This window comes from Semicossyphus pulcher, unplaced genomic scaffold (assembly GCF_022749685.1).
Source record: "Semicossyphus pulcher isolate SPU_LCO1_2020_fin unplaced genomic scaffold, fSemPul1.0.p SCAF_13, whole genome shotgun sequence".
Taxonomy (NCBI): Eukaryota; Metazoa; Chordata; class Actinopteri; order Labriformes; family Labridae; genus Semicossyphus; species Semicossyphus pulcher.
Window position 1 is genome coordinate 15,318,203 of NW_027211637.1, and position 243,793 is coordinate 15,561,995.

The following is a 243,793-nucleotide window of genomic DNA, read 5'->3' on the forward strand; positions in this document are numbered from 1 at the left end:
AACAGCAGTGGCAGATCACAGACTGTGCAGCCATCTGCCTTTGCAGCATCGCTGCTGCTGTCTGACAGCACTTGTTTTTCTCTCTGCATAACAACATGACAGAAAGACAAGTCATCCCCCTGACCTCAGCAACCTTTGGCTCGATGTATGAAAAACTGCTGCTGTGTTTATTCCCATCACTGTGCTGTTCTTTTCTGTCTGTGATGTACATGTTTTTTCTTTAGATAGAGAAGTCTGGTCTCATATCTAGATGTATATAAAATATTTGCTGCAACATCAATATTCTACTCAAACTGAAGTCCTGCTCCTGTACTGTAGCAGCTTTTACAATATGTGTTCACTATTCAAAGGACCAAAAATGAGCTAGGTTCAAATAACTAAAACTGAAGCATAGCTAAGGGAAATAACTTCACTCTAAAAATCTAATTTTGTTTCATAAACTTGGAGTTTAACAGTGATTAATCACTTTACAACTTGCCTCTCGACTGTATGAAGTTGCTCTGTACATTGTATTTTAATCCAAAGGGCACCCAGCTGTCATTTATCTCCGAGTGTAAGATGTGAAAAGTAACTCCGCAGATTTCCCTGACTGAGATCTACCCACTCCTGTTTAGTTAATCACCGCTACAGTGTATGTCATCTACAGCAGGATGGTTCCATAGAGAGAGAGAGCGAGAGAGAGAGAGAGAGAGAGAGAGCGAGAGTGTGTGTGTGTGTGTGTGTGTGCGCGTGCACACTCACTAGATAATTAACTGGTATGATTAATGTGCTTCTGGGTATGAGGGGAGAGAGGACGCACGCTGAGTGATAAGACAAGGATGTGCAGCAATCCCAGGTATAATCCTGAAAAGTGAGCAGTGTGCAAGTGTGTGTTTGTGTGTGTGGTGGGGCAAACGACACTATGGGTCGCTGTCACCATAGCAACGCCCCCGTTTTAAAGTCACAACCCCCATTTGCTATATTGAAAGATATATATAATTGACAAATATCACGAGTGCTGGATGTGATGTTTAAGACCAATGCATCTGGGATTATGGGTTTTTAAAAGCTTCATATGAAGTAATCCATCATCCAACATCAGAACATCACAAACACTATTTTATAATGTACTCCTGTTTGTTAATTTTCTGTCATAGAAGAGAAATGTGACAAAGATTTGAGACACATTTATGTCAACCTGTGTATGACACAAATCATCATTGTAAAATAGAGCTTAAACGTATGAAACAAAAAATATGTACATTTGTTAGACAATCTCATCTATATTTTCAGAATCTCTTATAATATTGCCATGTCAGGAAATAAAGGTCCTAAGGACTTGTGCACTATTTCACAAAAAAAAATCCACTTATTACAATCGTTTCCTCTCTCATGGCGCCATCTTCTGGAGAGTAGAACACATTTCAGTCTGAGAGATGATATAGTACAAGTTTAGGTGGTACTAAACAACCTTTGTGGATTCTTGGTTTTGGTGTCTGTAACTAGGACTCAAAGGGGGCTTTTTGACAGTTAAAAAAAAGACACAAATCTGTATTAAATCATAGATTAATTAAAATATACTCTGAATGTTAAATCTGATTCCTCTGATTAGGCTTTGTAGGTAACATACTGGTTTCCGCTTCTAAACTTTGTAAATTTTCTGTGCCTTACCAAGATATTGGCATGTGTGATCTTCAAAGCCCCTGCAGCATTAAAATCTTAATTTAATCTAAATATTGTTTTAAGTAGATGTAATAATTTCTGCCAGGAAATAAATATATATACAAGTTATGAAAGATTAAAAAAAGTTTGTCTTTTTAACTCTGACTTAATAGCTCAATTGGTTTATCCTATTATTTTGACTTACAGTAGCTTAATCAAATTTAAGGTTGGGTTAACAACAGAATGGGTAGGAATTTTTTTCTTTTAAGCATTTTATTACAGTAATTGCTATTATTTCTTATTTAATACATTTTCTTTTCTTGTTTGAAATAAAGCAGTCATTTTCCTTCTAAAAGTCTAGATATTTTTATCTCGACAAGCAGAGGAGATCCTGTCCGTTCATTTAGTAGTGAACCACCCATGAGACGCACCATCTCCTCCCAGCAGGTGGCAGTATAGTCCAACAACCACGATACAGCTGCAGTCCAGGGGAAGAGAAGAAGTATTATAGGAACGGGCGTTGCGTTCTGCTTTAAATTGAAAACAGAAATGGCGGGGCGAATATTTGTATTAAGCTCTCCAACTATGGAAATGTATCATTTGCCAGCTACTTGTGATGTCAAAGGTATGACAGGAGATTTTCAAAACGCAAAATAATGACGTGGCGAAGAATAAATAGTGTTTAGCCGATAGCCGTTAACTAAAGCTAGCTAAACTATGTTTATGTCGGGAGTCCCTTCTGATGTAAGCTACTGCTGGAGTGCCTTTCACACCTGTGCCATGTACACTAAATCAACCTTAGCTTTGCAATAATTTCTGACGCAAATTACTTTACGGGAACAGTCTCTATAAGAGGCCAAGTGACGGAGATTAAGAACAGTTAAAAGACAACGGTTATCATCATACCTGCGACAGTCTGTATTTGTTACAATTATCCGCCCATCTTCTACACGTGGAAATGTCAGGCAACGGGAAAGTCATCCCGCACACCCCGCTGGCTGTAGACTTCTGGCATGTCCGAAAGTGTCCAGGAGGACGGTTGTTCTTCCTGTCCCACATGCACAGCGACCACACGGTGGGTTTGACCTCCACCTGGAGCGACCGGCCCATCTACTGCTCTCCAACCACGGCCACCCTGCTCAGACTCAAACTGCAGGTGAGGGGCGTCACATGACACACATTTATGAATGTATATGTTTATTTGTATTTGTGTACAATGACAGAACATCACTCAGTTAAATTCATCGTCCGGGGCATTTCACAGTGTTGCCTTTATGTGTGATGTGAAGGCTAATTAGAGCAATTGGTCACACCTGTGCCCTGCTTCGTTGACTTGGTGGAACACGTGACTTAAGCTTGCGTCATTGCATCAAGGTTTGGTTAAATGTCGTGGTCATATTTGTCCACAGTATGTAAACATAGACGTTTTGTGAAAACCCGCTTTCATAAGAATTACAAAGTCATTATTTATTTTAGAAAGTAATCAATGTTCACTGGACTGGTCGTGGGTATAAAAACCCATTTTTCATTACAACATTGATACAAACACATGGTATGTGGTTAAGCATTTTATAATCCGTCCATCTACAAGTCTCTATAATGCTAATGATTTAGTGATAGTGTTTGAGAGCACTAACATGTTACTTCATAATCTCTGTTATTTAGTTGAGATGAGATGTGTGGATTTAGAAGGCTATCACGTCTGATCATCATGATTTTCACATTCATCAAAGTATCTGAATTTACTGCTCCATTGATTTTATGTACATTATTTTAATTTGGTTCGGCACTTAAAGTGGGCTTTACCAGGGAGCTAGAATAGGTAGATATACAAACTAGAATTTGTTATTATGTGATGTTATCAGATTGTGTGAAGATTAATTCTTTAAAAACATGTTGCAAAAATCTTTCTTCTCTCTTTTTAAACATTCAATAAGTTTTCTTGTGCTGATCTGATCATTTCTTTTCTGCTCAGGTGAAGGAACAGTGGATCCATCCTTTAGAGCTGGGGGAGCCATACCTGCTGCCACTGGATGACATCAGCAAGGAGAAGCTGGCGGTCACACTGATAGATGCTAACCACTGTCCAGGAGCCGTCATGTTTCTTTTCGAAGGCTACTTTGGCTCCATACTATACACTGGTCAGTGTCTGAATGCATGAATGCACTAGCAGAACACTTAATCTGTGATTGGTATTGTGTGATGTAAAAAACATGCCAAGAATAATAGGAAGTAATTATCAGTTATAACACATCCTTCATTTCAGGTGACTTCAGATACACTCCCTCCATGTTGCGTGAGCCGTGCTTGAGGACCAACACCACTATAGACGTCCTGTACCTGGACAACACCAACTGTGACCCCAATCGGACCCTCCCCTCCAGACAGAGAGCCACTCAACAAATCAAAGAGATCATCCGCAGCCATCCACACCACGATGTGGTCATAGGTAACATTATTTAGAACTTTCTAAACATGCCTCATTTACCTCATCTCATCAGGGTGTACATGTTGGTTCTCACCAGTTTAAAATAATTGCAGCTTCATATAATTTGAAAAAGTGAGTTATATATACTTTCCCTACGTAAAGCTGTACTACTTCTGTGGCCATGCTGCTGCTCCCTGTACTCAACAGTCACAGCTGACTCACAACCCCTCACTCTCTTTTGCGCTGTCTTGCAGGCCTGTACACACTAGGTAAGGAGTCCCTGCTGCTGGAGCTGGCCATGGAGTTTAAGACCTGGATCGAGGTGAGCTTTGAGAGGCTGCAGACCCTGAAAGCCCTGGAGCTGCCCGACGTCTTCACCACTGAAGCCGGAGCCGGTCGTATCCGAGCTGTGGAGCAGTCGGCTATCTGCTCTGCCGCTTTGCACCAGTGGAACAAAGATCAACCCACTCTGGCTATCTTACCGACCAGCAGGCCTCTGGTCTCTTTTCACCCCGACGTCCATGTGGTGCCCTACTCAGACCACTCCTCTTACCAGGAGCTGGAGGACTTTGTCTCTGCGCTAAAACCTACCTCCATTGTACCCATTGTAGGAAACTATGTACCTGAAAGCATCTCTGCCTTACTGCCCAGTAAAAAGCGCCAAGAAATCCTGGTGCCTGAGTCAGTCCAACACTACATGTTGAAATTGCCAGAGAACAGCTCCTCAGCGTATACCAGCCTTCGGCGCAGATATTTACGTCCTCCTGCTCCCAAAGGGGTGATATTCGAGTCTCCTGCAAGGGGACCCTTGAAGTCTTGCGAAGCCTGGGAGGCAGAGAGCCTGGAGCGGGATGCTTCTGAGGAGGACATGGATACAGAAAGTAGTGAAAAGGAATCTGACTGTGTCGTCATTGATCTGAACAAGGAACTCAGCCCAAACAAAAACAGTAGAGGGGCGGGTGACATGTGGAGCCTCAACATCATAGAGACCGTGTCTGTCAGGACCCCGAGAAAGCCTTTTGAAACAAACGCCAAAATAATCAACGAGACCGTGTCAAATGAAAACTACAGAAGTCAGCAGAACAGACATGAAAATGCTGAAAGCACACACGTCTTGTCACACGGTGATTGCATGAGTCAGCAGAGTGGACAAGGCATTGATCAGGACGAGGACATAATGTCAAATAACAATATTGTGAGTCAGCACAACGGACCTGGAGGTGATCAGAACGACAGCGTGACACTACAGCAAAGGAGCCATGATGATGATTCCCAATCGTCATCAAGCTTCTACACGGAGCTGCAGCAGGAGTTCATCGAGGAGCTTGAAGCAACTATTTTAAAGGATCTCCCCTTCACAGAATACGACTTCAAGGCATGTGGCCTCCTGAACTTGAGCTTTGTGCAACAGTTTCCCCTCTCTCCTTTGGAAATTGCGAACGAGGGTGACTTCTCAGACGCATAATGTGACCTGACACTCAAATGTAACGTTGGAGGCCTTTGTTATGTTTGTTTGTTTTTTTGTGTGGTGCCTCCATTCTGTTCAGGTGGCCTGATGTTTAAGTAGCAGACGAGTGTTCAAAAGGTCATGAGGTCATTGTCGGACTGGTCCTTTTGATGAATGACAAACCTTTGTCTTCACCTTTCATCGTGGAAGCCTTTTCCTTTGATGTGTGTAAGCCAGGGAGGATTCCTGTGGTTAAAAAAGTGTCTTTTCTCTTGTTATTGATGATGAAGGAGTGCACACCATGACATAGGCTGTCCCACAGCTTACAGTACTTTGTGATTCATGTTTGTATAGTCACATTTTAACAAGGTAGATGTACTATTATTACGTTTTACTTTCTCTTCAGAACGCACTTTTTGAAACACTAGTTGCTTTTTTGTTGTTGATACTTCAGCTGTTGAAAATGAAACACAGTGGATGCTGGACTGCTTTGAAACATCAATGGATGGAGAAGCGTTTTTTTTTAGCCATGTGACCTAAAAGCCAACATCTGGTGTCCGTTTTAGCCTAAAGACGGAGTGAGAAAAAGCTTAGAAACAAACAGGTTTCTGCCTTTTGTCCAGATCAGCCTTTTCAACTTAATTGTTCAGTTGTTAAAACAAACCATGATTGTCTTGGAGTGTAATTGTTTTTCTATATGAGGCTTGAAGAAGAAGAAAAAGTTTATAATAAAGCATTTGTTCATATATACCGTTTAGCAGCCGTGGCAGTGTCTTTGTAACGACCTGCTGCAGATACGTTAATGTGAAACAACGCTCAGCAACTTCCAAACATCTTTCAGCTTGTCGAGCTAATAATCTAAGTATCATTCTTGGGAGGTCTACATGTAACTTCTTCTTCTGTTTGTACAACTGTATGTTTCATAGTTGTTTTGTTCACCTCCTCCACCAGCTCCAAAGAGTAGCTGCTATCATCCTTTCTATAGGCTTTTATTATTGGCTATACAAGTAGTGTTAATGTCAAATCTTACCTTAAAGACTATTATTTATTGTACATATTCACCTTTTCTGTGAATTTATTCTGTCTTTAAATGTTGGTTATTGAGGTGAATTACTGCACACCGTGTTTACCTTTGTCTTTCATTTTGTACAAAGCAGCATTGTGTGTGAAAGGAAACTTCCTCTTCAGTAGGAAGCATTTCCTGTGAACTAACAGAAAAAGAAATCCTGTAACTGTAATATTTATATTGAATACAGGCTCCTTACGTGTGAATTGTTTTCTTAATAAACTTTCCTTTTATTCGCATATAGATGCATTGAGGTGTCCTGTTTACTGTAAAACTCCTCATACTTTAGCGCTAAGATTCCCAGCTGTTGTTGTTGCAGTGCTGTTGTTCCCCCTCAAGATGGCAGTAGTTTACTAAAAACTTAGATGCTTTTATTTTATGCCTTGCTTCTCATTTAACTAAGGGGTTTACGTTTCTGCAGCATGTCTGATTTCTGGGGAAAAATAGAAAATCATGTTTATTTTGGTAGGTAACAGCACACTGAGCAGTTATGACTCAGCTCCCATCGTCTCTCCAAGGTTACTCTGAAAAATCAGGATAATAACAGGCAGTCAATGACCTGAAGCCTGCCGTGCTTTTATTGTGAAAGTCAAGCTCAGACCCTTCAAAGTTTTTCTGTATTTGATTTTCTACATTGTATGATTACAATGTCTTAACATGCATGTAATGCCAACCACAGAGCAGGAGCAGCTGTCGGTCATTTCAGTCGCATAGAAAGGCAGCTGGGAGGTCTGCAGGGTTTCTGCTGCCCCGAGCAACAAACACAAAGAACCTCATCCGCCATCCACTCATTAAACCTGCCCGTTACCTCTAGAGACACACAAAGTAAGCCCAACAAAAGTTTCTTTGCTGGAGTGCAGTGTGTTCTTAAAGCTTTAATAGCCTTGCTAAGGGCTAACTATGACTCATTTGCTGCTGTACATCTCCTCTTCATCACCTCCCTGGAACAGAGTGAGCTGTGTAACGGCTCCAAACAAACAACACAATCGATCCAGTTGGACCTGATCCGAACACGACCCATTAGGCAGCACTTTGGAAATGTGCCTCGTGAGAAGTCGTCTCTGCGTGAAGTTCAGAGACCTCAGAGGCATCACGCTGACACATCATAAAGTCACCATCAGTGGGTTTCCAGATTGACATGAGCGGCCGACAGGAGCCTCCTCCTGTGCTCATAAAGGATGAATGAGCCGCTCCTGCGTGGAGGCTTCCCTGCATGTGGGAGGAAGGAGATCTGGGATTAGCCACGAGCTCAGAGGCGACTGCACGCAGACAAATACTGATGATGAGAAAGTATTTAGATCCTTTATTAAAGAAAAAGTACTAATAGAACAATATAAATGCTTCATTACAAGAAAAACTTAAGTGCAGTACTACGAGTAGATGAACATACATGAGTGACATCCACCCTTGATGATGACATGCAGGTGGAGGTTAAAGCTGCTGAGATGCTCTGTCATCCTACACAGGACTAGAGCTGCTCTGGTAATCAGACTCCAGGAGTAAAGGAGGAAACAATAGCTTACTTTATGTGCTGACGCTGTGCCTCAGATTATAGCCGACTGTAATCCCTCCTGACAGCAGAGGGGGACGGACTCCTGAGATTGCCTGAATTGTAATCAGGACGAGACAACGCCCCAGATTGAATTTGCATTAAGATCCCTGCATATTTTACACAAGCCTGCTCTTCCCCCCTCTGCAGCCCTGCGTGCTATTTTAAGGGCTGTGCACTTGTAATGCAAAAACAAAAAACATGTTTTTGACCCAAAAAAGAGAGAGCCATAATTTGAGAGGAAAATGCATTTCTTTTCTTTTTTTTTTTACTCGACTCTGAGAGAATGGAGCCCTGGCAGTGAGGGCAGGAAATGAAAGGAAATGGAGTGTCACATACCCCCACAAGCATCACAGCAGGGTTATAGGGCTAAAGTAATGGATTCCTCACACACACCATTACTTCAAAGTGGAAATCATGAGGACGCTGTTACCTGCAAGCCCTGGCCTTTTTTTTTTTAAGGAGTAAAACTGCTTAGAGAATGATGTGACTATTGCAATTTAACTCTCCCTTCAAGTTCATTTTTCTATTAAGGCTGGTGATCTCATTATATATCCCGTAGATTACAAACAGAGCGAGCTGCGGGGCAAGGTGTGCAGCATTTTCAGTCACCCAGCATCACAGGGTGGGTGTTTTGGGCTTTACCTCTGGTGTTGTAAAATAAGAGGGAAAAGATCCAGCTGTGTAATTCCTCGCTCTGTTGCAGCCAGAGCTCTCAATATATTCTTCAAATGTTACTGGGGCCTTAAATTCGACTCCCCTGAGGACCCACAAAAACACAAATGACAGACTGTAGCTCCAAACTTCTCTTCTGAATGTTGAAGAACCTAACAACAATAGGCCTAGATTCACTGCTGCTGTAATCTAAAACAGTCTGCACCCAAATCTCTGAATATGACAGCATCTAAATGATTATTTCTGGATGTTACAATGACATCAGCGTTTTAGTGTTTATTGTCTCATAATGGCAGAGGGGGGTGACCCACACTCACTTCGACAGATTTATTGGATCACAGTAAGATTGTGAAACATTTTATATAAACCACAAACCTTTTGAGCATGTCGTTGTTGAGATTGTGATTTGTCCTTTTTGTGTTTTAGTGTATCACTTGAAGATTCATCTGTGTAAAGCAGTTTAGCTCAAGTGTCAAGGAGGGTGGCAGGCAGACAAACTCTGCAGACCCTTTGTTTCCCAGAGGTGCGCGTTTATTTACAGTGTCAGTCAATCACACATGCCAAGAAAATAAAGCAATATCTGGCATTGCTGAAAAATACTTATAAATTCAGGTCACTTCCCGTCCTTTGTGTCCAACAAATTCTGTCAGAGCAGCTCAAGTAGCCTTCACTGATAAACAGTATGGACAGCCTTATTCAGTAACTGCAGAGAAAACACAGAGACTATAGGAAACATTGTAATTGTGCGGGAACGACTTTGTCTTATAAAGTCTGTAAGTTCTTCTGCTCTCTCTAAAGTGCTCTCACTACAACACTTTGTGCCTCAGTGGTTAGTTTGGTCTTAAGCTGCGTCTGCCCTGCAGCTGAAAGGTTACTGCTTATTGTGACAGCTTTAGCTTCAACTTTAAACCTGCTTTCCCCAGGAGAGACACAGAGCTAGCACCAGACTGGAAAATAATACATAATAAAAAGTTATATCAAAAACATATAAAACAGGCTGAAACCCACCATGCAAACTTGAATAAACTCAATATATCAAGTAATAACACAACATAAACACTACCAGAAATCATCACCAAACATGACCGATGTTTGTTTGTTTTCCTCATATATATGTGGACACAAATACATGTTTAAAAACATATTTCATATTAATATAATAACTTTACTCTTCCACAATCATTGTACTACTTTCTACCATTACGCCACAAGAAGTCACAGAGATTATTGTACTTTTTTGCTCAGTACAGAATATTATTTTACAGCTGTAGTTGGTTATATTGCAGATTAAACTATATAATAACGTTATCGATGTCTTATACTGTAATGATGCATTGTAGTTGTAGTTAAGACGGTTTACACGCCAGGGGAAGATCAATCCTCGTCACTTTTAACGTTATCACTGTCGATTAGTCACTTTTTTTTTAAGACGTTATTTTATCGAATGTTTGAATGAATGAAATAGTGTGTATTGTGTCAAAGATGATTTTCCATTTTAAATAGATTTAAGGACGGTAATCAATCAGAATCTGAATAAAATATGGGCTGCATGGTGGTGCAGTGGTAAGCACTGTCGCCTCACAGCTAGAAGGTTACTACTTCGAATCCCAGCAGGGGGCCTCTCTGTGTTGAGTTTGCATGTCCCCACTGGGAACGCCGGCTTCCTCCCACAGTCCAAAGACATGCTCATTAGGATAATTGGTGACTCTAAATTGCCTGTAGCTGTGAATGTGAGCATGAATGGTTGTCTGTCTCTATGTGTCAGCCCTGTGATTGTCTGGCGATCTCGCCCAATGACAGCTGGGCGACCACTGCGAGCCTAAACCGCAGGGGCGGATCCAGACTTTTTTAACTGGGGATGGCCCAACTGGGGCACTGACTTATGCAGGGGTGGCATGAAGTATGTGTCCACACACACACACACAAATGAATAGCATTGAATTAACCCTTCCTTCTGAGCTTAATTCTTTAAGGACTCAAACAGGAGATGTGTGGTCAGAGTAACAATTTACTCTGACCAAAAGTACTAAAGGAAATGTGCCACATTGAAAGGGAAAGAAGCTACTAGCAGCCTGATGCAACACAGCCCAAATAGTTGATTTTAACACAAGTCCCGCCTCCGACAAGGCAAACAGCCAATCCTAGTTTAGGATTTTGGGGTGGCCAATCAGATATCTTTTTTTTTTAAAGATTATTTTTTTGGCTTTTGCCTTTATTAGATGGGACAGATTAAGTGAGACAGGAAATGTGGGGAGTAGAGAGTGGGGGTTGACATGCACCAAATGAATCGGCATGCCAGGAGTTGAATCTGCGATCAGTGCGTCGAGGACTGTAGCCTCTACATTTGGGGCTCCTGCTCTACCAACTGAGCTAAACCAGCACGGCCAATCAGATTTCAAGGGGGGGGGGGGGGGGGGCAGGCCACCCCCCTGGATCCGCCCCTGGTGAACCGGAAAAGCGGTATAGATGATGGTATGGATAATGATGTCTGAAAACATGTGCAAATATAAGCCACTAGAGGTTTTTAAGTTGGCTTCATCTCAAATAATTAAAACACTGAAACACTCTTTACATATGAATCCATTAATGATACTTATCAAAGCCATTCTGCTGCCTAATAAGAACTGTGTTTGTGGATTCTGCTGCTAATACTGCTAGTGTCCCTCCACTTTAATGCAGTTATTAAATGCAGGTGCTTTGCTTGCAATTGAGTATCTTTGTTTTGATACAGCTTGAGGTATTAATACTTTAACTAAGGGAAACAATCTCCTTATTCAGCAACAGCAGAAACTTGTAGTTTGGAATCTGTTCAGTCATAGACACCTTCATCATGTCTGTGGCTCTCCAGCATCATAGACGGCACCCAGTGAACTGCATCACCATGAATCTTCCCTGAATAGAAAATCGTCCTTAAATTATTGCAGCCTGGGGCAGTGTTTCAGATCTATGTTTAAGTAGGGAGAGGAGGGGGAGAAAATATTCCAAATGAATGCATTTTTCACTGAGTTTGGTTTTAGGGGTTTGGGGAAGCGTCGCCCAAGTGAAGCATCACATCTCGACTGCACAAAGAAAATGTACCAACTTAGCCAACCTCTTGACTTGAAAAAGTTATAACAGGGGCTTTCCTGGAGGTGGTACAAACGAGGTGACATTAAACTCAGGCCTCAGAGAAAACCCTTTTTTTCATTTCCACTTTACCGCCTCAAAAAGCTGAGTCTGTCGCTTTTTAAGGGTTCTTTAAAGACAGCGAGTTTCTGGGAGACGAGTAGCAGCTCACAGCTTATATAGGTGATATCAGAGGAGCAGTGGAAGTCGTTCAGCAGGCTGGAAAAGACAAAGAGAAAGACACTGGTTCTCTGCACTTTGTAGTGGTTTCTCTCCAGACTGGAGACGAAGACGAGCTGCGTCACACCCACACGGCAGCACTGGCTGTTATCTTTTCGCTCCCAGTCTAATGCTATTTCTGCTTTCTGCCAGTGTGTGGGGGGTATGCACACACTTATATCAACGTATGTGAGTGTGTCTTCTTAGGGAGCTAATGCACAAACAGGAGTAAGAGCATCTTAAGAGAAACTGAAAAGAAGGAGGAGCAGAGGTTAAAAGAAGGCAATTATTTTGAAGAATGTCGCCTTATTTTGTGACTTTCAAAGAATAAAATAATTCTCTTTCCCATCATTAAAATTTGGGAGTTCTCCACAATCTTCAGCCTCAGACTGGAAAATCATCATTAAATGTTGTTCAAGATTTTCTGCGTGCATCAGGCTTCTCGGCTTCACAGGAAACGACAGCGAGGTTGTGTTTGGAGCGACTCATTCATCACGTTCCTTCACATCAAAAGAGACTCAATCAAGCAGCCATGCAACACTTTTCTTTCTCTTCATCCGAGGAGCACTCATTCATCACTCTCTCTGTGTTAATATCCCAGAAGGCCCGAGGAGGGAGTCTCTGCCGGCTGCGGATGACTCACAAGACAGCGTTTTCCTACTGTACTCCTCATGCTGTCTCTCCTCCCCTGTTCTCTCTCTAATCTCCTTTTCTCCTCGTTCCAGCCTCCCACCCGCTCTCTGTCCTCCTTCCACCTGCCAGCTTTTCTCCCCCTCTGATGCCCCTCTCTCGCTCTCGTCTCTAAAATCACCACTTGTCTTCCCCAATTCATCACACACTCCCTCCAACCTGTTCTCCTCTTTCCCCTCCAGCCACAGGGATTATCGTTCATGCTTCAAGCCACAGAAGAGGCAACTAAGGTGTAGTGCACACATGCAGATGAAGCAGCTCTCAGCGTAGGGAAGTATTATCTAAGCACTGACCAAAACCAACTCTGACTTTCTCTCATTTTAAATTTTAAAATGTCCTTTTTTCTGCATGAGAGGCTGGTAAAGCCGGGCGGTGGTTGCTCTTTCAGACTGCTGCTAAATGGCACGCATCAACCAGGGAGTTGTCTCACTGCTGGAGTGGTTCATAGCTGCTGGCTGCACAAGCACTCTGAGATGTAACAGACATTTGATGTGCGTGAGATTGAGGGGCTGTAGGAAGAGAATATAATATAAATCCTCACTTATGGGCCTCTGCACTCGTGTGTTGGACCCTTGTGAGACCCTACCCTCTGCATCTATTCTGTTGCTTTGCTTTGCACAGGACGTTTTCAGGAGGGGCGCTGTTGTGGTTCCCTGGGCCACTCACAGCGTATAGGTGAGTGTGGGAGTGGTTCAAATTAGCAACTGGGCCCCATTCAGACAGGCGAACATGGCGAAAGAGCGATGCAGAGTTGGCCTTCTTTCTGTTGGACAGGTAGGTGCCTCAAACTGGGTAGGACAAGCTAACCGGCGGTTAGCATGCTAGCGCAAAGGTAACCGTGATGCTGTCGGTGTTAGCTCGGCGGGGTGGGAGTGAGCTTCTGGTGATGAAGAGCCCAGGAGGAGGGGCCCAGTTTATAATGTGTTGTTGACAAAATGCAAGGAAAAATCCTACTTATTATACCTTTGATGCCCATCACGACTGTAATCTAGTCAGATTCCAATGAATCAATAAACAGCATGAAGACCAGACTTTTTTTGCATTTTCAGCTATACTACAGCACAAACATGTTCAGGTCAAGTTCAGCAAAGAGATAAGAGGTGCCACTTTGTCCACAGAGGGGCCCCAAGATCGACACAAATTCCTCACAGCTACTTTGAGACATTTATCATGTCAAAAATAATGTCATGTCTCTATCGCCCCCTGCTGACTGGCTGCAGTGTAGGTTATAAAGCCCGCCTCCTCCATGTTAACAGATGGGACATGAGACAAACTATAAAATCAAAATACACGTCAAATACATTTTTCTCAGACATGGTTTCTGTCATTATAGTTAGTACTTATCATGCTGATTTATAAGTTTAGCTTTAATCAGTTATTTGATGCTGTAAAAAGGTGTCTGATTCCATGATTGACAGCTCTGTTGACGAATAACGCTCCTGCAGCCGATCTGTTCAGGATAAGCAGAGCAAGAGGAAGCATGACAAAAATAAAAACTACAGTTATTGAATTTTCTACCACCCTGAATATCTGCTTCAGACCAACACAAGAAGCTGTTCTGCCGTTGACTGTGCCGACGTGCAGGATCTCTGCTGTTTTTTCCATGAGTTAAATGTGTGCTTTGGTTAGTGGAAGGGGTGGGACGTCAGTACTGCAGCTCCCCCAGCCTTCACTTTTGTACAATGAGAGGGCGTGGAGACGTGTAGGGCAATCTATATATACAGTCATTATCTGAAACTACTAAGGAAGAAAATAGGGACATTTTCTGTTGAGCCACTAACTGATTGATTGACGTCTCAATTCTCCTCTTAATATAAAATACTTAAAGCAGCAGTGTTCAGTCAGCTAAATCTGTACTGGCATCCTGGCATCAGACTGTATTATTTACCTCCTCACCAACCTCCTGCATTATGCTGACATGTACAATCACAGAAAAGAACCAAACTACCCCTGACATTTTCCATTTCTGTGTTGTTTTAGTGCATAATGAGAATGTAGTTTATGTGGAGCAGGCTGCTCCGGCACGCAGCGAACAGTAAATAAGGCTCTCTGTGCCAGTGTGTAATGATATTCAGAGCATGGGACTCCCCTCTGAGAAGTCAGCGCTCTCTTACTGTAGATACTCGGCTCTTCTGCAGTGTTTGTTGATGATATTAATGTGCGTGGTCAGTGTGGTTCAGCTTAGTGACTTTTTAATGTCAGATTTCATCCCTTAGAGGCAGGCTGTGAGCTTCTTAATGTAGTCTGAGTTATTCCAAACCAAATATCTTTATTGTGTCCTTTAGTCTAAATGTAAAATGAGCAGGTTAAAAAAATACGGCAGATTTGTTTTTCTTTCCAGTCAATCTGACTTAATAACAAACATGTGACCCCGGCTATCCCAGCTGACAAATCTCAAGCACATTATCTTATATGGGCTGTAATGTGAAACCACCCACTGCTCCGCTCCGGCTCTATTACCCTGCACTGTAAACGCACTCATTCTTCTGATATCAGCCTTTATTGGAAGCCTAATGATGATTTATAGCCAATACAAGTGCAGCTAGTGAATCATGGGAGGTGTGTTTGTGCTGCTGAGTGAGACCTGTGTTGTAGCCTGGAGGCGAGTGCAGTTCATTTTGAGCGGCGGAGCAGAAAGGGAAGACAGATTCACACAGCAGATGCTCCAAATATTGAAAGAACTTGTTTTATATTTTCACTTGATCTGAGCTCTGTAATTGTTGCATATTGTTCCACCCACCGTCAGACATGAAACAGCGCACCTTGCTGCTGCAAAACCTGGATTTTGTTTTAATTGGGCATCACTGGCGGAGCTGTGACAAAAGGAACAGATCTGGTTAAGGTTTAGGTCAATAGTGAGACTGCAGTCGTCCCTGATCTCTGATAAGAGAGAGGGTCGTTTGTGCACACCTCCCTCCTAACCCTTTTGGATGGATTAAACACAGACACAGTGCAGAGGGACTTTTGGTGGCTGTTAATCAGATGAACTCTGGACCGGTTTCAGTCACACATGATCGCGTAGTTTTTATAGTTATAGAAATACACATTATACATTTTTCTGCCATATCAAAGCACTTTTCTTCTGGGGTGCTCCACTCTCGTATTTATAGTAGAAGTAAAAATGTAGCTTGGCTTGCTTAGCTTAGCACAACAGATAAAAAGGAGTCTCCGCTGGTGACCTCAGGACGCCAGGAAGTTACTGCACTAAATGCAGATATAAGCTGTGTCCCAATTCAGGGGCTGCATCCTTCGGAGGTTATATTTGAAAGCCGATAGCGTCACAGCAGCGCGTCGAAGGCTGTCCCATTTCGAAGGCTTCAGATTGCAGCCAACAAATGCGCCCTCCTTTTCCCGGGCCACGAAGGATCCATCGGGTGCATCCTTCGCGGCCCAACGTAGCCCGAGATTCATTGTGCGCCAATTCAAACAAGATGGCGGACTGTTAAACAGCAGAGGAGTAGACTTTTAAATATAAAAGTTTTTGGTTTCAAGTCAATCGAATAGAGCGCCTCCTTCGAAGGCTGCAACCCCTGGATTGAGACGCAGCTAAAGTTAGGCAAAAAACTGCTGTAAAACCACAGCTTATCATTTTTAGACTTTGGTTTTAGTGCAGATAAACAGAAGGACATATAACATGTTAATCAATACGCTTTAGAGACGCTCATAGATTTTGTCACCTTCAGGCCGATCCAGGCTAGCCTCTTTCCCATCTCAGTCTCTATGCTAAGCTAAGCTAAACTAAGTTAAACTAACTGGCGACTGGCTTCAAAATAAGTATGATACAAGGGGGTAAAGTCTTCTCATCTGACTCTTAAATGAATAAGTGTATTAGTGTACCCAAATGTTCCTTTGAGTATTTATGTTTGAAATCTCTTTAGGCTCGTTGTTTGTTGCCTGGCAGAACCTGGGAATAATGGCTGTAATTAGTTCAGATCAGAACTCTCTTGTGAATGATTTCTGCATATTGTACATGTGAAATGTTATATATAAGTAGGGTGTAATTCTATATCATTAGCTGTTGATTTTCTTCCTGGCTGCCTGTCGGTGGTTATTGTTCGAGCAGTAAGTGGGTGGGACGGGGAGGTGTTGGCTCCATCTCAGGCTGCTAATTTATGGCTCCAGCTGCTGTCTCCCTCTCCCCAGGTGGACGTGTTGATTCGTCAGCAGTGCATCTCATTAGGGAGAGAAAAACACATTTCTAAAGGAGCACATTCTGCGAGAGGACATCTCTGATTGGACTCCACTGTCTCTCAGCTGGATGGATGTGGAGACACAAATCAACCATCTTGTTAAAGAACGCCGCAATATAAATCTCATGACAGCAGCTTTTTAATTAATGACCGCAAACTGACAGTTGGATCTATCGACAGAAGAAAAAAAATGGAGTAGTAAAATGTTAAGACAGCTGAGCTTAAAGGGGGAGTCTATCCAGTTTGAACATCATACTCTAAGATTTTAGTCTGTAACACCATCAGTGAAGAAAACCATCCTCACTGACTCTGAATCAGCATCAGTATCTCATTTCCTCTCCCTGTTGGAAGCAGCAGGACGTTAGCTTACCTCCCGGCCTGCGCTCTTAATTGAGTCATGGCTATCAATGAATGTAAAATTTTATATGACACAACACCAATGAGATAATGTGTTTTCAATTCCATCATGCTTACGTGCATCAAGGTAGAATCCTGCTGGGGATATTTCAAAACAGGACACAGATCTATGGGGGAAAAAACACAGTATATTATAACAAATTACTCCTTCATATCAGAACAGAAGATCTCTTAAAATCCATTTTAAAGACATGTTTACCATAATAGACATAAATAAATAAAGGTCAGGGAATCCCTTCAAGAGGTATCAGACTGACAACAACACAATGACACCAGATATATAGTCAACTGTAGAGAAATAAATCTCTTATTTTAATTATTTAATACTTTACAGTATGCAGTAGTGAGTGTTTCATCTGTAAATAAAAAACTAAATGTTGTTTATAAAGACTAATGACTGTATATAAAGATGGACAACGAATCTCCATCTGCCCTCATTGTACAAAATTGAAGCCAAAATACCCCCGAGGCGGGCGCTGACATCTTGCGCTGGTGACGTTTTTTGGGGGTCTGTGTGCAGCAGTGGATGGAGCCGCCGTAGCCACTTCCACAAACTGAAACACACACTTACACGACAGAGCATTCGGCATATTAAACAGCAGAACAGCTTCTTGTGTTGGTATGAAGCAGACATTCACAGATATGGAAACTTCAGTGACTGTATTGTTTTAGTTACGCCTACTTTCGCCGCTCGTCCTCTTCTCTACAAATCCGGAACAGATCGGCTGCAGGAGCTGGATTTGTCAATCATCCTTTTTACAGCATCAAATAACTCATTAAAAATAAAGTTAATAGATTCTTGGACATAAATCAGAATGATAAGAACTACAGAAAATATGTTTGAGAAACATTTATTTGTCATCTCTTTTGATTTTATAGTTTGACTCATGTCCCATCTGTTAACATGGAGGAGGCAGGCTTTATGACCTATACTGCAGCCAGTCAGCAGGGGGCGGTAGAGATATTTTGGCTTCACTTTTAGGGGGCTGTCGTGTCGTTCATCTTTTTATACACTCTATGATATAAATATATACACACACACACGGATCTGTAGTTTTATGACAGGTAGCCTGTCAGGGAGTGGAAAATGGCACCTCCTCCAATCTGATACATGTAATTGACTCAACTGATGTCACTTGAGTCAGCGTCACAAAGAGCTAATGACTACAAGTTGTGAAGTGAAGTGAAGTTACATTTGTAGTCCATTACCAAACTCTACTAGAGGCCAGAATCTTGATGCAACATTAGCTTGTAGCATAACTCATAACTGTCAGTGGTCAAGCTGCATTGTGGGTAATGTAGGTGCCATGTTTTAACAAGGAATAAGAACACTTGACAAATAAAAAGAAGAAGAGACAATTTTGCATTCTGCCAAGTATTCAATATTTTATTAATCTTCATTAAGGCAATCCATTACAAAGCATTTCACAAACCACAGTTTGACGACAATATCATGTCCAACACCTGGTTTGGAAATTTTTCAGCATGCAAGTCAGAGACCAAGAGAGGTATGTAAACAACCTGGGATCAAACAGGAGTAGTGGTGAGAAGAACCCATACAGTATGTGTCTCATCGGAGCATAATGGAAAGAAAGCAGACGTGGAACATGCTAGAAGTGGCTGTTCATCTCCTAATAACATCCCAGGTAACAAACGGAGCACATGGCCGGCTCACTCGTCAGGGGAATGAAGGCAGAAAATTAAACGTCCTGCCGTTTGGCACAAACATGCACATTGTCTAAAGAGGCCAAGTTCAACGTATATTGAACACAGTTTGGCACAGAGTATTCTTAATACGGGGCTTATGTACAGAATTAAAGTTCAGCCTCAAATAAAATCAGAATGAGAAAAATTAAAGCCATAAAAAGAAAAACTGTACTGTGGGAATGACATCTTTTAGACTGCAAACTAGATTTCATAATAATTTAATGTTTCACAATTGCATAAGTGTCATAATTGTGCTCATTTCATATGTATTGATTATTTGTTTACTGCTGAGGGGAGCGCAGTTTGATTTCCCCGTGGAGGAGAGAGGCCTCTGGAAAATAAGCTTTTTATGATCTTCGAGCAGCCAGAAAAGCCATTTAACTGATTTTGATTAATATGAATTACATAAATATGTATGGAAGTGCACAGAAATCCAAGTACACTTCATGTTCTCAGCTCCTCTCACATTAGCAATCACACTGACAGTGCATGAGCTGCATGCTGATGCTGACTTCACATGCCTGCAAAATGACTTTCAAAGTAAAGGTGGGGAAAAAGTATTTAAGTAGGAATGTAAATATATAAGATATTAATGCATAATAGTTCTTTAAATATATTTTAATGACAAATTTAATTATGTTTATTAGTTATATTCTTTTGGTTTGAATGGCTTTCTGTAGAGGTATTCTGGTATTTATGTGTGTTATGTAAATTAACTTAATGGCCTTATGTCACTTCTGGTGAACTAGTGAGTTTGGCGGCAGATTAAACTGCGTTTGTCTTCTGAGAGAGAAATGTCAAAGCTAATGAAACATTTAAAAGCCAAACAAAAAGCCAAACATGGATCTGAGCCTGTGACAGACGGAGATCACTGCGTCTGGACAGAGTTTCTGCAGGATCGTGAGCACTGGATACATGGGAGCAAAGAAAATAAAACATAAACAAAGATCGTTCAGCAACGTGAATCTTTGAACACAAAAACAAATGTCAGAACAGATCAGAGCTTCACATTCTCAGAGAACAACATGAAGAATCTTTGTAAACGTTAGTCCTGCTGCGTCAGTCAATGAAAAGCACAAAATAAGATCAGAAATAATTTAACCTCTTAATGAAACCCATGAGTGTTTACCTTCTCCTTGAGGCAATGTAAATAGCCACAGTTGAATTGTAAACAAGTCTTGACTTTGAATATTGTACAACAAGGCTCAGCGACACCGTTAACTCTCATTATTCCAAAGATCAGTAGTGAAGTATAAAAAGTACAGACACTGGTAGAGACAGTGAGTTTCAGCCACTGCAGCTGTAAGAGTCCTAATCTTGCAACACTTCATTTTCTGTGAGCATCTTTAACATGAGAGCTGCTGCTGCTGCTGGCAGAGTAACACCTGGGTAACTGAATTTGGATATGTTTCCATATACTAGGCACATTTGGATCGAGATATTGAGTGACTGAGTATCTACTAATGAAACGATGGCCTTTAGAAAGAGATAACGCAAGATTTACACGACTGTAACTGTCCTTTTAAAAACGATTACACAGTCACTTTGAAGAAATGCAGTGAACAAACAACTGGCTTGAATTGAATCCCAAAATGAAGTTGTACCCGCTTAGGTATTAACATGGTATGCCAATGTTCTGTTACAAAATGGACTGTTTTGCATTAGTTTGAAACAATCTGATCTGGGAACACTCACTCCATTTAACACAGTAAAACACAGTGAACAAAAAAAACATACAGAAGAGGATTAAGAAAAATGGATTCGTAACTGTTTTTGTTTTGTACAATCAAAGTTTTCTGTCTGTTACAAGATGTGTGATCGCTCTGTTTTCACTTGGGGAACAAATGAGTTAAAGGGGCGAAAAATAAGTGAGTATTTGTTGACATCAATCTTTCCAAAGTTTATTTGTCAGGTCCTTTAAAAACACATCCCAAAATCCCAGAAAATATCTGTAACGACAACGAATATAATGGAAAGAAACACAAACGGCGAGATGACGAATGAGATATGGCAGCGTGGCTTATGCAGTGTAATTCACCTCTCTGCATACTAACAGGAAAAGCAAGAATGTGCTTTGAATTATTCATCTATTTTTCTGTAAACATTCTGTTTTTCACATAAATATAACTTCATTTGAATATATCCGTGTATTATTTTCTTATAAACATTCCTCCTGTTACCATCGTGTATTAAAGTGATGGTGGAAGACGATGTTAAAGCCATGCTGGGGACATAACGTGGGGTCCTTTTCTTTATCATCATTGTGGCAGCTGCTGGGTCTTTTAAAAATAATGCTTTTCAGCTTATTAACATTATAACCTTTGTGCTTTTATTTGGAGAGTAATTAGTGCATTTTGTTTATATAAATATTAGAAATAGGTATAAGACGTGGTGCTGGAGTATCAGTATGGCGACAGCGCACAGCTAGCAAACATAACATGATCCATCAGTGACAATGACTCATGAGCGGCTTAATAGGTTTTATCACATGCGTTTATATTACAGTCCTTATCAAAGTAGAAATATGGGGATTTTCTTATTACACTGGTCACAAAATATAAGATGGAAAACTACGGAGGAAATATGACTTTCATCCCAACCCTCGGAGGAATCAATGATTTCTGCAGTGAATAAATAAACTAGTATACACATGATTTCCTAGTTCAACACATCGATTCCAAAAGGTATCACAAACATGATACACACTGGCACATTCTAATATATGTATGCCTTCAAACAGGCTCTCTCTACGGGTTCACTTGCTATCCATTACATCACCACTTTGACAGTTTTGACAGCAAACAACTAAAACCTCCTCTTACACCAGGCTCCTTCAGCTGCTTCATCCTTAAGCATTCAGAGAGAAACAAACTCCCTGACCATCCGCAGGTTCGCCCAAAGGTAGTGTCATCGCTCCAAAACAAAACGGAGTCTCATCTTCTTTTCGTTAAGCCAGATGTTTTAAACAAAATGACCCCAAAGTGGTTTCCATTCTTTTACAGGATGGTTGAGGAGGCAGGTTCCCATCAGTGCCGACCCTGCTCGCCCCGACCCAGGTTCTGTGTGCGGGGCTCAGACGGGGTTGGTCTGGGGAAGGTCGTCAACTGAGTACACTGGTGGGACGGGGTTCGGTTTTATCGCTCTGCTCTTCATGTAGGAAATCAGCTGGTCGGGGATCTCGGCCAATACATCTTTAGCCAGCCGCGCCATGCTTAGCACGTGGTTGCCTGTGCGGTCCATGTAGTCTCTGAACGGGACAAACTGTTGTGACAAGGGGAAGAAAGGCATGACGTTATGAACAGGATAAATCATGTGTGGATTATTTATCTGTAGTCCCTTTACATCAGACTTTGTTAAAGCAGTGGATCAAACAATATGCAGATGATGTTGCTATTTATACCTGACGCAAGTTTTACTGTAAAAAACCCTCAGCACAGGTTTTGATTACTAATTTATCTGTTGATAACACCACCAGAGCACCAAGCTTATATATCACACGTGATCAGGCCTTAATGCGCTTTAAATTGAATAGCACAGTAGCTCTTAAATTTACTTTGTGGTATAGGGCGATTTGAGCTGTGCTGTTACATATGGAACAGGCATTATATCTAATTATTGCACAGCTGTGTTAAATAATTGATTCTGATTGGTTAACGGCATTCCAAGGTCTGTTATTTCTTGATAACAGACTGTTGCTATGAAGAACAGACCGTTGGTAGGGACGCGGTTCTAATCACACAATCCGAAAGCCTAACTGTAATCATATCAATCCGCCCAAGGAGTCCGGTAAATTTGAGGCCGGCTTGTTAACAGAGGGGGGAAAGAAAGAGACGAAACAGCAGAGAGAAAGCAGTGAAGGTTAAAAGATGCAAAAAGTTTGGGCAATGACAAAGAGATCTACAAAACTGAACAGCTCATGAAGTAAACGGATGGTGAATGGAAAAGAAAATTACAACAGACTCTGACAGTGACGAGACAGAGAACCTCAATCAGGCGTTGCGCTGATTCCTGCAGTCTGGTTGAACTTGTCTTACTTCACCATCATCATCCATTTAATGTGAGTCATAACAGCTCGGTTGGCTAATTTTAAGAAGGCTACAGAGCTAACGGTTGCTATGGACGCAGCTCTCACTGTGAGTGTAATGGACAATTATCAAACAGAACATGGAAAGATAATCATAAATTATCCCCAACATATTTTCTATTTTAGCTCTTCTCTTTGCTCCATTCATTGCCACCATGCAATCTCTGTATTAAAGTTTTTCTTCATGTAGTGTGGTAATTCAAAGGTTTAATCCAAAAGGCAACTGGACATGGTTAAAGTTCTGAAGAAGCCTTTCGTTTGAGAGGCAAAACTGAAGAAGCCTTCATGAACTGAAAGCTTGTTCAGTGTATGAAGATGAGGGGTGATACATCTTTAAGAACATTAACCATGTCCTGTTGCCTTCTGGATTAAACCTTTAAATTACTATTACCTGGATGACTCAGAATATTCTCAGACATTTACAGTGCTAGAGAGTAGGGATCACAGTAAACAGAAATTCTGCAGTGGAGCTGTCTTTACTAGACATTGTTTCTGAAATACAGCAAATTCCCAAGGCTTTCTTCAAGTTCCGCCTTGTTGTTTTCACTCTCAACGATCTTTACCAGCATCAGAAATGTGTGACAAAACACAAGAGGCCAAAGCTGAGGGATCACAGATCTTAAGGTCGTCCTGTGGCATGTCAGTAGCCACCATAAACTAGGTCATTTTAAAGCAGTCAGATACCACAAGGATACATGTATATGCCTACATCATAAACCCTTTATGCTTTAAAGCAAGACCAGTAGCCTACTCAGGCTTCAAAAATCAGTCAAAGTTTCCTTGATATTGGTGCCAGAGAAATAGCAATCAGCAATTTCATTTTACCCTCTGTAGACTATGAAAGTGTTGTGCTAATTTTATAAAAAATAGTTTAGGAGAATTTATGATAAACAAGATAACATTTTATCCTGACTAGGGTGACAATGGTGACATCAAATTAAGGTTTCATCCTTTGAACGTGTACAGTCAGTTCAAGCTAAATCCACTTTCTTATAACATGTGTATAGAGGAAATATTTGGGTTGAGTTTGGGGTGTTGATAAGACAACTCATTAAGCGTTCATAATGCAAGGGCTTTTTTTTCTGGGGAGCAGGGATGTTAATGTAAGGACAACGTCAATGTTCGATCATTTTCATTTTGTCCTGATAGCTTAAAGGAAATCATCTGGGCTGATTTTGTCAGGGACTAGACGATCTAAATCGCTTTTAAAAACAGTCTGGAACAGAGTTGTTGATAGATCTTATTTTGTTATAAGCATGGCCACTAAATGGGATAAATTATACTTTCAAACCACTATGACATTGGAGAAAGAGGGAGCAAAATATGAGAAGCCTCTCACCTGTACGATGTCTCTCTCTGCCAACTTCCCCCGCGAGGAAATCCTGATGTCATCACCATCCAGCTCAACCATGGCTACAGAGAAAACATTACTTTGTATTAATGAGCTGCCAAAGACGTTCAATTGTTGTACTGATTGATTGTACATTTGCACAAACAAATCCCTGCTGCAATCAGCCCACAAACTGTTTTCCACACATGAGGAAGTTTAGTGACTGTTCTCACCATCGAACTCGGCTTGGCCAACTCCAACAATGATGATGGACATGGGGAGTTTAGCAGCCTGTCACAGACAAGAAGAACAAACAGTGAGTTGTCGCTCGGACACTTGGAAGAGCACGTTCTGTATTAGCTGATAAAAAGCTTGACATCAGAGTACGGAGGAGTTACATTTATAGTTATTAGTATTTTTCTCATCCTCCAGACACAGTTTTAATCTGCAGGCACGGCTCTCAGGAGACGCCAGATCACAGAAACAATATTGGACGAGATAAAATAATGTAAACATAAAGGACACGAAGCATCTTAACAGCTTGTTGGCTGTGTTTCACTTGACATTATGTTACGCCGTTTGGGTTCTGCAGGGACCGAGAGGAAATATGAAAAACATTATTCAACCCAGGAGCCCAAAGGCAGCCAGCATAAAGCAGAAGATCTCTGCTCAGGACGGCACAGTGTGCTGATTGCATCTGCTACTTTTATGGAACATGGAAGAGGTGAGTTAAAGGACAAAAGGTTACTCAATGTTCTGCTTAACAACTCAACAAACAACAGAATTAGAACTGTCAAGATAATATGTACAAACATTAATTAAGTCAATGTCTTTATTCATTAAGTGCACTCTACACACTAGTACTTAACTCAGTGTTTAACATTATGTATTCCTTAAGTTTCCATATAGAAATGTGGAAATACTGAAGCCATATGTTACTAAACACAACCTGAGCCTGCATAATAAAGCTTTAATAAGGCTTATCTTTCTGTGTACAGGTTTCTCCCCTGCATGAATCTAAAGTCCCGGTGTAAAGAAAGTGAAAGCCCTGACTGAATGAATGATATATGCTTGTGGTAGAAGTGCATTAACAGGGGTAAAAGTAGGTCAGCTTTCCTGGAAAAGCCTCCCGAGGGGGCAGGCCTGTCACAGATAGCAGCAAACAGACAGAGGAGGACCACCCTCTCCATGTTCTCTATCATTATTCTCCGTCCATCTCTCTCCGCGTGTTATCTTTCCCTCCATCAGGCTCATTCCCCGTGACCGGCTCTCACGCTAAATACAAGCATTCATGTTTGCCCCCTTTTCCATCTGCAGGAGACCCCGTGAGCAAATTCCCATAAATACCAGATCAGATTCTGTGTACAGAGCTGAATTATTCAGCCTACATCATTTGTTACTTCGCCTGTACCATAAAGTCACTCAGGGGATCTCAATCCATCAATCCGTCCGAACACATACTCCCTGCTATTCTTCAGCAGAGCCACAATAAATATACAGACACTGGTAGCAGAGAGCTTTTCTCATCATAAACATTTAATTGATTTTTAAAGAAAAGCTGTTTTCCCCGTTGGTCGTATTAATGCGAGGCTAAGAGGATTGGAACTGAAATAATTTCTGTATCTCTGGTAGAAAGATGTTTAGCATCCACGTTGTTAAGTGCATGTATCTAAATATTAAAATCCATCCATTCATTTCTTCTTAAAATGACAGTGAAGCGGTGGTTAATGGGTCTTAAGCTTATTTAATGTGATATATTTCCATCAGAAACAGACATGTGGGACAAATTTAATAACAAGAGAGATTTCTACTAAATCCTTAATAAGGCCTACATAAGGTTTTTAACACTTAACATAAAGGGACAGCTATTTACCATTGACAAGCTGCTTATTAGCAACATCATTAGCTCTTAATAAGTCATTATAAAGAACCTAACATTGCCTTATACTGCAATACCATAGGCCAACTATAAGGCGGTTTACTAGGGGTGCATGATATTGGATTTTTTGCCCTTATCCGGTATGCCAATATTTTCCAACCCTTTTTGCCCATTTTCGATACTGATATATTAGGCACATGTTTTTTTCCACCTGATTGCAAAGAACATAAAGTATCCCCTTTAGTGGAATTGATATCATGCCTACTCTTATTGTAGTGGTCCACTGGCAGATGCAGAAATAACACAATACAGTGCTTTGAAAATGTACACATTCACTGGGTAAGATAAGAAAACTACTTAATAGTATGTACAAAATGCCATATTTATTTGTATGTAACATTTTCTTTCAAATAAACTTGTAATATTCATACAACTTAGACAGGCTTGGATGATGCTCTCTCTGAGACAATCCTGAGCAACAACTAGGGCAAAATTTACTGCACAGAACGAATACATGAAATGAAATCTGACCTTGCTGTCCGTTTCGGAAACTTTTCAAAACTGCCATACCGCATACATCTTGCACCCTTCTTCACACTTGATGGAAGAGGCGCGGTGCAGGCCGAGGTCAAGTTTTTTAGGGAATCAGGCATAATTAAACGTTGATTTATCGGCGGAAAATATTGGCAGAAAAATGACATATCTGCCGATGCCGATATGTCATCTTCAAGCCATTATCTGCATATACCGATAACATGCCAATAATAACGTGCGTCCCTACCATTTACAAAATGTTTTCCATAAATAAACTCCTAAGTACAGTATTCATGGGCCTCATAAGGTGGTAGTAACGCAATACTAAGCAAAGCATATGAAGATTGTTATTTATGTGTGATATTTAGGGGGTTATTGAGGGAACAATCCTTGTTGATGTAGATATGATCATGTGGTATAATGCATTAATAGGTGCTTTTTGATATCTAATATTGAGCTAATATGCTATTTGCTATTGTATGGTAGCTACCAACACGTTTATAAGAATTAATTGGATAACTCAATCCAACGCCACCTTCATCTGCACCTTTTTGATCAGGAGCATAAGGGTGATAAACTAGTAACAGCAAATTACATTTGACTTAATAAATTTCTGTGACCAACCCGGAATTCACCATAAGTCATCTCAATGTATTTAAGAGTTATCATATGAGAGGGAGTGATGATGTGACATCATGACTCTGATTCGGTCATAGGCACGAGGCCACTGAAATTGGCCTTTTGTTGCCAAGCAACCCAAGCATTCTCCTACACTCTGTGTCTACAGGTTACCACAGATCAGCTGTTTTTTATCATGTACTTTTATCTGTAGGTTTTAATTTATGATGCAACCAGTGAAATAAGATTCTGCTGTGTGATTCAGAGGTACCAGCTTGATCAATGTAGACATACACAGTCTGATGTAATGTATTCAGAACGCTTGGCTGAGGCGGAGGGATACACACAGTGAAAAGTCCCAGTGCTCTATATCAGCACTCATGGAACACCTCTTGTCCAATCAGATTACTTGGTCACAACTAACTGTTAGGATAATCATCAGTCAAGCTTTCTCACAACACTTTACATATAGAGCAGGTCTAGAGAATACTTCAATGTTATGGGGAGGAAGATCTTCCTTTATCAGGAAAGAGAAGGATTTTGATATACTTATAATGAATGTATTTACATCTATTTTTAAAAACAAGAGATTAATGAACTTGGTGTTGTTTGGGTTTGGCTCTACAGTAACAGTTTGTAATGACTGTGGGGTTAAAGAGGTCAAAGGTGAGAGAAAGTTTGAGTTTGTACGTAACTTTCAGGGTATTTTTAGGTGTCTAAAGTTTCCCAAAGAATTGAAACTTTCGGCTCTTTGCGTGTTTCTAAATTATAAAACATTCATGGCTGTTATTGTGTTAGTGGTTGAGCCAGTCTTCTATCCAGACAACAAACCGACACCAGCAGACATAATCTAATACCTGAGGACAAATTCATTTACAGTTTGTCCTACCAGGTCTTAGAGAGAGACACCTTTTCATAATTTAAAACCCTAAAACAAAATTTGAAGCTTAAAGGAAAAACATCAAAGGAAGTATGTCCCCTGAGGTTCTCCTGGCGATGTGTGGACATATTAGTCACTGGAGGCAAAGCTGTGCTGGTTTAGGAAGAAGAAACCGGAATAAACAAAACATTACAGTTTGGTTTGCAGCGGTACCTGAACATTACTGATATACAGATATTCTGCTCTGTGTGGTTTAAGGCTATCTTTGAATAAACACCACAGCATCAGAGAGCACAAATAAATAGGTGCAGAGATGAATACTCCCTGTAACCCTCTCAGGATGGCTAATTTCCTAAGGGCAAAAAGAGGCTAAATGCAGAGAGGAACAGTCCATTCAGTTCTTTAATGAGTGAGCAGGAGAAACGGAGAGGGGAGAGGTGATAGCAGGACACAGCAGGTTCAGGCGGAGCAGTGCAGAGCAGCAGACAAGATCTTAAAAGGAAGGTGTGGCTGTTCGAATGGTTTGATTAACAGTCGCAAATTCCCTTTAAACCCAGTCTGCTGGGGGTCAGAGCGCCGTGCTGCTGTGAGGGTCAACCTGGCCGATGATGAGTGCGGATGCCGCACTCAGCGCTGTCATAATTCAACTTTAAATGAACTCTAATGAATATGCAAGCACACAGCAAAGGAAGAGAGACACATTGATACTTTAAAAGCTGGTGCAGATGGTGTGCTGGATAAGACCCTCGGCTCTAATAAAGTGAACCTGTTGACCTGAGAGCGAATCTCAGCTGAGCCCCTCAGACTCCTGAGGGACTCAATAAAAAGGAAAAAATATTGGACAAACACAGCAACTGAGCACACGGGGAGAAACAAGTGGAGCAGAAAACATCACATGAATCCTCAAATGTAGAGGCTCTGGTTTAAAAACCGCCGGAAGTAACAGAAAGCCTGGTACAAGTGCCACAGTTGACTTAAAGCACCCGCAATGGTTGTGCCCTGCTGAGCCGAGAGGAACAGAGAGAGAGAGAGAGAGAGAGAGAGAGGTGAACATCCTCCGGTAGTTTCAGAACAGCACTTACATTCACTATAGCCTCCTTGGTCTGAGCCATGTCTGATATGACGCCGTCAGTGATGATGAGCAGCACAAAGTACTGAGATCCGTCCTGCACCGCTGCTGCATACCTGAAACAGAGAAACCATCAGCACACAGGTCAAGTTAAAGCGAAGCACAGATGAAAACAGATACGTGTTCATGGACTTAAAGAGATTGTTTTGAACAACCAGCGAGACAATCAAAGATCAGCGGGGCAGCAGCCGCTGTGTCAGAGATAAGAAAGAAACATTAAAAAACATGTTCTTGAGAAACAAACTGCCCCCTCGCCCAGCGGGTGACACAAGCGCTTTATATAGGCGTGTAAAGCAGTAAAATATGCTGTATAGCTCTTCGTGTCTCAGAGGTCTAACCAGGCACTATTACGAAACCCATCAGAGACACCACAGAGAGTGTGGCCTAGTTTCAATCGCCCATCACTGGCTGCTCTATGAATAATTTATTAAACTGTTTATGCAAGTGCTGCAGTCTTATTCTTTCAGAACATTATTGATTGACTAGCGCTCATCTGACCGGACTTGATGAGCAAGGGGGGAAAAAAACATGACAGATCATCTTGAGAAGCAAGGACAGGTCAGAGATCAGCCCTTAATCTCGCTCTCAGTTTGCTCAATTTGTGTGTGAGGGGATTGAATTGTAGTCACAGAGCGTGACCTGTCAGTGAAACAGGCAGTGAAGGCGGGTGTTTCGGAGTCTAAAGAGACATTTGTCTTCTTCAACCTGCAGGAAAACAATGCAGGACATACACATGGAGACATTCGACCACATTAGCAGAGCATTAGCAAACTGGTACAACCAAACCCACTACTGTGTTATAGCCTGTCTACATTTCAAGAATATAGAACTTGCACTATTAAATATATCAAGGATTTAACATTGTATTATACATCTAGAAACTAGCATGTACTCTACATCAACACATAAAAACACTGCCTGCTTTAATTAATGAGTCAGCTACAGTACATGTAAACCCTCATTAAGAATTGTTCTCAATATCTAATGTAGACATCTGCTTCTGTGGTTTAATCTTTTAAACAGCGTTTCACTCAACTGACCTATTTCACTTGTTGTAACTACTCAGGGTCTCCAGCATCTCTGAATAATTTGAAGTAGTTTTACTGCATCCTTACTCTGCACCCTTTAAATGAAGTGGAGTTTTATAAACTCATGAAGTTAGCGATTGCGTTTAACCCAGACTACTCAAAGCCTTAATGTGTTGGGCATAAAATCCTTATAAGAACTTTATTTATTAATGTTTTTATTCCTGGAAATCTTGCAAAAAGGTCTGCAGGGGACTACTTTCACTCTATTTTTAAAATTTTTTTTCTTCTTGTGTCAGTGTGGATCGTGAATGGAAAGGTTGTATCCTTCCTCTAGCTGCCTCTGCACACATGAGTGGCAGGAAAAGGGAAATTAAACTGTCAAAGTAACAAACATCAGGTAACAAGATTCGTGTTTTTACCACGGCACTGAATTATTCCCTATTCCATGTCAGTCAGTTGTTGAGTTAAAGTCTCAGTTAATAAGATCCTGTCCAATCTGAACCTCAAGTTGTACTGGGAAAGTTTGAGTTAATGCAACAAACATAAATCATTTTCCCAAGGTTAGGAGTTAGAAACATTAAGCAGTGACTGCATTGCAAGATAAATGTGTATGGCATGTAACCCTTTGTCACATGTTTTTCTTTTTTTGGCTTTATTACATAGGACAGCTGAAGAGAGACGGGGGATGACATGCACCAAATGATCAGCAGACCGGGAGTCAAACCTGCGATCAGTGCGACGAGGACTGTAGCCTCTGTTCATGGGGCGGCTGCTGAGCTAAACAAGCGACCATCACAAGTTTTTTTATCATTAACATTATAATTATCATACACACATTTAAGAGATGGAGCGATGCCTGTGAGCTAGTTCAGGCAGGCAACTCGAGCTGCACTGATTTCACACTTGATGTGCGTCATTCTCCACAATCACGTGACAAACACTTCCTCACAATGTGGCGGTCTATTTAAGCTGCGAGATTTCTGGTCTCTTCCTCTGCTCTGTCATTGGCATCGCTGCCCTGCACCAGAACTGAACTCATACTTTGAGCCCTACCACCAACCCAGCATCCACCTGCAGGCCCCGGCTTGGGGGGTTTAAGATTTTATCTCATCACTCCTCAAATTTTTGCCTGTAAAATTAATCTGCGAGGAGTGATGAGGTCGGAGCCCAGACGCCAAACACAAGCTATGTTCAGCTGCTGCAATAAACATTCAACCTATTACAAACCTGAGTTTTCTGACTGAACTGTCATTGTAAGCAGATTTACTTGTGTATTTAATGTCGAAGACTAACTTATCCTGTGAATACCTATACACGGAGGCTGGTGTAACAGATAGTTAATAAAAATACAGTAAAGCACAGTTACTAATATAAAATATGTCTGATGTTGACAAAAACTGCACATTGACGTCTTGTTTTAAGACATATAAAATTCTCTGCTTGAAATAATAAATTGTGTCTGATCTGTTTTTTCTACAAAATAAGTTTAATTGCCTCCCAAAGCATCTCCTCCTTCTCCCTCATTAAAAATTCCTGAATCTGCATAGTCCCCGCCCACTATGTACGATGTTTCTACTTTCATAGCCGAAAACAAAACACGTCTCTGCCATCATTTAGAGGCAACTTGTTGTAACTTAGCTAGCTTGAAATTAGTAATTAGTATCAGTAACTTTAACGTTAGTAGTCAGGAGTGAGTTTGCAAAAACGGTTACAGCTGGCTCACGCATCGCCGACGTGGTTGCCATAGGTTGCACATAATGATATGCATACCGTCAACCCGTCCATTAACGGGATTGGCTGCTCAGGTTTGTGACATCTCAAACCTGCCAATCTGAAAACGTGTTGTTCAGCCTGTCCTTGGTGCACTGCAGTTTAAAAGCTGACAGGCCCAGCCATGGAGATGACTGCTGATGTTGTCCCATATATATCTTGTAGCATAAAGGCCAGGCGAGGGGGTTAAAGTGATGCGTTTCTTTAAGGGGTAATTGTTAATTGAGGTTAATTATGCATTAAATATAATCTACAGTTCAGATCTGCAGTGAACAAACCTGATTCCAAGATTGAGTCATTATTATTCAACTCCAAGCAGAGTCATGAATCATCATCACAGGGGCCCAAGTCCCAGATTGAGTCCAGTATGAAAACACAGGTCAGGAATGAGACAGTGTCGACTGAGCCTCTAGTTTCCAACACAGTACACTTTAAACACTTACTAAACAGTGTGACTCATAGTCACATGGCTGAAAGGCTACACGACTTGAGTACAGTAATACATACAACAATGACAACACACAACTCTTCACTATTGCTATTGACCACATTAAAGCAGAAATCAATGTTTGAAGCAAAAAAGGAAACTCCTTGGGACATCACATATAAAATGTTATGCATGTGGGATTTGCCATGTTTCCTTGAAACAATTGAGGCAGTTTATATTCATGCACACACATAAACCTACACAATCACACATATATAGGTACCATACCTCAGCAGCACCTGCACATGCCTGATTACCATTTCTCCCCATATATACCATCCAGCTGATTGTTTATATCCCCTTCATTTGTTCTACTCCGTTCACAGAGAATCCATCACCGACTGTGTTATAGCTCTGACGGCGTGCATGTATCTGGGGAATATAATTTACAGAGTGACCTCCCAGATGTGCTCTGTGTTGTTCACTGGGACGGCGATTTGTGCTTTTACCTTGCCACATGATTAACAACAGGAGAGAAGTTGGTGGGTCCATACAGCTGAACCGTCTTAAGGCTTTGGTGGTAAGCTTCGAGAATCCCCTCCATGCCGTTACAGTAGGGGTTCTCAATGTTGCCGTTCTGGGAAAAACAAAAACAAAACATGCACTGAATATAAAGTCAGAATGGAATACAACATGGACGTAACAAGGAATAGCTGATGTAAACAACAACGTGTTTGAAAGTAAAGAGTAACTTTATAGGCTGAAAAGCAATGAGGAAGTTTGACATTCATCTGTTGCACTTCTGACCACAGCTAGCATTAGTGATAGGTGCAGCTGTAACCACACCCAACAGTGCTGTAACAGTGTACTGACACAGCAGAGTACACTGCTACATCACTGCAGCAAACTACAAAATCAACCCCCATTGATCAGCAATAAAAACATTTTCAGCTACCAATACATTTGTCTTTTATCACTTTTACATCCTGCATGTTTACAATAACCTCCAGTCTAAAATGAAATTAATATCAATTTAATCTCTTTGCATTCATTCAGTACAGATATGAGTCTTGGACATGTTTAGCTTAGCTAAGCACAAGGACTTAAGTTGTGTTTGAAATTGTTTCAATTAAACAACTCGTCGAATATAAAGTGTGCTTTGTACAATGGCTAGTGAGAATCATAACACTCTTAATACTTAACTTACATGATGTATGTTAGAGAGTAGTTTATAATTGATGCGCACTAATTGAGAGAAATATAGCATCATGTGCACAAACGTAGAAAAAAAGGATGGAAGAAGAAAGGAAGGACTGAAGTAATGCCCATGAATATTTCCTTTAATGACATGTAAGCCTCTTTATATAATGTAGTCCGATAGAATTTCCTGTGTGTGAAATGTGTGAAAATAGTGCCTTTAAGTGAAAGAAAGTATGACGTGAACGAGTACAGCCTTGATTAAAAGGGAGGCAATGCCTGCATTAAGATCATATCCAAATGGGTCTTTTTGCACATGTATCTTGTGGGTTAAGTTAGTCATGTAAAAACGTAAAGACATCTTAAATCCATTTTCCATTCCTGCAAGGGTGGAAGTAATACAGTAGAGCTAAATACAAAGATGTGAAGACTGTTTTCAATCAAAGTAAAGCTGGGCTTCTTAGCTTCTCTACTGGATGAAAAGGATATCAGTGAAACGAGTTGTGACTACGTGCTCTCTCCACATCCAGTGAAGCAGTGATGTAGCCATTGAGTTTGATGTAGCAGCTCACACTTAAAAAGTGTATTTAGTGCTTCTGAGCCGTGAAAGATGACATTTTGGGCTCCTCTCAAAGAGCTGAATAACATTTTGAAAGCATTCTTTAGTTCCGGTGACGTGCCTCAGAACTTTAAAGGTTAGCTTCCTCGACCTCGAGGCGTATTTCTAACAAAACATGTATGACAGTAAACTCAACTCGAACTGTAACTTCACTTTTAAACTCATTTAGAAGACTACAGCATGGAAGAATGGAGCTTCAATTATATGCTGAGATGAATCTTAATTTGCTAATTTCAGTGGAAACATGGAGTGATGCAGACGTTACCCTGTAGACAGACTCCTCATTAGGCTGTAGCATGCAGCAGCCGGAGCACATTAGCTGGCAGAGAGGAGCCAAATTGATTTAAGAATCCTTCAGCCTCACAGAAGCTGATTTGCACTATAAAAGGTAAATGAAATTCACTCTGAATTATGCATGTGAGAGGTGTAGCGGCATTCATCTCAGAATGCACACATCCATATTGCACATGAACACAGAATGCTTAGGAGAGAGCATAAACACACGGTCGAGTGCTCACATCTAAAGATGCCCACAATCACTTTCATGTAGAGTCGGTTTAAGTTATATGAAAATATCTGACGCAACTTGAAAAATAGCCTGATAGTGCACCCACCAGAGGGAACTCATGGGAGACCCTTCCATCAGGGGGCAGCTTGGCACCGAATCCCAGCGCAGGGAACATCTTATCACTGTCGTAGTCCTGGATGATCTCGCCCACGGCCTTCAGGGCCATGGCATAGGCGTTCATCTGGTACGGGTTCATGTAGTGCAGTGAAGTGGACTGGGATGGATTTCCTTTCAAGACAAGAGGAGTCAGAGTCAGTGATGCAAACGGTCAGACAGACAGGAGCAACCAGAGAAACATGTGAACCAACATTAAATTGGAAGGTCTAAGTCAGAGATGGGGCCTGATGTAACCATGGAGGTTAGAATCAATTTATATTTTTCTGTTGGTGTTTTTAAAGTTACGGACACATTTTGATTTCTGGATTGACCATAGAAATGTACCCACTGATGAAAGCCTTTGCATTTGCAGTTTATAGTATTATTATGGACCGGGTGTCTGTGGCGACATTCGCTGTAAAAATCACAAGCAGCGCCCAGTTAATGACGCGTTTTTCATCACCCAGCAGTGGTTGATCTGCCAGAGAGGGTAGGTGGAGCTAAGCAGCTGCTTTTCCGGTCTCTGCAAGTGTTGCGAGTAAACAGTAATCTACTATGGCTGAACAAACCAAGAAAAGATCGATGACTCCAGATACAACTTCAAAAATAAGTGAAAATCCAAAGAAAAAGAAACAAAGTCGACGCTCAGATGAAGGCAAACTAAAAAGTTTAAAAAGGAAAACGACCGTCAGCGAGGAAAATCAACAGTTGCAACTGTAACAAAGGGAGCCAACCGTGGACGTCTGGTTATATGGGACATATGCGCCCACAATTGCCTTTTAACGCCATTAGGTGCCGCCAAATAGAACGAAACTGAGAACTTCGAGATTATATCTTTAACATAAAAAAGTATAAAGAATAACGTACAGTATATTCTATTATTTGAGTGAGCATCATGCTAATTTTGCAAATGATAAAGTTGGGAATAATGGGTGGCACAATTTGTAATAATACCTCATAATTTCAGATGAATACGATAAAGTGGATTAAACATACAAAATTTGCTTCTGAAATGTTGTTGATTGGGAGTATAAAGTAGCATAAAATGAAAATACTTGAGTAAATTGTACTTATGTATATTTCAATAAAGCCTCTGAGGATGTGAGCGACTTTGATAAGGGCCAAACTCTGATGTTCTAGAGTCTAGACGAGTGGGTCAGAGCATCTCTAAAACTGCAGCTCATGTGGGGAGTTCCTGGTCTGCAGCAGTCAGGACCTACCAACAGAAGAGCTATAGTTGCTCAGATTGCTGAAAGCCGCAGACCGGTCAGGGTGCCCATGCTGACCCCTGTCTGAAGTGCCTACAATCAAACATCAGAACTGGACCATGGAGCAATGGAAGAAGGCGGCCTGGTCTGATGAATCAAGTTTTCTTTTGTGTGTTGACTTGGCCTCCAAAGTCCCCAGATCTCCATCAAATGGAGCATTTGAGGGATGCGCTGGACAAACAAGTTCGATCCATGGAGGCCGCACCTCGCAACTTACAGGAAAGGATCTGCTGCGTCTTGGTGCCAGATACCTCAGCACACCTTCATATGTCCAGTGGAGTCCATGCCTCGACAGGTCAGGGCTGTTTTGGCAGGTGGTCCTAATGTTATGGCTGATCGATGTATACTTCCTTCAGACACACAGTGTATGATCAGAGGTGGAGTTTAACTTTTTTTATGTTTGTTTGTGCATCTCTTCAATTGTCCCTGAACGCATCATCATTTCTCATATTTTTGCTTTGTCTTCTCTTCACATCCTCTTGTGAAATTACACATACTTGACATCGTTTATTACGTGACAAGAAGTTGAACAAGAGAGGAGATACAAAATTACAAGCAAGAAGACAAATGGAGGAAGAGCGGGGTGATGGTAGGAGAAACACTCACCATTTGATGCAGTGAAATCAATGGCCACTGTGAAGTGAATCTGAGTCCTGAAACAGACGAATGAGAGGAAAGGATGCTGTTAACAAAAGAGAGGCAGGGAAGCTCGATGCTGCAGTTTAATGAGGCTCTGGCAGGTTTCACTGTAGTGTCTGCTCAATCTCTCATCTGAGAGGAGGCGTGACAAAACACAACCCAGAACAGTGTCGATAATTCACTTTTATAGACTGTGCCACATCTAATCAAGGCTTTATTATTCAATATTAGCAAGCAGAGAGAGAGCGCGTGTTTTATGGTCAAACAGCATCTAAAGCAGTTTTGATCTTGAAGTTTAAATATCTTTAAAATGTTAGCAGCACATAAATTCAAAACCACAAACACATCTCACATAAACCTAGAAAAACTGAAGGCTCTTAAATGTTGCTGCAGCTGGCTTAATGACTTGACTGAACGCTGAGAAATATATTCTTTCTTTTTTACGAGAAAATAATCCCAGTCTTCGCTAGCTATGGTATGAACAGTGGAAAATGTGACGTTTTTCATTCATTATATCAATCTTAAAAAGCAGCCGTGCAATATTTCCAAAAACTACAAGAGACCTTTTATTCATGAGCTCGTAATGATCGCCAAAACCCTGAAACGAGACTAAACATGGCCTAACTAGTCTCCGCTGGATTTTCCCGTTTTACCCCCCGAGAGAGAAACGAAGAGCGAGGGGAGGGGGAGCAGAGATCAAAGTGTGTGCCCTTTCATTGTGATTAACACTGATTGCCTTTCCTGACTTCACCGCCATTCAGATATTCCCACAAGCCCGGTATCGAAGATAATGGCGGCTTCCTCCTGGGGAGACTCTGACCCCAGCTCATTAATCAGCATTGAGCTGGACCGCTCAGCTGACAAAGGGGAATTGATACAATGGCAATGCCGCCTCAATTTGAACGTCTCTGCTGATTTCTCTGCTTAGGTTTCAGTGATTCGCTGGGAAAGCAAGATGGTGGGTTAGAGTGAAGGCAGAGCGCAGGACGTCAGTCAAACTGCCAATTACAGGCCGGTCATCAGAGCATTACAGGGAGGTTCATCCACAGACATTAGCTTAGTGCTGCAGTGAGAGGAGGTAGCATTGACCAGTGTCATTTTTTTACACAAATACATTTACAACACACATCCCATTTAAAAAATGAATATAATAATTATTATAACAAGATAGAAAATAAGTTATGATGGCCATTTGCCACTAGATCCTCATATTTAGACTTAAACAATTAATTAAAAATACTAAATAGGCAACAGATTAATTGAAAATAATGTTGAATCTTAACTTACATTGAATTCAATTTAAAGATATCTGTTAATATTCCATTACAGGCCCATTAACCACAGCTTCAATTAGAGTTATAATAGAGAAAGAGGCCCTGAGTAACATCACCAGAAAACCTGATTTCCCCAGGTCAGTGATCAACTTAGGAGCCCTTTAAAAGTAAGTTGACTATTGGAATATTAAATTAATATCTATTGATCTTTGTGTGAATTATCAAAACAAACATGCAAACTTTTCTGCCCAGTAGCCTAGAGAATTGCGTCCATATTTGGCTCCACATCTCAAAGATTTACATCCAATGCAAACCAAGAAGTGTGCTCCTGATGTAGCAATGTGTGAAGTAACAGTGCGGAGGTTGAGTTGAGGTTGTGGATACGCGTTCACAGTTTGTGTTCCATCACAGGCCTGGTGGTATTAAAGCTTGCCTTGTTATTAACAATAACCAAGATCTTTCTCCGACTGCCAGAGAGCTCAGCAACAGTCTTTGTCAATATGGCTCAGATTTGTTCCAGAGCAGCACATGAGCAGAGAGTAAATGTAAAAAACAAAACAAAAACAAGCATGTGCTGTATGGTAAAAAAAAACAAAATACTTTTGAGTGAGTGAAATAAGCATATTTTATTTTCCCTAAATACAATCCCACCCAAACCTTAAACCTACTGTTGTAGCCTTTTGCAGACATGGTAGTGGCATTGAATGACTTCTAGGTTCTGTAAAAATATCCAATTTCAGTCTACTTAAATGAGAGGACTGCTAACTTTCTTGGCACATGTTATTGGTGAGCTACTAGATCAGCTTCCTATAATGCCCTTTTCCTGATGAAATTAGCACGTTGACGCGTTTTTTTCAGACCCGTGAAGACTGCCTGAATAAATGCTGATTGTCTCTTTTCCCATTGCCAGTGGAGTATCCTCCAGTCGGCCTCTTGTCAGCTGCATCACCGTCTGACGTCACAAACGCGTCGGAAACAGGGTTAGTAAACAGCGAAGATGTTAAGGTGGTTAGGTTCAGTGTGTGTATTAAACACTGCACTGACAAATTTGGAACGATGTTCTAGCGCTGCTTAGACGGAGATGGGCGGAATTTGCAGCTGAGATGACAAGGAGTTGCAGACGTTACCGATGGAGCATAGCATCGTGCCGGAAAGGGAGCGGAGATAAGCGTGTCGACACAGATTTTGTGTATCAATGCCGATCAGAGACGAGGCGATAATTACCCGGGTCTCCTGCAGAGTCATTTGACCTGGGTCTGAATGCTGATTGTAACCTTTCCCACTGAGCAAAGACGCCGGATGTTAGAGGGTGTTAGTGGGTTTTTTGACCAGAGGGAAAGGGGCTTAAGATTTGTATATTATTGTTTATACATCTATAGCATACACTGTATGTTTAAGGAGCTACAATATGACCAGTGTTCGTTTATATTTCAATCAATTTAGTCTTACAGCTGCAGCTACTATCACTCAGTCCCTCTCTGTAGTGAAAGCATTTCTCATGAACAGGTTCACACATCAGGTGATCCTCAGTGCAGCCTCTTTCTATTAGAGAATAGCACTGTGAAAGGAACAGGCCAAAAGCTTGGACACACACAGGGAGCTGAGGGGTCAGTCTAACACCTTCCATCCCACATATGGCTGTGTTCAGCTCACTGGCCTGCAGTATTTGTTGATTTCACTTATAAAGCACAGTTGGGATTTGTTAAAGAGCTGAGCCCACAAATAATTTGGAGTCTGGAAAATCAATACCGATTGCTTTGACTGATGCTGCGTTGTTGTCTGTCTGCAGGTGTTTTTTGCAAAGAAGCAGAGGCTGGAGGCCGCTCTGAGGTTACTTCTTTATCTCTGCAATCTTCACATGTAACGTCCTCTAGAGCAGGTCATCTTTCATTTTTCAGCCTCTTTCTTGAGTGATGTATCGCTCCGTGGACCAATTAATGGAGCAGAACGATTTCCTACATTTTATCAGGAGTTCATAAATCTGTCAGCAGCCTTTAAATCTCCTCTTCCAACCTGATTCAGTGCAAATACTTTCTAACAGGCGGTCCAATCATTCCTTGCGTGTTTCACTCTGCCTTTTCAGCATCCGTTTTCATACTTTTGTTCCTCTATAATGACTGCCGCTCCACCAGTTTGTGTATCACCTTGAATTACTGCACTGGTTTAAAATAGGCACAAGCCTATCGGTGTCATGTTGACTTTCTCAGTTCGACAAACACCATATGGCAGGAGTCTTTGTAATGTGAAATCCCTGCAGTCTTGGCAATCTGGGATGGCTGGGATATTGTATGTAATGTAAAACGGTGTGACAAAGAATGCAGCGAGAGCACAGCGACAGTCTCATCAGTATGTGCTGGGAATGGGCCAACCAAGACGACATCAATGAGCAGATTGGTGCTTTTCTAGTATAATGAAGTGCAGGCAGATAAACACAGGAGTGTGGATTTGGATTTAGAAGCATGTGTGTGTGTGTGTGTGTGTGTGTGTGTGTGTGTATGTTTGTGTGGTTTTGGGTGGAAGAGTTTTTCTTTATTATAAAGAAGCTATTTTTTCCTGATTTTCATTTTACCATAAACACCACAGAGCTTTGCGAGCGTATCTTTGACTTATGTGCAAGCCGAGCATGTTTTAATGAGAATATAAACTGTTAAATTAAATTAAAATGCAGACTAACTTATCTTATTAACCAGCAAAACTAAAACAATGTGAAAAATACTGAAAGTACTTCTATTAGCGCTGTGAAGTGTCTGCTGGTATTCCTTTTAAGACTACATATAGCCTCAAACAACCACCATCAAAAAGGTAGGGCAGCCTGTGAAGAGCCTGAGAGACAAAACACAGGGGGAAGAGTCCAGCAGGCACTCGCTGCTGCTCGTTAAGCTCAGTTTCTGTGAACGTATGGTGATAACTGAGGGCGAGTCAGATAAAAAGTATCTAAGATCTCTCAACTGCACAGTAAGAGAATCATGTTTGGAGAGAATTTCGTATGAAAATTAAACTGAAGCTATAAAAGTGAGAGGGATGAAAGTGGGATTTTTAAAAGTGAGGGGGACATGATGACCCTATCCCCAATGGAAATGACAACCTTGGATATTTAGTATGTTAGCAATAGAAGCCTTAAAATGAAGGAAAGTAGTTCTGAGAGTGGCGAGAAAACTTGTTATCACAGTTTCTTGTTGCAGCGTCTCCCCAGACATAAGACACAACTGTACATGAATAGAAACAAAGTTTCGTCCTCTCCCAGCCTCAAACAGGAACAAGACTGATGACTGAAAAATTAAAGCAGCAAAAAACATAGCAGCACAAAAAGAAACCACTGTGCATAAGGGATCGTTCATGATTTCCAAATGTTTAAATGGTCATTAATTTATAAAAAGTAGAAGTTCATGCGACTATTATCTCGTCTTAAAATATATATTTTTTCCATTGTTTTTACCGGCGCCTGGTTGTAATGCGGTACTACAGCAAGACGGTGGCTGTAGCGCATCTGAAAGCTGCTGCTAACCAGTGGTGGGTAGTAATGGGTTACACTTAAATTGTACTTCTAAGAGTACTTGTTTTGTAGAATACTTTTACTCTCACTCAAGTAAATTTGCGACAATTATGTACTTCTACTCTGTTAGATTGGGCTACACAAGTCTCGCTACTTTTATTGACACCAGGGTTGGAAATTAAGCACCAACCAGTCCAAAGTTTAACTGCTGAGGATCACTTAATGACTTCACTACATACGCGGACGTGTATGTGAAGTGGACAGCGGTACTTCCGTATGACAATGACATCACTGTAGAATCCTTTAGCAGATGCCTGCGACGTCTCTGCTGCTCAGTTTACTTCATGGAGGAACATGCACTCAGATGATTTCTAGAGCATAGGTCTTTGAATAATGGTCGAACAGTTACTAGTGAATATCGAATAGTATTTAAGCTTGAAATGCCCATCCCTGCTATGCATGCAGTCAAATAATACCTTAAAAAGAGGAACGACTTTCACAGCGAAGAAAAAAGTCCTGATTTCGAGAATCTGCGAATATCAAAGGCCAGTGAAAGAAAAGGTGTGCTCCTGTAAAAGTGCTGCAGTCTGACCGCTAAGTAAAATATACAGTTTCAATTTCTCCCTTTTCAGGACAACAGGATATTGTGGGATGAAACTATTAAACCTTAATAAGCTCTCCACACAATGGAGCCCCCACAGAAGCCATTACACGGCTGATCTCTCTGCAGATTTAATTTAAAAAGAAAAGATTCAACATCTGAAGAAAAGAATATAAATCTTTCATTAGCCTGTGAGAGTCAGAGCAGTGTGTGGCTTTTGGACTTTAATTAGCCCATATTTGACTATATCTCTGCTCCAATTGAACGGTAATGAAATTTTTTGAAAACCAATTCACGGTGAAAGCAGAGCGGATGTGATGGCGAGTCTGGAGGAGAAATTGCTTTCCTACACTCGACTTTAAAAAATCATCTAAAATGCATCGTGTTGGTTATCACCTGTTAGAGGGGGAGCAGTAAAGCAAACACATGAAAAAGAACGAATCAATAGCAGGAATCTAAAATATCCAATTTAGGTCTTGGATCAGATTTATGCAGCTTGATGCGGGCTCTGCTCATATTCATCATCAGCCTCTGTAGGGCTCGTCTGGCAGCCTTTCAGCTTCAGCTTTTTTATTTTTCCAGTTGCTTGTTATACATTTTTATGAGCTGAGGAACATTCATCTTTTTTCACCCGGCTACAGGAGTACAGATGCCAAATCAAAACTATCCAACGACCCATTGGACAAACACTGACTGTGCTCCGTGCCAGAACTCATGCATTGCAAATATTCTTTCTGCAGATTGAAGAGTGAATGCATGAAAATTAAACAAGCATGGAATAAATCAAAATCAAAATCAATATATTTTGTAACTGTTGTTTGACTAAAGTCATTTCCAATTTCCAACATAGGTTGGATAATGTTTTAATATCATTTTTTGGGCCATTTTGTCTTTATTGATAAGACAGCTGAAGAGAGACAGGTGACATTGGTAGAAGAGAGTGAGTGATGGCATGCAGCAAAGAGCCGAGGGCGGGAGTCAAACCTGTGGCTGCTGTGTCAAGGACTGTAGTCTCTATATGTGGGCCAACCGCTCTACCCACTGAGCTATACCAGCACCTATAGATCATATTTTAAAATGTCTGTGTCAGATCAATCCTGGAACCCATCAGCTGTCATCTGACGACAACATAGCCTCTGGGGCCAACATGTCGTGAACATGTTGGGCGTGTCCGGTTTAGCCAATGGTAAATGACTTCCAGCCAAGACTTCCTTTTCCGTGCGCTGCATTGTTTACAGTCCAGTTAGCCACTAGAGACTGTGTGTTCAGATCAAAAGTGAAGCGAATTTCACTCCTCTAGATTCGTCAGCACAATAAATGAACATACAAACAATGAACACTGAACATGCATGTAGATGTCTGTTTATAGATAGATATAGATAAATAAGATGCCAAATCGTCATCAAATGACCACTGATGGGAGCTGGGATGTCATCACGGTGGATTACGTTCCGCCTGCTTTTCCTCTCTACATGGACTGTTTTTCCTGCATACACCGCAGCCTGCTGATACGTGATTGGTCAATATTACTCAGACTAAAAGCGTACTACAAACGGAAACCAGAACACTTCCTGTACTAAGCATTCACGCACCCGCCTACAGATTCTACATTTTTGTGTAGAATCTGTAAATAGAGATTAGTGTAAGAATAACAAAAGGATCCATTACAGTACTTTGTATCAGAGATGGATTCATCTTATTTTTCTATACTGGTGAGAGTGTGAGCTGCTGGTTTCCTCCGATGCTATCTGGCCAATTAAACAGTATACATCTCACAATTAGGGGAAACATACATTTAATCTTCATAGGCCGTTTCCCAGCACCCATTGCATGTTTGCCCGTCCCAGTGGGGCAGATCTTTGTCTCTAATGAGGTTTTTTATCATCCTTAAGGTTATTAAGGGTGGGGCTTCCTTTCATACTGTGGGTGTTGTGAAGCCCTTTGAGACAGCAACAGTCTTTACAGGTTACACAGATAAAACCTATCTGCTGAATCTTCAGTAGAAAATAGTCCCTATAAAGACCGATAAGACTTAATGTTGCCTAAAGGTTTTCTGTTAAATTGACCACAAATAGCAGCTCCTTCTCCTGAACCCTCCTCGGTTTAACGCCGCAAGTCTGGAGTTTCATTTTCCATGGATACAGTTAATCTCACCACTCAGGGATAAGCAGCACGCTCATTATTTCATCCCTCCACTGCCAGCACTAGTAATCTTGTTTATTTTCTTCATCAGTCTGTCAGGCAATCTGCCGCTAGCAGAGAATCTGTTGAATGCTATATCTTTGATTTTGCGTTGAGAAGGCAGGACAGACATGAAATTATATCTCATAAATCTATCAGCCACAACAGCCTGAATAGATCATGGAGATATACTGAATAACAGCAGTGCACAAATAATATATCAGGCTTGTATATCTACAATTTACACATAATGGTCCAGGGATGCCTTCAGCGCACCGGAGGAAAAAGCACTTATTTTTCTAGCGAGGCGCTGGCTCGTAAATAAGCGCCACGGGAAGCAGAGGAAAGCCAAACAATCATAATTCAGATACAATCTATACATTTTTCCAATATATGGATCAATATTTCAGCTCATATTGGTTTTACTCGGGAAATAAGGCCCGGACTCGCCTAAAGAAATAGATATTACAGTGTTTAGGACAGGTGGTGTAAATCAGTGAGCACACAGGGAAATCAATATATAAGTAGACCAAACAGCGGTCAAGACAAAATGAAGCTGAACCCATAAAGATATAAAACTGCATTAAAGGAAACCCGAGTTAAATGCTGTGGTTCTATACATTGTACAGATATATATATTTTTTTTTTTACAAAGGATTCTACTTAAGAATAAGAATAAGTAAAGGACATGTTTATTCTTTTGTAGAACAATTCTTTATTTCTTTTTTATGATTGCTTTAATCCCTTATCTTTCTTCCTTATATCTGTATGCATTGTCAAAATCTTTGGTCATTCATCGTCATCCTCCAACATCACCAAATATCAACATGTGGTTTTTCACAAGCAGGCTAGAAGACAAGGGATAGTCACATCATTAGTGGATGTAAAAGGTAACTGTTGGTTACAAAAAGACTCGGTCAAAACCTAGTACGTGGCTGACCGCATCGGGTCAATGTGTGCTTTTGTGGGCAATGTGTTACAAGGACTGTCCTTATGAGGCCGATGACAACGTGTTTGAAAGTAAGTGCGCGCTGCGGACGTAGGTGAGGAAAGCGGACGAGCAGCGGAGAAGCAGCCCCGCCTACTTCCCGAACAAAGTATCCAGAGCCTTACAGACAGAGAGTGGTGTCAGTGGAGGTCCAATATGCTCCATGATCCGCCATTGCAATGTCGCAACTCTCTCTCTACTGCTGCGAAAGTACCGTCAGTCAGTCTGTCAGTAAGTCAGTCAGTTACATATAGACCCATGTGTGTTAAAAAAAGGGAGTATGAATTAGGGGTGGGCGATGACCTCAAATTTATATCCCAGTATTTGTTTTGTTTTTTGCGGGGTATGATATCCCGATATTACAAAATGAAAAGGGCTACCCTTCTCAGTTCTGATTCTAGCTCTTTCTGCTCTATTCATCGGTGCACAACAGGAATGAAGATGAGGTAAAGGCCTTCATGTGTTTTGGGAGGAGAAGCCTGACCTGATTCGAGCTGTCAGTGAACTGTTCTGGTGAGCAGCCTCGGTCTGAGCAATAAAGAATATTTGGGGAAGTCATCTAAGACATCCTCTTTATATCTTCTCTCAGCACTGTTTTGTCCCTTTTCTGGCTTTAGGATATCTGAAGTTAGTAGATGGACGACTGGCTTCAGATAGGAGATGCTGACATATTCCTCCCCTCATAGGGCATCAGTGACTGCTTCCAACACCTAATATACCCAACATGTAATACATTACCCCTTATTAAACGAACAAAACCGACGTGGTTATTAATGACACCGTAACTGCACAGCTGCACTTAAAAACCCATATTTAACGCAGACATACAAGAAGTCCTCTCTCTCTGCGTATGTGTGTGTTTCTGTAACAAGCATGTGTGGAGACGCTGCTCACAACAGGTCCAGCATGGGCACAGCGAGGGGAGGAGTTTCAGTAATCGTGGGTGAAGATCTTGAACAGATGAAATAAGAAATATGATAGAATGTGTTGCCAAATATAGTTGTAGTATACGTCTATGTGTGGGAATCACTGCTTTGGGTGTTGTTATTCATCTGTGTCGGACCATGTGGTGGCAGAACGTGACACTAGTGATGGTATTGGGACCGGTGTACCTCCCACCCCTAGTCTGGGTTAATGTATAAAAACATAAATGTAAGAGTGCATGAAATGAACAAATAGATGTGTGGGATCATTTCTGAATCCATGTGGTGCGATCTATAGAGTCGTGCTGCTCTGGATGCAGGCTGACTCATTAATATAATGAGAGGAAGTTAATGTTGCCTTAAATCACTTAAACATGGAACAATCTATTTATCGTCCTCAAATTAACTTTGACAACAGAGTCTAATGGCCACAAAAACACTGTTTATGTTCTGCTCTCTGACTCCAGAAACTATTTGGCACAAAATATAACCTTCGTGTTTTTTAAGGTACGTTTCCGACAGTTCTTATCTCTGCTCCTCATGAGACACGAGGACTTCCATTGTTAAGAGCACTTCTCAAATGAAAACAAGAGGGAGAGAATGACAACAGAAGGCGCCGCAGCTGCAGCAAATCTTACACGATGATTTAAAAGACCTCAAGAGGAAATATCAGAACACAGATGCTGGGACGATTTTCCTTCATTATATATTTATTTTTGTGATATTTCTCTAAAGTGTTGAGTGTTTTTAAACGCAATAGTCTTTGTCATCAGACCCTCTCCCAGGCACGGCACTGAAATCATACAAAAGAACTGATGAGCTTTTAACATCTCTAAATGTCTGTAACAAAAAGATGAAGCACCACTCTACGTGATGATTCACTCGCCACGCTGGGTCATATTAATTAATGCGATAATTTGTCTCTTATTTCTGTCTGAAACAGTTTTATGTGAAGATTAACACTTTTTATTGAGCGTGATGGATAAAATCTGTTTGAAGCGTCAGACTGATGGTTTTATTAAAAGTTTAATTCCACTTTTTCGGAGCTCTGAGATCAGATTTGGGTGAAAGTTAAATGCGTGAATCCTTCAGAATAAAAGACTCTTTCAGATTGAAATGTAATTCAGCTGGAAGTCGGGTTAAACGTTTTAGAACCGTTAAAAAGGTGAACATTTGTAATATGAATACTCTTTTTGATTCGAACCACTTGGGTTAACTTGTCCCTTTATGTCTTTCTGAGAAGAACCGTCTATGAAAAGGTGTTTACTAGTTTAAAATTGAACAAAAGTCTCTGCTTCTGCTTAATAACTGCAGCACTTTTATACTTTAATAAAACTTTTACTTCGGTGTAAACAGAGCGGGTCACCAATAAGAGCTTTTTTCACTTGAAACCGGTCCATCTTTATGAAATGTTTTCTTCTGGTGCTGGATTTAGTTGGTTGTAAATACAACAGTAGGGCTTATTTTCTGAGTGCTCTGCAGCTATGTGTGAAACTTTCTGCAAGAAAATTGGGCAGATGGATTTTTGATGTCGATATCTTTGATGATCGGGTTAGTGTTGGTGTCCTTTACAGTGCATTTGAGAAACAGGATTTTGCCATCTGCAAAACAACATTCCACACGACTCTTTCTGTTGGGACTATTTTATCTGTATCTCTATATTTGATCTCTTCATGAATTTGAGCTTATGTAATATTTAACTGTTCTGGTATGTGAAAGCAAAATCAGATAAAGTTGCATAATGTGGTCTATCTTGTGTAGGGATGGGAATGATTGGGATTTTATCGATACCGGTATAGATACCGATACTGCTTAATGATACTGATACTTATCAATACTCTTACCGATACTTCTCTCCATTATTTGGTGCAAAAAATAAAGACATGTTTTTATTAGGGTGTCTGCTATGTGCCTCTGGAAGGGGGTTGTAACTGGGATTTAGGGATGTGGTAATCTTCCTGCAGTAACAACAGTTAACATTAAGAGTAAATGCAGTAACATTGAAAATCATAAGCAAAACAAAATAAGCTGTCTGGCTGTCATGGCAACTTAAAATTCACAATATGAAGCTGGGTCTGCTGCTTGATTGATGTGGTCTATGGATTAAAGTGGAACATAAATTAGAAGTGCTAATAACCAAAGCTAGCTAGCTAACAATAGTGACTGAATTACTAGTCTTATTTATAAGAACCAGGCGTTTTAACTGTATTTGTAGTTTGGCTAATCCCATCTATAGCACTGCCATCGAAGCCACAGGGACTCGGAGGCTGCACTGAGGACGTACTAGCAACGGCATTAGCATTAGCCGCTTTGCTAAAGCAGTCAAACATGCTGCACTGCTACGGATTTATAGAATGTAGAACTTGTATGTGTTTCGTGAGGTTGCTGGTGTTACCCACTTAAGACGCAACTACCTTTTTTTACATAAACTGCACGAAGATGCAGCAGAGTTATATTTGGTAAAGTGAGCCCAAACTATCGAATGCTTTGCTCTGTCTGTCATATTGACCTACTTGACTGTCTCCAGCAAGAGACCATAACAATGCAACGTCATTGCCTAACGATGGCGGCTTCATCATCACTAGGGGATGGATGCCAGCTAGGTTTGAATGAAACGATCTAAATAAAACAACATTAAATAAGATGGAATGTTAATGTTAAATACTGATAACAGCCGATCTCCTTGAACTTATCTGTACTTTCGGTAGCGACCAATCACATACCGGTATCAAAAAAATACCGGTTCTGGATACCCATACCTAATCTTGTGTATCTCAAAGCGCTTTTACTTTACATGCCACATTCACCATTTCACACACATTCACACACTGGTGGCAAAGGCTACTACGCCAATCTCCAATCAGATCTATGAATATTCATACACCGAAGGCTGTGCCTTCAGAAGCAATTTCAGTGTGGGTTCAGTGTCTTGCCCAAGCACACTTCAACATGTAGACTGTAGCCAGGGATCGAACTGCCAACACTCCAACTGAGAGACAACCAACTCTACCACTTAGACACAGTCGCCCCAAGACAAACTGATAACAGGCCTTTATTACATTTATTGCATTTAGTATGAAATTAAAAAAAAACAAGACTAGAACATTATCTCTCACTCTTTCTTGGAGCCTATTTCCTAACTGATGTCAACTAAAGTATCACAGTAACAGGGAGTACATGTCCTAGTATCAGCAAGTCCCTGTGCTCTACTTAGAACTTGGAGTGTTTATCTGGGTTTTTATGAATATGAAATGAAAAAAGGCACAAACAATGAGAAAGAGACAACATCAACTGTAAAGTGTATCTGAATGCTTTTTCTATTTTGACATTCTTAGGGGCGGCTGTGGCTCAGTGGTAGAGTTGGTCGTCTTTCAATCGAAAGGTTGGAGGTTCGATCCCCAGCTCCCTCACGCTACATGTCGAAGTGTCCTTGGGCAAGACACTGAACCCCAAATTGCTCCCGGTGGCATAGCATAGCCAACGGGTATGAATGTGATATCTGATTGACAGTTGGGCACTTTACGTAGCAGCATCTGCCATCAGCGTGTGAATGGGTGAATGTGATGAGTGGTCGCAAAGACTAGAAAAGCGTCGTAAGTACAGTCCATTTACCATTTTGTTTGTCTATTGTCCTTCACCCTGTGTTTTCCTACATACAGTATCTCAAAAACAAATGACATCAAGGGCCAACAGGTACTACTCTTATCGATGAAAGCAGAGTTCCATTGAGTGTGTGTTATTAAGTGTATACGTGTGGCAACAGTAAGTGTGTCCATTTGTGTGAGCTGGAGTGAGACCAGCAGGACAGATCTGGGACACTCAACCATCAGTGGCAAAGCAGCAGCAAACTGAAACCAGGGCAGCCGCTGATCCACTGAGGAACATTTCCATATGTGACAGGTTGGCCGCCTTTAATTAAGCTCTCAGATCTTCTCCATATTTTATCATAGTCATTCATATTCATCCACACTGTTTTTGTAGATGTGGACAAGATCTTCTCCTACGGGGCAACATTTTACTCGCATGTGAAATAGTTCCAGGCCAGTCAGTAACAGCAGTCAATAACAGGGAAGGGCCGAGTCCAGGGAGGCGAATAATGCATTTAAATCTTCTGTATTAAATCCTCTGGCATGGATTTTCTACCTTATTTCCATGTATAAGTCACAGCAATGACATGTTTACAATGCCTGCAACGCTCACTAGTGTTGTTCGCATTGCTGCAGTAAGTCTTAGAAATCTAGTTAACTCATTGTATTGACAAATATTCTGACAGTGTGCAACTACAAAAAGAGTTCGGTAAAGTGTGTTTGTTCTTCACACGGCCTCCATGTTTTTTTCATTTTTCTATTTCACTATAGCTGCTGGTAACAGTTTTGCATACTGGATAAAACGACCTTCGTTTGTGTTTTTTTCCCGTTTATTTCCTTTTTTTGTGATACAGTTGGGTTTAGAGGCAGTTAATAACTTGTGATGACTCACAAGAAAGATCTTTTCAGAATTCAAACCAGGGAGATATATATAGACTCTGGGAACAATGGTGGACATGTCGGCTGAGTCTGATTGAGCCAGCGGTTAGTGATAAACGACTTCCAGCCAAAACTTACTTTTCTGTGCGCTGCATTGTTCACGGTCCAGTTAGCAACTTGAGAAGTGTTCAGATTAAAAGTGAAGCAAATTTCACCCCTCTAGATATGTCAGCAAAATAAACAACATTAAATCCCTCAGAGGAGGGCCCGTTATTTGTGGTGAGTCTCAGTTTCACTGCAAATAGTAAGTTTCACAGAGGCTGTACTCTCGCTAACTATCCCGTATGAACTCAGAAAAGAAAACATTTTTCTTGTGATTTACTTAACGGGTCTTACCTTTGCCGAAATCTCAATCATGATGCAGATTCGTAAAAAGTAAACATGAAGCTTTGTCAGGTCTGTCCTCAAGAGAAGAAGACAACTACTTTTAAAATGCTCGTTTGTTGAACGGAGGTCGGATTGATCATTTCTGACGCATTCAAGGAAGTCGGGAAATTGAAACGCTGAACTGCTTTCGTGACACAGCATCAAGGGAATTTATCTCAAGTTGAATTTTTGATCTAGAATGAAATGTTAGTTGAACTTGCTGCAGATGTCTGTTTATAGAGATTAATAAGGAGCTAAATTATTGTCAGATGACGATTGTCAGATGTCATTATGCCGCATTGACTACAGAACTGGTGGTTTGAGAATCTAAACACTGAGCACCAAATACATTAAATTGTGATGATTGAATTTAATGTTTGTCTTTTGCTGATGTGAGGCATCCATATTTGTTTTTTTTCCCAGCATTTTCCTCTGCTCAGTTCCACATGGAATTTGTCAGAGCTTTCAGAGCTTCCCAGTCGTGATTAGGGCTTTGACTTTGACCATCGATTTTAACAAGTTGGAGCCTCATAATTATAATAACTCCAATATGACGTCAAAGACATAAAGAACCTGTGCTCACTTATCCAATTGTAGCAATTTTAATGGTGGTCATTTTAGTAGTTTTAATAGGAAAACAAAAGACATTTTCTGAGCAGAGGGGGACATGAATTATTTGTTGTTCTACTTTCTGCCTCATTGCCTTTAGAAACCAGCCATAAAGGAAATCAAATAAACTGTGTTCACATAAACAGTAACAACATCATTATCAGACAAACACTGCACTCACCCTCCTTTGATGTAATCCAGGAAGGTGTGCTCTGACTCCACGTTGAATGACAACAAGGACACCTGAGGGGAATAATAAGGTTAAAACTGATTATTTGTGCTTGTTAATTAACAAAAGCAAAATGTACCAATCTATAAATTAACCCTGTCCTCCGAGCTAACCACCCACAAAATGACTTCTCCACAGCAGAGTGAGTTTGAGGCCTGGGCGGCATATTACGGCTACAATCACTGAGACGCCATCAGTGTGGCTGTGTACTGATGGATGATTAGTGGGATGGATAACTAGCTACAGATTTTAATTACAGAGTCAAGCCAGATAAGAGCAGCTAAAGTTTTCAGGCAGTGACAGAGCTGTGGCTAAACATTCATCACATGGTGCCTTCAAATGCACATGAAGTCCCGGTCATGTGGGTTTTATGAACTGCAAAGCGTGTATTTTGTGAAAGGTTAAAGGTCAAAACTGTTACATGCATACCTTTTTCCTTCTGACGTTATATTTTTTGCATTCCTGCTTGCTTTAGAGTCTATCGGCATCCTTGTTGCCATTGCCTTGCAGCAGTGACGACCTATGTCGAACCCAACAAGCTAACGAGTTCTATTTAAAGGCAGCAACAAGGGTCCTGTTATGCATTTTTAAAGTCTTGGTTATTGATCCTGACTGAGGTTGCTTTCATTTTTTCCCATCAAACTACAAACTGTCTGGATCATAATCCTTGAGACGGGGAAAGGTGCTGAACTGCCTCATGCAATCCACTTAGAGGAAACTTCCTGATGAATACAAAGGCAGTGGCGGGCAGGGCTGTGAGCGCACCAGGAGGGTTTGCTCTTATCTCAGAACTCAGACTCACCGTCCCAGAGTTGATGTATCTCTTCTTCTTTATTTTCTTCTTGGCGTTCACCACCTGGTATGAAGGCAGAATAGAAGCAGGAGGGGTAATGACAATGTAAACTTGCAGCACAATTCTTTTCATCCACCCTTGGGCGAGTAATAAAACCATCTTTGTCCTCCTGCTCCATGTCTGTAAGGGTAATGGAGCATGGGGACGGAATCCAATAACCGCAGCAGGTGAGAATGAGATAGCATTGATCATGCCCGGCGGCAAGATACAGATTATTCAGGGGGATTTTTATAAGCACCAAGCTGTGCTGTAGATTTTACATGCACATTATCAGGCGAGGGGATAGTGGAGCATATATCTCTGTCCTAACTATTTACTTGTTATAACAAAAACATAACCACATACGGAGTGGATAACATTGTATGGGGAAGAATAATGTGCAAATAAAGCTGGTTATGAATGATTACAACACTCTCTGCTTTAAATCAATGTTACATTCACAGCTTACGGGCAAAATCATGTGTGCAGCATCAAGGTCAGCTATCTCTAATGCTTATTCCACAGGATGCACACAAACATGAAGCACACGCCTGGAGGACAGTGTGGTATAATAAAGTAAAATCTGTCCCACTCTCTTCCTTTCTTCTCCCCCCTCCTGCAGGCTCTTTTCCTCTGTTCTGCCTCTGTGGTTTCTTATGCTACACCTCAACTCCTCCAACGCAGATGATGCTTTAAGCACCGCGGACATCGCTCAGTCAATGCCAGGTACAGATTACGTCACGCAGACATCGCCCTGAATTGCAACAAGCTCTGGCTCTGTGCATGTCAGGTCTTGGACTCTGCAAAGAGCCCGGTGATTTATAAAAATTCTTTGTGTATTTTTTCTTTATTTACAGTGAAAGGGTAGCTTCGATGACATCTTGAAACTGATCCGAGCGCACTGACCTGAAGAAACTGCTGTGTTTCATTCCTTATTAAAAAACTTAGAGGTTTGGTGAAGGTTAATGGATGCTCCATCTTCTGCCATGTCAGCAGTGTGAAAGGGCAAACCTGCATGTCACTATCTCTTACCTTTTCCTCTTCCTCTCCCTCTCTTCATCAGCCCTGCTCTTTTCTCGAGCCACTGCCATGACTAATTCAGAAGCTAATGTAACATGGCAAGTTTTTTAATGAGCAGGGACGAAAAGGAGCCTCCCAGATCCTTATAGTTATACCCAATCTGACCCCACAAGGACCATCCAAAAAAACAAAACAACCTAATCAGCAGCGTACTTCTGAAGTGCTCCCATTTGTATTCTCACCACTTCCTCATCTGGCCTGCCGCAACACTTAACCCCTCTGATGTGTAAGAGTTTGGAGAGACAGAGGAGTGGAGCTGTTAATCACAAGGAGCCACAACTTTGGCTCAAACATCAACAGCCTCCTGAAGTCATTACACTTTGGCTAACAAGACCTTGCTGAGCCCAAGGGCGCATCGATTTGCTATTAAATCGCAGGTTTCTCACGTTGCTACCTAGAAATGGAGCTTAGCTCTATTTTTTGTGCCCTCGCAGAACAAGCTTTGTGCCAAAGGTGCATCCACATTTCAGTCATTAATAGATTCCTCACAAACCTTCTTCGCGAGGCTTTAAACACACTAAGTGATGGTTGTAGAAAAGTTTACGTGTAACCTGAATGCTTCCTTATAGTACTTTCAAGAGATCAAAGAGGAACTGGAGGAAAAAGTACTACAGATAACACGATTTATAAACCGTTTTTCAAGAGCTGTGATCTTCAACTATTAATTAAAATGTGAATCATCAAAATGTGTTGCAAATAAAACTCCTACAAAAAGACGGTGATAGCAGTGTGCACCGTTTTCATCTTCACTCACCTCGTAGATGTTTAACTGGTTCTGACCTCGACACAGCTCTTTGTAGCTGGTGGTGAATTCACCGATGAAATCGTGGCTGGAGAAAAGAGACAAAAATTGCATCACACACTTTTCATTCAGACACGGTACGTACGACCCTGAGAGGTGGGAGATGAAAGTAGCCGGAGGAATTAAACTAAGGCCGCTGGAGCACAGATGGAGTCTAATTGTTAATGAAGAAATTAAAGCAATTAGGTGGGAAAGATTGAGAACGTGTTGATGAAAATGGAAATGCAAGTAAAATACGAATGGCAAGGCAAATTTTATTAATGACAGAGTATGATTGTAGTAATATTGTCCACCTTCCATCTCTGTCCCAGTCGTACACCTCCACTTTGATTGTCCTGTAACACAAAAGAGAGGAAAAGGTGTCTGAGCATGTTTATGCAACGTGTGAGCCACTACATACAGATGAGGGTTTAATCGAGCTATTAGGCCTCGGTAATTGTTGGTGGATGCTGAATGAAATAAATCAAAGCCCACTCTCTGCTTTGTATGCAACCTTAAAAACAACTTTGTGAGGATCCAAATATAAGTCCTCTCTTTGAAGCTCGACTGTGCTGCACACACTGGGACTTGTCAGTTCTTTTTACAATGAATGAAAAACCCTTTTAACCAACTCTGAGACCAAAGCAACAAAGATTTTTCAACAAGGGTTTGAATGAGCTGTTTACCAGTGACTTTGTGTTTCTCACTGAAGAGAGAGCAGGTTTATAGATTTGCCAGCAGTTGGGGTAAAACATTTCCCCGCACATGCCAAAGATAGAAAAGCAACCTCTCGGGAGGGAGCACATTTTGTGAGCTCTGGAAATAAGTAAGAAACCAAATAAACACGCCTGAGAGAATTCAGCGTGAAGAGCAAAGTGCTTCGTCTCTTCTTCTTGATCTGATTGAAAGATCAGTGGCTTCCCCGCCGTCAGCAGCCGTCAATCATGTGTCAGCGGGTCCAGGGGGAGGAAAAGGTGATGGAGGGGCTTTTCTATTATCCTGACCTGAACTCATTCCGTCTGCATCTGATGCATTTCCCCTCCTAACACACGTGTGCTATCAATATGGTACAGAGATAGATTAAGCGAGAATCGTTCTGTGGATCCAGCTGTTTTCACATACTGCCAGATGTTCAGAGCAGGAGTGAGGGAAGATTCAGATCACACTGGTACTCTTAACTGCCAAACACCATAATAACAAATGTGTTTTGACACTCAGGGCCAGCGTGGCAGATGACTCCCCAGCGATGTGTCAGTCAACATGAATTTTCTCTAATGTTATTTTCTTAGAAGCAGCACTGCGACGGACTGAATCCCCCGGTGGAGATAAAGACAATTAGATCCCGGATCAATTTCGTTTCGGTTCCTGCACCCGCTGCATGTTTGAGTGGAAATGAGAGAGATTTCACTTTCTGATCGCTATTAAAGCCAAATGATTACAAGAGATTTAGCAGAAAGGCCGAAAGACGTGACAGAGGAGAGGATGTAAACACGACTGTTGGATTTAGAGGTAAAACATTTGCACAGAGTAAATATAAAGAGTGAAACTCGAGGCTTTTCTGGGCCGGAGCATTGTCCGCATTGTTGATCTTTGTCCTCTCAGATGAGCCTGACACTTTGGTCTCTTCTAACTCTGTGTGAATGATTTCCTTACATTTTGTGTTTGAGTTGCCTGAGTTTGCTTCAGGTCTTTTCCATTTTGTGATTTAAAGATATAATCTCGAAGTTCTCAGTTTCATTCTATTTGGCGCCACCTTATGGCCTTCTGGCGTGACCAGACGTCCACGGTTGGCTCCCTTTGTTACGGTTGTAACTCTTGATTTCCTCGCTGACTGTCGCTTTCCTTTTTAGACTGTTTACCTTCATCTGAGCGTCGACTTTGTTTCTTTTCTTTTGCATAGTAGATTACTGTTTACTCACAACACTTGCAGCGACCGGAAAAGCAGCCGCTTAGCTCCGCCTACCCTCTCTGGCAGACCAACCACTGCTGGTTGATGGAAAACACGTCACTAACTGGGCACCGCTTGTTACTTTTTCCGCGTATGTTGCCACAGACACCCAATCCATAAAAATACTATATACTGCAAATGCAAAGGCTTTCATCAGTGAGCCATAGGTTCAATCAGCGTTGTTTTACCTCCCTCGGCGATAGATAGTGACTTAAAACACAGTTATTTAAATTAAAATCTTCAAGATGATATCTTTAACAACTGTTATTTCTGCATTATGGTGCAGTGGTTAGTGCTGTTGCCTAACAGCGAGAAGGCTCCTAGTTTGAGTTTGCATGTTATCTCTGTGCATGCGTGGTTTCCCATCTGGATACTCCGGCTTCCTCCCACAGTCCAAAGCCATACTCTTCAGGTTCACTGGTGACTCTAAATTGCCTGTAGGTGTGAGTGTGATCATGAAAGGTAGTCTGCCTTTTTGCGTCAGCCTTTTAGCGGTGTAAGTAATGGATGGATCAATGACATTTCTGTCCACTCTGCGTACACAGATGTATTGCAGGTCTGTCTCGCCTGTGTTGCTCTTCCTGAGGTTTGTTTCATATTCTCACTTTCGAATCAAGGGTCTCAGGATAGAGGATGTGCTATAGTATGGAGATTGTTAAGCCCTTTGAGGGAAACTTGTAGGCCATTTAAATTTAATTGACGCGACCTAAAAACATTTAAAAGAACACGAGGAAAAGCCTGGAGGCTCAGTGAAATCTGCATGATGTATAAAGAAAAAAGGGTTGTGCTTTTGACAGATGGCTGAGTCAAAGAAATTCAAAGCCTCAGAATCACCGCCAATGCTGCAGGTCAAAACCAGGCCAACTGAAATGATTAAAAAGTGATTATATTTTAAGCACAATTTAAAATTTGATTTGCTGAGGAGTCGTGAATCAAACACATGGAAATTGCAGAGGTAAAAAAAGAGCACCGTAAAAAAAAACAGCTAACTTTAGATTTCTCCCACAAATCATCAGGGAGACCGTAAATTGGCGTAAATTCCTCTTGCCATCAAAATCCTCAAAGGGAATCAGGCGTCTTTCATGCTTCCACTCCATCTGTCTGACCCAATTAGCTACCGGCCAGGCACGGTAGCATGTAAGCAGCGATAGGCCTTTTAATAATTTTGGCAGCAGATAAAATAACGGCAGAAAATCAATGGTGCCTAAATTTGATGCACCAAATCCACATATTAAAACTCTGCATGGCTTTGATTTCCAGTGGAAAAATCACACTCAATCAGAGTAAGTGTCAGTGAGGGTGTGCAGAACACTTTATTGTACATCATCTGTCATCCTACCTGTCATAGTCTCCGTTGCAGAGCGCTCTGACAGGGATGGAGAAGGGCTGCCACACAGGGTTCAGCGTGTTCTTCACCACTTCAGTCTTGTGGCAGATGGTGAACCTGGAGACGCAGGTCGACAGGGGTTTTAAATCCTTATGAGTATGTCTCTTAGAAAAGAACTCCAGACTATAATATACTATCCTCCTACACTTCGAGAGCCATGTCTGCATGAATTTATCTGTGCGAGTTCAAGCGGTCTAGATGTAATACTCTCCACCTTAAATGCCTCCATCGTTGATGTCAACACCCTCCTGCTTATCATCGACAAGCTGGAACGAAAGAGGCAGCAGGCAAACTTACGTGCCATCCTCGTTGCTTCTGTAGAAGACCATGAAGGGGTCCGACTTTCCGAAGAAGTCCTTCTTATCCAGTTTGTTGGCACAGAATTGCATGGTGGCATAATCCTACAGGCAGGAATGAAAAGACAAAAAAAGCAAAGGACATTGTGAATCCATGCTCCTGCCTCTGTTTGCCTTCTGTTGTTTGTTTATACATGCTGTGTGCCAAGATATAAAAGCACTGAAGCACCGAATAAAAGCAAAGTGCTGAGTGAATCCTAATAAGAGCAGGGCGAAACCAGCCAGTGGGTACCAGCTCCCAAAACCTGCAAATGCATTCATTACCACTTCTTTATTATGTAACTCCTGCGTAAAAACAGTGCATGGGATAAGGGATATTACAATTGAAAATACCTTGTTGTGCTGAATATAATCATTGTGGCAGGATGAGGGACCATGCAGAGGCACAGAAATGGATTCTAAAACCATGCACATGGAGGGGGGGAGGGGGGCTGTGTACAGAAAGGACGTGGAGGGTGTGAGTGCAGCTAATGATACATTAGAAAGCCTGGTATTACCATAATTATACTCATTTAGACAGCATTTCAATGTGAGCTGCCATTACAAGGACAATGAACATGCCCCATAATGCTCTTGGTTCCAGATATTCTCCCTGTGGTCAAGGTATTAGTCTGAGTTGTACAATAGTGAGGCTGCGTAGAGGGCACACACTGGACAGGTCTGCATTAGAAGAAGCTCTGCAAACTTTCCTCCATTACCGGCATCCTTTATCTCAGTGCTGTATGAAAGCCGTAAAACTCCATAACACCCTTTAGCCCCGCAACAAACTGCTTATGCAAGCACAGCGTCTAATCAGCATATCCAAAAGAGTGGGTAGTGATACCAAAAAGACGTTCGGAGCCTTCAACGAGCAGAAAGCGGAGCTGTTTTTACCCTGCTGCTCTCCCAGGCTTTTAGATTTTGAAGGGCAGCTATTAGATCTGAATCAGCATGGTGCTGGGCAGAGCCGCTATCGATTGCTTTGACCCACATCAGTGTGGTGCGCTCTGCCTTTGACCGGACTCTCGCTCGCCCCCCCCATCACATCACTTTAAGGCTTGGACACAGAAAAGACACAGAGCAGCGCGTGTATCTGAGGGAACTGCTGAGAGAAAGATGGAGGCTGTTACATAAGCATACTATAAAAAAACTTTCCCTTGGAAATTGAGTTAATTTGCTTTTTGCTTCTAATCAACATTTTGGATAAGTTGAGACAGAAGAAAAGTAAAGAGGTAATTAAAACAGTCGGTGTTGGCAGTTGTTTCATTCCCTATTGTCACTTTTAATTATCATCTTTGTCTCGAGCAATTCCACTATATACTTAACGTGCAGGTTATGTTTTCCAAATCTGTGCTCTGAGATACGGATCAGCCAAGTTATACAACCATCCACTGTGCAGTTTGTACCTGCAGCGTGTCAAGCTCTCCCCTGATGGCTTTCCACAAGAACATCTCATTTCCAACTTCCCACTGTGGCTCATTTTGTGGATTTAAAAACACATTAAGTTAGAGGAGTTTGCTTAGGTCAGTTATCCAAGCCCTTAAAAATAGAGGCATCTTGTAAGTGTCCTGCTTAGCCCTGACACAGCCTCTACAATTACACTATCATGGCAACACGGCGGCTTAAGCCTTCATTAGGCACAGATAACACATACCCACTTTGGTGCCTAGCAGTGTTCTCTCATTATGTGGGGAAAAAAGGCAGAACATTCATTCCAGCCACCGAGGTTTAGGAGCAGCAGGGGAATAGTGAGTGCACTGCGAGTCCTTTCCGTTTCTCTGCTCCGGCAAGATATCGCTGCATGGGGTAAGTGGCAGAGGAATTCTTACTGTCACTTATAGAAAGTGGGACTGTTGTACTTTCAAAGGAACACGAGGCAATGCAGACAATACTTGAACATTGGTTATATAAGCTTATGACATCCTCAGGATGGCACAGTGTTGTGCAGCACAAAATGAATCCTGAGCCAGAGGATTATATGGAGGACAAGTCATTTGTATTCTTCACATATCGTTTCATACAGTTGATGAGCCTCAGGTGAAGGATTTTTGCCAATGTGAAACATTAAAAAAAAGCTCATTTTGATTCTCTGATTGCAGTGTTAAATGGAAGAATACTTGCTTTAGGGATATGCATCAGCAATAAAAAATATCAATGTTATTGGTCTGATTGTTGAGTAAAGGAATCGAGGGCTATGATCTGAGTAAATAGAAGAGCTCTCTGTGGTTAACCGCTGTCACATTTAAAGTGCAGTGTCATTTACTTAGATTGAAATCAGCCAGAGTTGCTGCTGGACTGCGACAAGGATCAGAGAGAGAGAGCCAGCCGCTGCTCAGCATGTCATACGTGCCACAGATAACGACAGCCAAGAGGAAGCCTTTGATCCATGCAGAGGCTGCTGCTCTGCCTAATGATACCTGGCAAATCCTCCAACAAGGTGCGAGCCAACCTTCCTCTCAGCTAGCAGTCCCTGCAGAACTCCCCCAGCAGATCCCCGCTCTTCTGGTTTCACTTTCGCCAAACAAGAGTTGCAGTGTTTACCTCAGGCGAAGCAGCAACTCTGCTGCCTCCATTTATTGGTCACAGGTGGATTGGAGAATAAACACCGTCCAGATGGATGCAAGCTATTCCAAACTCACAGGGGTGGGACTTGTACTGACAGCGGGGTCTTTAGGCAGTTTGACATCTATTATATGCCTTTTCATTCTCAGTTTCCTGTCCTTTACTCACACCTGATGGGTTTCTATTCAGGGTCAAATCCTGTGTAAACAGGGCATGTCTACAGTGACCCGTCAAGTCTGTGTCTCTCTAATCGAGTCTGGGAGTAAATGGTCATTGGTCGCAGTAATGATCATTTGCATTTATATTGCAAAATCGCTTCTTGAAGTGGTGCTTTGCAGCGATAATGCTAACTCCTATCATTGCAGATCCAATGCACCTGATGACTCACAGCAGCCCGTCAATGACTGCGAGCGCTGACACTTCAATCCGGCAGGGACCACATCAGTAATGGTTATCAGGGCACTTTTATTATCAGCATGGCTTTCCTGTCTCACCCTAACCGGAGACTGTTTGTTATTCAGGAAATGAATGATGCTATAAGTAAAAAGTACGGCTACTGCTGAACCAGGTGCTTTACTAAACGTGCACTGAGAGTTAAAAAGCTGCGAATCATTAGACGCTTACATGCATTAAGACATCATAAAACATTTAAACAATAGCTGCAGCTCGATGGCTTGCTTTATAGCCTCGGAGGGAGGCGGGCTGTTCTGGTCAATAAGTCTTGCCCCTGCTCCAGTGGAAGCAGTGTAATGTGATTATTCACTATCTTCATTTAGCAGTGCGCAGAGAAAGCAAATGGGCATTAGTGGACACAGGTTATTAATGCAGTCACATGGATTATCACAGCACACATGGGAGGAAGTGTCTGTGTCAGTGACTGGAACAAGGGAGGGCTCATTAAATGACCGTTCAAACTCGTGGTATTTTCCGTATGTACACATTTTCCAAATGACAAACACAATTACATAGTGACATGGAGCATCCTGTTGGTTTAATAGGGACAGTTATGATGCAATATATCTTATAGAAGTCAAGCCTATTAAATACTTCAGTAGGCTTGATAACATTGCCAAACATGCATTATGTGGCTGAAACAACATGCACCATTTCCCCTCAGTGTGTCGCCTATAAATACACAGTGACATGCCCAAAGCAGCTGCAGTGAATATGTTCAATTAGACTGCTATAGTGTTGTTAAACAGACTAGATCAGTCAAAGTAGATCTACACTGCAAGCAGATGAAACTAATATATAAGGATTGGAGCTTTTTAGACTCACTCTGCAGTTTCCCAGCTCCTCCACAGACAAGATAATGGTCCCACATTTCTTCCCAGGAATGCCACTGTGAAAACAAACAGATATCTGTCATTGCACACACTTAAAGATGCACTGGCTTATTTGTAGGTTTGTTACTTAAATGGCAATCTCAGATTGCATCGGCTCTGTGTACAACGGTGAACATGCCGGGCGTGTAGCCAGCGGTTAGCAAAGAACGACCTCCAGGCTTGACTTCCTTTTCCGCGTGCTGCATTGTTTACAGAAAAAGAAACTGTTTTTCTTGTGAATTACTTTAATCAACGGGTCTAAAGTTTGACAAAATTTTAACATTGTGCTGCAGACTTGTAAAAAGTAAAAATCAAGCTTTGTCAGGTCTGTCGTCAAGAGAAGCAAACTGCTTTTAAAATGCTTGTTTGTTGAACAGAGGTCGGATTGATCTGACGCATTCGAGGGAGTTGGGAAATCTGAACGCTGAGCGGCTTTCCTGAAAGCATTAAGTGAATTTATACTGAATTACGTTCCGCCTGCTTTTGCTCTCCACACGGACTGTTTTTCCTGCACACGCCGCAGCCTGCTGATACGTGATTGGTCAATATTACTCGGACTACAAGTGTACTACAAACAGAAACCAGAACACTTGCCATCTCTAAAATCCACATCCCTGCCTACAGATTCTACATTTCTATGTAGAATCTGTAAATAGAGATAACTTAAATGGTCATGAGGAAGATTCACAAATCATGCAATGTGATTAGTAAACTTGAGGAGGTGGAAATTGTAGAGGGGTTGTTTGAGCAGCAGCTTTAGCCTACGTTGGTGAGTGTAGTTATGGTTTGAAAGACTCTTGAGAAGCCAGCCTTCACTTTTACTCCACTGTTTTGATTTTCTCACTTCTTCTATGCCATTTCCACCAGAGTATACTAGTCATCTAAATAATAGTAATTAGAAAGAGTGGTGTTGAGAGGGCTTTCACTGCAGTCACACTTCTCATTCCAGGCTGACAGAAATGATAGTTTTACCCTCAGCTTTAATTCAATAATGCATTACAGATCGCAAAGCAACATTGGAGTGACAGTTCGACAGCTCTAATGAGCACAATTTTTCTTCACCACTGTAACTGAATCAAACACAAGTTATAAATACTGACTCTTCGAGTTTTTTCTGTGCAGTGTGGAAAGAAACTGCTGAGGCACAAAACTCCTCTGATCCCTGTTTGGGAGCAGCACACAGGGAGTTTAAAGCTCCGCGGGTCTGCCGTTGTTTACTGCAGATTCGCGCTCCAGCAGATGATCAAGACATACCGTAGAGCACAAGCGCTTCCCTGTGTGTCTGTGCCTCACCTCCTCAGTAGCATGCCAATCTAAATGTGCGACAAAAATAGAAAACATTGCTCCAGATTTTGTCCTAAATGTTACTTGGGTGTATTTTTTGAAGAGGAACAAAATGTGTTTTTTTCATATATCCGAACTCACTGAAGCTGTGAGAAGAAGCCCCAGCTCATTCGACCCATCTCAGCACAATACACTACAAATCTACTTTCCAATCACACAGTAGCACTCCAGCTGCGGAGACTCCTGTCATTTTTCCAGATAAAGAGGGACAGATTACACCGGAGTCCTGCTGCGGCCTTAGCCGGGGGGCCAATCATTAGAAGGTCAGACTTGCTGCAGATCCTCATCAAGCTGTGAGACTTGATCTGACAGGAAGCAATCTGGATTCTATACATTTAAATGAAGGGAGTCTTTGACTACAGCAGACACTTTCATTATTTACAGAGATTATCTAAAGCACAAACCTGCAATGGTACCGGGAATGCCGAAAGACCCATTAAGAGATAGAACGAAGTTTCCTGGTTCTTATCTGCCTGTGCAGGAAGTGTTTGCAGTGTTTTTAAGAGATATGGTGCAGGGTGTTTCCATTAACCTTTGCTGGCCTCTCTTAGCTTTTCCAGGTCTGTAATACACACACTGTAATGCTCCATTAAAGCAACTGTAGCTGCTTATGTATCAAGTTTGATCAATATCTCCATATACAGTAAATCCACTGACCAAAAGCATCCGGCTGCAAAGAGAAAGACAAAGAGTGTGCAAGAGAACTGCCATCGTCTCCGCCTTCAATGAGGCAAACTGTAAAAAGAGGCCATCACACTCTGAGAGGGCGGGCACACTTCAACCTCAGCTCTACCTCTGCGCTCCACAGAGACCAATCTCAAGGTGAATTAACCGTCCTTGAATTATTGATGTTTCACTCCAGGTTGTCAACGTGCAGTTTGATGGCGCCTCAAAGCGCCGGTTAAGCGCTTACCAATGCGGCCAGTAAACACTGCACACTCTGCAGGTCAGCTTATCTCCCTCAGGTCGAGCAGATGACCAATATCCCTTTCAAAGAGGGAAATGAGATCCAGCGATTGTTAAAATATCAGCTCCAGACACGCGAAGATGCACGGCCCTGCTCTAATCTCTGCCACTGAGAGGAGAGCGGGTACCAAGAGGGCAATGGACTTTGAAATTAGGTATGCATTATTGAGTGTGGCATTTTCTCTGACAATGACTAGTTAACTTGAAGAGCAAGCAAGCACTGAATGGATAAATACAGCTCCTGTGATGCGTCTGTGGGTTCCTTATCACTGCCCAGACTGACAGCGGTTCTGCAGCTTCTGCACCGAAATGTGAGAGCTGCTGATTTGAAGTGTCCGGCAGCGAGAGGCCTCACTCGCTCAGCACTCATTCACTGAGGGTTCCTCAGAGGGGAAACGCTTTGATGATGAAATTATGTGAAATACGCGGCTGTGGTCCTCCTTGCTGTACTATCTGCTGTGAACAAGGTCTACAGTCTGACTGCTGTGAGGAACTGACAGGCTTTAATCAGCTGCTCGTGTAAATGTGTTTTTATATTCGTGGAACATTTGAATATTCAAACGACACCATCAGGATATTTTGTAATGTGTAACCGTCCTGTTTCCCGCCAGACCAACTCGTGCCGACAAATCGGTGCGACAGAGGACTTGGGGTTACGTCATCGAGGATATACATTTATATACATCCAATATAAGGTAGAATATGCTAAGAGTCTTGCACATCTCTGCATTTTGCTTTCATTTTGTATGTAGGGCAAATATGGATGGTACTTTGTGCTTTACAGTCGCGTGGGATGGGACACAGCTTTCACAGTAAGAGGAAGTGGATGAAGGCTTGTGATGGCCACAGCCACACAAGGGTAATATCACTGTCGGCTACACTCTCACCTCATAACTTTGTCCAACAAAATCTGTTCATTTTTATTTGCAGTCAACCACACAAACAATTTATAAACTTAGTTTGATTTGGTATTAGTTAATTTATGCATTTAATGTCACATTGTTTACATTTAGCGCGCACATTTTTACACTGCAAGATTAGGCACACATTTCTGTTATCTTTGAGTTACCTGACTGCTGGGGGAGCGCACTTCCTGGTTGGAGCAAAAGGTGTGGCCTTGGGTTGTGAACACTCTTCTGCTGGAGCCAGCTCACTGGAAGATACCAAGTGCTCTGATGTCATGGGGGGGATTTGGGTTTAGTTAGTTTAGCTTTTGTATTAAAGGTATAATAAGTAGGATTTTCCTAGAAAAATAAAATATAGACTTTTAGTCAGTTGGTTTGGCCAAACCCCTATGTATGTTCCCCTCATGGTGCCAGGGCACCTTTAAGCTGGTTTGCCAAGTGCCATTAAAATTCGAAGAAGAAGAAGATTGTTACGTCCACACTTAAATTCTCATCAGCTTATATTAAGCTGACCTCTTTAATAGGCCTAGTTGTTTTAATTTTGGTTTGCACATTTGATATTCTTTTTGGGTTTTATCAAGTTCTCTAAAATAAAAACTCCTGCTGTCTTGTGCCTTCCTGCTGGGTCCCTAACAGCTTGGTAAAACACTGATATAACTCATTGCTTATGTTTTTAGTGACCCCCTGAACTTCACTCGTCTTCCAGCATCAGGCAAAGAAACCACACATATGGAGGCCGTTAGAAAAGCAAAAATTATCATAATGATTAAAACTCTCTGTACCAATGATGCTAGTTTCTATTTGAATATGTGAAACAGCATATTCTTTTAAATCAAACACAGAGTTGCCTAGATTATTGTTTCAGTGTTTCTGAGCTTCTTGGTATCCATCCACAAAACAATAGTAAGTGAACGACTGATGCTATATCAACCTTAAACTTATTCCATGAATAGAAATGTCAGCCCTTATGCAATTCTGTTACTTCATTTCTTTATAATTCAATGAAACTTAAGGTCAAGAGGAACAAAAGTAAGGGAAGGATAATTATGCAGAAGCAATACCGACATCTGAATTCAGTGAGTGAAGCGCCGACTCTTTAATAGAGTTTTGATGACGTGGTCTCATTCAGAGAAGACTGACGACAGCCTGTTATCCTCCGAGGCTTCTGTGCTTCCAGTGAATGATTAATGTGATATAATAAAGGCATTAAGGCTTCTAGCACCTCAGCTGTGCAGGTGAGAAGTGACTGCACTAACCACATGGTAAGTAGCTATGATTCTTTACACCATTCATATTCCTCCATAATTCATCCTGTCACTTACAGGCTTCTCTTGGCACCTAACCGACACCTTGCCATATGGTCCTGACCGATCCGATGTCAGTCCACGATGTGCGCTGCTGTTACCTGAAAACCTCAGCGGGCCTCATATTTACAGTCTGATTAGCATCGGGTCAGGGAGGCTACGACCTCTGCTGCTCTCGCTTTTCAACAGAAACCCAGAGGATCAGACAAAACTTAATCAAGACAACAAACAAGTAGAGACAGAAATGAAGCACAGGAGAGCAGGAAGCGCTGTTGTGCTCTTAGCTAACACGCTAAGCCACGGCTTTTGACAGATCCCTGTTTGATCAAGTGAATGGAAAGAGATCAAGCAGCATATTTCAGCATCACTACAATTATTTGGCCAAAGTTTTTTTATCATGCTGTTCTGCAGAATACCGATGAGAACACCAGGTCTGTCTCCTTTTCAAGGGAGACCACATTCAAGTCATTTAGTCTGCCGAAAAACAAGCATCAAAGATCATTGTGCGTGACATACTATGTTATTCATATTCCCAGCTCAACGTGTGGCCACTATAATTTCCCATCTAGAGGCAGTTGCTGTCGTCAAATGGTGATTCACAATGCCTGTATTCTCCATTACCTATCAGTGCGGCGGTGCGGGGGGTGGATGTTGCTGAGATTAAAGTCCGAAGAGGAAGAAGGAAGCGATTGTTGATGCTGTTCACATTAGGTCATTAGGATGAGGAATGGGCTTGATATTTAACAACGCTGCGACGTGTCGCGCATACGAGAGTGGGGGAGGGTCCAGGAAGAAGAAAGGAATTATTTTTCACACTGCAGCTGTTGCAGGGTGCGTCTACATATTTCCAAAATGACTGCAGTGCTATCATGCTATGAAGATTGTTATATTGCAATTTCACACCAAGGGATAAGCAAATTAGAACATTATCTGAGAAGGCGGAGTGCGATAAAACAAGAAATGGGATAGTTTTAACTGAACAAAAGGGAGATTTTAGTTGCCAGGTTTGTCAGTCCAATGAATCTCTCTGGATGACAAGAGCGGTGAGGGCAAATCTAACAGTTTCAATATGAGTCAAAGACCAACAGAGATTGGGTGCAGACAGCTCATCTGGCTCCGTGCCACTGTAAACGTTTGGGGCAGTGGGCAGATCATAGTTGAACAGAATTAGACAAGGTTGACAGAACTGTACGTGGGTTCAAATGGGATTATACCTCTAATCCCCTTGATCTTCATACACAGATAAGCATCCATAATCCCACACCTAACCAGGATTAAAGAACAGGATGAAAAGCGCAGCAGCTAATTCAAAAGGACACAAGAACGCCAAACTCAGCGAGGACAGACAGAGCTGCTTCAGACTGCTGCTGCGAGAGGAGCCGGGGTTTAAAGCAGGTAGCTATAGGCAACCTGTGCTCGGCTCTTTGAAGCTTTGTCAGAACGAGCACAAAGCACGTAAATAGGGCAAAAAATGTGCTGAAGAAAAATGTCGGATGGGTATACAAACAGACGAGGAAAGAATGAGTTGTTTTTTACAGGTGGAGACGAGGTGTAAGGTATATAAACATGTTGCCCTCTACATGTCCTCCTTTGTTTCCTTTTGTTGCAGGTATGTTCACTGGATTCCTCCCACGTCTCCTTATTATCACTTCAATGAGCACAAATATTCCAGCTTCTTTATGTAAACTCTAAATATGAAGTGTGATTACATTTTAAATAGTTTGTGTCGTGATGTAATGAGACTTTTGCTGACGTTTTGATTACATTAATTACAGCGCGGGCTTTAATCACTATAACAGTGTTTGATTTATTGTTATTCTAAATAAATGAGGCTCTCATCAACCACCTGCAAGCTAAAAATTGCTTGTTTTCACAGAGAAAGAGAGGATTAGGAGGAGCTGTCAATCAGAGAGAAACTTTCTGTCTCGGCTTACAGTTAAAAACTGCTCAAAGTCAAGACAGCCAGTGTACTTCGCTCGCTGTGTTCCCTCCTGCCGACAAGAAAAACCCTTCTCTAGAGGACATCGAGAGCCCATTTCAATTTCCCCCCGGCAAGAACACAACATCCCTCTATATCAGAGGCCAAAAGAGATGCCCAATTCTTTTTGTTATTCCACATACGATGTAAGACACACTTTATGTGGCTGCTTGACATCCAATCACAGCTCACTCTCCTCTCCTTTTCCCCAGCTGTGTCACGAAGGCCGCGGCACCTTTCACCCCCTCTCCTGGATGTAATGGAATTCATATCATGTAGCACTGAGTCGCCCTGACCTCTTCTGTGGTGGGTACTGCTGACTATAGATTTTAATCTGCGTGCCCACTGATCGTTTTCAGCTGCTGAATAGATTAATGACATGGGAGTGCTAAACTGGGGCAGCGGAGCGGCTTTCTGAGAGCCTTTCAGGGGGGTTTCTCACCTTTGCTGCAGCAGGCGACAGAGCGTGGTCATAAAAGAAATGAACACTGACGGCTCTGAGTGCAAAACAAATTAGCTAAGCTCATCCACAGAGTAAAAACCTCCTCTGCCCTTGCCTGCCCTTGCACCTGAGGTCTTTATTATAAGTGTGAAGACAAGAATCTAATACCTGAGGCTTGTAAGAAGTTTCATGTGTGTGCGTGAGTTTGTTTCGTTAGAGAGAGCGTGCATCAAGGAAAGCAGCAGACAGGGATTGGTGTCGTTCTTTGGCTTGGGTTTTTTGGCCCTTACAGAGCTCGAGCCTGAATCTACCTGTGATAAGGAAGGCGAGGGAAGAGGTAGCCGAGAGTGTGTCCTTATCTCCTGGCATCCCTAACAGATGCCCGATGCCAAAGTGGTACAAATGCTTGCCGCCTCGCAATCCCCTGTCCCATCAACACCTCCATTTAACTGTATAGCAGAAAACACACTGATGTTAAAATTAGGAGATAGTTAGGAGTGTTTCTGGGCCTCCCTGTGAGTGAAACAAGCAGAAGAATGCGATTTGTAAACCCATCTATAACAGGGAATCTCTCTATCTGAGTAATGTGCGCTCTTAATAGCAGGAAAATACTGCACCATTGACTTTAGACCAGGATTTTGTCGGTCAGTGGTGTTGTCGCTTTCTGCTGCCTCAAGATAGGAATGCGCCTCCAAGTAAGAAATTTGCTTCTTACACAAGAGGGCACTAGGTTTGAAAATTAAAACTCTGTTGGAAACCAGCATTGACACTTTTGCTGAGCAGTGTGTCTCTCTGCACCGGTTGTAAGATCTGGCTCCAGGACCTTTTACAACCATGGTATGTATTAGATGAGCGGTTTCTATTCATGGCAGGAGTAAGGGCAAAGACTTTGAACTGGATGAGGGAAAGCCAGGTGAAAAAACTGTTGAGAGCTGAGCTGCGGAGAGCAGAGGATGTTTGCCTTTTACAGAACCGAAGATGTACCTCATAAATCCCACTTTCATCTGACAAACAGGGTTCTTGTACATCAGCACAGTTGGGGTTTTCCACACCTAAGCAGGAATACACGTTATTAGAGAGGGGCCCTTGTTAGTGTTCAGCCTTAGAGACCTAAATTGGCATTTAGCGAGGCAGCAAAATGCACTAATTGTGTGTGATGTCCCCAGGCAGTGGATGCTGATTACTTCAAGCCATCTAAAGCACTTCACCTCCCCGTTAAGTTACACAGGAAAACATGACGCCAAACAGACAAAGGAACACCTGCTCCGCTTTCTGCATTTACAGTACCAGCAGTGCTTAAATTAAGGATTTTCACTTTCACCAAAAAATGAACTTCTTTACTCCCACGCATATTTAAATCTGCAGCAGCAAGTTCTTTTTTTTTTCCATCTCAGAGGAGCTGCGGCTGTGTAGCCCCGAGTCAGTCAGCCAACTACATTAACCAACAACTTAAAAAGAATTGTGAGTCTCTGAAGTCGAGATGAGACAAGCGATGCCCCTTGCTTCAGTTCACGCTGTCTAAACTTCTGGTGAGTCACACAGCTCGGCTGCTTGGCTCTGTAATGTGACATCTTATAAGCATGAAATTGTAAAGATATACTTGACGTTTCTTTTTTTTAATTTATTATTAATTCTGACTGCCTGTGAATACGGGCATGTAAAAAGATCCATCTTAGTAACTATAGTTCATCTCAGTACTATGAGGTTGTAACGGACTGTTTGCTAAACTCCTCCCCCGAGCAAAGATTGTCTTCAAATGAATCATCAACTGGTTTGGACCTTTGCTGACTTTAACTTCAGGACATCTTTCAGCACAAAATCCTAAAAGTTATTTGGCCATTAGGTTGATTCTGTATTTAAGAGCCCTTTTACGGGACTCTCATTTTAACAAATGGGGCAACACCTGTGAGCTAGATCAGGCAGGCAACTCGAGCTGCACTGAGTTCAAACTTGACATGCGCCATTCTCCACAGTCACCTGACAAACACTTCCTCCCAATGCGGCACTCTATCTAAACTGTAAGATTCCTCTGCTCTGTCATTGCCAGGTCGCTAGGTCATGAGATAGTCGGGGTAATATCGGGGTCAAAAAATCAGCTGTTTTGCGTTCGCACGTGCAGCCTACCCGGGTAAAGTCAGGACATGTTCAGGAGTGCAGTGCATGTGTGTAAAGGGCTATACTTTCAGCCTGACCACCACCCCAGCATCCACCTGCAGGCTCCAGCTCGAGGGGTTTAAGATATAATCTCATCACTCCTCAAATTTCTGCATGCAAAATAAACCTGCACAGAGTGATGAGGTCGGAGCCCAGACGCCAAACACAAGCTCTGTTCTGCTGCTGCAACAAACATTTCAAACCATTACAAACATGAGTTGTCTGGCTGAATTAAAATATGGCCGACTCAGCTAACGTTAGCATAATTAGGTAGCTCGCTCCAGGTGATGCAATTTGCAAACAATAGTTGTCATTTATTTAAATTCTAACTGTGTGAAAAATAATGATTTCCAAATCTGCATCCTGTAAGAGGACTTTTCTGAGTCTGTTACGTGTTCCACTTTTTCAGGACAGCACTGACGGCAAAGTGAGGATTTTTAGCATAATAAAGTGAGATCAGTTGGAGCACAATAATCATTACTGCCTCTCTTTGTCCTACAGTAAGTCATTATTTCTACTGATGTACTCCGAGCAGCAGAAAAAGGGGGCAGAGGAAATAAACGGTGCAAAGATGAGAACATTTCAGATCATTACAGCAAGAGCAGCTGAAACCTATAAAGTACAATATAAGGAAACACAAGGAGCTGCTCCTCGAACAATAACCATAGAGTTGAATCAACACCTCTGACTAAGTCTCAGCAAATACCAAACAATGTAGGTTTCACAGATCCAGCATTGTACTGCTTTTGTTTTACATTTAATTACAGAAACAGTGTTGCTGTTTTTAATTTGAAGTGTAAACTGTAAATAAGTGATCCTTAAGAGATATACTGTACGTGTACAGCTACAATGTAAATGGATTTTATTTGATGCAATCTGGTGTTTTTTTTAATGTCTTAAACTTAAAACTTGATTTGCTGAAAGCAGAAGCATGCATTATAATGTCATTCATCACTATGTTCACTGTTTGTCACTCAGCATCTGCAATGACTTGTACAGTTATCTTTTACCATGTGCACCAGCCAATGTGCCAATCAAGGCAAGACAGTCCTAATTGTTGTGACTTCCTGTTCCCTGAGGCCGCATCACACGGCTGAATGTAACAGACCCAGTTAGGAGCCATGTGGAGCTCCAGTTTGCCCAGGCAGCGTGAGATGGACTTCCTGTTTACTAATGTCTCAAGACTTTGAGAGACAGAAGGGGGCGGTCCCAACATTTATATTTTAGATAGCAATTCTATTTAGCAGTTATAATTATTATCAAAAAGCTTGCGGGACTTGAGCGTGGACTGTGACGACTGTAAGCGATAAATTCCAGGACCAGAGAAAAATTAAGAGCGAAGCTGTGATAACAAGAAAGATGTTTATCAAATCAGGCTTCTGCTGATTCCGATCAAATATTGTCTCTGCTTTCATTATATCTGCCATGTTTTATCTGATTGTATCTTTATCAAAGCAAGAGAAAACTCAAGAGAAAACGCATCACTTTTATCTCTGTATTTATTGTTTAATGTTTGACTTCCACCTCTGGGCTCACTTAAATCTAATTTTTGATTAGCCTTTGACTTTGAAGTTTGGCGTTCAAAGCAGCCCTGTGGCTCTGGTTCTATTGACCTACAAAGACAAGTTTCAACAGTTCAGCTTCCCTTGTACCACATCCATACTACATTCTAGCATCTTATCTTTAAATATCTTCATTTAAAAGGAGTCATTTGTAGTATAAAGACTTACTGTAACACACAACATCATCAAGGACATCTTCCTTCCTGTCATTCCCACCAGACGACACTACAGTCTCGGCACAGATATCTCTAAGTGGATGAAAGAACGCCACCTTCAGCTCAACCTATCCAAGACTGAGCTCTCTGTCATCCCAGCCAGTCCCTCTCTGCAACCACAGATCAATATCCAGCTTGAACAAACTGAACTCATGCCCACAAAGTCTGCCTGGAACCTGGGCGACATGATTGACGACCAGCTAACCTTTAAGGTTCATGTGGCCTCAATTTCTCGGTCGTGTCGATTTGCCCTGTACAACATCAGGAAGATCAGACACCTACCTTTCAGAGTTCTTGTAACAGGCTCTTGTAACATCACGAATTCAACTCCCTACTGGCAGGCCTTCCTGCATGCACAGTCAAACGTCTGCAGATGATCCAGAACGCAGCAGTGCGACTGGTCTTGAATCAACCCAAAACAGCACATCCACCGGCTTCCAGTTGCCGCTCGCATCAAATTCAAAACTGCTTACAAAACAGCAACGGCACTCCCTCCCGCCCACTACGCTCTGCCAATGAAAGGCGCCTGGAACTCCCATCACAACAGGGCCCTAAGTCGTTAACTAGACTCTTCTCCTCTGTAGTCCCCAGGTGGTGGAACGAGCTACCAAGCTCCAATCGATCGGCAGAGTCTAGAAGCTACAGACCCAGCTCTTTCATGAACACGTCTGCACTACATGATATTGATGCTATTGATGATATTGACCTTGTTGATCTTCTTTACGCCATGTGCACTGCCTCTGTGCACCGCCTGTCAGCACCAGTGTCCGATCGCACTTGAAGCTGCTTGTTGACACTCACTCACGTTGTTCCCTCCTGTCTTGATCGTTGCTCGTGTGCTCGCTAAATGAAATTGTAACATTGTATTTGAAACATCTTCTGCTTGCTGTGTGGACGGAGCTCTTATAATGATGCCTTATAACTGTAGGTGAGAAAGTAGGTGATCTCTTACGTGAGCTAAAAAAAAGCTGCTTCCTGTATTTGCATTTACATTTTCCTGAACTTCCTACACAAAGACTACTCCACAGGGAACGTTATAGAGAGAACTAAAAGACAAGATTATGCCTCTTTATGATGGTTTGGCCCCCACAGGTGGGATACAGTTCAGATGAGCCTTGGATTTATTCCAGTCAGCGAGAATGTTTTTTACACTTTATTTTCTATATTTTTACTCATCCCTCGGCTCCCACAGGAGCAGCCAGCACACCCACGACAGTCATTGTAATTTCGCTTCTGGTTTATTTCCTGCTCCGAGCATCCAGCAGTAGGGCACAGTCACAGTAGGCTAATGGGTTTAACATGCTAATGTTGAGCTGCATTCATATGCTCCAGTGTGTGGTATAATTTACCATTCCAACATAAAAGGTTAATGCCATTCTTAAAATGAACTCTATTATCGTGATAACCGCACACACATATTGTGTTCCTTCCCACAGGCTACACACATAATCACAACCATGAGAGTCGTGTCACAGCTGAAATGTTTTTCACTAAAAGATGCCATTCACCTGCATCAGTTCATCATTTAGCTCTGCGTTTCTTCAGCCAACGATAGCTTTGATACATGTCTCTCATTAAAACCAGATTATATACAGGATGGATCTGTACCGCGCCGTCACTTCAGTGCTTCATAGCTCACATTCCTCCCAGAGGCACACGTTTCTGTCTTAATAAAGGCGTGTGGGAGAAGCCATACATCTCATCTGACCTGTTATTTTCCCAACATGTCCGTGGAAATTTGCTGTGACAGGAGCGTCAGAAAATTATATTTGTCCCCATGTGGAGAACAGACACGAAATTCTGAACTTATTGAGCCAAGCGTGAGCAGCAGGTGATGCTTCTGCTTTTCCTAACTTCACTAGGACAATGTGGTTATCAAACAATACACAGGATGTAACATTGAACATGTCTGCAAAGCATTCTTTGTCTAATACAACCTTTGTTTCCTACAGTATCAGCTCAGAACACTATTATGTTTATGTTTAGGGAACGCACAAGGTTCAACACAGCGAGAGATAACACTAACTCATGACCAAGCATGAGAGGGGATGTCTTCACTTTTGAAATTTGGACCAATATGATATTACGGCACCATAACCATATTGGAAGATACTGACATTGTGATAAGTTTTTGTTCCGCGCTATTAATTGCATATGTCCGCTCAGTGTTTGTAGCCACAGCATTAACCAGCATCGGGACAAGGCTTTGTTTACGGGAATATGCGCACTTATAAGCCACCTCGCGTAACGGAGCATCTGACTCGATCATCCCGCCGACATCATCTGTGACGGCAGCAGTATCGCGTGCTCGTTTACAGTTTACAGGCAGGCGACACACAGACTCTGCTGCACAGCAGGCTCTTCACTCTGTACACTGGTACAGCAATGACATGTCCTCCTAAATATACTTGTAAAAGCAAGTATGCACACACTGTGATATGTTCGGCTCACCAGCCATCTGGGGAAAATACTTTGGTACAAATGAGGTAAAAAAAAAAAGAAATACTAATAAAGGTTAGAATAATAACAGTAGCAATAGCAGTACACATTTGAGTGTTTGTGTGCTGGATAGAGGAAGAAGTGAAATCAAGGCAGAACACGAGAGGGGGAGAGATTCTGGGGAAGAAAAAGAAAGAGAAAACAAAATGAGGGGAAAGGGGGTCAGGTTGGAAAAAAACGAATGCGGTAGATGGAAGGGGGAAGAATAAATGAGAGATGAAGTGTGGAAAATGGGAAAAGGGGTGCTGATGTGCTTCTTAAGCAGGTCATTGGATGCAGTGTGCCTTGGGAGGACTCGTTAAAGCATAGCTAACAGATTTCCTCAGTCCCTGCTGGAGGAGCGGTTCCTCAAAGCTCCGGCGCAAAGAGGCACAGTCAGTGTTGGGATGCATGACGTGGAAATGGAGCATTAGCCATTGAACAAATTCTCAGCTATAGTCTATCACAGGAGGGGTGACAAACTCCATTACTCATGGATGCTGTTCAGATTACCGAAAGGAGGGGCGGAATAACTGTACCCATAACTGAATGTCATCAGGAGGAGAGACTCTTTCTGTCTTTCTGACATAAAATCTATTGTGACATTTAATAGCAACAGAAATAAATGCTTTCATAAGTGCTCTTCTGTAAACTGCAGTCTAAATGGACAACCATGGCACCATCACCCTCTGCTGAAGCTAAATTAGGTGTTGCATCAGAGCAGATTCTCAGCGGGGATGAAGGTGCCCTGCTGAAGCTGCAGAATCAATACGTTGGTCCATCATGTCTGGGGGCTCCTGAGCCTCCCGCTCTTCTCTGATGTGCAGAGTGACGCCTAGTTTACAGCATGCCTCTTGATCCTGCTCATCCTCTTATTCAGCACTGAAGGGCAACCAGCTCTGTAATCCACAGCCACCAGTCACTGGCAGGGTTCATGGTCGACACCAAAGCCCTGTTGTTCACACAAACCCCCCACTGCTGGGGCCGGCGCCGGCTCGTTCTTCACATAGGGGCGCACACTCTGCACTTCACAGGCTAACACACACAAACACAAGCTTCTTAGTTTGTCAAAAACCTCCTTCTTACTCGCCGAAAGACGCACATAACTCAACGAGACATTCGCACGTCTGTGGGTGCCGGTGGCTTCGGGGCTTCATATTTCCCAATTTACGTCAAGGCGGAGTTGATAGTGCCATGTGTCCCATGCTGACTTCAATCCACTCTCCGCGCTAGATCGCTTCCTTAATGACAGTAATTGCATTGAGGAAGCCCCCGGTCGTGTTCAATTACCCATTCCCATCCAAGCACACGGGTCTAATCTTGTAGCATAATATACGATACAGATGGCTCTAGAAGGCAGACATATCCATCATTGCCTCATCTTAGCTGGAACATTTGAAATCCAGCAGGAGAAACATGTCACATTTGAAGGAGCTGAGCAGCGCTACCGAGTTTCTATTATTTGATAAAATCTGGAAACTTGGGTTTGCATAGTTAAATTTGCCTCCTTGAGAGGCCGAGTGTAAGAAAAGCCTCGTCCAAGCCGTGAGTGGCTTTTATCCTTGACGGATGCATAATGAGAAAGTGAACAAAGTGAAATGAACGCTCACCCTAGAGGTTTCTCCAGGCGACTGGCAGGTGAGCCAACAATCTCCCCCAGAGTACAGTGGACCTGTCCCAGGAAGTCCTGCCATGGGGGGAGCATAAAGTGGGATGGAGAGAGACGTATGTTGGGGCAAAGGATGGGGGCATTCAGGTGGATCACGGGGGGTAACAATGAGAGTCGGTAAGGAGTTAAGCATTGTTATAAGCATTGTACGATTATAAATAAGAACATCTTATGCAGACACGTACGTTAAAGTCGGTTGGCTTCCAGGGTGGAGAAGAAGGAAGAGGAAGAGAGAGAGAGACACCAGGCAGCAGCAGTGACACAACAGAGCATATCATGGAACAGAAGGCACACGACTCAAATACCAGACTGTCATCAACAAAGTGCAAGAAAGAAGAGCAAAAGAAGTTGTGTGAAAGAGCAGTTAGGAGGACTGGTACCAGCAAAGGGTAAAGAGTCAGAGAGTCTCAGAGGGAGAGAAAAGGAAAGAGCACGAGAAAGGGAACAAAGGCAGAGAGAGTTTCACACAGGTTGCAGAGCATGCAGCACAATGCGCAAACACAACAATAAAAGCTTCACAGTGACAGAAGAAGAATAACCAATGATGAAATTATTGGTAGTATGCAAACCAAGGCCTGCAAAGATATCCTTGTTGTGTCTGTTTACAATAAAGAGCTGTCAGAAAAACAAGCCCTTTTAAAAAAGGTTTTTGGAAAAATGCATCTTGTCTTGCAAATGACAATTTAAACTGCAAAGAGCTTTTCAGAGCACACGGGGAAATGTGTTGGGAAGCTTTGATAATGATGTGCGATGCTTCATTTCTCATTTAAATGAAAAGGTAACGAGGATACGCCAGATGCAAATGAAACTCTGCTTATTTTAGCACTGGGTGAATAAAAGACCTCATTTACAAAGTGCAGCAGGTGGAAGGTAAAGGAAAGTGGGCAATATGTTTGTAGGTGATGCATAATTTACACATTAGCCAAATATATTCGAGCATTTAGATGCCATGAGCTTTGGTTTGCATAAAACCTTCATACTGGAGACATGCACTCATAATAATTCAAAGGGAAAATCTCATGTCTTTACTTACATGCTTTGCCAGATCTGGACTTTTAGAGTCAATATCATACCTGAAATCACAAGAGAGGCCTCAAATCACAGAGGAAAGACGTGGGAAACAGCACCATGAGGTTTTAAAAATGATTACAGAAGCTCATAAAGGAATACGAGCTGCTGCGTGGACGTTTTCTGCCTGTCAATCACACACCTGGGTCATTGTGGGAGTAAAAGGGAAACAGTAGAGAAAAAAAGTGCATGCAATAACGTGACAGTTAATTAAGGAGCTCATTCTATAGTTTATGAATGTAATTTCCGCCCTTTGCCAGGGGGATGGTGTTGAAACAATCTACTGATGCAGGGAAAGTTTGCAGCATCTGCCAGTCAAACTTAATGTAAAAGTAATTAAACCTCAGCATGCCCCGGCTCCCACCTCTGTGATAAAGAAGAGATGTAAATGAGTAACACTAATTGTGAGGGGATGCACTTTCTCTGTTGCTGTTCCAGAGTTGTATTATAGTAATACGCCAAATGAATTCATTAAGTGTCTAACAATCCTCAGAGACCAGCAGCGCCGTCCTGCATAGTCCACCAGAGACTTCATGCTTGAAGGGAGAGGAATAAAAGGACACAAGCATATCTGTTCTCCTTGAGGAAAGGGGGTGTGCGGAGAAAATGATCCCGACACTGTTCTCTGAGATCTCAAAATGAAGCTGCACCTTGCTGACCCTCTCACTAGTCTGTCCTTTTCAAGAGGAGGAAGGCAGCTATATGTGATAGAGGGGAGGACAAGGGGGTTTTGTTGGGTTTTATGGGACTTGGTTTCAAACATTTGCTTTGCTTAGCAGGGAGGAGATTAAGGATAAAACTTGATATGAAATATTTATCACCCTTATACCAATCTGCCTTCAACGAATGTCTATTGACTACGCCAATGAATAATTCCTCAGGAAGAGAGCCGAGCCGGTGACGAAGGAGGGAAGAGAGAAGAAGAGGTGAGAGAAAATGAGAGACAGGAAAGAGATGAAGAGATGGATGGGGGAGAGAGCGCATGAGGGGAGACAATGTTAAGATGTGCTGGAAACAAAAAGGAAGAATTGGAGGACTGGGTTACAATAGTTCAAATCTGGTGTGTGTGTGTCCTCAGAGGACCAGATCACTCGGATAACTCACACGTCAAAGCGCAGGTTCTGCTTCTCCTCAAAGAAGTAGTCCAAGATGTACTTCCTGACAAAGTCTGGGTTTAGCGTGTTGTCTATCACCTCCGTTCTCCCAAACTAGATCAGCGGCAGGAGAGGGAAAAAAAAGACAGATGAGGAAGATGCGAGTGCAGAGCTTTGAGATGGCACACTATGCAGTCACACAGAAACTACATCTACCGCTCTATTGCCTCCCCCCCTCCCTCCTCTATCTTCCCCCGGCAACCGTGTGAACTCACGACTTCGAATAAGCTTAGATTTGATTAACAGGAGTCAGTGATCGCACACTGTCAGCTCTTCTTCTCCACTTCTTCTCTTTGTGCTGGGGATGTGCAAGCCTGAGGAAAGCACTTTATTGAGTCCAATTACACTAATTTAATTAATACCACATTTACGCCACTGTTGCTCTCAGAGGCACTTCAAAACAAGAGGCTGAGGATGTGGGGAAGAGAAGAGAGAAAAACAGTGACTCTCACATTTCTTTAGAGTCTTTAGAGAAAGGAACTGTCACAATTGACGGGAAGACGGGAAGCTGTCTCCTGTTCCCTGGTGTTAAGAGGGAAATGGGAAACTGCAAGCACAGGCACTAAAAATGTATCAGTGTTACAGAGCTTCTGATGAGGTGATGCACTGATAAACAAATCAACACAGGCAGAAAGTGTTGCATCCCCCCACATAAGCACAGGCACGTTAATTGTATCCAAAATGAATAATTCAAAGTCAGAGAGCTGATGCTGAGCTGCATAAATAAAACATCGGCAGTAGAAAGGGTTACCATAAACTGACACAGGGAATTAATAATAGCAGTGTGAGGGCTTAATGAGGAGATGAAACAGCAGGATTACAGGCTCACACCTTTGTGATTACATCAGGCGGGGGTAAGACTCAAAGCGGGACTTAACAGGGGAGCCACACAGAGTTATGTTACAGCAGCGGCATACTTTCGGCGGACGCTAATGTAAAAACAGTCGAGCTGGATTGTAACATATGACAGCAGGAGAGGGTTTGCTGAAGTGTAACCTGCCATCCGACATAAAAGTGTGTCTAAGCCTATAAAAGTTTAACTACTGTGTGGCACTACCTCTTCATCCCTGTCAGAAAGTGTGAGAGCTCCCTTTTCCAGCAGATGCAAAAGGAGGTGAAAGCTCCGCCGAGCGAACGGGAGCCGATTTCAATGCTGAATGTGGCAGCAGGGGGATGATAGCGTATTCAATTTGGTCTCAGGCCAAACTAAACAAAGGAAGAATCAGCACCAGAGCAAAGATGAGGCACCTGAGGAAATAACAGATCTCCCGATGCACATATTATTCCTACCTCTGCAAGTACACTGTCAGCCCGTAAAGCCAAAGTTACAAAGCACTACAATTAACTGTCAACCCTCCCAAAAAAGAGCCCCGCTTTCATTTATCTCTGCTCTGGCAGTGTGCTCTTCTTCCTCTCCAATAACCATAGCTAAGATATATTGTGAGCTGCGATGTCAGAAATTCATCTTGGTTATAAAGATTAACGTCTCGGAGTTTGACTAGACGAGGAAACGCCACGCTCTGCTTGAATTTAGGGAGGTTACATTGTGTCAGCAGCGTCTCAGTTAAGTGGAAGTAGTAAAAAGAGGAAAACCTGTCATGCACGAGGATAATTAAGGAAGGAGTTGAAGATCTAGACTTTCAGTTGTGTGGTAACAGACAGATTGACTGCAGCCACAGTTTTATGTATTTGACTACAAGCTGATGAAGACATCCGTCTCGAATCAAAACTCAATTTATACATAAGCATTTGTTTTCCTCTCTTGACGTAGAAGCTCTCGATGCGGGGAGTTTGTCCACCAGAAGATTAAGTGGATTACAGACGGTTGGTGTAGCAGCGAAAGGTGCTCCGACCAACCATTTCAAGCCTCCGGAGAACAAACACATTACATGACAGAGGGGCAAAAGAGGAGCTTAGCTTTATCAATACTGCACAGCTTGACTCTGCAGCTCAGAAAGCCAGCTGTTGACTGCACCGGAAACACAGGCCTGTATCTCTTTCAAAGAGACACTGAGGCTACACCCACAGTTTGTCAGCTCGAGGTGGGGCAGTGTAACCAGGGGTGACAGGTGTAGGAGGATTTACCCTCCTGCTAAGTGCATTTGATGCTTGTCATCATAAGCATGTCTCTCTGTAAAACTACTCCATGGCTTCATAAGAGGATTATTACTGTGTTGGTACCAGCACCAAGGTTTGATTTACTGTGAGTCAACGCCGGCTGACCGCTCCTTAAACACGTGTGAGCCAAAACGATAACCAGCGACGACGCTCAAGTGTTATTTGCTCTGAGTGATTATCGCTATAAAAAGATTAGCAATTAAACACTCAGCTCACTCGGTTAACCAGCAAATCCATTAAACAATTGATCAAACATCCAACGGATCCATCATTAAGTCAATCATTCGTGGTAATTGCCTCCGCTGGGAATATATTGCGCAGTCAAGTAACTGCAAATGACAACCAGCATGCGAGCATGCAGATGACCCGAGAAACGTTCAAACAAAATGAACACACACCGCTCAAGATTCCTGTTGAGATTGTAATTAAAAGTTACCAATTTGCTTAACTTAGCAACGCTGGCTTGTCAATCTCGGAACCCATCAGCTATCGTCTGACAACGGCGGTGTAGCAGTTAGCGATAAACTGCTTCGATACACCACCAGAGGGCTTTGTTTACAGTTAGCAACTTAAGAAGAATAGCAAGTTGCACAGAGGCTGCACTCTGGTTTCCTTCAGCAGTATGAACCCGAAAAATAAACAGATTTTCAGGTCTTAATTTGGCCTCTAATTCTTAATTTTATAGAGTTTAATAAATCACCGGTTACCGCCGATGGGAGCTGGTGCTGATACATGATTGGTCAGTACTACTTGGACAGCAAACATACTGCAAACGGAAAACCAGAACAATTCTCATACTAAAGTCTGGTGCATTTTTATGTAGACTCTGTAAATAAAGGTTTCTGTCTTGTGAACTAGCTCATGATCTAAGTTTGTGTGCTGTACCAGTTTCTGAGAGTAAGGACTTTTTTTTAGGAAGGATATCTTTGCCCTTCCTCACTTCTTCAAAGGTTGTTTTAGTGTGACAGCAATAGTTTATCATTTTGGACAGCCCCAGTATACACTGGCTTCTTGTCACTGAAAGAGATTACAAGATATTACTGCTCCCAGCAAGAAATAGTCCGGCAAATAACCCCAGTGAAACTTTTTACACTTTGGTTTTGATGTTTGATGAAATAAATGCACCATAACATGTAACATAAGTGAGCTTTAGAAGTCCTGGTGGGATGACATTCTTACCAGTGGACCAGTGGCCAGTGGACAGAGGAAAGCTAAGCCAACTATCTCCTATCTTTTGCTTAGCATTAGCATTAGCATACGGACACAACGGTGGTTGCATTCATATCATCTAACGGTAAGGAAAAATCTTCTTTCCAAAAATGTGGAGCTAATTCTCCAGACCTGGTTTTACAGTTAAGATTTAAATAGGTTATGGAAATTGTTTTATATAGGCATAACATTATGCCAGTGACAGTCCTCACAAGTATAGCAGGTCAACATCAGTGTGCATTGCTGTTTCATAGCAACAATTACTGCCATGAAATCCATGTTAGCAGCCTGTGTTTTAACACTGAAACCTCTGTGTTAAACTGTCTGCCCTTTTTAAGCTCCAGCACCCATAAAGCAAAGATTATAAGTGAAACCTTCGCGTCTTGGAGGCGAGTGTTTTCAATTTTTTAATCTGCAGTGTCACACCACAGTGTACCAGCGTGGCACCGGGGTCTCCGCGGAGTCAATAAACAGAGCACTCCTACTCAATCAAAACGGATTTGGGTGTGAAAAACTATCTGTCTTCCTGCTGGCAGCACGTATGTATAGTATTGATTGTGTTGTTGATTTCTGACTTCGCTCGCTTCTGTCTTTGGTTTCATGTTCACAAAGAATGAATGGGCTGCAGAAGACAAAAGGAATATCCAAGTGAATTCATGATTCAACCATTCCCCTTGGAGATAAAATGCAAGTTGGCATTTCTCTTCCTGTCCATCCATTGAGATTACAGGGAGAAATAATAATCCCAGAAGGACCTTTTCCTTCTGCAATCTCTGCCTTCCTCTACTTTCTCGGCCTCTCTGGGCTCATTAAGGACATGTGGTCAACAGCCAGGGGGGATAAGACACAGAGGTGAATCTTTATCAATATAAGTAGCTGTCACCTTAATCAGCCAATCAGTCATAGTCTACGCAGCGCTGACCAGCGCATGGATATTCACAGGGTCAATCAATGTCAATGATTGGCAGCATTTACCTTGAGAGACAGGAGGGGGAGGCAGGAGGTGTTGGGGTGTAAACATAGTGCGGGCTGTCATGGAGAGGAGACAGGCTGATTGAGCTGTGTTGACAGAGAGACGGCTGTGATCGCTTACCTCTCTCCACTGTTTGCACTCCACACCCTGCGTGTACAACACCACCACTGAGGAGAGAGGAGAGAGAGAGCAGAGGAAAGCATTGTCACTAAACAACCTCAAGCAAGCATCCTGCGTCTTAAAATGCTGTTTGTTTTGTTCTGTCTTTGCTGACATTTATCATTAATTATTCCGCTCGCCTTGACAGCACAGTGAAGTGCTGTGCTTGATGACGCTGGGCTACATCAAATTCTGGGCATGATGTCCACATGCAAGAGCAAAGCTCTAATAGAAGATAGGCGGCTCATGGAGCACAATTTAAGCCGAGCAATCAGAACGCAATTTCTTGACCGTGGGATTCTCATGATTCCTTTTTGATTTTGCGACTTCAAATGAAGCCGAGGCGAGCGAGCAGGAGGACGTGACCTGTCGTATATCCCCAGGTTCATCTCCAGGTGAATACAAAACAGGGCCAGTGTGATATCTTCCCAGTAGCTTATTTACACAAAGGGCTTGAACTTCCTTTCTATTATGTTTAATGTCTCATCCAGTCTCTATCCTTCAGGGAGTATCAAAGAAAATGCCTTTATGGCGGTTCCCGATGTGTCTCACCAAATGACACCCATTTGTATTCAAAGGCAGGCGTTCATACCCAGCACGCATTAAGGTACTTTGTGTAGCTCTCAGTGAGGAAAGGTTGTCACATTACTGTGCAAATGATATGCAGTTATTGAAGGAACACTTTGAAAAAGCAGAGTAAACTGAATCGAAGCTAAGCTCAGCAAAAGTAAAAAGTAAAGCTTCACAAAAGGAGAGGAGGCGCCCATGAACCGTATTCTGAGCAAAGAAAAGCGAAACTGAAATTAGCATCGTAACAAAGCTGAGAACTTACGCGGGTCAGATTTGGAGAAGGTGTCTCGGTCCAAGAGGTCCCTTTAAGAGAAGGAAACAGTCACACGTTAAAGTCTCACCAGCATGTGTTCACATTAGTCAGATAAATACATTTGAGAGCTGTGTAAGAGTTGGGAAGCCTCATCTTCTTTCACACACATATTAAAATGCTTCTTCTCTTACACAGTATAACTTAAAATCCTCTACGCAAAGAGCTACACAAGATAATAGCACGGTTATTCACAACAACATGTAACTTCAAAGGAAACCACATTGTCCTTGAGTTTTCAAATGTGCAGTAAAATAAGCACATTGAAGTTGAGTGAAAGGACAGAGAGGACCCTGAGGCAGAAGTGCCCGTGAAAACACAAGCACCGGCCCTAAACATTCAGGGTGCATACCTTCACCAAGGCTGCACATTCCTCTACATTTATTATAGTTAGTTTGAGAATTTTTTCATCCATATCAGTTAAAAGAAACCATAAAAGACACTCAACCGTGGCATGCACATGCCGGGACAGCTTAGGACAACACAGTTAATTGACAGCAAAATGAGGCTTTCGAGAAAAGAATCCTAAATATGCACCTGTACTTGAAAGCTGCAGCCTACAGCCCAACTTTTCATTTAATTAAAATCTGGTCAGTAATTTTTGAGATAAGCTGCTATGAAACAAAAGGAAAAACAAAAAGAACAAAAACACTGAACAACAGACTTTATGTAAGAAACTAATTAACAGATTTCACCATAATTAAACAAAAGTGACAAATATTTACACTTGCAGCTGCTGCTGTATTAGTTTGTTTTTTTTATCTGGATTTTGCTTCTTCAGTTTTTATTCATTGGATTTTAATATGTATTTGGACGTCCCTTTCCCTGGCATATAGCAAATGGACACATTTCAACAAGAGCACAGGAAACAGCAACACAATGAAGAAAGTGACACACATTCAGAACTCATTACTCTATGTATCATCATAATTTAAGCCAATACGTCCACTAATCACAAAGTGTCAAAGAGCCACAGGGTTAGTTGCAGCGTTAAAGGGATAGTTTGGTTTGTTTAAAGTGGGGTTGTATGATTGACTTGTCAATAGTAAGTGTACTACATACAGTGGATGCCGGTCAGCACGGCCCTGGTGTTCAGAAACCAGCCGGAGTGTCGGCACAGATGCTAGGCCATATCCCACTGCAGATAGGGCCAATTCCACACGTAATGTATCCACTTATAAGGAGTCTCACCTAAAAATCAATAGTGGTTTCAATTGTTCGCTATATTTGAATAATTCACCACGTTTCACTTTTCAGTAAGAACGCCTTTTTATTTGGCACTACTTTGTGACCACAACGTGTTACTACGCCTGCAGCGTCCAGTGTCGGATCAGCTGTTTGTGTCAGCGGTTTGTAGAAGAGACAACAAACTAAAGAAAGTACAATATTATGGAAACGACAAAGTGCCGTTCACGGTGGGGACCAGAGGACATTGTTTTCCTTCATGTGTGAAGTGTTTTATACTGTTGAGTGATCATGGAGTTAGATAGCGCTCCGCTAAACATCAACACTCCGGGCGCAACACTAAGACAGTTATATGCCTGCACCGATCATTTTTCTGAAGAGGATTATACAAAACCAACGGTGAACGATCCAGCTGGACTCTTGGTTGCTCTTCATGGTGGAGACGAGAGGATACTTATATGAACCAGAGAACACAGGGGAGGTACTTTTACAGGTGAGACAGGCCGACAGTGAGACAGGGGGAAACTTCTGCGGTTGTTTCATTCATTTATTTAGCGCTAGCTTTCCTGATGGTTAGGTAGAGTATTGCTCTTTAGCAAGAGTCTAGCTGGATCATTCGCCGTTGGTTTTACCTAATCCTCTACAGAAAAATGATTGGCACTTTGTCATTTCCATAATATTGTATTTTCTATAGTTTGTTGTCTCTTCTAAAAAAATGCTGACACAAACAGCTGATCCGACACCATACGCTGCAGGCGTAGTAACACATACTGTACGTGTTGCGATCCCCACAAAGTAGTGCCAAATAAAGAGGCGTTCTTACTGAAAAGTGAAACGCGCTGAATTATTCAAATATGGCGTACAATTGAAACCACTATTGATTTTAGGTGAGACGTGCTTATAAGTGGATAAATTAGGTATAAAATCTGCAGCGGCATATAGCCTAGCATCTGTGCCGACACTCCGGCTGGTTTCTAAACACCAGGGCCGTGCTGACCGGCATCCACTGTATGTAGTACACTTACTATTGAGATAAGCATCTCATACAACCCCGATTCAAAGAAAGCGAACTAGCCCTTTAACTTTCCGGTGTACCACCAGGTGACGACGACTTGTGCTTGTAAACAAAGGTCGGATATCCAGTCCTCTTAATATTTCAATGACAACACAGCGGAAAGTGTGACATTTAACACGGCGAGCTCGATCACAGCTTAGTGCTGCAGAGTGAAGGTGAGGAGCTGTTTGACTCTGGCCTCAGGGCAGAAGCAACGAGCCGCGACACAGAGCACATACACTATGAGGTTATAATTTACCATTCAAGGCAACATGTTACAATCATTATATGGAACAGGTTTATTGGCAGCTTGGGGCTATGTTACATTCAAATGTTGCATCTATGCAGGCATCCTGGGGTCAGTGCATAAGGGTGTTACATATGTGCAATAGTCTGATCAGCTCCTTGTACAGCCGCATAGGTATGCGTGTCACACTAATCAGACCAGCTCCCATTCAGCCTCCCTCAGTTTGAACCACAGTGAATGAAATCAGGCTACTTTTGCATATCAGGACACCTTCAATCCTCCATCACTTTAATAAGCACAGTATCGCTCGCCATGGAGGAGCTTTCCAGCACTTTGACACCCGTCATCGTCAGACGCCTTTTCAAGCAGCCGGGCTCTCTGATTAGCCCATTGACTCATTCTACTCGCAATCAGCATTAATAATATTCATTCAAGCATTATTTTTAGCCCATTCCAGACTTTATTTTGTGTGTTTTCTGGGAGCTGGCAGGATTTTTCCGACAGTTCCCCGACAACTCATTCCTTCTGTCGCTTTACATTATCCAGCTGATATCGCCGTTAAAACATAATGCAGTGTTACAAATGTTACCGACCATCAATCACATCATTCACCATTTTAGATGAGAGACATTTTCCATATGGTTCCAGTGATCTCATTTACATATCAGTATGATGCTAAAGCCTATAAATAAGTCTTGTTTCTGGTTCCTGATTGCGAGCAGTGTCGATAAATAACTTGCATGCCGTACGGAACAATCCTTGTCCCTGTAGGGCACTGCAGGATTTCAATGAATATAGATGAGATTTCAGGACTGAATCTAAGCGACGGGGCATCATTCATGTACACGTAATTTGGCATTCCTGGACACAAAATCCTCTGTTACAGGGATACGTGGGGGGATAATAGACGCTGCTTTGTTGGGTATTAGCCTCGGGCTGACCTGACTACAGCTGGAACATTGTCAGTGTAATTATCAGTGTAGATAACAGAGTCATCCATGACTAAATGCCTCTTTGTATCCACCTGTTACTGTCTGGCATCCATTATCCTCCGACAATTAACTTGTCCATCACCTTCTCCCATCTCTCAGCCCATAAGAGGATGCGCAACATGGAAAACATGACTTCCTGTTTCACTTTTGTTTTAATAGCTGTGTCCCAATACAGGGGCTGCAGCCTTTGAAGGCTGATTGCGTCACAGAAGCGCGTCGAAGGCTGTCCCAATTGGAAGGCTCCTTCAGATGCGGCCGACAAATGCATCCTCCTTTTTCCCAGGCCGTGAAGGATCCATTGGGAGCATCCTTCGCGGCCCAACGTATCCCGAGATGCATTGCGCGCAAATTGAAACGAGATGGCGGACTCTTCCGAGGCAGACGAATACACTTTTTGAAGGCTGCAGCCCCTGGATTGGGACACAGTGAATCTTACACTAGAAAAGAAGGCATCATTTGAGCTGCTGAACCTCACTTTGCTCTTGCAGAACATTTCTATTTCAAGGACAAAATGAACAAATTTATACACCAGTACAAATTAATCCACCATCTCTCAGTGCACATGGCCAGGGAACACACAAATGTGCTGCAGGATGGTTATAAAACTCTGAGATAATCCGTCTTCCTTCACTGAAGTTAACTCCTTCACATGCCGAATCCCAGCGGGATAAGAGAAGATCATTATCCTGGAAGCTGATGGAGACAAAGTTTGTTGATGAAGATGAACTTCATAGAAAGTAAGACAAAAGTAATTAGATCAAGCTGCTAGTTTTTCATCCACACAAAGTTTCAGCCTCGTATCAAACTCCAGCACTTTCATTATGACCATCTAATCTGAAGTAACTGAATAAAAAATGTCAAAAACCTGTTTTCCTATTCCTCTTGATCTCCCACCTTCATTAAAACTCTGAATGCAATAATCTTCTCTTGTCACTGGTGCATTTAATATTTTACCACATGAAGAGCAAGAGTCGGGAGTGCAATATAAAACATCTCAACAAACAAATCCATTTCACTTAGGAAATAAAGACAAATATTTTAATAGCTTTCTTTTTCTGTCTAACCATCCCGAACAAAGTAATAATGAAGATGTTTATTCATCAGTGAATTAAGCTGCTAGTAATTGGTTGTGCTCACTTAAATAAATAAGTAAGGCAGTACCAGAAAATCTACAAATGATGAATTAGTACAGTACCACCCAACCAAAGCACATGCTCTGAAAGCAAGCTGTCTCTGGCTGTATAACTGTGTTAAAAAGGCGTTTAGTTTGGCTAAAATATTGATAAATGTTTCTATTTCAGGCCAAGTGTGAAGAAGGTTTGACCTCTAAAACGTGGCCGGCTGCCAAACTCTTATTTCAAAGAATACATTAGGAGAACACGCTGCGACTGAGTCTGATCCCTGGAGATATTTTAGCAGCTCCTCGGTCCATGTGGCTGATCATTAAACTCAGAAACGTGGGAATTAATTCCTGCACCAGCAGTGCCTTATTGTCGGCGGCCCCTTAATTCTCCTCCACTTTCTTAGAGTTGTCGAAATCATAATTGGCACCTCGGAGAAAAAGCATCTAATTCAGTGGAAAGGGGGTTTAAATAGTCTTGAATCCGGCCGGCCAATTCCAGTATGAGCTGCTGCCTCATTGGTTCTTAAAAGGACACGACAATTGTGAGCTTGAAAGTCAAGATCCCGGCTGGGTGAGAGGAAGTAAAGTCTCTATATTACATCAGAGACAATAGGGGGGAAGGCTGGGAGGAGAAAGTGAAGGATGCTTTGCATTTTCAAGGCTACTGTGTCCCTTCACTCCCTGTCCTGCCCCCTATGGCCCCTCTCTTATTTGACTGAGGGCAGATATTCACTTTCCACTCACACACCATGGGGTCAGCAGGTCAACGTTTTGTCTAATATACCCTTAAGCGGCTTCTTAGGGGTCGAAGGGTGAGGGAAACAAACAGAGGAGATGCTGCTGCAGAGACTGGCCGACCCGTTACAAACCGGAGGAATCCCATTATTTACACTGAAAAATTCATTTTTCCTTCAGGCTGTTTTTATAATTCATGAAAAACTGTGTTAAGTAAATGTATTATGCAGGAGGGGTCATGAGATACATGCTTTTAAGAGGCAGCACGGTGACTTTTAAACAAGCAAACACAGATAAAATCTCTTCATTATTTGGAAATGATCTCTGCCTGCATTGCATAACTAAACCCCCGTATGGTGACAGATGATAACACAGAGTAATGTTGCTTTTGTCTGTCTCAAATAAACTCCCCTGCATTTCATTCAACATGCAATCTGTTCCTTTTATTAGTAACATGCAGACACTCTAACTAACATCTGCTGACCTTCCCTGCAAACGCACCAGGTGTCTTCTTCTCATCCATCTGTTTAATTATTCAGTTCCTGTTCAACCCGGGATCTCTCCAGGTCCACAGTACCTGCAGCACAGCACTCCCCAGGCGGCCGTCTCGCAGGCACTGACAGAATCTCAGTCATAAAACGGCTCTTCTGTTAGTATAATAAATGAGAATGTAGATAGGCTTTGACTCCTTGTTTCAGACTGGCTTTTGGTGTGTGACTAACGTCCAGCCAGGGAATAACATGGCTGCTAACTGCTTGATGCAACAGCTAGAGGTTTGTGCAGAGAAGGGTCTTTTTTTTAACACTAGGAGCTGAGGGACATGCACCCACTGATGCTATATGGATGTTATAACCCTGGCAGAGCACTTTGCACTTCGCCATCTGTGAATTCACGCCAATTTGCCATCGTCTCTCAGAGTCGTGAAAAAACACAGGCTGCCCGTATCTAAACCATGTACTTCCAGGACTGTCGATGAAAGCACGTAAATTGCACACTAGAAGACGGATCAGGTACAGTAAAGCTTTTCTAAGCTCATACGTACCTTGGCTTTGAAATGACAGTAACTGATCATTAAAAGGAGATAGACAAAGGAAGCTCTGCGTGAATTCAGTCGAGTGTGGAGTGGAGAGAGCCGGGTCAGTCTCAAGAGCGATCGTCATGATAAAGCATACAATAAAACTCTCTCAGAGACGGATTGATGTTAGAGACGGGCAAGTCGGTGTACCATATAGGGAGGGAAAAGAAAGATGGAGCTTACTAATTGGTGGTTGACTCGAGTTGAGTCTCAATGGTTGAAAGCAGCACACAGCAGGTAGGCGGTGGTGTACTATAATGAATGGAGACCACCTCCGATTGGGGGTGCAATCCCTGACTGCTACAGTTACATGTCAAAGTGTCCTTGGGCAAGACACTGAAACCCGAATTGCTCCTGAAGGCATACCCATCAGGTATGAATGTGCTCAGACATTGATTGGAGATTGGCACTTCGACCTTTGCCATCAGTGTGTGAATGTGAGTGACAGGGTGAATGTGATGCAGTGTAAAAGCGCTTTGAGTGGTCGGAAGACGAGAAAATATAAATACAGTCCATTTACTATTAATCATGAAGGAATATAACAGTACCAGGGCTGCACGGTGGTACAGTGGTTAGTGGTCGCCTAACATCGAGAAGGTTCCAAGTTCGAATCCCGGATTCGGACGAAGTGGGCCTTTCTGTGTGGAGTTTGCATGTTCTCCCCGTGCATGTGTGGGTTCCCTTCCGGGTACTCCGGCTTCCACCCACAGTCCAAAGACATGCTCGTTAGGTTCCTTGGTGACTCTAAATTGCCCGTAGGTGTGAATGTGACTGTCTGTCTTTATGTGTCAGCCCTGTGATTGACAAGCAATCAGTCCAGGGTGTATCCCGCCTCTCGCCCAATGACAGCTTGGATAGGCTACAGCCCTCCCGCGTCCCCCAACAAGATAAGCAGAATAGATAATCGATGGATAACGGTACCATTTTGTCCAATTTTCTAAGCTCTGATTGGCCATCCGCTTCTCTAAAGATGTAATTTTGCCGTCGCAGAGAGTGGTTCATTGTACCCACAGAGGGGTGTTATGGATAACCATATAGTTTTCAGAATCTCACAGAGAAGCCACCACACACAAGTCTTTTAAATGCAAGCAATTAAGCTGACTGGTTGAGCAAACATCCAAGCGCGAGACTAAACCTCCAGGACCTCTTTTTTCTTGTTTGCTTTTCTTGTCTTTCATCGTTCACACTGATAAACACAAATTTGTTCACATTTGTTTCACAGGTTTTAGTGGTTTGTTTACACTGGGATGAAATTGATTTATTTCCTAGCTGGGAAATGATTCCAGCTTAAATGTGGTAAGCAGTTACTGAGCACGATCCAAGACAATCTGAGCAAATCTGTGATCTCAGTGGTGATTCAGAGGTGTGGAACCGGCTCACCACAGGATGGCTTTTAGAAGTTTGAAGCTGAACTTAAAAGCCCCGTGATGTTGTGTCTAACGCACTATTTTCTGCCAAAGTTCTACCATCACTAAATGAAGTATTTCTTTATTACCCTTTGCTCTTTTCACCTGTTTGAAGTCGGGTTGGCTCAGTCAGAAAGTCATTAATTGCACCAATTATGAATCACAAAAAAGAAATGGTAATTAAATATTGAAAACAGACTAGCTGACAGCTTAAAGCCGAATATGACTTCACTGTTTTGTAGCTTGTGGTTAAGTTTATCTTTCACAGTTCATACATTTTGATTAATAATCCCCACAATTTCCCGACAGAGAAAATTAATTGTATTTGAACAGATTAAAGTCCACACACAGCTTTGTAGCAAAAGCACACACACACATTGTCACTCACACTGGCGGAAATTTCCCCTGTGGCCACAGTTTAACACTCCCATTTGAATGTATCTAACAGATGTAGATAATTCTGCAGAAGTGACAATGACCTGACAATGAGTAGCTTGTTAAGGCTCTGGGCAAAGACTACCAACGAGTGAGAGACCTTCAACATATGCAACATAATGTGGAGAACTCTTTACTGAGCAACCTGTCACGCGTATAAATCTGCCACCAGCTCTCACATTTCCAAGACAAGCTGTGACGTTGGGTCAAATATCCCCCGACACACAAATCCGATAACATACTCTGCTGACCCTCGAGCTTCTCTGAAAATAGCGACAAAGGCGGCTTGATACTTCTAAGCCGAGAGGGACTGCTTTGATTTGTCATCGCTACACGACACTCATGACTTTTCCTGTCATTCCAATCAACACTTTCAGATGACACAGGCAACATGCAGAGTGTTATGAGCCACCAACATGGCAGCACAACTGTGTTTCCATGGGATCCCCCTCTGCTGTCATAGATCCCAAATGAGAATATATTAATAACAGTGACACCACCACAAGCCAAGTGCCTTGGATCCAAACTCATTTTCACTGTGTCAGGGGTTCATGCATAATTATCTGCTTCATCGACCTGTGAGACTCGGCTGCTGCAAATTTAACATCCCCAAAATGGGGAGAAAAAAGAAAGAATCCGCCTCCTCTTGGCACCCTGGCGTCTCTCAGCCTCGATTCCCAAAACAGATGCGACATATCGCTCGCACATTAGCCATCCTGTGAGATAAAAGCTGCAAGCTCGCCCCAGGTCAGTCTTAACCCAGAACAAGATATGAAAAGAGCGGCACTGCAGAAACAGTGCAAATTGAAATTTCTCTCTTACTCTAGAGATCTTTTATGAATATTTTATGCTCTTGCACAATGCAAACTAGTCCAATTGAATCCTGCTTTCTCTCGGCGCAAAACAAAAGGATGTTTAAAGCAGAGAAAAGCAGTCACAGGGTTTGATTAAAGGGGTAAAAGACTGAGTGACATCAGGAGCTACAACAGCTATTAACACTGCAACAACAGCAGCCTTACAGGCCGGAACAACAAACTCGAATAAACACAGCTTGAATCCCAATTTCTCTGCTCAAGCAATTGTTTTTGACGGATCGAGCAGCGCTGCCACACATCCTAATCGTGCTGATGATTTCATTAGGCCTCCCCCCTCGGCTGCGATGATTGCCTCGGGAAGAGCTCGGATCAAGAAGCATGCCTCAAGTTTTCAGAGTGACCCCGGGGAACCGCAATCAGAGGCCTCTTACACAGGGGATCTTCTCCTGCCAGCATTTGTCACCGGATGCTGGCAGTCACGTGACCTCTTGTGTGTTTCAACAGGTAATGAATCCCTCGGGAGCAATGCGTCCCTGGTAGCGTTAGATCCCCCAGCTATGGAATGCATTGATTGGATGCATTGCTACTCTAACCAATCTATCACAGCAGATGGTTACAGCGAGCTCCAAAGCAGCGGCGGAGAGCAGGAGGGGGGACCAGATGCACTATATTCGTCCTGATGAAACGGGCGATGGGGGCTGATAAAGTTCGATGTTCAAGCTGTCAGGTGGGAGGCTGAGTGCAGCGAAAAGGAGGGCGGCTTTGTCAGCCGATTTCACTTTTAACAACATTCCTGTGGTGTGTTCTGACGCCTTGCAAAGTGCCGATAAATTCCTGTAATGTGCCCTGTGTTATCAAATGGGAGTGAAATAAGAACTCAAGCGACGTCCTTGTGTGTCCTTTTGTTGGGCTATGGTGTAAATCATGTTCTCACAATGACACAAGAGTCGAAATCTTGGCTTTTCATCAAATCCTTCTATTATTTTCTGTTGGTAACTATCTCACAAATGAGACGCCAAAATCAAATCGTCCAGGAGCAATAACTTCTTTTTCCCTCGCCCTGTTCCGATAAGGGTTGTAAACCTTTGTCAGGGCTGTCAGGCTTATCAGCGGTGCTCCCTCATTCAGAGGCACATACAGTAAACAGAGCATTTACAAATCATTATTTATATCTTGTCCATGGATCTGCACTGTAATGAATCATAGAGGGAAAAAAATCGATTCATTAAATGTAGATCCCTGTGCCTGTAGGGGCTTTGTGATTTTTGTCCGTGCGCACATTTTTCCGACATTCATTATCAGAAGAGTTCTTCACAGTGGAGCCGCAGAGCTGAAGCCCCAACTTCCCTGAAGTCATTGTACATGGGAACTCTGAGACGGTCTGGTAAGCTGAGATATAGGAAAGGCACATTTAACAATCCAGCTGGATTCACATTAACACTTTGTTCATAATTAAAGCATGATGTAGCAAACCGCTTAGACAACTTGTGAAATATTCATAAGAGCTGCTTAAATATTAACTAATGAACCCTCTTTATTTTTGCCATGTAAGAGCCGGAATCAAGGCCCGCCATGAGACCACTGGCCCTAACCCACTGAACTGTATTCACTGCCATGCTTTGGCGAGGCAGATGTAGGCAAATAGAGGCCACTTGAGTTCGGAGAGCGATCTCAGTGCTGAGTTAGAGTGTAGCTCTCTCAGCGAAGAAGCGGATGCTCTGGGCTCAGCTCACTGGCTGACCTGTGAGAGAAACCAATCAGAGCCATAGACAGGGAACAATGCGCCATCACAGCGATATGCATTTGTTTTGATAAGGGGTTGTCTGCTTCCCTTCCACCAGTTTGTCAGAGAACTCGCTGCAATATCGGCACAGGGTTATGAGAATGCCTGTAGGGCCGCACAGCGCAATCCATTTCTATGAGCGCTGCAAAGTCAGAGCTTTCAGGCTTACTAAATCAATTACAGAGTTGTGGAGCTTGTGGCTGTCACCAGCGTAACACCCATTGTTTCGTTCTGCTTCTGTTGGCTGGTCCAAACACACAGTTGCTGATCAGCCAGGAGAATTGCTACATGCGCTGCTTTTTATTTCATGTGTGTTCAATTTTAAACTGTTTTTTTTTTTAAGCAGTTCACAGAGTGCTACTGTAACAACTCCAAGACTCACAAAGAAGAACACACAGAACCGGAAGTCCATGCAGTTAAAGCAGACAATGTTTCAAGGTCCATTGAATGGAGAAATGAATTTTCCTTTTCTATCAAACTGTGTCCTGGAGCAATTCTCTGTTTGGAGAGACATTAATGACGGACAAGGGAGCTTCAGCTTGACAGTGCCCGGGGGCATCGGCACAGATCAGGGCTTCCACTTTGAAGGTCTGAGGGAAAATAAAAGTGTGTGCCAAACGGGAAACAACACAAATCCATCTGCTACTTACAGCATATGCCTCACAAAGAATACAAACACAATATACACTCACACACCACCTAAATTCTAAATGCCAGCCTTACATGCGTGCACACCACACACAGATAATCAGCTTTAAGCAAAAGCGGGTTGATTACACACAAACACACGCACACACACACACACACCTCAAATAGCTGCAGCATCCTCTCATCATGTCCCCTCTGTAAAGGTTAACAGATCTGTTCTGAAATGTGACTAATTAATTAATATCCTAAATGGATTATAAGTTCACCGAAAAGGCAGCAATGTGAAGTTTTTTGGCACAACTTCAGGATTTAAAAATGGAAAGTAGCATTTTTTATAACGAAAGACAACCAGTGAGCCTTCAGAAATCTGACTGAGGGAGCGAAGAGGGCAGAGGAGTGGAGTGAAGAAAACAACGGCAGCGGGGTGTTTGGTTAATAAATCTCTCTCGCCTGTGGCTCTTCATTACAGTAATTTCTGAAACCTCTCCGGGATCAGTTTCAGCAGCAGTGCACATGGCAACACATCATTTAACATGCATATAACACAGATGCAGCCAGGAGCTAAAGAGCTAAACACTGCTCTGGAACCAGGGATTAACACCAATTTCCACAAGACACGTTAATTAAAACTGTATCAACTGTACTTGTCGACCCATACAGAGCCACGTTACAGTAAAGAGCAGCTGCATACAGTACACAGACTCTACCTGCAACCAGCGCTGCCCCACCCTATCCAGCCGAGGCACTTGCCATCTTCTTTGTATTTTGGGTGTTTGGGGGATGGGAGCAGGGTTTATGTTAAAGGCTATAATGGAAGAGGAGTGCAAAAAATATTTCGCGCTAATTGTTTTTCCTCATGTCTGATACAAACTAGTGTGGTTTTCAGAGGCTGTCAGGCGGTAACACATCTTCACACGACACTCCGCCTCGGGGGGACACCTCTCAGGCACGCAAACAAACTCCACGACGGTCCATATCGCCTGTGGCACGCGACTTGGCGCGCGCAAAACACAAACACAGAGCGCAGTCGACCCGCGAGATTATCCGATGGAGATTGGGAATTATCTTAATAGACGTCAAAGCGTACGATAAATAGTACAAACACACAAAAAACACATTGAAGTTTGTTGATTGTTAGTCTTGGCACGTTATCTAGTTCACTACCTGTGACTGGGTGGATTGTTTATTTTCAATTTTAACGAAAAGTCTTTAAAATGCTTAAATATTCCAATGGCAGCTTGTTGGTCTGTCGCAGAGCGAGGATCTCTAAATGATTTCACCTACTCATTTTAGCTATAAAGTTTTTTTATTCTTAAAAATGTTTCACATACTTTTTAATAAGAAAAATTACACGTTGCGAAGGTTAGCTTACGTTTTCAGCATCACAATGTTAAATGGCACGTTACTTATTAGCTGTATAAGCGCTCCCAAAGCGCGCGGAGCTCGCCAAACCGTGACGCAGAGACAGCAGCATCAGGAGTGGACTCACCTGCAGGACACGGTGATCTCTACTTTGGTCGCCGGAATGCTCCCACTGATGGGGTCGAAGTCACGGACCGTCGCCGTGGCCTCCACTTTGTCCATAACGTCTCCCTCCATGCTTTCAGGAGACCCGAGCCAGCTCCCCGGGACGCGCGAGTCCCTCCGAACCTGAAGAGCTGACGGTGGAGGAGAGCCGGAGCGCAGCGGGCGAGGAGGCAAGAGCTGATAGGGTCCAGACGAACCTCCTAAGTGCTGTCCATTGGACGGGCAACAGCATGGAAAGTTTAATGGGAGGCTGCAGCAGAGGGGCGATTGATTTGACTAAAGTGGGATCACATGCCAGGACGCATCAGAGCCAACTCCGCTGTTTCCCAGGCAGAGAATGAGCTCTTCTGCCAGAGCAGCGTTTGAAAAGTCAAAGCTGTGAACTCCACCCCTCCTGTCTGCATTCTCCCACATGTGGGGCTGCGACTGACACTCGTTGCGGATTCAAGCCATTGATCTAATACTGGACGGATCGTTATTTTGCTCCAAATTGGTTGTAAGAGCCTCTAACAGAAAAATAAATAAGCACCGAGGGGCGTGAATATTATATTAGACCGCATGTTCCCCCTTTTTTTTTTTAGAAAAATATAGCTGAAATCTTTTGATTAGATTCAACCATCATTTTGAAGTGAAGTTGCAGAGCTGGATTTTTAAAAAGCAGCAAAAATTTAGCATTTCTGCCTCAAATTAATGTCAAAATATGATGAATAAGGTGAGCCTTTATGTCACACACTACGAATTAATAGTTTATTCTCTAGTTACATTAGTTTCTCAAGAGCCACCCGCTCCTATTAATATTGAAAGGCTGCCTGGTGCTCTTTCAGCATCTGGACAGCTCCTCAAACTTGTGGAGGCTGCATGGCTCTCCCTGGGGAGCCTCATTTCCATTTCATCCTTTTCCTGATTGAACAACCTGGTGATATGTGGAGAAATTCTGCCTGTCAGACAAATAATTCATAGGTAAACTGCTATGGAGATAATGTGGACATTCCTGTAGTGTGTGTGCGGTGTGTGTGTATTTGTTTGTGTAGGGAAGGTATCTCCCATCAGTCACAGCAAGCCACTTCAGGGAAATCTCCACGGAGAGGATCACTGAGCAGAGTGATTGCTTCTCTTTTGCAGATGCTTTTTTAGAAATCACTGTAAATCACTCCACATGTCCCCTGAAACACTTCGGTAGCCAAAAGGCTACCTGCTTTTAAATGAAAACTGCAAATAAAGCTTCAAATAATCCTTTTACATAAAGATAATGACTTATGGAAATCACACTATGCTACAAAATGAAATGCCAACATGTATGGATGTTCTACAGCTCTGACAGAGGTTTTCCATCACTCTCCAAGCATCATTTCTGATCAGCAGGCATTGTGGGAGGTCTACTCACAGGGGTAATGCATTGCTATTGCTACACTTCTACACCTGGGATTGAGAGAGCGAAGAGGGCTGCACACTTCGGACACAGCACCACCAGAGCGCAGTTTCATCATTAGTCATGTTCACTCTGTAATTAGGCCCTGTGGTGGCCCTTGGTTGGCTGATTTCTAGCTGCCTTCAGTGCTACGATTCCCCACCGCCTGCTGTGAGGCTCTCTACTGTTCCCACCCGCAGCCGCCCCACTTCCTATAGCTGGCGCGGGAGTGTAATTACGGCTTTATGAACCCTCTCTGCAGGGCATGTGTGTGTGTGTGTGTGTGTGTGTGTGTGTGTGTGTGTGTGCGCAGTGTTATTACCCAGACCTGCTCAGCATCAGCAGCCGGCTTCAGCATCAGCAGGGGGGAGGAGGCCAGATGATCATGGCCTTCAGCATTGAGGAAGAGCCTGCAGCAACGAGAACAGAGGCTGAAAATTCTGAATAACTCAATAATACTTTTTTTTGTACATTTTCAATTGGTATATCTCTGTAGGACACCACAACATTTGAGAGGAAAAAACTCATTTTTTTAGACAGCTCGAACACGTAAATGAAGACAAATAGCCTATGTCTCAGTGTTATATAAATACATGTAACAATAAGTATAACAGAAGTTAGGATAACTAGCCTAGCTGGCAAGCTTATCTTGCTAGAAATATTCTTAAGTGGACTTGAAGTTGGAGGAAGGGGTGAGCAACTTAAGAAACTTCACGTTAGAGCAAGAAAAATTGTATAAAGCAAATGGTTGAAAAACACAAGACTCAAAGAAAAGAAAGCATGGTAGACCTGCCCAGAAAAAGGCAGCTAGGATGTTAGCTACATTTAGCTAGCTACACATAACCTACTGAAAGTACAGCACCACACATAACTTAACGTAAATAAATGTAAACTGTGTTTTCTCACCTGCAAAAACACCCAAAGAACTATTTAAGCTGACAAAATATATTGACAGTGTGACAGTTAAATCCGTTGTCTACAGTCTATAATTGTAACCTTAGTTCGCTCTGACGGGATTACAGCGCCAGTCACCAACATTACAAAGCTGCTACTGCCGCCTACTGGTGAAAACTGATATCGCATTAACGCAGTTTCACAGAGAGTGGTTTTACATTAAAGCAGTGAAGTTTTTTAGCCATCTATAAGTCACAATATTTATTTTTTAAGAGTCCGGTGTCTACAGACTAAGTCACTTATTAATTAAGCTTTTCCCGAGTTTTAAGAAGCTGTCCAATGTTGTGGTTAGCCCTATGACCCTAGCAGCACTCCGTAGCTACTATTTGCCCGTGATTCGGCCATATTGCATTTGGTAATTAGCTATCTCACAGATGTCGGATGTTGAACGACAACATTTTTTTATATCATGTTGTTTTGGGACGAAAACAAGGTTTTTATCCGATATTCAACAGACCGTTCTGCTCCCCTCTGCTCTTCTTTGCTACACTTTTTGAGTTAATTGCAGGTCGTAGCAGGGTTCAACTCCGGTGCATGCTGCAGGAAAATCAGATTCAAACACAGCTTTCTCACCGGGCAAACATTAAATCTTCACCAGTGGACAGACAACATACTTTGGATCAAGAAAATACCTGTGGAGATACATCCCCATGCTGCATATCAGGTACAGTCTGTTTATAAAGTTATATTAACTGCCTGCGCAGACACAGAGCAACATTAACATTCATTAGCAGTCGTGCTTCTGGCCACCTGACAAATTAAAGTCCAATATTTACTCTGCTGTGAAGCCCTGGTGTCCACCAACTTTCAGAGAAAGAGTAAAGCTGATAATTTTAGGAGCTTTTTTGGCTGTGGTAACTGGGCTGTGGATAAACAGCGAGACCCTACGGAAGAAGATAAGGGACACAAAACAACAAAATCAGTCTCTTTTACACTTTTACTGTGACTAATTACGTGTAATTACTTCTCAGAAATCAGACTTTAAACCCAGGATTCTGACTATAAACTCTTATTTTTCTTGTGTAGCCTTTTCAGTTTTTAAGAGGTTCAAACATAGGCTATAGTCGCCTAAACAACAAGCTGAAGGAGACTCAAAAGCTGCATAGCCGCAGAGCATGATGATAACTTTGGATTAATTAATAAATGCAGCTTTAAGCACAATTTGAATGCAGGGCTTCTGCTTGTAATTCAATATTTTTCTGCTGTGGCATTAATCTATTCGTTTAAGTAATGATCTGAATACTAACCATGAAGGTTATGATGTACAGGACAGGCAGAGAGAAAACATTCAGAATGTGCATCTGAATGCTGCTGCTGGCACTTCCTGTGTTTTGAAAGAACATTGAATAAATAACAAACACTTGAAAGTCTGCTAATCAATTTTCTGTGCAGCCTGAAAACATATCATGTATCTGCTTGGAAATTAACATCTGTGAAGCGACATACTGAGAATATACCATGGAAGAAAGATTGGATATAGTTGTTGCTTATAGTGGCATTTTCTTTGTTCTAGTTTTACGTTGTCTTCCTGTCGTCTGTTGAAAAGCAGACACTTTTTAAGGACTAATAGTCTGCTGCAACATTTGTCGTGTTGTAAACATAAAATCGCTGATTACTAAATGAATTTATTTTCAGAGTCACTCTCCTTTCCCACTGAGAATAAATAGTGCTATAATTCAGAGAGAGAGTTAAGGTGAAGGCACAAATTTGCAGCCTGCTGGCTTCAGAAAGCAGCGGTACAAGATAACAAGGAAAACACTGACAGTGGGACCTCTTACAATCTGTGTGTGAGGTTCCATTTGTGTTGATGCGTACTGTTTTTGAATTTTTGCAGCTTTTATTACTGTTGTTTTCCCACTGTTTTTCATTTTCTATGCTTCAATGAGTATTGACTTTTCTGTCGTGTAACTTTTCCTGTGTTTAGTCTGCTGTTAGACACTTTTCGTGATGCATTTTAAAAGTGATATAACATCATCCATATTTATTCTCTTGCTTCTTTAGCTTACTGTAACTTTTTTGCTGACATTTTAGTTTTAACTATAAAAGCTTGTAGAAACTCTACCTGCATGTCAGCAAACCAGGGACTTTACAAGTTCCTATACATATGATAATATCAGATGTGAATGAGCCCCTTCTTTTAGGGTAGTTCTTTCTGATAGCTCAGAAGCGGGTGAGGTTGCAGGGCTGAGCGCTGATTGGTCATGACTCTCCTGCAGCAACAACTCCTGTAATGCTTAATTTACAAACTAAAGGAGAAAGCAGAAACCGAGAGGGTTCAAAGTCACGACCGTGGGCAACAGAATCTGTAGATATACTGTATATCTTTCATATAATGCAGAGAAACACTCTATTCTTATTCTTTCATGTCATAAATCAACAATGCCCCCTGTGCCGGGCTGGAAACACATTTGTCATCCTCCGTTTCAGACAATCCGATCACTTTGTCAGCGTTTTGGTTTCTCTAGAGAGAAGCAAAGAGGATGCTTTGAATCTCTCCAATGCAATGACGTTGAAGTGATAATGAGGGGATCAGTGTTTGTCTCTTCAGTCATACTTTCACAACATCACAGAGAACAAACAATTGAACACAACTGTGTAGCGGTGTTTGGTCCATCGCTGCTGCATTGCACTGTCCAATGAGCTGCATGCATGTGAGGCTTCACTAAGCATGCAGGGAGGTATAGATTGACATGCGAGCTCATTCATCTTCGATGTGACAGAGAATACAGAAGGGATCCCAGGACACAGCTTCCTGTGCATGTGTGCTTGACACGTTAGCATGTGTGTACCAGCATCACTGTCTGCAGCAGAGACTCATCTGTTACACTGATTGAGCGCCAGGAAATGTGATGTCGGCAGCCGCTCTCCTCCACCATCACTAAAACTGCGGAGCGTGGCTGTTTGTAGTGGCGGTGACAGGAAGCGGCCGTGTTTTACTGTGGCGAAGCGCCGCCACTTCTCTGTCTGGGAGTTCATTATGTTGAGAGAGAGAGATTCACTGTCCCGTAAAAGTGGAGGCATTTCTTATTATAGAGTACGGCGGAGGTATTTCAGACTGTCACTTGTATGTTTGTGCCTGAAACCTGCTGCAGAATTCACACACAAAAATACTCCTGTGATATGAATCTCAGGAATTGTGATTATAGGTTGAGATTTGCAGTCGCAGGTACAGTTGCAGTGTGCCTCCAAAAGCTCAGGAACCTCTGTTTTTGCTTTGAAATGCTGCGTACGTAACACAGGGTTATTGGTTTGAATCATTTCCCCTCTACAAGAAAAAACTCCAGAAAGAAATCATTGTTTTTACTGAGGGCTGTCATGCGTGCAGGAATCATATCAACCTTCAAAATTCCCAAATGTGATTGCCGTGGTCGGGAAACAAAGCCTGCACATTTTAATAAGAGATAATGATATTGGGGGCTTTTCTCATATCCTCTGACTGATCTGTTGGTTAGGCATCTGTGACAGCACGGAGGACTCAGCTGTGCGCTGGGCAGACAGGTCCTTTTCTCTCCCACGTCATCCCCAAACCAAACTAAAGCCTTGAATGCAGCTAGTCAGCTCGTTTGTATTATTAATGCTGATAATGTGAGCCAGGGTGATTTGTTGGTGGAAAAACCATGAGCTGTGAAATTTGTCAGCGGCTGTAATTTCTGTTGTAATCATCCTGGGTAGAGAAATGATCGCAGAAGGATTTGAGGCATCATTAACAATTCTGGACTTCGCCCTCGCTTTGCCTCAGAGACCGTGAAGGCATCACTGTGATACAGAATCCCACGACGGCTGCTTTTTATTTTATTTCTCACTTGTTTCTCGCAAAGATTCTCATAAATTTTCTTTACCAACGACATGAAATGTGTGACATCACTTCACCCTCTTCAAACTATCTGATTCACATTATGTTTGCAGAGTGAGTAGATGGACCAATCAATGCATCCAGTTTGCGTAAATGCCAAGATGTAACAGACAGAAATGATCCCCAGAGAAGTCATTTAGGGCTCCTCAGCCGGACGAGCCGCCTCCCTCTGAATGCCATCAGCCTGTAAATGTGTTGGAGACGTACCGTGGAAAAGTTAAGGTCCCTCACATCGATGGGCCTCTCGAGGGTTCCTTTGAACAGCGTGGCGTTGCCGTACGTCTCCCTGCTTCACTTCACAGGCAACTCATCATCCACCAGCAGCCTGACCTAGATCCTGCCATCCCCGTGCTCACATCCAATGCATATTCATCGGGCTCTCTTAATCATAAGACAGCCCCTTGAGCGGAAGAGAAAACTGTCTAATTAGTTGCTATCATCCGATGGCAGCTCTGTGGAGCTTTGTTTGTCGTTCCTGCCGCATGTTTTCGTCTCTTCGAGCAGCTGCAGTCATTGTCGCGCAGGCCGACTGTCGGCTGACATATCTGTGGTCACTTGTAAAATAAAGGTCTCGGTGAGTTCCTGTGGCTGTCACTCTGCAGCTTAATGTTTGGTTATGTCAACATATGATGCGTGCCGGAAGCTGCCTGCTTAGTAGCATAATCAGGACTGACTGAATCTGTAGCTGCTCACTCTCAGAGAAGTAAACTTGCTTTCCTCAGATTGTGTTACCAATGTTCTCTCCAGGTCCAGTCACTTACTCGTCTTTCGTGCCAACTGTTTCCTGTTGATATGAGATGACATCACAGAAGCCAAGTTCTCCACTCAAATCCTGACACAAAATCCTACACGTCCCAGGATGCATCTTCATGTCGTCTTTTGTTAGACCCTCCTTCTCTGGTAAACTCCAATGCCTTTCAAATGCCATTATAGCTCAGGATTAAGAGCCTCATCCACATAATGTCAAATACCGATGCTGCCTCACAGCCCTTAATGTCACATGCATACGCGAAAGGTGGACAGAACACACTGTTGACACTGCCCCAACTCTGTTTCTCCAACTTTTCCGTCTGTGCACGGGCGTGTAACGGGCCTTGACCTGTTTCCATTTAGTTTTGCAGGTTTCCGTGTTGACTTCTAAAATCTTCTTCTTACTTCTTATCTGTCACCAGCTATCGCTGTGCAGCGGCAATGGCACATCGTCCGGATGTGGATACCGCGGACTCGGTTTATCAGCTGGTCTTAAGAACTTTCTGCGCGTAGTGTTGATTTTTGAGGACGTGCACAGCCGACACTCCAAACAAGCCGCAGGGGGCGCGTGGCAGCCATCATGCGCACGTGAACGCATAGTTTTTTGCCTAAATCTAACCAAACAGAAACTTACGTTAACCGGGTAGAAGACAGGAAGAAAACAGACCCGATCATGTACGTCTAAATGACACGTAATACACATGTGTCTGTATCTGTATATGTTGGAAATGATACCTTGTTACCAGCAGCTGAAAAGATGCCAAAGGTCTGTAAAAAAAGAGTCTGTATTTGATGACCTGAGAATGTATTTGGATGTAAAGAAGCCAAACATACAGAGGGATGCCTCTTATTTAATTTCCACAAAGCTCCATTGACAGGCACAGAAGACTTTATATAACTCTTCAACTCCCAGAAATGACACGGCCAATGCCATAACTTTTTCTTTCCAAGGTTTTCTTGTGTAGGTATTGTAGAAAGCTAGGATTTGTATAAAGGTTGGCATTGGATATAGATAGAAAAAAAGGGGGAAAAAGGCATTGAACTTTATAAAACATTTCCCTGAACCGTCTTATATCTACATTCATAACTGGAGATTTAGTACCCCATACAACTAGTAGATTGACATGTAAAATCAGTCAAGTTCCTGTTTTTCATTCTTTTCCCCATAAGCTTTGGGCAACTGAGGTTGAACTTGATGAGTTATGAAGTTCAGGCTGGTTAGACAGTTCATGAGAGAATCCCTAAAAATATGATCCTGTCATAACACTCGGAGAAAGAGACACACTTTCTGCTGCAGAATAAGATGCGAGAAGAGAGCTGCTCTTCTTCCAGTCTAAAGTTTGACAGCATGGATGTGTTGGGGGGGGTTTAATGAAAAATAAAAGCTTTAATATCTTCAAAGGCTGAAAAACGTTAAAATGTCACAGACAAACAAAAGCAACACAAAGTTGGCAGGTCCCTCCCGTCTGCTCCTGAAAGACTTTTTTGAAACACACATTTTTGTTTGTCTACACATGTGAGGACAATTTTTGCTCTGTGGCGCTTTGTACTCTTTCAGCTCATTGCTTTTGGGTACGACCCGCAATGTTACTGTTTAGTTCGCCCTCACAACTTAGCAGCGCAGTTTTCAGCTTATTCAAACAGCTTTTTATTGAAAGAACTCTAAAAACCCGACACCGCACCACCAAGAGTTGGTAGAGACCAAAAACAGAGCTAAAAAGAAAGTAACAATGGATTTGAATTTGCCAGGTAAACAAAGTGGTCAAAAAATAAGTAAAAGATATTTTTTTAAATCCTAAAAAAACCTTATTGAGTACATGAAAACCTGCTAAAATGTTAACAATGAATAAACTCTAATTGACCCTAATACATTTGCAACAGCACATACACGTTTATATTGCAGTACTTGAGGCAGAAGCATCAAACCGTCCCTCAAACATGCCCTGACAATAGTGAGCCCTGGTGAAAAGCTTCCACAGAGGTACAGTTTATTTTTAGGAAACGGATTGCATTCCTTCCTTACTGCCGCCTGCTTGCATTAACCGTACACACCACACTGTCCGGTGTCAATCAATTAAAATAGTGAATTAAATTACCTCTGAGGCATGGAGCCTGAGAGAAATGTATCATCTGTTCATCCACGCAATCCCAGACCACTGCTTCATCTGAATTTTCCATTTCAGCTTCTACATGCAACAGCAACGCAGCCGAGAAATCAATCCACCTCAGAATGCTAACTGAAGCAATTTAGTTTGTGTTGACTGACAATCAGCTGCTCCACTGCTCATCTTTAATGAAATAAAAATGATTTAGATGCATCATAAAAACTGCTTATGGAGAGCACTGCGGGGGAATGCATGGTGTACAATCCTCAGGGAGTAAAAAGGAAGTGAACACCTCCCAAAGGATTTAACCTCGTGTATTTGTTCAACAAGCAGTGGGTGAAATTTTAAACACTGCCCCTGCACCGCCAGGAGGCACACACACATTTCCCTCCTGCCCCTGATTAAAGTTCGCTTCCCAACGTGGGCGGGAGGGACTTTCATCACACTGTTTTCTCAAAGCTATATCCATGCAAATCATTGCATTTATCTCCTGTGTGCATAATGGGGGGAAATGAATACACAGCCAGCGATATGTGAACATCGCCATGGTGAGACTCGCAGCAGGCACAGTGCAGCACCGACGGCTCACTGAGGAGAAATAGCAGGATTCCTCCCACACAGAGATCAGATGCAGGTGCAGGGAAGCACCGCTGTGCCCGAGCTGTAAAGTAGGACTATCATTACGGCGCGCGTCCCCAAATATTATCAGAAGTGATCCGGAAGCAAAGTGGAAAAACATAGAGTGCCACAGTCAGTAGCTGTCGTTCTCGGGGCATTAGCATGTGAGGCCATGAACTCCTGTCTCTGGAGTGGACCTGTACATGTGCGACAGTATGATTAATGTGACTCCACACCCTCTGTGTTATTCAGTCCTCGTGGCGCTCACGTCCAGATAATGAGGACTGCTGAAGCACCCCCACTCTGGGTGCACATGCCCTCCGGTGCAGCCATCACAACCGGAGGATGCTCCGACCAGGATTTGCCATTATGGTTTTCTCATTACAGGAGCAGCGTGATTTTAGGAGTTGATGGGCATCCGAACACTCGCACACGGGCCCCGGGAAGTCATCACTGCCTGGAAAAGAAAAAAACTCATCAGTGGCGAGTATGTGGGGCAGTGTGAGCCCGCTGTGGTGTCGTTAACGCCAGCGGTCTTTAACCCCTTGAGCTGACTCTCACCACCTCACCATCAGCAGCTGCCACTTGACAATTCCCATTTAGGTGACAGCTCACACGTCTCTATTCTTCACAATCAAACCAGCCATGAGGTGATGAAGTTCTTAGATCCCGTCCAGTATTAAGTCACAGCCTCTTTGTGTGTTAGAGCAGCTCTTCTTTCCTTTGTGTGTGAAAGAGATGTAGTTAACGGCTAACAGTGCAAAGTGATTTAAAGCTAAGCAGGTTTTTTTGTCCTTTTCTCTGCCCGTACCTCAATTACTGTGATAAATCGTCTCACAGAGCTAACGCAGACTGTAATTCCAGGGTAGGGACCTCTGTAGTAGAGACAAAACACACTCAGAAGAAAAGATAGCAGCTACAGATGTCTCTCGATCTGAACGTTGAGAGAAAAGAGTTGAATTTTCTTCCCAGCATCTACCTTTGAAGCTTGGTCCAGTCTCTCTCTCGTCCCGGTTTACTGTCGGTTTACATGAACTGACATCATCACCAGTCACTGTTTCATCAGAAACAGCTTTGATACGGTCAATGAGCGGCCTTATGAAAAAAAAATGTGTGAGGAAGAAAGAGCAAGACCATGAACTCTATACCACACATTAATGCCACCAGGGTTTTCTATGTGTTTGCCCACTGGGACACTAAGTATACACTTCATTTTTAAGTGTGCCGTTTAAAGGCACTACTGTCCCACAGAGCAATGCACAAAGGACACGAAGGAGCTACAAACAGCTGCAGCACTTCAAAGCAAATTGCCGATGGTGATGAGACAGCTCCAGTAAGATAAAAAAAAACTAAAAAGGGAAAGAAAAAATCTGAGGAAAACACTTTTATTCGTCTTCTTTTTAAAGGACTAGTCATTTTTTATAATAGGCTAAATGGGGCTCCAGTTTAGCTCAGCAACTTCATTTGCACGTCCTATATACAGAGGCTACAGTCCTCAATGCTGCGGCCCCGGCCTCGACTCCCACCGTCGGCCCCCTGCCGCGCCTCGTCCCCACTCTCTACTCCCCTGCTTCTCACACTGTAGGCTCCGTCTCTCTCAATAAAGGCATAAAAGGCAAAAAGGAAATTTAAAAAAATAGGCTAATCCCTTTCTAGGCCAGATGATAAGATTAATACCATTTTTATGTGCAGTATACAGTATAACTGGGACCCATCAGCTCTGCAGAGTAGCTCCCCACAAATACTAGAAGCAGGTCCAGCTCTTGCCTGGGCCAATTATTTTTTATTGTTTTTACAGAAATTGCCTTGGACAGAATATTACCAAAATCAGCTTTTTATCTCCACTTCAGATGACACTGTCATGTACGTCTTTGCACCTATACCTGCTCAAGTTTTCGCGCATCCTCAACATGCATTTAATAGAGAACAAGAACAGCTTTGTCAACCGTAACTTGTGCCCTTATCTATATATCTTATCCTGTTCGGGGTCGCCGGGGGGCTAGAGCCGATCCCAGCTGTCATTGGGCGAGAGGCAGGGTACACACTGGACTAGTCGCCAGTCAATCACAGGGCTGACACACAGAGACAGACAACCTTTCACGCTCACACTCACACCTACCTGCAATTTTTTCCAATTAACCTAACAAGCATGTCTTTGGACTATGGGAGTAAGCTGAAGTGCCCAGAGGGAACCCTCACATGCATGGGGAGAACATGCAATCTCCACTCAGAAAAGGCCCCCTATGTCCGAACCGGGATCGGAACCTGGAACCTTCTAGCCGTGCGACGACAGTGCTAACCACTGCACCACCATGCAGACCTAAGTTGTTCCTAATGCAGGTAATTTGACTCCAGTTTAACTGTGTACATAGAGAGAAAAGTTAAACTGGAGTCAAATTAGCTGATGTCTTGCACGATATCAGCAAGTTACATGTAGTGTGAATATTTTGTAGTACACGCTGAACACAGTTCTATGGCATCGGGACACAGACAGGAAGACAAACAGAGGACAATCTGTAACCTAAAACCCTTTTTACGATCCATGATGCGAGCTAGCAGAGTGAACTGAATCCGCGGTAGAAATCCTTCACAGTCCAATTAACAGGAAGAATTTCCCCACAGCTCTCGCAGCAACGCCTCGACAAATTTTACTGTCAGGGGGGGAAAAAGCCTCCTTCCTATCACTTCTGCTACAAGGTTATATAACTGCTGGTGCATGGCTTTAACTAACACTGACTGAAAACAGACTCTCTCTCAGACACATGCAGCGACAGTCTAGAAATGAGAGCATTTGCCGTGAAAAAAAACGACAGAAAAAACTAAATGGGCGTCGACTATCTCGAGAGAGAACGTGCATTTCAGCGCGGCGGCCCTCGCCACTGCTCAGACCACTTGACAGACATTGATGATGACATTTGAAAAGGGCACAGCGCTTCATGATTGAAATTATAGGTGTGTTTTCTCTAATCATTGGAGAGCCTCTGCTATTATTCAAGCGGAGTATACACTCGCAATCAAAGTTCAGAGCCTCGGGTCTTTGCACACCAGCGAGTCAACCAGGGGAGGCTGGAAAGAAAAGAATCACGATGAGATTCAACCCCTGAGATAAATACGCCGCCTCCTCCTCCTCACGCGTGCCCTTGCATAACTGCACCCCTACCTGATATCTCATGCAGCGTGTGTGAGCTCTGAGATGGAGCAACAGCAGCTGTGTTTTCAGAGGGATTCAGTGCTGTCAGGCAAACTGAATGATGACCCCCCTCGCTCTCACATTTGATATGTTCACACACACGGGGCATCAATCCCAGAAACAAAGAGATGCATCTGTGAGACGTCCGGAAAATAAACACATTATTCACAGATACTAATGATGGAGGAAGACGGGGAGTGATGCAGCGAGGGAGTGACTTTTAAAGGAGGTGTTTTAGTGAAGATTCTGGAGGATTCAAAAGCCTCTTCAAAGAACATCACACCACAAAGGAATTCATGAAAATACTCTCAGGGTTCCTTTCAACATCAAAAGATAGCACGGGGATACCCCACAAGAGAGGAAACAAGAGGTATGTCTAATATTGATTCTTCCTGTCTATTTTAGGTGACTGTGTGTAAACACATTATGGAGATACACATGTGGACAGTAAGCAGTGTGTTCCTTGTTGGGCGGGGAGGAGAATGGGAGGAGTGCACCCCTCATCCATCCTCTGTGCACACACTCTAATAAGTGACCTGACTCACTACACTTAATGGAATACTGCCCCCTATTGGACAACTCGGCTAAGAAAACAAATCTTCATCAATACAATGAAAGAAAACCCAGTTTTGCTGTGTTGATGACAGTGTGAAAGCTCATTGTGCTCTTTTCTATGTCCAGAAATAACAAGATAACATCCATAGGTGAGGTCTGGATCAGCTCCTGCGCCCTGCTGCCAAACCACGCCGATCCCAACAGAGACGTGATGAAAGACAATTGGCCTCAAAGCCGGCCGCAAAACCTTCCATGAAGCTGAGGTGCTGCAATGAAGGGGAGCCGACATTGCTCTGATAGGAGTAAAAAAAAAAATGTGTATGCTGCTGCAACCATTACACCACCTTCGCTGAACTCGCAGAGCTCATTATCTTCAAACATTGCTGCTGCCGGAAAAAAAGCCACAACGCACAAGAAGGTCAAGGTTATTGATGCAACACGAGGGGCTGTTTAGAAGGATATTACAATATGCACAAGGCCGGTGAGATTAAAACTATAGAAACTAAGGCAGAGTGGCGTTGGAGACAGCTTGCCCTCTCCTGCATACAGATTGAAGCGGCTTTTTAAACAGAATACCAAGTAGAGAGGACTAACTCAATCTTATTTTTCTCCTCAAACCAGCATAAAGAGTAGCACACTCCTCTGGGCCAATCATTAAAAGGATGAGTGCCAGACTTTAAACCACTGTTAACAGTCAAATTAAAAGCCTCTTAATGTCTATTGGCACAGGACTCTAACTCTACCGGATGTGGTGAGAGCCGCGTGTTTATCATGAGTCCACAGCATGAAGAAAACAGCATCTATTATAGAAATAGCCATGCAGGCAGGTTGGAGGGAAGGAAGATGAGTCACATAACGTGAAACAATAATACAGCCCAAATAACACATGATAGTGATTGAATATGTGTCACATATCCAGAAAAACATTCTGATGTACACTCCGCTCACCACTCCAGCAGTCGAGCGTAATCACATCAAGGCATAAGCATGTCTGTCGTTCATTTGATGAAAGTTAGCCATAAATGTAATAAAGCTGCCATGGTTATTAGAAGTGCCACAGGCCATTTTACAGCAGCTCACACACCTCAGATTGGATTATGGAGAGAAATATGATGAGCCAAGGAAGTAGAACTGGCCCATTTACAAAGGACCAGGGGAGGTTTAATGGCGTGTGACTGAATCCATTCATACAGATTAACTCTTATAGCGTTGACAATCTGCAGCGGTATGTCTGAGCGCGGTGAAAAGTCAAACGCATTCTTTTAAGGAGTGCTGCGATTCAACTGTCGGTCCGTATTAGCTGTGTGTTGTTTGTATGCAGCATACTGAAACGACTGCAAACATCATACCTGCAATACTTTGTATATTAGCATCATCATCGAGCATCATTGTTTTAGCACTTAGCTTAAACACCATGTGACAAAGTAAAGCCTCTCAGAGCTGCTTACATGGTTGTAGAGTCTCCTCTTGTTATTCTGTAACTGGCCAAGAAAAGTAGATTTTCAGTCTTACAAAACATATTTTAGCATTTGTTGTTTAAATAAGTAATCATCTGATTTTCTTTCTAAAAGATGAGATGGCTTGTGTAATTGTTTAGGCCTCAGTATGCGCTTTGGCAGACAGGGAGCATTTTGTTTGTCATCTTCTTTAAAAGTCGTCAATAGAGGCCAATCATCGTAGTTTGAGATTTGTTGCATCGAGGAGCATCCATTTTTCTGTCAGAAATAACCAGCTGATCTGTTAGTGGTTACTGTGTTGACACTGAAATTCTCCCACATAAAATATAGTGTAGTGGCGTCGCCAAGTACTTCCTGTCTACCTGCAGGTATTCATGTGTTTCATTTGTGCAGTTTCTCTTTTGTTTTTTTGCTTTGTGTATATCTGTTTGTTTGTCTCTCCAGCTCTCTCTTTCTGTCTCTCCCTCTATCCCACTTTCTCCACTCATCTGGTCACAATGAGTCTGGTTCTGCTCGAGGTTTCTGCCTGTTTATTATTTGATATTGTTTTTCATTGTAATTTAATTTATTTATGTTTCTTTTACTTCAGTAAGATTTTAAGGTAGAGTAAGTAATAAAGTATTTTACTTCTGGCTTAACTTTGAGATCTAGTTGAAGGATACAGCTTAACTTACAAAACGCTTTAGAGAAAATATATCAGCTATGTGTAAAACCTTGTGAGTGATTTATCTGTTACTGCATGTCAAAGTCTGACTGCGAAAGTTTGTTCTTACCTTTCACGTTCACTGATGGTTCAGTTCTCTAAAGTGTGAAAGTAAATGGTAAATGGACTGTACTTGTATAGCGCTTTTCTAGTCTTTGCGACCACTCAAAGATGCTTTTACACTACATGTCACATTCACCCATTCTCACACTGATGGCCGAGGCTGCTACGTAAAGTGCCCAACTGTCAATCAGATATCACATTCATGCCCGTTTGCTATGCCACCGGGAGCAATTTGGGGTTCAGTGTCTTGCCCAAGGACACTTCGACATGTAGCCTGAGGGAGCTGGGGATCGAACCTCCAACCTTCCGATTGAAAGACGACCGACTCTACCACTGAGCCACGGCCGCTCAGAAAGTGAAATTCTTTGGTTTGTACTCGAGGTTTGTCGCTCTCAGTACGACTTTGACTCACTGGCTGACGTCCTGAGGTGAAATGAATTTAATCTGTTCACTGGGTCACTTGGAAACATCTGTAGATGTTACGTTCAATGTCACCATTATGACACAGTGTTCCTTTCTCTGGTTCCATTCTGATTGATCCAGTGTTTTTTCAGCTAACCAAAATTCAGTAACCAAATTTAAGTAAAGTAAAAAAAAACTGTCAAATTTAGGCACTTAAAAATTGAAGGTGGGAATACGCTGTAGTTTAACACTTAATCCACTTGCTAATGTCTGATTCTGTCTGGAAAATTAATTAAAGTGAAATAATAAAATCAAAAGAGGTTTAGAAAAGTTTAATTATCCACCTCTGAGAGCTCCAACAGCAGCTCTGCAGATGCTTGTGGATTTATCTTTCCGTTAATAACTGGCGGTTCTGAACGCAACATAAGTGGATTTCACTAATTCCCTCGTATCTCTACAGACTTTCATTAACAAGTCTGAACAAAAGTTTCATGTCTGAAAACAAGTAAAGAGGCTAATTCTCCTGAAAGTTTGATTGTGTGTGCTTGAAGCCTTGAGGAGACGCTGCGCGACATATGCTCAGTCTGAAGAATTACAGACGTGATGAGATCTTGACAGACTCCTCGGAGGATGTCTCTTGTATCAGGGATTATGCCTCATTAGAGCAGCTCCTCCTCAATTTCCTCCATAGACTGATTTGATTAGTCTCTTTTGTATCTAAACTGTGACGCCTCCTTATCCATCTCTCCTTTCTCTCTCTCTTTCTCTCCCCCCCCCCCCCCACCAGCAGCTAACCGTCCCTCCTGAGCTGCTACGAGCCGTCAGGGATCCCCTGAGGATGTGGGACAACCGCAGAACCCTGAGTACTTTTCTCTACACATGGCACCGTGTCGTGTAGGAGGCCCTCAGGCTGCTTGTTATGAACGTCTGACTGGAGGGTGACAGGTACAGAGGGTGCCATACTCTGTCCAGCTGTCACACTTCTCATCCCAAACTGAATATGTCACACAAACTCAAAAATAATAATAACATGAGCAAGTGAAACCATGCATTGTTATTTAAGACATTTACATAAAAACAGGCCCATAATTTAGACCCATAAATTCAAGTCCAGCTGTTCTAAATGAGATTCTGAATTCTGGTGTTGATGATGGTAACTCCTGAGCCTGCAGAGGGGCAATTAAAAAGTAAAAACTGTCTCCCAAACAGACGTGACTGAGCAGAAAAGACAGACCAGCTGCTCTGGTGGTTTCAAGCTTCTGATATGGTGTAAGGGTCTTCACATCTGTGCCCTTTCTAAGTCACCCAACACCCTTCAACAACAAAAATCTAAGGCTGTAATCTGTTACATCTGTAAGTTATTTTATTATTAATATTTTAAAATTCAATCTTGATTGGGTTCCAGTCACTGGGAGACAGCTATCAGATAAGCAGCACTCCAGTAACAACGCTCAGCTGGTGCAATTTTCAATTTGAAATTAGCAAACTGTCAGGGAGAATCATGGCACTGAAATAATAGTGAGTAAAAGGGGGTTTGTATTTGCTAGGCAGTAAAGCTGCAGATTGAATATTAATAAATGTGTGTTGTTTTCTTTGTAAACAATTAGTTTGAACTACAAATGGGAAACACAAGGGTTACATGTAAACAGGGAGGCGGTTCACTTACACTCGGAGGGCCAGATCCCACAGATATCTTAAATCATTTGTTCCATCAGCAGTTGGGTACTTAAACAAGCTGTAGACACTGTTGCCATTGCACATATACCAAGAACTGTGAGCTTTGTGTCTATCATGGTGACATGATCCATGGGAGTATGTATTATATTATATGTATTTATGTCCCCTGTTCTTCTATTTATGTCCTTTATGGTGTCCATGCTTTTGTGTGCTACTGTTGCAAACCAAATTGCCCCTTGGGGACAATAAAGATTTTCCAACCCAATCCAAGAGGCTATATTTTCCTAGAAGAAAGATCCATCCATCCATCCATAATGTATACCACCACTTATCCTGTTCAGGGTCACAGAGGGCTGGAGCCAATCCCAGCTGTCATTGGACAAGAGGCGGGGTGAGAAGAAAGATGTACTTCCTGTAAATCAGGTTACATTCACTCTCACGTCTTTCAATTCTAAACATATGCCCGTTTAAGCCTCATAAGGATATTTATATGATGAAACAGCCCAATTAAGATCAATTTCCTTGATTCTCATCTTAAGTAGTAATCAAAAGAGGCACTTTGTGCTTTCAAAGATGCTTGTAACTGGTGCTTAGCCTTTCTTAATAGTAGTCACTATGACTAGAAGCACCTTTTTTATATATTAAAGCTTCTTCAAGGACTGCCTTCAAAAGAAAAATATGAAGACGAAAGACGTGCTTATTCACTCCAAAGTTAACTGAGTAGCTGTCTTCTTAAAGAACTCAATAAACTGCAGCTCTGCATACAAATAAAAAAAAGCTGCAGTTTAGAAAGTATTAGTTTCTTCTGTGTTTTCAGAGTTTGTTGTAAGACAGCTGTCAATCTCTGACGTCAGAGCACGTCATTAATAAGAGAGGAGGGTGCTGTCCAGGGTGCTGATTCCTGAGCCAGGTCTGTCAGTGCACAGCAGACACAGCCTCAACAGGTGTAAGGGAGTGATGTGGCGTTCAGAGACTTAAGGACATCTGGATTGTGTATAAAATTATATATTTAAGAATATTTAGTTTTACGAGTCCGACACAAACTTTTTCTCCTCGCGAACATGGACCTGCTCCCGGCTCAAGAGGCTGCTAAAATATACCACACTAACTACGTGAGAAACTCACGCGCCATCGGCGTCATGTGGGCCGTGTTCACCATCTGCTTCGTCATCATCACCATGGTGGTCTTCATCCAGCCCTTCTGGATCGGGGACAGCGTCGACACCCCGCAGGCCGGGTACTTTGGCCTCTTCCACTACTGCATCGGTAACGCGCTCACCTCGGAGCTCACCTGTAAAGGCAGCGTGCTGGACTTCAGCTCCATCCCCTCCCCGGCCTTCAGGACCGCTATGTTCTTCGTCGGGTCCTCCATGCTGCTGATCGTGGGCACCATGGTCTGCTTCAGCTTGTTCTTCTTCTGCAACGCCGGGAACGTGTACCGGATCTGCGCCTGGATGCAGCTGGCCTCAGGTTTGGTTCTTCATTTACTGCAGTACTGAACAGTTTTGAAGTAATCACGTCCTTCTATTTTTAGTAACTTCATAAATCCGCCCCACTACATTTATTTGTTAGTAGTGCTCAGTGTACCATATGTTCAATGTATAAAATATGATGGCTAATTATTAAGTACCTAAAAGCATACAAAGTAGTCTGAAGTAGCTTCATGTCAACCAGCTACATTAAAACTAGGCCTAGAGGTGAGTGCATTAGTCGCACTAATACTTTATAATGTACAGTATATAAACACTATATAATGGTCCATTCTGCACTATGACTACCCTTACTTTTTCTATGGTTGTATTTCTTCTGTTTGTACTTTTTAATCCAGATCTTCTACCTGTAAAGGTGTATTTCCATATTTGGGAAATCACTACTACCACCTCCAGAAATAAATTGAAAACTTCATCCACAACTGGTGGTATTCAACATAATAAATGACCTTCAACAGAATAGGGTAAAATGGAAAAATGAAGTTGTTTTTTAAAAAACAAACATCGGGGTAATGGTGTTAGCTCAGTGGGTAGAGCAGGCACCCCACACGCAGAGGCCACAGTTCTCAAAGCAGCAGCTGCATGCTCGACTCCCACCCTTGGACTCTTGCTGCATGTCCCATTGCCCACTTACTTATCCCCATATTTCCTGTCTCTCTTCGGCTGTCCTATCAAATAACAACTCATGTATCATATCATACTCATTTTGTAGTCCAGAACTGATACTAAACTCCCAAACTAAGTGAAGCTGGAAGATAAATCAATGTAAAGTGTGATTAGCTATTATAAGGCTTGGTATCAACTAACATTACAACAAACGTATTCCCAGAAATATCGTCAGATTATTGACATTGAGACATTGTGTAATCACCCGACTATACAGTAACCATTTCACCAAAAAGCTTAAAGGGTTTATGAAGAAGTTTTCTATTAATTTTAAGAGTTATAGCTGAAATCCTGTCCGAGGTCAAAGGTCACAGTCTTTGGAGATACATTACGTAGGAAAGTGACTTAACCACATATTTTGTACGTTTTAAAAACTTATTGCAGCTAAATGTATCCACATTAAGACACACATCAGACTCTGAAATGAAGCAGCCGGTCTGAAGACTGAGTGAGACCTGCGTCTCTCCTGCAAGTGTGAGGTGATAAACTCATCCTGTCATGAGCCACCTTCTCACCTCTCTGGTTTCAGGCGCGGTGTGTTTGTACTCGATGTGTTGTTCTTCACTGTCGGAGCCAATAGGAGATCCGGTGTCAGACTCTGACACCTCTGATGGTGGATAACTTACATGTAACATGATCAGGTGTTGCTGTGTTGTTAACTGATCTAGACTTACACCTGACACATACAGGGACCAAGAAAACAAGCTATATGATAAAGGCCTGAATATGTAGTGGTGGAAGAAGTACTCAGAGCCTTAGCTTATGTTAAAGTAACTGTATGACAACAATAATCTTTTTTAATTAAATTGGGCATTGGTTTAGCTCAGTTGGTAGTCCTCCCCATATTCCTGTCTCTCTTCAGCTGTCCTAAAATTATTTATCAAAGTAAGAGGGTTGATTATGGCACCATTTCCTTCTCCCCCTGCAGCCGTGTTGATGGTGATGGGCTGCATGATCTACCCGGACGGCTGGGACGCTGAGGAGGTGAAGAGGATGTGCGGCCAGAGGACAGATAAGTACAGCCTGGGGAACTGCACAGTGCGCTGGGCCTACATCCTGGCCATCATTAGCATCCTGGATGCCCTCCTCCTCGCCTTTCTGTCCTTCACCCTCGGCAACAGGCAGGACAAACTGCTGCCGGATGACTTCGAGGTGGAGGGAGCCGGTAAGGAAATTGAAAATCTCTGGGGCAGCTATTTGGAATTCGGCTATCATTCTGTCTTTATTATATATAACTGAGCTTTCCCTACTGTCAAAATGTGATTTTTATTCTTCAACACACGGTTCAACTATTTTCAGATCATAATCTGCAGCTGAAATCTCTACAGCTCACAGCGCCCACACTCCACCTGTCTCCAGCAGTTTCACCTCTTCTCTAACTGTTGAGGTGTTTGTATTTTGACTGCCATTTACGATCACTACTGCTGTTTCAGATGATCAACTGTTACAAATTTTATACCTGCAAAATTTCAACATCGAGCACACAGACATTTTCTCAGAGAAGTGAAAAAGGTTTTTAACAAATCATATCAAAGGTTTGTGAATAATTAAAAGTTGTTGACCTGGACACAGCAGTTGAAGTTGGGGCGGCTGTGGCTCAGTGGTAGAGTCGGCCGTTGGAGGTTCGATCCCTGACTGCTCACATGTCGAAGTGTCCTTGGGCAAGACACTGAACCCCAAATTGCTCCCAGTGGCATAGGCATCGGTGTGTGAATGGGATTAGTGCTGATTGACAGTTGGGCACTTTACGTAGCAGCCTCTGCTAAAATAGACAAGAAAATGTATGATGTAATATTTCTGAGTTACTGAAACCTTCTGAATGTTTTTATGGCCTTAAGTGGAGTTAAAACATAATCAAGCCTTTGGGAATTCTATAATGAACCCTAATTTGCTTCAGCTGTGTTGCATAGATAAACCCCACCCATGAAGGTGTGCAAGGTGAGTTGCAAGCATGGGTAAGACAGAGGAGCTTTCACAAAAACTGAGAGGAAATTATTTCATTGCACCTGAAGGGCAATGGGTACAAGAGGATTTCCAAAAAAAAAAAACATTCCGAGAGACACCATTGGGAGCATTATAAGGAAGTTTAAAACGTATGGAACAGTTGCAAACCTGCCTGATTGTGGGAGAAAGCCCAAAATTTCACTAAGAGCCTTTAGCAACTTATTTAGGACAACTAAGAAAAACCCTGTGTTACTGAAAAATGCCTACAGAATGACCTGATGAAGGCCGGGACAAGTGCTGCAGTGGCAACTGTATGACAAGCGCTGTAAAACTTTTTTTTTTTTTTCTTACAGATAACTCCTGATGAACATGAACCTTGAGGACCACAAATAAACATCCAGAACAGTCTTGAAGTTGAGATCAAACAGATTCTCAGACTTGCCTTTTTTTATCTTCTTCTGCTTCATGGTGACTTTTGGTAAATTGAAATTCTTCATTACACTTTTGCTTCATAAACCCAGACAAGTTGTAATTTTTCCTATTAAAATGTATAAACTCAGAGAAACAAGCTCTACACAGTCGTTTTGTGTTGTATGAACATCTGTTTTATTGTATGGTGTTGTACAGTTTGTTTTTTTTAATCGACAGCTCACACAGAATCTAGGATCTTGAGTCTGAAACTGATGTAAATTTTGTTTTCACCTCGACTTTAACAGATACAGATAGAATACTCTGATATGATCAATTTTCGACACCATGACAGAACACCAGATCTCACCATCTCTATGGTAAAAACAGTGACATTATTGAACAGTTGGCCATACATACAACCGAGCTCAAACACATCTTCCATACGCTTTATTAAAACACAGCTACCCAGCTAAATAATTTTAGCTAAGATATAAGATTTGTTAAAAACTGTACATAACTGTAATATACATAAAGGCAAACTCTTTGGTACAGATATATACAGTTTATTTTCACTTTTTTCCTTTCGATCGGGCTTCTTAAAGTGTTGTCCTTGTTGAAACCTTGTTAAACACTATATTCCTGAAGTGTGATCGTGTATGAGAATACCAGCCTCCCATGAGAATGAAAGATCTCATTTATTATTATTATCAACTAACCTACACTAACAACGGATTTGTTATGACTAAATTATATGACCTACTTTATCAGACAGTGGAAGTCTCAGGTAAACCAGAGTGTCTATCTGCAGAAATGCCATTACCACAGTCAGTGTAAATGTCAGCCCAGTGTGCAACTTCCTAAGCCTACTTTACAAATACAAAATATATACCTTACATGTGTAATATAAGATAAAATAATTCATTTAAAAAACAACACAGCACTAATGAAAATGTACGAGAAAAGAAGTGAAAGCGGGTCCTTTCAAAGGGGACAAAAATGACCAATAAAGGCTACATATCCTTGACTTGTTTGTGTTTTAGTGCAGGAGTGTAACAAACAAGGATGAGTCACTAGCAGTACAATAACAGGTTTGCTTAGTTGGGCGGGTGAACGGAGCACAGCAGTTGGAGCCAACATGAGCACAAAGTAATATAATCCACTGGATTCCCGACGTCATCACGCAGAGAGAAGAACCAACAAATACAAACATACACAGAAGCATTAGTTCAATAACAAAGAACGTAAGAAATCCAAAACAACGAAACGAAAAGAGAAATAAATATTCATCTGATATGCCCAAACTGGAAAGTGATCTGTTGCAGTCTCTGAAGAGAGAGAGGGAGAGGAGGGAGGTGCAATGGCTGGAGGTCTCCACTAGAGGGCGAGCCATGGGTGGCGCAAGCACTCTGCAGCCGTGGCTCTCTTCTCCGGGATCAGCTCCAGCATGGGAATCAGGAAGTCGGTGAAGCACTCGGCTTCTTCACGGGGCCACTCGTACTTGTCGATCAGGACCTCCAGGAGGCCCCACGGCTTCAGCTTGGTGATGTGTTTCAAATCACCTGCAGGCAACCACAGTCAGACAGAGCTGTGTCAGAGACAGGCAATGTCCAATGCTGACATTTACTGCAATGGGGTAATTAAGACTAAAAAAAAACATGGCTATATAACTAGGTCATACAGGTATAGGTCAGGACATACATTTAATATATTACTTTATAAACTTGACTGTTAAAATGTTTATATCTCTTAATTCTCAATGTTAAATCTTAATTAGCGACAGAGAATCTTTGCTAATCTTGACACCGATACTTTTTTACCTTTCTTGGTGAAAAAATCCTTGGAATATTTGCCGTTCATTATGAGTTTGCGTGGGACACTCCCCAGCAGCTCAATGATCAGCGCTATATGGTCTACACGGCGGACAGTTTGCAAGAGGAGAGGGGAAGACAGACAAGACAAACAGATTCATCAGACAGTGTCCCAGTCACAGGCCCACTCTGGGCGTGTGGGTGGAGGGCTGAGGAGGAGAGTGGTCCTGCTGACAGCACACACACACGGGCCAGATTATTGCAGAGATTTGAGTGCACAGATCTACTTTGAACATTGCTATCATCACACATTACAGCAGCTGTTTTTTAAGCTTTTTCCATCTCAAAGATGTTTTTACATCAACTATTGTTTTGTTTCAGTCAATCAGACATTAGATGGGATCCCAATGAAATTCCTTTACTGCAATTCATGCTTCACTTAGGTCAGTCTTTTACTGCTCATTTCACGACCTACAACTAAGGTTATAAGTAGTCAGTTTTACTTCCTGATCTTTTGAATGGTGTATATATTGAATTAAAAGCATTTACCATAAAACCCGTAATATAAGTCGCACCGAATTATAGAATGCTGTTTTGGGGGTATCCCAGAGCGAAAAAAAGGATTTCTATAGCTATTTATTAATAAAAATGCGTTTACAAGGTATTTCAACACTATTTAAATGTATTTACATTTGACAAATTCTAGCCTACCATCTGTTTTCGCCATGTCGAGTTTTAAATCCTGCTAGCTAGCGGTGCGGTAGCGGCAGTTGAGCTCAGCTGGAGGCTGCACTTGTGATCATGACTGCGCATGTCCGTGACGAAGCGTTAGCTAGATTATAGCGCCATCGTCTGGTAAAAATACCGTAACACAATAACATACCTCTGCATTTTATAGTGGTATATTGGTATCACCGGTATATAGGACGCAGCCCCGAAGTGCGTCTTATACACCGAATTTTACGGTATGTTTATACACCTGCTGTTTATTGCTGTTTATAGCTGCTGAAGCCTTAAAAACGGCTACAGCCTTTTTTTCACATAAACATTCTTGGGTGTAAACATAGAGGTCACACTTGGCACACTAAAATATAGACAATTAAAAAGAGAAAAATGCACTTAAGCATGCTCTGGTTGCTCTGTCTGAGATGTTATACTGTTGTAGAAAGTTAAAGAAACCTTCTAGTTAATGGGAATTTCCACTACAGTGATCCATATTGAGTGTCCAGCCAAGTTGTCTTGCAACTATTAAGCAGGTACTGAATGTACCACAGTCAGGACATCTTTGGCAGAACTACCGACACTCAACTCAATGGAACTGATGGCACTGTTCAAAGTTAAGGACCTGTATTAGAACGCACACACCACCATCTTTTGATAGATCCAAATGTGCTGACAGGAACCCTTCCTCCTTTCACTTCCCATCCACCGTTCCCTGAGCGGGCCACAGACAGAGGGGTTTCGTACCTCTCTTGTTGAAGTATTCCTGTGACAATTTCCCACTCAGAGCATAGTGACGAGGGATTTTACCAAGCAACTCAATCATGAGAGCAAGATGGTCTGGAAATGAGGCACATCAGAGGAGGAGAGGGAGGACAGAGAGTAAGAGGTAACAAGATGAGGAGGGGATGGCAAACAGTCATCTGGAACAATGTATTAGGGACAATGGATGATGACAGCCTCATATGACAAGAAGCCTATATTATATTTTCACATCAAAAGCTGTTACAGACATTTAAACACATGTGGGCCATTCACTTGTATATCAAAAAACAAACCATGGAGACTAATGTTGAAAATAAGGCTTAAAGAAGAGCCAGCAAAGCCACTTAAAATTAGACAGCAGAGCCAGAATGAGTGATTAGTGAGGATTAGTCAGTCAAACAAAACAACAGAAAACAGTGGAAGAAAATAAAGCAACAGCCTCGTGAGTTCATAGTTTAGGTGAAGAAGCAGATTCACAGCTGCAGGGCATGTGCCCATAAACGCAGGGTTGGATCTCAGCACATACCTGACGTGCTGCATCAGAATCAAGTCAGCACAGAAACCTCAAGCTAAGCCAGCGAGCACAGCCAACACAAACATAAAGAAAGCATACAGAGGAGGACAAGGAAACGTGGAGTGATGGAGATGGAGCAAAGATGAGGAAGTGAAAGATGGCCCCGTTTCCAGTGCGGCCAAAAAGTGTGGTTTGAAGTGTTAGAGAGGAAATAAACACAGGAATGCTGGTACTCATCATCACATGATTCACATCTACATTTCATCTAATTATCAGACCGTTTCAAATCACTGTAATTGAGTACCTCATTTAAGTGTGAAACATCAAGGAAAGTACACTACAACTTATTATGCAAACTGCACAATAATTTGCAGTGCAGGTCATAACTTGCCATGCACATTGTGAAACTCTTAATAGAGATTTAGAGATTTTTAATTATTCATTGGCTATAAAACAACCTGAAGCTTTTCACAGTAGCAGTAACTTTAAAAAAGCTACCACCAAAGCTAAATGCCTCTTAGCAGTGTAGCATACATTTCAATAACACTTCTAAATATAGCACTTAGGATTAATGCTGAGCAGTTATAACTGGATACAACAGAGAATAAGCAGGAAGAGGAAGTCCCAGCAATACCTTCATCCCTGGAATAATCCTCCCCAGAATGTGGTTCAAACAAGTAGTCCCCTGTGGCGAGCTCAAAGGCCTGAGGAGGGAACACAATTATCATAAACACAGGAAAAGACACTGTTTGAAGGGAGTGATTCTCACACTCCTTCACAACGCTACTGAGGACTTTAACCCTTTGAACTCTGCAGGAGCAATGAGTTTGCCAGGGCTTAAATTGGTACGTTGGATTACAATGATGTCATTTCATTGTAATTGGAGTATCTTTAAATGTGTTACATCCCTAGAATCTATAAAAGCTAAACTACTGGGTTATGCAAGTCAATAAACCACAATGATTGATGAAAGTATTTACTGCACACTGTGCTGGTACTGAAAAAGCTCATTTGACATCCTGTTTACAGTAATTAAAGGTTTAATGAGCCGGATTTTATTGTTTAAAATGTTTATTATTATATTATTTGATAGGCTATTGTTTAGACCCATATTAAAATATAGCCTCCCCTCTCAATTGTAAATCATAAACATAAGAAGTGTTCAGTTGTGTCTGTATAAGCAGAGAGTCTGCCTTTTATCTGAATTTTCTAATTTGCTGTGTTTGAGACATCTCTGGGTGTCAATTTGTGCAGTGGTGTTTCGCTCACAGCCAACAGTCCACAGGCCGGGTCTTAATGAAAACGTAGAGACCAGGTGACATCACTGTCTCTCTGCTCTGCTCTCTGTCTGTCTGCAACAGACGCCAACGTCATTTCTGCATCTTTACTAGACGCCAAAAGGACTTTACCAAACCGACCTGTGAGTGTGAGCAGTATAGCTTAAGGTGAAGGAAGGCGGAGCATACAGATACACAGTCCACAGGCATACAAAACCCTGTACCTTCCTGCGGGGTTGAACGGAGGTGAGCAAATTACTTCGTTGTTTAGAGCATAACCACTGTAAAACTATTTTTTCCCATTTCACGGCTTTGTTGTCATTAACTGCGCTCGGCGCACCCCCAGAGTTTTTTTCAAGGCTTCAGTACCTTTCGGTTCTATCGAATGTAAAAATAACAGAGATTATATGGTTTTAAACATGTGGTATCAAAAAAGAAGTACCAAAAATTTTGACAACCTTAATTTAGATGTTTGTCCTCAGATTTTTGCTGAATAAATACACAAAAATTACAATCCAAAACAAGTCTTAATGTTGAAACATTATACATATATTTCTTCCAGAAGTTATTTGATCTCCGTACATTTTTTAGTTTGTGTGATAAATTCATTTTTATGAGCAGAGTGCAAAGGCCTTTTGATAGTTATCATGACTTATTATGATGTCATTTCTTGGAGTGTTTTCAAATACTTCAAATCCCTGGAAGCTGTGCAGCCCAAAGGTTATGCAAGTTGTGTAAATTATGCTCTAGCTATTGTTGTTTTAATTTTAGAACATCTTAAATAAGATTATGTAAAAAAAAAAAAAAAAAAATTCCCTGCAGCCAGATCACATAAGCCTCCTGCTGCCCACACATTTTCAACATTGTAACGCACATAAAGACGTCATCATCCAGCAAACAACGCGATGATGCAAAAGATTTGGGGAATGGAATGAAGGCTTTACGGCTTATAGTTATTATTCAAGATCTATTTAAACAGGATCATGTAAAAAAAAGAGTTTAGGTACATTACCAAGACATTTTTCTACAATGCCATAGTTAATTCTTAGTGCGATCTCTTACCATGCAGGCTGTGCTCCAGATATCGGCTGGTGTACTGTATCCAGAGCCAATGAGCACCTCTAAGGACCGGTACTGCCGTGTCTGGATGTCTTCTGTAAAGTGCTTGTGCTGAGAGAGGAGTTAAAGAAGAAGAAACAGAGCTTAAAGATTCTGTTTTCTAATGATAAGAGAAACCTTATAAATAGTGTTTTTATCCGTTTTAATAGCTAGATGACATTGGATGTGACCCTCGCTGTAGGGTTTCATCACTAATCAGGAAATCCCTCAGGTCATTAGAGGGCTACTCACCACCCAGCAGGCATTTCCCAAGTCTGCAATCTTGACCTTGATCTTTTCTGCATTGAGTGGCTCAAGGGGGTTAACTAGCAGGGATCCCGCTGTTAGCTTGCCTACATCAGAGCAGAGACACAGAGAGATAAGATGGACTAAACATCCCATAAAGAAAAGCCTGACGATCAATATTTTAAAGTTCACATTAGTGAGCCGTTATTAAATTTCCAAAGCGGGCCAGCCCAGCAAACAGAACCACAAAACCTCTGTGCAGTCATTAGATGGACTAATTTTGGCTGACTGACCGTTTCTCAGGCCGTCCTCGGTTGTATATTGACAGTCCTCTCCCTCGTCCTGTAAAATGCTTTGCTCCAGCTCTCCCTCCTCCAGGCCGGCCAGCCCAGCAGGAAGGCATCTCTCCATGACTCCACTGCTGTGAGCACCCCTGAAATCAGTCTCAGTCTCCAGCTCCTTGAGATCTGCTACGCCGTTGCAGATTGAGTGGATGGGTGACTCCTTTTGTTGCTCCTCCTGACCAGCACATTTGTCTGTGGGCTCTGCGTTGCCGTTGTGTTGGTCTTCCTCCCTCCACTGGGACTGCCTCTGGTCCACCTCAACGTGGCCGTTACAGTTCACCTCTGTCAACCCGTCTGGTCCCGTCGTCATGAGATCTGCACTCAAGATGCTCTCTGGAGATTCAGGGAAAGACAGATGACAATTCTTTCCAACCAACAGGAAACAGAAATTTAGGACCAACATATTAAATCCTGTCATGTTAGCTTCTTACCCTCCGTTTCCTCATTTCCTAGCTCCCGAAGAGACACCTGTCTGAGAGGAGCGCAGGCACGTCCTTTTGGAGACTGAGGGTCCTCGTCTTCATCGTCTTCCTCCTCTCGTGGCTCTGTGGTCTTTTCCATCTCCTCCAGGTCCAAGATGCACTTTTCCAGCAGCTCCGCCTGACGCTTCTGCTTCTTTTTTATCTTCTTCTTCTTGTTCTTGGACATTTTTACCGTCTGTCAGACACATAAATAAGAAATACAAATGTTTGTGGGACTGCTTTATTTGAGTTTTACCTTCAAAAAAGAGAGAGCCAATGTCCAGTGCAAAAAGTGAATAATGAAAGAGTTGTACCTGTTTTGGAGCAGGCGCTGTGCTTACTGGAAAGAGAACATAAGATGAGTACAAACTGTCATCAAACTGTGCTCATGAATGTCAATGTGTGTGTGTGTCTCTGTGTCTCTCATACTTGCTGAACCGGAGGGGGGAGGCGCCCCAGCCCTCTGCCACTCTGTGGCTTCAGCTGCGAGCTTGCGGACGTAAGGCTCATCAACACTCATCAGGATATTCTCCGGCTTGATGTCTGTGTGGATGATCTGACACTTGGTGTGCAGGTAGTCCAGGCCTTGCAGTACCTGAGAAATGAGAGAATGGAGAATGATATTCCGGCTATAAAAATGTAACTGCACTTTTAGTCTGAGAGCAATAATCACTTTTTAATGTTTCAATATAATAATAATATATTTTATTTATATAGCGCTTTAAAAAGGTAATCTACATGTAAAAACAACATAGCAAAGACAGTAAAAGCAATATACAGTATAAAACAATCAAGGTGCAGAAAAATAAAGTTAAAATATTCTTTTATCTGCGTCTCTTTTTGTATTCCACAGTTAAAACATGAGGCATAAACATCTGACACATGTGACCCATTCTAAAACTATCTAGGGAGTGAATAGGGCTGGACAATAAAAATATGATTACAATATTAGATAATATGGATCAATATCAATATTTAATATGATACATAATTTAATAATACTGCTAGTTTGAGGACGCTCCTTATCAGACACAGGAGGTCAGGAGGGGTTGCAAGCTGTCCTGCTGTTAACACTGGCTCAGCTTGTTTCAATGACATAATCCTTCAGTTTTACAAGAAGCTGAATTATCCACAGATGTCTCCTACTCTAAAAAACAGAATGATCCAGTGATTAAAAACCAGTAATATCACTCAATAAGGCACTTTCAAGTTAAAAATCAGAGTTTCTTTGATAAACTTTGGCAGGATGGCTGTTAAACGGTCTTCTAGCCCTCTGTTTACATCTATTTTATATATTACAGAAGTCATACATTTTCTTCACCTTCAAACAATGCTTTGCAGTGGAAGTGGCCGAGTTCTCCGCTGTGTACTTCATATGCAAGCAAAGAACCGCAGACTAACTCGCAGTTGCCATTCTCTCTGTTGTCTGATAGAGGATTTGATTTAGCAGTATTTAGTGTAGAAAAAATATTTAGTGAAAATGTCCTGACATTAGGATTTGTATTGATTTTACTATGATACCCTGTTGAGACTGTTTGATCACACAGCCCTTGGAATGAGCAAACTAAGACACAATAAAATCATTGTAATTTCCTATTTTTGGTTAAGATACCGAGCGCCAGTCTTATGCAACATATCGCTGAATCAGTTATTTGTTCCATTAAGACCAAGGGCCACCAGGTTAAAAAAAGTCAAGGCTTCAGAATAAAGCCTTGTTTTAGGAGCTTACTGTTTGTATGTTCCTTCCTCACAAACAGAGGCTAGCCTGTTGGCCACGGCTCGTGCAAACTATTGGTCGAACCTTCATTAGGAGTCACCAGCATACAAAAGGTGTGACAGTGACGGTCTTATGTTACCTGTCTTACGATGCTCTTCACACACGGCAGGGGAAGCCCTTGGTAATTAGACTTTATTATCCACTTCAATAAGTGATGGCCCAACACCTCAAACACCATGCAGACATCTGAAGATCACAGTGGTTAAGGTATAACAATGGCAAAAAAGCACAAGATGAAAACAAACTTCCTATTTACCTACCTGCTTACCTCTCACCTACATGCGGAGTAGCATTATTTATACTGAAAAGACGGCAGGGCAGGTCATAGAAGTGCACACACTAGAGTGTTGTCAGGGAGTCTCGTGTTACAGCTACAGCTATCCCTGTGGCATTCTAAGGATCTTACTCAGCCAAAGTGCTGTGATAGGTGGAGGTTTTATAGTGCAGCCATCACCTGTTGTTTACTTTGTTACTTGCTTTCTGCTTTCCAGCTAAATTTGACACCAGGGTAGAGAATGGTTCTCTCTTTGACACAGCCAGCTTCAGTCTTTCCAATAGGAAGTGATTAGACAGAATAAACCCGAGTCATACCAGGAAGCATTAGGAAGTATTTTTTGGCTGTAAAGGATACGTGTCCCATTAACCCCGGAGATCTTGAAGTCGTCTAGCAGCTGGACCACCATCTCCCGTTTGGGGTCATCGGGGTCTGAGTTTCTTACCTTAGGATAAAGTCACAATACAAAACAAAAAGGATTTAGACTAATGATAGACTGGAACATTACAGGACTGGTCACTTCTCGAAAACAAACACCAAATATGCTGAAAACTATTTGTGTACGGTTTTTTGATTAATGTGATTCCAACTCAGAAAATCTCTTTGAAATACACGGAAGTCCTTACAGATCTGAGGAGTTTGATCTCATCCACTGCTGTCTCTGTGTAGTGCTCTGCACTCTTCACAACCTTCATTGCAACAAATCTCTTCACCCTGCAACCACAAAGCAAACAACGTTCGCTAACAGGAAGCACCGAACAAGTCCTACCACAACAGTGTCGCAGCCAGCCGCTACTGACTCTGCATCCAACTCCAGGCTTCAAAAACAAAAACAGTTCAATGAGAATAAGCTGCAAAAGATTTTCTCTCACTGGATGTCCCAGGCGAGCCAAACGGTGGAGAAGTGTCCCCAGCCAAGTTTCCGGATCACATGGTATTTTCCGTTGTAAAGGTCTCCTACTTTCACATGGTGGTAGCCTCCTAGATGAGAGGGCAGATCAACAAACAATGCACAGTCAGTCAGGAGATATTTGTTTTGTGCGAACCAAACAACACTTTCATAAAATGTTTCAATCTGGTTGTTCTTAAAGACTGTGTTACAGTGTGCATATAAACATGACTCACCTTTGCAGTAGTCATTAGGGTCCTCCTGCTCCTCATCATCAGAGCCGAGGATTTCCTCAGGTTCTTCAGGTTCCTGAGGCGAGGCCTCCTGCTGGGTCGGCTGTCTGGCTCTGGGATTGACTGGCTGCCTGTAAACAAACACACGCACGTCAATAACAATCACAGACTTCATCAGAACAAAATCCCTGTCAACTTTGTGACCTGAATAAAGAAGTCTTTTGATTATTACAGTCATAGCATCTCTAACCAATAATCTGTCTGTAACATTGTAATACATTTCCCTTTCTTCTGTGAAGGTGGCGAACAGCCACACTCAAAATGTAACCACACCCAATTCCTGCTTAATGCATTACAGGTAATTGTTCCCAGGACAAACAAAAGAGCAGCAGTTGGCGTTATTCTCACAGGACAGAGACGTCAGACCTTTAAACATGTGACAGGTTGTTAATCTGAATCATGTCACCGGGGAATTATGTTGTGAGCTTTGGTGTAACCGCTAACATGTGTCTTGGTGTGGCCATGATGTCACCAAAAGATGCATTGTAGTTTTAGTAAAAACCTTTACCTTTTCATTTAAAATAATGTTAAACAGGATTCAGAATGCTCTTTAATTTACTGACTTTGAGCTACATTGAGCTCGGAAAAATCTGCAGATTAAAATCAATAAAGCTCCTTTCCAATTGAGTAGTATCTGCTATAAACAAACATACATCCACTTACGCAGTGCCAGGAATAAAAGTGAGCAATGCAAACAGACTAACTTGACTTCTTTGTTGTTTTTTTTTGTTACTCATGTAAAAGAATAAAGAAAAGTTGTTAACAAAAAATGAGGTTGACAAAACCTTTCAAAAGCTGCAGCTGATTAAAAACTACATTTTAATTTCTAGATTTTTTTCTGGTGATGATACGAGGCTGTCAAAATCTTCCTGAAGCAGATCCGCACTGACACTCATCATTCCACAGATGTCACAATGAAATACAAAATAAATTAAATATTTAAAAAGACATCTGTGCTGCAGGGTATTTTTCTAAATGCACAGATATTCAGCTGCCAACTGTCTGAGCAAGAATGGCTTTACTAATTTTAACACAGTCCTACTGTATCATGTAGGACAGTCTAAAACACTGCTGAATCAGGACTTCAGTACTTTAAATATTAAGAAAAGAGTATTGAGAATCTAGGATAGGAAAATAAGCACGCACAGGAACGTTTCCAATAGTTTTTCATTTAACACACGATGTATGACGGGCTGTGCATATTGAATATGTTGATCTTACTTCAATGTGTAGTTGCACAATTTATCAGCGCTGGCATCACTGAACAGGCGGATTGCCTGGGGTAGATGTACATTTTAAATATACTGCCATTTAAAAGAGACCAGTTTTATTAAAAGGCAGGTTTAGTAAAGCTTTTAATGAGATTAATTCCTCTTTTGAGATTTTATTAATGTGGTTATTTTACATGAAAACAACAGTTCTGCACCTTTAACAAAGCACAGTGGGGCATCTTTGACAGCTTAGTGTAGGTTGGAAACTAAATCAGGCTTTACAGTTAAGAACATCTCTAATCACACAACATTATATATTTAGTCACTCAATAATGTAATTAAAATCCCATGTGAAGCGTGCCAGCACTCTGGCTGTGTATATATGTTTAGGATCCTATAATCTGTGTTTACCAACAGTTCAGTTGCTAATATTAACTTGAAAGCTAAACAGTGTGATGTTACTTCCTCCAAAGAAGAGATTAAGGCTGCTCATCGCCATGGGAGCCAAGAGAGCCGAGATCCCATTCAAATAAATTCCTAAACTGGTCTGTAGCGTCTCAGAAATGGGCAACTGGTTTCCACATAATCTGCAACCAACCGTACTTATTCATTCCTGACACGGATATTTTAAGCAGAGAGGCTTTACCGCATGTTTGTGCTCCAATAACTGAACAGCTGCAATTCTGGATTTTAGCAGGACTTTGACTTTCTGACTGTTTCTGTTCCATTTGAAATGCATTAGTTACTGTTGCATCGCAGCAATAATTGTACACATTAATAACACATTTCTGATTTGAAACAATTAGAATTGGCAACAATAATTAACCTTCTAAATTCCCATAATCAGTCACAGCTCTTTATTGACTACAGAAGAAAGCAGACAGGGATGAACTGAAAAATAAATGCAGAGCCAGACACAACTGTAAAAGAAATCTTTCAATGACAGGAAAATATAACATGGCTGCTTTTAATTTTGGGTAGATGCTCATATTCTAAGCTGCCGTGAAGGCATCTGTCTAATACCCAAGGTCTGATGTACATTTTCCTTAAGAGGCATATATTAAACTGATATTCATCCTTTCAGCTGATTCAGGATAGGTCCTGCATGCCGCTATGTCCTCAGCATGACTGAGAGTGTGGCTGCTCTTACATATGGTGCTCAGCATGCAAGGATGACTGTGGCATGCAACGGTAAAGTTATATTTAGTTTCTTAGCATTAAATGAGTCTTACGCCTAACGGACATGCCATGAAGATAGCGCTGTCAGGAGGTGAGGATCTGCAATAGTCCTGTTTTGTGTGAAACACCATGCTTCGGTGGGCTGATGTGGGCTTCTTCATTCTCTGGTTTTAAATATAGCACAGGCTGTTATGCAACACTCCAGAGGATACCACTGATGGCATGATTAGTAGATTGTTAGGTAAACCAAAACAATCAGTATCAGAGATACTATTTTGAGCCCGATGTGTAGCATAATCTTAATGCAATAAACTATTTTGATCGGAGGACACAGCCCTAGTTTATATTAGGAGCTGCATACTGCACATGCTATACGGATAGCTTACGACTTGCATCTTATCAAAATAACTGTCCAAATGACAAATGCAACTGCCCTTGCTTGAACTCCCTGCAAAATGCTATTAAAAACATCTCAAAGTGCTCAGTCTCATACGATGTTAATCAGCCTTACAGATATCATCTTTGGATCGTGCACAGACTAAAATAAACACATGAATGCAAGCCTGCATTCAAGGACCTTGTGTCCGTTTTTAAGCATGTACAGGCAGCACGTGTGTCACTGCAACACACAGCAACCTCTGACGGAGTACAGCTGACAAATTTCATGCTTATAGAGTGTAGTACAACATGAAGAGGCAGGTGAGAAGCTTTAACTGGTGGAAAAAAACTCACTTTTTGCTGGTCTTCTTTGCTTTCGCCCTCTTCTTCCTCGCCTGGAGTGCCAGAACTGTCAGAAGAAACCAGTGAGCAATTATTTTGCCATTGTCTGGTTGCCGTTTGATGTCTAGTTGACACTCAAGACAAAAAAGGGATGACACTGTCTGAAGCTACAACACATTCAGCCTACAGCTCAGAAACTCCGTCATTGTGTTTTGCATGAAGTCATGTGAACTATAATGATTTAAATCCTCATAGCAGCTTATATATCGGTGTGCAAGACATCCAGTTTAATATTGGAAGCCATCTACAATGTTTAGTTAGAACACTAAGCGACCCAGCTAAAGATGTTACATTTCTCCTGAGAAACTAACAATAGTGATATAATTTCAGACACACAAGGGGCTAGCTGGTCAGTTAATACATTAACGCCCGATTAATGTGTCAGTGATTAAGGTTGTGTGTAAAATGGAAAGAGCTAGAGAGCTAAACGTAGCTAGCAGGATAATCCTGACATGTCCCATTGAAGCTAAAGCTAATGTCTAGAGAGCTAACGTAGCTCGCTCCAGCTCAACAGTGCGTGACAGACGCGTTCATTTAAACCACCATCTAAATGAATGCAGCTGGGCTTCTCCATACATTTGTGACTGCGGCGGAACATCAGCTGCAGTGTCATCACTCACCGTGGCTCAGATTACTTATATATTGTGCGTTGTGTCGGTGTAAAGATTTACCTTTTCTCTCCATGTTGGCTGGATCCGTAGCCTAGCCGTTAGCTACTCCAACAGTGATCGAATGTTCCACGCATGCGCAATGGTTCGTTTTGCTCAAGGGGAGCTTCCTCAGTGATGTCTCCACCTGAGCATCACACCATTTTTAAAAAAAATCATTTTTTACTACACGGAAGCAGCAGGGGCAGAGAAAACGAGACTGTGAAACCTCTTATAGTATTTTATGTGGTAACTTGGTCCTGATAGGATTCCAAACCCGTTTTTTCTAACAATTTATTTTACTGTATAACAATGGCTTCAATACGTTGACTTAAAGAATACCCAAACAGTAACAGTCAGGTAGATGTACAGTGTCAAATGATATGCCACGATGAAGGTGATCTAATTTAATGGTTTGTGCCAAAATAACACAACTGAAAAAGGTGAAATAAGTATGGGGTAAGTATCTATGGATTGAGTTAAATTTTAATACAAATTTAAATAGCTGTTATCAGAATTAAACACTATGACAGTAAGATTAAAATCCACTGTGAGAGGCTGAATTGACAATGATGTGCACAGACACTTTACCCATACTACCACCAACCCCCATTAGCATTAGCATTAAGGATAATGCTTTGGGTCCTTTTTACAGCAAGACTGATACTGTATTTGTGCATCTAGATTTTAATGTTTTATGACAACACAAATCTTGGTAAGGAACTCTTACATCTTGTAGATAAAAGGTTTTGACCAAAAGTAGGACACCTTTCTTTTTAAATTGATATAAAAAACATAACGTTGGCCCTATTTCCTGATACAATTTGATGAACATACAAGCTGGAGCAACAAATCTGTTTGAAGTTTGTACCACTTGATAATATCAGAGTTCTGTTCTGTAAAATCAGGGTAGGATATAATTTTATATATTTTATGTCAGCATCTTGTGTAGTGAACTGTGGTTTAATAGGCATTTGACGCTTGCAATTGACAATGTAGCATTTAATAAAGTATTGTAGATTTCCATTTGAAAAAACAAATGCTGCTGGACCCCAAACAAAAATGCAGCAGCCATTCCCCAATCTAGAGACCAATAATTGGCAGTGCATTCAAGAGTTTCTTTAAAAAAAAACAGATCCTATTATCGTGAGAAAATGTATTCTTATTTTTTATTTATTTTTTGTGATTGAACAGCCAATCTCAGGTTTCTCTATTTCAAGTTTTTCTGAGTCAGTGATTTGCTTAAGAGGCTTTTAGCAGCGTAGCTACTGCACTTGTCATTGCCGTAGGTGCTTAAAAGTCAAAACATGCATTAAGCAAACTGGGGAAGACATGGATTTTTCCAAACACAATAAATGTGCATCATCCCCTTTAAATCACACACATCCATTCAGTCATTTCTAAGATGTGAAAAAAATGTTTGGAAAATATGCAATCATACATGCTGCAGAGAAAACTGGAAAATAACAAAGGTCTCTTAAAAATAAGTCTTTATTTTGTTAAACAAAGGACTGAAGATAGTTAGTCTGCTGGACTGAAAATAGTTTAAGGGATCCGTCGATTTTTATCTATAAATACCACCGCCACAAAGTATAAATACATCTGCAATCCCTCTTTTACACATATAAGCAGTATTTCAATTAAAGGTTATAGCATGACACTTATAATTCCTGTAAACCGACAGCACACTCTCGCAAACGCACACAAAGTCTTAAACTGATGGACGATACTAAAAGTGATTGCTTCATAACATTACCACAATAAGTCAGACATTTAAAAAAATATGGCACAGATATTTACAGATTTTTGAGCAGAGCGTGTGCCCATGAATATTCTTTCCTACGTCTTGGGTGCCTTGATAAACCGCACTGACCTTAAAACAGCAGAGGCTCAGATTTTTCTGTGTAACTAATAGAGTTCATCAGAGCGTCTAAACTATCTAAATAAACATTAAAATGTGTGAAACTCGGTTGGTGAGCCCTAAAGGTCAGTGACTCCCCAGAATAGGCACATTCTCAAATTGTCGAATACCTAAAAACATAAAATCTACTTCTGATATGAAACCCTTCAAAGTTGTCTCTTTTAAAATATATGAACAATACATGTGGGCCAGTGCTGTGTGTGACAGCTTGGCAGGATGTGAGTGGTAGACTAGCATAAACCTTTCTCAACTGATAGACAACAAAAGCTTATTCATAAGTTACTCCATAGAAAATTTAACACAGCTACAGGTCCAGGCGTTTCAGCATCTCAGTGTCACAGTGACGAGTCATCAAAGTCTAAATTTAAAAAACAATCTGAAGAATAAAAAATGATTTCAGCTATTGGCAAGAAGTGATATTTCCCAGCAAAGGACCATCAACATTAGTGGTTCATAAATAAGAATAATGATAATTGGTCAAGCTCTTGCTCTGCCTGCGCTGGTAATGATCTCCTAAAGAGAGCTAATCATGGACGATATTTTCCTGGTTAATAAAGACTGAGATTGGCGTGTAGGCACTCTGATACAAGTGTGTCTGAGAGTTTAACACTAATGCACATGTTCGAGGTCGTTTGAAATTGTCTGAGGCCGGGGCCGATGTGGGTCTCTTTACTCCATGTCATCCTCATCAAACATAGGTGGCTCAAAACTACACACCTCCTCGTAGGTTAACCCTGCAAAAACAAGAACATGTTCAAATACAAATAATAATACACTGTTTGTTCAGCACATATGTATTTTTTAAAGATAACAGGCATATGAATTTATTTCTACTGATTATTTTCAAAGAAAAATGACTTACGTTTCCACTCTTCGATCTCCAGCTCGCGGCTCTCAAAGCTCTGGTCGTACGGCTCGGCCTCAGGCTCGTCGTCTGGGTCGTGGTACTGAGCGAAGTAGGGGTGAGCCAGAGCCTCGGCTGCTGTAATCCGCTTGTCCGTGTCCAGAACCAGCATTTTCTCCAGAAGGTCCACAGCTTAAAAACATGTCAACATAAATCTCAAACTGTCTATGATGCATTAAAAGTCTCGTAAAGTATGTATTTTTTTGTTCTGGTGTACCTTGTGGGTTGGCACCGATGAACACGTCAGCAAAGTTCCTCTTGGGCATTTGAGACAGGGAGCTGATGTAGTTCCTGGCCTGGGAAAAGAAATACAGTAAATCTAAAGTCAGCTCCTAACAGCAGCAACATGTCGCCCACATTCAGCACTGCCTGTTTCATAATCACATCCCATTTTCACGCTACTGATTCTCTTCAATGTAGCCACCTGCATCTAATAATTTCTGCTTGCTGACTACATCTCTATCTATAGACTTGACTGTACTGTACCCTATAATCTTGAATGTATATTAAGACAAAGAGTTCATATGAATGTTGCTATATCTCAAGCCCTCTGCAGTATACTTGAGCTAATTATAGCCGTATAATTTCTTGTTTATTAGAACATTTATTATCTCTACCCCTATTTTTTATGTCCCCACACCCAAAGGTTGTTGTGTTCCCTCGTCGTGACAACAATGATCAGTGCAGTTTACAGTAAACAAGGTAGAGTTTTTACTGACCGGCCGCCATTCGCAGAAATTAAAGCAACATAAAGGAAAGACCTCAAAGAGCAATATTAGTGAGACACCTAAGCTTCAGGTATGTGTTTAGACCTGTTCGCCTGCTGCCAAAGGCTTTCGTTTACTTTAAGTAAAATGCAAGCAGTCAAAAGCACATGTACAGCCCCTGTGATAGCTATGTGTAGCTTGCAGCAAATGTGTGATCGAAAGCCCTCAAGTGTTGCCAACCAACAGCAAGACACCTGATTGTGTAATCAGAATCAGGCTGCAGGAGGAAGAACATTGTGGCATGGCTCACATTTTTAGAGGTCCAGTTTAGAGAGTAAACACTGCAAAAACTTAACTTGTTTTGTGTTTGTAGTGTTGCTAAAAACTTCATACATTTCAAGATTATACTTCAAAAAAACAAATGAGTATCCTGTAAAGAAACACCCTACTCTCCTCGTTTCCTGTGTGAAAGTAGACTCAACACCTCTAACTAAAAGTTTATCATATTTATCTGCTCATCACCTGATAACCTCATGATGTAACAGAAGTTCAGGTTGCAGACTGGCATCATTTGCATTTCAAAATAACATGCAAATAACTGTCTAGAAATGTGCAAAAAAAAAACTAAAAGGAAAACCACGAAACAAAGAATCTTTGGAACAGATTAGACAGTAACTACTGTTTCACCAACAGTAAGCTAAGCTGCTGCACACAGTGTGCATATTTACCATTTTAATACAACCCTTCAGTGACAGGCACAGAAAATGCTTTTACCACACATGAGCCTCATCTGGCAATTAATGTTACAATCACATGCAGCAAGCGTGTAAGACACCACACAGTAACTGTGATTAAACTGGAACATTAAATATTCCGGTATTGGTCCTTTGAAGGCCGTGCTGCTCCTTTAAACCCACCTGACCAAAGCAGTTTGAATCGACTGAATGTTGCAGCCAGCCTCTTATTAGTGTGGCCATTAACACCTTCACTAGCTTATAACTTAAGACTGTTTTAGATAAAGAGAGATTACACTTATAATATAAATGCTATTTTTTTGAAAACTGTCGTACCAATTTGGGGTCTTACTCAGGATAAAAACAGCACACTAAGCCAAGAGCTGCTTTAACAACAAAGAAAAAGTGGTTGACAGCAGGTCTGACTGTGCTCCCACCCCGATCTGCTGTCTGGTCTACAGAAAGCAACAGTGGATCCTGCTCACCTCGTGGCTGGGCATCCTGCTTATTAGAGATGCTGGGGGCGTTCCTGTCAGACGCATTATCTGCTGTAGCTGGTTTATATCTATGAAGCTCGTGTCAAGGGGAGTATAGCGACAGAGCAGAGTTGGTTAAGAAGCTGCTTCTCAATCTAACACTGTGCGGTCGAACTCTGGATGCACAACGATGTTACGTTGAAAAGCAAACTTCAAGCTCGGAAGCAACGTGTGACACAGAAAGTTTAGAGGAAGGATTGGCAGATTTAGAGGAAGGACAAAACAATACTTTACAACACATTCAATCAGTGAAAGGCAGAGTTAAATCATCCATGTCATAATCATATGAAGGCAAGCGTGACCTGATTCACACAGTTAAAGAGAAAGCAAGTCTCAAATCCACAAAGCTGAAGGGTGGAAAACATGCTGTCAGTAGCACATACACCAATTTGTTGCACAGCAGAGAGACATGTTCGGAGCAGAAAATTGGTTAGAGACGATCCTTGCATAACTTTTGTGAACTCACAGAGTCTGAAGATATTTTCATCAAGAGCTCGGGCCCTGGGGTTCCGACGAGCAGCATGATTAGCTTCAACTGATCAATGTCTACCAGTGCACCGTAAAGGAAGACCAGGTGATGGACGAGGGAGAAATTGTTATCTGACCTGTTAGTCTTCAACCTCACTTAAAAACCATCTGTGATATATTTTATGTTTCACACATGAGATGCAGCAAAAGAAAAGGCCTGTGGTAAAGAGAAGAGAAGATAAAGTATACAGCAAAGGTGGAGGCAGCGGACAGCCCTGTTGTACTCTTAACTTATGAGCTCAGCCGTTAGTCTGAAAACACTGGCAGGGGGAGAGAAAGATAAATAAAATCTTGAGCACAGACGCAGAGACCGGCAGTGGTGGAGGCAGGAGATGGACCCGAGCCAACGATGCATACTGACAGAGAAGGAAGAGTTGAAGCACGCCAGTGAAAACATTACAGCAAAAGGGCATGTCAAGCCAGAGGGAAGAGGTGGAACAGGTACTATCTGTGATACATTTTTAATACTGAGACGCCTCAGGCAGCATCGTGGTGGAAGAAAAAGTAGGTTATTATGAGAGGAAAGAGAAAATAAGCATTGAAGATCAGTTTCTGCTACTGTGCAGGTGAAAAAGGAGAAATCAGCACTTCCACAACAACATCAATGTGCGTATGACCTTTTGATCTGTTATGCAAATGATGTGACAGAGCCTCAGCAGCTATGAGAGCTCAGTACGGTCTGTTCTCTTAAGTGAAAAGGATACGGTCAGTACCAGGAAACAGAGTTCTTCCGGTGAGGAGTTCTGCCATTATACACCCCACTGACCAAATATCCACTGAAACACAGAAAAGCACAACACAAACATAAACATTTACGTCTATCATGATGCGCAGGTGCAGAAGGTAACTGTGGAAGAGCATTGTTCATGTCGTCTACCTGTCATGTTGTAATGCATCCAGTTTAACATGATCTCTGGGGCGCGATACCAGCGCGTGGCCACGTAGCCGGTCATTTCATCATCAGTGTGGCGCGCCAAACCAAAGTCCAAAATCTGGGAGGAATTGAAACACAAAAAAAAGCAGAACAGTTTGCATAGCATTCACACGGTGGACTCTGGAAAGAAAAGTGTGAGAGCAGCAGTTCACAGACCTTCAGCTCACAGTCTTCATTCACCGCCAGATTGCTGGGTTTCAAATCCTGAAGGAAAAAAAGGCATAAATGTCAATTAGTGTAATTTCAGTTCAGAGGAATGAGAGTACATCTGTGATCATGCCCTGCAGATGAGTAATAACAAATATGTAAAAAAAAAAAAAAAAGCATTACATCATTAACACTGTGTAAAAGTAAAGGTCCTGTTTATGACTTCTGTTCTCTTCACTGTGTGCATAAGGCTCAGGCCAAACTCTGCCAAGAGGAAGATGTCATAAACCCTGACACAGTTTTTTTTTTCTTCCCCCTAACAGGGTCAAAGACAGAGCAACATTTGTGAATCTTAAATCAACAAAGCATGGCACTTACTCTATGTATGATGTCTGCTGAGTGGATGTACTGGAGAGAGATGGAGAACATGTGCATTTCATTACATTATCTTTATGAAGATGTACTGGTTTATCACAACACAATGAAATACAGAGTAGAAAGCACCAGTTCATCTAACATTTTGGGAAATTATTATTTTTTTGCTGGGTTAGATGAGAAGATTGTTACCTTTCTTTTATCTGCCCTTCTAATATGGTCAGGAGATACTTAGATTAGCTTAGCTTAACTTAGCTTAGCGTAATAACTGGAAACAAGGGGAAACAGCTATCCTGTCTCTGTAAAAATGTAACTCCACTAAAGCTTATCAACACATAAAAAGACCAAAGTTGTAGATTTTAAAGGAGGTTTTATACTGAATAATTTCTTGGCCAGGTGCAGTGACTTCCTGTTGTTCTTTTGTCACTATGAGAGGACACCACTGCGAGGCCAAACAGATATGAGAGTGGTATCAACCGTCTCATCAAACTCTTGCTAAGAAGCCAAATCAGCATATTTCCCAAAATGCCAAACTATTCCTTTAATAACCTCACCTTTAACCCTCTGAGGATCTGGTATATGAGGAACTGCACATGATCGTCTGTGAGCTTCTGACATTTCACAATGTTGTTGAGATCTGCCCCCATTAGGTGAGTCACAAGGTACCTGTTAATCGTAAGATTGTTGTCAGAGCACAATAAGACACCAATGTCAGAAGGCATGAAGATGTTTTCTCACTTCAAAGAAAGCCAGATGTGAAGAACATGTTTGCACTTCCTATGAATTCACCCAGAGTTGTTTACAGTCTGAAACTAATTTCCGACATGCTATGTGAGCTCAAACCGGTTTAGCTGCTGCTTCTTTTGACTCTCGTTCTTTCTCCAGAGACACTGAAAGGCCAAGCTCTTCACAAAATGGAATGTAATTTAACAACACAGCCAGGTAATTGGGCTTAATGGGACTGCATCAGTGTATAATTCAAATCTAATCCAAATTCTTTAATGCTAAAACAGCTCTTATGGAAGAAAGCGAAAGCAGGATGCTACACTGGCAGCTTTGCAGCCAAAATACACATAGCCATGTGCTGCTTCGACAGTCTGCAGGCCAACAAATACCCATTTCATGAATACTCTTCTATTCACACACAGCACACAGAGCGAGGCCTTAAAATAGCATCTGGCTACGCTTGAACTTGTTCTCAGCAGAGCACAGGGACACAGACACTCTCCAAAGTTCACCCGCCTTGGAAAAAAAGGGATATAAATAGTGACCTCTGTTTTCTCTCTCCTATAGAAACAGGAGCACGGCTGGAGCTCCGAGGAGCCTCGCCACAGCGCTGTGACTCAGTCTGTATTTATAGAGCCATGGGGAACCACACATACAGCACCTGCATGGCTGAGATCTTTCCTCGATACCGTACTGCATAGAGCATTTGCAATGTTTCAGCAGATCTGCAGATAAAGAGAGCCATATTTCACTCCGACAATCTGTGACTCAGCATATATTCTTCTATGAAGTGGAAGAAACACTTCTGTTTCAAAACCACCCACCTTTTCTCTCTCCCTCGTTTCTTTCTATGATTCCTCTCAGAAGGCCAATACAATGTCACAAACTCTCCACATGTGTAACCTTGTATTGCCTTCTCAGGTTGATGACTCTTTCAACAACAAACAACCATCACAACTGTAAGTAAGCGGAAGAAGGTCTTGTAAGGTTTGTAAGTCCTGTTCCAGTTTGGGATGGATAACATGTCAGACTTGAAATGAAATGAAAGTTAAAGGCAGCTATGAAACCAGTGCAGCAGAACCTGATACATTTGATTTTTCATGCATTCGACTTCCTTCTTCAAACCAGATGCTCACATTACCAATAATGCAATTAAATTGCAGAAGTTCAGTTGTGAGTGTGTTTTGCTAGAAAACAAGTAAAGGGAGGGCTTATGCAGCCTCAGGCCGCTAACCTGCAGAAGAAAAGAGAAGACAGCAGCAGAAGTCTACAAAGCTAATTTCTTTTGAACTACACACATGAAGATTTTTCAAGGGACATCACTTCATCGCAACTTCTTAGACTTCCTTGAATCGCCTCATCCAACCAAGGAATTTATACACTTTTACTGGGTACATTTCTGGATGAGTGCCAGACTGCATAATACTTGGACTTTCATCACATGTATGAATCAGCTCCCGCTGTCAGGAAGACTGAAAAGAACATTAACCTTTAGAAAAGAGCAATATAACACAGCAAATGCCACATATTGAAGAGTAAGGATGCCCTGCAATGCACGAACATCCTGCACAGACTCACAGACTGTCTGATAAACTCTGTAGCATGTATGTGACACAAAACATTTACATATATCCTTACATAAAATGATATATCAATTAGCTACTATATATCCAAACTGGTCATTAAAGAGCATCATTTTCTGTTTAGCAGGCCCTGCAGTTTCCCACAGCTAAAAATAAAAGAAGCACCATCTCCTCGCTTTAAACTCAAGTGTCTTGGTTCCGGTCTCAGGGAGTTTACATATTCAAATTATGTGGGTTTCTTCCCACACAATAGGTTTTACAAATAATCCTGCCAATGCTGTTGACAAAGGCCTCAGATGTGAAGTGGGTTCTTGAGTGCCGCACTGCATACTCCCCAAGATCTTTAAAATGCTTGGGATGGGTCAAATCTTGCGCAATAATTTTCCATAGAGGACTATGAAGTCAAAAGTGAGTGTGGAATAAAAGTCTGACTGCAAGTATTCAGTTGAAGCACATTCTTCTGTCGGGTGTAGACATCTGCCACAATTTGATCTTGATACAAGTCACTCAGTGTGCGCAGAGAAGAGACATTCCTCACTCGACGGGGGAGGCAGCCTGTCGTCTGTGGAGTGAGTCATTGTCTCGCTGTCCACTTCCCATTTTTAGCAACTTTCAACATCCACAAACAATAAATACCTGTTTGCCAGCAAAGCACATAAAGTAGGTTTCACAAAGCCAGAAATCAGGAAGCAAAAGGAGGGAAGCTGCTGGTGAAATAACTCGTGTAACAGGCACAGAGTGAACAGGGTGGACGTCTAAGAAATGTTCCAGTGTGTTTAGTCAGCTGGCCCGGGTCCAGGTGTTTCCCAGCCACAGCTAGGATTGTCTACTACTGAGAAACTAACGACTGCAGTTTGTTAAACTCTGTTTAAATTATGCAAACTGTTAAATGTTACTGAGGTGAGCTCAAGGCAAAGAGCAGAGGGAAACTTGGGATGTAGGTAATCATTTCTAACAAACACATTCAACTTACACATCAGTGAACTCCTTCAGGCTAGTAGCAGGGCTGAAGACGTCTAGGAGGCCAATCACCTGCAGAAATACGAAAAGCACTGTCAAGTTAACAACACAAAGAACACATTAAACCTAAAACATAATGTGACCCATTTAACAAGAAAACACAAAACTGTAATCGTCTCTTGTCTGTTCAGCACAAAACGGAACAAAGGGAAGGGGAACAAGTCGACTCACATTTTCATGTTTCATGTGCTTAAGCAACCGCAGCTCTCTGTACGTCCTCTTGGCATGGATGATGGACTGAAATGGCCTGGAGAGCTTCTTCACAGCAATCTTCAAACCAGTGCTCATATCATACGCAGAGCTGTTAAAAAGGGGACAAACATATAAGCTTAAATCTCATCAGTGAAAAAAACATAAGACCCTAAATCTACTTACATACAATAGTTTAAATAAGTATGAACTGATTACAAGGATGAACTGATTAAAGTGCTGAAAACACTTGAACTAGAAATGAACCTAGAATGAAAAGCAAGTTTGTCATTTTTAGGGCAGATGAGGAAAAACAGTTTCAGCTCAGAATGGGCTGAGTTTGCTCTCAAAACCAAACTAGGTGCAGTAAGAGCGGCTCAAGGCTGGAGAAAAGGGCGACATCAGCAGAAAATGTCATCTCTCAGCAGATTGGGAGCAGGCCTGCAGTCTGTCCTGCACTCTAATGGCTAAGTGTCTCTAACCCAAACACATCCTCCTGCACAGCTCACATAACCGCATTCACGGTCAGTGGACAGCCACCTGTGAATTAATGCTGGGACCCATAAAACAGAGTGACCAGGGAGTCAACAATATCACAATTTGTCATGGCTGCAATATCCAATATTTTCCATGAGAGTCAACAAATAAAAAGGGTTTTTCCTGTGATGCATGTTCAGGTGAAATGTGTGTATCCTTAGGGGACAAGTCCCACTAATAGATCTGGATAAACTAAATGAGTTTGATGAGAAACTGGTTGCTAAACTAATAAAATAAAACATTACACAGATTGCACTGCTTTGATTGAATCCCTTCTTTTTTTTTTTTACTTTGACAACTAAATGTGAAAAATGTAGTGGGTTGTCCATTAATTGCAGGTTAAGTTGTGTGCTATCTCAACATGGCTGGAGCTGCACTTAAAGCAGGGCAGTTTCAGTATAAAGAAACTGTTCAGGGATTCACAGTAAACTAAGAGTCCATCATGTAAACACTGACAATAGGAGCCAGTGTTCTGTTTGGAAAAAAAAAACACAATCACAGTCATTGCTCTGGTGAGCGGACAGTAATCTGACCAGCAACAGATTATCATATTGCCCGGCAACAGCACAGCTGTTCGCTTTCATTTGCAAAACAAACATCTGCCCACTAAATCAAGTGAACCGCTGACAGTGTTGTGTCCTAGATAGCATCAGCACAACCTACTTAATCACCAAACCAATGCAAGGAGTCTATCCTGTGAGAGCTTACGCTTTTGACTAGAGGCAACAATAAGGAAACCACCTAACCAGCAAGGGCTTCTAAAGAAGTCAAGAGGCAGGGTCACAACCTAACTGTTAATGCAACTTAGTGTGTGGTGAAAATGTGTTTACTAGTTAGTTTTATTAAGTCATAAAAAAATTCATTGGACTTTGGTTACAACTAATAATAATTTTCATAGCCATCAATCAGTCAGTATTAAAATATAATTTGCTGTGTTTTTTGTGCATCCAATTTCAGAACAAAAACTGAAACCATTCAGTTATCATTATTAATTTTTATAAATTCATTTAAAATAGAAAACAAATCCTAAAACATGCAGAAACGCATTTTTCATATTGCAATTATCATAATAGCTTAAAGTATTTTCAATTACTAATTAATCATCAACTGTTCATTTCAGCAAAAATGTGAATTTATAAGCCTATTCTTCATGAGTGAAAAAATAACTTGCATCTATCTTTCTGACCATTTTATCAACAATACTAATAACTGTTATGAGACATTATTATTCTACTGAAAATAAAACATTTATAGACACCGTGTCACATTAACAATATGAGGGTCAAAATCATCTCTGCAAAGTGGTTTCGAAACATGCTTAGCAAATATAATACCTTTCACTTCATCCTGATCTACTCAGATAACAGCACCTGTTGTTGGGATCTTAAAGCGATAATGTGCCGTACATTAATTATGATGTAACTTCTGGAAACACTTTGTACATCTACATTATGTGAGTACTTAAAATACATATTCATAAGTCAGGAGTGTGATAAACATGCCCACTGTTCAGATAAAGACCCCGGTACTATTTCAGCAGTTCAAAGCTATCGTAAGTGAGCAGTTTCCTGAAGTGTGCCTGGATAAAGTTAAACAAGAAAGTTGCAAGTTTTTGAAAGTGGTTATAGATAACAAGTTAACAGGTTTCCTTGTTGAAAGGCACATCGTGTCTCCACCTTGCTAGCCAACAATCACGACGAGCTAACCTAACTTTAGCATCTACAGCGCAGGCCTCGTCTAAATGAATGGAGGTTAAGTTAGGTGACTAGGCTAAACACACGTTCATAAACTAACAAATTATTAAAATTATATACCTCACGGATCCGTAGGCGCCAGAACCAACCGGGGACAGGTTTTGGTATCGCTCCGGGACTTCCCATATCGTCTTGTTGACGTCCTGCCGATAAAACTTCGGTCTTTCTTTCTGCGACATTCCTGCAGAACCAACTGCGACCACCGACTTGACTTTCTGCTCCGAGGTGGGTAACGTTACTCCGAGTCGTGCAGCCTGCGTTTAACTTTCCCCAAGTTACGAAAAGAGAAGTTAAATCAAATATTTCTCGTCGTTGAAGAACTTTTATTAATCGAAAGTAAAACGCCTGCCTTCCTGGGAAATGTTGCAAAAGCACCGTCTGCTGAATGCACGTTTTAAACCTTCACGGTATTTGTTCCTCCTCACTCAGCCTGCTTTCAGACAGCTCCCGAGATTTCACCCCGCTTGCAACACGTCGCAAGGTCTCGCGAGAAAGAGAACTCGGGCCAGCCCAGCAAATAGCCCATGCAAATGTTATGTGTTTTTCAAAGAGTATTATTGTATGATTTTTCATACTGCTTTAACGTTGTGGATTTTTAAACATTTTAATGTTGTGGATAAAGTCAGTTTATACCCAATTGCTGTGTAATTAATCTGTCAAGATTCATCATATATAACAAGATAATAACTTTTTATTCAATGTCTTTATCTGGGAAGTAACTTTACTATGTGATACTAACCCTACATTATATCTAAAATCAGTAAAATATATACTATATTATTCTAAATATAAGCCAAGTAGGAGTATAAAATAGCAGAAAATGAAAGTACGGAAGCACAGCATTACTGCTTATAATAATTTACTAAAATGGGACAATTATATGTGGTGTGGAAATATACATTATTCTTCCATGGAAAATTGCATAAAAGAGATACATTTTTTATAATTAATTTCATGTTTTTCATTTTCCCCATCTTTTGCTTCACAACATGTCTGTTAGATGTGCATATTCTTTATATTAGGTTCACCCTGTTAATATATTCGATCTGATGAAGAGCACCTGTAAGGCAGCACTAGAGGTCATTCTTTAATGTTAAAATGACTTTACTTCAAAATAAAGCAATATTATATCATATTATTTAGGTGCAGCAGTAAATGTTTACAACAACTGAAGCAAATTAACACAAATATTGCCAATCAACATTATAAGACTAAACGGAATAGCAAGTTTGATTAAAAAACATTAAGTAACCTAATAAAAAAGCAAAAATGAAATACACACTCACAGTAAAATGTACACAGTCATTGTCATATTATTTTGAAATACACAATCAAGCTTTGAAAATACCAAATATCCCCAATATGGAGACTTTGTAATTCAATATTAGGTTTGGCAGCCTAACGCAACAGATACTAAATACAACTCCTTAGATTTTCTTTAAACTTGCCCAGTAAGCCTAAAACTTTGCTTATAAATGAAATGAAGTGAAAAGTTCATCGATGTTTTCTGTGGCTCCATCTGTTGGAGCTTTGTGGATGTCAAACACTTCTGCGATTTGGTAGCAGGATTTATTCATCCTGTGCATTAGGCCTCATCAGAGTCTTCCTCCTCTCTCTGCAGGAGTGAAGATGACTTAAGTGGAACAGAGTCAAATCCATCTGATGTCCTCTGAAAACACAAAATGATAAATATGATTAATAATGTAATAATGATAATAATAACGTGAAGAACAAGAGGCCTCATACATAGCTCACTGTGTGATCGAATGGAGGGCTCACTGACCTCTCGAGAGAATGACCTAATTTTGTTGAAGAAGGTTTTCTTGGGGAGGTAAATCATGTCGTCCTCCTCTGCGTCCTCGCCCTCCATTATTGCACAGCTGTCTGCAGTTGGCAGCTCACACTCTTTACCCCCTGAATTCATCATCAGCTTGGAGTACTTATACTGCAACCTGCAAACAGAGAATGACACAAATAACATCTTGTCAACATATATTAATATTACCCTTTGGGGTTTAATGCTATTATCTTAGGTTTTATATTTAATCTTATTTACTAGTATGACACATCAGCGCTCTAATAAACACAGAAGGAAATGTGAAGCTCAGCAGTCTCACTTGCGTGTCTTCTTCCAGAAATAGCAGCTGATACTGACGAGCAGCACAGCAGCGATTGTTCCAGTGGAAACACCAAACTTGAGCCAGAAATCCAGAGTCACACAAGCACTGACTTTTTGTGTTGGGAGTGACTCTCCTCCGTAACACTGCAATGGCTGCTGCCACACATACGTGGTTTTCTGAAACACAAACACACACACAGTTTGATTTGCCTCGAGCACATATCAGTTTAAGATCCATTATTTTCCATAATTTTTCTGACAGGAAGGGTGCAACATTTAAGGATTCACATTATTTACTTCCTGGCAACGTTTAGATGAGAATTTTGATACCACTATCATATCATATGTATAAAGCTACAAATAGCAGCTAGTTATGTAAGTCTAATATGAGATCTGAAAACAGCTGGAAACAGCAAGTCTGGCTCTGGTTGCTGCTCTCAGCCAGAAATAGTAGGACACAAACATTCTTCTCACGCAAATTAAACAAACAAGATGTAACTTGTTAATAAATTAGCTTGAGAAGCTGGTTGTTTCTCCCTGTTTTAAGTTATGCTCAGCTCAGCTTAGATTAGAGGCTACTAGTTTTATCTTATATTCAGCTTACAGATATAAAAATGGTATCAATCTTTTTATGCAGCTCTTCTTCAGAAAGCTAACATGCATATTTCTCAAAATGTCAAACTATTGTTTTAAATGTTGTCATAATACTTTGATTAAAAAAAAGTATGTATCTGCATGTTCCAGTGCTTTCTTCTCTTCAAATGGCACAAGTTTGTGACGGACCTGTCATTAATTTTTGGTAATATGGAGGATCAGTTATTGTGGTCAATATGTCCTGTGCAGCATTACCTGTATTCCCTGGATGCAAGCGCTGACAATCTCTCTGTAGTTGTTCTTGGTGCAGAGTGGACAAGCATTGTGGCTCTCCCACAGAAAGTGGAAAGTGCAACCATCACACGTCCCCTGAGAGCAGTTACTGTGGAGGAAAACAAGGTAAGAGAGATGGTTACCAGCTTTATGGGATGAGAATGATCTCCAAAGAGTGACTTTGCCTGCAGTTCAGATTCACAGACCTCAGTATGGGACACATTAGTGCTTCTGTAATACTGTTATTTTGTGTGGACAGCTCTAGTCCACTAGTCCAGGTCAAAAGTTGTGCTCAGTCACAGTGAAAGTTACCTTGGCAGAGTGATGAGGTCATGGGCGGTCACTGTGGGATTACATCTCAGTCTGATGGTGGCTGACCTGCCCTGTTTACAAGCCTGAGTCGTTTCACTGGACCTGGAAACATCACGAAAAAGACAAACAAAAAGGTTTTACTTTTGGATATAGTTAAGACTATCTTAATTATATTTTACAATGAGAAAGATATGAACTTCATCAAATATATATAATTATATATAATAATAATAAAGACTTGTGATTGTCTTTACTTGTAATAGAAGATGACATCTGGCAGGGCGGACGCAGAGGGAAACAGCCAGTTTGGAGAGGAGATGCCGCTCAGGGATGTGTCGGTGGTCACACCTTCAGAAGAAGAGATGTAGCATACTGATATGTGAAATATGACACGCACAAAAATTAAACACGTTTTTTCTCGCCAGAAACCCCAGAAAGCAAAGTCTAAATGCAAACGTTTGTCACAGGCTCTGAATGTTCCTGAGATATAACTCTTTCCCAAAGAGGCATTTCACCTTTTTAGACTTTAGATTTTTAGGGGCCTGAAAAGGTTCAATTGTGTTGAAAAGAATCAAAAAATACTGTAATGAGACTGTCTGTAGCCACACCGTCATTGTGTAAAAGACTCACAGCTAGAATGCTAACCCTAATATGTAGCAGATCTAATTTTAAACAATGTTTTCCAGCGAAGTTCAGTGTGTTAGCGTACTAACATTTGCTTATTAGCACTAAGTAAAAAGGTACCACAGGGATGATGGGAATGACATTAGTTCTGCAGGTATCTGGTGGTAAACTAAAGTGACCTAAAGGTGGCACTAGATCAAGGGATGACCAAAATCATCAGGACGGATCCTCTGGGAATCACGTATGGCTGCAAAGCAATCTATCCTATAAGAAATTTCAGCATCTGAAGTGCTGATTTATATAATTTAGTGCTTAGAAGGTTTTGAAAGGAGTGGATACAGGCAGTTACCCCCCTGCATTTTCAACCGAAGAAGACCAAAGAAGTCTGTACACTTCTGCTACAGCCTGGTTCGTAGCACATAATAGAGTTTAAGTACCAACTCTGGATAACGCCTGCGTAATTGCGCATCCCTTTGAAAATGCCCATCGCTTCCTCAAATTATATAGAACAGCATACGGGTTCTGCTGCCTTCAGATCTCTGTGGAAATGTAATTAACCATAAGAGAAGGCGGGCATGCATCCTACAGGCAGCTGTGGAGGACAGATACTGGTAAGCCCTTAATCTAAACCAGTACAGATTCATTTAAAATCAGTTCATACCAGTGAGGGAGTCACCAATAAGGAAAGGCTGTGAGGACACCACACTCTGGCTTCTGATGTCAGAGGGAAACACAGTGGACTGACAGACGTAACCTTTGACCTCTCTCCCGCGCTCTGTTACGTTGTCCACACACATCGCCGGTACTCTGCCCTGTAACCAAAGCAGGGTTAAATGTGTGTCAGAATGATGTTTAATTTACAAGAAACAGAGCCGACAGGATCACAGCCTCTCACCTCGTTCCCACACAGTCCAAAATTAAAGCGATGGAAATATCTGAGGCCTCTGTTGGTGAATTGGGGGCTGCTGTGGAAGCCTGTGACGTTGGCCAGATGAGAGAAGTCATAGTGCAGAAGCGATCCTCCTTTTGTCTGCACGTCCAACGCACAGTCACTGAGACAAGCTGTGTGGGCCTGGAGGATGGAGGATACGTACATATACATCACATTTTCTTTACGGTGGGTGGAATAATCTCATGAACTGGATGTGGGAGACCCAAATATGACACCTGGCAAATGTAGTTAAAAACCCAGAGGCCCAGAAGAATAAAATATGAGGTAGATTTATCCAGGGATTTAAATATATATACGTTCAGGTAAAAAGATAGCTTCTATAACCTTATTACTCTTTGTGTTTGGTCCACACTGAATACAAGCGGCCTCTCCCACAGCCTCATCGGCCTTGATGTAGGTGTTAGGCGGGCAGCTCCGACACTTTCCCCTCTCGTTGTCCATGTAGTATCCCGGTGGGCAGGGGACACAGGTGGAGTGGGCGTTAACGGACCTCAGGGCACAGCGGCGGCACTGAGAGGCCACACCTCCGACCACATTGGTGATACGAATGAGGTAGATCTTTGCAACATCTGCGCTGTATGTCCTCTCCTGAGGAAGGAGAAACACAGACACAATGGACACATGGCTCCAGACTGCCCTCTACAGTTCAGTGCAATCACAGTCAAAAATAATACAACATATATAAACACAGCCACAAAGTTCACACACTTAAAAAGCTACAAAACAAAGACGTTTAATTCACTATGACTGACCAACGTAGAATCCGGTTCATTGGTTGAGTTAGAAAGATAGATGAAATAGGATGGAGATAATAAGATAAGGAATGATGGTTTCATAATATTTTTTTTTATCCTTGTAATTATTTAAAAGGCAGAAGGAGTAAAGTTGTCAGAAGGTCCTAAATCAAGAGTGATATTTGGCTTGTAATTATGTCTCACCGTGTTATCTTTCTCTGTCCTTTGAAATGTCCAGATGAAGTTGTTTGTGCTGTTTCGATGGATCACGTAGGAGTACGACTGTTTCATGTTGCTGCCTTTCCACTGCTCCACCAAATCACTTCTCCACTCGTTATAACCCTGCAGAGAAACACACTCACCTCAAATATAGTATATATAAAGACAATCATGATGTGAAGGTTTTATTTTTATATGCATGCATCATGAAGCAAATTTGTTGTAATATCCTCCCTCACCACCATGAAGGAAAATTTGCAGTCGGCTGTGCACATGGTCTCGAAGACGAAGGTAATGTGAGACAGTTCACTCATTTCACCCTCTTGGACCGCAGACTGAGGCAGCCTGTGGAAACAAGTGACATTTTATTTAGGATTATGTATCACCAGCGTTTGATGTGTGTTTACTTTAAGAGATATGTTTGACTTCACCTGTATCCAGGGACATCGAGTGTGAGGATGAGGAGGTCCGTGTCCTCATCCCCGGGGGTGGTGTAGACGTACTCCCCAGCCACCTCCCATGCTGTCATTACAAGGGAAAAAAAACAGACCCTTATTTGCTATTCCTCTAGCAATGCAGACACACTCACAATTATTCAGAGGGGAAACGCTGCATGCTAATCATCTTTAAAATGTATACTGTAATAAGGAATAACAAGTTACTACTATAAGTGATTATTTTGACATTAGAGCGTCCCGCTTCCTGATTTTGGACATTTTCACAGGATTATTTTATCAAAAGCTGGGGTGTTTTTTATGCCTTATTTTTTTTTTACTATTTTAGGTGTTCAATTGTGCTACTTGCGCTAATCTTCAACATCTAGATGTTTGAGTAGCCTCTGCACCCGTCTCACCCGTGCTGGAGTCGGAGTCGCTGAACTGTTCACTGTAGATTGAGCTCTTCATGTTTTTAGGCATCGTGTTCCACCATTTGTACTCGAAACCCACCTCTGGCTCCGTGCCGACAGGGCACATGTGACAGACTGTGAGTGAAAAATGTGTTATTAAGTGTATTATGTAGTGTATACATGCACTTTAAAAACCTGAAAAATAGAAAAGAGGAAGTATGGCGATATCATTTGTGCTTCCCTTTTAAGGGAAAAGGGACTGAAACACTTTGAGAAACACAATTTAACTGATTCTGCACCTGTTCCATTTGAGTAGAAACCGTTGGTGCAGGGTTCACATGTGGAAGAGTTGGTGACAAAGAAACCTGGGTTACACGGAGGGCAGGTTTTCTTCTCCCCTGATGCGGGCAGCTTCACAGCTCCTTTGACAGTCTCACTGCAGATCTTCGGCTCGATCCATTTGTACATGAGCTGAGTCTGAGACACACAGAAAGCCACACATGAATATGAACAGCCCAGAGCATTTATATTCAAAGAAATGGAATAGTCACAGCAGATTGTTGCTAGCAAGACATTTTAAGTGACATCTCTGTCTGTGTTCACCTCTAATGAACTTACAACAGTGCTGTAATTTTCTATATTACCTTTCTCTTAGAGTCACAGGGAGTGTGAGTGTAGAAGAAGTCACTGTTTTTACATGCGGGGCTCGGTTTGCAGCTCCCTGAACCAGCCTCTGGAATCATAGAAACCCAGCCAGGGTCAGTGGAAAACACACAGCTCACGTTAAGATCCAGAGATAAGAAACACATTCTGGGAGCACTTAGCTGTAAATGCAGTATTTGCATGCAGACGTGTGTGTGTGTGTGTGTGTGTGTGTGGAAACATGCAAAATATAGTAGTTGGAAGTTGGAACGTATCTCTTGGAATGATGTTGAAGTTAATACCAACACTGAGCATTAGAAATGCTAACACAGAAACGCTAACATGCATACCTGAATATGTGTCGTTTGCACACTGATAGCAGACAGTGGCGCCCTTGTGGGAGTAGGTTCTAGCGGGGCAGGGGATACAGCGGGCAGATCCTGCCCTTGCACTGTGGGTGCCGGGTTTACAGTGGAAACACTCTGATGTGTAAGCCACCCCTGAAAGAAAATATCAGCCAGCTTATAATAATTAACAGTGGAGAGAAGATGAGGAGTAAACAGATGTTTCAATCTCCAGGTGATGATCTACCTGAGATGGAGATGTTTCTTAACAGCACAGGTTTGACAGTGCTGTCCAGCAGGCTGTATGTGGTGGTTCTCCAGTACAGCACGTTGTTGCCGCTATTCAGCTCAAACTGCACAGAGTGAAAGTGAACATGAGAGAGACACAAGGCAGATGGAGCTGGTCAGAGAAAAACTGAGAGCTCTTGTATTCTCAATTATCCAGCAAAAGACAACCAGGTACAAGCAAGTGTAATGAAGGTGACAGTCTGACAAACCCTGTATTTGCTCCAGTCTCTCTCAGAAATGCTCATCCACCGTGTGCTGGAGTCTGTAGACTGACACTGGTCATTTTGAATCTACAAGAGAGGGAGAAACAAGTCAGAAATAACAAAATGTCCCACAAAAACCGGCAGTCTTTGTAAATATCAACACTTACATAGAACTCAAAGTAAACTCTGTTGTCGGGGTAGAAATATTCAAAAGACACGGATCCAGGTTTCTTCAGGCTCACAGCGTAGGACAGCGTCGCACTGCACTCATCCGTGTTTGAGGCGATGTAATCACCCTTTGGTGTCCAGGTTGAGCTGGAGCAAATGCAGAAGAAGAAACAGTCAGATGACGTTCTGAAAACAGTTATAACAGAGTTTTAAATGATGAATAAAACTAGGACACATATACTAACTTAGAGCAGTTAGTGTGAGCGTTCCCGCTGTTTGTGTTCACTCCTTGGGTCACGAAACCAAGCGGCAGGCTGTCCCACTCGTCAAAGGCCACACTGGTTCCCAGAGAGTACGTGCCTGCAGAGCAATTTTTGCACTGCTGCGACTGCATGTCCAGGTACTCCCCCTCTCTACAGGAAAAGGCTGTCAGAAGAAAAGGAAGAGCAAGAAGAGAAAGGAAATCAGTGGAGGATCAGGTTTGTAACAATTGGTTCGGATAAAATGTTGTGCAAGCAGGACACTCACTGCACTGGGTGCCTTTGACTGGATCTGGGAGGCCTGTGCATGTGTCGGCTTTGTTGGGAACCGCTACCCTCCATCGTGACCCGAGCACGTCACACTCTGTGTACTCAAAGTGATAGTCTGACTGCAACGGCAAAACACAGATGTGAGCTTCACATAGCTGGATACAAACACACATCAATGACAGAGAAGAACATGTGATACAAATTACTCAGAAAAGGATGCAAGTTGGCAGGTAATTGAAAAGCAAATGGAGCTATTATTAAAAAGAGGTCACCGGATAGTTTTATACGTATGGATTTTTTTTCCAAAGCCAGGCAAGCCTCTTTTCCAAACAACAGACGTAGCTAATATTTGCCGAGAAGGCTCTCTCAACTGTTTTTTTAATCTCGCTCATCAAGGATGTGCTGCAGACTCCCTTCAGGGTCTATTGACTCAGCCAAGGGGGAGAAATGCTGATTCAACCTATCCTTTTGTAAACATTTTATTTCAGTGTTGTCGCAGGACTTTGGAGACAACAGCAGCTCAGGTGTAAAGCTCTTGCTGTGTTTGTTTTTTTGTGCTTTATCACCTTTTAAATATACTCACAATAGGTGGGTGACAAACACCAGCCCACCCATAATGATGTTTTCGTGATTTAACGTTAAAGGTTATCTTGTTGATTTGACACCCTCTGAAATAGGGTGGAAAGTCACTCAGGAGACTAATCCAAGCCCACACACAACCTTGTGGGATTAATAGTTAACAGAAACACGGCAGCAGCTGCAGCACTCCTCGGGGTCTGTGTTTTTGATTAGAGCTGCTACATTAGCCGTGTTGAGGGTATCAGATGAACATGAGTCTGGGTGGGAGGATCTGATGTAAAAATGCATCTTTTACACAAACATGAGGACACCAAGGCAACAGGACATGATGGCCCCAGTGCCTCATGGTCACTAGACTGGCATGGTAACAAAATCACCTGATGGAAGGAGCTGCTTCCAGAGCCCAAAACATCATCACCATACAGTAAAAGACTACAGGCCTCCTGTGCTAACTTTTCCCTCACAGCTCAGACATCGTATTTCCACACACTGTGTGGTAATGTTCACTGTATCCTGATAAAATACAAATGAGTACTATCAAAGAGTACTGTTATACAAATTAAATACAGATAAAATAAGAACAAGAGATCATGAATGTCAGAGTAACATATGGAAGTTGTAGTTATAGTAAAATAAAATGTCAGAGATCCATAACAACACTGAAGCAGTGACTAATGTCATGTAATTGAAACACTTGCTGGGGAAACATATGTTCATTTCCCACATACACTGTGTGAAGGAGAGAAAGGTGCCCTGCTCAAATAAACTTAGTTATATAATTATATAGTCATATTAGTTTTGTAGTTAAATAACTTCTCTTCTCTCTTCTTTATCTGTATTTTAAAACGACAAAGTCAATCCTCTACAGCTACAAATGTAAAACTTAGCATCTAAACATGTTTGCTAGCATAGGCTTAGATATGTGTGAGGCTGTTCAGGAGGCTTCAGGTCACCTATCTTTCAAAATGTTCATGTCTTGAACTTTAGAGCTACAAAAATAATATTTTGCTGAACTTCCGTCTCAAGCTCATCCTTAACAAATGTTATGAAACTTTAAAATGCACATTCAATTGTGATAACACCAACAATTGAAACCCATGTGTACCTAATTAGCTTTGGATGAGTATTAATATATTCTGATAATGGCTGAATATAGAACAATGTGGATCTACTCACCTCTTTGCACATGGGCAAATCCGCAGACGTTTGTGTAAAAAGCAGCCACAGTAAAAGGTGACTCAGGTGCATCGGGCCTCGCTGCATCATCGCGTCCTGCCAGTGCTAAAGTGATGGAGACGGAGGAGCACAGGGCTGACCTGCACCCTCAGGTGCTAACTGCCCGGCGGCTGGAGGCGCGGCTTCACCCTGACACGGTGAACAAACACTGGGAGGTGTTCAACTCAGGTGACTGTAGTTTACTTAAGAGCATGACTGCCGAAACAATCAGGCTGACATGTATTTTACCTGCTTTCTGTTTGCGGTTGTTGGACATTTATTGTAGAATTTAGTCGTTGTCGGTGACAATATTAAAAAGAAAAGTGATTTTGCAATTGGTGGTTTATTTAGTTGTGGGATTACAAAAATGGGCAGCAATGGGCGATATCTCCACACTGACATAGCCTAGCAGTTATATGTTAATATCCAAAACACCTTTGCGAAAATTTTGCGTGACAAAGTTTGACCGGAAGTTTATGGTTGCTTGGAAACCAGGTAGAGGCCATTAGCTTGGACAGAAGCACCAAAAACAAAATTGCGGACATATTTTCTTTTTTGTCAGCCAAGGTAGGATTTTTCATTAAATATGTCGAGCAGGGATCCTTTCGCCTCCCCAAAGTGTGAAAATGACTTGACTCTCAGCGGCTTCCGTCCGCAACAGGTGGGTTTTTCTGTTTTTACAGATAATAACCTTTTAGGCTTATTTGCCTGGTATTCATGTAACCTAAACTACATACAAGCAGAACAGAATAGGAATAGACAACATGTAAGCGCTAAACTGAACTCATTAAGATTTTAAAACTGGATTTTGTCACAGATGCACTTCAGGACAGGGCCAAATCATGTTGTCATTCAATAAAAGTATACTTATAAGCATTTAAGATCTTGGAATAAATGTTAAAATCTTTAAGTGTATTTCTCATTATGGGTGATAACTAAAGTTACACCCTTGTGACATGTGAGTTGAGTCGTTGTTTTCTTAGTATTTGGATTAAAAATCTATGATTACAATCTAATTAAAATGAGGTGAATAACATTAAATAATAGCCTGCATCTCATTTTTATATCAGTCAATTAGACAAATTACACGTGTAGCAACAATCAATTTGGGCTGTAATTTCTTTGTATATTTTGGAGCAATTGTTTTCCTTTCCAACTGTTCAGATGAGGACATACAATAAACCAACCCACATTGCCCAAACAGAGGAGCCATGGAGTCGCCTCCATGATACAGCCACTTCGGCCAGCAGCCTGCGGAGTGTTATGCATAGTGAGCGCCAGGTAACCTCCAGAAAGAATTTATTAGCCTCAACTGATGAAACCAGAAAAAAGATTCTAGGGCAATTACACATGCTCGGCTCTTTCTTAACCTTAGGGTCCAAATGATAGCCTGGACTTCCAACTGAAGGCTGTCTACGATCACCACAAGGACTTCTTCTGGACAAAGAACCAGATTTTATACCAGAAGGAGACCGTCTCTGAGGACCAGAGGTGGGTGTTTGTAGCCTGGCAGTTAAACTTCACTGTGTTGGTGTTGAGTCACTTTCAGTTGTGTTAATTATATATTGTTTCATCTTTATTTATAGGAAAGAAAACTTAAAGCAGGACCTGCTGGAAAAGGATCAAGAGAAAGACATTAGAGTGTGGGTGGATCCTCAGAGGCGCTCCATTTACAGCAAATGAAGCACAGGTTAGGTGATATTCAACCCCAGATTGATGGGACTGACTCAAACATACACCCACTGAGTGTGGATAATCTGGCTTCCTGTGGAGGGAGCAAGGTGTGTCCAGAATATCAATACAAAGCCCTTTTTTCCCCTCCACAGGTATTTTCAAACAAGGGGGAGGATCCATTCATTCAACATGAAGCCTTCTGTGCGACTAGCTCTTACTGTTACCAACATCACTGAATAATGAGTTCTGTGTATTTTTGTACTGCTTGTGTTTTTACAAATGCCACAAAACTATCATGAAACACTGTAGAAAAGACACTCAGCTCTCTCATCTATAACATCACAAGGATATCTAAATGGCCACGCGGATATTTTAATGGAGATATTGAAATAATTTATTTTCCTGCATAACTTTGCTAATGCAGAACAGTAGTTTGTAGATTTCACTTGTGTGATTGTGAGATGGACACATGAAGTAACTTCTGTAGGAATACACCTTGAAGAAAATATCGTTACCTGCACTTTGTACTGACGCTGTATTCAAGCAAAGCATACCAGGTATCAGATATTAGGTAAAAAGTGTGAATAAATTTAACACATTTAGGATAGAAACAGTATTCAGTTTATTTAAATATACAATATAAACATGTGCATATGAACCATTGAGGAAAACAGTATAAGAAATGTTGGACTATAGAAAGGGTTAACATGTTGCTACATCAGAAAATATTGCAAATGAGGAAACCACAAACATGTTCATTGCATATTTCTATTTTCTGTAAACCTGTTTTATGAATGTCTTGAAACGAAATGTCGTGCTTCCGAAGACCCTTCCATAGAAACAAATAAAAAACTCCTCTCTTAGGTACATACAGCCTTTTCTTTTTGAAAAACAGAACGTCAGTTTGTAACTTACAGTTGTATATTTTCATCTTATTGAACTGGAAACTTGAACTCGGGATGTTGGACTCATGACCTGGCTTTTCTCTTGAGGCAGCGCCTGAGGAAAGCCTTCTCGTCCCATTGGCTGGGGGGAAGCATGTAAGCGCCATTATGGACACAAAGGACGGTCATCTCCTCGGCGTACTGAAGGTTCGGCAGCAGCTGAAGACAAACATGGTCGGAGCAAAAGTTCAGGAAGCGCACAGACTCATATGGGTGGGTCATGACATTATTCAGCACATACAGTTTCACACAAAACATTTTAAAGCTGCAATCTTTTTTTTTTTGCCACTTCGGGGCTGCCAAAACAAGTTAGTCGAGCAAGTTAGTCTAATGATATAAGTAGATAAAGGGAGTGTGTGAGCAAACAGCTGCTTATTTACATATTAAGCAGACATAAAGGCACATTAGCATTCATTTCAGAGTGTGGAACTAATCTTTTAACTCTGCTAAATGGTACACTATGTTCACCAGTAGGCCGCTCACTTTGACTGTGTTTGGTGTAGGACATGACTGAAAACAGCTGGATGCTGAAGCTGGAAAGGATGTAAATAAAACAGGTAAGAGCCAACCAAATCAGTAAAATTGGTAAATAAAATAATAAAAAGAGCTGAAAGAGGTGATTCCCTCTGTCATTACTATAGGCTACACCTTTCATGTACAAGTAGTCGTGATCAATTAACAAAATATGTATTGATTATAGGAAATTCACACAGAAATCACCACAGACTGAGATCAATCTCTTGTAACTATCTGAACATGGCTCATTAGAAGGTACAAACACTTACTTTAGGTGTTATTAGGAAGTACTGGGATGTTGTCTCCTTGCAAGCTGTGCGGACGACAATGTCGAAGACTCTTCTCTCATTTACAGGATCCATTCCCTACACAGCGGAGACAAAGAGTCACATCCACATAGGCAAACAGGTGACGACTACCTCTTAGATTAAACACTTTGTGAGGTGAGTAAAAAACCTACCTGGTTGATCTCATCCACCACTCTGAAGGGGCAGCGGTTGAGCTCCTGCAGGGCCATGAGGTAGAGCATTGTGGAGACGCTGCGCTCTCCTCCGCTCTGATGGTAGGCCGTCAGCTCGTGGAGCTGAGTGCTGCTGTGAAACTTCACTCGAATTCTGATCCCATACTTATCATACTCCTCCTGTAAAGAAAGACTTTCTTCATTTCATGGGGGTATAATTACATTTGAAAAAGCAGTTAGAAATACAGACTAGATCTTATATGACTAATTAAATGATTAGTAGTCCTTTTAATCCTACATTAATTAAATTAAAATATCATCTCCAAGCTGTCGGACTAATTGTGTGTGTTTACCTCATTCTCTGAGTGCAGATCAACCTCTCCTGCACACTGCATGTGGCGGAAAAAATCACTGAACTTGGCATTAATCTGTTCCACCAGCTGCTTCAGAGGTTTCAGCCAGCGCTCCTTAGCCTATCACACAGATACACACACAATGACAATACATAAGTATACACAGGACGGCCATGTTTTCATGTAAGAAATCACAAAATGAACCATAACTCAAAAACAACACAAGAGGAATCTCTGCAGTGACTTGTACCTCGGATATGTTCTGTCGATAGGTGGTCAGGTTGTTGTTCTTTTCTTCTAGCTCTTTCTCCAGATGTTTGATCTCCTGCTCTCTCCTGTTGTACTCGTCAACAACCTACGAAGCAGAGAGACGTAACATGACGAACATTTACATCCTGAGGAAACTTACCAATGCTAGATAGCAATAAGGCAGCTTCTACAGTCTAATAACACAGAATAGAATCTGAGCTACAGCAGGAAGCCTCAAAATGTCAATGTGTGTGTGTCTAACTTAATTAGAACTTTATTCCAAGAAAGTAAAGAAGCCAAAACAAATGAAACCCTCAGCTGGCGCTCATGTGCTCTTACACTTTCACTGAGGCCAGTGAAGCACTCGGCTCTGGCGTGCTCCTCGTTCAGCATGGCATCGATCTCATCCAGCGTGTTGGGCAGCTTGCTGAAAGCCTGCATTTACAAAAAAAATAAAAAACATGAGCCTTACATGAGGCTTCCAAATGCCTACACAGCAGTGATTGGACCATATGAAAAGAGCCACAGAAATAAGGCGGAAGAGGTAAAGGCTTGGTTCATGCAGCGATATAACAGTCTATGCAATGAACACTAACATTACGCAGGTCTTCAGGAAAAGACTCATCAAGTTGCATCCTGCAGATGGACTTGGCTCTCTTCAACAGGCCTTTGCATTGTTCTGTCAGCTGAACCTTCCTCTGCTCCAGACGGCTGCATTTTTGCTGCAAGAACCCACAGACAGTTAGCATTCAGCAGATACAGAACGAGGACTAGATCCTGAAAAACAGGAGGTAATATTGCGGACACTTGCACTAGTAGGACGGATGTGTATATAGAGGTGTATGGAACAATTACATCAGTGGTCCTGAGTTCAGAGGCGCCTTCTCTACAGTCATTTTCCAGCTTGGTCTTCTCAGCTGTTAGCCCCACTGTCTCCAAAGCCAGGTACACCTTCTCCATGTTCAGCTGGGCTCTCAGCTACAGCAATGGAGAGACACAAAATGATGAGAGACATAAATAGACAGAATAGGCACATAGAAACCTGGTCAAGAGTCAAAAGCGCAGTATTTTCCAGCTATTTATAGGGCACAATACAAAGATAGTAAGATGCGTCGACTAACGCAGGTTCAGAATGCACTTCGGCTCTGCTTGTTAAACACACAGGGACACACAGCAGTCGCCTTACTTCTAAGTTAAATATCAGTGTATTTTCTGATATACAGACAAACGGGGGAAATGGGGACGCTAGTAGACGAGGACACTCTCACCACTGCCTCCTCCCACACCTGCTTCACCTCAGGGAGAATCCTGATAGCAATGCAACAGGTTTTGTACCAATGCCCTGTAGATTGTAGGCACCTAGAAAGGGTAGGTTTGTTCTTATATATCAAAAGCCACCATAAAAATATATAGGTTGTTGGCGCCGGTTTGGCTCAGCGGTTATATCGATGACCATATACAGAGGCTATAGTCCTCGATGCGGCGGCCCCTGGTTCAATTCCCGCCCTTGGCCCTTTGCTGCATGTCATTCCCACTCTCTCTTCCCCCATTTCCGCCACTATCCACTGTCCTCTCTCTGAAATAAAGGCATGTAAGGCAAATATGTCCTTGTCGGTTGTGCACGTCCTATGCGTAAGCAAGATGCAGTATGCACATTTAGGGGGAGTGTAGAGGCAGAGGGGGCTCAACATCCTCGAGTGTCGCCATGGGTGTTTGCATCCCACACATACGATACTTGCAAACGGCCTGAGCTCTCTGGTGTGCCCTCTAGAGGTATCCCTCCAGTAACACTCCTCAGGCATAGCCAAGTATGTGAACAATTACATTCATGATGCAGCCGGTTGTGTACGTGAACAAAAGGTTAAGCAGCAAGTATATCTCCGGCCTAAGTTGTATAAATCCATACCTTCATTTGGGCCACGATCACCTTGGCTATAGCCACCTTCTGGAAATTGACAGCTTCAATTTTCTCTTTAGTCTCCTCTTCAATCTTTTGCAGGTCAATAACATTGTTCTCCATCTGCCTCAGACTGACAGATAGAAAGAGGCAGCAAGGTCCATTATGAATTAGCATTCATCAAGCTAACGCCTCTACAGAAAGAAAACTACTTATTAAGTCAAACACGTCCACACATTCCAAGATACAGACGGTCACATTAAAGACTTACCTGTCCTGTTTGGTACTGATTTTCTGCTCCAGCTGTCTCTTTTTGCCTTTTAGCTCGAACAGCTGTTTCTTCTCTGCCAACAATTCATTGTCACGGCGATCCAGTGCAACAGCTTCCTTCTGCAGGGCCTTCATCCGTTCATCAATTTCTCGTAACCTCGACTCACAGTCCTGGCAACAGTAGGGGCTAACAGTTAAACTCTCACCTCAGTTAAACTCCAACATATTGAAATCTATCAAGACACTGTATATTTATAGGGGTAGTAGATACAACAAGTCATAAGGGTCTTGGCTAGGGCTTTCAATCACTCTCTGACCTTCAACTGCTGCTCCAGCTGTCGTTTCTTTTCAGCGTCTACAGTGATGGTGAGGTACTGGGAAGGGTGCAGTGCAGAGTTACTGGTGCTAATCTTGTTGGAGTAGAAGGACCTCTTCAATGTGTATCTCTCCTCTGTGGTGTATAACACCTTGAGGTAAGGCTCCTCAATCACCTGTTTTAAATTAAAAACACAGAATATAAAAGTTAATCACAGCTGTCAGGTTCAACTTACACAGCGGAAATAAAAGGTAATTTAAATGGGACAGCTATAAACTGCACCATTGATTGAGCGTTAGTGAACATATACAGTCTCAACCCACAGAATTGCTGTGTTTATCAGACATATTTCAACAAAGAGGTTGAGTTTTAAATAACATTTGCTTCTATAAATATGTTCTGAGAACTTCAATATTTGAAGTGGAACGTACCGTTTTAATCATGGCTTTAGTTTGATCATTGCCTACAGGAACGTCGTAAACCCTGTACTGTTGACAGAGGTAACTCATCACCTCATCAGGTGCGTCAAACATCTCACGAAGGTAGGTGAAGAACCCTAAACGCCTGCAAGAGAAAAATACGGTCACAAAAAAAATATATACCTACACAAAAACATCCAGTATATGTTAGGTCCTCATAGCGAATTTTGTCTCACCTCAGAGACTCAATACTTCTGGATGGTTTGCGCTGAGAGCACGACTCTTCTGGAGCACAAATGGTGTTCACCCTTAAGTTCATCTTGTCTCGGACCTGACGGTCAGGACACATAAAACCACATTTCTTATTTAGGTGGGTAAATAATTAAGGTTCCACACAAAGTAATGATATATTTTTCATTATTGAAAACAATTATTTACACTCAAAATGTTTTTCATTCTCCAACCAGAGTCAACATGACTATGACAATCATAATGTGCAGCACTCTGACCTCAACATTGAACTTCTCCATGTCGTCCTTTCTCTGGAAAACGAACGCCCGCAGATCGTGGAATGAGATGTGGTTCTCCACGTACTTAGCAAAGCGATGATCTTTCACATTGATCTGAGGATTGAGGAATGGATAAGCATGCTGGCTTTGCCACCGATACAAAAATTGTACCCCTAACTTATTCTGTCAACCTGCTTCTTAGATACATACACATTTTGATACTATTAACTCAACCATTTATAATTTAAATTATTATTATGTAATAACTTCTTTATAACACACTAATATAGCTGTACACAGATATAAGCGTATTTTAGTGTTCATTCATGAACAGTTTTTGTCTATAATTGTAGTTATCTTTTCCAATAAACAACTGTGTTTAACTTAGTTGTCATTGATATGTTTATACACATCCTTTACTTATCGGTGCCCACAGGAAAAGTTATAGTGATTGATAAATACATTAAAAAAGACACTTTTTATATTCACCTTTTAAATACATTTCAGTATCTTATAAGCTTTGAATTGTGTGTTTTTGTACTGCTTTATGTTAAATAGGATGGGGTTGATGTGAAGTATTCCCCACATGGTTGACTGGGACTCACCACCAGCATCGTGGGTTCATAGACATTTCCACCAAAGAGTTGTCTGTTCTGTCTGAGCCACTGGAGGGCAGTGTGTGTGTCCCTGTGACGTCCTCGCAGCTTCTCCTCTTTCGCATTCATCATGTTGTCCATGTCCTTGAGCTTTTTCTCCAACGCTGGAAATTTAAAAAAACATAAATAAACTCCACATGAACCACATTCGATGGTCTTTGGACAGTCGAGTATATGTTTTTTGACTGACACTGGCGGAGAACCTAATTGCGCAGCATCATGCTTAATAATTAGATCTCTGTTAAGTTTGTTAGAAACTCTCACTTTTGGCCTCAGCAAAGACGTTATCCTTCTCCCTCCGCAGGTCAGACTTCTCCCCTTCAATCTTGGCTCTCTCCATCTGGATGCGCCTCAGCTCAACACTGACTTCATTGATCCGTGGTGTCACATCTGGTTGGTCGGCTACCTTGGCAAGTTCTGCCTTCATGTCCTCAATCGTCCGTCTGGTGTTGCTGATTCGCTTCTGGTGGTCGTCCTCTTCCGTCTGCTTCAGTCTCTGCGTTTGTTTAATATCGTCGATCTGTAGAGAAGAACAGAGCAGTAATTAGTGATTATCAACGACACACAGAACAGCAACATAAACTATATGTATATTTTTGTAGCATTAATCCATCCATCCATCCATTATCTATACCGTTTATTCTTTTCAAGGTCGCGGGGGGGGCTGAAGCCTGTCCCAGCTCTCATTGGCCAAGAGGCGCGGTACACCCTGGACTAATCGCCAGTCAATCACAGGGCTGACACATAGACACAGACAACCTTTCACACAGCTCACATTCACACCTCCAGACAATTTGGAGTCAACAATGGACCTAACAAGCATGTCTTTGGACTGTGGGAGGAAGCCGGAGTACCCGGAGAGAACCCACACATGCACGAGGAGAACATGCAGACTCCACACAGAAAGGCCCACTTCATCCGAACCAGGGTTCGAACTAGGAACCTTCTAGCTGTGAGGCTCCAGCGCTAACCACTGCTCCACCGTTCAGCCTTGTATCATAAATATTTTCCTAATAAACATAATAGCGTCCTGGTTTCTGTCATCATCTCCTTCTTACTTGATAAAACCATTGGTATATATTATTGTTGTTAAATCAACTCAAATAATTTAAGTGTTCAAGTTATTTTTTAAATACTTTTCTGTAATTGGTTAACCTGCTCAACAGTGTTCTTCGTTGCTGAATCTCATAAAGAGGTGCATTAAGGTTGTAGTGGCCTACGCCTTGTATCCTGCATATTGTTAAAATGAATTTCCTTTAATAATCTGTTCACTGCAAAGGCCCTGCTCAATAGTATCAATATCAATCCTGAAGGATTTTTGTCTTTACTTTTATCATAACAGACAAATAGTTCTTCCAAGGTTAAAGCAAGTGACATTATGTGTTGTCAAGTCTTAAAGAAGGGTGTTTTAATACAGATGGCAACATCACAGATTGTGTTTTATAAGGTTAGAGGGTTAAGTGATCATTCTACTTGATGAAATGTGCAGTCTCACCTCTTTGTGTTTTCGGTCCAACTGGTCTTGTTTCTGTTTACACTTCAGAGAGGCGTCTTTGATGGCGGCAGTCTGACAAACAGAAGGCTAATCGTTAGCCTCATGAAAGTATGGCAAACATTATATAACCATTGTATAATTAACTTTAATCACTCGTCACATGTCACGCAGAAATGTCTTATATTTTCATTAATGGTTTCTGTGGATGGCATAATGCTCAGATTCAGTTAAAATACGTACTAACAAGGCTGAAACTAATCATGTTTTATTTAAGGCTGTTACACATCTATTAAAAAAAATAATTATATTTCCAATTTTACAGCCAGCTGTCTTACTCTAGACTAGTGTTACGACACGGTATTGCTAGCAACACTAGTCTAAGAGTGAAAAAGAGTGAAGCATTTTCACCTTAGCCTTTATTTGTGCCTCAGTGGGCTTCAGCTGGGTGTCAATCTGCTGGATCTTCCTCAGCATGGGCGCCTGGGCCTGCCTCAGGGCAGAGAGCTGCCTTTTAGCCTCGTCTCGCTCCTTCTTCAGATCCTCAAGCTCCTTACGGGTGGTCTCATACTCCTAGTGCCAGAGGGAAAGAGTCAGAGCTTACACAGTCAAAAGGATTCAGTTTCACTCTGACCGCATACTGTGTTTATTTGTCTCTCGCCTTTGTACACATCCCCACCACTTACCACCCATGGTTTCTTCTTCTCTAACAACTCAATCACGTCAAGATGCCGTTTCTTTTCGTAGTACCGGTTCATATCGTGTTTGTTTCTCTCATTCCTTTGCTTGGCTTTCTCCAGGAAGTTAGTCTTCTCGTTTACGATGTTCTTAGGGGAAACAAGCCACAGACAACAGTGAAAATCCTGGTGGAGTATGAGGTCTGCAATCTTCAAATGTGGAAAAAAGCTAAATAAATGATGCAACTGTTTTTTTTTGTGCCGAAAAACTTTTGGGTGGTGACTGAGAAACAAAAGCTAAAACTTAAAATGGTATCCCAAAACTTAAAAATATGTATTACAATATTGTTTCCTTAAATATTCAGTCATGCCATAATGAGACCCTCAATGAAAACAGGAACAACAGGAACAAGCCCGCTGTATACTCTATGGAAATACTGTAAGCATAAAGGCCGCCATAAAGTTAACTTTATGGCGAGTGCTGACGTCTTCATGCTTACAGTTATTATCTTGGAGTTGGCATCGACAACCTTTGTAGAGTTATTGAGTTGAGCACGGCAGCTCTTTCTTTGTCTGTACTATATGTAAAATATGCGCCTTATGTTTACCTCTAGTTCTCTTTCTTTGTTTCGGAAGTTTTTGAGCTCACAGTGGTACCCGTACATCTCTGGTGGTCCAACTGACTTCTCGGTTGCCTCAAGCAACTCAATTTTGGACATCTTGGCAAACTCACCCACTTTTTCCTGAGGAAAAGAAGAGGAAAACATTATTTGTACACAACCAAACACTAGTATATTGCATGGAAATTTAAATTTATGTTTGAAAAATATAAACAGATAATTCATCATCAAGAAATGTTTTAAATACAAACAAGGTACATAATAAAGTATTGACAGAAAAATGTGTTTACTGTGCAAATATCCTTCAATCCAATATTACTGCGTGAACGGCATAACATTTATAGAACATTTCTGCATCCATTACTCTTATTTCTCAGCATTTGTGAAGCCCTGTAGCATAAACATACCTGAGGCAGAAATTGGCAGAGGTTGCCAACTTGAATCTGTAGAGCCTTGACCTCCTCTTCCACTGCTTTCTGGGGGCAGTGTCTTCCATTCAGCATCCACAGGGATTGATTGTTCTCCACGTGGATCTCTCTGCTAATCACTACATTACCACCACTTTTGTACCTGAAATAATGACAAAGAGTTGGATTTTACAATCTAACACATCTAGGAAAAGTGTCGGATAACTACTGATTCAACACATAAAGGTATAATAGTTATATTAGTAAAGGCTGAGCTGTCTGACACTTTAAAAAGCTGACCCTGGTCGGGCTCAGACTACAGATGTTTTCAGATGATTTATACGCGATTCAAGCCTTACAACCATCTGAGAAGGGATTGGGTTTGGTAACTTGGTTTGAACCAATGTAAGCCCATGTTTTCTGGTAATGTGCGATTCAGTCTTAAATCCTCCTAAACAGCTTGCAGAATTATTGGGTTGATACCATCAAGCATGTTTGATATTTGGGATGTAAAATCTTGATGACAACGTCAGTACTTTCCAAGATGGAAGACAAGAACGAGAGTATACAAAAAGATAGAGACACTTACTGTGTTTCCAAGTAATGGAGCCCCTGAGGCTAATATAAGCTAGCATAAAAGTACAGACAGAGACTAACAGGTACAAATTCACCTCCAGCCGCTCTTGCTAAGGAATAGATATAGATATGATTTATAAATGGACTCAGCAGGAATTTCAGAATACATGCAACACAAATGTATTTTACATATCTCATGGCTTCCTCTTTTTAAATATCATTGTGTTTACATAACTCACAGTTCAATCTCAATAGATCCTTTGTGGCAACCCCGTTTGACATAGAGCCCAACCTAAAGACAAAAATATAATACAAACAACTATATTAAAACAATTGTTTAAATGATTCAATGGTTCATCATAGCTGAAAGAAGTTTACTTGTCTACTAAAATAACTGCATAATACAGTTGCTGCGTGAATCAGAGAAAAGCCATCAAATGATGTACAAGAGGAAAATAAAAGACATTCTCAACAGTATTTTTAGAACAACTACATCATGCTGCTGCTATCATTTGTTCAAGTTTACTCACTGGTCTTTTGTAAAGGAATCAAGGCCTAAACAATTTCATCTACCAATGGTTGTGTTATGCTGCTGTTTACCTTGTCACCTCTGCCAAGTATTGCAGTCTTGCCAGCGAGACCAAGACAGATGGCACACACAATGCTAGACTTGCCAGTTCCATTTGCTCCCACAATCATGTTCAGATTAGGTCCAGGATGCACCACAGAGTGGTCATAGGTCCTGTAAGAGCACAAAACAGATATATCAGGTTGGTATGGTCAGTGTTTCAAAGCGGAGTTGGGACACCTTGCATGAAATAATAAACTACAACAAAATTATTATAGTTCCATGAATTAAAATATTAATCTTCAAAAATGCTATTTAATAGAACAAATACCTTTAGAAAGTTTGGGTATTGTTTTAGTTGTGAACTTTTGACTAAATTGATCCTGACACAAGACACATCAGGATAAATTGATCATTTTGGAGCTTAAAGTTTGCAGTGGTGTCAAGGTTTGAACATTGAAAATATGTTTCTGATATTTTGTAAAGTTGACTTATATAAAGAGCAGACTCCCCAGAATTTGTTAGAAATGGGATGGACACAATACCAATAAATACCTATTTATATAAGTGAGAACTATAGAAATAGCCTTTATAGAGCATGGACTTGAACTCAACCCTTTGTTATCAGACATGATATGGGCTCCAAATCGAGAGCTGACTTGAATTTTATTTTTCATATCTTAACAATTAACAGCAGGAACTTAGAACATATGATTAGGACTTCACTTTGCCATTTGTAGTGTGAGTACATCATTTTAACATGACAGTCGATAACAAACGGACACAGTTCTGAGTTAGCTTCTATCTAGAAGTATACACAATAGTTATACGAGTTGGTACCATGTTTACAGAGCTCAAATTAGCCTGATACAAAGCAAGATAGCTTGGATATGTTAGCCTGCTTTTAGCCTAGCCATCTAGCTATCAGCAGGGTCTATCATATTGTTCCTGGCAGGCGGTAGTTTGGTTTCGGTTTACAGACGATTGTCTGGGCTGCTGGTTGGCAGCTAAGGAGCGGTAACTTACAGGAAGTTTTTCATGGTGATGCGAAGTATGGAGCCCTCCACAAAGCGACCCTCTCCTACTGTTCCTCCGGGCTGACTGCCGGTCAACATGCTACTAGAAGTTTGCGAGCTGCCGTGAGCATGACTGAGTCGCTTTCTTTTGCCGGACTCAGCCATCGTGGATAAAAAAGTAACCTGCCTAAGAACTTCAGGCACGTAGGTTCACCCTCGCGCGCTTAGCCGATTCGTTTCTGAAAGCTGGTTGGACAAGCGAGGTCACGTGTATACACAAAGACTGACATCATATCAAAATTAACGTTCAGTATCGCGAGATTCAGCGTGTAAACTGAATATCTGGTGAACTGTGTTCAACCAAACTGCAATCAATCGTAAATTCTATCAATTTGATAGCCGTAAAACATTACATGATAAAAAGGTTTGTGCCCAATAAATATAATGATTTAAAAATACATTTCAGGTACAAAAAAATACAACTATACTATGCTCAAAATTACAACTTGGCGATATTAGTTGGTTATTAACATATTATGTTGGTGTTATAATGAAAGCATTCTAAAGAAATTCTGTACTAAATATATCAAGGGAAAAAAATATGATACTGATTAATCTTGTTAGTTCTGTAGAATAATAGCAAACCGTTGTCTATTCCCTTTATCATAAAATATATAGAGTAATCTGGATGAGCAAAGACATTTTAGGAGAAAAAGAAAAACTGAGTGTCATTGAAGTAAAATATACTTTTATTATACAGTTGTTGTTTTTTAAATTAATATTAATATTTCTAATAAATGAAATTAAATCTGCTTGACTCCAATAACTAGTCCCAGCAGTTATATCCTAGTAATGTACATATGTTCTACAGTCAGTTGCAAAGAAGTTTATAAGGTAAACCAAGTTGGAACTAATTCATGTCTCATCGTTGAAAACTAAATTGTAATGCAGGTGTTTTAGTATTTAGTCTACTGGCATTGTTATAAATTAGTTTGAACATATATTAGAAAAGGATCAACAAGGCCATAATTCACTTTCCATAGAAACCTCTTAAGGACCCTCTTGCAGGCAAGCTGTATTGTAGGGTGTTGTATTAAGATTAAGCTTAATAATAGTTAGCTAACTTAACTGGCACCTGAATGTAAACATGTTTATTTATTTGATAAAAGGGAGGGAGAGGGAAAGTGATGAGTATGGTGACATAGTTGAAATTGGGACATTAGAGAATAGGTTCACAATTTTCAGGGCTGTCCTCAAACATTGAGATGCCCATGAACATTTAGAGAGTTACTGGTCACTGTTATTTTTCCTGTTTACACTGGTCATTAAGAGATTCTTAGCTCAAATAAAGGAGATGGACAAAATCTTCAGTCCTTGTTCAGCGCAAATTGCACAAAGGGATTACCTAAAGCTAATACGGATCTTAAGCACACTAGTTCCAAAATACAATTGTTGATCATCAAAAGTTAATGTTTAAAGCAAAGATTCCCTCCTTATTTTCTATGTATGTACCGTGTTATGTTTCCACGTATTTTATTGCTGAGCTGCACCAGAGGTTATAGCAACACAAACAGGGAATTTTGTGCAGAAAAAAAGATAGTTTTATTCGGAATGCAAAAGCATCATATCACCTTTGGATAACTTTTTTTTTTTACAAAACTATTCCAGATTGTGTCTCCTCCCTCTTACATTAAAATGAGCTGTGGGACTTTTTCCATCAGTATAGACAAAAGGAACCATTACAGCACCCAGTGATACTCTCAGCATATTTAATATTGTGTCAAGATTCATTTAAGACACTAAAAAGTGATTCTTTCTTAGATAATGTAAAAGTCCGGAAGAAAGTAACAATTCCTTAAAAGACTAAAGCTGAATATAAAAATCATGACGGTAGAATTGTAACAAAGACTGCAAGGTCTTAAAGACAAAATAGAAACTGAAAATAAATATTCAGATGGGGAAAACAGAAATAGCCATGATGAGCCATTAAAGAGACTTGACTGAAAATATTTGCATTAACCTTGTAGCTTTTGCTAGGGAATATCATACTGCCGGGTTTCAGTTCATACACACTGTTTTGTATTGTGGACCAAGAGCTAGGTGGCAGTAACTCAAGGAAAGTTGTTTTGTTTTTGTTTTTAAATGGTGAGGCAAAGTATGGAAGCCTTTTAAACAGGACCCTCTCATCAGGCTTTGTACCACGACGCAGCCTCTGCAAGTTTCTAGGCTATTTTTGAGCTTATGTTTTGAGGATTGAAAAACAGCCTGCCCATGTAGCTTCAGATACTGCATTTTCATTTGCCTCGCGCGCTTCATCGAGCCGTTGACGAGAGCTTATTGGACAAAGGAGGTCACGTGTATACACAAAGACGGAACATAACGTTGAAATAGCTTTTTAAATAATATAAACGTCGTAATGTATCGTTGCTTTACACATTTAAGTTCCTGTAAATGTTTGTAGTTAATAAAACAAAAGCTACCGACACCCGACATTAAGACGCCGTCTAGTTTTTCAAAGGACATCCCAGGTCTTAATAAATGGTCGCCGGTTTTTCAGACGCTCACGTCTCCGTCCAGGGCCCTTTAACGCTTGTCGGTTGTGGTTAGATCAGAATCGCCTCTTTACTCAGGGTCCATTGTGAAGCTTAAGATTAACCCAAGCTCACATAGAACTAGTATATCTGATCAACTCATCACCTCTGACCACAACATAAAGCGTGGAGGCCCTGGAGGTTAACATCTCGCCAACTGCTCATCGCCACGGGGGCTCGAGAGCGCTTTTCCTATCATTTCCGATCGGAGCAGAGCCAAACCCAGACCAGATCAAATAAGATCAGTGTGTAGGTTTTTTACAGAAATACTCACTCACGCACTTTCACCGCACATTCACCCAGTCAAGCACTCACCAAGCTCTCACACACACACGCCCAACACAAAATCCATTCACACTTTGAGGAACCAGGAAGTTCCGGGTCGGATTTAAAGGTAGACGCCGCATGGCATCATGGGACATGAAAAGCAGTGAATAGTTGTATGTCGACCTCATGTGGTCATCAACGGAAAAGACATCTCCATGTTTTTTCTTTTTTAAAGTATTTCTCATTAAATGAGTTTTACAGCTAAGATACTTTATATAAACTACGAAGAATTGTAGCTTTTTGTTATTACCATTCTAATATAAAATGATTAAATACAAAAACATGATAAAATAAAAAACTACTGGTATTCAAGTAATGTAGTAGTAGTAGACCTATTTGAAATAATAAAACCAAAAAGTAAATGTAGAGAAAGTGTAGTAAAATTTCAGACAAAACGTGATACACAATTAATATGTACTTTTAAATATTATTTACACTTCCCTGCTGCCTTCCCAGTTCATGCCATAGATGGTTTCAATATAATGTTACTGATCCAATGGAACATAAGCTCTCAGTTCAAAAATTAATAATTATAAATCAGTTATTCAACTGCATATTTTTAAGCTGCATTGCATCCAAATAAATATGATATGGGTCAATTCCCTTACTTCCCTTAGTAACTAAACAATTGATTGTAAATGTTATTAAAAGGTAATGATCCAGGATCCAACATAATATAACTGCACAGTAAATAGCTTTTTTTTTTTTTAATGTAACACTTGGTCTAAATACCTTTGCACTGATATTATACAAATATGTTTATTTCCAGATTCTGGAAATGTACAACATGCTGGTCGTTAAAATACAATAAAATTAAAAAGTATACATATATTATCAACATTTGGTATATGTACAATGTTAAGGTGGCCATATTTTTAAGTGACAGGCTCATAAACAACCTGAATTGTTGTAAAAAGCCAACTTTAATTTAAGTTTTGATTTAAAACTTAGAGGATTAATGGATTGAGTTTTGAATGAATCAACTCCTCTTATACATGTGCATGCACATACATAAACACTTACACTCGCTGTATATATCACTGCATACAGTCATGTACAATTAATACACAGATTCATGCATGTGCACAGGACACAGTTTTCTCATCTGTTCCTTTGTTTTTGTGCTGAATCTATTTTTATTCATTTGTTGGCTTAGTTGATTTTACCCTTAAAGACCTTACAACTGAAAGGTGCAGCAAATAAGCTTTAGCTTGATACCCTACATACATTACAAAGAGTGAAAGAAAGTGTGTTGACTTTGCCTGAGAGCCTTTGTTGTTGTGGCGTCTGTCACTATCAATGGTCTCAGTGGTAGAGGAGTCGAATGGTACTAGTGCCGTGCTTGGTAGGTTTTAAGCTGCATTTGTGTCTGCTACAATTAACTAATCTAGCCTTCTATTCCATGTGGGGGTTGTGAGGTAATCTTGAATGGCGTAACAAGATTTCAGTGTCTACCACTATTGACTGTGACTGGCACAGAGTTGAAGGATCTCGCATCAACAGCAACATGTTGGACTAGGATGCAGCTAAGGAAAAAACAACAGAGAGACTATGTGAGGAGGTGTGATTCTTTGAACATGGACTAAAAGCAAAACGCTGATACTGGACAGAAACAGTGGACCTCCACCGTCCTGCCATGGAGGGGTCAGCTGCAAAGAAAGTGAGTCCTTGTGAACTGTTTTCTTACACCTTTTCCCCTGCCTGGTGAACGAGAGGTCAGCGTCTGGTCTGGTGGCCATCTGTCAGAGGTTTAGTTGACTTCAGTCAGGCTGCTAGTATAGCCTCAGTGAGTTTATGAGTTATGTCAATAACTATGCGGTAATCTGGATTATCTGAACAAACTGTACAGCTTTTTTCATTGATAATGCCAATAGATATATTGTATTTTTAGGCACGTAAACACCAAGACAAATTCCTCATATGTGTAAACCTACTTGGAAATTAACCCCGATGCCTGTTCTGACTTTGATCTTGCAGATTAGAACGATCACACCGCAACTTAAAAGTCAATTATTTAATGAAACTGCAGTCGCGTAGGTGAAATTAGGAAAGTGTTTTTATCCATATTGAAAACAAGATTTATTTGTCTTGTACTTATGAGCGTGTTGTTGCTTTTTTCTGTTTTCTGAAAGCTGCATTGGTTCTAAAAATGACTCAGCTTACTTCAGAAAACTAATAGTTGCATGTAAACATTTAAACAATTAAACAATTCAGAGCGTCTGTTCTGGAAGTCGGGTAGAGTGATTCTGCTGGAATCCACCACGGCCTGCAGGATCCGACTGGAACAATGGCTTCTGTCATGTCAGGTTATCCCCCAGCTCAACCTCTCTGTAGGGTCAAACGTTAGACAAGATTTGGAGGCTTATGTCGGAGACAGGAAGAGTAAAAGGCACAATCCCAAGTACAGTTCTGGGCTTCCAGGACCCCATGAGGAGAGCTCAGAACAGAGATATGACATTCATCAGACTTTACCAGCATATTTACAACAGCATCTACCATCTGTTACTTGCTCAATATGGCTCGTCCCACTGGTTATCTGGTTTCAGTGTGTGTCAAAGGTATCTGCTTGTGTTACAGCAGGATGTCATGCCAAGTTTTCACGCCATGTTGTTTTTTTTTACTGAGGTAACACATGCTGATATTTATCATTTTAGATCAATCTTCTACTCACTGGTTTGTCATGTTAGGCTGAAGACAATGATGTCAGGCCAAACTTGTGTTACTGTCACATCACCTTTGTGCCCCAAGTAAACCCACCTCACCTGCTTAAGCAGGACATTGTCCCTGTTATCTCTTACATCATCTAATTATGACCTCCGTCCCATCAGGTGAAGATCAAATTGAATCAGATGCTTTGACAGTTAGGTGCATCAGCATTAACATCGCTCTCGCAGCTTGTGCCTGTGGATTAATGTGCCTGTCACATCACTAACAGCGGCTTCTGTTTTTTCCTTCCTTCTACTGACAGAAAATAGGATTTGGACATCACAGAAAAGGTATGTTAACACAAAATATATCATTAATGAAAAAAAGCACATGGAGGGTTGATAATATAGATTAGAATGTATCACTCAATCAGATAGTTGCTTGAATTTACACGATGTAATGATCAGTCAATGTATTTGAATAAGAGATTTATTAATTTGTCAAACACATATTTAATTGATAGTGATATTGTTCGATAGATCTATCTTACTGTCTTAAATTGATTGATTCGCTATTTTTTTTAGTTATGCTCAATATAAAAAAACGACATAATTTTCTCCTCTCAAAAAGGATGTATTTTGATTTTGTAATTATATTTTCCAACTGTTTTCTAAAAGACTTTTTCAACCATTTATTGGTCCCATTGGGAACCATTGATCTACTTACTTTGTTACTGAAATCATAAAGTAAACACAAACAAAATAGTCTGAGAATCAGATTATTCCTATGAAGTGGAATCAATGTCAATTTTGTAGAAACTAGAATATTATAGAATTAATCAGATCTGAGCAGTTAGAAGTGATTGAAGTGAGTGAATGATTATTTCTGTTCCTCAGAGACCACTGTTGGCCATGGGCTGCTGTTCCGTCAGTCCACAACAGACTACAGCGGTGATGACATCACTCACCCCAGGAAGCTGAACGGTTCCTCTGTGGAGGCACCAAGCTACCAAAACCTGCACCGGGAGCTGATGCTCAGCCATAAACGGTACAGAAAACATCTCTACTCTCTGCTTTTACTGTGACAAGGTCACCATTTGAACCAGCAGGGCAGTGTGTGAGTGTGACTTTGACTGACCATACAGGGGCCTGCTGCTGGAGGAGAAACCGGAGCTAAAGCGAGTGTTGGAGCAGCGCAGACTGGACCTGCACAAGGAGGAGGAGATGGCCCGACAGCGGCCCTCAGATCTGGAGACGGAGCTCCGCAAGAGGCAGCAGAAACTGAAGGAGGTCAGAAGTACAAAACAAACAGTGATGTCAAAAAGTTAATGTAGAAAACAACTTGTTTTGGCCCAAACACACTGGAGGTGTTCTCGAGGTTTTGACAAGATTTTAGGGGCAAATACTAGTGCTACCTTTTTTTTTTTTCAAATATCCCCAAGATCTCTTTTACTTTGAAAACCTTGACATGGAAGTGTGTCCTTTGTTTTTCCAGTACGAGCAGGAGGAGATCAGGCGGCGTGAGAACCAGCAGAAGATCCCAGAGTTTGTCCGTGTGAAGGACAACCTGAGGCGAACACAGACATCTGAGCAGTGAGGCCCCAAGGCTCGCATCAGCCCCTGCAGTATCTCACCATAGTGGCCCTATCTTTATGTTCACTGTCTGCTGAATTACATATAAAAAGGACCGCAAAAGCACCATCAGGACACACATCTTAGTTTATTTTAATTTTAATTTTTAAATGTCAGTAAGGAATCATGCAGGACAGGAAAAACATAATCCACATTTAGAAATGTCATCTTAAAGCTTTGTCAGTTTCTCATGAGGGAGTGGACGCCCATCTTTAAAATTGTGTTGGTTGTAAAAATTGTAAAGGGAAAGCTATACATGTAAAGGGGCTGAATATTTTTTATGTTTTTTATTTATCTTTTTCAAATCAACTTGTCATCCTCCCTCCTGAATAAAAGGAGCATGAGACTATTTTATTGTTTAGTGGATCGGCCAAACCATTCAAATTCCTCACTTTCTGTAAGATCACAATGCGACTCCTAACAGAGACATTTCTCAACAGAGCTGTTTTGTATCACTAGAAATCCCCCCAGTGTTCCAAATTTTGTTTATCTGTATATGACTTTTGGTTTTTAGTGTGTCTGTGTGCTGTGGAAATAAAAGGCTTTTATGGTTTGCAGAGAAGTGTTGTTTTGTTGGACACAATTCAGAGCACTGGGGATTGATTTGCATGCAGCTCTTCTCCCTGAGGACTCTCACGCTTCTTTCACATGGATATGGGACTTTGTTTAATTAGCTGATCTTTTCATTCCATCACGGGACGAGAGGAGAAAGCACAGGCCATCTGGAGGAGACTTTTCAGGATATATAGGCTGGGAATACCCAAGGGCCTGGTTAAGGCACTGGAGACATTTGGGAGAGTCGGGGAAGCCACCGACTGAAGGGAAATAAAAAGTGGCCTGTTTGCTATTTCAGGATTACATCTCGATGAGAAGGGATCTCTATTTCATACAGAACTCATACACAAATTTAAATTTAGTGGTGGTTGAGGTGGAACTAATTGTAACTACTTTCAAAACTCTGGATAGCATACTGTTGAACAGCACATAATGCTTTAGATGCTCATTATTGATCATTAAATTTGAGCCTGAAAGTAAATAGAAACAGTGGCTGTCAAAGATTCTGAGTACTCCATTTAACTATTTAATATTATATATACACAGTATATTATATCAACTTTAGTGTCTTTTCATGCCGCTCATGTGCAGAGTTTGAGGTATAGATTAATGATACAAACAACGAACAAACTATGATGGTATTTCATCAGCAAGGCATTATCCATCTCCACTGGGAAATACACAAGCAGTATAAAGTAGTACATAAACTCTAATGGAACCACGTTTAGTAACCGCAGTAATGTAGCATTCATGCATCACTAATCATGACCCAAAGCATCAAAAACATCACAAGTAGAATTGGTCTGAAATGGGCTGTGTTCTGCAAAAACGTGTAGGCTACTTTTGCTATTTGAAGTAGTTTTGGATACTATCACTTCTGCACCTTTACAATGTTTAATGCATGAATTTGAATTGTAACGGCATTTATGCACTGTACTTTTACCTAAGAAAAAGTAATGTTTATGAATATGTTTTTTAATACAATATTGTAGCAATTGCGCTGGTTAGCTTTCACCACTGCACATGATCCATTCAATATACCAAGCAAAAAAATATCATAATAAACAAAGTTAAGGTCAAATCATCCCACAGACTAGGCATAATCCATGGTGAAAAGTAGGTCTATAATGTAGAAATTAATCCTCTTCTAGGTTATGCTAATCAGAAATCAAAACGTCTGTCTCTAGAATACTGTTTAATGTAGCTATTCTTGGACTGTTGTGAAAGGATGAATGGGTCCAAAATACTTTCCTCTTTGCCCTCATCATGGCGGAAACAAGAGGTGAGTGTGTTCTTGTTCATCACTACTTGCTCACCAGCTGTCCTTGGTTTTACCAAAACTTGTCTCCCCCTCCGGCCATTCTTCTTTAGAGCCGCTTTCCAAATTAAAAGCCCCACAGTGAGTCGCGTGCTGTGTCAATACCCAGAGCGTGTCTGGAGAGTCAGAAGCCTCGGACCAAACCATTTGAAAAGACTACGGGTAGATAACCGGCACCCCAAAAAATTGGTTTCGTGGTGAAAATCGTATTTTGTTTTTTAGATATAACAATATTCCTTTAATAAAATGCATATAAAAACAATGGATAATGCAGTAACAATAAGAATAGATTGGTTATCAAATAATAATTCAGCAAAGACCAATAACGCTCCCCCTTCACCGATAAAATGGATTTGACTGAAACAGATGTCCCAAGCGTTACTCCCACATCTGACCAGAGAAAGTCGGAAGAAGTCCTGCTGGCTGTGAAAGGATGCTGTAGAGGAGCAAATAACAAACTATAGGGTAGGTACAGTTCATTTCTGTTTAACAGCATGATTTGGAGGAGCCGGTCAATCCCAGTATTAAGCTCGGACGATATGTGTAATGAGAGGAATGACGTTACAAATGGGTGAACTATTAAAGGGAACCGTTTTTTCGCTTACCTGAATTTGCTATTTGGGCTATATGTGACCCATAGAATAAAAACACTTCCAAAACATTAATTGTGATACCCGTTCACTCTTCTTCAGTAAATGTTAACACGTTTACTCAAGTTCTGTTATAAACTACAACATGAGAATGTATGTTATTTTAATATTTAAATGTTGTGCTCCTTTCTTCTTCTTCTACAAAACTTTGGTTGAGTGGGAAATATTGTCCCTTTTTACTTTACTACATTTTACATTTGACAGCTGTAGTTACTAGTAATTCAAATATAATTTTTTACATGCAGAAGATAAATTAAATATGATGCATTTACTTACTGCCATTATTTACAAAAATATTATACAAAAACAAAGACTTACTGCAACTATAATATCAATTATATATATAATTTTATATATATATATATATATATATTATAATTGATTAATACAAAACACCTTTGGTGAAAGACTGCGTTGAGTTTCGGCAGTTTAATCCCTGGCTCTGAATTGTGCCATGTATATGAACAGGTTGGCACCCACAGATCGACAGTGCTTTAAGACTTATGTGGGTCAACAAGCTGTTTGTTGGCGGTTGTTTGTGCCAGCAGCAGCAGAATAAACACAATCTCCTTCAGACCTCATGTTGACAGACATGCAGTGCTACTGTGGTGCTAAAGACAACACCTCTGTGTTGTGATGCCCCTGGAGTCCACCAGTTCTTTTGTCAACAGTGGGTACTTGTGGGTGAAAAGCTGTAACCACATCCTGCTAGAGGCCCCAAGATGACCACTGGTGTCCATTCGGAGGCCTCAGAAATGATGACTCAGGGGGACAAGGTGTCGTGATCTCAGGCCAGCAGTGCAGCCTCTGGAGAACAATGGAGCATCTCTTCTTGCCCTCTGTTTTTACGCTGTGACAGAGCTGCTGTGTCTGGCCAGCATATGGCCTCCAGTGACTGAGAGCAGGCTGATATGGTGCTTATTACCCCTGCATTGTCTCTCCGCTTGAAAACTAAGACCCCTGCACTACTAACAGCGTTGATCTGACAAAGGAAACAGGCTGGCAGTGTTTGACTCTTTGATACAGACTATTGAAACTTCAGCTTTTTATGTAATCACAGCCTCTTGTCTGCATTTTGCTGCAGTCTGCAGAGTTTCCACACTCAGCACTGCCTCTTAAGACAAAGATCTGACTCCAGTGACGTGCTTTGTAATACAACACTTCATTTTTTTCCCCTCCTGCCGCTGCCCCACATTGATGCACTTTTCTTCCAGCAGCCCATACTGTGTACAGAGTGGATTCATTTTGCTGAATGGATTTTGGCTTTTCATCAGGCTCTGAAATAAGGCATGCTGTAAAGTCGTTCGGTTTCTTCCATAGTATCAGCATTCAGTGGAGAATCTTAATTACAGGGTTCGAACGGGCCTCGGTCTGGTTTCAGGCATCCCTCACTGTTTCCTCGCCGAGGCTGGTCCCCGTTGGTAATTCCAGGGCCGACCACAGTGGTAATGAGCGAGGCGGTTGTGGCGGCATTCCAGGAGATCGCAGCTCCAGTGGCTCATGGGAAAGGGTGGCGGGGGAAGTCTGGGAGACAGTGAATCCACATCATGATCTCTCACCATAAACACACCACTTCCGTAGATGTTACACCGTCACAGGCGGGTGAGCAGTGAGGATGGGTGGGATGGTCAGCTCCCATCCCTGACACGTTCCTAGATAGTCCTCATTAGTGATGATCACATGCGTCCGCAATTAAGATGTTATGACTACATCAATCAAGGTGGAGACTGTGCTATCAGCAGCTATCCCTGCAGGAAATGGACTGCTATTCCTGTTGTACTCGAGAAGAAGTTTTTGCCTCTCTCTAAAGGTTAAATCCCAACACTCCTGTGAGCTGTGAGAAATCAGCATCAACATCTTGGCAATAAGCTGCTCGACCACGCACCCACCCACTCACTCAGCCTAGACCTCCGACCACAGACTCTTGTGAAAGTCTTCAGAGAGTTATGGGGTGTAAGCGGGTAAATCCCACATTACCCTGCCTGTCTCTGATTACCAGACTGGATTCCTGTTGACGTCTTTAGTTTTAGATTGCTGCAGCGTGGAGCCATGTGTCTGAGAGTACAGCACAGTAAAAACTCAGCACTGCAACTTTCCCCCTCCTCTCACTGCCGCCTCGTCTCAATACTGGCCCGACAACGAGTTGTCAGCAGATATTGCGCCCACAGCAGATTATTGGGGCCGGTTGATGGATACAGAGCCTTTGTTACAGTGTTGTTTTACTGACTCGAGCTGCCTATGCCTCATTGTGCTACCGCCTGCTTATAGCTGCGTCAGTTCACATGAGCTGCTGTGGTGAATGGGTCAGGCCTTTGGGATTCACAATAATATCCTGTTAGAGGAGATTTTCATCCACACGACTCCGTGTCTTCCTGGTCCCTACAGGAAAAGGCCTGATACCGATCTGCAAACACAGAGGAGGAGACGAGAGTTAAGGCTTCAGATCAGCTTTACAGTAGCAACACATTCATTCAAATGGTGTCTGCTTTCATAGCACTGCCCTACCCCTTCATTTCCGACTAATATCAGATAAATTGCTTCTTTGTTTACATGATATGAACACAGAAACAGCTCCAAGAGTCATGAATGTATGGACTCTCAGTTTTCATTCATGTCACATTGAAGCAAGGCAGGCTAATAATATCCTTTAATCATGTTAATGCCTGACCCGTAACGTAGTCTCTTGTGATAACCCTTTGAGGGGAAGGGTTGTGGCAGGCATGTGAGAGCCAGAAAAAAGGGATTGACCTAAAAAATAGAGAAATAAACAACCCTCTTCTGCCATGAGACGATTTCAGCTAGCCACAGGCCTCCTTTCCTCGACTTCTCTGTAAATGTTCTCTCCAATTTGTTGTTGTCATTGTTTTCCCCTTCGTTCTATCGTTTCTCTCTGCATCTCGTTTTTGTTTATTGTCAGTCAGATGTTGTGTTGAGGCCAAACAATGGAGCGAGCAGGCCGTAAACATGAGTTGTGCTCGCCTGTTTGTGAAAGTGTGTCAGTGAAATGGGAAGAGTCAGCATCTGACGCTGTGTGGACGAGCCCAGCATTGAGACATTCTTCCACTTCAAAGCCCCCAGAGGGTTTGTGGACACTGGTTGAATAGGAGCAGAGGGAGGGGAGCGCGGGGGGAACAGGTGCAGTGCATGAGTGGGGTAATTCCCGCTGCCATCTGCTTTCTTTTTCGGGGTCTGGGCTCTTTAAACGCCCTCTGACACGCCTCACGGCAACACGCTCCCCTAGCCGGCCGCACCGTGCCCCGTCACCATGGCACCACGATTCGGATTAACCCCTGCACATGTGCCGAGTCAACCGTGGGGGGCTGCCTCTTTTGTGAGTGAGCATGGGGGGAGAGACAGAGGTGGAGGAGGAGGAGGAGATGGAGAGCTGCATTGATAAGTATGTGAAAGGACACTCGCCAGTCATTCACTATTGTTAAGTAAAGCAGCAGGAGCGGGTGTGAATGAAGCCATGTGGTAGGAAAACAACAGAGGAAGCTTTAACCTCATCAGTGACCAATGCTATTTCACTAACCTGAGCTAAATGTGCTTATTTCAACAGGTATCTCTATAAACTCAAGAGCAGATAGTCAAGATGACGGCCATCGAGAGCAAAGAGGAGATCAGCGACACAGACAGTGGGATTATTTTACATTCTGGTAAGAGCATCAATAGAGCATCCGATTTCCACATATCTCATGCATCGCCCTGGGCTGTATAATGAATATGAAGCATTATAATACTACTGATATAAAAACAGCAAGCAAAAGAAAAGGCAACAAATACATCATGTACTTTTTATTAGCATAAGTTTAAAAGTCACAAAAGTGTACAAAACACTATAAAGCACCAGCCGTAGTGCTGATAAAGATACTATGTGTGTGATGCCAGGTGGGATGAAAGACTTCCTGGCTCTAGTATCATAATGCAGTAAAGTTATAGTGGCTAGTATATTAACGCCTGTGTGTTCACTACAGGTCCTGACAGCCCCACGTCCCCGGTGAAGGACCTGACCACCAACACCAGAGCCCTGAAGCTGAAGCACCAGTCTCTGGAGGAGCGTCTGGAGCTCTGCCTGCTGGAGCTCAGGAAGCTCTGCATCAGGGAGGCAGTAAGTGGAAAAATAAAAACATGTTATTCACAATCAGGATATTGTTTTGCGCTTTGAATAGTTATGAAGAACTTTGTAATAATAATAATAATAATTTGTTAACTTTCACAGGAGCTAACTGGTAAACTGCCCTCAGACTATCCTCTGATGCCCGATGAGAAGCTACCGCGGGTCAGAAGGAGGATTGGAGCTTCCTTCAAGCTGGACGAAGGTCTGATCCATCTAGACAAACAGGTACCAGCCACCATCAGTCTTTATTATTATTATTTGGAAACAAAAACAATTAACAAAGGAGGCTAAACTATATCAGCTATTAGTATTAAAAACTAAAACTATGAAAAACTAAATGTCTGATTTTGTATTTATGTTAGGATTCAGAGTTGCAAGCGCTGGAAACTGACCTGGCTCTTCAGAGGCAGATCTATGAAGCAGCCCGCAAACTCTCTGTGGAGGGAAACCTCAGTAAACCGCAGAAGAAGAGCCGGCTGCAGCAGTGCAAGAGGGAGGAGAAGAAAGTGAAGGACCTGCAGGACGCCGTATTCCAGCACAGGATCAAGAGCGAGTGCAACTCCCCGTGCATCCCCATCTCAAGCAGCCAACACAAAGGTGAGTGACACTGCCGCCCTCTTCAGGATACACTGTGAAGTGCACGCATGAGCACATACAGTGGGTCCAATGCACTTTTTAAAATGTTCCTTTTCTGTTGCAGATCTGAGCATGTCTGATGACAGCTCCCTCTCTGATGTTGTGGCCCTGGATGATGGTGAGTCAGGAGTTCATTTATATAAGCTTTAGATTAGAAATATATAGTATAAACGCTTAAATTATAAGTATATTATTCGCGGTGTGCGATTCTCAAAAAAAATCACGCTCCAAAGGAATGTGTCTTGCCTCACACTGACTGTTCTTCTCTTTGATCATGAATAGATGTGGACTCGCCCAGTCCTCCCTCTCCTCCAGAGTCTAGCTCATCCTACTCAGACCCCCTGCTTCTGTCAGCCAGCACCCTTCAGTCGTCCCAACAGTCATCAAGCAGCCAGCTCAGCGTGGAGTACGAGCCCTCCCCCATCCAGAACTCACCGTGGAAGGAGTCCAGTCTGGATCAGCCCTACCAGAAAGTCACTAAACCCCTATCAGCTTGCAGCAGCAGGTCCAGGTAGGAGTCCCAAGTGTACTGATTCCATCTGATACACAAGTGTACTGGGTAGAATAAAGCTTAGGCGTGTGTGCGGCTGTTTTACCTAACGGCACAAACAATGGAACAATACATGACATGTATAAATACTATGAATTCATACATATTTTACACTATCAAAATGGTCATAAAAAGGGAACAAGGAATAAACAAGCAGTCCATTGTCAGTATTCAGTACACAAACAAGGTTTGCACCTACAGTATGTGTTGTTTATCTCACATCACCCTCTCTGTCTTTGTCATGTGCAGCAGCCCAGCAGGGACCCAGGTGTCTGCAGAGAGCTGCAGGCTTCCTCTCTCGCAGTTCGTCAGGAACTCGGCCCTGCGTAACAACAACTCCACCAGTGCCCCCTCCACCCCAGAGCTGCACGTACGCAGACAGTACTCCCAGTCCTTCAGGTACACAGAGAAGTCAGATACATGTTTATTAATGCACAAATAAAAACCTATCAACTAAAACTTTCCAATTTAACATGTCTCCCCAGACTTCCCAAAAGTAAGCCATCAGGTGACAAGGAGCGCATCAGCACAGAGAACAATCGAGGGCGGGCCAGGCTCCCCCAGCGGCGCCGCGTGGCTGACTTGGTCATGGTGCGTTCACCAGAGTACTCTCCATTACGGCCCTACCAGTCCAGCTCTGAGGACAGCAGCTCAGAGCACTCTTCCTCTTCCTACATTAGCTCTCCTGGCAGGGACGGACCCTCTGAGATCCCAAAGCTCTGCCCGCCACCTTACGGATTCCACTTTGGAGCACAAAAGAAAGGGCTCTCCAGCATCTCAGGCCCACACAAGAACAACAACCAGTCCCAGACTGGCCCAAGCTACATCATGGCCACAGCAGAAGACGGTCCACTCTCCCCTCAAGACCTTGACATGGCAAAGTGCTTCCTGTCCCCGCCTCCTGTAGCACTCAGCCCGCAGCAGAGACAGTGGCAAGAGGGAGCGTCATCCCCGAGAAGAATCCTAAAGCCCCCTCCACCTTACACAAGGGTGGTGCGAACGCCCTCGCTGAAGGAGTACCCGAACCACGCCATCAGGCTGATGCCCCGGGAGATCGTGTCGGAGGAGCTGAAGTCTTGGCATCAGAGGAATCAGCTGCAGAAGTTTCGGCCAAGCTGCGTGGATCAGCTGAGTGTTAAGAGCCCCACCTCACCTCATCTGCCTCTATTCAAACAGGTCAGTACTGATAATGATACAACTAACACACGTGTCTGTAGCTCAGACACAACTTTCAATGTTTCAGGGCTTCAGTAAGGCTTCAACTTACAATTACTTTTAATAGATAAGTTTGTTGATTTTTTTCCAGGTTAAATCTATTATTTTCTGTCATTTAAAAAAAACAGAAAAGCAATACATTTACACAACTGACAAACCGAAACCTTCAATTTTGTTGGCGTATTTGCTTCCAAAATGTCTGAAATTATTCATCTGTCATTATAAATAGTTTGCAGATTACTGTTCCTTTCATCAACTAATTGATCCACTAATAGTTAAGCTCTGACAAATATACAATATATTTACATGTATGCAGAAGTTGACAACTGATTTCATGACTGTCCTCTCAGGGTTCGGGTAATGTGATTCTCCAGAGAGCTGCAGACGGGACTCCAGTCCAGTGGTTCATCGCAGAGGATGCTGAAATCGTTAGCCAGGTGTAGCGGAGACATCTGCTGCTCTGCAGTACGTTCAGTGGGATGTGTGTCATTCCTTTTTATTTATCTCTGTATTTATTAAAGCTTTGGATTCTCTGTGAGATCGTATGTTGACATGAAGCAGAAAGCGTGGACCTATCGGTGCCCTGATGAGCCCATTTCTTGTTGTCTTTTAATTTAAAACTTAATGTAAGGTGTTATGCCAGTTTATTTATTTTAAATTGTTTCTAACAGCTAAAGTTTCTAAAGGTGAACTGACCTTCATACCAGTAGATCAAAAGAGTTATAACAAGCTTGCTGTGGTTCTCTTTGTGGTTGGCACACATTTTGCACAAAAAAAATCACCCTCAGTAGTTCTCAGATATTTTGCCCATTTATAATATAATTTCTAATATTATAATATATTTATTGTTTTTCAAATTCTCCCAAACATAGAGACCTATTACTAAAATGCTACACTTTTGAAAATGCAGTGCTGTTTTAATATATCTATAGTTCAAATCTAACACCTGTCTAGCCTTGACGTGTAAGCTGAATCTTAATGCTACTATTAACTCTATTATTATTCACTGATGCCTTTATGGGGGTTTGATGAATGTCTTCAATGCAGTATGGAGTTATGTTACTAACCAAGTGATTGTATCAGTTTTGATATTTTTTGTATGCCTGTATTTATAATAAAAAATACGACTTAAGTTAAGATTGTGGCCTTGTTATGTAGAAAAGAGAGTATTTCAAAACACAACCAAAAGTTTAACATCAAAATATATTCAGATAAGAGCTTTCCAGTGTGAGGAACGTACTTCAACTGGTCTACACACTTGAAGTTTACAGTGCAGTCACATGTTACATTAAGACATCACTCTGATAACCATGGAGCTTCATCATAAAGTTTCCAACAACACGTAAGTCAACGTTAGGACGCAGAAAAGCACAAACAGGTACGTGATGAGGACCGCCCAGCGACAGCGATACAGCCAGTGAAACAGAGGACGTTGTCTCCACAAAGATCCGTACCTGAGCAGAGCAGACAATTAGTAAGTCAGTGTTGGTCCTGAGGAGAAATCATCAAAACATTGTTAAAACACGTAGACTTACGAGCCCCCGGAAAGTTGTCTGTACATATTCGCACTCTTTTTATCTTTGTCTCCCTTTTTCTTCGATAACACAGCTTTGCCCTTGTGTCTCTGCCGCAAAGTATTCAGAGGGGAACTGTAACACACACACACACACACACACACACACACAATGGTAGATACATTAGAGAAGCTAGAGGCAAATTTATTCATTATAAAATACTTAATAGATATTATAACGCCAACAAGACTTAATAATATGAGGGTATTATTAAGTGTATATTTCTGACTTCCAACATAGAGTCAGTCTATGTCGGAAGTGTAAAGCAGAACATGATACATACATGCATGAATTATGGGAATGGTTTTTCCTATTATGGAAGAATGTTCTGGAACTCATAGGGGATTGGTTCGACTGATTGGTCAACTGCCCAGATTGCCAAGGTTACGTCTCCTTAGGGACAAAACTGCTGTGCCACAACTAAGTAAATGTTCATTTATAGTAATGCTAAGATGTTGGAAAGAACCTCAAACCCTACACTACACAAAATAAAATTATTGAAATAGTTTCATCTGGATAGTTGTTTGGAAAACTGAACTGGAAAAATTACATGTCCAAAGAACAATGGGATCGTTTTAGGCAGTCTCTGTTTATAGCAACCTGGGATCTGATGGACTGGTTCATACATTACTGATGCTCACGTCATTCTTTTTTAATGTTCGTTAAGTTTCCTGCCTGTTTTGTTGTCTATTTTGTTTCTTTGCTTTTCTACTTTTAGAAAAAAGTAAAGAAAAATTTTAACCATAAAAAAATATGGGTAAAAACACAAGAGACATCTTAGGGTTCCTAAGGTTTTAGTTTTTGTTTTACCTTTGAAATTATTAAAATGACATGCAAAAAAAGTTAACTAGTAATGTGGCCTCATGAAAACTGACAAATTAAGTCCTATTACTGCAACTCCTAATGGTCTGTTGTGGTTTCTATGCCCTGACCGGATTTTGTCACTGAAGCACCAACAGTTCAAAAAACATGTTTCAGGTCGCTTTGTAGTTAAAGAAGAACGTTACAATTAAATGATGCTTTGATCGCCTTGAAATACTCAAACATTATTTTTAAATATTTGATGAAACTTGTCGAGCTGCTTTTGCCAGTAACCTGGAGATTGGAGATTATAAGCCGTACTTTTTGTTTGGTATCTTCTTGGCGGCCGGCTGCTTTGCAGGCAGGCACTCTGAGTTGGGGACGGGTGAGGTCTGTGAAGGAAGCTGAGCAGCTGACTCTTCTGGCAGAGTCTCATCTGGATCCTGAGGCCTGGAAGAACAAAGAAAAGAGGACATTCAGGTGATCATGTGGCCCCACAGATATGGATTCAAACTCTGAATTTTGACCTTTCTTCCACTGAGTAGCTGTCGTCCTTAGTTGCGGAAAAGCAGTTGGACTCTGAGCTCGGGGATGGGGACCGGCAGTCGGGGGAAGACTTCTTGCTGGAGGAGAACCCGTCATGAGAGGCCTGCTTCTTCAAGTCTCGTTTTACCTTCTCCTGTAGAGACACTTGTTTGTGTTTCTGGACGCTAACATTTGTTAATAAAGTGAAAGAGTTGACTAAAAAACGTCCTTACCTGGATTGGGAAGGGAATAAGAGAGACACTGACCCTTCGACGGCAGGCGTTCTAATGGAGGAAAGCAAATAAAAAGCAGATTGAAATGACGAAAAGGTAGCATAACCCAGACTGTAGAATTAGCCAGTTAACTACATACATGCAGAGAGATTTTCTTTCTGTTGTCACCCTCCTCTGGATCTACAACAAGACATCCAGAGGTCAGTCAAATAGTTCACATAACAAGAAAAATACCACAAAACAGACAAGCCACACAGTCAGAGACCTGGCGATGGTCTGAGATCCATGCTGTTTCTGCAGGAGTTCTGCTGCTGGATCGTCATCTTTGCCTCCTCCAGCTCTGCCACATTTCTGTCATGTTGTCTCCTCAGATTCTCCACGTGAGCCACCATGAGATCGACCGCGCGGCTAACACGAGCCTCCTGTCAAAGAGAGAAAGAGCATGCTGAGTGTATGTCATAAAAAGACAACTATAGGCTGTTACGTTAAGCTTAATTGTACAATAATATTTAATTATTTGCCACAGATGAATATTTAGACACTACAATAGGTACATTTTTGCCTTACCAGGATTCTAGATATGTTCTGAAAACATAACATACATCTATTTTTAGCAGGTTGTAACTCAACAAATTAGTAACCACATCTCTCAAATAACTCACAACATTGACTTTTAAGCATGAGACAGTTTTGTTTTTAGCTTTAGAAAAAGTAACCTCACATATTTCACATCATTTCAAGGTTAAGCAACATTTGAATCAAAGTGTGGATCAGCAGAGGGCCCTCAGTGTACCTGGTGCACAGCCCCGAGCACCTCAGCCGTGTTAGAGATCCGTTCCACAGTCCCCCCGAGGATGTCCAGAGACAGCTCCAGCCTCTGCAGGATGTTACTGCGCTTACTGTCCAGACACAGGCCCTTCAGCATCTGAAAATACACACAAACACACTCGTGTAGCTTCTCTATGATGATGTCATCGAGGATTACTTTAGACAATCCGGCATTTACTGCACCTCCAGGGTCTCCCTGCCTCTGGTCAGCTCCAGCTGGACGTTCTCCTCAGCCAGGTTGCGGGCGTGCTCCTCTGCCTGCAGCCTCTGCTTCAGGGTGTACTGATCGCAACGGAAGGCCAGGGCGATCTGAGAGAAGGTGATCTGCCAGCAGGAAAAATAGTATTCATTACACTCAATGCACCCTCGCATTTAAGATGTTTATGTTTTGTTGAATTTTAATTCCTGGCGCTGTCCAGAAACAACATAATTGAGCTGTATTCTTTATTGTAGATCTTTAAAAAAACGCACCTCAAGTGTATAAAGTCTAATACTAAAAGGGAAGTATTATAAACATGGAAATGTGGAAGATTTAACCTAATTTCCATCCTAGAAATTGTCTTATTTTCCTACATGCTCAGTATAAACACATGAACTTCACACTAAATAACCCAAATACAGACAGAAGGTAAAAATTTAAACATTAACGGAAAGGTTCACCGTTATTTAAAATTCATTATGAATTAATCACTGAATCAGTTAATCAGGTGCACATATGAACGATGACACAGTTTTGCTTGTTGTAATTACTCCTGTTTATATGGGCCTTAAAAAAATCCCTCCCTGCCTCCAATGAAAATGAGAGGTATAAAATCCCCTAAACAAAATTATACTCCAAGTCTACCTGCAGCTTATTTGATTATTGCAGCAATCTGATCAAGTCAAATTACACAGACAACCCGCATGCAGGCCAACATAAACAGGAATAACAGCTTAATCAGCATGTATTCAGGTGTATATTCAGAGATGAAGAATGGGTGTGCTTACCTCCAAATCTTTCTCTGACATCTCCACACTGTCAGAAAACAAGGACATTAAAGGCTTAATAAAAGTCTAATTAAATCATGTCATTTAAACACACTATGGAAGCCTGTAAGGCAGATAAACATCACACTGTGGTACCTGTTGAGGCCAACGCGCTCTATGATGGACAGCTCATTCCAGCTTGTGACTGGCGGCTCCTCTTGACTGGTTTCTGTTGTAAACAAACAACCCAGTTTAAATTCAGAGTGTTGATACTGACAGCTTGTCTTTTAAAAAAACATTTTGTAGCCGTTACCTTCGTCACTGTCCTCGCTGCCCAGCATGGCTGAAAGACAGTAGCTAGTTCTCTCTGCTTCAGGCTGAAATGAGTTGACAAACATTACCCCTGTCATTCAATATGAAGTGTTTCAGTTATAACAGGAGCAGGTAGGACAGCTGGTAGATTATTTCACTCACCTGAGCATTCATCATGTCTTCTTAATAATAATCCAAGTGTTAAATCAGATAAGAATCAGGTTAAATCATTCAAATCCAGTTCATTGATGTGTCCGTGTTTGGTTCTTTTCCTCTCTCAGGCTTCCTCCTGTACTGAGAATAGATAATCCTATTAAGAGATCCACAGTCAAACCAGAGGACGGCCGCCACAAGAGGCTCATCAGTACGGCTGTGTACCTGTCGCTGTGTTTGTGTCTTTGGCAAGCACACGCTGGTGTCCACGGATTCATATGTGCCACCTCAGTTGTTCTCAGTTGTCATTTTAAGAGGTTTAATACTGGGTGATAAAACACTTCAGAATAAGATACAGGTTTGTCTATCGTGAACTTACTGGGGGTTACATGTGTGGAAAAGAGGTATACAGAACTTCTACCTTCATTTTTTTTTTACTTTTACAGTTTTATAGAAATGTAAAATTTTGTGGACACTGTACCTATGTATTCTGGTGTTCTGACAGTGTTGATAGTCTGATACTCCTTGAAGGCCCCCCCTGACTTTCTGGGAATTTTGTTATGTTTAAATGAATTCTAAAACACTGACTGAAACGTTTTAAAAACATTTTAAGTGACAGTACAGTCATAAGTTGCAGAATGTGCAATATACAGGAGACTGTACTGCAGTGTACAAGATAAACAAATGCAAAATGATAATAAAAGGTTAAAATGATTTAAAGGGAAGAGGCTTTATTGCAACTCACTATTTAAATGTATTTAAAGTATAAAATACGATAAAAATCTACAACTGTGCATTCACCTCAAAATGGTTTTTAATCAATGTTTTGCTCGGCCTCTCCACAGATCAGCTACGTCAGGACAGTTGGAGCCAGTGATCAACAGGGTTCTTCCTCATTTCTATACAAATTAAATTACAGTATTATGAGTCCAATATTAAAACTGCTTGATTCCTTTCTTTACATTGTCACGTGTTACAATTTCAGGAACAGCTCTGTATTGGGAAAATAAAGGACTCCATGTGTTGACATATTTACATGTCAGGACACATTTTATGTAACCTATGAACAAAAGAGATACCCTTTTAATATTTAATTTGTTACCATGTTATTTGACTAATATTCTTGTTTCTTAAAAGGTATAATGATTAAGGGAAACTGCTTAGAATCCCATTTTTAAAATACCCATAGACAACATCTACATCAAGCAGGGAATTAATTACTTGAATAACTCAACTATAATAAACAAAAAACATTTACTATAAAACACTCAGCCATAAATGTTTAATTACCAGTATGTAAAGTAGATTTTTTTTCTGTATGGTTTATTATTGCTGGGAGCCCCTTACATTGAACTAACACAACCACGCACTGTTATGTTGGTAAAAATTGACATTATACCCACACCTTGATTCTAAGAGTGTACCTCAAATTCTATAAACGTAAATTTCCATTACCATCAAATCTGGTTAAAATTAAAAAGATCACCCAAAACAGTCAACTTTGGAACATCTCCACATTTTATTAATAGAAAAGCTGACATTTAGTAGAGGCGCTGGGGTTTGCCCATGGTGCTCTTGACGTAGAGGGCACGCACGTTCTGCCAGTTCTTCTTCAGCAGAGACACCAGGAAGTTGACAGCCAGGTGGATGTTGTACACAAGCTCATCCTCTGTCATCTTCACGTGTCCGACGGCTACTGCCAGACAGAGCACCTACAGGAGAAATAAGGGTAAGTGAGCAAACAATAAAATACATCGACGCAACCTCGGTTTACGAAAGATGCATTACATCTGAAAAGTAATGCTGCATACCTTCTTCATCTGGAATTTAATGGTTGATTTGACCTCGTCCACCTTGGTATTCATGTTCTCGTTGTGGGTGAGCAGGGAGGGGAACTTGCCGGCCTTGTTCAGCCCGGGGCCCAGGATACGAGGGATCTGCTTGATCAGGGACTCAGAGGCCAGGAAGGCATCGTACTTCTTGGCTATAAGAGAAGAGAAATCATCAATGTTGAATGACTTCAACAGCAACAGATAAAGTACAGCCTGGGTCATGTTGCTAACTTCATACCGAGCTTCTTGACCAGCTTCTTGTTCTTGTTGAGCTTCTTAAGAGCCTCAATGTCCATGTGTGGCAGCTCGGCAGCTTTGGCCTCATCACAATGCTGCTGGTCTCCCAGGACGCACACGGAGAACTTTGGCCTGGGTAGAGTCTTCAGCCTGCGTATTAACAGAACAGTTAGAGGCACTGCTCACAATCATTCGTCAAACCCAGGGGCATCCACTGCAAGCAAGACAGAGTAAGTCCAAGAGAAAACCTGGTTTGCCCTGTGCATGGTCTGCGTCATGTTTGTTAAACTGATCGCTACCAGACCACACAAGCAACTCAACTGATTTAATTGTCACTACTTCAACACATTAGTTTTGTTCTGGCTTATTGAAACTCATACTCTGCCATGCCCATATGACACCATCCTGATTTAACGGTGTAATAGAAAAAATCTTACCCATACCACCAGTGGCCGTTGTCCAGCTGACTTCTTTGGTAATTTAATGTAAATTGGTCGGCATGAGGACATGAACTTACCAGCTCAGACACTCAAAGCCTCCCCTCATGTTTTAAGACCCAGGGTAGGGGTCCGTCTGCATCACCTCCACCAGCCAAGGCTGGGTCAGCTCAGTCAGACTACCCAGAGTACTTCTCCATGTCTGCCCCTGGCCTGTCTGGAATGCTTTATTTTTAATATTGCCACAACTATTGGCCATACAACAGGCCGTTTTAATACTCAGACAGGGCTGGTAGCACACAGGGAAAAGGGTGGGTGAAACAGTAAAAGGTCGAACCTGACAGTGCCGGAGAAACGCTTGTCCTTCTGGGGATCATAGTTTTTCAAGCTGATCTGCAGCTCCACTGACTCTGTGAACCTACAGACAGACAAAGTTATTATTATATTACTGCAATAACTTTCCAGGCCCAGAGGTCCCGTGTTTAGCCTTCCCTCATATGAACTTACTTCCTTGGCTTGGCCAGAGAGCCCTGGAGGACCTCTGACACAGCTTCGTACAACGTATCCCTGGAGACCTTACTGTAACAAAAGCATAATAAAAATTATTAAAGTAAATTAAATTAATGAAATGCCTCAATCAGCTGTTTTCATATTCTTAATCAGTATCGGCGACTATACAATTAAAATGGATACAAAACTCAAAAAGATTCATCATAATATCATCCAGAAGAACTAATGTACACATCCGATGCCTTTTTGTTTTACAAAACAAGTTATAAATCAGTGGATGATGGTGGATTACTTCTGAAACTTAATCGTGGTATCCTACACCGGCAGATGAACTGCTCCCATATAACTGCACCTTATACTGAAAAATTTTACTAAAACCACTACAGCCGAATAACGTTATAAAACTTAAAAGCGTCGGGGCGTTGTAAAACCCAGTATACATGGGAAAAACAGTTTATTTCTCGACATTTATTACTTAAATTTGGGCTTACCTCATTTTAGCGGCTGATGCCTCTCTCCTTGCTACGCTGGAAAAGGAAGTACCGCAGGAAGTTACGCAAAATAAAGGCGGCCATGTGGTGACGTCAAACAATAGCGACTATATATATATATATATATATTTTTTAACTTAACACCTCGAAACTTTAAAACTCTGTATGACACTATTGATTGTGTTGCAAATAAATGTTTTATAAATCACTTTTCGAACAATAATAATAATAATAATTCTGTCCGAAAGAAATTCAAGACAATATTTTGTGCTGTGATTAAATAAATAGTCAAACGGGAGTTGTGGCCCTCTTTTTTTTTTCAAGATACAGTGTATAAGAAGACAGCTGTAGAAAAGTCAAACAATATATTGATATCTATGTCTTCAATGTTACAAATATTTTTGAGAAAATTAAAAGTACAACAAGCCTATGCTCAATATAACAATACTCCTTTTAAAGTTGGAGTTTAAATCTTGCAAAATAGCACAGGAGTATTCCAAGTACTAAAGGTATTAAAAGGTATTTATGCAGCAACAGCGTTGTATTTACATACAACATATATTTTCTTCTGTAGCTGCATGTTCAAGATTGTCAAAGTTAAGATATTTTTAATTTACTTACTGCTTGCATATGATCTTCAACCGAGCAGCATATTTTTACAACAGTAAGTAAAATCTTAATCTGCAGGGTGACTAGTCACTCTGTCTTTCACACATTTTTTGTGGACCAAAAAGTCAAATATTTTCCTCTTAAAGGTAATGAGGTAAAGATTTTAAGGAACACTGAGGGTGAATATGCATGCACTGAGCCCCAAAACTGTATTCCAGTACAGTATTTGAGTAAATGTAAACTTATTTACATTCATTACATTTACATTTACAAACATTACTTACACTATTGTATGTTTTAAATGTTGAAAAAGCTTTATTCAGAATCTTAAGCCCTTACACCCACACACAAAATGAAGATTAGAGCAGAAAAGGTGTAGACTAATAAACCAGAATTTTAAGTAAACAATATCAGGAATGCAAAAGTCTTCATGAGTGTGTGATTCTTTTCAAAGCAGCTTGGAGAGGCTTTTTCAGGAAGGTCTCATTTAACATCTGACATCCGGACAGGGAGTGTTTGTGTGCAGCAGTCACCTGGAAAAACAGAAAAAAAAGTACTGAGAACAAATACCATTTCACTGATAACAATATGCATAATAAAATGAAAATGTGCAAACTTACGTGACTGCTATATTTGGTGAGGACTGTCAGCATCATTTTTGCAAACTTCACAGACTTTGTGAAATGAGGACCCTGGCTGACGAGCTGTTCTGTGAACTGTGTGAACAGTTCTTCACTCAAGTCAGGCTGAAAACAAAACAGGAAACTCAATAATAATGAATATTATGACTAAGTGCTCTTGTAGCACATTTCCAATGAATAAACATTCAGATTACCTTGGAGTCTAGCAAGCTGTGGATAATGGAGAGCACTGCCTCACTCCACGCTATTTTGAACGTCATTCTAAGAGGGAAAAAAAGAAAAGACATCAACAATGAGAAACACATCAGTTAATCCTAATGTGCTGCTTTGTCTTGGTATAGCAATAACAGGTAAATACTGATTTTTTCTTACTGAAGCACCAGCAGTCTGTAATGGGGATCAAGGCAGCCTTCTATCAGTCTGTTTAGAAGCTCAGCCTGTGGATTCCCTGAAAACAAGACAAAGTTCAAAATAGAGGATCAACTGATATTAGGACCAAGAGGTGAAAAAAACAGAGGTCATTGCTCAGCCCTTCAGAAAATCTGTTCTGTTCATGTGTACTTAAATCAGAACACTGAATCCATGCCAGCTCCAGGGCTGTTGCTTTGTAACTAACTGACTCTCATCCCCCTGTGATAGGCAGTGTTAATACTAAATATAACCCTTTCCTTACCTATGTTTTTATCCTCTAGAACTGGTCCGATTAAAGCGTGGCACATCGGTCTGGGACAGTGGGTGCACAGTGATGTCACTGCGGTGACAAGACACCTGGAGGCTGGTTCTGACAGGGACAGAACCTGCAGACAGAGACAGATGATACCTTCTCAGCATCAAACACAGCGAAACATGTTGCATCATTTGCATATTCAGTGATGTACCTTCTCCAGCAAGAGGCTCCTGATGAGTGTGGCTGCCGTGCTGTAGCTGATGTCGAGGGAGGGAGCCAAAATACTGCTGCACACTTTGGGCAGAGTCTGCTCAGGTAAGTCGGGCAAACTCAGCATACTGCATAACACCTCCACCTAAACAGGAGATGTATATTAAATATTACCTTCAAAAATAGAGCTATTTAGAGTAAAAAAAACCGTTAGCTCTTAAATTCTGAGGACATACTTGGCCAGGGTCACAGTCACACAGCACTTTGAACACATCCATGGAGCTCTGGTCCCACTGAGAACAGACAGTAATACTAATTATCACCCTGACCACAAGTGTCACTCTATATGAGTGCTAAATGCAATGGCTAGATAACAGCAAACATTTCTTCTTACCTCTGTCTGACTTTCCAGTAATTCTTTTATTTGAAGAACAGAAACCTAAATAAACACAAAAAACACCAGAGTTTTGTTATTTTACCTGTAACCTGCTGGGTAAAGTTGCTTTATATCTTCAATAGAAAGGTAAAATTGTGAAAATGCAGGACCCCTTCTACCTTTATATGTTCAGGCAGGGCATCACACGGACCGTCTGGTGCTGGCTGCAGTTCTTTGGTAGGAGCCTCTGCTGGAGCATCACTTTCTAATCTCCCTGATATTTCTTCTTTCAAGCTCTGTTCTTCAGCAACAAGACACTCACTACCACCCACATCCATCTTTGTACGTTTACTCTGCTGTCTTGTCTCCTCACCATCTGAGTCCAGAGAGGCAAAGCTGCCCTTTCTCTTTCTTTGTGTGCCCAGCTCTGATAAACCGGATGATCTCTGAGATTCAGATTCCACCGTTTGACCGCACTTAGTCCATCCTCCAGTACCACCACAACCGACCAAACGCTGCAACTGTTCCTTGAGTCTCTGGCTGCACAGTGGGGTGTATAGAGGCTCTTCATTGTGGACCCCCATGTTTCTCTCCAGCTGTCTAACCAGAGCAGTGACCCAGGGGCTTGGATGACGGTCTTGGCCGAGGCATTTGAGCAACTGAAGAAGAGTGGTCTGAGGAAGAAGTGGCTGGACCAGGTGGATGAAGGACAGCAGGTTTTGTTTGAAAAATGCTGGAAACAGGCACACCAGGGGTTGACTAGAATAGGTGGGGGGATATGGGTGAAATTAATAATCTAAGCACCATTAATTATTCTCAAGAACAGCAGTGAAATGTCATGTACATAGCTCAAATTTACGTTGTACCGAGTGCCCCTGAAATAACAAAGACCTGTGTATTCAAGGTTCCCATTGTAGACTGTATAATGCTTCATACTCATCTTGTCAACAGTTTTAATAGCAACATAATTGTCCTAGCACTGGTGTCGCCTTGGACAATTCTACCAGTAACATATTTTATTTGAACATGATGGAAACCAGTGATTTGTACTTCTAGTTAATGTAATTATAATCTAATTATTCTGGCTTTGGACATGGACTTTGTCCAACGTGGTCAAGGTATGAAAAAGGCAGTGATTTTCACAAACCGAATAAATGTTTCACAAAGCTTCAGCAGTGTGATAAAAAGTCTGGTTATTCTCCAGATTTCACCTGCCAAAGTGTTGTGACTTTTGAACAGGGCCTTGTCCAGTTTTGTCTAGTAAAAAGAAAATAGTCCTTTTTTGGAAATTTTACAAATAAAAAAGGTTTAAACAAGTATCAGTGCGTTTCACACGGTAAGCCTTAAACTTAACTGTCTAACTCGCTTTCAAAATAACAGGAGCAAAAAACAGTACTCTGCTAACCATTGTTACGGAAAGTTACGTTAGCCTGAACTCAACGTCCTTCTTTAAATTTACATATTTTTAAAACGTAACGCGGTATTATTTTACTTACACCGTTAGTGGCTGGGTTTCAGTATCTCGACAGGTAATTTCATCTTGGCACAGTGTTTCTATGAAGTTAGACAGTGACATTTCACTGGCCCGCTGCTGCTTGTTGAAGACTGCCAGAGCTCTGAGGGGTCCGGCGACTCCAGAAAGAAGAGACCGGACAAGCAGCTTCGACTGCCCGTCAAACCGACCCAGAAACACACCAGAATCCATACTCGAGTGCAAAGTTTAACTTCATACCAGCTGATCTCAGTGCTGCCCGCAACCCCGCGAGTTTTGTTTACGATTCTTCTTCGCGAGTACTTTTTCTGTCAATTTTGCTCCACACCTCCATCTAGTGGTTCAAGTCAAAAGCAATAGACTCAAGCTTACAAATATAAAAACGGAAAATAAAGTCAATAAAGAGCAAGACACATTTTCAGTGCGATAAAGTGTGAAGCAATGTTTTATTTTCTGTGTACAAGTACAACTTCTTTAAAAGAAATAAAATCTTATCATGTTATGTTCTTGCCAAATCTTGGAAAGGATCATCAATGGAGGCAGGCATCATCAGTAGTAGACTTGAGCAAGACAGATTATAGTACACTTTTTATCTATAGACATTAAAAACTACCATCCATTCAACTCTTTAAAATATCAAAATTGTGCAAATTGACAGGAAGATCAAAATCAGTGGGGATGCTAAGGACATTTTTAAGCACTCTCACTTGGGGAGGATAACAAATTCTCACTAGAAGGCAGAGGATTAACCAGAAGACTATGAGCGATCAACTATTTGTCCCACACAAAAATGCTTAATTCTAGACCAGGGGCAACAAACCATGTGCTGCGGAAAGCCAAGTTGCCAAACATAGAACTGAAGCAGGTGATTTTAAAAAGGCTAGTTCCTCTCTGGCTGAAGGAGTGCTGTCAGTAAAATAACCTGTGGTAGTCCAACTGTAACTTAAACATTGGCACACTTGGCCCTCCATGGTACATAGTTGATATCCCTGATCTTTATCATGGCTTCCCAGGATGTTTCAATTCAGATCCAAAAAGGACAAAGCAAAAGTCAAGTGTTCTTCTGGGGCCGGTTGTATAATACAGAGCCCATTCAGTGGTTTCAGGCACTGACAAAAAAAATGAAAAAGCTCAGAAACCATACTCCTCAGCTAGGTAAAAAGGCAATTCATATTCATCTTCATCATAGTCGTCATCTTCCCCACTGAGAAGGGTCATGGCTATGAAAAGATTGAGTAGATCTACACCATCGTACTCCTCTTCATCTTCTATAGGATACTGTTGAGCAAAAAACAATTGTAAGGGAAAGCAAACAAACACTTCCTTTCTGGTGAATACAAATGTTGGTTTATATTTACCTGAATTGACCTGCGACGTGAGTGTTTGTCGTGCCGATACAGGCATTCTGTTTTGAAGGGGCAGCATCTGTATCGCGAATAGTAACTGCAGCTTTTCTTACTGGAATCACAGAGACAGAGAGGTTGCATTTATTCATATTCCAAACAAATCTCAATGGTTGAAAATAAGCTTTTTGCATTTAACTTAATCTAGCACAGGGATGCATGGTATTATCGGCAGGTTATCGGTATCTGCAGATTCTGGCTTGAAAATGACGTATCGGCAGATATGTCATTTTTTTGCTGATATTTTCCGCAGATAAAACACGTATTTAATTATGCCCAAATGCTTGATGATTCCCTAAAAAGAGAAAAGAAAATGTTACAAATAAATGGCATTTTGTACATGACCTAAGTTTAAGTAGTTTTCTTTTATTGCCCAGTGAATGTATGCATTTTTCGGTGCATCTGCCAGTGGGCCACTACAATAAGAGTAGACATGCTATCAATTCCACTACAGGGGAGACCATCATGCATCCCTAATCTAGCAGGGCCTGGGAAATGTCATGCCATTTAAGCTAGGGTAGGCTAATCATTTGATACAATTTCTTAAAAAATTGTTGTTGAAATTCTCTTTACTTTCTAAAGTAATTATAAAAAATAATGAAACTTTCACATGGATTCAGGCTGACGAACGGCAGCTTCTGAATGGCACTGAAAAAAGACAAAGTCCAACAGAACAGCAAGACAGCAAAACGAAACGTGCATGACAATGCTGCAGGAGAGGTTGGTATTGTTCAAATAATGGAATAAGATATCATATTTCTTGTGTGTTCTTTTAAAAAAAATGTATTTAGCCTTCTTATAATAGTAATTACAAAATAAAATTTGATTGCATAGTTTCCGTTTGATACTTGTAACATCCAGCTCACTTATAATTTCTCAAAAGTTGCCAACCCCAGCTTTAAATTGACGGTCCGATGGTCTCTTGTGTAGAGCGATGTGATCGTCTGCCTTAAGGTGATTAGTGCAGCACACCCCCAGTCTGTGATAAATTGTTAAGAAATCTATTCCAAAGGCTTCGATTGGACATTTCTTCAAAGCACAGATCAGCAAAAGAATTCTGGATCTATTTTTGGAAAAATATGAACTTTGTGTTAAGTGAAAATTGCATGCATGGAAGCAATATTATTCAGCAGTGGTTGATCTACAGTTCATAAGCATGCAGGAGTTTGTTGGTCTAAATAACTAGTGTAGTTAGTTTAAGGGTAGAGTTAAAAATCTATACAGTACGGTGATCCTACCTACAAAGCTAAAGTGCAAAAGATTAGACAATCACATTCTTAAAGTCCAAGTAATCTTTTTCTTAATGTTCTGCTTGTTTTGTGTTCCACTTTCAGCTACTGACTAGTTTCATAACACACTTCCTGTTATATTGCACAAACTCAGGATGTAATGTATTTTTTTATCTTTAGCCCTTCTGCTGTGATTAGTGGTGCCAGACGGATTCTAATGTCATACCTGAATTTTTCTTTGAAGGCAGCAATTAAGCTTTCCTTCGCTTGTCCTTCAACCCAGTATTTGTTTGGCACATAAAAGGCAGACCTCACTCGGCACTGTGGGCAGGTCCTGAGGAATAAATATTAAACAGTGATGCAACAAATCATTTTCGGTGCGCTGTTCGATGCATTTAAATATGAATGACACTTACTTCACCGTGTCTGGCCCGAGGTCTTTTGTTTTCCTCCAGGTCATGATGCATTGTAAACAGTAGGAGTGACTGCAGTTGGGCAAGATTCCAAAAACATGGCCTCTTGGATCTGGCTTTTCATACACTGTTTCCATGCAGATGCCACAGGTCACATTTTTACTTTGACTGTAAGCCTCCAATTCCTCCATTGACCTTTGGATACTAGAGGCCGCAGCAGCAGCACCACCACTACCATCCTCTGTCGTAGAATTGAAAGAAGCCTCCTGGACACAGAAACAATCAATTTAAGCCTCCTAGGTTATTTTCAGCTGACTAACATGCCATGTATAAGGATCACACCTGTTCATTTCGTCCATCACAGGCACTCGCTTGACCAACGTTCGAGCTATGGACTGATTCCCCAAATGCAGCAACATAAGAGTCAGTGTCTGCAAAGAAAAAGCTAGTATAAATAGGGGAGACATGCTGACAAAACTCAGTTTCACCCATGAAAACATCCAAATACCTTGAGTCTGTTCCTCAGCAATATCCGTTGCCTGGCGCCCAGTATAGTGTCGAGGATTCAAGACATCAACGAGCAAATCTGATCTTCTGCATTCCTGCCTGGACATCACCTCAGCCTGCAGAAGAGCAGGCTCTGACCCTCGCCTGTCCGACGGAGCATAAGCCACACTGGCGGAGGAGACTGTGGGCACCGAACGTCTTCTACCGGTGACAGTGTCAGGTTGAAGAACGTGGAGGTACCTTGTGGTGGAAAATACCGAATGAGCAAAGGAAATTTATGTGCAGGTCCTCTTTTTTTCCCCTTTAAGGAAAGATTTATGGCTTACCTGCAGCGTTCGCCATACCAGCATCCACCTTTCTGAAAGTATCTACATATTTGGGTTGTTGGTAGAACTGGCCATTCATGTCGGTAATTACACCTTGAACCAAATCTGCATGAGCCATTTAAAAAACGCCTGAAAGGAAATGAAAAGGAGAACATTTGTGTCTGAAGCAGGGATGTTTTGTCTTTTGGGCTATTTCAGAATCAGGGTTTATTGCCAAGTAGGTTTACACATAAAAGGAATTTGTTTTGGCGTTTTGGTGCGCACTTATAATAAAATATGTACAGCAGTTGTAATTAAAAACTGTACAGGGGTGCAGGATATTAGTGAGTGCAAAAAGCTTTAAAAGAAAAATGCAGTGTACAGACAATATAGAAGTCCAGTGCGCGTTAATGTAACGCATTTCTTTTTTCTTTTCTTTTTTTAAATACCTCTTTCAAGGCTGTGGTTAGAAGTTATTCACATAACTGAAGCAAGGTGATTTAAAAAATGCGAAATAAACTTTACTATTTTGTGACAAAGCATGGGTAACTGCCAAAGACCTTATGGAAGCTGAAAACTGGTCAAACAATAACACAGCAAACCATTGTACGATAATGGACAAAGTTAATGCAAGTGCCCTCAAGTAATAGCTATCTTTTCAAGTAGCTAGTTTAATGTTAATGATAACTTGAAAAACTTTTCCCAGACAGACGCGTGTCCCTAAACATCTCAACTGTGAGTGTTTGCAGGCTGTCGGAAATCAAGGCCTCCAGCTGCAAAAGTTACGAACAGTCACTAACACAGCGAATGATAACTAACAAACTTTAGGTCCTGAATTCTTTAAAACCACAGTTGGGTTTTTCGTTGAATGCGAGAGCAAACCTTCGCTACAAGAGGGCATGCTGATTAAAATAACGTTTGCTGACTTAACGTTAACTGCTAACGCTAAACAACAACGCCTAACCTAAACTTCTGTTATTCCTTTATTCACACCCAGCCTCCTTTTCACGTGGCTCTCCACACAAATGTATCTTTGCTTTGGTCAAACCTTGACTTAGAAGCAACTTTGACATATTTCATTTAAAACATTGATTTTGTGTTATCGTCAAAAGAGCATTTTACGAACTAACGTCCGCACTGGAATGCAGCACTACATTTGAAACAGCAAATGCTTTCGACGGCTCAAAACAACGACTTCCTTAAAACCAGATATACCAGCGTTACTTCCTACAAGTTGTCCCCTTATTCGCTTTCTGTTACTAAAAAGCTGCTTACCGACAGATACTTCCATTACGGGCCGAGTCCATCCTCCGTGTGTTTTGAGCGTACCGCCAGTCACCGTCCATCCTGCTATCTAGCTAAATAGTTGTCAGCCGGTTCCTTTCACCAATTAACATAGCAACGAGCCAATAGCAACGAGACGTTGACGTTAGTTCGTTACGTATTCCACATTCCCATTCATCCATGCATGTATATGTATGCACTCTCCCACAGTTAAATTAATAATGGTGACCACACCTATGGAATATTTTAACAAGTGAATGAGTTGAATAATAGATTCTGCCTAGTAATAAAAAAAATGAGAAAAATCAGTATTAATATTTCTAACAAAGTTTATAAGTGAGATGTAACTAAACTAGATCTGCATATTGGTTACAAGTGACTATAAGGATGAAATTAATTCAAGTCTTAACATGTTTTTGTGAAAAAATATGTCAATCCATCAGTTACACAGGCATAGAGGTAGCTTACATCAAAACAACTTTTTGGTGTACTTTCTTCTTTTATCCATCCACACCTTTTGCTATCTTGGCACACCGCACATCAGTCAATAATATCAAATTTGCACCAATAGCAGGAATTAAGGCAAAAAAAAAAACAGTCAGAGATAAGATGAGACAGTGGAATAATGTCAGAGATCGTACATTAGAGGTAGATAGGGATCAAGACAGAATAAGAGCACAAGAGGAGAGGACTGTGTGCATCAGTGCTGACATACTGAAGTCCTTTCAGAATAAGCACAGTAAAAAAAAAAGAGAGGTACTACAGATTATTGGCAGAAAAACAGTGGGAAACAGAAATCCGGGGTTCAGTATTGTAAGGCTGGTACATGTTGTGCCTCTCAGATTGCACACAGGAAGGGTATTTATCCAGGTCTGTAGGGATCTAGGTTGTATCTGGGGTGAATACAGAAAAGATTTATGATATCAGATGTCAGATGGTAATTCCCAATCATCATAAATGTTTCCATCAATGACATTGTGGTACAGTATGCTGGTTGTAGGTAAATCCTGCTAAGGCGCGCAACCCAAATTCCTCATCAAGGAAAAGTTTGTTGGTATGCTTGATGATATATTTGGTACAACCTAAATGAAATAGGCATGTAATACAAAATAAAACAGATATACTTAATACATAAAACAAGATGATAAATCATGTTTTGTCCTAAGTAATATGATCAACAATTACAAATAATTAGTAACATAATTACAAATAAACTAGGAAAAACTTTAAAATGGCAAGTTCGTGATAATTTGCATGTCAAAATAAAGAAAAATAAAACATGCGGTCCCTTGTACTTCAACGGGTCATGTGTTTATAGTGTCAGCTTCAGAAACAAAATCTGTGCAGCATAGTCCATATTAAGTTACCACTTAGGTATATGGCTTTAAGACAAAACCTATGTAACTTGGATCTCCACATTTATTGACAAATGGAAAAGGTATTGCACAGACAGCTGCTTGGAGAGCGCTCAAGCCTGGAGCCAGCCCAGTTTGTGTTCGAGAAACCAGCTGGCAAAGTAGCGGTCATTGATGATGATGATGATGATGATGATGATAATGATGTAAACAAAAACCAAATTTGTGCATCTTCAGCTTTACCAAAAGTCTGAGAACAATCACTCTACCAAAGGCATTATAAGAAACTCTTGCACTGTACAAACTGAAGGCTCTTTGCCATTGGTGTAAGAACATGAAATGCTTTCCCTTCACTGGAAACACAGATGCGAGGTGAGTGAGGAGAAGCTCTCTTGACACTGCTCTGGGGTCAGCTTTGCTATTAGGATGTAATAGGAGCAGCCTCGGTGAGAAAACATACCATTCTCTCTGTTAAGTGACCGTCGTGGGAAACTAGGACTTGCAGCAAATGATTCCAGATGCTCATCTCACACACACACATACATTCACACATACACACACACATTACTGTGCTGAGGGTAATGCTGACATTGAGAAGACTTTGCTGATTGTTTTAGCCCTACCACGTGACTTTGCCTCATCTGCACGTTAAAATCCATGCCCGTACGTGGAACAGTGCTTGTACTGAATGCAGTGTATCATTAAAAATGTCAATTCAGTTTGTAACAGTATTGCTAAAAGCAGTCTGTGCTGAAGAATACTAATACATGTCTTTGTAGATCTCCTGTAGTAGAGGGTGGAGCGAGGTCTCTGACTCAGTCTTTTTAATCTTTTGGACAAGGTGAACGTTCTCTGTAACCAGCTGACGGAGGTCGGCCATCTTCTGCAGCAGCTTGGGGAAGAGGTAGACTGAGTCAGAGTGGTTCGCTTGTAGGTGGAGGTCCAGGGCCTGGAGGATGCTGTCCTGACTCTGCTCCACCTGTTTTACGTTCATTAGCCCGGGACGATCTGGGAATACAAGAAGCAACACGTTATGATGAGTCACATTACACTCGAAGCAAAAAGACAGGGTTTCTCTAGGGTTCAACAGAATGCAATTTAATACCTGTTTTACAATCCTTTATACTGCAGTGTGAAAGTGTGACACCAAACCAGTTTGGATGATAACTCCTAGAAATTATTTTTACTTACATCACCATTTAAGTGAATAGCAAAACCATAGCAATATTTTCTAATGATTTAATTAAACGAATTAAAGGAGCAATTTGCCCCTGGAAAAAGTCACTGTCAGTCAAAGCTGGTGTTCTCTGTAATCGATAGAAGCAATAATATTCAAAATTGTTGCCATAGCTGTTGAGAAAGTTGTACAAACAGCTTGTGGTTTCACCCATTCTATATTCCTACAACACCCAGCTTGCATTGCGCCCCTCCCTTTGAAAGGGACTGCCCAGCGAGAGACGCTGGAGTGAAATTCTACCGTTTCAAGGACACTGACATTGATCGCTGCAGGTACAGAGCGGTACAGAACCAAAAATATGACGAGAATATACCTGTGGATCATCTAAAAAAATCTTCAGGTCTGCAGTCTACATTTCAAGCCTGACGATTTTGAACGAGACATGATATCGGGGGCGGGTGTCCAAGATTGAGGAAGTGTAGTTTAGCAAGCTCCCAGACGCGTTTTACGTAGTCTGGCGGAGTTTTTGTTTTCCTGCAGATAGCGTCCGCCAAAGGTCTACATTGAAATTGCATGTTTTTTCCTACTAAAACGGCATTAACTCCCCATAATAGCATGATAGGACTGAGGTTGAAAAGCAGTGAACTGGCCCTTTAATATAACCTGGACCCACTACACTTAGAAAACAGTTTTGCAAAGCCTTGAGTGCAAACTATCTATCAAAATAATCCCACTTTTATTCTATAGAAGTTTACAGTCTGCAATGGATTCATAAAACTTTTATTACCATTAAGGGCAGACAAGAGAAAATTAAACACTTCAGTTTTACCCTCTGAAGCCATTCCTAAGGAAATTAATTCAATGCTTTATTAAGACCTTTTAAGATACCCTGAACATAGCAACCAAATTCAAAAGTCTTCAGTCTCACCTCCACAGAGAATAATGGCAGCAACAAACAGAGCCAGGTCGCTGTCATCCAGCTCCAGAGCATTAAACTTGACAGCAAACTCAAACTTGGGCTCCATGATCTCATTGAAAGGCTTTCTCAAGCTGCGCAGGAACTCCCTGGTCACAAAGCCTTTACCATTAGCCACCAACAGCCCATCTTTGTTCATGAGAGAGGGCAGCATGGCAAAAATAGCTTCATGCACTCCATACTTCAACAGAGTCACCTGCAGAAAGCACACAGACAATTGTTCATTATTGTTTAAGCTCAACACAAACGCAAATCCTCTTATTGTGTAGCAAAATGAGTAGACAAAGACTCACCTGGTCGTTAAGGTAGAGGTCCACAAACCCTGGAATGCACTTGGCAAACTCTGTGAGCTCTCGCACAGTCTCCACCGTAGTGCATTGGCAGCGGTAAAACACGTGGACCCCGATCTCCTTGGTCAGCGGCGCACCTGGAAGTAACTGGCTCCATACCAAACCACTTTCTGCTTGCCAGAGTGTGTCCACATCGTAGATCACAAACGGCTAGAAGGAGGACAAAAATGATTTTCTAATGAATTACCATCTTTTACAAGGAATTGCAATTAGAACATATATTTTTTGACATTTTGAAGAACCTATGACAATTATGTACTACTTATAGTCCCATGTATTCATGAAAACTATTCTTAAATTGGAACATACCGAGGTGCTGCTGGTTTTGCCCATCAGGATGCTGCGGGCCCTCTTCTTGGTCATACTGAGGTTCTTCAAGTAGGCTGTGTTGACTTGTTTGGCCAAGGTCTTCAGGTCTGAGCCACCTGGTTTGCTGTGGTTCAGTTCCTCTGCAAGAAGGCCTGCAACCAGCTTCTTCCTCTCCGCCTCAGGCATACGTCCATATCGGATCGCTGAGCAAACACACACACACACACACACACACACGGTGGTCTTATTTTGAGTAGATATTTAAAGGGCTGAATCACTTTGTCAGTACTAAGATTGGGTTCTTGTGCACATGGCTGGAAAATCACTTCCTCCAAGGACCCCAAAAAATGTCCAAGGTTTCAAAGCAAAAGAGATCAGAGGTAAGATGATGACCAGGCTTGTTACTGACTGAAATTTCAATACAATTGTTAAATCCGGAATTTCTCAAAAGAACTAGTTTAATAAAAGTAACTAATATCTTCCCGCTCACCATCATGGGACATTCCCAAAGACAGGCACTTCTGGAAGCGACAATATTGGCACTTATTTCGATTCTTCTTCTGAATCTTGCAGGCCCGCTCACAGCGATCATACTCCAGTTTCATCCGCACAGTTCGCCGGAAAAAGCCCTAGGTGAGAAACAACACAACCAGTTCATCAACTTGGACATTAAGGACCTGCTGAACTCTGTGAGCTTTTTAGCCTTATTTAAACACTGCATTACCTTGCAACCCTCACAGGCATGCACCCCATAGTGGAAACCAGAGGCCTTGTCTCCGCAGACCTTACACTCCACGCTGATCCCAGACCCTGTGCTGTCTTCTCGGCCAAGGCGCAGCTGTTCTGACAGTGAGGGTGAAGAGGTGTGGGATAGGTCTGCATAAAAACATACATGATTATTAAGACTCATCTGTAACGCTCCATTTCCCAGGAAGCGAAACAAAGGATTTCAAAATAAAACTCTGACCTGTGTAGCTGGATGCTGCACTGCTGTTTTTCTTGCTGTGATTATTCTCCTCCTGATCTGGACTCTCTTTATCTTTTTTCTTCTGGTCCCCTTTCAGGCCTTTAGAGGCAGGTACTACATCTTTCTCCTCCTTCTCCTCTTCATCCTCACTTTCCCTGGCCTTCAACTCTTGCAGGTCGGTCAGCTCCGACACGCTTGTCCCTCCACAGCTGTCTGAACCTCCAGACTCTCCCTCCGGTGGCGTCCACCTGACATCAGCCGTGTCCTGGGGGGATTTGGGCTCGGAGTAGCCGTTCACCCTGTCGTGCTGCTCTGCTGCAGTTTGCTGAAACTCTTCCATGGTTCCTGATGAAGCTGACTCAGCGGCTCCCCTCCTGTCACGTTGCCATCATAGCTCCACTATAGAAGAATGGAAAACATCGTTTTAAACACACAGTATTTAGTCAACAGTGTGTACTCTACATGTGGACTTTATTTAGAGTAAGAATGACCACAAGACCACCGTCACTAGCCTCAATTGCACTTATATCATCTAGTTTCCTCTTTGATCCAGCATGTGAGTGGTTAACAGTCCGTTTCCAGTCACCAGTCACTAACCAAACTGAGAGCAAAGCTTTTCATAACATGTTTCAAGGCCAAAATGCTCTGCTTATTGTCCATTTTTCATGTAAACTCAATGGCAAAAATGTATAAATCATTTGGCTTTTTAGCTTCAGGTCTTAGTAAATCACTTTTAACTGAAACAAGTGCATTTAGGAATCTTTGTGTTACAAAGGTGTCCTTTACCGAGTCAACAGCAGCAGCCAGGCAATGTCCTTGATAGTAATAGGCTTATGACATGATATACACACGCCGTGTTGGCATGCCTGGATTACACACTAGGCATATGGAGCAGACAAGCAGGGGCCCCATACCATTAAGAACCCCAAATGCCCCACTTAAGCAATAAGACAGATTTCCAAAAACTCACTAAAAGAGCTGGGTGATATGTATAAAATCCTGGTACCATGGTATACGCATTTTATAAACTAATGAGATTTCTGAGCAGAAATTCAAATGACTTGGTCAGGGATGTCTATAACAGAAAACAGACTATATAAAACTCTAATAAAAATCTAACAAAGGTCTAATACAGCCAGAAATGCACAGCTACCAAAGTATGGCAAAATGTCTGATGATGCACATTGCCTAACCGTACTTACTCACTCCTATCAGAGTATGTATGAACACACAGAACCAACAACTCAAGACTTCTAGGGCAGCCATGGTTTTTGGTCTCACAATGTGCCCAAAACATTTCAGTCTGTTCTCTCCACTATCTGAAAAACAGTAAACTTTGTCTCTACTGGAGCTGGGAGACATCTGTATTATTGTTTGCCTCAGTTCCATGCTAGGGTGCACAGTGTACTTGGTGGGTGAGTTAAGGGGACAGGGTGCATGCACTATGTACACACTGAGTACTGTTGTTCACGGGTTCAGGCTGTAGGGAGCAGGGTTATTATAGTTAACGAAAACTAAGACGAAGACTAAAACTTGCAGTGAAACTGAAATAAAATAAAAACGGCAGTTTTCAAACAAAAGAAAACTAAATAAAAACTACAATGAACAGTGCTAGGGAGAGAGGGTTTTGGGGGTGGGGGGTTACATATTTGCCCCGCGGCCCCCTAGTGGATTAAACCGTCCATGTATGTAGCTGACAAACACCCACAGTGACAATTGATTAGACGTTTAATCATGATTTCAGAGTAAAATTGTAATCGCATAACAGCCCAAAGAGAGTCAAACTTTGTTTTCATAACAATTTGGAGAAAAGCACTCGACATGAGCACTGTTAAGACTTGTCCAGCAGCCAACCTGTCACACTGGTTCTCGGAAATATCTGCTAATATAACTGTGAATAGTGAGAGTCGCTGACAGGACGGTAACTGGATACAAGCATTTTAGAAATGAAAGGACGGCTTAGTACTAGACATGTTTACCGCGAAGCGTCCATTAATTAAAGCAAAACGATATTAGACGTACAAATGTGTAGGTTCAGCCGTCGAAGAGTGTCGGCACTGCGAGCTAACTTAGCTAGTTAGCTAGCAACTAACCTTGAATGTTGACTGAACTACTACTAGCTCTTAGCGTGGCTGCTGCTGACCCACATTCCCGTGTGTGCCCTTAAATAACGTTAGCTGGGTTAGCTTACCTCTCTCAATACTGCAGCTGGTTCACAAGAATTTTTTGCCACGGAAAAAACCTACCAGTAGGCTAAAATAAACAAGTGTCGAAAGCAGTCCCGAGTCTTGTCCCTGGATCGATCGGCTGTTGACAAGTTGTTTGAAGTCACCAGCAGGAGTGAGCTAGCAGCAGAGCTAACGTCAGACTGCTAACATAAACTTTAGATTGATTCAGGCCCTCTTGCTGTAGAACCTGAGCTGACAAACCGCTGAGCTCGACACAACAGAAAAGCAGTTCGGACACCTTTTCTCGCTGCCATATCACATGCAGATAAGCATAGTTAACTGATAATCCCTCTCCGACTCTCTCCTTGTTGCTCCTAGCTTTGCTTTGCTTTGCTTTGCTTCACCCCCCTCCCCTCTACCCCCCCACTCTCCTCCTCCATCGTCACATGCCAGGACACACAAACACACACACACACATCAGGCTGGATCCAGCAAACAGCATTCAAGGTCTCTGTTAACGCTAATGTGTGCTGTTATTTCTGTAACCTGTAACATAGACATTCATTCGCATCTGCACTGATTAAAATGGGCATTTAGAGGCTTGGATTATATCTATAGGACATACATACAAAGACAGTCTACGTGTAGCGCAAAACACCATTAGGCAATTTGTAATTTTGGTCTATAATTAAAATTGGCGTGATTTTGAGTTGATCTGCATGCTTTACAGGCTGGATAAGATCTCTTTTTTTTTAATAAATCCTATGATTGTCCTAGTTAAATTTCACATTAAATTACTTGATTACGAAACAAGCAAAGCAATAAAAACTGCCCAGACCCCCAGAGGCCTTATATATGCTGGATGAAAAGTCTAGTATAATAATATCATTAAATGTGGCTTTATCTGTTGATACAATTATGTTACAGTGTGGGGACACTGTACACATAAAACAGAGAGGAGGTTTACTGAGCAGTCTATAAGCTTTTTTTTATTCTACACCCCACCACATTTTTTTTGTAATTTACTATTTTGAGAATGTAGAGTAAAAATAGTCCATAACAAGATCTATTAAAAAGAGAAGAAAATCGTTATGAAAATCGGTCCAGCTGTCATGTAGTTTGCTCAGTTTGTCTGTGGATGTCTCTGTTCACTCATATGAGCAGTTTTTATCTGACAGAGCTGTCAAATTAGTCAGCGATGACACATTCTGATACTGAATTTAGGAGGACTCAAATTCAAACTAAGCAGACACGCAGTTTGAAAATTCAGCAATGTGGGCTTCAACTCCCATTGTGTAGTCTTTGTCATTAAAATATCACCTATAACTCATAATTTACTGTTTAAAACTATCATTTATTGCAGCCGTTTACTGTCTACATTAAGATTTAATTTAAAAAGTAGGTTACAATGTCTCTGAATTGCATGCTGCACTTCAGTTAACACAGTAAAGATACAGGCAGAAATCAGGTTAAAGCATCAATTCACTCTTTTATTTACAATAACGTTAACTGACAAGAAACAGGAAGTGTAATGAGTGTCTCTCTCTCTCTCTCTTTCCTGTTTGTGAGGAGTGATACTCTTACACTGAAGTTGCAGTAAACTTTTTACATCACAACGTCAATCGTCAAATCATCCTCCACCCACAAAAAATACATTAATAAAAATGAAACTTTGTTATGTTTCTATATTACAGACTTAACAAACGAGCTTTCTTTTCATATGTGTGTATTAGCCCTAAAACATCACAACTTCCTTTCAGGATCTTGCTTACAGCTCATGTTATGTGTACTGAGGTATAGTTTATGTCCCCAACAAGCATACAAAGGTAACAGTCGGAGCTTAGTTGAGAAGTGAATTCTTTCAAAGCAATTGGTCATTAAAATGTTTTAAACTGTTGCGGTTTGTGAAATGAGGTCAGTAAAGTTATCATTTAATGGCAGTACTGTAAATTCAGTTTAAAGTGTGTAGTCCCACTGTTTAATATGTCTTGCCTGCCCTTTCAGAAAACCTCCTGCAGCCTCACTCATTCGTATTTTTAAGGGATGTCCATGTCTCCATTTGAGGCATGGGAGTGGCGTTTCTCTGAATCACATCCAGCTCTGTTGTCAACATTTTCTTTGCTCTCCTCGTCCTGATCCTCTGATCCCGATCGCCGTCTGAGGCGCAGCCCGGGATCTCTCTGCGTTGGGATCTGGAAGGACGAGAAAGAGCTTCCCAGCGATGGTCTCTTCTCTACAAGGAAAGACAGCACAAAAAAAAGACACTTCAGAAAAAGCAAGTTGAAGCAGATTTGAAGTTTGGAGACAATTATGCTGAATAGAGAAGAAATTCAATGGTTAAAAATAATCACATTTAAGGAAGTATATTAACAGACACTGTGTACAATATAGCTACTGTCAAACAATCTCAGAAGCAAATGGTGTCAAACTCCTGACACATTTTACTCAAAGCAATGCTTAATGTCAACCCAACCAAAATTTTTTTGAATGCAGAAGAGACACATACCGCCTGGTCCGATTGGTCGCATCAGTCGGTTCATCTGCACGTTCCAGTGTTTGACATTGGTGCTCGCCTGCCGAAGTTTCCTCTGGGCAGCCTGTCGGAGAAAAACAGTCATTAAAATACCTCTTTGCCTACTAGCAATGAAAAAAAGCAAACTGCTGTCGGCCTTACCACCAACTACAACTAATAAACTCTTTGAAGTTACAAAGTTATAATAAAGGGGTCTGAACTGTACTGGCTCCAACAGATATAAAACAACATTTTGACTTAGTGATACCTTGAAACATTATAACATTCGTAAAATGAATAGCAAAAGTCATCCAAGGATAAAGATACCCTGGGTGAACTATAAATGGATCACAGGTAGAACACACTCTATTGATTGAAACATCTGGTTGGACTTTGAAATCATTGAACTGTTTTGAAGGACGGACCCTCAAAGCTGTCTATTTTTCACTTTAAAGTCTGTGTTATACTGCAGACTGTTATGTGTTTCTGTTACTGTAAAACCCTTCTAACCTTAATCAGGTTTTAAGATAATTGCTTTCTTTTTTACCTGTGAAAAATTGGATTTTATTTGTTGTTTCTTACCACGACATCCTGGTCAACCCTGTGCCGGTTGGCTCGGACCTCCTCCAGCTGCCTCTGTGCTTCGTCCAGGGACCGGGACTTGGCCTCCATTTCCTGTTTCAGCTCCTGCTTCTCCCTCTGCGTCTTCAGGATGTACTCCTCCTGTTCCTCCTGCAGGGACATGAGTGCCTTCATTTTCTCCTCCTCCTCTGCCAGTAACCTGGACACAACAAAGAGCACACACACAAATAAATACATCATGCACTAAAAGTATAATTGACTTCTTACTTTGTAGGAAAATCAGATATTTCACATTTTCCCACGCATTAAATGATAATGAAGAGTTTTCAGATTTCTGTGATCAATTCATTAGAGTCTTAATAACTTATAAAGCTAAGAGGGCACAGAAACAGCGGCACAATAGATTTGACTGATGGCAGCATTTAACAACTTCCTCTGTAAGCAGCTCAACTTCCTCAGGAACATAACGCAACACGAACTCCTTTCAGCAGCTGAGCTGTCTGCACACAAACGCACGTCTCCTCTCTCAGCTAACAGACTATCATTTACAGACTATTAACCCAAACAAATGACTTCTTATTGAGACTGTAGAGTGCATATAGGTGACAGTGTATATAGGAGATTGGTGGCTACATGTAACACTCTACCCTGCTTGAGCGTAGCGGAAGGCCTCCTCATCCAGCCTGGCTTTGATCTCCTGCTGCAGCGCCTCCTCCAAACGTTTCTGCATCTCCTCCAGCTCCTGGATCCTCTTCCTCTGTTTCTCTGCTTCCTCCTCTTTCAGAGCCATCTCTGCCTGCATACTGACCCGCGCCTTGAGATGCAAAAGACAAAAGAATGAACCCTCACATCTTTCTGCTTCTGAATTCAAGCCCCTCCTTTTCCGTCATTGCCTCCAAACTCACCTCCTCAGCCTCTCGTAGCTGGACCTCCAAGGCCTGCTGAAGCTGTTCGTGCTGCAGGCGCCTCCTCTGCTCATCCTGCTCCAGCAGGGCCTGCGCCTGCTTTTGCGCCTCTTTCAGGAGGTCCAACTCCGCCAGTTTACGCTCCCGTTCCTCCTGCAGGGCCCGCAGCCTCTGCAGCTCCTCCTCCTTGGCCTGTCGTCTCTTCTCGCGCTGCTCCCGCTGTTCACGCCGCTTCAGCTTCAAATCTTTGTGGAGGGACGTTTTCCCCTCCACATGCAGCCTGATGGCTGTTTGGATGGCTGTGAAGAAGATACTTTTACATGTCATGATATGAATCTGACTGATAAGTAATTAGGATCAATGATGTGAGTGTCCTCTGACCTGTGGTCCATTCCTGTCTTTGCTTGGTGTCTGAGGCGCTCATCTCATAAGTCTTGGAGAGGGTTTTCAGACAAAACATGCATCTCTTTCCATCCCGGTCTGCTAGCACCTGTTCAAAAAGGGAAATGGGTTTAATCAATAAATATTTCTTCTTTTAAGATTTGTTTTTCTCTTTTTATTTGTTTTGTTGTGACCAGTTCATAAAAATACTGTGGTGAGGAGAAAAGAAATGGTAAACTCACTGGGAAAAGGACGTTTATGATCCATTTTGAACGACCAAACAATATTTCATCGTCTACTTCCTATAATAAAGCATGATTTTAGAATGATTGATTGTTTTGTTTAGAGTAACACATGTGTAGCTCTTGATGAAAAATAACAGAACTTGTTTGAGGAGATTGTTTGTCATAAATCCGGTTGCCTGGTCTCGTGTGGCATTGATGAGCTAATAATTTGTCGATGTCGAAAGCCTACAGAACAAACCATATAACATCACTGGACTCCAGCTCTACTGCTGCAGGCTTCATATCAGAAAGGATCATTCATCAGAGTGAGGCTGGCACTAATCTAAAGTTCAGCTCAGTTTAGCATTATGAAGAAAAGCTAATTGGGAAACAAGGCAACACTCAGTATCCAACTGTTGTGCTTTTCATGAACTTGGTGGTAACCTTTTTAAAATATGAGTCTGTATACAAAATATTTGGGGTAGGGAGGTTCTGGAAAGGGAGGGTTGATATTTTCATTCTCCGTGCTGAAGGGAGGGCGGTCTAAATTCTTTCAGGAAACAGGGAGGGTCTTAAGTGATTAGTGCTACGTCATTTTCACTATTCTACAGCAGCTTTACTTTAATCTGCATCTCACAAGAAGGCAGAACAATACTGGGCAAAAATGTGTGTCACATAAAGTGACAATGAAAGCTTTGAGAGTAATCTGTAAACAGGGCATTTGCTAATTCCGAACATGTTTAAGGGGAACTGATTTTACACATCAAGTGGTCACAGGTTTCCAGGAGCTTCTAGCGGCTACTAGAATAACAAACCCAATTCTTCACCCAATCTTGGTTTTGATCACTGTCAGTAAAGTTTCCATATTGAGTCAGAAAATGTTTGCAATGATTGCAACACTAAATCGTCGTGGAGTCCTCTCATGTACAGCATCTAGAATTCTTTGTGCACTTTTAGTTACACCATTTTTTGCTATTTCTCGTAACCGCTAAAAAAAGGCTACAGGTTGTGGGCCTGATTTCCTGCCTCAGAATGTTTTTCCTCTTTAGGAGTCCATGTATGAGGACTCCATGTATTCACTATAAAACCCCAAAAGGAATGAGGTGTTGAAACCAAAATATATGTGAACAACTGTGTGACCTTTTTCAGCTTCATCTTGCGACACCTTGGGGGAGTCCCCACCCCCTGTTTGGGAACCGCTGGCTTAAGAAATGATATTTTGTTTCAAATGTACAAAAGAAAGCAAATGAGCCGTATGTATTCCTTCTCTGCACAGAACAAAGTGTTATTAAAGCCACAGTTCTTTGTAGTGTTAACAGTGTTTAACTTTGAAAGATGATCGTCTCCGGTTGCTTACCTCCACACAGCAGTTCCCATCCAGAACTATGTTGCCCTGGCAGTCCCTGCGGTCCTCCCCTGTGTAGTAGGACAAGTTGCTCGGCCTTAAGGTGAACCAGCGTTCCTTCCAGTTTCTCCTCAGCTGGCCTTTCTTCCACAGATAACCCTGCAAGCACCCATGACCGACACACACATATGCTGTTACTGACACAATGCAAAGCATGTCTGGAGCAAAAACACACACCTCTGGTGGCAACAGTCTCCTACCTCTTTGAGGACATCACCGACTATCTCTCTGTATACTTCCTCAATAGCCATGCTTATTATGCCTTTATCAATTCCTCTGCTTATCTTTCCTGAGTTCATCATCTCCAGAAATACCCAAACAGTTATGCCACTCTGCTGAACGGAGTCTTGGGCAAAGAAGTCCTCTAATTCAACACAGTTGAACTCGATGCTCATCGCCATGCAGATCTTCTTGAGGAGGTACTCCACCTGGCAAGGAAGGAAACCAAAAGTCTTGAAAGTGAGAACAAACTGAATTCATTGAATCATCTGTGTGAGCTGCCTTAAACTTAAGGAAGGAAGTAACTTATAAACTATTTCTTTTAGAATAATCAAGAATTTTCTGTTCTCTTTTGGAGTGATGAAACAAGACTTTCTTCACAGTTATTTTAGGGAGTCGTTCACGATAAATTCTTAGTAAGCAGATGAGAGCAGAGCACTGGCTTCACTTTAATGTGTACTTCATTTTGAAGTTTTCAATCCACATAAAACTGCAGTAAAGATCACATTATACAGTGTTGTCTTGTCTCAAGAGTATGAGTGGTCAATGTGGATTCTTAAATCAAATATACATTAATGACAGCAGTGACCACACTGTAGTATCCATTGCAGCACAGATTTCTTTGTAAAGCGGTTGGTGTGTGAAGCTTGTAGCAAAAAAAATAATTAGATAATGTTGTCTTGAACTCAGCATGATAAAAAGTAATTCGCCCTTGAAATTGAGGCCTTTCTCTTGGCAGCAGCTGCGAAAAAAACACAACAGGAAACCAAAAAGAGCTTTGCAAGTGAGAAACAAGCCCACACTGCTGCATGAAAGAGCACCGTGTTCCATGATGGCAAGAAATGAGGTTTCAGCCAGGGTGTATTCAGCGGTTGTAAAAAATCCAACACCAGTTTTAAGTCGCAGATTACTGACTACAGCCTCAAAAGTCAACAAAGAGCACAATAACTTTAGTTGTCCATGTGGCCAAATTTAGAAATTTCCAACGAACAGCAACTATGGCTATGTTTCCTTGTTTTCAGTTCATGTTTGAGTGAAAAGAAATGATTTATAGTTCAAGTAAAACCTTTTTCAAAGTATCTGTTCTAGTTGAACTCACCTCATCAGGGACCATAACCAGAGGGTACTTGTCCTCAGAGAGAAAATTAAAAAGGCACCAAAGCCGAAAAGCGTCCTTCTCTGGCAGAACGGTGGTGCTGTTTTTGTCCGTCTGGTAGTTTTTCTTTGCTGTAAGAGTCCAACAGAGCTCATCTACGTTTTCCTTAGTAAAAGAGCCTTCAACAACCTACAACAACAAAACGCAGAGATTAAAAAAACACTCATGGCATTGCATTACAATTTGACAAAACCAGAAAGAGTGTGTAGTAGCGTATTTATAACCTTATCCAGGATGTACTTGTTGAGGTAAGGCATATAACCCTGACTGGAAACTGGACCATCATCATCATCCCTGAAGTGCTCCTCCAAAGCAACCGGGTCATGTGGGATACACAAGACTGTGCACAGATTGTGAGACAGCACCTGATGCAAAGATATAATCACAACATATAGCGCAGAAAGTTTTAAAAAAGGCAGAACGATGTAGTGCTAATCACATTAATCTAACAAGCTTGACTTGCATGAATGATGTTAGATTATTGCAAAAACGTAACTACATGCTGTATATCAAGTTGACAGTTGAGTTTGCTCGTAGGACTAAGAGCTGTGTGTGTAGGGAACTGAAATGTTTTTAATGGTGCACCATATTTAGCTAAAAATAATTTTCTCAGCACATACATCAGTGTGAAAAAACACACACAAAATGTGGGTGTCTGGAATTAGCAGGAAGTTGTGTCATTTTCAAAGGAAATGTTATCTTGCTGTGACAGCACAAGCATTACAGGTGCTTTATAGGTGAATATAAAGGGAGAGCATAAAGACAAAACAAAGTAATAAAGTCTTAAGATTAAAAATAGGTTGATAATATTAGAATTAAAAAACATTGATGTTAATCAACTATCAAGAAGCTATAAAGTCAGAAGATTATATAAATTAATTATCCTTATTGCTATTGTTCTACTAGTATTACTACTAGTGTTTAACAGAGGGTTTTACTCAGTTATGGCAGCCTTTTACTTTTACTGCTATAAATGTCTCTTAACTGAGAGTGTGCAACGTCTTCAGATATCTGATGCATATTATCAGACAACCAGTCTCCGTGTGTTGAGCCATAACCACATCCTGTCTCTAGTCTCTAGTGCACTACAACATCTGTTAGTTTTGAGGCCACTGCAAGCAGACTGCTTGCTTCTGAGCGCGTAGAAAGAACATGGTGCTTGTCTACAGGCTGCATGCAAGAAGGGGATAAGCCTAGTCATGAGGCTGGCTTGCTGTGAGCTAAGAGGGGCAGGAATCAGACCACAAGAACATGGAGGTGGCTGAAAATGGAGTCTGATCCACACCAAGACCAAGTGACATAATGATGAGATCAACAAACATACAGTGGCTTCATTGAAGCCCCGTGCCAGAGACAACAATCACCAACATGTTTCCACTTTGTCCTTGCTCTGACTGTAACAATGTTCTTTTGACGTACACAGGCTCATGGTGTGAAAATACTCTATTCAACAGGCTGTTCTCTGGTCAGGTCCAGTGTCAGAGGACCCTTTGCACAACAAGCTGGTACATGGAGACCCAGTGCAAGCACAGCTTGGAGATGAGGGCTCCCATTCATTTACAGACTGAGAGCAAACTGTTACTCTCATGCTCTTGCTAGACAGAGGTGCATATTGTACCCTCTTTCAGCAGTGAAAGCATTTTACTCGAAATAAAGGGAACAAATGTGTTCCTTGTTGAACAGCATGTGGTTTATAAAAAGAGTTTAACACAGTAAATATTGAGCATGATAAGAAATCTCAAATTGTTTACGCCCATATTCAAAAGCACAGAATCAAATACAACAAATACCAGACAACGAACGCATTTGTGACATTTAGTATGCTGAGCACTTGAAATACTTTCAACCCATCTTCCTCTGAAGAGAGCCCACGTGATGGAATATGAAGTGAGGTAGGAAATGAGACAGCAGAAGGAAGAAACGAGTTAATTCAGACGACAGAAAAGTCTCTCTAAAGTCCAGGTGGTAGACCCTTCACTCACCTTCAACTGAGACTTGGACACCTTACCGCTCTTCTCCAGATCCAGGGCTGTGAAACCATACCAGATGGATTTGAGCAGCTCAGACCGTAGGTCCATGTCTGCAGCACAGTTACTTTCTGGTTTCCTCCTCTACGTCTTCTTCCCTCTGCTGTTGACACGGGGCCCTAGGGTGACAGGCAGACACCCACGTTGTGTTGCTGCTGTCAGGCAGGCATGAGGCTTTACCAGGCTGCTGGCAGCGACACCTGCAGGACGTCCACAGTCACTGACGGGGAGGGAGGGTCTGATGTTTACTTCATGTTCGGATCCTTCAGTGCTTTAAGAAAAGTAACAAAACAAAATAAAAATACTATATTAAAAGTTTTGGTACATCGACTAGTACTAGGAACGTCCTTTTAAACAATTAAACGTTAAGTATTTTTTTTAAAACATCATTCAAATTTGTATAACTTATTTATTCAGGTGTGATAAGATTATTGATATTATAGGTAATCGAACTACTGGTATATAATATTGTTTATTATTTTGAAAACAAGGCAATATGTTTATTAAATGTATTTTATTATTTGCCAATTAAATCTACAAAAAATTAAATCTACAACGCAACGAGTAATTTAAGTATTCAAATACTTTTGGTGGAGTTTGCTTATGAAGAAGATTGTGACGTCAATACTCAAATAATGAACAAATAGCCTACCTTAAACTGAAATACCGCAACAACTTAAAAAATAAAAACAAATTCGCCATTGCTACCTTCACGGGCAGCGTAGAAATTACAAGTACTGCTAGAAATCTAAGTGTTTTCTTGGATCTTGTTATTTTACGGTGGGGAGTGGCCTTGCTTTGAGGTTGAGCATTGTCGTCCTTAACTGTCAGGTTAAAATATGAAACTAGCTGTTAAAGACATTAGGTGCCTTTTTCGTCGCTAATTTTAGCTAAAGCTAACGTCAACATAACGTTTACTTGAGGATTGTACCTCGCATATAATGTGAGCTAACGGCCTGATAGATGAAAATTTGTATTTTTCCAGTTGCAAGAGTACCTGTAAGTCTGCAAAAGCCTCATTTCAGACCTTTTAATCAACAGCCACATTTCACCCGTTGTTCGAAGCGATTTGCTAGCTTGAATTGTCCGGCGTGTTAAGGGATTCCACTGCAGGTGTCACTGCTGACAATAGCTGGCTAGCTGACAGCACAGTGGACCGAAAGGATACGGACTGTGTGCAGTTTAACTTTGCTAACTGTGTGGCAAAGTAGAGTGTGTGGGTTTGTTATGTGGGCATGCATGTCCCATGTCCATTATGTGTAGTGCTGAATGATCTGGAGTCCGTTTGGTAGGATTTGGGTATAAATAAATTATTTAATCTAAAATAATACTAAAAGGATTTCTATTTATAGATAGCCTATTATTCATGTAATTTGCATGCAAAACAGGTCTACCCAACCTGCGGACAAAAATTTCCAGCCGCGGCAACACTTAAAAAGTTGCCCAATTCAGCAGGAAAACCGCGGACCTGGCAACCGTGCTATCGCGTCTAAATATTATAGCATTTTCTGCTAGCCCCAAAAGTGCCATGGCGAACATCGCCTTCTAGAGGCCAGTTGGGGGTAAATTTAGATTTTGCGGCATTTGAAATCATTAGTAAGGTCTGAATCAATGTTGGTCTGAATTAAGATTTTTTTCTGTCAAACTTCTGTTTTCGAATTCGAACTTGTGGTATATTAGAATACAATCTAATATAATATTTATTATTCCTATTACAATGCAAATCGGAAATAACGGAGCCAAAAACATCTTGCTTCACAGTTTTAGTGTTTTATGCGGTGTTTTCTTGTGTTTCCTTATGAAACGGTCAAAAATAAGTTATTTTCTATGCTATTTATTCTATTTTAGTTGCTGTTGGTGGGAGCATAGGGTGGGATGCCGCGGCAAAAGGCAGTCACGTGGTAAAACAACTTTCGCGTCGTTACCATGGAGCTGTTTATGAAAATCCGTTGCTCATTGGCTCACGATATTGTCATGACCAAAATGCGCACAGTCATTGGTTTCCACGGCTTCCTATTCCAACCAATGGCAAAGCGCGCTTTTTACAAACTGCTACGAGTTCAGGAAGTTGACAGCCCACTGCTGTGTGAAAGGACAATCGAGGGATCTTTAAATCTCCACAAAACGCCTGGATAACCCAACGATTTGGGAGTAATTGTATCAGAAATACCTAACTGGATTCACAGAAGGAAGTTACAAAGGCCCTCTCTTCTTTGAAAGTATGTAACAAACGGCTCTATGTGCGTATTTAACGTTAGCGTTTGTTTGCTAACCTAATCGTCTTCTCCTCTTTATGTTGGGTAGTCAACACGTTGGTTCGTACTGTGCTCAGGTTCGGCTACTATAAAGAATGTGCTGTGCTTTTCAGGCGAAAAAAATGCCTTATACCTTTTTTTATACTGGCCCATTGGTAGTGGCACTTGGCAAAGAGCTCTAAGTTAGCCTTATTAGTTTTGGTGCTTCATGTCTTTGTTAACTTTGGAGCTCTGTTTAGACTTCGGAAGGAATTGCAGCCTGCTGTTTTTGTTTCTGCACTATGTGTTTTTAACACGTTTTTCCTGTTAGCCTCTATTGTGATTGTAATGCTTGGTTGCTCAAATTTTTTTTGTGTTCACCATTTGCTGCTCTGCTAGCTGTTCTTCACACATTGCTGTCATGGACTCCTCTCCAGTCCTTCGTCTGCAAAGTCAGAACAAAATCCGCAGTGACTTTCTGAGGTAAGGCTGATTATGAAGTACTAATTGTAGACATGTGTTTTCACTATATTCTCAGTACCAAAATACTTTTTTGGATATTTTAAAAATGCATCTGTAACACTACTGAATGCGAGCAGATGTCAGATTAGTAATCTTGGTTAATTATTGTTAGATCAGATGGTTCCTGATTTTTAATCAATGGCAGCTGATGTTAAGACAACATTTAGAATTTGAGAACCTTGGTGACTTTTAAAAAATAAAAAGCACGAGAAAAATGCTAAAAAATAAAAAAACATTTTTATCTTTCTTAAAGTATGGTGGCAAAGATTTTCTTTTTGTGAAACTTACGAGACTGCCTGGTTTTATCCACACAGAATGAAGAATGAACATAACAAAATGCCAGCTCAACTAAAGGCCTCCAAACTCCAGTCTGCACTTAAACTTCCTGACCAGAATATTGAAAACCAGGATCCAGGAAGCTCACAAATGGGCAGGAAAGCACCTGTGCGACCAGGTATAAGCAGGCTTCCAGTGCTTGCGAAGTCCCTTCATCTTCAAACACCCTCTGACTTCAGTCAATCTCACTGTAGATGGGAGGAGAAACCTCTGGCAGTAAGTACCTCCTTCTTGTCTTGCGGATTTTGACATTTTTTATTTAATCGATCCGATTCAATCGGATGATTCTTATTTTCTTAATACTTTATCATTTTTCTACAGGGGAAAGCTAAGAAGAAAAGGCCATGCACAAGACCCATACCTTTCAACCTGTCACAGCCAAAGAGCTCAAGAGTGGCCTCTGAAAATCAACAGCCCCTGACTCTTTCACAACCAAGGACTGGCACTCATGCTGTCCAACCTGATAACAATGTCTGTAATGGTCATCTAAGAACCAAAAACATTAATTCAAAACCCACTAAACAGGCAACGTTCAACAGCAATGTGGACTTGAGCAAAGGTACAGGGAAGTCTAATGGGAAGGCTACAGTAAACACACCCCAGCTGTCAGGGCAGTCTGTCCTTTCCACCACATTCAAGACTTCAACAACTTTGTCCCAGCCTCTATCATCCGCCTCTAATAAGGCTTTGCATCAAAACCACAGCGCTACTTCTTCTGCACAGTCTGCTCTTACTACAGAGGCCTGTTTGGATAACATGAACCTGCTCAGCCTCAAAGATTCAACAAAGTCATCCCATGCTAGCAAAAACATGCAGCTGGCCACGCAGGGCAATTTTTCAAAATGTTCAACTGGTAAGTTAAGAGTGTTGTTGTTACATTGTCATTACTTTTGAGCTGTACACTTCGACTTATGTTATGCACAATATTCCAAAATATATGTCCTACTTTTTTCATCCATTTAGATACATTATATACACTAACACGCCTAACTTAAACCTAATGTTGCTTGGAGATAAAGCTCACCCATTTGACAACACAGTTATAACTAAGCATTAATTAGCTAGAAACAATTGGATTTTCATGACTGATATGTTTTTTATTTATGACCTTATAAACGACCTTTGATCTTTTTTATACGAGTAGCAGTCAACAGTGTTTCTTATGTATTTCAGACAAAGGTGAGAGCTTCCAGCCTGACAACACAGCTTTGCTCAGTATCCTCCGGAATGAGGGACTAAGTGCAGCAGGTTTGGGATCTCCACAGTCCAAACCCTATAACTATGTGGTGAGTTGGCTTTATAATTGTTGTTTACTGCCTTCTTTTACAATGTCTTTTGGCCCCTACACTTCACCAAAAAGCTTTAGGTTTTTATTTTTGTCTGACTAGTGATTTCCGTGTTTAACCATTTTAATGTTACAACACTTCACAATGTGCTTAATAATCTTGCAGGTGTTGACTTATGATTGTCTTGTTTGCAGCCGCAGCGAGTGTCTATCATGAAGAGTCGACAAAAAGCTGGACTCCCTACAGGTAAGCACAAGATTGGAAACAATGCCCCTGTTCACATTTGGTATTAACATGTGGTATTCGTAATCGGATCACAAGTGGACAGCCTTAACTACAGGTGTGAACTCTCCCAGGACGCATTCAGATCCGATCACTCAGGCCACATACGGAGGTGGTTTGGGACGCATCTATCCACGTACATCTGGCAGTGTGTACGCAGATGTGTCCTGGGCCACATTAAGCACCTCCCACTCTCTCTGTATCCACGGCAACGATCACGCAGATACGGAGCGATCACTTGCCTCTTATTCCTGTCTGATTCAACATTTCTCTGCTGGGTCTCTTAAAAATCGTATTTTTATTTATTTCTTATGTCACACCAGCATGTGTAAACGTAGTTTATGTATTAGAGTGGAGTGTGCACGGAAATACAGACAGATCATATCTGTATTTATTCAGTGAGGAGACTGGATTCAAGTTTTTAATACGGGACGATCCGGGCGAGAGAGAGACAGCGTGGGTCAGAGATATGATCTACTTGCAGTTTATCAGAGTTTAATAATGCTGAGTGAGGAGGACACAGATCTGTGTGTTTCTTATGCTCTGCCCTTGACTCAATAGGGTCACGATCTCTTCTGGCTGCAAAAGTTGTTGACAATACTCAAAGAGGTTACTGTGAATAGCCTGTGAATGTATTGTAAGGACTGGATCGCAAACACAAGAGTTGCCCCAACTTGCTTACATTAAAATGACTTCTACTTATGTTGTGCACAATTTTCCAAAATATATTTGAGTCCCACTTTTTTCATCTATTTCGATACATTTGGATCAACTCAGTCCCTAGTTTATTAGGTACGCCTAGCTTAAACCTAATGTTGTTTATTACAATAGTGCAACAAATGCATCTCTTAACGGGGATGAAGCTCACCCATTTAACACAGTTATAGCTAGAAACAATTGGATTTTCATGATGGCCAGTTATGTTTTTTTATTCATGACCTTGTAAACGATCATTGATCTTTTTTATATGAATAGCAGTTATCAGTGTTTCTTATGTATTTCAGACAAAGGTGAGAACTTCCAGCCTGACCACACAGCTTTGCTCAGTATCCTCCGGAATGAGGGACTAAGTGCAGCAGGTTTGGGATCTCCACAGTGCAAACCCTATAACTATGTGGTGAGTTGGCTTTATAATTGTTATAATCTTTTACAATGTCTTTTGGCCCCTACACTTCACCAAAAAGCTTTGTATTTTTATTTGTGTCTGACTAGTGATTTCAGTGTTTAACCATTTTAATGTTACACCACTTCACAATGTGCTTAATAATCATCCAGGTGTTGACTTATGATTGTCTTGTTTGCAGCCGCAGCGAGTGTCTATCATGAAGAGTCGACAAAAAGCTGGACCCCCTACAGGTAAGCACAAGATTGGAAACAATGTGTGCTTGGATATACACACTTTGATTACCCTGGATATAAATGTTGTTAAACCTTTTGACAGTACAGGGTGACATAATATCATGTCTTAATTTCAGTATCATTTTCCAGTGACACAATTATAATCTAGTTACAGATAATTATTTGTGGACTAACTTAATAGTTCCACATCTTGGGAAATATTCTTATTCACCTTAATGCAATGAGTAATATGGTGTTACAGGTAAAAAAAACCAGTACATTAAAATGACTTCTACTTATGTTGTGCACAATATTCCAAAATATATTTCAGTCCCACTTATTTCATCTATTTGGATACATTTGGATATCAAATCAGTCCCTAGTTTATAAGGTACGCCCAGCTTAAACCTATTGTTGTTTATTACAATAGTGCAACAAATGCATCTCTTAATAGAGATGAAGCTCACCCATTTAACACAGTACTAGCTTAGCATTAATTAGATAGCTAGAAACAGTTGGATTTTCATGATGGCCAGTTATATTTTATTTATGACCTTGTAAACGACCATTGATCTTTTTTATATGAATAGCAGTTATCAGTGTTTCTTATGTATTTCAGACAAAGGTGAGAGCTTCCAGCCTGACCACACAGCTTTGCTCAGTATCCTCCGGAATGAGGGACTAAGTGCAGCAGGTTTGGGATCTCCACAGTGCAAACCCTATAACTATGTGGTGAGTTGGCTTTATAATTGTTGTTTACTGCCTTCTTTTACAATGTCTTTTGGCCCCACAAAAAAGTTCTGGGTTTTTATTTTTGTTTGATTAGTGATTTCAGTGTTTAACCATTTTAATGTTACACCACTTCACAATGTGCTTAATAACCTTCCAGGTGTTGACTTATGATTGTCTTGTTTGCAGCCGCAGCGAGTGTCTATCATGAAGAGTCAACAAAAAGCTGGACCCCCTACAGGTAAGCACAAGATTGGAAACAATGTGTGCTTGGATATACACACTTAAATTACACTGGATGTAAATGTTGTTGTTAAACCTTTTGACAGTACAGGGTGACATAATATCATGTCTTAATTTCAGTATCATTTTCCAATGACACAATTGTAAAGCGACATCTTGTTACATTTATATATTTGTGGACTGCTAATTTAATAGTTCCACATCTTGTGTTTCGTGTGTCACCACTCAGGCCTATAGACTTCACATTGGGATGATGTCACGCTCACTTTTCAGGCCTGGAAATGTTTGGAAATTATATAATCTGCGTGTTTTAAAAAGTTCCATTGTTTCCATTGGACCAGGCTACCTTTGTTCCCCTGTTTCCAGTCTTTATGCCAAGTTGAGCTAGCGTGCATCTGGCTCCCATTTCATAATTACGTTACAAACAAGTGGGGGTATCTACCTTCTCATCACGAGGGTGAAAGCAAATTTTACTGCAAATTAAACTTTAGCATTACTTTGGTATAAATAAAGTGGGATACCAAGTAAAGAACTGTAAATGAACTGGCCGTAGCATTTCAATTGAATCTATTCCCTTTTGATCGTCTTACAGCATCAGTGAAGTCGGTTCAGTTCTCCCCGGACCCCACTGCTCTGCAGAGTATCCTGCAGAACGAGGGAGTAAAAGCTGGAAGACCTGTGGATGCAACACCTCGAAACCCCGTCCGTCCCTCAGGCAGAGGCACTTCTGTCTACACAGTATGTACACATTGCTTTTGCTTCACCACAGCTCCACTTTGTTGTTACATTTCCTTTCCTTTTTTATCTTATAACATGTTTTTTAAACACGCACACAGTTAAATTTACTGTGTTGTTTCCTTTCCCAGGCTCAGAGAGTCCCTGTTAAAAAGAATCATGCAGAAGCAGCCGGAGGACCAGCAGGTAAGAGGAGAAATCGCTGTTTTTGTTGTCTTATGAAATGTAATGCAATCTGATCTCTTTGTCCTTTTACATTGACGTGTCGCTGCTGTTTTATTTTCAGCAGTAAGACTAAAAGAAACTCCGCAGAAGACATGGACTCCACAGAGAGTCCGTGACACCAGGCATCAGCCCATGTCTGCTATGGTCAGTATACATACTGTATGATCACTCTGTCTGTCTGTCTGTCATGTATCTCATAGTCACTTCCTTTTCTCGTGGTGCTGCTGTTTTCAGAAATTGCATGTGTCCACACCGTATGGCAGCACACCTGGGCTGCGGAGCTGCAAAACCAACCTTCAGCCACGCCAGGAGGTGAGAGCAGGAAATGAAGTCAACTTTATCAAACGTCTAGAGAGTTTAACCAAATCTGATCTGCATGCTACAATAAAATGCACTCTAGAAAAAAAGAGCATGTTCAACATCATGTAGTAGTATTCTATCTAAAGCCTTTTACTACCTCTTTCAAAGCATGTCTTTAATCATATTACAAATAATATGACCATCTTGTTCGTCTGCAGGAAGTTGTCCAGAGATTATTTGATGATCCAGAGGACCAGCAGAACACGAGTGTGACGGAGAAAGATCCTGAGACGCAAGCAGAGCAGCAACAAAAGGAGGATGAGGAGGAGGAGGAGGATGAGGAGCAGCAGAGGATTGTGGGAGGACAACCGTTCATACAAGCACCGCAAAGAGAGTCCGTCATTTTTTTCTCAACGGGCAAAAAGCTGCTAAGAGCCCCCCGTTTTGAGAAGCAGGAGAGCTCAGCCGATCACGAGCAGCATGGCCCGGTTTCATCGGCACAGAGAGAGATGCTGCCAGTGCATGAAGGGAAGTCGTCTGTGTCAGAGCCGGCCTGTCAGATCAACCCTGCTGTTCACAGTCTGCACAGAGGTAACACTGACATCTCACATTCCCTGGTATGATAAATCTAACAGTATTACACATACAAACAACATTTTCCTGAGTTGTAAATCTAGTATTTTCATCTAATACAGACCTCGGCGTTGTGAAGACTTCTAAGAGTCCTGCCTTGGCAATGCTGCGTAAACGTCTCCCTCAGCTAGAGGAGCTGCGTATGGACGAGGAGGTGGCCACCTACACTTCTGTGGCTGTCCAGGCTGCTCCCGGGTTCGTCCCTCCTCGGCCTCGCTGTGGAAACCCTCTGGCCTCCATCCTGCACTTTGAAGAGTTTTCTGTGAGTTCACTTTTTATGCTAAACTAATCTTTTTTTTTATTTTTATATAAGAATTTTTTTGCTTTTGCCTTTATTAGATAGGATAGAGAGAGACAGAGAGTGGGGGATGACATGCACCAAATGATCGGCGGACCGGGAGTCGAGCTTGCAATCAGTGCATCGAGGACTGCAGCCTCTATACATGCGGTGCCTGCTCTCCCAACTGAGCTAATCCAGCCCCCCGATGCTAAGCTAATCATGCCGGCTTCTCCACAAGCTGCTTATATTCTTTTTCAGAGACATGAGTCAGTCAGAAAACAAACAAACTTACATAATATTGAACTACAGTTCAGTGCTACCTGCTGAAGTTATCACATTTAGTTAAACAGTGGCATCTTACAATGAGCATAGCACTTTGAAACATTACAACACGTTCCTCAGTATTCTCTCTTTATATACACCGATGTACAAGCTGTTGTAAATATTTATCTTTGTTTTGTTTTTCAGAGATTTGTTCCAATTAGCTGCGGTCTCTCGTCTGGCCCGTCCTCACCACAAAGCTCTCCCCTGCAGGAAAGATGACTTGCACTACACTTTCACTGTTTGTTTACCGACCAGAGTGGATAAGCTTGCTCTGTTGTACTGATATTCGTCCAACACTGTTGTTGCCAGCCTTAATGTAAGTCCAAAGAACGCTGCTGGTATTTTTATTAGAAACCCTAGATGCTTTATAATAAAAAAAAATAGAGGTTATATATCTTTTAAATAATGCATTTAACACTGCAGGCTTACATGTTTTCAATAATGTAGATGCACACCTAACAGAAACAACGTTTATGACTTGAATCAAAAACAAATTGTTGTAAAAAATACATGTATTAAACGGTCATTGAAGATTTGTCAGTGTTAGAGCGATAGTATTCATAGATTAGGACGGCGCAGAGCTTTCTTATTTTCCATTTTTTAACACACCAGAGTCATTAAGTGTGGATTGATTACTGATCTTGGTGTACAGTGTTCATAATAAATCTTTATATGTTACTCCCTGGCCATTCTGATTTTTCTTTAAGCTTTAGAAACTATTTAAAGGGGCACATGACAGATTTTATACCAAAAAGTGTTTTTATGACGAGCACTTGTCAGCTTGTCTTTCATAGGTCTGAAAATTATAACACTGATTTCATAACAGAGCCTGAGCTTACAAACTGTCAGTATGGAGTTTAAAGATGTGTGAATTTATCAGGCAGTGAGGGTCAAACTTTAATAATGGTTGCATTGTGGGAAACTTAGGATCCAGCATCAATTGTCTACAAGTTTGATAACCAAGAACTCATATAAGTCATTGATTAAGGAGAAATGTAAAATATTTGCTTGTTGAAGCCACTTAAATATCAGGATTTGCTGCCTTTTATTTTTTGTATGTGTTATGTTTGATCTCTCTACTAAATCAATACTTCACGTATTACTCTGAATATTGAATAATCAATCATAAAAATTATCCATAGTCAGAATACATCAACCTCTGCTGCTTTCATTTTGACCATTTCCATCTATCTTTGTGAGTTATCCTATTTTATGGAAGTGTTCTGAATAGACTAAGTTATTACACGGCTGTGTTAAATACTTAATACTGATTAGTTAATTACATTCCGAGGTCTGTTATGTCTCGATAACAGACCGTTGCTATGAAGAACAGACTGCTAGGGATTCAACTCTAATCGCACAATACTATGATCATATGAATCCGCTGAAAGAAGTCCGGTAAATTTGACGTCTGTCTGTTTACAGAGGGAGAAAAAAAAGAGACAAAAAGTGGAGAGTTTCCATTTAATGTGAGTAAAACAGCAAGCTCATTTTAAGAAGGCTAATTAAACGTTGCTATGGACGCAGCTCTCACCGTGAGTGTAACTATTTTTAAATGGAAATATGATCATTTTTAAAACATCACTTCCAAATCGATGTTTTATTTTAAATTTTTGATTTGGTAAGCTTTGCGTCAGGCTTCTGCTCACCCTGATGGGGTTCCATTCCTCAATAAGAACCTGCTCACTAGACATTCTCCCTAACTCATGGTAAGGCCCACATGCTCCTCACACAAACTCCTCAGCATTATGCTGTGAAAAAGATCATCTATATTGCATTAAAACTAGATACACCATTTTGTCTTGCATTCCTCAGATTGCCTCTGGTCCAGATGAGTTCAAGCCTCTTTTTTGGAAACATGTTATGAGGTGCACATGACATGACATGTTAAATCCTATGACACAGTATCCTGTGTACATAGAGGATACTACTGATACAAGATACAGCAGAGTACATGTGAAGGGGCTCTGCTGCTGGCTCAGCTTGTTTCTTACAACCAGTGTTGATGTAGGCTATTCAATGTCAAACATAGAAAGCAAAGACATCATTTAAAAGCTTGATTTGTGTGATAAGTTATTTCATTTACAATGATATGGAAGAAATAAATTATTCGAATCCAGCTATATGAACTATATTTTCATTTCACATTGCAAACGTAACAAAATAAACCAAAAAATTGTGAAAAGTGCTTCTCAAAATGTTGGTTCCTGTCACATGAGCACTGTGTTTCTCTGTCTGTAACTGTCCACTGCAGGTGGTCACTTGGCCTCATGTAAATTTAGTAGCGTGTGTGTGTGAGTGGTGGAGGGTGTCAGTGGGAGGGGGCTCGGGGCAGGATTAGGAACAGTTAGTCTATAAAGCCTGTGCCCTCACTCGTGCCTCCCCTGAGGAGCAGATAGTGCAGAAAGAGCAGCCGTGCTCTGTTCTCTCACCTTTTTTCTTCCCTTCCTGGTGTCCACCTGTCTGCCTGCCCCGGCTCCTCTGCAAACATGTCCAAGGATCTCCACGCAAACATGGACCCCACCAAGATGGGGCTCGGGCGCTCCATTGCTGTGCTGACGTCCGGAGGAGACGCTCAAGGTAAGCAGCGGATGAGGCTTTAATATTCAATCAAAAAGTTTATTTCTACTCTTAAATAACAACACAAGAGGTGAAGCATCTTCCCTTGTGATGTTTCTGAGCACAACACTGAATCCAAACCAGCTGCAGAAGAGCCAGCTGGCGTCTATGTTATGAGGGCCAATAAAGTATCATGTTGATGCTCCGACCGCATGACGTCCTGAATCAGTGCAGGAGCCAAAGCACAGAAAGGGCAAGCAGCATTTTTCCAATGTGTCAGAGTGGGTGAGTTGAAGGCCAGCTGTCAGGAGATGATGGATGTGACTGTGAGTCTTATTTGAAGTCTGCATGAAGAGAAGATTACGTCATGGATACACAACATTACCAGTGTGTGATGTTTATCCAGGAAAGCTTCAAATGGCCCTGCAAATGACAAATTAAAGGTGATCTGAGAGTTTATTTAAACCCAGTTCAGTTAGATTTTTTACAGCTGATCAAGGATGTCTCATGTTCATCTCATGCCGTCTTTCCCTCCAAACCTGACTCTTACCCTTTGTGTATTTCTGCCCACGCTCTCCCTTATTTCTCATCTTCGGGGCTAATTTTAGTGGCACTGACCTTTTTCTGGTATGGACAAGAGAAACGCCCCCCCCAATTCACAGCTGCTGTCTACTGAAACAAGAGCCGCCACACATGCCAGCCTGCTCTGCCACAACACAAGCTCACACCGTGGCCTTTAGTGTACCGAACATCCAGGGGCGAGATGGTACACAAGACATACAGTCCCCTAAACTCGCCCTCTGTCCTTTCCCTATGGCTATTTCTGTCTCATCTGTTTCCAATGGAGAGGTCACTTAAAGGTTAAGATAGATGGGTCTGTAAGTCATGACAGGAGATGTTGAATACAATGTGACCTTGCTTTAATGTGAGTTAACGACACCTCAAAGATGATGTCATTTGTGCGTCTCAGGTATGAACGCTGCTGTGAGAGCCACAGTCAGAGTTGGTCTCTACACCGGAGCTAAAGTCTACTTTGTTCATGAGGTACAGTATGAACTAGCATCTACGTCATGATAATACAAATGAATACATTACAAGGACTCCTGAGCTATGAGTTATTTATAAAAGAAAAGTGACTTTTTTTCTGCATTATGTCGCAGCACAGGGTTTAATCCATGCATGAGGCATAACTTTATTTAAACACAGTGTATGTTAACGTGTGCTGCAGGGCTACCAGGGTCTGGTGGATGGAGGAGACAACATCCGGCCCGCCACGTGGGAGAGTGTGTCCATGATGCTTCAGCTGGTGAGCGACGTGCAGCCGAGTAAACACGCACTGAAACAGAGACTCACACAAAACAACCTTCATTGTTTGGATGGGTAGACACAGAAGTATCCCCAAAGACTTGTGTGTTTAATTTTGTCATTAAAGGCTCAGTTCACCCAAAATTATAATTCCCAGTAAATAGATTTATCTAGATAAGTGCAAGTTTTATCATTAAAGTAATAATAATATTCAAGATTTTGATTTAAATAAATGTCTGTTAAGTCACTGTCTATTGCCAAATGAGGAAGCCTTTGCATTTGCAGTATACAGTATTATTAAGGACTGGGTGTCTGTGGCAACATTCACAGAAAAAATCACAAGCAGCGCCCAGTCAGTGACGCGTTTTCCATCACCCAGCAGTGGTTGGTCTGCCAGAGAGGGTAGGCAAACTAAGTGGCTGCTTTTCCGGTTTCTGCAAGTGTTGCGAGTAAACAGTAATCTACTATGGCTGAACAAACAAAGGAAAGGTCGATGACTACAGATACAACTTCAAAAATAAGTGAAAATCCAAAGAAAAAGAAACAAATTTGACGCTCTGATGAAGGCAAACAGTCTAAAAAGGAAAGCAACCATCAGCGAGGAAAATTAAGAGTTACAATCGTAACAAAGGGAGCCGACCATGGACATCACACATGCAACACTGTCTGGATATCTGGGAAGTGTGCTCCTGCAATTACGATTCATTGCCATGGGTGCCACCAAAGAGAACGACACTGAAATCAAGATTATATCTTTAAGATCCAACTACATGAACATATTTTTGACATACTTTTGCTGTTACAACAGTCATTCCCAGTCATTCTCCCTTGGGGCATGATATAACAGGAAGTGATTTGAGGTTGCTTCTAAAGGTTTTCCAAAGAGTTTCTCAGACTACCTGTCACCTCATAGTTTTGGTTTAATATGTCCAGGCTATCAGGTATCCACTATCTGCCTTGCTGAGCATAGCTAGAGGTAAGTTAGAAGATGTAATTGGGCAAACTGGTCCTTTAACCTCCACATACTCCAGCTTCCTGCTTCCAGCTCGGTGTATCACAAGCTCTAGTAACATGAAAAACATGTTATTTGTGGGAATATCAAACACCTGCCTTGGAAAACACTTTAGGGTTAAATATCAGTAATTACTACTTTACGGCACTCTTTCGCAACACCAGAAAATGTTTGCATATCAGTAACTGTATTAAAAACAGCTTCTCCTCTTCATGTGTCAGGGGGGTACAGTCATCGGCAGCGCCCGCTGCAAGGACTTCCGCGACAGAGAGGGTCGCATGACTGCAGCTCGCAACTTGGTGAAGCTGGGCATCACCAACCTGTGTGTGATCGGAGGAGACGGCAGTCTGACTGGAGCCAACGAGTTCAGGACGGAGTGGAGCGGACTGCTGAAGGACCTCGTCAAAGCTGGTACAGAGACAAATATATAGATATGGAGGCTGTGAGGATGATAAGACATGAAATCCTTCAGCATTTAACCTCAGATATGTCCGTCAAAAGGTCAGCTTGTTGTCTTCAGTCTCCTTATTATCCAAAAAAGATGAGATGGATCATATTGTGAATATCCTTCACTAACAAGAGCCTTGAAGCATTTTAACCGCCTGGATGTCAGTTAGTCAATTTCTTTTGGATGCATCAAGATTACATTTTGTGAAGACATTTATGCTCCCCAGACAATGAATCCTTGCAAATTTGCTTATCCATTTAATTTTCCTGTAGCTCCACAATTTAATCCTTCCAAAAAAAAGTGAAATAATTTGATTCATGACCAAATACCTTTTAAAGAGGGGGTATTATGCTGCTTCACATTTTAAGACATATATATAATGTTATAATGTTGGATGTCCAGACTAAACATGGGTGACGTTTCAAATCTGTAGGTAAAAGTTTGTTGGAGTAATCCCCAGGCTTCTCAGCTCATTCTGCAGGCAGCTGGGAACGCCAGGTTTAACAGTTTTTTCTACACGCTGCATTTTGTGACGTCACAGCAGCCAATCAGAAGAAAGTAGGCTTGTAGGGGCGGGGTTTCTTAAAGGGACAGGGCTGACTGAGTCGTTTCAGGCAGAGGCTGTAAGAGGGCCTGCACAGAGCACCAGTGTGAAAAAAATGATACGTTTTTTTTAACTGTAAATTATCCTAAGCTACTCCACAGGTATCACAGAGTGAAATATGAAGCTTGAAATTAGCATAATACCCCCCCTTTAAATATCTGATTTCAACCAGTATGCACTGGTATTAGTGTTTTGTACTGTTTAAAATATTCATTATTGACATTACAACTGCTAAAGCATGTTAGCTTTGCGTTAGTGTTTAGCATGTTCATCCTCACAGACTGCAAGCATGGCTGTAAAATTTTTGTTTAAATGTCATCATGCTTCACAAAAGAAAAATACAGAGGGTGTAACTCAGGGCTTTTTTAAAGTTAAAGTTCTAGATACTTGTTACTCTTTTGTCTCTGTCTCTTTTAATTCATGTCACTCTCACTGACTTTGTTTCTGCAGGTAAGATTACAGACGAAGAGGCCAAGAAATCTTCCCACCTGAACATCGTGGGCATGGTGGGCTCCATCGACAATGACTTCTGTGGCACCGACATGACCATCGGCACAGACTCTGCCCTGCATCGCATTATCGAGGTGGTGGACGCCATCACCACGACCGCTCAGAGGTCAGACACCACTGTAACCTCCCTCCACTCACACAGTTATTCACTTTAACATGCCACAATGATAAGATGCTCTCTCCTCCTCAGCCACCAGAGGACGTTTATCCTGGAGGTGATGGGCAGACACTGCGGGTCAGTACCTTGTTTGCTTGGCCCGTTTGTATGTGTGTATATCTATTTGAGTAGTAATATTTACATATTGTTGGTACATGTTGTGTGTCTTCAGGTACCTGGCACTGGTGACGGCTCTGGCCTGTGGTGCAGACTGGGTGTTCATTCCAGAGATGCCACCAGATGAGGGCTGGGAGAACCACTTGTGCAGGAGGTTGACAGACGTATGTGTGGCTGTATTTGCAGATGAAGATACCTGCCAATCTACTCTAAACATTTTGCAAAAATTAAAGAGTATTCATTTTGCTTTTTTCAGCAAAGAGCACGAGGTTGTCGTCTGAATGTGATCATTGTGGCTGAAGGGGCGATGTCAAGAGACGGCAAACCGATCACATCTGAACAGATCAAAAAGGTAACCCTTTCTTTCTGAAGTCAGTGTGATAAAGTTGTGTTCAAAGTTGCACACTTAATATGTCATGCTAACAGGCTGATTTATGTGTCTGCAGCTGGTGACTGACAGGCTCGGTTTTGATACTCGCACCACTGTTCTTGGACACGTACAGAGAGGAGGAACACCCTCCGCCTTCGACAGAATCCTGGTAAATGTCTCCTTAAAACACCAAATATTATTATAATAAAGTGTATAGCTTCAGTCCTCACACACCTGATGATCTGACTGTGTGTGTGTGTGTGTGATCCAGGGCAGCAGGATGGGTGTAGAGGCAGTGATGGCGCTGCTGGAGGCCACTCCAGAGACTCCGGCCTGCGTTGTCAGCCTGTCCGGGAACCAGGCGGTCAGACTGCCACTCATGGAGTGCGTACAAGTGGTACGTTATGATATTTAAACACCCAGCAAGAATCCATTTTATTTCCTACGGGGGTTTATCTTATTGTTTTTGGAGGGTACACAGAGATAAGATGAAGGGATCTTTTTCTCTCCAACACTTTCTGTCTCTCTCTTTGCATCAGACCAAAGACGTGACTGCCGCCATGGCTGAGGGTAGATTTGAGGACGCCATCAAGCTCAGAGGAAAGTAAGTAATTTCCCCTTAAAATTCACCAATTTTACAAAGTCTTAATGCATTAAACCAAGAAAATATCTAGCATTAAGTAAAAACAGAGTACAGAAAACATGCAAAGAGTAAAATAAACCTAATTTGTGACTTGCAGGAGTTTTGAGAACAACTGGAACACATACAAGCTGCTGGCTCACATCAACCCCCCAGACGTAAAGGTAAGGAGCGTCCAATTCTAAGCAGGACTCATGGTTACCATCATCTATTACGATCTGAACAATAAAAACTGTAATTTCAATGGATTTTTAGCCATTTTTTTTTCTCCAACCCCTCAGTCATCTCTCTTTCTCTTACTGATCAGAGCAACATCAACCTGGCCATCATGAACATCGGCGCTCCCTGCGCTGGTATGAATGCTGCTGTTCGTTCAGCCGTCAGGATGGGCATCATCCAGGGTCACAACATGTTGGCTGTCCACGATGGTTTTGACGGTCTGGCTCATGGACAGGTGAGTTTCCCCTCCTTAACTTTCATTATTGTGGACCTGATTTTTTTTTGGTGGGATAACAGACAAGCAACAAAAATAAAAACCTGTCATACTATATGTTGACTTTGCTAAATACAAAGATTTTTTGACCTATTTCAGTTAGTATTTTTTCCTCATTGCAGGTCGAGCCTATCACCTGGACTTCGGTGAGTGGCTGGACTGGAAAAGGAGGCTCAGTGTTGGGCACCAAGAGGTAAAACAAGTAAAACACGTACAGGTTTTTTTTTTACAAGATGGCAAAACTTTTCACTGTGCAATGTGCCTGTGTCTAAAAGAACTCTTCCAGGTAAGATGTTGGAAGAAATCAGCAAAAATATTGCCAAGTTCAACATCCACGCTTTGGTGATCATTGGTGGATTTGAGGTAAGATGAGACAGCTACTTAGTGTTGACTGATTTCTCCTGCACCAAAAAGGTCCTGTCTTAAACTTCTCGCTCCTCTGCAGGCCTATGTGGGAGGCCTGGAGCTGGTTCAGGCCAGAGAGAAATACGAGGAGATGTGCATTCCTATTGTGGTCATCCCCGCCACCGTCTCCAACAATGTGCCCGGCTCTGACTTCAGCATCGGTGCTGACACCGCCCTCAACACCATCACCTCTGTCAGTGCCTCAAAAGCAGACATACCCACATATATGTAAAGAAAAAAACAAGGTAAATACATTTGCTGTCTTTCTCTCTGCAGACCTGTGACAGAATCAAGCAGTCTGCAGCAGGGACCAAGCGCCGTGTGTTCATCGTTGAGACTATGGGTGGATACTGCGGCTACTTGGCCACAATGGCTGGTCTGGCTGCTGGGGCTGATGCCGCCTATATCTATGAGGATAAATTCAACATTAGGGATCTGGAGGTGAGATGATGACTTTGATTTCAGATTTTAAGAATCACTGAACCTTTAAACAATGATGTTTCCTTATTGTGATGTGTGGATTTGGCCTGTAGGCGAATGTAGAACATCTTCTGGAGAAGATGAAGACAACGGTGAAGAGAGGTTTGATTCTCAGGTACGTTTTGGTCAAGTGCGACCCCCAAGAGTAGCTGGTATAAACTGAGATATGATGTTTGAATACCAGTTTTGTGGGATGCAAATATAAGTCAGCTCTAAATCTATATCCTTCCAGGGAACAGTACAATAATCTGCCTCTTTGGTCATTAGGAATGAGAACTGTAATGCCAACTACACCACTGACTTCGTCTTCAACCTGTACTCAGAGGAGGGCAAAGGCATATTTGACTGCCGTAAGAACGTTCTGGGACACATGCAGCAGGTTTGTTCATGCAACGATAAGTCCAATACACGCCAAGAAACCTGGAGCAGGATTTTTTAAAAATTGTAATCAGTAAAAAACCTGTCTGTCTTTGACTGACTCCAGGGAGGCACTCCAACACCCTTCGACAGAAACTTTGGAACAAAGATGGGCGCCAAGTCTGTTCTGTGGCTGACTGAGAAACTCAAGGAGTGCTACCGACACGGTATGCAAGCCTTAAATTAAATGTTTCTGATGCACATTTTGAGAGTATTAGATGCCAACAGACAGTGGTTAACATTAACTGTAAGTACTGTACCTCTGCAAAATTTAGTGGTACTTGTACTCAAGTATATTTCTCTGACAGCTCTGGTTACTGATGAGTTTTTGCTACTGATTACACACAAACATGCGATCAGCCTATTAAACTTGATGTCTCAAACTACCAGTATAAGGAATAGTTAAAATGTATTCCACCTAGACAACCTTTCACATTAAAATGCTCCTCACCCATTAATTCATCACTTTTTATAGTTCAATTTTTTCGTAAAACATCTGTTTACTTTTTTTCTGAATAATTTGATAGCAGGGTAAATTACCTCATATATTATCTGTTTTCAATAGCATTGACATTGGGGTTGCATTTTCGACGGAGACCTTAGTACATATAAAAATGACTACAACATACTGATGAATAGTAATAGGGAAGGCAAGGCAGCTTAATTTATATAGCTCATTTTTAAACACAGCAGCAATTTAAGGTGCTTTGCAAAAGTAAAGACAAGCATTTGACATTTAACACAATAAGTGCACTACAATAACACAATATGCAAATAAACACCACAAAAACCCAATAAAGACAGATCAAAGTTCAATGTTTAAATGAGATAAATGAATAAAATATGTAAAATAGTAACAGTGCAGATTGCAGTTTTTAAATGCTCCATGTCCAACTAAGAAAATAAAGGTGCAGTAGAGAAAACAATCAAGCAGGTGATGTGGTGTTGTTACTTTTACGTAAAGCTTCTGTGAGGAGGTTTTAGTTGGTTATGAAAAAAAAGATTGAAATAAGTACTGATGCTGTATATGACCTACAAAAGCAAAAGAGACCATCCATGAGGAGATTCGCCCTCCACCATTGCTAACAAAAATAATTTATACTCTGTGGTGATAGATTGAATTGAGCTGTTAACTGAACTATTTTACTTCCTTTGTCCTTTAGGTCGTATCTTCGCTAACACACCAGATTCTGCCTGCGTGCTGGGCATGAGGAAGCGCGCTCTCACCTTCCAGCCTCTTGCTGACCTGAAGGGAGACACGGATTTTGAGTAAGAAAATAATCTCCACATGACGCATTGTACTACAAGTCACATGTTTATGGTGAATGTGTGGAACAATCCCTCTTCTGTCTGTTTCAGGCACCGCATCCCTAAGACACAGTGGTGGCTAAAGATCAGGCCCATCATGAAGATCCTGGCCAAGTACAACATCAAACTTGACACATCCGAGCATGCCGACATGGAGCATGTGATCAAGAAGAGGAGTCCTCTTGGGAAATAGGCTCAAGTTTTCCGCAAGGAGCACTTTGGAAGCAGAGTGGGGCATTTTTTGTCTGTTCCATTACAAAGTCTTTAACACCTTTCCACATGCCCTGGTTAAAGAGCTGCTGCTTTGTCCCGTTTTATCCTCAATATATGTTTTTCTCATAGAGTTCATTATTCTATGGCTCTTTCAACTTTCAAAAACTTGTAGTGAAGCAGTTTTGCTTTAGTAACCAATTAAAGATGTATTTTAAAAAATGCTATTGTCAGTCCTTTGTGTTGGAGCAGAATGTGACTTGCCTGGTGAACCAATTAAAATAAGAATCTAATTTATTTGCATTCAATTTAGTAGAACACTGATTAGCCTCTCACAAACAAAGGTTTGGGAGCATATCTTAAAGTTGAGCATGCTATGTTGATGACAACATTTGACAATTCATAATATTCATCATTTACAAACATTTCTATTCTTATTTTCAAAGGAACATAAGTGGTAGAGACAGTTCTTTCTACTACACTGATAATCCAACAAGATGTTTGACAATGTAATACTGTGTGGGCTATGTGACCAAGCTTTCTGTGGTAATTCTTCAGAGTCTTCAGTGGTTAATCACCTGCTCCTGATTGCATCTCAAGTGGGGCAAAAAAGTGATTACATCACAGCTTTCTTTTTTCTTTTGGTGCCAAATGGGAGAGCATTCATTAGACCTGCTG

At 41.5% G+C, this 243,793-nt stretch overlaps 17 protein-coding genes and 1 non-coding gene across 22 annotated transcripts; 7 read left to right on the plus strand and 11 right to left on the minus strand.

The window, feature by feature from the left end:
* Positions 1 to 2,599: 2,599 nt before the first annotated feature.
* Positions 2,600 to 5,534, plus strand: dclre1b (DNA cross-link repair 1B). Its single transcript, XM_069659627.1, has 4 exons — positions 2,600 to 2,797; positions 3,617 to 3,782; positions 3,908 to 4,090; positions 4,324 to 5,534. Exons 1-4 carry the CDS (start codon positions 2,600 to 2,602, stop codon positions 5,532 to 5,534), a joined length of 1,758 nt encoding a protein of 585 aa, XP_069515728.1.
* Positions 5,535 to 18,801: 13,267 nt separating this feature from the next.
* cpne5a (copine Va) lies at positions 18,802 to 98,315 on the minus strand. 2 transcript variants are annotated; one of them, XM_069659867.1, is made up of 21 exons: positions 98,206 to 98,315; positions 85,171 to 85,211; positions 84,300 to 84,346; positions 79,830 to 79,933; positions 78,691 to 78,730; positions 77,843 to 77,857; positions 77,599 to 77,675; positions 62,594 to 62,657; positions 58,716 to 58,819; positions 58,371 to 58,475; positions 55,398 to 55,439; positions 55,057 to 55,132; positions 53,193 to 53,246; positions 52,343 to 52,404; positions 37,168 to 37,214; positions 35,244 to 35,425; positions 33,323 to 33,450; positions 29,542 to 29,644; positions 24,782 to 24,839; positions 24,558 to 24,631; positions 18,802 to 22,395 (listed from the first exon to the last, which is right to left on the minus strand). In XM_069659867.1, exons 1-21 carry the CDS (start codon positions 98,313 to 98,315, stop codon positions 22,207 to 22,209), a joined length of 1,722 nt encoding a protein of 573 aa, XP_069515968.1. In that variant the 3' UTR covers positions 18,802 to 22,206. The 2 variants fall into 2 exon arrangements, with proteins under 2 accessions (XP_069515968.1, XP_069515969.1); XM_069659868.1 differs by lacking the exon at positions 77,843 to 77,857.
* Positions 98,316 to 117,036: 18,721 nt separating this feature from the next.
* Positions 117,037 to 120,595, plus strand: lhfpl5b (LHFPL tetraspan subfamily member 5b). The gene is made up of 3 exons (XM_069660720.1): positions 117,037 to 117,448; positions 119,063 to 119,299; positions 120,432 to 120,595. Exons 1-3 carry the CDS (start codon positions 117,040 to 117,042, stop codon positions 120,440 to 120,442), a joined length of 657 nt encoding a protein of 218 aa, XP_069516821.1. The 5' UTR covers positions 117,037 to 117,039; the 3' UTR covers positions 120,443 to 120,595.
* A 79-nt stretch (positions 120,596 to 120,674) lies between these two features.
* srpk1a (SRSF protein kinase 1a) lies at positions 120,675 to 134,848 on the minus strand. Its single transcript, XM_069660022.1, has 17 exons — positions 134,797 to 134,848; positions 134,078 to 134,132; positions 130,899 to 131,026; positions 130,646 to 130,754; positions 130,400 to 130,487; positions 130,131 to 130,218; positions 129,579 to 129,685; positions 128,152 to 128,317; positions 128,037 to 128,062; positions 127,693 to 127,918; positions 127,211 to 127,594; positions 126,924 to 127,024; positions 126,636 to 126,743; positions 124,931 to 125,000; positions 123,765 to 123,857; positions 122,307 to 122,399; positions 120,675 to 122,048 (listed from the first exon to the last, which is right to left on the minus strand). Exons 1-17 carry the CDS (start codon positions 134,807 to 134,809, stop codon positions 121,864 to 121,866), a joined length of 2,040 nt encoding a protein of 679 aa, XP_069516123.1. The 5' UTR covers positions 134,810 to 134,848; the 3' UTR covers positions 120,675 to 121,863.
* Positions 134,849 to 136,249: 1,401 nt separating this feature from the next.
* On the minus strand, positions 136,250 to 147,803 carry mapk14a (mitogen-activated protein kinase 14a). Of its 2 annotated transcripts, none has more exons than XM_069660521.1 (12): positions 147,428 to 147,803; positions 145,059 to 145,188; positions 144,841 to 144,899; positions 142,113 to 142,224; positions 141,562 to 141,591; positions 141,193 to 141,240; positions 140,980 to 141,094; positions 140,807 to 140,878; positions 139,524 to 139,603; positions 137,815 to 137,893; positions 137,556 to 137,729; positions 136,250 to 137,427 (listed from the first exon to the last, which is right to left on the minus strand). In XM_069660521.1, exons 1-12 carry the CDS (start codon positions 147,544 to 147,546, stop codon positions 137,363 to 137,365), a joined length of 1,083 nt encoding a protein of 360 aa, XP_069516622.1. In that variant the 5' UTR covers positions 147,547 to 147,803; the 3' UTR covers positions 136,250 to 137,362. The 2 variants fall into 2 exon arrangements, with proteins under 2 accessions (XP_069516622.1, XP_069516621.1); XM_069660520.1 differs by lacking the exon at positions 139,524 to 139,603 and adding an exon at positions 140,041 to 140,120.
* Positions 147,804 to 148,234: 431 nt separating this feature from the next.
* On the minus strand, positions 148,235 to 156,280 carry elapor1 (endosome-lysosome associated apoptosis and autophagy regulator 1). The gene is made up of 21 exons (XM_069660133.1): positions 156,215 to 156,280; positions 155,932 to 156,112; positions 155,686 to 155,833; positions 155,525 to 155,605; positions 155,275 to 155,380; positions 155,034 to 155,183; positions 154,686 to 154,774; positions 154,341 to 154,518; positions 154,048 to 154,176; positions 153,626 to 153,716; positions 153,434 to 153,539; positions 153,180 to 153,317; positions 152,566 to 152,829; positions 152,185 to 152,361; positions 151,951 to 152,101; positions 150,920 to 151,013; positions 150,666 to 150,767; positions 150,336 to 150,462; positions 149,485 to 149,663; positions 149,151 to 149,319; positions 148,235 to 149,036 (listed from the first exon to the last, which is right to left on the minus strand). The coding sequence occupies exons 2-21, from the start codon at positions 156,078 to 156,080 to the stop codon at positions 148,953 to 148,955; spliced, it is 2,712 nt and encodes a 903-aa protein (XP_069516234.1). The 5' UTR covers positions 156,081 to 156,112; positions 156,215 to 156,280; the 3' UTR covers positions 148,235 to 148,952.
* Positions 156,281 to 158,596: 2,316 nt separating this feature from the next.
* On the plus strand, positions 158,597 to 159,897 carry cfap276 (cilia and flagella associated protein 276). Its single transcript, XM_069661025.1, has 5 exons — positions 158,597 to 158,671; positions 159,175 to 159,291; positions 159,386 to 159,501; positions 159,597 to 159,700; positions 159,837 to 159,897. Exons 1-4 carry the CDS (start codon positions 158,597 to 158,599, stop codon positions 159,691 to 159,693), a joined length of 405 nt encoding a protein of 134 aa, XP_069517126.1. The 3' UTR covers positions 159,694 to 159,700; positions 159,837 to 159,897.
* A 410-nt stretch (positions 159,898 to 160,307) lies between these two features.
* On the minus strand, positions 160,308 to 171,838 carry smc5 (structural maintenance of chromosomes 5). Its single transcript, XM_069660020.1, has 24 exons — positions 171,640 to 171,838; positions 170,646 to 170,787; positions 170,285 to 170,337; positions 169,470 to 169,632; positions 169,051 to 169,185; positions 168,452 to 168,592; positions 168,177 to 168,338; positions 167,769 to 167,840; positions 166,538 to 166,793; positions 166,223 to 166,377; positions 165,618 to 165,731; positions 165,345 to 165,439; positions 165,121 to 165,253; positions 164,691 to 164,864; positions 164,375 to 164,544; positions 164,113 to 164,236; positions 163,062 to 163,184; positions 162,803 to 162,928; positions 162,546 to 162,641; positions 162,208 to 162,312; positions 161,958 to 162,077; positions 161,605 to 161,784; positions 161,414 to 161,509; positions 160,308 to 160,787 (listed from the first exon to the last, which is right to left on the minus strand). Exons 1-24 carry the CDS (start codon positions 171,792 to 171,794, stop codon positions 160,653 to 160,655), a joined length of 3,225 nt encoding a protein of 1,074 aa, XP_069516121.1. The 5' UTR covers positions 171,795 to 171,838; the 3' UTR covers positions 160,308 to 160,652.
* A 2,394-nt stretch (positions 171,839 to 174,232) lies between these two features.
* Positions 174,233 to 174,588, minus strand: LOC138590443 (small Cajal body-specific RNA 2). The gene has a single exon (XR_011307963.1). It is a non-coding gene; the product is annotated as a small Cajal body-specific RNA 2 (non-coding RNA).
* A 1,595-nt stretch (positions 174,589 to 176,183) lies between these two features.
* Positions 176,184 to 178,789, plus strand: LOC138590281 (protein FAM107B). Its single transcript, XM_069660892.1, has 5 exons — positions 176,184 to 176,207; positions 177,516 to 177,543; positions 178,090 to 178,240; positions 178,338 to 178,482; positions 178,688 to 178,789. The coding sequence occupies exons 1-5, from the start codon at positions 176,184 to 176,186 to the stop codon at positions 178,787 to 178,789; spliced, it is 450 nt and encodes a 149-aa protein (XP_069516993.1).
* A 2,311-nt stretch (positions 178,790 to 181,100) lies between these two features.
* On the plus strand, positions 181,101 to 188,979 carry inavaa (innate immunity activator a). The gene is made up of 10 exons (XM_069660563.1): positions 181,101 to 181,162; positions 184,907 to 185,003; positions 185,322 to 185,455; positions 185,567 to 185,689; positions 185,827 to 186,061; positions 186,165 to 186,218; positions 186,383 to 186,611; positions 186,900 to 187,049; positions 187,136 to 187,826; positions 188,216 to 188,979. Exons 2-10 carry the CDS (start codon positions 184,940 to 184,942, stop codon positions 188,306 to 188,308), a joined length of 1,773 nt encoding a protein of 590 aa, XP_069516664.1. The 5' UTR covers positions 181,101 to 181,162; positions 184,907 to 184,939; the 3' UTR covers positions 188,309 to 188,979.
* A 5,778-nt stretch (positions 188,980 to 194,757) lies between these two features.
* Positions 194,758 to 196,804, minus strand: rpl10a (ribosomal protein L10a). Its single transcript, XM_069660729.1, has 6 exons — positions 196,765 to 196,804; positions 196,271 to 196,342; positions 196,101 to 196,181; positions 195,328 to 195,476; positions 195,069 to 195,241; positions 194,758 to 194,969 (listed from the first exon to the last, which is right to left on the minus strand). Exons 1-6 carry the CDS (start codon positions 196,767 to 196,769, stop codon positions 194,799 to 194,801), a joined length of 651 nt encoding a protein of 216 aa, XP_069516830.1. The 5' UTR covers positions 196,770 to 196,804; the 3' UTR covers positions 194,758 to 194,798.
* Positions 196,805 to 197,717: 913 nt separating this feature from the next.
* Positions 197,718 to 200,972, minus strand: fance (FA complementation group E). Its single transcript, XM_069660750.1, has 10 exons — positions 200,764 to 200,972; positions 199,447 to 200,026; positions 199,286 to 199,330; positions 199,128 to 199,184; positions 198,893 to 199,036; positions 198,688 to 198,811; positions 198,387 to 198,462; positions 198,209 to 198,275; positions 197,994 to 198,119; positions 197,718 to 197,906 (listed from the first exon to the last, which is right to left on the minus strand). The coding sequence occupies exons 1-10, from the start codon at positions 200,970 to 200,972 to the stop codon at positions 197,802 to 197,804; spliced, it is 1,533 nt and encodes a 510-aa protein (XP_069516851.1). The 3' UTR covers positions 197,718 to 197,801.
* Positions 200,973 to 201,186: 214 nt separating this feature from the next.
* On the minus strand, positions 201,187 to 205,990 carry mkrn4 (makorin, ring finger protein, 4). Its single transcript, XM_069660562.1, has 8 exons — positions 205,892 to 205,990; positions 204,638 to 204,766; positions 204,313 to 204,551; positions 204,147 to 204,235; positions 203,808 to 204,070; positions 203,618 to 203,725; positions 202,118 to 202,217; positions 201,187 to 202,037 (listed from the first exon to the last, which is right to left on the minus strand). The coding sequence occupies exons 1-8, from the start codon at positions 205,960 to 205,962 to the stop codon at positions 201,891 to 201,893; spliced, it is 1,146 nt and encodes a 381-aa protein (XP_069516663.1). The 5' UTR covers positions 205,963 to 205,990; the 3' UTR covers positions 201,187 to 201,890.
* Positions 205,991 to 206,379: 389 nt separating this feature from the next.
* ppardb (peroxisome proliferator-activated receptor delta b) lies at positions 206,380 to 213,602 on the minus strand. Of its 2 annotated transcripts, none has more exons than XM_069660926.1 (8): positions 213,281 to 213,602; positions 211,035 to 211,433; positions 210,792 to 210,943; positions 210,558 to 210,696; positions 210,068 to 210,270; positions 209,702 to 209,908; positions 209,361 to 209,604; positions 206,380 to 208,263 (listed from the first exon to the last, which is right to left on the minus strand). In XM_069660926.1, exons 2-8 carry the CDS (start codon positions 211,372 to 211,374, stop codon positions 208,016 to 208,018), a joined length of 1,533 nt encoding a protein of 510 aa, XP_069517027.1. In that variant the 5' UTR covers positions 211,375 to 211,433; positions 213,281 to 213,602; the 3' UTR covers positions 206,380 to 208,015. The 2 variants fall into 2 exon arrangements, with proteins under 2 accessions (XP_069517027.1, XP_069517026.1); XM_069660925.1 differs by having other exon boundaries at positions 213,226 to 213,602.
* Positions 213,603 to 214,671: 1,069 nt separating this feature from the next.
* Positions 214,672 to 222,716, minus strand: LOC138590128 (differentially expressed in FDCP 6 homolog). Of its 2 annotated transcripts, XM_069660692.1 has the most exons (12): positions 222,569 to 222,716; positions 220,811 to 220,951; positions 220,530 to 220,715; positions 219,412 to 219,639; positions 219,164 to 219,310; positions 217,825 to 217,884; positions 217,583 to 217,691; positions 217,202 to 217,500; positions 216,944 to 217,110; positions 216,297 to 216,495; positions 215,709 to 215,799; positions 214,672 to 215,435 (listed from the first exon to the last, which is right to left on the minus strand). In XM_069660692.1, exons 1-12 carry the CDS (start codon positions 222,662 to 222,664, stop codon positions 215,239 to 215,241), a joined length of 1,920 nt encoding a protein of 639 aa, XP_069516793.1. In that variant the 5' UTR covers positions 222,665 to 222,716; the 3' UTR covers positions 214,672 to 215,238. The 2 variants fall into 2 exon arrangements, with proteins under 2 accessions (XP_069516793.1, XP_069516794.1); XM_069660693.1 differs by lacking the exon at positions 217,825 to 217,884.
* A 1,995-nt stretch (positions 222,717 to 224,711) lies between these two features.
* troap (trophinin associated protein) lies at positions 224,712 to 232,731 on the plus strand. Its single transcript, XM_069659577.1, has 17 exons — positions 224,712 to 224,832; positions 225,247 to 225,330; positions 225,684 to 225,921; positions 226,027 to 226,558; positions 226,879 to 226,991; positions 227,186 to 227,237; positions 228,278 to 228,390; positions 228,578 to 228,629; positions 229,231 to 229,343; positions 229,530 to 229,581; positions 230,176 to 230,321; positions 230,450 to 230,504; positions 230,605 to 230,687; positions 230,778 to 230,855; positions 231,062 to 231,434; positions 231,539 to 231,738; positions 232,225 to 232,731. Exons 2-17 carry the CDS (start codon positions 225,269 to 225,271, stop codon positions 232,297 to 232,299), a joined length of 2,337 nt encoding a protein of 778 aa, XP_069515678.1. The 5' UTR covers positions 224,712 to 224,832; positions 225,247 to 225,268; the 3' UTR covers positions 232,300 to 232,731.
* Positions 232,732 to 234,475: 1,744 nt separating this feature from the next.
* pfkma (phosphofructokinase, muscle a) lies at positions 234,476 to 243,343 on the plus strand. The gene is made up of 22 exons (XM_069659576.1): positions 234,476 to 234,660; positions 235,610 to 235,683; positions 235,868 to 235,945; positions 237,178 to 237,367; positions 238,459 to 238,624; positions 238,709 to 238,753; positions 238,848 to 238,956; positions 239,049 to 239,144; positions 239,239 to 239,331; positions 239,434 to 239,559; positions 239,702 to 239,766; positions 239,903 to 239,966; positions 240,110 to 240,256; positions 240,418 to 240,488; positions 240,571 to 240,658; positions 240,741 to 240,893; positions 240,977 to 241,141; positions 241,234 to 241,295; positions 241,448 to 241,559; positions 241,665 to 241,764; positions 242,761 to 242,866; positions 242,957 to 243,343. The coding sequence occupies exons 1-22, from the start codon at positions 234,570 to 234,572 to the stop codon at positions 243,096 to 243,098; spliced, it is 2,343 nt and encodes a 780-aa protein (XP_069515677.1). The 5' UTR covers positions 234,476 to 234,569; the 3' UTR covers positions 243,099 to 243,343.
* The last annotated feature ends 450 nt before the right edge of the window (positions 243,344 to 243,793 follow it).

Excerpts from the sequence above, each read along its gene's own strand:
- LOC138590128 (XM_069660692.1), bottom strand. The coding sequence starts at position 222,664 with ATGGACCTACGGTCTGAGCTGCTCAAATCCATCTGGTATGGTTTCACA. Across the intron at positions 219,311-219,411 it reads TCGGTGATGTCCTCAAAGAG|GGTTATCTGTGGAAGAAAGG; the intron begins GTAGGAGACTGT and ends GGGTGCTTGCAG. Across the intron at positions 215,800-216,296 it reads GGGTTGACCAGGATGTCGTG|GCTGCCCAGAGGAAACTTCG; the intron begins GTAAGAAACAAC and ends TTTCTCCGACAG.
- rpl10a (XM_069660729.1), bottom strand. Across the intron at positions 195,477-196,100 it reads CGTTTCTCCGGCACTGTCAG|GCTGAAGACTCTACCCAGGC; the intron begins GTTCGACCTTTT and ends GTTAATACGCAG. Across the intron at positions 194,970-195,068 it reads TTAAATTCCAGATGAAGAAG|GTGCTCTGTCTGGCAGTAGC; the intron begins GTATGCAGCATT and ends TTTCTCCTGTAG.
- pfkma (XM_069659576.1), top strand. The coding sequence starts at position 234,570 with ATGTCCAAGGATCTCCACGCAAACATGGACCCCACCAAGATGGGGCTC. Across the intron at positions 241,560-241,664 it reads TTCTGGGACACATGCAGCAG|GGAGGCACTCCAACACCCTT; the intron begins GTTTGTTCATGC and ends GACTGACTCCAG. Across the intron at positions 242,867-242,956 it reads AAGGGAGACACGGATTTTGA|GCACCGCATCCCTAAGACAC; the intron begins GTAAGAAAATAA and ends TGTCTGTTTCAG.
- LOC138590281 (XM_069660892.1), top strand. The coding sequence starts at position 176,184 with ATGGAGGGGTCAGCTGCAAAGAAA. Across the intron at positions 177,544-178,089 it reads ATTTGGACATCACAGAAAAG|AGACCACTGTTGGCCATGGG; the intron begins GTATGTTAACAC and ends TCTGTTCCTCAG. Across the intron at positions 178,483-178,687 it reads GGCAGCAGAAACTGAAGGAG|TACGAGCAGGAGGAGATCAG; the intron begins GTCAGAAGTACA and ends TTGTTTTTCCAG.
- mkrn4 (XM_069660562.1), bottom strand. The coding sequence starts at position 205,962 with ATGGACGGTGACTGGCGGTACGCTCAAAACACACGGAGGATGGACTCG. Across the intron at positions 204,071-204,146 it reads GTGATGGACGAAATGAACAG|GAGGCTTCTTTCAATTCTAC; the intron begins GTGTGATCCTTA and ends TTCTGTGTCCAG. Across the intron at positions 203,726-203,807 it reads CTCGGGCCAGACACGGTGAA|GACCTGCCCACAGTGCCGAG; the intron begins GTAAGTGTCATT and ends TTTATTCCTCAG.
- cpne5a (XM_069659867.1), bottom strand. The coding sequence starts at position 98,315 with ATGGAGGGAGACGTTATGGACAAAGTGGAGGCCACGGCGACGGTCCGT. Across the intron at positions 78,731-79,829 it reads CAGAACCTGCGCTTTGACGT|GTATGATATTGACTCTAAAA; the intron begins GTGAGTTATCCG and ends TTGTGATTTCAG. Across the intron at positions 29,645-33,322 it reads GTTGTTAATCATGTGGCAAG|GTATGCAGCAGCGGTGCAGG; the intron begins GTAAAAGCACAA and ends TCTCTGTTTCAG.
- lhfpl5b (XM_069660720.1), top strand. The coding sequence starts at position 117,040 with ATGGACCTGCTCCCGGCTCAAGAGGCTGCTAAAATATACCACACTAAC. Across the intron at positions 117,449-119,062 it reads CTGGATGCAGCTGGCCTCAG|CCGTGTTGATGGTGATGGGC; the intron begins GTTTGGTTCTTC and ends CTCCCCCTGCAG.
- troap (XM_069659577.1), top strand. The coding sequence starts at position 225,269 with ATGGACTCCTCTCCAGTCCTTCGTCTGCAAAGTCAGAACAAAATCCGC. Across the intron at positions 228,391-228,577 it reads GCAAACCCTATAACTATGTG|CCGCAGCGAGTGTCTATCAT; the intron begins GTGAGTTGGCTT and ends TCTTGTTTGCAG. Across the intron at positions 229,344-229,529 it reads GCAAACCCTATAACTATGTG|CCGCAGCGAGTGTCTATCAT; the intron begins GTGAGTTGGCTT and ends TCTTGTTTGCAG.
- ppardb (XM_069660926.1), bottom strand. The coding sequence starts at position 211,374 with ATGGAAGAGTTTCAGCAAACTGCAGCAGAGCAGCACGACAGGGTGAAC. Across the intron at positions 210,944-211,034 it reads TGCAGCATCCAGCTACACAG|ACCTATCCCACACCTCTTCA; the intron begins GTCAGAGTTTTA and ends GTTTTTATGCAG. Across the intron at positions 210,697-210,791 it reads ATGCCTGTGAGGGTTGCAAG|GGCTTTTTCCGGCGAACTGT; the intron begins GTAATGCAGTGT and ends TTTCTCACCTAG.
- elapor1 (XM_069660133.1), bottom strand. The coding sequence starts at position 156,080 with ATGCAGTCGCAGCAGTGCAAAAATTGCTCTGCAGGCACGTACTCTCTG. Across the intron at positions 155,381-155,524 it reads GAGACTGGAGCAAATACAGG|TTTGAGCTGAATAGCGGCAA; the intron begins GTTTGTCAGACT and ends CACTCTGTGCAG. Across the intron at positions 151,014-151,950 it reads TATTGGTGACTCCCTCACTG|GTGTGACCACCGACACATCC; the intron begins GTATGAACTGAT and ends CTTCTTCTGAAG.
- inavaa (XM_069660563.1), top strand. The coding sequence starts at position 184,940 with ATGACGGCCATCGAGAGCAAAGAGGAGATCAGCGACACAGACAGTGGG. Across the intron at positions 185,004-185,321 it reads TGGGATTATTTTACATTCTG|GTCCTGACAGCCCCACGTCC; the intron begins GTAAGAGCATCA and ends TGTTCACTACAG. Across the intron at positions 186,062-186,164 it reads CTCAAGCAGCCAACACAAAG|ATCTGAGCATGTCTGATGAC; the intron begins GTGAGTGACACT and ends TTTCTGTTGCAG.
- mapk14a (XM_069660521.1), bottom strand. The coding sequence starts at position 147,546 with ATGTCGCAGAAAGAAAGACCGAAGTTTTATCGGCAGGACGTCAACAAG. Across the intron at positions 141,095-141,192 it reads ATGAAGACTGTGAGCTGAAG|ATTTTGGACTTTGGTTTGGC; the intron begins GTCTGTGAACTG and ends AATTCCTCCCAG. Across the intron at positions 140,879-140,979 it reads GATGCATTACAACATGACAG|TGGATATTTGGTCAGTGGGG; the intron begins GTAGACGACATG and ends TCTGTGTTTCAG.
- srpk1a (XM_069660022.1), bottom strand. Across the intron at positions 130,219-130,399 it reads AGATCAAACTCCTCAGATCT|GTAAGAAACTCAGACCCCGA; the intron begins GTAAGGACTTCC and ends CTTTATCCTAAG. Across the intron at positions 126,744-126,923 it reads TGGGAAATGCCTGCTGGGTG|CACAAGCACTTTACAGAAGA; the intron begins GTGAGTAGCCCT and ends CTCCTCTCTCAG.
- dclre1b (XM_069659627.1), top strand. The coding sequence starts at position 2,600 with ATGTCAGGCAACGGGAAAGTCATCCCGCACACCCCGCTGGCTGTAGAC. Across the intron at positions 2,798-3,616 it reads TGCTCAGACTCAAACTGCAG|GTGAAGGAACAGTGGATCCA; the intron begins GTGAGGGGCGTC and ends TTTTCTGCTCAG. Across the intron at positions 3,783-3,907 it reads TGGCTCCATACTATACACTG|GTGACTTCAGATACACTCCC; the intron begins GTCAGTGTCTGA and ends CCTTCATTTCAG.
- smc5 (XM_069660020.1), bottom strand. The coding sequence starts at position 171,794 with ATGGCTGAGTCCGGCAAAAGAAAGCGACTCAGTCATGCTCACGGCAGC. Across the intron at positions 165,254-165,344 it reads AGAAGTATTGAGTCTCTGAG|GCGTTTAGGGTTCTTCACCT; the intron begins GTGAGACAAAAT and ends TTTCTCTTGCAG. Across the intron at positions 162,929-163,061 it reads CTGAACTCAGGACCACTGAT|CAAAAATGCAGCCGTCTGGA; the intron begins GTAATTGTTCCA and ends GGGTTCTTGCAG.
- cfap276 (XM_069661025.1), top strand. The coding sequence starts at position 158,597 with ATGTCGAGCAGGGATCCTTTCGCCTCCCCAAAGTGTGAAAATGACTTG. Across the intron at positions 159,292-159,385 it reads TTATGCATAGTGAGCGCCAG|GGTCCAAATGATAGCCTGGA; the intron begins GTAACCTCCAGA and ends TCTTAACCTTAG. Across the intron at positions 159,502-159,596 it reads ACCGTCTCTGAGGACCAGAG|GAAAGAAAACTTAAAGCAGG; the intron begins GTGGGTGTTTGT and ends CTTTATTTATAG.
- fance (XM_069660750.1), bottom strand. The coding sequence starts at position 200,972 with ATGGATTCTGGTGTGTTTCTGGGTCGGTTTGACGGGCAGTCGAAGCTG. Across the intron at positions 199,037-199,127 it reads GTGACTGTGACCCTGGCCAA|GTGGAGGTGTTATGCAGTAT; the intron begins GTATGTCCTCAG and ends TCTCCTGTTTAG. Across the intron at positions 198,120-198,208 it reads ACAGCTTGCTAGACTCCAAG|CCTGACTTGAGTGAAGAACT; the intron begins GTAATCTGAATG and ends TTTTGTTTTCAG.